This window comes from Meleagris gallopavo, chromosome 4, assembly GCF_905368555.1.
Source record: "Meleagris gallopavo chromosome 4, MGAL_WU_HG_1.1, whole genome shotgun sequence".
Lineage (NCBI taxonomy): Eukaryota > Metazoa > Chordata > Aves > Galliformes > Phasianidae > Meleagris > Meleagris gallopavo.
The window spans coordinates 68,359,894-68,609,829 of NC_139407.1; the positions used below are offsets into that span (position 1 = coordinate 68,359,894).

Genomic DNA, 249,936 nt, shown 5'->3' on the forward strand with positions numbered 1-249,936 from the left:
AACCACACTGCCCTGCAATAGGCTGTTGCTGTTGCTAGAAACAAGCCACAAGGTTTGCATTGGATTTGCAAGTTGTCATCCATGCTCTGTCTGAACTTCTCACCTGCCTGCAGCTCTCTTGCACTTGGCTTAGCCCTGATAGCAGTTCCTCTAATTCACCACCTGTCTAATGCAGCTGAGAAGTGGAGATGTGGGATACAGGAGAGCAGGCAGGGGACAGTAAGAGATGGGGTCCAGAGACCCCATGGCTATAAACAACACATTCATAGACAGGAAATAAATGCAGTTCTGTAGCTAGGGAAAAACTGGCTTTAGTGATAACAAAAGGAATATGTTACCTAACGTGCATTAGAGGCACCTCATATAGTAAATTTTGATGTAACATGGATTTGCAGACCAATGAAGGAAGTGCAAAGGTGTAAAATCATGTTAGCAAACATGCAAAAGGGACTCTAAGTGGATCCAGGAACAAGCAAGAAGAAACGAGTGACATGAACATCATATTCCTCCTAGCAAAGAATGCCAAATAAAGCTGAACCACTGTATCACCCACAGAGGAAGAAATTCAGCATGCAATTTTTTGGTAATAATTAGATATGGATAATGATTTTACATTATTTATGCCTTTCTCCCGTGTCAGGGTGAAGCTTGCAAGTGGCAAGGGGACCACTGAGTCAAAAATACTAAGGGAAACAAATACAGGGTGGCATTTTAATTCCTCTGAATTTCTCCAAGATGAGGCAGAAGATCTGATTTCATTTTTTTCCCCCCTCTCACTTTGCAGCCTTCCTCTACTTGCAGAACTGAGCTAAAAACCCATGGAACTGCTAATTGAAAACTAAGTGTCAACAGCAGCTCAGCACAGAAAGAGTTTCAATTAAGAGCAATCTCTTCTTGCCATCCGAAGTAATATTTTCCCTCCTGGCTAAATTTTAAGTGAAGCACAAAGTGGTTGCTTGTCATTGCTTTAATGGGCTCTGAACTACTGTGTGGGAAAACTTCATTTCACTTGGAGGCCAAGGAGCTTTAATTTATCAGCACTGAGTGGAGGATTGCTTTTCTGTATGATCTGGCTGCTTTGCTTTTATCTTCTGTGCTGTGGGGTGAGGACTGAGGTGTACTGAAGGTCACACTGAGAAGACTATTTAAGAGTTAGAGCTGGATGGGAAGAATCAGTTTTTCCTCACCATCAGTCCTTCTTGGATGTCTATCTGCCCCTCTCCACGCGCTCAGTTTGGTTCTAGCATCCAGGCTGGCTGAGCTGGGACAAGCCATGGTCAGGAGATCCCCAGGTGCCAATAAGCCTTGATGAGCTTCATTTGGGTTTCTGACCTCACGTGGATGAGTCACTCAAGAGCACGAACAGGGAATCTCCAGGCAAGAAGAGCAGAAGAGGAAGAGATGCTAAGGGGGTGGTGAGAGATGCAAGGAGAAAGCTGGGTATGGGGTATGGAAGTTGTCACCGAGGCTGGTGATATCTCTTGTGGAAGAGATCCACAAGGGAGCTCTCGGAGCAGTTCCCCTGGACGAGTTTGGGATGGAGACCACATGGCAGTAATGGAGAAGCAGGGGAGGAGGGGTTGTGGGCTGGTGGATATGGTTGGTAATACTGGGAAGGAGCCATGGGGCTGGAAACACAAATGTAATAGAGTCAGACTGAATGATTTGCTGCCCCATTGTGGTAGCAAAGGAGGATATCCTCATGGCCAGGCTTGCATGCTGAGGGCAAGTTCTGTGGCTTCTGATTGCTACTGGAAGTAATGATGGAGCAGGACCTGTAATTCCACCATCTCCACAGCTTCAGATACCTGGTCTTGTGCCTTGCTCCCTCCAGAGCCAGTCTGGATGGCCTTGCATCAATCACTTCTCTTGTCCCCAAGTGCAGAAAGAGGATATGGCAGGGTGTCACCTTCCCTTACTCTATGTAATAACGACTAATCAAGCATGCAGGTTATTAAGAGCATTTCCAGATTTATTTTCCTGAAAAAGTGTCTGAAACCCACTAAAAGGAAGTGATAAAAAGTGACAGCTGAAGAATAAAATGCTCTTCATCATTGTGAGACAGAGAAAACGTTCTGCCTACTGTTTTAGGGCTTGCACATAAAAGGCATTCAGAGAAGGTTATGGGGGTTGTGTCTCTTTGAGTCACTCAAAAGCAGCAGATCCTTTTAGGAATACAAATACTAAATGCTTCTTTGTGCTCCTGCTTTAGTCTAGCCAGCACTGAAATCTGCCTTAGCACAAAATTAAGGATGCGAGGTTCACATTACTGCTGCTCCTGGGCAATCAGTGGGGAGCAAAAGGGTGGGCAGACTCTCAGTTTTATCATGATTTTCTTCTTTGTAGTTTGAGTCAATTTATTTAACTACTGGTAGGGACTGCTGATGATACGCACGCTGCCTACAGCCTCACTCTATAGGTTGGATGTTAGAAAAAGCTTCTTACCTGAAAGAGTGGATGAGCAGTGACACAGGCTGCCCGAGAAGGTGGTGGACTCACTGTCCCTGAAGGTCTCCCAGAACCATGGAGATGTGGCACTGAGGGACACAGTCAGTGGGCACGGTGGGGTGGAGTGGGGTTGGATTTGGGGTTCTTAGAGCTCTTTTCCAACCTCGGTGATCCTGACTTCTTTCTGTTCTAGAAAATAAAGGAATCTGCAAGCCTGTGAAAACATGAGGCACTTTCATACTCTTTTGAAAACCAGTGAACAACTTTGTATGCAAGTTGGACCAGCATTTTGCCTCTCCCTCTCAGTGCTTGCTCATCTGTTACCTTTGGGAATGGCAGCTATTAAGCAGATATTGAGATCCTGCAAAGGATGAGCTCTATGGATACCTCCATTCCAGTTTTGCACCTGGATTTTTCCCTCTTCCCCTTCCTTTTTCAGGAGATAAGCCACACGTAATAGACTGAAATTTGTCTCTGCAAATGACATGTGCATTCAACAATACCTGTAAATCACTCTTGAAGCAGGTAGAGTGTTAAGAGCAGGAGCATTTTCATTTTCTTTTGCTACAAAGCCTGGAAGAGTCATGGCAGGATGCCTTTGTGTTAAGAGACACAATGAAGTTGATAAAGAACTGCCACGCAGGGTTCATGTCAAGAGAAAAATCTCTGCAAGACAGATGGGGCTTGGAGCATTGAACATAGATAAATGTTAGCAGCAAAGTTTAAAAGCAATCTGAGCAGTCACTAGTTGTCCTTGTGAATTGTAAAGAGGATGATGATTGCTCTGGATGGTACCCTGGAGACATGTTTTTCATGGCAGAGCAAACAGTGGAAAAAAATAGGGAATTGGGCAACGCTCCCCACAGAGAGCAGCCACCCCTATGCCATGGTGGGCATCAAACCAGAGCCCATCTGAGGTTCCCTACCTGTAAACACAGATGTTTCTGCTTGTTGGCAAGATTCAGTTATGCTTTATGTCCATCTGTCCAGCAGAGTCCTTCCACCTGGTATGTTCAGACATCAATCTAGAAGTAATGTGTCTCAACAGGGAAACAGAACCTGTGTGGCAAATTCAGGCAGAATTTTTTGTTTGTTGTTTGTTTTAAAGGCTTTGACTTTTCACAGAGCAAAAGTCTCTCTGCCAGAGCAGACAGGCAGTTGCTCCCATTGCCAATCGCTTCCCATTTGGCTGGCAGCAACGTGTATATTTTGGTCTGCAGATGGGTACTTGTGATCAGCCATCCGATGCCCACAGGGTTAGAATCATAGAACCACTGAGGCTGGAAAAGAGCTCTAAGATTATCAAGTCCAACCCTAAGCCATCCCACAATGTCCATTAAACCATGTCCCCCAAGTGCCACATCTCCACAGTTCTTGAACATCTCCAGGGACGGTGACTTCACCACTGCCTGGGCAGCCTGTGCCAATGCTTGACCAATCTTTAGGAGAATAAATGTTTCCTAATATTCAACCCGAACCTCTCCTGGACATAATCATAGAATCATTAAGATTGGAAAGAGATCTCTGTGATGTTGGAGTCCTTCTCCCATAAAGTTCTTGCTACAAGGGTCTGAATATAAAAGAAATCATAAAATCATGGAGTATCCTCTGTTGAAAAGGACTCATAAGGATCATCAAGTCCAGCTCTTGACTCCACACAGAACCACCCAGGAATCAGATCATATGTCTGAGAGCCTGTAAACCCTCTAATTTTCTTACAGTCCTCAGGGGATGGCAAGCTATGATCCAGGCATAGGCTGATGATTAATAGCTTTTCACTGCTCTTGGCACAGTAGGACCAAGGTCAAGAGGAAGCAGATTTGGGACTCCTTTGAGATGCTAATTTTCCAGGAACGTGGAACTGGGTGTAGATTCCAGCTGCAGAGCCTCTAGATGTCAGATATGGGGCTAGAAAGGCAGTGCAATTGCTTTGATGTTCCCATGCTCAGTCATGAGATAGACCCAGATCTGTTCTTGCTCACCAGACTCTGTATGAAACAATATGCAAAGAGCAACGTAAGGGGAAAAAGCCCTGGTCCTGATCTCCCTTGTCTTTGCAAATCTGCTCTCACCAGAGGTGTGCAGAGCTCACAGCAGCCCTATGCGTACCTCCAGGCTGTGAACATGCTCACTAGAGTGAGAGAGCAAAGTGGGGTTGATGTCTCCCAAGAAACTTTCTGCATGACGTCCTGGGGAACTTTTAGCCCTGCTTTGTTTTTGAGCATTCATAAGCCTTTCAGTCACAGTGATATGCCATCAAATTTTGATGTCTAACGAAGGAACAATCGTCTCTTCGCTTCCCTTTTATAGCAGCTGATGCTTTCAGTAACATTATCCTGCCATGTTTTGACATCTGGCTTGTCAGCGAGAACATTATCTACCACAATATGTTTTTTCCACGAGCAAAACTTTGACATAAATTCACTGGCAGGCTGGCTTAGATGCTGCTGTGTGCAGCAACCACCACTTCCAAACAGTAAACACATCCCCAGACACAGAACTTCGACCTTTTGTTTTATTCCTACGAAAAGCAAAATGTGAAGCACTGCACTGAGCATTGCATTGACTACCATTGGACTATGCAACAATAGAATCCAAGGAATTTGTTCACTTTATGTGTAATATCTGAGGACAAGGTGCTCCGTGCACACTGAGTTGTCCATGGGATATTTTCCATGTTGTAGTGAACCTCCAGAAGATCTGTTTGGCTGACTATTTACCTTACCACCAGCCAGTTTTGTTTTACAGACTCTCAAGAAAGCTGTGCCTCATAGACATATCCCCATCATCATTGTGTTTCCATGACTTGGAGCCATCCACTCCGTTCCTGGCATCAACACCCCTGCCACTGAAAGACTCTGGGACTTCCACAAACTCAGAGCATTACACCATCATCTCTGCCCTGGGCCAAGTGCAGCAGAGTCACCTCCTTATCATAGAATCACAAAGGTTGGAGAATACCACTTAAATTACCAAGTCCAACCACTGACCCATCACCACCATGCCCACTCAACTACATCCTGCAATGCTGGGATTTGCCAAGAGCACAGATCTCTACCAAGCCCAGATGGTACTTCCACTTCCCCTCAAGCTCCTATCCATGCTCTGACCAGCACAGAGGGCAAGTCTCTCCATATTCATTCTTGAAGACTACAGGAAATTCAGGCTAATCTCCCTGGTGTTCCCAAAGTAGATATCAAACTGTTCTTCTGGAAAGAAACTCTTGGGCGACCCTGTTCTCAGATTTTGCACTGCTTGGGATGGAGAACGCTGGTCCTGGTTAATCACAAATGGGAAGGCTTGCCTCATCTGATTCTAAATACACAGAAAAGAGATACCAATATCCTAGCTGGTCTTCTTTGTCTGCTCTGCCAGCTAGATCTGGGAGATGACACCTGATTTGGACATTGATTTAGAAGGAGATAATTTGTACCCCGAAAACATGCTCTTCATTGACTGCAACAGATCTCCCCTGTAGATCACTATCAGATCACAGCTAAAGGCATTTCATAGACTTCCCGTGGCAGGGGAGCACAAATGAGATGATCTTTGAGATCTCTTCCAACCTAAGCCATTCTATGACTTGTACATAGTCCAGCTTTTAGAGCTTGCCCATCATATCCTTCTTGTATAAATACCAGCACAATGTTAGCACGAGGCTCAGCTGAGTCCCATCAGCACCTTCCCATCAAACTGACCTCTCTCTTGTTATCCTTGCAGCTTACAAGGGAAGTTGGTAGATGCATCTCCCTAATCCTGATCACTGAGAGTGTTCTCCCTTTTCCAACCTTCTCTCTCTTGGAATTTTAGACATTCAGGGGAGGTCTTTAGGGTCATCATTCAAATCTCACTTGCTGCTCTCCAGATTCCTTACCCAAGCTGTTGAACAACACTATGAGAGAAAAATAAGAACACATCATTGAAGGAACGCAGTATTTCAAACCATGCAGGAGGGATTCTTCCATTACCTGAAGGGGTCCTACAAGAAGGATGGGGAAAGACTCTCTGTCAGGTATAGGACAAAGGATAACAGATTTAAACAAACAAAAAGTAGATTTAGGTTAGTTATTATGAGGAAATTCTTCACAGCAAGAGTAGCAAGAGATGGGAACAGGCTGTGCAGAGAAGCTTGTTGCACAGATCACATATGCACACAGGTACCTGTACTGATGCCAGCCATAAATCACCTTGCTTTATCTCCCCACTCTCAGCCTTGCCGAAAACAGACTGCTGTAACCAGTTGAAATTTTAATGCAGAGATCACAAAATTGTTCAAGCCTGGATCTGCTCAGAGCACTTCTGTCCCTATCTTTAATGCTTGCAAGAGGAGTTTGGGGATGGATTTATCTTCCAGTTAAAAAACATGACCACAACCTGGCTGTCACTGAGCACAGTGCAGAAACGCTGGGTCACCAGTGGTATGGAGTAAATGAAAAAAGTGCTATCAGCACTTAAATGCCAAACTTTCCCAAGCACAGCTGAATCAGTGTGACAATCACAATAAATCAGTTTACCCCCTCAGGGCCCAAGAGATCTTAGATATATGCTGCAAGGGATATATGCTATTTATGTCATTGTTGAGAAGCCTTTTTTGGATGACCTGCAAGGGTCAGGTGTGGATGATTGGGGTGAAGATACTGCACAAACACACCCACCTTAAGTTGCTTCCTCATTCTCTGGGTTCTTTTTTTTTTTTTCTTCCATATAAAAACCTTTATGTTAGGAAAGACTTGAAGAATATCTACTAGGACTCTATCTTCAATGGCACCACAACGGCCTTCCTCAAGAGACCAACATCTCGATTCAAAGCAGAGAAACCTGTTTTCTCCTCCTTCAGCTCCTCTTCCATGGGACTAGTCATTCTGAAGCTGGGAAGGGGCCCCATCTCAGGCAGGCAGAGATGTCCTCATTGCATCCCCAGAGGGAGACACAAGCTTTGGACAGAGGATTCGTACCAACAGAAAGATGTTGGGTTAGCAGCACGTTTCTCCCATGCACTACATTGCCTTCCACTACCATCAGACAGAATACCTTATTCAGAGGCTTCTCCCACTCAGCAGCCCTGGGTGTTGATCCCTCCCTAACGCAATGTGAAGGCAGGCAGGCCCTTTGCTGGGGCACGGGGCTATTTTTGGCTGCAGGAGAACTGACTGCAACTCCTTCTAATTGCATAAGCATTTGTATAATTCATTGGCACTGGATTTCATCATTGTGAGCCTGGGTTTACAGAATAAAAAAAAAAAAATACTTGTGCATTTCCTCTCTGTCCTTTATTTTCTCTCCAGCAACTATTCTGCAGGCAATAGGTTTTATGCCAGGTCAAATTCACTTCATCTGCTCCTCTTTGTGAGCAGAAAGTGCCTTGTTTCATTCCTTCCTTTGTGTCTTAAGGAATTCAGGACTGACCCAACTTGAGCAAGCATTTCCTCTAGCAGATTGCAAGGCACATACCTTAGATCCAGAGCTTAAAGCCAAATGGACAAAGTGGCACACATGGAAAGGCTTATGAAGGGACATGGGTCAGTTGTGTGCTAGAAGTGACTCACACCTCTAAGCCTTTGTGATCTCAAAACACTTCAAAACAATACCAAAAAACAAGCTGCCATTTATGTTCCCTCTTTAAGATTGGAAAAGACACTAAGATCAGCAAGTCCAACCATCACCCTGTTTGCTACAATGCCCACTGATCTCATCCTTCAAAAAAATAATTAAAAAAAAAAAAAGTTCTGTGATCACTTGATGTTCCCAGCCCCGCACCCATTGAGAGAGAGCCCAACCACCAGACCAAAGTATTTCTGAGGTTTTGGGGTGAATGAAGATGAATAGCACCAAAGGGATAGAAGACCTCAAACAATCAGCAAGAGGCTAAAATTAAGCTGAAATATATCTTAAGCCAAAATGAGATAAAATCCACGCAGGCTTTGACTGCATTATGTTGAAAGAGATGCTTTAATACAAAGCATTCACATCATTTTAAAAGAGAAGACTTTCTAGGTCTCATAGCATTATAATTTAATGCTCCTAAGGAAAATGACTACTGTAAGAGAAAGCATTTTTCAGTTGTAGAAAGAAGATCACCTACCTGCTTCTCTGTCTGATTTCTCCTTGTGAAGACCCAACCATCCTTATACCCTTCCTCCAAACGTACCAATCAGTGGCCTAATTACACCTGAGCTGCCAGGTGGGTGAAATCCAAACATTTAGGGGCTGCTGTGCTTTCAGCTGTGGCTTTTGTCTTCTCTATTAGGGGGTGTTAATGGTTTCCTTGTGGTGTATGCTGTGGTTGATAGAGCTAAGAGACATTGGCTATGTAATATGTGATATCCTATGTGACTATTTAGTTTTTTCTTGGCCAAAAATGTTGCTCTTTTCCAACAGTTTGTGTCTGCTGCTGAAGATGAGCAGATGGAAAGGTGTCTGTGAGTGGTGTTTCTCCCTTCTCTCCTTCCTGGATTCACAGATCTGGCCAGCTATCTGCACAAGAAAACAAGTTTGTGCTCATGTTGTCTCTGATGTTTATGTGGCAGTCTAGACTGTCTAGTTTTCAACCTGGAGCTCATCTGGCTGAAAAATACCTCCAGAGGCACATCTGCCACTACACTCCCCATTTGGGTAGAGAGGACGCCCTCCTTGAAGTGCACCTAGGGCTATATCAGCACAGTGTGTTCCCCTAGAGAGCTTTTGCTTGATGATGGCATGTAACATGTGTGACAAGATGTCTGTCATCCCATGGCTATGTCTTCACTGACTGATGTCTTCTTGCATGAACGTTCCCCTAGCCTGGACACCAGTCCCTTTGGCTCTTGCAAGGAGACTCTTTAAAAGCACAGCTCATGACTTCACAGCACATACCTCCACTCAAATGAGAGGCACTGAGACCTTCGTCCGTCTCACTACTGGCTTTTGGTGGTAGGGACCACCTCAAGTCTGTTCTGAGCAGAGGGCGGTGGCATCTTCTGAACAAATAAAGGTCTGTGCCTCTCCACTAGAGGCTGCAAAGCAGACATTTCTGTCCATTCTCTGTAGGGTTGTCCTGGACGTAACTTTCTACACAACTCCGTAGCAGGAGCCGTTCTTTCAGGTTATAGCACTGAGCATGTCTGTAAGAGGAATGATGGCTCAGAGATGGTGCAGAAAAATACTATGAGGCTGTTCCACACGTGTCTACAGTTTTGTGTCCCTCTCTCTTTGACGTATGGACAGGATCACATATTCCCCCCAGATTTCTCTCCTCCCTTAGGATGTTATAACTAGTTTTCAAGCATCAGAAAAAACATTTCAAGGGCCTTTTAACACCTTAGCTGGTTTGGGTCATGTAAAAGCTCACTCTTCCTTCCCATCTCTCCATCACCCATTCACAGCAGAAGACAGTCCAAGGAGGATGTGCTGTTCCATTCTCCGGAGGTATCTCTGGGAACATCTGTTTTGCTGATATTCCTATCAGAAATGTCACTCTGCCTCCATCCACCTCACATCTTGCAGCTCATCCTGAAGCTCTCCACCTTCTGTTTCTTACCTGATGTCAGTTAAACATTCCTGGAATTGGTCTTAAGGAAACTCAGCTCCCATCTCGAGTTGGCCCCTCCCTGTGTGGGAGGAAGGAAGAGCTGATGCTCAGATAGAGAAAAAAACAGTTGCAGAGAGAGCTTCTGCCCAATTTCCCACATTTGCAGCATGGACAACACAGCTGGTGTTCAACTCAGCTTTTGAGATTTTGGGATTCTGGGATGATCCAATGGGAAGTGGGTATAAATAGTTTGTTCTCGAATCTGAAGAAGGTGTAGATAAATCTATAGGTTTGTACAGGAAATTCCTGTATACAGGAGAATACAGGAAATCCTGAATCAAAGACAATGCACTCATGGGAGGAGCAAGGAAAGGATGGAAACAAGCAAGCACTTCTCCTTAGGCAGCAGGCTTATGCTCATTTCGTTTTCTCTTGCAGTGTTGTTAGTGCAACACATTTCCTGGCCAGAAAAGGTCACCCAGGGTAATTTGTGAAGAAGGCAAAAAAATTCCTGGAAAGCACAAGAAGTGCTCCACTATTCCTCTATGATGGAACAGTAGTGTTTTGGGAGCATCCAAGTTGGTAGGTGCAGCGGGAGCCCGAAACTGAGTGGAAGGCAATGCAAATGAAACTGACACCCTTTGTGCCCACGTTGAAATTCTGGAAGCAGTGAAACCTCACAAATGGAGGCAAAAGCACAGCTGTCCATGCCAATGAGTTTGGTGGAGATGTCGCTTTGATCTGTAGCAATGCTCAGGAGGCAGCAGAGGTGGAGCACTGGGTGGGGAGCACAGTGTCCTCTACCCACTGAGGGCCACCCTCACCTCTATGGTGCCTCTGCCTGGGGAAATGAATGTTGGCAGGTCTGCAAAGGGCTGGGAAGGGCTCATGCCTGGGTGGGAGAGCTGCTGTAGGAAAGGAAGCGGGAGATGGAGTTCAGTGTGCCCAAGTGTTTGGATGGAACTGATGGTATGACTGGTTTCCTGGAAGGGACATCCTGCAGAACATTCCAACATGAGCATTTGTACTGATCCTTGTTTTTTTTTTAAGGATGAAGAACTCTCTCAGTGTGTTAAGACTCATTGATTATAGGTTATGCTTTGCTGGCTCACATCTCCAGGCAGATCTGCAAGAAGGGATGGATTCTACCATTCCCTCCCACTGTGGGTTTGCATTTTGAATGCTTTCCATGTTCTGCCCACCATCACGAAGAGACAAAGACCTCTTCAGCATCTGAGTGGTGTGGGCTCTGCAATCACATGCAGAAGTGTCAACAGCAGACAGTCATGGTTTGGGTGTCCATAGGAGAATGAGCAAATTAGTGGAAAATCCACCGTGGTGGAGGAAGTCAGGAAAAAAGTATTAAAAAGTGTCCAAAGACACTCTAATAAGCTCTTCAGGTCTGGGGAAGAGTCAGTAATAAACTATCCAGGCAGGTTCTGATCTGGTTGTCTTAATAATACCTTTGCTAATTAACTGCTGTTCATTTTCCTCGTCAGTGGACAGATTTCAGAGTGCATTAGCAAACTGTTTGACTTAATTATTCTCTTCCTTTAATGAGAGTGAAGTGAACGAGCCTTGGCTGCCTCACCACCCCTGGGACAAATGTGGTCAGAGCATCCCTGGAGAGGACGGAGGGAAATCCTTCCACAGAAATTTCCCAGAAGGTGCAAAGGTAACAGATACAGGTGCAGCTGCTGGGCCAGGCTCTGAGCACCTGATCAAGCAGGGGAGTTGGACCAGATGGCCTTTAAAGATCCCTTCAAACTCAAATGGTTCTATGTTTCTATGATTTATGTCCAAACAAAGGCTGTTTGCATATTTCATGCAGCTGGGGTTACCGTACAGAGAGGACAAGGCTGTACCCAGTGCTGTGTTTTATTTGGGAGCAGGGAGGAAAGCAGAGCAGTCCCAGTTGCCCCTCATTCTCTTCCAGTCCTACTCTCCCTCCGGATGAGCTGCACATTTCCGTCCGCAGCCCAGGACAGCCTGGCCTCAGATGAACGCCAGGGAAATACTCTTATATAACCCCTCTTCATCCATAATGGATGAAAGTCATCAAAATTCAACAGCAGCCTCCGGAGCCTTTCCGGTGCCTCGCCTACAGATTTCTCCAAGAGGCTCAAAAACCCTGATTTAGCACTGCTCGTTGATCAGAGAGAAAGCTGGCAGTTTGGGCTCCCTCGTGCCTGGGGAGTCTCCATCCTCCAAGGTCTTTTAATGCAATCAGTCCTTTTTAAGTATGAAAATGATGCTCCGTTCTGGGCAAACAGAAGTCCAACTCTGGGCTCATTCAGCCCTGGAAAGGACGTGGGTGAGGCTGCAGCTGGGAAAGATGAAGCCAATAAAGCCACCGGGAGCTCCTGGCACCTTCCCTGGCTTGCCCAGCTGCTGTCTGGTCACATGGAGGCAATTTGGGGCCTGAAATATCCCTCTATACTTTAGGCTGTGATTTGGGGGTGGAGGAGGATGGAGATTTCAGAGCTTCAGCTTGAATTGCTCAACTCAGAGAACACAGCTGAAGTGTCATGGAATCATTAAGGTTGGAAAGGACTTCCAAGATCATCAAACCCAACCGCAGCCTATCCCTACCATGCCCACTAATCATGTCCCTCAGTGCCACATCTCCATGGCTCTTGGATACCTCCATGGACAGTGATACCACCACACTTCTCTGAGCAGTCTGTTCCAGTGGCTGACCACTCTTTTGGAGAAGAAGTTCTTCCTAATATCCAACCTGAATAATGGGTTTCTCCTATTCTCAAACCTCTGGTCAAGTTTTGTAAGTAGAGCTGTGATTGCTTGTTAAACTATGTGTGAGAGAAAACAGGCTCATCTGCAAACAGTCCCAAGATGCTAAATGGCAATTCAGTGCCTGCTTAGGAATTTGTGATGATGATAATTTCCGTGGCTTATCCCAATTTAACATCTGTGGTGACTCTGTTGACATTATGTGACAGTGGGGGAGGGAGCATCACTTCCAGCACCCTTCAGCATGAAAGCATACGTGCATGCAGACTCCAAGGGAAAACATTTCTGCTTCCAGTGATGCTGAGCTTAAATGACTGAAATGGACCATATCTGTGATCTGTGGAGTACACATCTCATACTTCTTTTAGATTGGATATAAGGAAGAAGTTTTTTACAATAAGGGTTGTGAGGCAGTGAGACAGGTTGCCAAGAGAGGTGGTGGGTGCCCCATCCTTGGAGAGACTCAATTTCAGGCTGGACAGGGCTGTGAGCACCTGATGGAGCTGTGGGTGTCCCTGTTCATTGCAGGGGATGTGGACCAGATGGCCTTCAAGGATCCCTTCCAAATCAAACAATTCTATCTTTCTATTACTCTATGCCAGACCAACGTTGTCTATTTGGTAATGGGTCTGGCTTGGACCTGCTGGATACAGGTCTTTCCTTAATTCCCATACTTCAGGTCAGCACCAAAGCTAGTCAATTCTTGCAATGGACACTCATCATGTATTATAAGCCATCTCAGATTTAGCTGTGTCATCTCAGCCAGCTTTCCATGCTTGCTCTGAAGGCAGCAGAGAGAGCTCAGTACCTACAGGCAGTTCAGCCCTTGCATTTTGCCTGATCACCATAGGGTGGGAGGACTTCCCTTCATCAAAGCCATCTCTCCCTAGGGACCTCAGAGGAAATCCACGCAATGTTCTGAAGCTCATCCTTCCTCCTAAATTCTGGAATGAAGTGTGCTGTCACCACTGGTACGAACAGCCAGAGCTCAGGCTCTGGGTAATGTCAGCATCCACTGTGCTGCTTTTTGGCATTTTCATCTGAGACACACACAAAACAAGCTCCTTTAGGATGTTATACAGGGGCTCCTTGGATGCAGACTTGCTCTCCAGGTTGGCTGACAAATGAGCATGAGGGCAGAAGTCACAACTGGGGAAGACATGAGTCAGGTCTTACCTCAGTAGGGCTGTGGCAGCAATTGGGAGTTGCTGATGGTGCACAATATGACCCCTTCTCTCGAGGGTCAGAGGCAGTAGGAGCTACTACCAAAAAGCTGATCTGGGTCGTCAAAAACACCTTGTGGATTCCTGCTAATTCACCCATTACTTCAGCTGGAAGGAGCCCTGCAAACGCTGAAACATTTTGACAGCTGAAATATTTTAGAACTCTTGCATGAAAATGCTTCAATTTTCTCATTTAGCAGCTGCATTTAAGTTTTTCAAACTAACTTCCATTTTCGTTAGTAAAAATCCTGGGAATAAGCTTTTAAAAAGCAACAAAATTAAACAATTTAGATCACAGATACTTCATAAGAACCGTTCTTTTTTGTTGTTTTTTTTTTTCTTTCTTTCTGTCACAGATGAACAATTCTTTATTTTCCAGGTGCAGTAATAAGTACAGCTTTGGTAAGGAAATGATAGCAGCATGTAGCATCAGGTCTTGAAATAGATGCATGTAGCATCAGGTCTTGAAGCAGACACCTTGCACCAGTGTCTGTAAGCCATCAGGAGATGGCCTACAACGTGAGTAGAAGCAATCTTCCCAAGTCTCAGGTTGCATATTAGGAAAATTTCTTCTCTGAAAGAGTGATCAGACACTGGCACAGCTGCCCAAGGAATGATGGATCACAATCCATGGGGGTGTTCCAGAACCATGGAGATGTGGCACTGAGGGACGTGGTCGGTGGGCATGGTGGATGGGTTGGGGTTTGGCTTGGGGATCTTAGAGGTCTTTCCCAACCTTAATGATTCTATGGTGGAGAGATGGAAATGGTCCTTTGGGGCTCCACAAAGCATGCGTGTCGCCAAGTCCAGGTGACCGAGGGACCAGCTGTGGGCAGACAAAAAGCACCAGTAGGTCTGCTCCAGGGTTTCTGCATTTCAGGTCTCCATTTGCAAAATATCAACTGCCTGTGCTGTTGGCACTTCTTAAGAAGGAGGTGTGTCCCAGGCTGAACTGGAAGCAAAGTTTGGGATGATAAAACTAAGCAAGCAGCAAAACCTATTATGCCAAAACCCCAGCGGAAGCTGACAGTTTGCTAGATTAAATCCACTGAGGTGCTAGGAAAGAAAAAAAAAAAACAAACCAGCGCTCTGGGGCCTTTAGATGCATTTTGCACAATAACTGCCTTTTGAAATGTAAAAAGGAATACCCAGACTCTCACCGGGAGTGCGTGCTATATTCACATGCAGAGCTGAAGGATTCTCCCTTACCAGTTGTGCTGAGATGAAAGAACACCCGATCTGTTATTCAGGAAGGCGGTGGTAGTTAAGATGATTAACTGTTCCTTATGAAATACTGTCCCAAGGACTGTGCTGTTTTACATACGAGCTGGAAAGTTGCTCAAATGGAGGTGGTTTGATAAAGATGTGCAAGTCAAGGGGGAACTTGAAAGATGTGCTGTGATATAATGAGAATTTTCATGAATTACAGAGACCCAAAGGGAAGAGGGATTGTGTTTTAAATTATGCATCATTTGTAATGAAGATGTTATATAGTGCAATGGATCATTGACCTGTGCAAATAAGGCATCTATCACACCCAAACAGAGCTGTTGAGTGCTTTGTCCTTTGGTCTTGTTTCGCCTTCTCCTTGGCTTTCCAGCTAAATTCATGGTGCATGAAATAGGGCAACCTCAGATCTGCTGTCCCCATAGTTCTGTAGCATCGGTTTTCAGGTCTGTGCAGTAGGAACCACTGAGGTAAGCTCCTCTAGTACATGATTTCTGAAAATGCGTGGAGAAATGGGGCAATTCAAATCCTTGAAGGAAACGGCGATCATTAAGAATTTGACTGAGATGTTTGGAGTCTGGTATAGGTGTGGAAAAAAAGGTCAGGAGTAAAATATTAAGGTAGTTAAGTGAAAAAAATAGCATTCAGCAACCTCCATTGCTATTTGCCTTGTCTCTGCATGAGGTTCCTATGGGCATGTTGTGTGTAGGACTCACCTCACCCAGCGTTAAATTCCCAATGCTTGGATGCAACTGCTTGAGCTTCAGATCCTGGGCTCCTTCTCAGGCTGGTAGAGTAAAATGTCACTGAAAGGGCAGTTCATCCAACCTGTCCTGGATGTGTTTTGTATCATTCCTGGGAAATGCTGCTTTTGTTTTTTGGCTAGAAGATCTTTTTGGCTGCAGGTCTTCGTTGGCCACGGAGCAAAGCAGCAGCAGGCAGCGGAGATGCAGGCGACCACCTGGAAAATACTTGCAATGGGGCACTCTGCCTGTGATCGCAGACACCTCTTGAGCCCCAGATTTGATGGAAGGGGAGCAATCTCAAAAGATATTTGTCCATGAAAAAACAGCCTGAAAGAAACCTCAGTTGAACTTCCACTGAGAAGAGGATGCAGACTGAGATCTGCAGTCCCTCATGCCCAGTAATTTCCATTGGGAAGCACTTAACCCAGATTGCTTATTGATTACAACAAGCAAAGCCAATCATCCATGAATAGAAATACAGAGAAAACCAGTTCTTACTGTGTGGTACACACAGAATTATTTATTTTCAACCCAAGAATCACAAAAGTGCTATTTGCTGTCTTGGTTGCGTGTTGGCTAAAGAACCCAGCTGGTGTGATCTTGTCCAAGAGAATAAAAGATTGAAGATGTGGGAACCTTGGATCCAGGCTTGAGAAGTGCTGTGTTTTTGGTCCTTCTCTGTTAAAAAAAAAAAGAAAAAAAGAAAAAAAAAAGCAACAGAAAACAGTAGAGGGTATATTGTTCTTCAAATATTAGTGCTTTTATGTCATTTAATGTCACTGACGTATGTTGCCCAGAGAAGTGGTTGATGCCCATCCCTGGAGACATTGAAGATCAGTCTGGATGGGGCTCTGAGCACCTGGTTGAGCTGTAGATGTCCTTTTCATGGCAGGGGAGTTGGATCTTTAAAGGTCCCTTCCAGCTCAAACAATTCCATGATTCTATGATCTGAGATGACCTGAGATACCTGAGACATTCACAGCCTTGCAGCCTTGCAGCTGCAACAGAGGAGCTGTGGGATGCTCTCACCTGTACTGAGATGTTACTGGAGTTCGGTTGAGATAACTCAGAGCATTTCCCATAGTTCTGTGTTTAAAGAGATGAACCCAGTCAGAGTGACTACTTATCTTGTTATTGGAGTTATCTTTCATGCTTATTTTTGTAATTAGGGAGTAGAAGGCTTTGTAGGAACTTGAGATAGCATGCTGTGATTGGCAGGGCGTGGGAGACGTGAATCCATAAATCTGTGCCAAGACATAATTGCTCGAGAGAGTTTTTTTCTTAGCTCTATCCCAGTGAACATGTATCACAGCATTTCTAGGTGGGCCCCTGGAGGACCTGAGAAAATCACTTGCTCTGTGCAGTGGGAAAACAGCACAAGGTCACCAGGAATCATACTGGAATCACAGATTCCTAGCTCAGGGATAGAAGGGGTCCCAGGGTGTTTTTGGTCATTGGGATGCAGGCCTGAGGTGCAGAACAAGCCACATCCATGTCGTAGGTGGATGGTTGGACCTGATGATCTTGAAGGTCTTTTCCAATCTTAACGATTCTATGATTCTAACTGCTTTCATGCTCCTTACCTGGGCTGGAGACGCAGCCCTGTCCCTGCACAGCCATGGCAGAGACAGAAATAAATTGTTCTAGACAGGTAAAAGAAGATCCCCTCCCCTATTTTCTTCTTCCTCCCTCTAGCATTAGTTGCCTGAGACACGGCTTGCTGTGCTGTTGTTGTTGCTTTTGTTTTATTTTTGTTTGCAGAGACAAACCCTCAGAGGCCAGCTTTGCACCGTAACAAGCAAAATCCAGCTGACAGGTAAAGACAGGCCTGGAGAAGCGAGCTGGGTCATATGGGCTCATATGACTCATATTTGAGAGGCAAAAGCTTCCTCCCCCCACTCTTTCCCATCTCATCCTCTCAACAAAACACACTACGCAGCATCAAAATAGTCCCAAGAAGTCTCTTGTCAAAGCCACTCACAGTGATAAGAGGTGCGTTTCCCACTGGGGGGCCAAGCCCTGAGATGTAGAGATGCTCTTAAAGGACACAGCTCTATGGGCAGCACTGTGAAGTGCCAGGAGACGCCTGCAGGAGAGGGAAATGTCTGCCTCTGGAGATCTGTTGGGGTGATTATAGCTGAGCTCTGGGCAGAGCTGAGCTCCACAGTAGAACCGTGTGTCTCCAAATTCAGAGAGGGGCAAGGCTGTGGTCACAGGGCTGCCCTCTGGGTCCATGTTTTAAGTGAGTGCAGCGATGTCTACGTACCTGCGTCTGGGAGCTGAGAGATCCCAGTTTCCACAGGTTTTCTCTGCTAAGCATTAAAATGGATGCCTGTCTTCATTTAGCTGATCATCTCTTACACTCCTTGTCACCAGACAGTTCCAAACAATTTGACTCTTGGGTACCAGCTGTGGATGAAACATGAATGTACAGATCAAGCAAACAAGGAGCAAAGGAGTGTCACAGAATCGGATCCATTAAGGTTGGAAAAGACCTCTAAGATCCCAAGTACAACCCTAACCCACCCCACACCCTAACCAACCCCACCATGCCCACTGACACATCCCTCAGAGCCACATCTCCACAGCTCTGGAGCACCTCCAGGCACGGTGACCCCACCGCTGTCCCAGCGCCTGATCACTCTTTCAGGGAAGACATTTTTCCTAATATCCAACCTGAACCTCCTCTGGTGAAACTTGAGGCCATTACCTCTCCTTTACATGTGGTCCCTGATGAAGATAGCTCACCACTGAAGAAATACAATCTCCTTAGCACCAGAGAAGCATTTCATACATTATCACAGTCTTTCCTAGCATAGACTTCTTTTGCCTTCACAAACACTCCAAGTTCACAGGATTTCACCCAGGAGCTTTAACACATGCATTTATTTTAATGCAAAGCATGCTTCTCATGTTTTTTGTTGATGCAACCAACCTGTGGCCTATGTGAATATTTCTTGGGCGTTGGTCAAGTTGGATGAGCAAATGCAAGCATCTTGTCCATGCGAGGTGAAGCAAGTCTGCATGAGAAATAAGGCTGTGATGCATGTAATGTCATTTGAGATGACCTAAGTTACCTAAGATGTCTGCATGGAGCTGTGCACAGCACTGGCATAGAGGGAAAAAAAGGAAGCTTGGACCACTGTAGACTTCATCCCAGCTCCAATCACAACAAGGGAAACATTTTCTTCCCTACTTTTCTTGTGTGCAAATTTGTGAAAGATCTGTTCTAATAATTTTCCCACTCCAGAAGAGACTGCACATTCTAACTGCTTGATCAGGAAGGGTTAAGAGGAAGTTTTTCATCCAGGGGGTGGTGAGGCACTGGAACAGGTTGCCCAAGGAGGTTGTGGATGCCCCATCCCTGGAGGCATTCAAGGCCAGGCTGGATGTGGCTCTGGGCAGCCTGGGCTGCTGGTTGGTGACCCTGCACATAGCAGGGGGTTGGAACTGGATGATCATTGTGGTCCTTTTCAACTCAGGCCATTCTGTGATTCTATGATTCTATGGTTACTATCCAGAGCCCAGTTGTAGGGGGCTTGCAAGACTTCACAATATGCTTTGGGATTCCTGGACGAACAATAGACTGGGATTGGCTCTTGACATGGGGTGTGAACTCATCTCTTGTTGTCTTAACTGCATCTTTCAGCTTAGATATCAGCCCAGAGCTTGAAGTTTTGCAGTCCAGTAAAGAGAAAAGTTCACTTTTGGCTGCAATTTTTGGTAATCGTGAGTAAAGCAGCAGGAACTTAAAAAAAGACTTTGGTCTTAAAGATTTCATAAATAGCTGCTTTCAGACACAGATAAGCAGCTGAAATCTTGCTCAAGCAGCTCCAAAAATAAATGGCTTCCTGCTCCTTCAGCTCAAGAGAAAATCAACAGCTTCTATGCATGAGCAAATTAATTTTTACCACTTGCAAAGCCCCTGTGATGGATGATTATGCATACGAAAGTGATATCGCTAGCGGGATAAAGGGGGGTTCTCCCCAGGCTTTTGGCCAGGCTTCCCATGCTGCTGATGTTTTCCTTGGCATTTCTGCTGAAGCTTAGCTGCTCCAGGGGGAAGACTTTGCTGGCAGTTTTCCCAAACCAACCCCACTGTGACAGCTTCGTGCTGTTGCCTGTCACTGCCGTGTGCTATGCCCATCTCTTGGGGTTGGGAAGGCAACGGCTGGGTGATCCTCAGGTCACCTTCATCCAGGCTGGATATTGGGAAAGATTTCTTCTTAGATAGAGTGGTCGGGCACTGGCACAGCTGCCCACAGAGATGGGGAAGTCACTGTCCCTGGAGGTGTTCCAGAGCCATGGAGATGTGACACTGAGGGGTGTAGTCAGTGGGCATGGGGGGGATGGGTTGGGCTTGGGGATTTTAGAGGTCTTTTCCAGCCTTAATGATTTTATGGTTCTACTATTTTACTTGCTGAGCCCTGGGCTCACTGGGACTTCAGCAACAGAAAAGATAAAAGATGCCTGTGGCCAGCCTTGGTCTCTTTCAAAAGAGGAGGAAATAAGGATACGAAAAAAGATAGCAGCTCTAGAAGCACTAACCCAACTGGATCTGGGGTTCCCAGGGCTCTGCATCACGCTTTGAGTAGCGAGGAGCCTCTATTCTGCATCTCACCAGGGTCTGGGTTACCCATGTGACATCAGACCTGGACTCCGACTCATTTTCATAGAATCATTAAGGTTGAAAAAGACCTCTAAGATCAAGTCAACCATCAGTTTGTCCCCACAGTGCCTAGTAAATTATGTCCCTCAGTGCTGCACCTCCACAGTTCTTCAACATATCCAGGAACAGTGACTCCACCACTTCCCTGGGCAGCCTGTTCCTGTGCCTGATCACTCTTTCTGAGAAGAAATTTTTCCTGATATCCAACCTAAGCCTTCCCTGGCACAACTTGAGGATATCACCTCTCATCCTGTTTCTTTCACCTGGGTACAGAGGCCGACCCCTACTTCACCACAATCTCCTTTCAGGCAGTTGTACAGAGCCATAATGTCTCCCCTGAGCTTCCTCTTCTCCAGACTGAACCATCCCAGTTCCCTCAGCCACTCCCCATAAGACTTGTGTTCCAGATCCTTCAACAGATCTGTTGCCTTTCTTTGAACATGCTCAAGGGATTTTGGATCAGTGCTGCCATGTACACTGTTTTCCATCTGGCAAAGCACAGATGTTGGTCCTACTCTCCAGCTGTCCCAAGCTGTCCCTGGAGATATCTCTTAGGGATAATGGGTCTTCATGACCAACACAATGGAGGAGCCCATGAGGCCACAGCAGCTTTGTCCCACCACGAGGAGCTGAGGACAGATCCTGGCCAGCCACACTGCAGGGCACCTTATCTATGCTGAATTATGCAGTGGTTGATCCCGTGCCATCTCCATCTCAGAAGGATGTAATAGTTTTCCTTTCCCACCCAGCATCACACACCAGGGTTTGGGTTTCCAAAGTGCCTAGCATCTGCCCAGCCTGTTGATGTCAGTGGGAGCTGCTGGCACCCCGCCCCAACCAAAATTGTGCCCATTCAATGTGACTCAGCTGAAATACAAAATTAGCCAGAAAGGTAGAGCTGAGATGGAAGACTTGAGCAGTTCTGCCTTGATTTTAATTCTGGCCATGCATATCCTTGCAACATTACAAACGCTGCTACACAGATTGCGGAAGGCAGAGACACACACACACATCTGATTTTCAGAGTAGTACAACAGACAAAAGGGACATAGGTGGGCCACAAAGAAAAGGTTTGCTTCCACATGACTCAGGAATGTCCTAGAGATCAGCTTTATCTATTTATATATTTATTCCGGCTGGCATCTGTGAATCACTGCTAATAGCAAAGGGTTGCATAATTGCAATGAGGATGCTTTTGTGATGGCTCTGACCAAAGAAAATACATCTATTTTGGCTTGTGTCTATGAATAGCTACCCTGCTCTGACTCTTTGCATTTGCAAACCTCGGATACTACTGAAAATAAGATATGATTGGCAGGTACAACCTGATTAGCATGTACAAATTGCCGTGGCCTTTCTCCAAGCAATCATTTGTACAAATTGTTTCCTCTGCTTCGTATCTGAACAGCAGCAGAGCTATTAGGTAAGTTGAGACTTGAGAAGGAGCAGCACAAGGCGAATGCTCACGCCATCTCATTTCACACCCTTCTGAGTGTTTGGCTTCTTCTGAACCATGCTCTTTTCCTCTCCTTCAGAAAAAGGCCAAAAAGGCTTTAGGCGAAGAAGGAACTGTTTTATGTTGTTTGTTTTTTTTTTCCCCTGAAGATAATCCTAGCTTTTTCCTTTCTAATTTTTTTTTTTTTTTCACAACCTTCTTTTTTTTTTCTTTTCTTTATTTTTTTTTTCCTCACAGTAGCTGTTCCTAAAATATTTGCTCATTCTGGTTTTCAAACAGACGAAAAATATCTTTCAAAGTTTTGAGTGTTTGTATTTCATTCCAAATTGCATCAAAATGGGAGAAGGGGAAAGGAAGAGAACCTTGCCTGGTGGAAAGTGCTTCAGAGTGGGCTGGGATTTTATGCCTCCCTTCCTTTCCAAGCCAGGAATAGGTTTCATGGCACTTTTTTTGAGTCATTTCATTTCTGAACATTGCTCTTAAGACATTTGCCAGTGCCAGTCGTGGAGATGCAAGCCACGAGTCGGATATGCCAAGCAGCTGAGACTGGCTCCAAAGATGTGCGCTCCCTCCCACTCATAGGAATAATTTGCTTGGCTTTATGGGACTTGGAGATTGTGTTGCACCATTCCTGGCAACCAAGAGCGTTCAAACAGTGGGATTTTTAGCAGGGTCTGTTGTGAGAGGACGTGGGGAAATGGTTTCTAAGGTAAAAGAGGGGAGATTTAGGCTGGGTATAAGGAAGAAGTTCTTTACAAGAAGGGCAGTGAGGCACTGGAACAGGTTGCCCAGAGATATGGAAACATGGTGGATGCCTCAACCCTGAAGATGTTCAAGGTCAGCCTGGATGGGGCTCTGAGCGCCTGATGGAGCTGTGAGCATCCCTGTTATTGCAGGGGAATTGGGCCAGACGGCCTTTAAGGGTCCCTTCCAACTGAAATCATTTTATGATTCGATGATTTCCATGGTGGTGAAGGTTCCTTTGGCTCCAGCAGACAAAGGCTTAAGACCTTCCTGTTCTCTGTAGGCAAAACGAGGGGCAGCTGGAAAGCGAATCAATGGAACCCCTATCACTGGCTCCTTTTGGGTGAGGATGTCACTCCAGGAATTTGATCCTACCCAACTTAATTACAATAACAGCAGCACTTTGTAGAACAGCCCATCCAAATTTCATAGGCTTTTGAATCAATAATTAGGCATCTTAATTCCGGTTACGAATACCGAGCTGAATTCTGGCTGCAACCTTAATTAAAAACATCTCGCAGCAGGATAAATAAATAATTCCCTTTTAAGTGTGAGGCCATTTTGTGCTTCAGACTCTGCTGGGCTGCAGGAGGGCTGGTGTGTGGGAGAGGCACGATAGCTCTGCCTCGATGAGATAAGCACCGGAGAGGCAGCACGCGTTCTCTGATGCACTGCAAACCACGGGTCTTCCTGAGCTCTGCAGTCTTTCTGTCCACGATCGCTTTTTCTCTGCTCTCTCAGTGATACGTAGGTATATTTATTTCTACCCTGGTCGGTTCTCCGAGGGCTTAAAAAAATAGAGCGTGAGTGGGTGGGTGGGTGAGGGGAAGAGGAGGCGCTGGGAAGCCAAGAGAAGCGTGCTGCGTTGACGCAGTCGTCATCTCCCATTTGCACAGGGATGTGGTGCAGTGCTGCCCATCCCAAAGCACGGGTCATCCCCTGAGCCCAAAATGCCACGTGGACACTAGGCATCATCCTAAAGGGCTCTTCCTGGCCGTGACATTTGTGCCGATAACTCAGATGGTGCTGTAAAACGAGTGATGGCTTCAGCTGGGAAAAAGGTTACTGGTGTAACGTGTAATGAATTAGGGCACACAAAAACACTGTGAGTCATGTGGGAAGTGCTCTGAACAGTGTTTTTGAAATAAATGGAGAAGTTTCAGAAACCACAGTCCAAAACGAGCTTGGAACAAGAGCGCATATGTCAGTTCAGATCAAGGTAGAAGATGAAGTCAAAGCAGGACCCCAAAATGACAGTCCTTAAGGAGCAATGCTGAGAAATTCAAGTCAGTGAAACCATAAACAGGTTTTCAAAATGCATTACTGCATGGAAAATCTCTGGATATGTGTATCTGGGTGACAGCTCCAGGTTTACTGAACAAATTTGAGCTTTGGAATGGTAATTGGTGATATAAAGGAATAGAGGAATAGGAAAAATACTGGTTAGAGCCTGAGCAGAAATGTAGAATGGATGAACCCAATGAATGGATGACCCCGATGAGCACTCTGTGTTACTTCTCCTACTGAAAGCTGGGAAAATGTGAGATATGAAATGGGAATTTCTGATCTGAGGTGAAAAGCCAGCTCTGTTTTGAATAGCTAACCTTGTCGTGGAGTATTGAAGCAGCCAGCATCCCAGCTGGCACAGAAAATTTAATTAAAATCAGTCCCAGGGATGAGGTGTGACTGGAGAATTGCAAGTAGCCTCTCTGTCTGAAAGAGTAAAACAAAAAGTGATCCATGCAACTACAGACCTTGTAGTCTGCCCTTAGTTGTTCATTGAGGAGCAGTGTTCAGGCTGGAAGAAGAGCTGGAGCTGGGAAGAGGGATGGAGAAAAAATCTTGGGGAAGAAGAAACTGAGCCCCAGCTTTGGACTGGCACAAGCAGGCTTCAAGGTGAGCAGGAAGGTTTCCATCCCTGACCACAGCAATAGGATGAGAGGTGATGGCCTCACGTTGCACCAAGGGATGATTGGGTTGGATATGAGGAAAAATTTCTTCTCCAAGGAATGGTCAGGCAGTGGCACAGCTGCCAAGGGAGTGGTGGGGTCACCATCCCTGGAGGTGTTCCAGAACCATGGGGATGTGGCACTGAAGGACATGACCAGTGGGCATGGCAGGGTAGGACAGGAGTTGGATTTGGGGATCTTCTCCAACCATAATGATTCTATGGTTCTATGATGAAACCTCTGAAGGAAGGCAGTCCTAATCCCCGATGCACCAATTAATTGTGGAGCACACTCTGTATTTTGCTAGCTGTGGTCTTGGTGGGTACAAGGGTCGTCCTCCCAGGTTTCCAAAGGGTCTGGCAAAAGTTGAGTGTCTGCACATCGATTCTTTATGCTGGGAAATACAGGGACTGATAACATTTAATGCTTTTCTTGTTGTTTGAAGGCAAACATTTATTCCCCTGCAATATTTAACACCTTGCTATGGATCCTGAGGAATATCTGCAGCTTGATCATTATAATTAACAATAACACCGTGCTGCAGGGAATGAAACTTCTCTAAATGCTTTCAATTGTTAATGACTCAGACCTTAAGGTTTAATTCATCCTACTCCCTCCTCATTAATTAAAGGCACTTGGTCTCAGCCAGATTAAAAAAGAGAGAATCAGGGCAGCTGTTACTGCCATGGCACTTTCATAAAAGTTATCCCAGCCCCAGATACTTTGGGAATGGGGATCACTGTGGGCAGTAGTTTGCTCCATCTGACTGGCTGCAAAGATGGAAAATGTGCAACGTGGTGATAAACCTCCCTTCCAGAGCTCTTTAAATCCCTTTCTTTACAACCCAGAGATTATGGCTACAGCTTGATTTCAGCTCCGATTCCTTGATAGCCAGGGATTTTTTATTTTGCAGCTGTCAGATTGTATTTGCTACATGCAGAGCTCTTCTATTTTGTCTGTCTCAGATATCCTGGGGTTTTATACCTGAGTTTATGTTGTCTGAAACTCCCTTAGAAATACAATGAAGCCAAAAATAATTGTGTTTATTAAAACTTGTATTGCAGTTTTAATGCCAAGAGGTAGCAGAGGTCAGGACCTGGTGGGATGCTTTCCAGGTAGAAAAGGGGTCAAGTGAAAAAAATCAATGTATTTTTAAGGGTGGGTCATATATTTGCAGCAGTGCTATATCAAATCCAACTATCATTTCCAAGATCTAGATAAGATCCAACCCAGACTCCACTTGAAACAGTGAAATTTATTTGCACTACTCTATTCAAGAAGAGTAGAGTTGAAGTCAAAGACGCCTTTGGTTGGTGGCACCTTCTCGTCCCCTTTCCATATATCCTCATATATTTTCAGTCCTTCCAACTATGCAGTGGTTTGGTGCCAGAGCCAAAATGCTGTTGAGTAATGGAAGGCTTAGTCAGTCCCCTCCAGGGACTACATGTAAATAAGAGGGGTTTGGCATAAGGTCTAAATGACGGCACATTCTTTGGGCAGAGCACAAAAAAAGAAGAAAAAAAAAGAAATCAAATAATTTTTCTCCGCTTGAAAAAAATAATGCTTTCATGTTAGACTGCAAATATCCTCCTGGTATTTTTGTATCTCCGGAGTAGCTTGGAAACGAAAGCAGCTTTGCAGAAAGGGCTTCAGAGGGGAATTATAGGGGTCTGAATTATCTCCCTTGGTCCTGCCTGGATTCAGGCAAAATTGGGAATTTTTGCTGCAGAAGTTAAATTCTGCTCAGGGATTTGAACCCACTCCCTGCTCCTCCCTGGGCCCCTGCTGCCGTGGGAGAATCACACGTTCTTTACCCTTGAAAACTGAAAAACATACACAGCGATTGATTCATTCTTTGCCACTTGATAAAGTGTATAAAGAGAAATTTAAAACCTCTGCACATTTCAGAAGATGCCACTTCTCCAGGGTTGCTTGCCTCCCTACAGCAATTGCTGCTTATAACAAACTCAACGCAGCAAGAACCAAATCATCAGTGGTTAATCCTATTAAAGCAGGCACGAGCTGAGGCATAAGGTGTGTTTCTCTCCTCCACCAGCCATGGTGCCTGCCAAGTCATCTCTAAGACCCTTCACCTCACCTGTGACATTTTGCTGAGCATTTGCTTGACCAGTAGGTTCAAAAGTTAGTAGCAGTGGGATGGACACAAAGATAGGATGGACGGATGGACAGAGATGGATAGAATCACAGAATGACCTGGGTTGAAAAGGATCACAATGCTCATCCAGTTTCAACCCCCTGCTATGTGCAGGGTCACCAACCAGCAGCCCAGGCTGCCCAGAGCCACATCCAGCCTGGCCTTGAATGCCTGCAGGGATGGGGCATCCACAACCTCCTTGGGCAACCTGTTCCAGTGCATCACCACTCTCTGTGTGAAAAACTTCCTCCTCACCCAAACTTCAAGGATCCCTATTTGCACTGCTTTGCGCTGATCTAGGTGCACATATCTAGAACATTGACTGTGTGTACAACCAATCACTGTATGTGAGCCCACAGCTGGATTTTCTTAGGGTTCATTATTCAACACGAATATTTTGGCTTAGAAAAAATCTCTTTTACCATGATCTCAGTCACGATTTGATGCTCTGTGCCATATTTGGAGTTCACGTTCTTATATACATAATTTATATACATATTTATATATGTAAGTTTTGAGTGAAATCTTGTGAGTGCAACCATGTCTTCCACAGTGAACATATTCCCAGGGACGTAAGGAGAGAGCAGAGTTCAGCAGAGCTGCTATGGGAGAACCAGCGCTCCAGGGGAAAGCCAAGGTCCTCTTCAAGAGTTTTTACACTGGTCACAAATCAAAGAATCATTTGAGTTGAAAGGGACTCTTGAAGTTCATCTGTTCCAATACCCCTGCAATGGACAGTGAAATGCACAGCTTCACTGGATGCTCAGAGCTCCATCCAGTCTGACATAGAGTGTCTCCAGGGATGGGACATCCATCCCTCTAAAAATCATAAAGAAGTCCTTTTTCTGGAGTCACAGAAATATAAAAAGAATATATGAAAGGTCTGATTTTTTTTTAAGCTAACTTCCATAATGACAACCAACTTGACCTCAGAAGGGAAAAGAGCTAAGAAAGCCTTCCCAAGCCAAACTTCATCCAGATTTAAGGGCTTTTACAATGAAACCAGAGGTTTGTTTGGGACATCTGTGTGAGAAGGAAGTCTTTGCTGCCTGCCTATGTGTGAGATATCTGCAGCTTAATGGAACCTCCAGCCCTTCCAACCCATGGTGCCAATATCCCACCATGCCCTCACATCCCCCACACCCCTTCAGATGATGGAATTACAGCAGTGCACCCACACATGGCATGGGAGAACAGATGGAAACCCACCCTGCCTACGTAAAACCCAACACTGAGTTAAGGAGCCAATTTCTTCCAGCACAGCAGGACTGAACCCATAACAAGCTGCTCAGCAGTTCCTGCCCCATCCAGCATCACACTGTGCACATGATTCACTGCTGGCACTCCTGTGGTTTTAGTGCACAGATGTTATAATCAAACAGTGCCATTAAAGCCCCCAAGACTTGAGTATCTGCAGTCATCATAGCACCAGGAACGCATATTGAGCAACTGCTTTAGTTCTTCAGAGGGCAGAAAAGAAATCGAGGCGAATGCAGGATTACTGTAAGGGTGTTTGAGTGTGACAGAAGGGTATGCAGGGTTTCAGAGAAAGGCTGCAGTCACCAATGGGCATTGTGATGTGATGGGGACCATGATGCCATCATCTGTCATGGTGGGAAGAAGCCAACACACCTGCCCACGAGCAATTTAGCCTCCTTCTCCTTTGATAACAGGATTCTCAGTTTCATTAGGCCAAGCATGGCCAACAGGTTAAGGGAGGTGATCCTTCCCCTCTGCTCAGCTCTGGTGAGGCTTCATCTGGTGTGCTGGGCCTGATTCTGGGTCCACAGTACCAGAGAGCCCTAGACACAGTGGGCCCAGCACAGGGCTGCAGTGCAGGGCCAGGGGGACCAAGAGGGGCCTCCAGCATTGGCCAGGATGGAGTTCCTGGATCCTGTGGTTTCTGGGATGTTTGAAATTCTTTGCCACTACAGTCCCAGGTTCCCAGAGGTGTAGTAATCCTCACAATGATGGAAGGAGAGAAGTCTCACCACTATTATGCAATTCTTTCTAGGCCTCTTAGAATCATTAAGGTTGGAAGAGACCTCTAAGATCATCAAGTCCAAGCATCCCCACCATGCCCACTGACCATGTCCCTCAGTGCTGCATCCCCACAGCTCTGGAACACCTCCAGAGATGATGATTCCATCACCTCCCTGGGCAGCCTGTGCCAGTGCCTGACAAATTTTTCCTAATATCCAACCTGAACCTCCCCTAGCATAACTTGAGATTGTTACCTCTTGTAATTCAGATCATTCTCTCAGCTGTAAATGTTCTCAGGGAAAGGAAGGGTGTCCTTCTTTAGGACAAACTCTCCCCTTGCAAGAAAGCAAAGCACTGCAGGGCAGGAATCTATTGGAGGAGCAGTTGTGCCTGCAGAGAGCTCACAGTGCCTTGGGCATGGCTAAGCCATGCTTTTGGAAATTGCTTTGTGTCTCTTCCCCTTCTCTGCTCTTCTGGTGGTTGGCATCAGCCCAGGGTGGAGATGGCAATTTGTTTCTGGAAGCTCAGAGAAAGGTTTTGCCGTGCAAAAGGATGAAAAGCATAGATTTCTCTGTGGAATGAGCATCCTGGGGAGAAGCTAGCCTGGAAATGCCTTTGAGCTACCTTGTTCTGATGGTATCTAACTACCACTTACACTAACTTACCACTTACCCTACTATCATAACATTGACTCATCACGAGGGCCCAGCACTGGGTTATAAGGAGTATGCATATCAGAATTAAGCTAAGTGAAGGCAAACAGGCTCATTCAGTGTACTGATATCTAACTACCTTTGTGAATCTCCCAGTCCTTCTTCCACGTTTCTGTTCCCCAGCACGATGGCCTGGAGGCAATAAGGGGTTTCTTAGACAGTGAGAATTATTTTCACTGAGAGAAAGGAAGAGAAGCTGCTATTTTATGCGTGAAGATGCACGTATTTGCTTTGCAGTTCAGGAAGAGAAGAGATGGATGAAGATAAAAGGGGAAATAAACCCTGCCAGCAATTCAGCCACCGTGACAGGAGAAGGTTGTCTCAAGCAATTAGCAGAAGCAACCAACGTCAAAATTCAGTGGAAATGGGATCCCTGGGCATGCCAGCATTCATACATTCCTAAGCCAGGTAGCTGGCCTCCTCATTCAGGAGGATGGTCCTTTGGTCCTCTACTATGTTACCTGCAATGCTAATGTACTTTATTTAGACAAAAAATTAAAGAAGACTGTGTCAAAGTCTTCCTTTTAGCTGTTTTTGCTGTATGGTGGAGGTGAGTGACTGCTGTCATCTTGGAGGGCTGCTATGGGCTTCATGTTAGCCCAGTCTTGGATGGAATTTTTTGTCCAGGCTTGGGTCCCTCCCAGTGAAAGACACCTGGGGGAGCTGGATGTTCTGCCCAAACAGAAAGAAGACTAATGCATCTAGGGAGCACAAATCATGAGGACGGTTAAAATGAACTGAGATAACTTATTTTAGAAGAGATAGGATTAGGAGGTCAGGAAAAGATCAGTTTCCCAGGAGCTAAAGCATTGTGACATATAGGACTGACTGAATGCTCTTGACATCCACTAAGGAAGGGCAGGACAGAACATAAGAAAAAAAGAAAGATTTTTTGTCTAGTAGTTAGGAAGCATGAAAGGGTGTGAAAAGGCTTGGAACTAGCTGTGAATATTTAAGGCTTTCTCTGGGAGCAGGCATCAGAAATAGGTTTAAAATACCACTTTGAACAGACACATCCTGTTAGTGACCAGAATGACCATGCTGTGGGGTCAAAGTTACAGGACAAAATCCATAGGCTTGTAGCTCACAGAGGAGTTTCTCCATCCCAGTAAGAAAAGAAAGTGAACAGATGCTTCCCTGGGGCTGTCCAGATGGCCAAGTAGCTACAAAAGGCATAAAGAAGGATCATAGCCTACAGCAGCTTTCAAGTGGCCAAACAGATCTAAAATGAACAACGACCTTCATAAACCCACTTGATGTAAAAATACACCCTTGCAGCAGGGTGAAGATGAGGGGGAATCTCTGTCTCTCTCGCAACATAAATATTTCAGCCACAGAAAAGATTTCAGAGTGAGAACAACATGCAGTTAGCTCTCACCACTAGAAAATCCACTTTTCCACACCAACTTCTTGCTTTCTAGGCCGGTTGCCAATGGGTACCTGGCAGCCCGCTTGCAGGGCACCACTCCTAATCACATTAGAGGAAAAGCACTTCCTTGGAAGGGAGGCAGACATTGCAAAGAAAGGAGAATGTGGGCTGATCTTGCTAAGGGAAGTGAGCAAAATTACCACCCAAAGTGTGGTGTGAAACTTAACACTGCAGAAATGGCATCTTTGTCTCCAAATGCTTATTAGATACAGGAAAAAAGAGAGCCTGGAGACATTCGTAGAAACAATGGGTGAACGGGGCTTTGAGGGGGTCTTGCATCCATTCTCCTTCCAGAAGGACCATCCCCAGTGCTGGGGAGAATTATCTGTCCCAGCCTATAAAACCTCCAGGAACGGACCTGAAGTATGGGATCTGCTGGTGTCCACAACAGCAATAAGGTTTTTATTTTGCCTTTAACTGTCCTACATTGGGACTTTTCTATATCACCATGGAAAAGAGTGACTCTAACAGCAGAATTGTGTAAAACATTGATCTCTGCCATCAGAAAACCTGGGACTGTTCATTACGCAGATGGTGTAATTACAAAAGGCAGCTATGTTTAGGCAGGTTCCCACTTACCTGGTTGCTGGAAGGACTTGCAAATATCAGGATCCAGGGAGCTATAGATGTTATGGCCACATCTGCAGCACTTCCAGAGGAATTCCTCTAAACCAGCATGCAAAAGGAAAGAATGGCATATAGGCAATAGGAAACATGGTCAGGTAGAGGCAAATAGATTGATTTTGGGAAGAAACTGTCGAACAAGCAAAGGCAGAGAGAAGAGCAGGGCAGATCTCAATGGATGCATGTACCTTCACACACTTGAGATGAGTCCCACCACCCCTTTTGCTTGCACAGCCACACAAAACCTCCTACTATTCCAAGTCGACTCCACATCCATCACTCCTCCTTACTCTTTCTCCATTTGGTGAGAAGTTCTTGGAGCCCAGATCTTCGATGTCTTTACAGCATTGCTACAGAGGAGCTCTGGTATTAGATGGTTTGTTTGGGGTCTGGTGCTCATATGCACCACAGCACAATTTGGGCATCATCAGTGCGTTTGGAGGTTTTGGGTCAGTAGATTGTCATGTTATGAAGTAATCCAAAAGCCATTTAGAAAATGACTTCAAGAAAAGAGTTGATGTGGCACTTTGGAGAAATGGTTTAGTCGGCATGGTGGTGATGGGTTGGGTTTGGACTTGGTGATCTCAGTGGGTTTTTCCAACCTTAATAGTTCTTTGAAAATACATACAAACAGACCTTTAGGATTTTGTAAGTTGTGTGTTTAAATGCCTTCCACTTAAAACATTCCTCATTAAAAAATCATTACAAATTTCTTTCTCTGGAATCAAACTCTCTTTGATGTAAACCAACGTCTTCCATGGGAAAACTCCAAGCATTTCAGTGGAAGATGTCCAGCCAGCTCTCATGTCGGATCTCACTGGAATGGTTCATGTGCAATAAAATGAATGCTCCTCTGCAGTGAAGTGCATGTAACTGAATTAGCTTCTGCAGAGGAGAAAGGGCTGGTCAACCATCCAGTTATTAAGAAATTAAGTTACTTTCTGTGAAGGACTCTTGCCTATCACAATGTGAAGTTGCTCAAATGCTTTTCTGCTGGCAGGTCTCCTAATGCAAGTGAGGACTGATGTCAAGTTACGGCTCTTGCTTCTGAATCTAGCAGCACAAAGTGAATGAAGAGGTGCATGAAATGGAAAAGACAAGATTGTCCTTTTTCAGAGAGGAGGGAAGAGCTTCTGAAGAGCTGGGCTTTCACAGCTTGCCAGTTGGAAGCAGAGCCACTGGATGAGTTTTATTTGATGTGAGCAGATTCCTCCTACTGCTGCACTTGAAAGGCAGATGGAAAAACCTTAATCTGGTCACTCCTGTTTTAAATTATGCATCCTCCATCTGCTGACTAGAGCACAGACATGCTGACAGTAACTGCTGCACTTCTTAAAATAATCTCCTTGCTGCAACAGCTACTTGTGGAGAGGTTCACACATCTTCAACCTATGAATGGTGTCTGAACACAACACCTGAAAGCCTCTCTTGAGGGTAAGAACCCAACCTTGAGCCCTACCTTGCCTGAAACATTGGAAATCTCCAACCCCTGGTCCATAATACTACTTGCAATGGGTCTTGATGGCTTTTGAGACCACAGCAGCCAAGTCTGGTTTCCCATCTAGTTGGAGTTCTTGGGAATCTGGATTCAGATTCCAGCATGTTGGTCCAGTGGGTCCACAGAGCAGAACCAGAACTTGGATGGGGACTGATGTGCTGCGCTGCAGTCACTTGCAGACACCTCATGTCCCTGTCTGTACTCCACATAGAACACGCTCAATCCTTTGCCCCTTTCTTCCAACTCTAAATCAGTTCTGTCAGCTCCTTAATTATTTTAATTTTTCTTCCTTCTCCAAATCCCTCAAATATATTTTATACATAGGGTACAGGCTTAAAAAGGAAAGCTACTGCTGTGCCCTTGCCTCTGAAATATTACCAGAGAAATGTATGTATTTCATCTCTACCATTCATTTTCCCAGACAGTTTTTGCTTTGAAGGAGTTTGAAACAGTAATAGGCTGATGGCTACTTTCCAGCTCTATTGATTAACAGTGAGTGGTCAAGATCTTCAGTGCCTGAGAATATATACAGAAATAGGACAGGTGAATTATTGGATTTTCCCACAAAGGGAAAGAGCAGGGGAGGATGAGACCTACAAGAAGGAGTCCAGAAGATCAGCCTACCCCACATGGGTGCAATGTCTCAGCATGGGGAAGAATCAATGACCATTTGTTTTAGCACAAAACAAGGCTAAATCATTTACAGATCCTGTGATTTCAGAGTGTTTCTGTGGGTTCCTCCAAACATGAGGTAAAGAGGAGGGTTGGAACTAGATGATCCTTGAGATCTCTTATAACCCAACTCATTCTAAGGCTTGGCGGCCACCTATCCACATTGCCCCTCCATCTCAGTGCTCATCTGACAGAGGTGCAATTTTTCACTGACCTTCCAAGAATCTATTTTACTATCAGAAAGACATAGCATTGTTAAAACCACATGCTCTCCTGGGATGGAAAAGCATTTTCTCATTTCTCCATGAATTCCCAATACTGAAGAATGAGGGAAGGCAGGTGCCATGGGTGATGGCAAGCAACTGGTCCCCACAGTGTGCACAATGAGCCTGTGAGGAGTTGGAAGTGGAGTTGGAAGTGTTTGGAGCTCCTCTGCAAGCTGTTGGTGCTGGGAGTGTTTCTGAACTACCTTTCAGCTGGGCATCCAAGTGTAGTTTTTGTCTGCACGTTAAGTGCTGCTGCATCAGCCTCCAAGAGCACTAGAAAACTGCCATTTCCAATCCCAATGCAGCTAATAGTGAGTGATGCTTGCTTCTATGATATATATTACAAAACTCAGATCCTGACAGGATTAATGCACTGTAAAAAAGACTCAAGATCTTCAGTGTGGCAGGATGCTATTTTAACACATCAATTTTATTGGGCCCATGAGTGCCCAGTTTTGGAAGAATCGGGGGGGGGAAAAAAAAAAAGCACCTGTAGAAAGTGAACTATGACAAATTTTTTGGTTTTTGTCTGTCAAAATGCTGAAGTCAATAGCTAACTGAGAGGTACTAGCATCAATACATATTGGAAAGCTGTGGAGTCCAAAGGAAAACAAATGTTTGTGTACTATAAAGTGATACATGTGATATATATCACCAGGCAGCTGAAACGCTATAAGAAAATCTTGAAGTAAAGGCATGTTCTCCATCTTTCTACTTATCTTTTTATGGAATGAGATTTAACTTATATTATCTCCATTAAATTCAAGAGAATTTGCCAAGGGGGTTTCATCTGTTCTGCAGAAATCTAAACTACCATTTGAAGACACGACATTTCTCACAACGTTTTTGCAGTAGGAATAATGCATCTCTTAGGCTGTTCTGACTTATATCTTGCCCTGTTCACCCTCGGCGATGTATGCGCACCTCTCTTTTCTCTTCTCCTTTCTTTGGAGGGTGCCTGCTTGTTATCCACATGCGCTAATATCACAGTAGGATCAGCAATTTACATACTCACCCAGGCTTGGGTCAGCTCTGCTCTCTTCATTTCTGTCCACTGATCTCAACAACAGTTGGGTTCAAGCCACATTGTACCCCTGGGGATTACTCATGATCTATCTAGGATAGAGATAATACTCAATCAGGTTTAGGATAAGCAATAAGGAGGAACAAACTACAGCCATGCATCTTTGACATTAGTAGTCAAGAGGCATCCCACAGTACTATTTCATTGATTTCAGTGGAATTATGTCATGCATTAATTTGAGCCAAAACCACAATACATATTTCAGTGCTCCTGAAAGCCCTTTTAGAATTTATTCTCCAGTGGATGTTCCATTAAAAGAAAAATACACGACTTTTAGCCATTGATCAGAATATATTGTAACACATCTGAGCAGAGAGATTACAGAATACCTCATGGAAGACTGACCTTTTGATGTGTGACAGAAAGATTGCTGGAAACGAGGGAACAACCCAAGACTTATTAACTGAGAGCACCCAGGGGCATTAAAATCACTGCATTATGGAAGGCTTGGACTCTCGCCGTGCCCTTTATGTGCAGCTAAAAGAGGCTTGCAAAAGAAGCTCCTCTGAAGAAATAGATACGATATTTTTGCAGCCAGTGACAAGAGAGTTTTGACAAATTTTAGATCAGCTCACTTGGAGGAAACAAAGGCTGCCGAGGCGAGTCAAGTTCACTCTTCAGTAGTCATGACAACACTTTCAGGAACTCACAGTTTAGGGAAGAAGAAAAGGAAATAAATACTGATTGGAGACACAAAGCTATCCATTATTGCTCGTACGTTATCTCTCACCATCTGTATGGCTCTGAAGATATGAATCCAATGCTTGGTAGAATCCTGGGGGCCTGGCACTATGTGGTATATCACAGCCGAGGTCAGAGCTCAGCAACTGCTGGGCAAATATAGGATCACTGTGCAGAAGTCTGATGGTCAGAGCCTGGAACGTTGTGGACTCATTGTGAGAGCAATGGAAGAGGCCAGCTTCAGCTCCTTCTAGCTTTTCACCTGGACCACTTTGGGAGATGATAGCATTGCTGCACAAAGGAAGGGTAACCGATGGCTAACTGATATCCTGGGTGGCAACCCAGGTTGTAACTAGATGGGCTTTAAGATCCCTTTCAACTTGACTTCTATCATTCGATGTTACGTCTCCCAGGGCTGCATCAGAGGAACACAATGGCCATCCTGAAGTGGGCAGAGTTGAAGAGATAGGTCCAAACTACTGGGGCTAATGCAGAGCACTCAGACTTTACCTTGAAGGCAATGAAGAATGCTGGGCACGCTCCATGCTGCTGGCCCCTGGCCTGGAGATGCGTGGTTACAGACGGCTGGAAGATAGGAATATCAGAAACAACTCCAACTGCTTGCTAAATGGAACCAGATCTGTGCAAGTGCTTGCCTTGCAAGTCACATCTGTTCTTTGAAAGTCTATTTCCCTTCTTTCCATTCCCCCAGGAAGTTTGCTAGAGCATTATTAGATTTTCTTTTTTCCTTTCTCTTTTTTTTTTTTTTTTTCCTTCATCTCTTTATATGTAATAGCTTCCCTCCAGCTAAATCTCTTCTTTGCTTCTTATCCACAGAGCTTCTGCTAATGCCCAGCTGGACTAATGGAAACCAGAGTCCTCACTGGGCAGTGATGGGCCAATGGAAGCTGGAGAGGCTGCATGGCAGGAGAAAAGGGATTGGGATTGACAGTCCTGGTGCCCAGCCTTCCTTTGCTACCCCTAAATGGAGTTGGAAAACAAACAAACAAAAAAAGCACCAAAGAACCAAAATAACAGCAAACCAAACTGAATAACCTCTACCAACAACAGAAATTCTCAAGTGGGGGAGTGCTGGAAAGGGAAGGGACCTCAGTGCAGCAGAGGACATCTGCATCTCTTCTCAGCCTCCTCCTTGGACGGCAAGGTTCAAAGCATTGCAGAAACTGAGGCTTACCGGACAGAGGCAAGAGATTTCATCCCTTTTGTGTGACGTTTATGTACTGTACGTGTGCTGTAAGTGCCCACATGAGCACTGAGAGTACCTTGGCTGCTCCACCAAAGGAGCATACACCACTTTAAAGTAGCAATTATGGGACCCAAGAAGAGCAAACGCAGTTGGTGCAAGATCACCTTTGCCAGAAGAACCACGTCCAACAGCAGTGATAGAGGATCAGCCTTTTTATGGTCACCAAAACATCCAAGAGATTGCAAATGTGCATGCACTGCTTTCCTGGGCAGGGTGTGATATGGTCTTAGGGATATTGAGATGAAAAGTGGGTGAAATGCACAGCACACCCAAATCCCAATCTGGAACAGGTCACAAGCACAGGCTTTCCAGAATCTCTCCATGGAAGATTCTCATTTTCTCTGCCCTGCTTCAGCACAGCTCTGACACCTACCTTCACTGTGCTACAGACAGATGAAACTATAATTTCTGTACACATCAATTATGTTTACTATTATGTTGATCTAGAACATGAAATTTTGACTAACTCTAAAATGCTTGCTAACAGAGAGTTTAAATCTAATCCTTAGGCAAACAAACAATACCCACCCCTTCTGGTGAGTCAACCAACTTGGCTGTACATGGAGGTAATTCTCATCACTGCTTTGAGAGCCAAGGGGAAAACTATTGCTATAAGCTGTACAAAAATCTGCAATTCTGATACTAAGTTTTGTTCCAGAAAGGATAAAATTTCCAATCTTACCCACAAATAAAAATGCAAGTTTTCCATCAGGCCAATGAAAACTTCCTCCTCTTCACTCAAGCAAAATGTTTCACTTCAATTTCAGTCTTTTTATAGGTTGCTCTTTATCATGTAGAAAGAAAACACAGTTTTCTTGCTGGTTTGTAGCAGTTAACAAAATTATATTCAGTAGCAAGCAAATAGCATATTAGAGGAAAGACATGGTTATAGGCATTATAATTCCTCTGTCAAATACCTTCAAAACCACACTGCAATTGCAAGAAGCAATGGATAATATCTTTTGCGAAGATCTCCATAGAGAGTACAGCTGCATGTGGCAAGGAGAGAAAAGTGCTATAGGGCTGGGAGAGCCACAGGTGCTCTCTGGGTGGTGCTAGGGCTCATTAGCCCACCCACTACTGTTTTAGCTCAGGTGATTCAAGCTTTCAGCACTATGTTTTCCTATTAGTAACAATGGCTGTGTGCTTGGAGCTTTGCAGCACGTGGATGAATTCTGGGTTAGCTCAGGTCATTAAGGTTGAAGAAGACCTCTAGGATAACTATGTCCAACCCCAACCCATCCCACCATGCTCACTGTGTCCCTCAGTGCCACATTTCCACAGCTCTGGAACTCCTCCGTGGATGGTGACTCCATCAGCTCCCTGGTGCCCAACCAATCTTTTGGAGAAGAAATTTTTCCTAGTCCCACCTGACGCTCCCCTGGTGCAACTGAAAATCATTACCTCTTGTACACTGGTTTGGAAGTGAAGGCCTTGACCATTCTAGTGCTTTTGCTGAGGGCATTGGGCAAAACACTGAGAAGTACAGTTAATGGCCTAAAAACTGCCAAACATCTAAACAAGATAAGGAAAGATCTGCTTTTCTCCATCTTGGAGTCACAATAATAAAGATGAGACCAAACAGCCATTAGACTTGGTTGTGCCTTTTTTTCCCCCTGTACACCTAATGACATCAATGAAAATGTCAAATCTTATAGCAGCTCCTTCCTGTCTTTCCTGTTTTATAATCCAATGTAAAATGCAGTTAGAAGAGAGTGTAGAAGCTGGTTTCTATCTAGATACACCTATCCTTGTAATTTTCCACAGAGTGCTGGTGTTAGAGAGCAAAACTTGATATTTTAACCCAAAGCACTCACTATTTCATCTGCCTTCACCCATGCCCAGCAGCTGTGGCCTCCAATCTTTACAGACCAGCAGATTTCTCCAATGCTTTTGGATACATATTATTGGCAACAGAAATAACTCACTGGGGGACATTTATTTTTCCAAAGCCATGACCCATCCACGGACTGTGGTTTGGAAACCAGATCCTTAAACAAAACAACCCTTGAAATCCCTCCTTGGGATTCAAGTGCCTGGGGCTTTGCAAACCTCCACTTCCTCTTGGCATCCGTCTCCAGATTGTGTCACTTGCCAGCTTAGTTAAGAAGCTGATTTGAATACTGTTTTATCACACTGTGCTTCTCAGACAGCATTGAGTCAGCTTAAAACCAGCGCAGTGTGTGCTAGCTCCCAGTTAATTATAGTCATAAAACATAATTTACTCCAGTAGAAGGAAATGCTTGAATCTGGAGGGCTCTTTGCTGCAGACACCAAATCCTGAGTTGGGTTTTCTTTTCCCCCTTTATCACGATGTTAGGGAGTGAATTTTTTGACTGTAGGATTACAAATCACTGAGGACCATGTCCAGGCTACCCACAGTGCACAGATGATCACAGCAAAGATGTTTTGTCTCCAAATAACGCAGCTCTGAGGAAGAAAGGAAAGGAAATTACACCCTCAGTAATTAACAGCTTGCATCTTTATTGGGATTTCTTGGCAACTACCAGAGCCCCCAGGTACCCATCCTCCCTCCAGTAGGACCTACCTCAGTCCCCAATGGAAATCCTTCACAGGGTTGGTGCTTCCTCCCATTTTCACTTTCCAGAGAGCTGAATTATCCCACTATTAGTATTCTAATGGAAAATTTTATTTCCCAAAGACCACGTGCAAAGAGCTGCATCCTATTTGTTGTCTCTACAACATCCATGTCATTAAGCAAATCCATCCAATTAAGGCACCTGATGGTTTGAGAGCTGAAAGTAGAGATAAGGAGAGATCAGTGCCTTCCTTGCTGTAGACATAGCTCTTGGAAACATCCCAAGTACAGGACTCAGGGTTATTCTGGGATCATTTGCATGTGTTAGAATCTCTCTGCCATTGTCCAGAAGGGGATTTTTGGCAAGAAACCAGGTCTAAGGTTTACACAGGAGGTTCAGGCTTGCACAGCTCAGCGTTTTCCCACCAAGAGGTTGCCTTGGACAAGTGCCCAGCTACAAGGAGACAGCTGGGGAAGGAGCGTGGTGGAGGACATACGGTAGAGCTGCAGCAACAGCAACCCACTCTCTCCTTCAAACTGTCATGAGTGTTTGAAATAGGTGGGAGAAGTGTGGGCACAAGCTGGAATACCTTGTGGGAACTCCAGTGGGAGCAGCTACTGCTGACGGGCACCTCGGAGGGTGCAGCTTGTTCCCAACAGTGTTTGAGGCATACAGGAAGGGTGAGAGCAAAGTGGTCGTGATTTGCTGATGGAATGGCATATAAACAAATCCCTTATCCTCACCTCTTTCCTTACTCCTCACTGCTGGGTGGGAAAGTCATCTCATCCACCTGCTTTTTAGCCAATACTGCACGAAACTGTGGTGCTCTCAGATTTCTTCCCTCCAGAGCCCTCCCAAAACAGAAGGAAGAGAGGCATATAGAGGATATGATGGCCGTGACATCATGATGATGAACTTGATCCTCTCCAAATATTCCAGCAGATTCCCTCCTTGTTTGTTTCTCCAGCACTGATGCAGAGATGGTGGGTGGAAAAGCAGCTCTTTTGGGTCTATCTGGTCTATATCTTGTGTCTATCCACCTCAAATCTCAATAAACCCTTAGGAGATCCCAAATAGAAACTGGCACTTGTGGATTCAGCAAGAACAACCAGCCAGACACTCTCCTTTAGGTTTAACTGCTAACCAACCAGAAATGTGGTTCTCTTCCTTATGGTATACACCCAAGTCCAGTAGTGTCATTTACCATTATGTCCTCTGCTCCTTCGTCCAGCAGCTAGAAGTGCAATGCACCTCACATTTCCTCTTTTATCATCTTTCCTCTTCTGCTTTTTAATCCGATATTAGGAGGTGGGAAACTTTGTTCCAAGTTTGGACAGAAAAGACCCTAAATATGTGAATGTCAAAAGGAAAGGCAAGCCATATGCAAGCCAAAAGCCAAATGCAAGCTGTGGAAGCACAGGCAGATGTTTGCAGAAACAAAGCAAGGGATAAAAATAAAAACAAACTGCCAAATTTACCCTTAATGTGTTGGTTGGTTTCTCTTGCAGTGGGTTATTCAATTGCAAAAGATTTTGAAGTTCTCCATTTCCTGGGTGTGTTACAGGAGCAGCAGAGTTAAGACACAAGCTTTTAATGAAGTTTATGTAAATTTGGGTATGTTTATATTTAGCAAACCAGATTTAGGAGCACTAATAAAGCAGCAGATGAAGCGTAGAAAAGAGCTGGTGCAGTTTTCCACCGCTGTCATCTTTTAGCTTCCTCCCACCATCCCCAACAAAAAGAGTCTGTTTCTGTTGCCTCTTTCCCTTGCAAACAAGTGATTTAAAAAACCCCTTTTATCACCAAATGCTGTCTCCTGAGAAAGCAGCAGCGTCTGAATCTGAAGTCCATGGTGGAAAGGAATGTGGAGAAAGAGAAAAATTTGGAGATACCAAGAGTGGTGTGACCCCAGGTCCTCATGTATTCCAAGGAAAAGCTGGGTAATTAACCACTGCAATTAGCCTAATGACAGACGTGAGGTGTGTAGACTCCTGTCCATCTGCACAGCCCTGCAACCTGGCTGTACAGTTCTTTGATTTTGGGAAGTGAGTGTAATTGGACAGACTGAAGAATGAAGTGAGAGCCTACAATGACCTATGTGGGGTTAAGCTGGAGATACTTGGGAGCCCCATTGTGTCCTGATTCCTTGCTGCAACTTCTTTGAAATACATAATTCGTCCAGTCCAACTATCAGCTCGTCAACACCATACCACTAAACCATGTCACTCCATGTGACATCTACTCTTCTCGAAAACCTCCAGAGATGACCTCCTGGATCTGAGCCACCCAGGCACATTCAAGCACTTGGATGGGGCTTCTAAGGAGCAAAGGCTGATCCCACATTGAGCAAACCCTTCCTTATCAGAAAAGAGCAGCACTCCTTTGTACACACACAGGAATTCATGTTGAATACATCTGCCAGTCACAGACATAAGCCAAATGAGATTTACAGGCTTGTGCCTGTGTTGGCTTGATGACCGGTGCTGTTTGGGTTGCATCCAGCCTATCTTAACCATTTATCTGGTCCTGTTGGTTCCCTCTCTGCCACAGGGATCCCTCACTGTGACCATAAAAGTGCATCCATTTGGGGAAAGAAAAGTCTTTAGTATTAGAAATTTCTATAGTCAGAGGTTGGCATCCAATGCAGTATGACAGACATTGTTACAGAATATGGGCAAAAAATGCTACAGAAATGCAAATAATTTCTCTTGTTTATACCATATCCAGCTTCTTATTTTGTGAACAAAAGGCACAAAGTCTGATTTTAGGATTAGCATGGTCAAAGCTTAGGTTTGAGATGGAGCTTACCCACATCCCATCTGAAAAGAGAAGCAACGCAGTACAGCTGGTGAAAACAAAACAGCAAAACCCAAGTATTTCCTATCTGCTTCTTACATCACAGCAAGGCCAAATTGCTGCCAGACAGACAGGTAGCCAACAGACGGGAGCCTTGCTTCTTGTCTGCATGATTTAATGGCTGGTAGACGTGCTGCATGAGAAAATCACAGCCACTTTCCTTGAGGCCAGCCTAAGCTAGCCAATCATTCTCATGTTTTTCTCAGGGATCCCATTCCTACAACACAAAGAGAGTTCTGAAAAACATTTTAAAAGCTTATATGTTGGCACGCATTCATGATATATATACATTTTACAGGAACCAACCATCTGCTTTAACAGCATTCACTAGTGCTTTAATGCTCACCAGGGAGGAAGCCTGCCAGTGCTGTGTGTTTTAAATCAACACCATCAAGCTGAGCATTATATCCAGATTTTGGCTGAAAGGCTCTGACACAGAATCAGAGAAACATAGAAGCTTAGAAACATAGATTTGTGTGAACTAGAATGGACCTTTAAGGGTCAGCTAGTCCAACATGAGGAACATGGAAATAGGCTCCACTCATCATGCAAGTATGTTGATCAGGGAGTTTTGTTTCTGGTTGAACTTTGGGTCATACAGTGGTTGTTGGGTCCATCTGAATCCTTCTCTTCCCTTGTAGGACTTCAAAGACTGTGCATCTGTGCCTATGTGGCCCATTAATGGATGTTACCTGGTCACCTCCTCTTTGCTTCTGCTTTTCTTCAACTCATCAGGGAGCAACCAGCAGTCCAGCTGGATCAGTCACACTGAAAGGGCTATCTAACATCCAGATCCCACAGGTAAGTAACCATGAACATATTCAGTGCATCTGCCATGCTCTGGAAATGTTGAACTCATGGTGTTTGCAAGCATCTCAATTAATGAGCATTGCTTCCCTGGAGTGGAAGGTACAGCCCAAAGAGATCAGGGGAACCCAGGTGGGCATCTCTTAGCAATGGGGGTTTCTTGCTTAATATAAGGTATTTTTGGAGGAAATGGGCTTTTCCATGCCATCAGCACTCAAATGTGGTCTTAGACTCCTGAGTGAACCATTTGCATGTAGTGATATGTGGATAGGAAAACAAAAGCCTCCCAGGACTGACAGACCCACAGCAAATGGACCAAATGCTCAACTTCACTTGATTTTTCAGCTGCAGCTTTTTTCCTAATGGATCTAAATATCCCTATTTTCAGGTGCTGGAGGAAGAGGAGGACACATCTGGAAAAGAAATTTTGGATCCAGGAACCAGCTGTGATTGCTGAACTAGAAGAAACAGGCACATGAAGAGAACAAAAAGAAAAAAAAAAAGACGAAAAAGCCAAAAATACAGCCCAAAACACAGGGTCTGCCTAGGAGCTGTATTTCATCTTTCTTTACTGTAGGCTCATCCAACCCAAGGAAGGAGGGCACTGCCATCACAAACCAGACCTACAAGGCTAATACCTATGTGAAAGATAAAAAGGAACAGGAGAGAAGCCAGAAACATCCCACATGGCGACCTTTGCCATCTGGGTGTGGTGGTCCAGAAGGGAAGGACCTGGGGGAACTGGTTGGAATCACGTTGGCCAGGTGATGCAGCAGATCAGTGTATCCAGCTCCTGACATGTCAGCGAGTCTCGTTAATCCAAGTTTACATTTTAAACAGAGAATAGGAGCTTCCAACCAAGAGGATTTATATGCAAGGACTTAACAGTTAAATTTATTCATGGCTAAACTGAAAAGCCCAGAGTTATTAAGGCATGAAATTGTGCCAGTCAATTAAAGCGTCAATCATAGCCAGGCTCATTTAGTAGAGCTGCTTTAATCCCAAGAAAGGAACATTTTTTTTTGGCCTAGTGAGAGAACACACTGACTTGACTTTGGTTTTAGTGAAATAGCTGTTCCTCAGTCACTGTTCACAGATTTGCCAATTTTCCATTTATTTATTTATTTTGATATTCTGCTGCCATGCTCCTTCCAAGGTGACACGTGTAGAGACATAGGTGCAGTTTGAGCTGGAGATGGGGTAGCTCTATTGAGCTACACAGCAAACCAACCAGCAGACAAGGAAATGGAACAGAGAGGTATTTAAACTAGCAAATATTGCAACTTTGGGTCACATTTTTTTATTTTATTCATATAATGATTCTTCTTTTCTGTTTAAAACTCAGCAATTCGATTATTCTACTTGTCATTTTATGCAACACCTGTTTGTTTTGTTTGCTCTTCAGACTTTTTTTTTCCTCTCTGATCCAAATGCTGAATGCTGACTTCATTCATGATACGGTTTAAACAAATGTCGACTGTCATTTGGTCTTAGGTGAAGCATGGCTATTGAGAGCAAATCTCATACCTTATTGTAATGAATTTATGGTCAGAAGAAATGTCTCCAGGGATGGTTTACATGGAAATGCTGGAAGAAAAAGGAATAAAAGACCATATTCAGCATCTGGGCTCACATTCATTTCTGACATAGGGCTGGAGAGTCAGCAGGAGCTCAGGGAGTCCAACAACTTGGCCAAGCTTGCACTGGAAGTTGTACATGGAGCTCGGTAGAGAGCTGGTTCTCCTTCCAATGCATGAAGCTTATGTTTAACGTGGGGCCAACACACATCTTTAAGCAGTCAGAGCCCTGCTGGCAATGCAGCAGTATATAGGACCACATAAACGGTGAATTTAAGTGATTTGATTTTGAAATTCAAGTTCTCTGGTTTAAGGAGGTCAAAGCATTGTCCTCAATATCTGCTGTAGCAGTGGAGCATGTAGGTGAACCAGTCCCTACGGTCCTGTAATAGCAGGGTCTGTTGTAGTAGGACCAGAGGGAATGACTTCAAACTAAAAGAGGAGAGAATTAATTGGATCTGAGGAAAAAGTTTTTTACAATAAGGATGGTGAGGCACTGGAACAGGTTGCCCAGAGAAGTGATGGATGTCCCATCCCTGGAAACATTCAGGTCAGGCTAGACGAGGATTTGTGCTCCTGATGGAACCATGGGCATCCCTGTTCATTGGTATATGAGGCTCACATAAGATGTAATGTCACTGAAGAGATTAACACTAAGCACTGTGGCTATGAACCCTTGGCACTGCTTGGCTAAAGGGCTCAAGATGTCTTCAGCAGTGAGTTCATGGAATCATTAAGGTTGGAAAAGATCTCTAAGATCTCCAAGTCCAACTCCAACCCATCCCACCGTGCTCATAACCACGTCCCTCAGGGCCACACCTCCATGGTTCTTGAATACCTCCAGGGACGATGACTCCACCACCTCACCAGGCAGCTGTGCCAATGTCTTTCTGAGAAGAAGTATTTCCTAATATCCAGCCTGTATTGGTGAGAACCCTGGAAGTCTTCCCAGTCCTCCACTCCTGCCTCCCTAAAGAAGATAATAGCACCTCAAGTCTTGCAGGGGGATGAAGCGCTGCGTACAGTACAGATGGAAGAATGCTGAGGTGTGACAGTGATTGGAGCATTATATAGACCTGAGAAAGTTGCATCTAGCTGTAATTTGCAGTATTAAAATAAGCCTATTTAATTACTAGGCTGCAGACTATTTTTTCCTGTTCCCACCTGCCATGAGATATTGTGAGGAAAAAATAGCACATGTGAAAAGAGAGCCTTAATAAAAACTTGGGAGAAATGTAAGTGGGTCTTATCTCTGTAAGCATCCAGGTGACTCCTTTTAGTACTAAGAAAAAAAATTCTGAGGTAGGCTGTTTGATTTATTGTCTGGGTCTTAAACTAGAACATTTCTGTCTTTAGCTCTGGCAGTAAGAACAAAAGTGCTAAGCATAAGATGTCCACATTGTTTTTCATTTTGCTGATGGATGGTTTGACAGTCGAGAGACTTGTCACTGCCATCTCTTTTTTTTCTACCACTGATTTTTATAGGACGTTGGCAGGGGGAGAGAATTGAACTTGCCATCAGCTGGTGGCATTTTGTCCGTCAGGTTTTTATGGTTAAACCTCAAATAATGTCTTGTCAGCTTTCTAAAAGCTGTGATGTTTTTCAAGTGTCACAGCTTTACATTCTTTGCAGCACGCAAAACGTTGTGTGTGTGCATTTTTAATCACTGACTTCAGAGAAAGTTCTTCCTTTATTTAGGATGACCTTGTTTAAATCCACTTGGACCCTCCTGGGTCAGCTTTCACCTTGATTTGTCAGGTTAGCGAGGCTGAGTAAGCTAAATTTGCAAGCAATGAGACTTAAAATTCAAGCAGACACGTCTTTTGGGTCAGTGCATCACTGAAGGGAAGGCTGGTGTCCCACAGTCCCTCTGGCTGCATTTACATGGCTAGCTAAGCATTTGAGCATAAGCCACACTCAAATTAAACCACAAGACTGCTTTAAATGGCCATTTCAGCCCAAGATCTTGAGCATGGGCAAAGAAGAAAGGGAAAACCAACTTGCTGGGCCATGACTCCCCATGTGTCTCATCATACAGAAGTAGGGGAGATATACCCACAGCGGATGGACACTACAGTTTGGTGCCTTGGCTTCATCAAGGACCAACCATTTGAGAGTTTTCAGCATGCACTGTGTGCCCACAACTTCCCCCATCAATTTAAGGGCTTATATTTATTATTTCTCTCTACTTTTCTGTGTTATTTACTGGATGGAAGGTTTCTAACTGATATTGCTGTCTGATTTTAACGACATCACGGACACAGACTATGGCAGTCCCTGTGTACGTGGGATTTCTGAGTCACCACCAGACACTTCTGCCAAATGTTTTGACACAGCTTTCCAAGACATTGAGATATACACAGGCAGGATAGAATTTATCCATTCAAATGCAGGTAGCTCCAGGGTAGCCATCTGCTCTGGGCGAGTCCCTGTGGGCTGTTTTATAGCGCTTGGAAACAAACAGGCAGTGAAATGCATCTCATCTGCATCAGGCAGCTAATTTTGGTCAGAAGAATAACTTCCTTAAAAGCATTTATTTCTCCACGGCAATGGCAACAGAAGCATTGTGTTACTACCTCAAACACAGGCGTTAGGCATAGATGACTCTACCTCATTTTCTGGTCCATGGGCAGCTCTAAATGGAACCTTGATGGAATGTTTTGGTGACCCTGGGTGCCAGGGAAGTCAGTGGAGGTAACTGTGCATCTTGGTACTGCAAGTGTTTGGGAAAGGTAAAAGAAACTTATTTTCTAGCCAGCTCTGTTCATATTCTTTTGAAACATTTCCTGGAAGAAATTCAAGGGAGCATCCAGCCTTTTGTGTCTAGAGATAGTCCCCTATAAGTTTAGATCCTAAAATGCTCTCCTGGGAAAAAGCTGCGGGAAGAGATGGCTCTATCAGGCTGTGCCATGACCCAGAAGAAGAAGGGGAGTACAGCCTCTTCAAAGAAATTCCACTTGTGCCCTTTAGCTCTGTTTTACTCTGCTGAATTATTACTGCTATGCTAACAAAGCCCGTTTGGATTGTGCAATGGGAGTGAGCTCAGCCACGGGAGCTGTGTTGAGGAGCAGGTTGTGGCTGCTCTCTGTGCAACTCATGGTACAAGAGAAACTTGGAGGGATGACATTTATGTGACAGTTCTTATGTGGAGAGGTTGCCAAAAGAATATCTCCCCAGGCTATAAGTGTCCTCAATGTTGTCTTGTGAAATTAGCCATTAGAGCATGGGCTGTGCTGAATTTTGGCTAGCACCTGGCACATGGAAATGGCCGTGCCAAGAGTCTCTCACCTTTAGATTTGAGCACAACTCTTTTTTTTCTCTTATTGCCATGTGTCTCTGGAGTAGGGGAAGGCACAATTCCCCTCCATTCCTCTTCCTGCCTCCTCTTGCAGCTCTATTCGGTGATTTAGGAGACTGAGCCATAGAATTCAAACCCAATAATGGGATCGTGCTGATGTATTGATTTACTCTACATCTGATGAGCAGTGCTGCTTTATTCTTCTCTGGGCTCAGCAGTATTACTTGTAGTTCATCTTCGATGAGATGTCTCTCCTTGAAGCTTTTTTAAAAAATGTATTAGTGAGCATCATAAAATGCACGTGCAATATAAAACGCGGGGGTGAAAATGTACTACATCACACTGATTTCCAAAAGCAACACATCCTGGGTTGTTATTCGCTTCATTTTCTTTCCTTGATCTTTGGTTCTTGCAGCATTTTCTCACAGCGGTGCTTTTGCTTTCCCTGTAGCATTTCTATTACTCCTGCTAATTTTTTTCCAACCACCTTCCTTGAAGTTGGGGGTTTTTATTATGGGGTTTTCCCTACTAGAAAACAACCTTATCTTGTAAACTGATGGGACAAAAGAAGTCTGAATCCTTTATTGGAGGGTTTGGGGGCTAAATTATTATTACTATTATTATAAAAAGGGGGAGGAGGAGGAGTATGGTTAGGGCTAGTTCTCACATCAGTATGGATGCCCAAGACTGATAAATGTTTCTTCTTTCCAACGCTCTTGAACGCGTCATAATATTCATGTTGTTAAACTAAGGACTCATCATCATTAGACATTTCTTGTTGGTTGTTATATAATTGCCAGTGGAAAAACATAAAGAAGTAAGTGAGGAAAAGCAGCGAGCCAAGCTTCAAGCAATTGGTGTCCTGATAGGATTTTTAAGTAAATTTGACATCAAAACACGTATGGGGTGGTGTGCAATGAAGTCAACACCTGCTGGAGAAAGATGCCTCTTTGGTCACTATATCAGAAGCACATTTTTTCTTCCAGAAAGACATGAACATCTCCTTATAGAGACAAACATTTCCTGAAACCATTTGCTTCTCAGCTATTATGAAGGCCGTTTCATCCCCTGCTTTGATCCTGCAGTCCCAAACTTCACGCTAATTACTCTTCACTTAGATGGTGAATTAGATGATGAATTCATTTAGATGAATTTATTTGCACTGCCGTTGTGTAGACCGTACAACCTTGAGTTTGGATTTCCAAAGTTTGGCAGCAGCCTTGAATACTCAGAGGATCTATTCACCCTTCTTCTCCCAACAGTCCTGAGATCCAAAGGGCTGATGGAGTGGTTTCCCCATGGACCGTTGTGTTGGAGTCATGTATTGGTGGGCTTGGAGGGTTGGGTGAGCTGTCAGTGAGCCCCAGGGTTGGGAATTTGGATCACTCCCCAGGGCAGTGTATCTGCAGGCACCACTGAACTTATCTGACTGTTAGCATGTTGGATTTGTTCTTGCTAAAGGCTGTTGGCATTCTGATGTCTTTTGAGGATATAATAGAGAAGTGAGTCCCGAGGAGTGACAGCACTAAACTCTGAATAACGTCTCCAAGGACCTAGATACTCAACCAGAACCATTTTCTTTAAGCTGCATCAATTTCCATATGCAGCTCAGATTTTCTGACAATGCTGTAGAAATATCATGCTTGGAAAGAGCAGTTTATCATGAAGAATGTTTCTCCTTCAACCATTAGGAAAAGGCAAAAAAAAAAGTCTGAAATCCTTTAAAAAAATCCCTGAATATTCTTTCAAAAGTAATTAAGAGGTGACATTCCCACCCACTCTCATCCACTCTCACCTGGGAAACATCAAACGCCCTCAGCCTGGAGGTTTGCAGACAGTCGTGAGATTAAAGGGAAAAAGCAGGGTGATAGGAAGTTAAAGACTGGCAGAAGCCACAGGTAGTCACAGAATCATATCGTAGAAGCAGAGAATGGCTTAGGTTGGAGGGGACCTGAAAGATCATCTGGTTCCAAACCCCTGCCATGGGCTGGTTGCCACCCACCAGATCAGGCTGCCCAGGGCCCCATCCAACCTGGCCTTGAACGCCTGCAGGCATTCAGTCACATGTGGCTTTACTAGGACATTGCTGCTCCCAATCTGCTATTGCTTCTCATGTCAGGAGAACCTCTTCCAGACCATGGCTCATCTGGGTATGTTCATGCCAGGCACATGACGTAAGCTGCTGCCCAGAGCTTTGTCTGTGAGTCAAATGGCTGAGGCGTTTAGGAGTCTAAAAATGTACATTTGGCATTCAGATTGTCTGCATTCAAACAGGAAAATCACAGGCTTGTGAGCTGTGCTAATGGTTTACAAGCACGGGGCTGTGTTACCAGGTACTGTCACCAAGTGTCTGGCATGTGGCCACTCTCTTCCTCCCTCTTCTCCTAATTGCTGTATTAACAGACCATGAATGCATTCAAAGGTTCAGATATATGAAGCTGGGAATTGCAGAGAGGCTGAAAAATGGATCTAAGTAATGTGGTTCTTAGGCAGTCTTTCTCATCATCTGGAAAGAGTTAATGTTCACCACCTTTTGCATGGGCTGAAACAAGGGAGGTGGTGGAGTCACCATCCCTGGAGGAGCTCAAGGCCCATGGAGACGTGGTGCTCAAGGACATGATCAGTGGGCAGTATAGGCAGTAGGAGGATGGTTGGACTCGATGACCTTGAAGCTCTTTTCCAACATTAATGATTCTATGATGGTATGATGTCAGACCCTATTTCAGTTTGTGGTGCACCTAGAGCCACATAGACTGTGACACCATGCCGTACCACATCCCCACCTTCCTTGGGCAGGGATACTTTTGTCACAGGGAAGCAGATAACTAAGTAGGAAACACATGGAATCAACCCTGATGGGAGTTTTTTGTACACTGTGAGCAGGAACCCATTGGCAACCAAGGGACCAAGCCCAAAGTTCATCCAGGGCAAAGTACTGGAGCTACCAAAGAGAGCTAAAGACAGCTGTCTGTTTGCAAGATTTATTCTCCTCCTCCCAGAATAAGACATATGTGGAACATCATCTTTCAATCTCCACTTATTTCTTGTTTCCTTGCAAAATTGCATGTTCTATGTGAAAGATCTTCTGGCCATTAAAATAAAGTGGGCCCATGTAATATGTGTCTGTTTCCTTCCCTGTGTGGGAGAGCAAACACTTCTTTCCTGGTGTTTTGCTTAAGCTCTGTCTCAGAATAATGCACAAGATGAGGAAAAGGAGCCGAGTCTGATGACTGAAATTCTTGCATGCTGAATGTGAAATATTTGCAGGTAAAAATGGCAATAAAACAAGCAAATGGAAAACCATTTCTTATGTAAGAACACAGGCGGAAAGTGTCACAGTGCTGACAGTTGTATCAGACATGCAGCTTAAGTACTGCTAAGAGAAAGTTCAAAACAGAAGGAGTTGTTTCACAAGGCAGGTAGGAGAACTCTAAATTGTCTTGCCCAAGAACAGAGTTGCTAAATATTTACATGAGTTTGAGTGGGAGAGTAGACAAATCATCCAATTCAGAAAATAACTTGGTTGGAAGGGAAAGCTTGGTTTCATGAGCTACTCGAAGGATAGACAGCTTCAAAGGTAGACGGAGTTGCTCAAGGTCTGATCCAGCTGAGATCTGAATGACTCCAGCTGTACCCTTGGGAGCACCAGGCCCAGCACTGGCAGCTGGTAGAGCACTGAGATGCATCAAGTCAGGGTCAGGTGGGGGTTATGGAAAGGCTCTGCTCCATAGGGCAGTGGGCATGGAACAGACTGCCCAGGGCTGTGGGCATGGCCCTGAGCTGCTGGAGCTCAGAGAGCAATATTGGGACATTGCTCTCAGCCATAGGGTTTGGGTGCTGTTTGGAGATGGGGGTTGGACTCAGTGATCCCTGTGGGTCACTCTCACCATCTCACTGATAAGGGTACTGGCTCTTGCTGAGCACTGTGCATCCCCTAGGAGAGGCAAGACGTCCTGTCCCTCTATTTTTTGCCCAACTACAGCTGGGACATCCCAGCTGCTGGGAGACCAAAGGGAGAAATAAGACAGAGATCTACAAAACCATAAATGACCTGGGAATGGTGCATGGAGATGGTTGGTTTCAAACTTAAAGAGGGTAGATTTAAGTTGGATATAAGGAAGAAGTCTTTTACAGTGCGGGTGGCAAGGCACTGGAACAGGTTGCTCAGAGATGTGCTTGATACCCCATCCCTGGAGACATTCAAGGCAAGGCTCGATTGGGATCTGGGCAAACTGATCTAGCTGTGGTATCCCTGTTCACTGCAGGGGAGATGCACTGGATGACCTTTAATGGTCCCTTCCAACTCTAAGCATTCCATGGTTCTATAATCACTCACTCACCTATCTAATGGCAGGGCTTGAGTGGAGGAGAAGAACATGGGGATTTTGCTGAGCTCTCCACGCAACTCTCCAGCACGCATTTCTCAGCTGAGCCCATCCGCGAAGTGCTGGCTTGAGGCAGCTGTGAGGTTTTGTGCCCTTTGAGCAGAGACACGCTGGCTTTCACTGCCCTGGGCTTTTCGTTACATCTCTAGCTGATCTCCACCAGCTTTGCTCAATGTCATTATCAAAAATTTCCAAACCCCAGCTGGGGTGGCTGTAGGGGTTTGTCAAAATTGTCTTTTCTCCCCAGATCACTTCTGTGTGTGTTTCTGTACATATTTCCTCTGCATGCGGAGTGGGATAAAAAGCTGACTTGAGACCTACTCATTTTATGCCTGAATTACTTCAATTTTCTCTGCCCGAGGCTCCTCATTCTTTTCCACTGTGTTGCTACCGGTCTGCTGGGAATCTCTCCTTTCCTGTAAAAGTTTCTTTTGTCCTCCAAAATGTGCACTTTTCCCAGTGACCTCCGATTTTTGCCCCTTAAATCTCACACAGTTCTGTTAGGCACTTGTGTGTGCACGCTCAATTTCAAAACGGCTCAAATTTATGTTAAGCCATTTTTTATTTTTTATTTTTTTGATGATGCACTGATTCCTGTCTGATATAAAAAAAAAAATAGGCAACGAAACAGAGTGCATTTTCAGCATGGTTTAGCAGTGCCTCTGCAAGAATCTCGAGTCACTTAACTAAAGTGTGGGTGCTCACTTGGGCGTGGAAAAGGCCTTGGTGTCTTTGGATGCACATGGCTTTATTTAACCTAAGTACAGTCTAATCCTGGAGAGTTAAAAAGCAGAAGGCTAAGGTGATGTCGGCACGGTTTGGGTAACACTGCTGGAATGTTCATAAGAGACACCTCAGTATTTTGAGCAAAATGCTTTGTTTGAGTGAAGCTGTCTCCAGAGTTTGGGATTCTCAAAAGGCAGTCTTAGCACTAAAGACTGAGGCAAAGGAGTTATTCAGTTGCTCCACCACATTTAGCAGCAGACCTGCATTTTCCCTGGGCTTCCTTCTGTTATTGACACACTTAAAGAAACCTTTCTTGTTATCCTCGATCTCCCTGATCAGGTTTAATTCCAAGTGGGCCTTATCCTTCCCTGTCACACCTCTGATGGCCTCACAACCTTCCTGTATTCCTTCCAAGGGCCCAGACCCCCTTTCCAAATTATAAATACTTTCTTTCTCCACTTGAGTTTTTCCATGATCTCTTTGCTCATCCATGTGGGTCTTCTGCCACCTTTGCCTGACTGCTTACTCTTCAGATTGCATCAGTCTTGACCTTGGAAGTGGTGCTTGAGTGTCAGTCAAACCTCTTGTGCCCCCTACCTTCCAGTGCTTTAACCCATGGACATTCCATTCCAGGACAAACATTGATTTTAAGACAAACCATTCTGCATGATCCTTAACTTACGAGAAGTTTTGTATTGGATCATCCAGAGTCATATTCTTTCCTCCTTTTCCTCCTGAAGAACAATCAGTTTGAAAAAAAAAAACAAAAAAACCCACCACTTTTCATATGCTTTCATTTAAAAGGATCAAACACTTAGGTCTTCATAGCTCTTCTACATTCTGTTTTTAAGCAGTGCTAGACATACCATCAGAACAGGGATGTTCAGAAGAATTAAACGAGATTACAAACTTCGAAGGCAGTTTAAGAACTCATAACACAGAAAATTAGTATAAACTTGTCACTACCACCTTATGCATATATATATATATACGATATTTTTGCTGTGTGCTGAATATGAAGTGTTCCATCTTGGGGGCTTTTGCATCCTGGCAAGACATTCTGAATTAGCATCTGGTTAGTTTTAATCCTGACAGCGCAGTCAAAAGGGCATCATTAGCTCCATGGCAGGGAAGAAGATGGAGAGCCAAGGGAGGAAATCAAACCCTGAAGCAAAAACACATCCCTGTGGCCAGTCAGATCCAGTGACCAGCTGCTGCTAAAATGTTGTGACAGAGCTGATGGTGGCCCAAAGTGCTTTCTGGGTGGAGAAGACTTGTTTTTGATAAGTCAGTCCAGAAATGGGCAGTCAAAGAATGACCTAGAGACATGTGGGCTTGGGAGTGCATATTGCATGGGCTTGGAAGCAGAGGCATCGTAAAAATTGCAACCAAGATGGGGAAGGGTGATGGGTAACAAGGTGCACCAAAGTGACAAGACAATGACATTGTAGGGTAGGGAGGTTGTGGTAAAGTTTACCACCTGTTGATGTTCTGGAAGTGTGGAAGAGAGTGAGGGTATGCTCACATCATGTGGTGTCTCAGTGCATCCCTGGAATCCATGTTTTGCAGGATGAAAAATCACAGGAGAATCTCAGGGATACCCCTCAATTTTCCCTGGGCAATAGCAATCTTCTTTGGAAGAAATTGGAGAACAAATCTCAACTTCTGGCACTGTTTTGTGTTCTGGGCAGGAACATATGACTGTAGTGATAACATATTTGGAACATATGGAACCATAGACTCATACAGTATGAGGCCCTGTTCTTTGTCTCGCATCAACACTTACCATGGAGGCTCCTATAGTGGAGGGTGGGCTGCAAAACTTCTTCTCGAGTCTTTATCTGAACAGTAGAACTTTCTTTCTGTTCAACATCTGACCCCATGGAGCACTGTCCATGTCCTCTTTCTGTTGATGCAAGTTTGATGCAACAGGGTTGGTCAAGAGCAAAGATGAATGCAGAAAAACAAACCCCCACAAGTACATAAACATAAAAAGACACTTTAAAGCTCAAATACCCTAAGAAATCACACCAAAATAAAGAAACTAGTCTTGTATATGTATTTTTTAAAAAAGATACATCAATTTTAGTGTATTTTTTCAAGCTTGCTGGACATCATACTGAAGCACTGTAAAGCTGTCAGAGAAATTATATACTTTTTTTTCTGTTGTCAACCAAAGCGTGCTTTCATGGAGTCAATTAGCCACAGATTATGAACACACATCACTTGTCTGAGAATGAATTACAGTACACCCCAATAAACATATCCATCTTTGCTCACTGGTTATCCCCATGATGGGGATGGCATCGGATTTTCCTATCCAACCATAAAGGAAACTGCATGTTCGTGTTTCATCCTGCAAGTGTGCCTCTTTCAAATGCTGCAGTGCTGCAGTGTGAGGGGAAAAAGGGTCACTGGTGTTACTGCTCTGGCGTGCAAACCTGGACATGAGCTCAGTGTGAAGATTGCATTTACACCTGTGGAAAAAGTTCATATAAGCTGGGATGGCATGAGTGCTTGGATCTACAATGGAGCCTATAGCTGCTTTTTATCTGATAGAGAACTGCAGTCAGCATCATCTTTACATGGTGTGTTGTGTGCTTTCCACCCACCTTAGAGCCCTTTTTGAAGGTGGAGAGACACAGTCCTATTGAGATTTTTTTGTTTGGTTGGGGGGTTGCTTTTTCTTTCCTCTCTTTATTTATTTATTTATTTATTTGTTTATTTATTTTAAGCAGGTGGGGAAACTGAGGCACAGAAAGGTGGTGCGATTTGCCCACAGTTGGTGGTAAACCTCGAAAACCCCAGTCTCTCTCTCAGCTGCTCAACTCCCACCTTGGACACGGTGGAATGGCTGTTTGCTTGGTTCTCTTGTGGAGAACTGCATCCCCTCCAGGAGAGAGGGGAAGAGCGTCACTCTCAGTGGCAATGTCTGGCAGTGGGCAACAGCACCCACAGTTTCTGCCAGCTCCAAGAGGCAAGAGAAGCAAGGAACCTGAAATGGAGGGGCAGGAGTTTGCTGGTCAGGCACTGACTTGGAGGACACAGATCTACAGGATGCATTCGTGTCTCTCTGTGGCTTTCAGGGCCTCGTGCATGCTGGCGGCAGAAAGTCTCCTGTTGATATTCCTGTACCTGCACCTCAGAAGGTTCCAGAAAGTAGTCCTCAAGTCTCGGTTAAAGAAAGCATAAATTAAGGGATTGATGAGGGAGTTGGTGTATCCCAACCAGAGCAGAGTCCTCTCCAGCCTCAGGGGCAGGCAGCTGCAGTGTATACCACAGATAAAAGGCCGAGCCGTTGACATAAGGAAGAACGGAAGCCAACAAAATGTAAAAGCCCCCACGATTATACCAAGGGTCCTGGCTGCTTTTTGTTCCCTTTTGAAGATGGAAATATTCTTCCGGTCTTGCCGGAGCAGTTTGGAGAGAGTGGCACATTCCTCCACCGCCTTGGTGCGCTTGGAGCTGGGATGGCCACGGCTGGAGGCCTCCAGGCAGTAGACACCCTCCTCTTCGTAATGCTTGGAGAAGTTCATGAAGCGGTGCTTCTCAGCGCTCACCTTGGCAGCTTTGTAGATCCGGCTGTACATGACGAGCATGACCGCCATGGGGATGTAGAAGGCAACCCCTGTGGAATAGACCGTGTACCCAAAGTCCTGGCTGATCAGGCAGACTCTTTCCACGGTGACGTTCTTAGCCCAGCCAAAAAGAGGAGGGAGTGTGATGGAGGCGGACAGGAGCCAAACGATGAAGACCATCTTGGCCATCAGCTTCCCATTTTGTCTCACGGGATACGTCAGCGGCCGAGTGATCCCCAGGTACCTGGAAGAAGAAGAGTTGCAAAGCTCAGGAGGGTTTTGAGGCATAAATACTTCTTAGAGAATCATAGAGTCGTTAGGGATGGGAGAGACCTCTAAGATCATCTAGTCCAACTGCTCCTCTGCCACCAGTATTACCCACTAAGCCGTGTCCCTGTGTATCACACCTATACATTTTGCTTAGTGTTGGGCGATTTGCATTCCTAACCAGTGGTGACACACTGGAACAGGTTGCCCAAGGAGGTTGTGGATGCCCCATCCCTGGAGGCATTCAAGGCCAGGCTGGATGTGGCTCTGGGCAGCCTGGGCTGCTGGTTGGTGACCCTGCACATAGCAGGGGGTTGGAACCAGATGATCACTGTTGTCCTTTTCAACCCAGGCCATTCTGTGATTCTATGAACTTCAGCCTGGAAAGGGAGTAAGAAATGAATTTCCCAAGTGAAAACATTCCCAGGGATCTGCAGCATCTTCTGTGAAACTTATTTCACACCCCTTCAGCTCTCTTGCCTAAAAACCCTTCAACTATTCCCTGCTGCATTCTTGCAGCTCCCCATGCATGACACAAGAAGTTACTGAATTTATGAGCACAATCTGGGACCCGCATGGTTTCCTTGGGAATAAACATAAAGCTTAGTTTTCCACCAGAGATAGTTTGAACAGAGAACATGCAACAAATTTCAGCAATAAGATGTACACTCATAGAATGGTTTGAGTTGGAATGGATCCTTAAAGCCTATCTGGTCCCACTTTCCTGCAGTGAACAGGGACACTCAAGGCTCCATCCAACTCAAGGCTCAAACCCTCATCCAACATGACCTTGGGCATCTCCAAGGAGATGGGTTGTCCAATGAATGGACCTCCTTATGGGAGACACCAAAAGCACGTGGTGACCTGTGGGCACATATGTTTTAGTGGCTGGAGTTCTGAGTTATCTTACTAGTGTATATCAACCATCAGCTCCCCTATCAACAACAACATATGACTTCAAAACACCCCCAGTGCTGAGGGGGTTTGTATGACTAAGAAATTTTGTCAACTGTTAGTTGGGAAATCGCAGTTCTACAAATGAGTAGGGAATTAGCCACTGGCAGCAAGGGTTCCCACTGGAAAACTTCTGCTTCCTATTCAGCCCCAATGAGTGCTGCAAAACCCTCCAGCTATCGTATGGATTTCTTTCATGTTATAGCCTCCTTTGTACGAGCCCTGCCTGCTGTCAGGAATTTGTAGGCATTTTTAGGCAGGATGGAGTCACCTCCATAACTGTCTTGGATAAACTGGGTCAGGCTGGAAAGAAAGTGAGAATGGCAGCTGTACGGGCAGCTTTTTGCTGAAAGCTTTTCCAGGGAAAAAAAAGGCTTTTTTTTTTTTTTTTTTGCCAAAAGGAGAATTTCTGTGGAGAATTACACCCTTGATGTACAGTTATTTCTTTCCGACAGTCCAGCCACCTCACTGTAGGTGTTAGCAGGTTTTTCTTCCCTGATTCTTTTCCCTTCTCCAAATCCTCCACCAAGAGTGGAAAAAGCCAGAAATAAAAAATAATCCAATTCTCCCTTCCTTCACCAGCGCCAAATAAACTCTAAGCTGAAGTATTCTCCCCTGAATTCCAAATAAAGTGAGTTTTACCTTGTTGAATTGTTCTTTACCTATTTTCCTCTGTAATTTCTTCAGCTGGCCTTAGTTGCAAAAAAACAAGCCAAACCTTACACAACCACCTACACTGCTGAATGCCTCACACTTGCACAGGCTGAAGGATGGTGTTCAAACTCAGTGCAGCCTCAAAGGAAAGCACTTCTAATTCCATCATCCCATGAGAACCTGTCTGGTCATTGCAGGGGAGTTGGACTCGATAACCTTTAAGGGTCCCTTCCAACTCCAACAATTCTATGATTCTGTGCATTGAGATGAATGAGATCTGATGAGACAAAGATGGACAGTGGGACTGGTTTTAGTGCTGAGCTTCCAAAAAAATTATCGTCTCCATCTTCCTGCCTGATCTGGGCTTGGTGAGAAGTGATGAGCTTAGATGGGAGTTGAGGATCCAAGGGATAGGTGGGAACAGGGTGCAGGGTTAGGACAATAGGCTGAGAGCGAATGGCCACAGGCTGCACCGAAGAGCATTCAGGTTGGATATTAGGAAGCATTCCTCCAAAGGAGTGGTGATGAACTGGCACAGGCTGCTCAGAGAGGTGGTGGGGTCACCATCCCTGGGGGTGTTCAAGAACCATGGGATGTAGCACTGGCGGCAGTGGCTATGGGCATGGTGGGGGCGGGTTGGGGTTGGACTTGGTGATCTCAGAGGACTTTTCCAGCCTTAATGACTCTATGATGCTAACAAACATCCCTCCTGCTGTAGGAACCAGCTGCAGACTGGATATCTTTGGAGCCAGGAGAACACCGTGCCCCGCTGCTGCATCCCCAAACACAACACCAAAAAAAAACAATCACTCATTCACATATCCAGGCCAAGAACTTTGCACGCTAATCTATGCTGCACTGTGTGATATCCTTTGTTACGCTATTACCCAGTCTTCTTTAGAAGCTGATCCACCCGGGATTTGCTGAAACTTCAAGGAATTTGCAGGCTAGCCAAGCAAATTCACAGTGACAAGATTTGAAAGGCAGGCAAAGCCAACACATCTCAACTGTGGGTGCCTTGTGCCATCTCTGCTGGAGGAAATGGGGCCGTTCTGAAGTCTTTGCTGATGGCTGCGATGAGAGGGGGGAGAACTCAAAATAGGGCAGCATCTGCCACAGTGCAGAGACAGGCAGTGAAATTCAGATCAAATTCCCTCGCTTTGATTCATTTTCTTGTGTGTGTCTGTGTTGTTGTTAATCACGTTTAGTGGTAACGAGGAATAAAGGGCAGTTCCCACAACAGGGATTTCCTCGTGCTTTGTGTGACTTTGCTGTTCCATCAGTTGCTCCAGCCCCCTGGACCAGCCACTCCGGCACATTCATTCCATGCCCAATGGCAGCTACTGGCTCCTTACATCAGGGATTAAATAATAAAGGGAAGGAAAACCTCCCCAGGGTGCCCAGTATCTCCATGCTGCAGCAGCTGAACAAGGAGAGGACAAATTGCACTCACTTGGGACACCCAATAGGACAAGATGGAATCGTTTCAAGCTGTGCAAGGGGAGGTTCTGGTGGGATATTAGGAAACGTTTATCCTCTGGAGGAGTGGCTGGGCACTGGCACAGCTGCCCAGGAAGTGGTGGGGTCATCATCCCTGGAGGTGTTCAGGAGGAGATGTGGGACATAATCAATGGGCATGGTGGGGATGGGTTGGGGTTGGACTTGATCTTAGAGGTCTTTTCCCACCTTAATGATTCTGTGATTTTAAGTGAGCCCAAATCAGCCCAGAGTTGAGGTTTCTTGCACCCTGCTGTTTTACCTGTGCATTCTTTGTGGCCAAATTCCAGATTCCAGAATGATGCTTTGCCTGCCCCATCCTGCTAAGGGAGAAGGGACCTCCAGGTGGAGGACAGCGGGCAGCTGGAGGTAATGGCTTCATCTGTCCACCCCCAAAGTGTCCCTGGGAGCTGCTCATCCTGCTGGAAATACACCACACGGGTCTCCCTGGCCAGGGATATGTTCAGATGAAGCACACAGGAAAAGTGGTCCAGAAAAATGCTGTGCAAGTTTCATCCCACCAACACTTTCAAAGAATCATGAAGGTTGGGAAAGACCTTCGAGATCACTAAGTCCAACCATGAACCATCATCTATGCTCACTAAACTTTCAAGAGGCATCCCTTCCATTGGGGACAATACCAACTTGGAGCTCATCGTCTGATTTGGGGTAGAAAACACCAGGAAGAGGAGAGAGCCCCACAGGGATTGCCTGGGAAATGGATGGGGATTTCATCCTTCATTCCTCCACCAGGAAAATATAAAGCATTTTGGGGGCCTTCGTTTATCCGCAGCTTGGATTCTTTACAGAGATCTTCAATTAATCTGAATATCCAAAAAGGTTTTGGTTTGTTTGTTTGTTTTTTTGTAATAATGAATCTATAGCTTTGGCAGGCATTTATATAAGAAAAATGTAGGGGAAAGATGGATGTTTCCAGCATTTTTCATTCTTGATTTAAAGGAAAATCAATCAAATGCCGCTTCAGACAAGATTTGTTCTACCAGCTTCAATCAGGAGGCTTTTAGAAAGCGCTCTGCATTAATAATCAATAATAGCAGCCTACATTTTAAAAGTAGCCATCATCTTGGACAACCCAAGCATCTCTTATATCTAAGCTAAGCAAAGTGTGAGGACACTTCAGCCATCAACAAAAAGGCAGAACCAGGCAGCTGCCCAGCGGTGCTGACCAATTCAGCATTCAGGAGAGCACCAGAGGAAGAATTCATGTACCCTAGGATGTGCCAAGGGAAGGAAGCACGGGTGCTGTCCTTTCTTCTTGCAGAGCTTTGGTGAAAATTCCAGTAAACCCCTCACTGAACAGCGCTTTCATCTCTTTTAGAGCAAGTATTTCAGGCTCTCTGCAAGCTCAGCAGTCCTTTTGCTTCAGCTTTACATTAGCGCAAAAGATGAAATGTGTGCTTTTGGAGCTGTTTCTATCAGGGGTTAAGCCCCAAATCCCGCTCATCCCAAGGTCCTGGATCCATGCTCTCTCTCCATTCACCTCCATCAAGAGCCTGATGGGAATAGAGCAGATGAAGGCTTGATGAGGAGCCATGGTGACTTAGAGGACGGTTCATGCAGCCCTTAGCCCTTTCCTAGGGATAATTGAGTGAGAAAGCAGTGGGATAGTGCCTCATTCTCTCCTCAGGGAATCAGAAGACATCCCAAATATTCCTCTTCCTTAGGGAAGGGATGGACTGAACCCAAGGTGGGCTTGGCCAAGAGGTTCACCCAGCCATCCCTCCGTGTCAGTGGTCGGGCACTGGCACAGACAGTCCAGGGAGTGAGGAGCTTGGAAGCTGTATGAGATGGGTACAGGTGTACTGGCCCCATTCCTAGTCTCTCTAGCCCAAATCCACATGTCCAGTCCCATCTTAGTGGTGAAGGGCAGATCAGTGTTATCCAGGACATTTGCTTGCACTGTGCCTGCCCACACTGACAGTGGTATCAGGCTGGAGAGAAGTGGTTAACATGTGGGATGAGATGCAGTGATTTTCATATAGGGTCTGTTCTGTTTACTTGTGTGTTTGGGAGAGCATTTGTGTGTAGGAGGGAAAGGGATAAAGATGGAAGGGGAAAAAAGGAAGGGGAAAAAAAAAGGAAGGGGAAGGAGAAAAGAGAAAGGGAAAAGGGAAATTTGGAAACTGAAGCCAATCTAGTTAATGTTCAGCTTCACTCCTCACGCATCAAGAAGAGAAATTCACCTATCTCATTGCTGCATTTGATCTCTCCCCACTGACACAGACACGCGTTTCTCCTGACTCTTCATACACTTGCATTTTAGGAACAGCCTGTTTGTGAGAGCCACCAGTTCAGCCGCAGAGCTGTGAGGTTGGTGGGGATTTTGCTTTCTGAGCAGCAGCACCTGGCAAAGGGCTCGGGAGCACGATGCTGCAGCAGCCAGCTTATGACTGACCCTCCTGCTTTGTCACCCACTGCCACACCTGGGTGAGCCACCAGGAGCTGTGACAGTCACTGTGGCCAGGGAGCGCATCTTGCCAACCCTGTCCCTGCTCAAGCTGCTTATCACAACCCAGCCTGGCTCAGCGGTGCCAGCACAAAACCAAATCACACTTTCCAGAAAGCCAGCGTGCGTTTCAGATCTGGATCCGTCCCACCGGCTCGTCAGCACAATGTCCCTAATGACGCAGGCTGCTATAATTAGACCCAGGGGGTGCTGGCTTGCCCGAATCGCGTTGCTTTGCCAGACATACTCAGCCTTTCCCTTTGCACTCCAGGTGTGGGAGCTCAAGCCAGCAAGACCACACTAAAGCGTGCGCTGAGCTACACCAGGGTTTTATGGAACTTGGGATGGGGTGGGGAGATGCCAGCACTCTTGGCCAAACTACATGTCCTGAGAGCAGCAGAGCATCCCATAGGGTTGGGCTACAGGACCTACATAACCCGAATGGCTCTGAATCTGTGTGCTTCTTTGGTTGAATAATTTCATTGAGCTGGACTCAATGATCTTTGTGGGTCCTCACCTGTGCCCTCCAACTCAGGATATTCTATGATTCTAACATTATGAACCAACCCCTTTTCACGGTGATACGGATGGGCAAAGGTCTATTGTCGGGGCTCTGTTCTGCAAACCAAGAAAGACCAGCATGCTGTCCAAAGGAGGATGAAGCAAGTACTTTGAGAAGTTACTTGAGCTGCAAAGGGCACCTAATTCATACAAAAAACCCTCGCTCATCCTGTGCAGTTGGAAAACACATGCAGCAGCACTGCAGAGAGAAGTTGTGGATACCTCATCCCTGGAGGCATTCAAGGCCAATTTGGATGGGATCCTGAGATGTAGTTGTTGGCAGCCCTATCCACGGCAGGGGGGTTGGAGCTCTTTAACGATCTTTAAGGTCCCCTCCAACCTAAGCCGTTCCATGATTCTACGATCTTGATTTGGTGGCCCTCAACCAACAGAAAATCCCCATACCCAAGCACGCAGCTGCCCCATTTCCCTTACCTGTCCACGCTGATGATGCACAGTGTCATGATGGAGGCAGTGCAGCACATGACATCCATGGCGATGAACACGTTGCAAAACACCTTCCCAAAGAGCCACTCTCCCCCCACCAGGTCCGTGATGGTCACAAAGGGCATGACAGCGAAGGCCACCGAAAGATCAGCGGCGGCGAGGGACACCACCAGGTAGTTGGATGGCTGCCGGAGCTTCTTGACAATGCAGACAGAGATGATGACCAGACCGTTGCCTGCGATGGTCATGAGGATGATGATGGAGAGCACCACTCCAATGACGATCTTCTCAGTGTCCCCATAGAGCAGGATCTCCTCGCCACAGTCCGTCGCGTTGGTGTGGTTGGAAGAAGGCAGGTCTGGCTCGGCAGGGACGGAGGGTTCCTCAGTCATGAATGGATTTGGGAGCGACTCCTGAGCTGGGTACTGCTGCTCTGCGTTCTCCACAAAGAGAAGATGGTGCTCCAGAAACCGCCGGGGGCTGCCCCTCAGCAACATGCTCTGAGCTCTCCGCAGCGGGCAATGGCACAGGCTTTCTCCCAGCAGTGACACCTCCAGAGGCAAAGCAGAACATTTTATCACATGCAGGCTAAGAAAATAAAATACCACCTTCCAGCCCTATCTCTTGCCTCCAGGAGCTGCAGATGGAGCTCATGTGCTCAACGAGGAGCTGTTTCCCAAGTCTGCCTAAAGACGCACAGTTTGCTGGATCTGGAGGATGCTCGGAGGAAGCTTGCTCCACTTCTAAAGGAGCACAAGCTGCCCGGTCTTCCCACAGCGGCTGCCTAATTGCCTACATGCTTTTCCAGCAGCACGGATAGCAGCAGCTGATTGCAATTGCTCATGGTATTAAGCACTGCTGCCAAGCCGTGCTGCTGGGCTCGCACTTCCCATGCGCATCTGTGTGCCCTGCACATACCATAAGTGAATGCAAGAGAGTGGGTGACAACACAACCCTCAGCCCCACAAGGATGCTCATGCACCACCAGCTGCATCTCCTTTGTGTGTCAGCGCACAAACTTCACCCTACAAATCCATGCAGTGTCAATACGGTGACTGCACACACTGAGCTGCATCGGGAACACACGCAGCATCGCTGCCCCTGGTACAGGCAAAGGGAGGGCTGGGGCATGCCTGAGCTGTGGGGTCCTCGACGCGCACACAAGCAAGCAGCAGTGCTCCCACCCACAATATTCATCCCTGCAAATATTTCCCCACCACCGATGGGGGAAACTTTGGGGCGAGGCTCACCCTAAGCAGAGCTCCGAGCATCGCGCACGCCCTGCATCCTCCTCTTTCTGCTTTCCCCTTGAAAGGAGTTTTATTTAAACCCAAGGAATCCCGCAGACCCCTCTCTTCCCCTTTTCGCATTCTACCCCCCGGGGGTGACGAGGATCCCGCCTTACCTGTGCCGAAGGGGTGAGACATCCTCCAGTCGAACCCCGCGATCTCCGGGCAGCAGAGGAGCCGAGAGCCCCCGGAGCATCATCCTCTCTCCCCTCCCCGGTCCCTCCCACCGCCTCCCTCCCGCCTCTCCCAACAGCTCTGCCTGAGCCCCAGGAAGAGCAAGGAGAGCACAGAGTTAGAAGGAGGACAAAAGCAACGGCTGACACTGAACCAACCCCTACCAGCTGGGGAGCACGGCTGGAAGTTGAGCAGCCATCCCTGAGCGCGGTGCTGTAGGTGCAACACAGCTCTGGGGCTGTGCAGGACCATCAGCATCCTTCCCCACCTCTTTTCGCTGAAAGGAATTATTTTGCAGGGAGGGGTTTCTATCCCTCTTCCATGCCATTCTTTTTTTCTTCCTTCTCCCTCCTCCCCCCCCACTCCCTGCCGGTAGGAGGTCCCATATTCATAAAGCTCTATGCTAAAGAGATGAGAACAGCTCAGGCTGAGCCTGCTGCTAAGGAAATGGAAACAGAGGAAAACCCAACCTAGCAGGAGCATGCAGCCACCTCTGTGGGTTGAGCCTGGGAGCCCTGGGCACTTTGTGGAGAACACACTTGGGGAATACAACGGGCATCTCCTAGCATCTTCTCTTTGCCCAGCCCAGTCCCATGCAAGCCCTCCCAGTGTGCAGCAGCTGTGCATTGATCATGGGGAAAAGCAGCTTTAACCCAAGGTGCTGCACACTGTGATACCTCAGGTCATTGCCAGACGTTCCCTTCAAAGTGCATCTGAGAATGAAGCTGCATTGAGCTGAACTGGGGCTAAGGCTGAGCTTACCACTTGTGTTTCTCCTTCGCTGTGTGTGGGGGAGGATGGCTAAAATAGCTGCCTTGCCAGGGCAGGCTGTGCTGAAGCGATGGTTCTTTTGCTCATTGCAGTAGAGGTTGCTGCAACCAGGTGTTAGGAGGGGATGGGGTTGATCTCAAAATTTCTTCTCTGAAAGAGCCCTTCCTGGAGAAAAATCCAAGTGTTTCAAAGAGCAAGTCCAGGCCTTGGCAGGGGGCTTGGAACTAGATGATCTTTGAGGTCCCTTCCAACCCAAGCCAGTCTATGATTTGGCTTCTCCATGCTTGGAGGGGTCTGTAGTAGAATATCACCCTCACACCTCTTGGCAATGGCTGCAACCAAGCCCTTCAAGGTGAATGCATTGCAACAAAATCCACTTTTTGACCTTGTGGGAGGGAAACCTGCAGCAGGTCTCTGTGCAGCTCCACAAAGCACGTTGGTTTTCCCCTTCCAGCAAACAAGAGCTGAACCAAGCGCCCCAATCTCTGCCCATCTGTGTTCTTCCATCTTCACCAGTGGCCATTGAAGCGGCTATTTTAATAACTATTAATTGTCGACATTAATCTCTATTATCTCAAATGATGAGGTAAAAGTTATTAATATGCAAATTCTGAGAAATCTCATTAACTCCAAGGTCTTCAAGCTCCCAAAGTTTGTGGGATTAGTATCCCAAATCGGGCTTTCCTGCATTGCAGGTGTTGGTATTTCTCCCTCAGAGGAGGCAGAACCAATCCAGAGGGATAAAATTATTCACTTGGCCCTATCAGTTTTCAAGGACTGCTTCTGCTCCTAGGGAGTATCAAAACCCTCTTTGATTTGGAAACAGGGGAGCAGACAACAATCCGACCCCATGGTGCTTCACTGGTGGCTGAGGTCAGGAATGAGGTTGCCTGGAGTATTTTAAGGATATGTAAAGCTTCCAATGTCACCTCCTCCCCAGGGGTCCCCAAAGACATCCCTGTCTCCTGATGGGTGTATAAGCCCAATTCCCAGAAGCGTTCATCCAGCAAACACCATCTGGGTGTGGTGGGTAACCAAGAGGTGGTTTAGGCCTCCAAGACACAGCTCAGAACTACAGCAAATTAACCAGACACTTGAGATGTCCAAGATGGCGATGGAATACATCCTTCAAAAACCAACCTACGACACTAAAAAGGGAAAAGAGTATTCAAAGAGTCCCTAAATGAGACATGTGGATGTAGAAAGAGATCAATTTTGGTTGGACCGGAACAAGATTTCTCAACCCTCTTCCTCAGCATGAAGTCCTCAGCCCGGCTTAGCATTCTCTACCCTCCCATTTCTTTGGCTTCCCCACAGCAGCAATACAGGGCATTACCTTTCTACAAAACGAAGGTTGGAGAAGACCACTGAGATCATCAGAGACAACCATCAACCCATCACCACCACGCTCACAAAGCCATGGCCCTCAGAAACTCATCCTCAGTGGAGGAGGTAGAGGCACAGTGATGGGACACTGCTCATAGTGCCCCATGGGGACACAGGGTCTGTGTTGACATAGTGTTGACAATGGTAGCCAAAGGCTTTCTAAGAACTTTCTGATATAAAGTCATGCCGTGAATTTTGCTGCCGGAAGAGATGGGGAGCAACTGGGAGCCTTGTGGAAAAACACTGTCCCAAAGAGATGCGCAAACAGCTCATCTCAGCCCAGAGAAGTGGAGGATGCTCCATCCCTGCAGACACCCAAGGTCAGGTTGGATGGGACTCTGAGTACCTGATGGATCTGTTGGTGTCCCTGTTTATTGCAGGGAGTGGGATCAGATAGTTTTTAAGGGTCCCTTCCAACTCAAACACTATGATTCTATGAGATGGGTGTTATAGCATCAGGCATGGCCACACTCCCTCTGCTGGAGTCTACACAGACCGCACTCAGCTTTCAGCATTCACATTGCCTAAGATGTGCATGATTTGAATAACCAGGAAAAATTACCATTGGGAGTTACCTGTGCACCCCAGTGCAGCCAACCCACGTGCTGCTGACATCACAGTGTCTTCCTGATGGCCTGGAGAGATGGAAGTGATGGGGATGAGGCAAAAGGATGCAGGATGGGGAGGAGAGGAGCCCCCAGCAGTGCCTGGTGGTCTGCAGATCCAGAAGAGGAAAGAACTGCAGAACTTAAAGAGGAAAGGGTGAAAAAATGAGTGATTTAGTTGAAGTTTCTAAGGCAAATCTTCAGCCACACAGTACACAGGCATACTCACTCAATTGCCAGCTTTTATTAGCAAGCTACTATCCTTACTACCCAATCTTTACTCCAAGTGGTGGCCACATGTTGGATGTGCAGCATTTCCACCTACTGCTCTCCCATCCACCACCTCTTGGGTAGAGCCTGCCTTTAGATACCTGCAGTGACACAGGGACTACTTTATTTTTTGGGGCCCGTATAAAGAACATACTACCTCCTCAATGGCAGCATGGGTGTTCCACCTCCATCCCACCCAAACAAGGGATGGAACAAAGCAGGTGATACAGAACACAGTTGGACTAAGTGATCTCGGTGGTCTTTTCCAAACTTAATATTCTATGACTCTCCTAATTGACCCTCTTCTAGATCTCAGCTGGATACAGACATCTGGAGAACAGCAGGGAGGTTCCTCCAGGATGCCCCCACCAGATGGGACCAAAGCAATGGGGACCAACATGGTGGTGGGCTGAGGACCTTTGGAGGTGGCAGATGCGTTGGGGTCGGGGAGCAAACAGCACTGGTTTGGAAATAAAACCCTCCTTGTCTTCTTTGGTCTGTCCCCTAGATGGCACCTGCTCTCAGCAGATTAAATCCCTGATGGAAAGCTGTAGGAAGAGATATATTAAAAACAAAACAACCCCAGAAACCTAAACAACAACAAACCAAGAAAAGCAAAGAAAGAAAACCCCAAACATCAAATATATATATATATATATAGAGAGAGAGAGAGATTAATATATACATTAAACAAAACCTAGAATTTATAGCTGTTTCATCATTTCTGCTGCTTTTTGCTTTCTGGGTGTTCAGTTCCCTCCTCAAAACGCCACTGGGAGAAGGTAACAGGCCTCACCCCAGCTGCTTTCTGCAGCAGTGAGGGGACATCTGGGTGCAATAATGGCCCCCATCAGACCTCAGCACCTCCCTGAACACTTCATCCTTATCGTTTTGGCTGAAGCATGTGAAACCCCCACTCCTGCACAGCAGCCATCAGCGTGTCCTGGTGGGGAAGGGAGGATGAGGTGCAGGGAACAAGTCCCCATCTGACCCCTTCCATCCCAAGCACTGAATGGTGCTGACATTCAGGCTGACTATTCTTAGATCTGCTTTGAACAGGGCACTTGGCACCTCAGAGGGTTATGGCCCTGCCAGGCTGATGCCCAACATCTACAGCCTCACGTGATGACAGCTAGAAGGCGAGATGTCCTGCCCACCCCTATCTGCTCCTCGTGTATTTAAAGTCCTGTTGTAACACCGAGAACATCATCACACTGCTTCAGCAGTTCTGCAACCTTCCCAGTTCACCCCCTGCACCTAGAATGGACCTGAGGGATGTCCAGGTTGAGGCCCTGTCCTTTGGGTTGGAGGATGACAGCTGAGAGACCACAGGGGAGGCACAGGTTTCCCTCTGGAGCTGCTGGATTCACAAACTGACGCATGAAGTTCTGCATAGCAGCTGGCTTCTCCTTCTCTAGGGAAGCCCATCTGCTCTTGATTAGCTCATTCATCCCTTCCCAGCCATCACTGCAGCCTCACACATAGAAGAACATCATGCTGGACCACTGGAATCATCCAAAGTGTTTGGCTTTGACAACCCAACATCCAGCTCTGCACCCTCACTCACCTCAGACCAGGACTTCCAGACTGACTTACTACCATTGTAGGAATGCCTGCTTTTCACAGAATCATTAAGCTTGGAAAAGAAAAAAAAAAATCAAGTCCAGCTGTCAATACATCAGCACCATTCCATCAGCCCTGCCAGGCTGGATGGAGCTCTGAGCACCTGATGGATGTCCATGTTCGTTGCAGAGAAGGACCAGGAGGTCTTTGAGCATCCCTTCTAACTCAAACCGTTCTGTGAGTCAATTCTCCATGTCCAGGACACACCAGTAAGAACATGTTCTGGCTTTGCAGTCATCTTGCTAGAAGTGGACTGCAGGCAGCTTCGTACTGAGCACAAAACCCATCAGGGCCTCAAAATTTGGTGCTCTTCTCACGCTGAGAAATGTAAAACCACCAGAACTGCCTCTGGGACCCAGAGAGTAAGGTAGAGGACACCCCAAGCCTCCTTAGAAGCTATTCTATCATTGCTGAGTTCTCAGCTGAGAGGGTCACACAAAACCAAGGAGTCCTTGGAAAGAGCTCTCAGCTGCCTTCCAGGTATCAGCTGTGTGCAGTGCTCAGCTCTTAGCACCGAAATCTTGCTTTCTGAAGGATGATTCGCTTGCTGAATACAAGTGGGTGGAAATCACCTCTTACTCCTTCCTCCCCCCCACCCCACAGCCTGTCCATGTGCGTATGGACAGTTATTTGAAAAGTTATTTGAAAGAGTCAGCAACATCAGTTGTGGGGCAACTCATGCTGACAGAGGGGAGAACTGGTCCTCTGGCCAGAGAGCTGAAGATGCAGAACCTGGCTCCTTGCAGAGGATGCCACCATGCTCACGCTGTCCTATCTTTGCCTCAGTCTCAGCTCACGTTCACATTCAAACAGCCCCACATCTGCAGTACAAGACTCTTGAGGACCCTGGTAGACTACAGGGAACTGGAGAGTAACTGCTCAAGCTTGGGTTCCATGTAGATAACTAGTAGCATCATTCCTAGAAAACACAGCTCATCCTCAGGCTCCCACAGTGCACCACCTCACTAATTTGGGGTTCATCTCCATTTTGGGCAATGCCAACAAAGTCAGAGCCATAAAGGCAACGGTAGCCAGGCCTTGACTCTCTCAGCGCACTGCATCAGCTGAAAGGTGCAGTTATTTCTTATTCTTCTCCATTAGCCATAACATACCTCAAGTTGGAAAGGACCCGTGAAGGATCACTACATCCAACACCTGGCTCCATGCAGGACCACCCAAAAATCAGATCATAAGACATGAAGCAATCCCATTGTGGCTGCCCAGACAAGATAATGCATCTATTTACAGTCACAGTTGAGATGCTCAAATACTGCAAGCACCAGGGATTACAGAATTTATCTCAGCTACAGGGATTCCCACAAATAACCAAAGAAATACATACATCTGTGCTGGGACAAAGACCCCACAGGTCTCCCCACTGTGCTGGGAGCTGAAGGTTAAATAAAGGACACCGATTAGGCACGAAGTAGAAATATATAAACAGTATATTTCTTTTTATTTTGTTTTTAAATACAATTTCCTTACACAATAAAGGAATTCCCTTTCCCTCCTCCTCCCCACATCCCAAGCAACTCTTATCAAAAGAAATCATCCACTGTAAAATCAACACTAGGTAGAAGCATGAGCTTTGAGAGCATATTTAGCAAGTGCAACATCTATAGGTCCTATCTCCATAAATAGGAACGTGTGCTTTCCCTCACGATAGATCCCCAGCAACCTGGGGTGGAAACCTCCTAGACACCAAACCCAGAGGTGTTTAACCAGCCATGTGCCATGCAGCAGGAGAAGCGGCACCGAGGGACGTGGTCAGTGGGTGTGGTTGGATTTGGGGATCTCTGAGGTCTTTTTCCAACCTTAATGATTTTGAGAGCAGAATGGGGGAAAATGAGGAAGCATCTGAGATGCAGCCCCTTTCTCAGGTGGAACCAAGGGGAAAGGTTTGGTTTGCACTGATGTAGGACCGCACGCTGGGGGAAGGAGAGTTGCTGGGTGTCTTATTTTAAAGGCAAGCCCTGCTTTTAAGGGTAATTCCCATGTGGAGGAAAGATACAGCCCCACATCGCTAAAGAGGATGGAGGAAAACAGAGACTAAACAATTCTGAAAGTAGCAGAGCACAAAGCCACCTGATTCACTGAATCAGAGCAGCTCCACCAAATGCACGAGGCTGAGATCCTGCAGGGGTCAACAGCACGATGGGTTTCTCGCTCTCCAGAAGCTGCCATGCTCTGCAGCTGTATCACGCTTTCTCCCACCTAGGATGGGACTGCTGTGGTCCCAAATTTGAGAAGCTCAGAAATATGGGATGACACATTAATATAAAAAAAAAAATGAAATGGAAAGGTGGCCAAATTGCTCCTAAAGGTAAGCAGTTCATGGAGGAAGGACAGACTGCGTGAGCTCAGCTGTGTCACTCAGATGACCACATCAAGGGCTGCACCCTTTGCTCCATTGGGCAGGACAAGCACAGCCATGTTATACTGCCACTGCCTATGTAGACAATGGCAGAAACTGCCCAAGTCATCCAATCTGGTGAAATTGATGTAAATTTGATGCTGAAACGCCGATTGTTGCTGACAGACACAGTGGCAGCTGATCACAGCCATCAGCGAGCTCCCAACCACTGAAACCAATACTCCAGCTGCTGAATTTGATACGCTGGTTTTCAGCAAAGCCCAGATCACATAGCTCCACTACTGCCAGAGCCCTTTTGTTTTGGCTGGCTAGAAGCAAAAATTCAGCAGAGCTCTCAGAGGTTCAGAAGGAGAGAATTTAATTGCCAACTATTTTTTCCAACTCTTTGCCATTTTGTTCACTTTGAGACTCCCACCTGGGGCAAAGCAAGGGATGCTGATGGCCTTTGTGTAGCAGCAAGAAGTGTCACATGGAGGACAGAGATGGCACACGCATTCCCTCCTCCTGCAAGCAGATCTTTGCAGCAGAGATGCAGATGGGGAGCAGAAGGCAGCACGGCCCTTGGGACAAGCTCTTAATATTTAACGCTGCATCAGAACTGTGCCAAGTGATCCGAGCTCATGCAGAGTTTTCTACAAGGGAGAGAGTCACAGCCAAGGATTGTCTTTGCTTGGAAGGAAAACACACAAAAGCTGAAAAGGAAAGTGCTAATTTGTAGTTCTTAAGCATGTGCTCAGGCAACTCCCTTGTATGTCTGCTCCTTACACCATATTGATGGCTTGCTCTTTGCAACTAGAGCCAGAGCCAGTAGTATAATGGTCAGGGTTGGTATTTAAATGCCTTAATTAGATATGAAAACAATTAGAGAAGGTTATTCTCTTCTAGCATCCACAGGCCGCAGCACAGATAGAAAACTGGGCAAACCCCTCCCATACTGCCTATTTAAGTTGTTCTGGAAGCATGACAGATGAAAAAAGATGACAGCCCAACTGGAACACTGCGCCATAAAGTAATCAACTAAAGAGATGCAGAAGACAGAGCAACAGCAGGACAATTACAAATCCTTCCTAATTGCCTATTATGGCAGAGCGAGCCCCAGGGGAGCAGCCGCTGCCACGCTGCTGCTCAAACACAGGCTCGTGTTCTCCAGAGAAAAATACCCACTCAGCATTTTGTCAGCATTCCTGCAGTTGGGGATGGCAGAGAGCTTCCAGGGGAGGGCCAGAGGTGATGAGAGCTACATTAGGAGGTGGCATCGGAAGCAGTGAAAACACTGAAGTTTTGGAGGAACGCACAAAAAGTTTGAGCCAATTCTCATTTTTTCCTGTTAGGTCATTTTGGTGATAACATACTAAAAGACAAATACAGAAAGCAGTGAATAAGATTCAGGATAAACATGAACACGCCCCAACCGATAGGGCAGATCCTAGTCTGTGACCATTAAGTATCCAAGTGCTCTAGGTGACACAGCATGTCTCAGGTTCCCTCCAACATCTTCTGCAAGTATTATCCAACTTCGACCAACTTCACGCATTTTTTTGTTGTTGTTGTTGTTTTGCTTCTGTCCCCAAAGAGGGTCCAGAAAAACACAGTTCAGCAGCAGTTTCTGAAGCAGACAAATACAATATGCAAAAGTTTACGAACTGTTTCAGTCTCTTGGTTCAGCTGGGGATGGGGACCTTTGGGGAAATAATTGCTTGAACCACAGCATGTGGGTGTGTGATCATCTACCATATTTGTTTCTGGAGCATCCCAGTTCACACAGGTCATCCGGAAGCATGCATCACATCTCATGAAGCTGTTGGATTCATCTTGAAACACTTCACCAGATGGTACAGTCGAATTCATTTTCTCCATTCCTATCATTCCTCAGTGATGCCTTGATGTATCACCCAAATTGAGTTTGATATTTATTAATAGCTTCAGATGTTGATGCCAGAGAACGTGGGGGGTTGTTGTTAGTGATGTTGTCAGAGTTGCTTTCTCAGCAATCCAGAAAGTGCTACATTGCCTGTTCAGCAGTCCATATTTCAACAACTGCCCTTCATTTACGTGGAGAAACAACTATTTCCATACATTAGTGCGTCAACATCATCTTTGAAGGCAATAAAACGAGTCTTAGACCAACAGAACTATTCAGGTATAAATCCAATTTTAATTATCAAGCTAATTTCTAGCTCCTACATTCAGTGCAAGGATCAAAAACTACAAATTCGAGAGTAGAAATTTATTCTATTCCCAGTTTCCAATTGCTTTGGCAACTGTCAGAAGATAACTCCCAAAATCCATTTATTTCAGAAGCATTCTATGACCTTCGTGGTTCCAGGTGAGCATCATGGACTCTCTCAATAGCTACCGACATCCCTCAAACCCAATTCTTTGGCAACAGTCATACATAGCATTGTGCATATATAAAGAGCTTATAATAAAACTTCTTTTACATTCTAATTGTCTTAACCTTCACAGAAGTATTAAAGTGCTCGATCAACTCTGAACAGTCCCTCCTTCCTTAGTTAACCTTCTTCCTGGAGATGCCTGCCTACACTTAAGTCAGCAAAACCAGAAGCAAACAAGAGAAAAGGTACCTGCAGGAGGAAAATCCTCTGCAGGACCATTGCAACCCCTCAACAAGCCATGAGGCCTTGGTAGTCTCACATTTCTCCACTACCCACATCTTTAGACACGGGTCCAAAATATTCACACATGCTAAACCAGCCCCCCATCACTTGATTCTTTGGCCCACGCATTCTGTGGAAAGAAAACTTTGCAAAACAGAATCCTAGGGATGCTACTGAGAAAACACAAACACTGAAGTCATACTGGTAAAGCAACAGCAATGAATCTCCACCCCAATAACTGTGATGGCTATTTAACCCCCCCCAGTTATCTGGATTTTAAGTGATCTTCAACTGAGTTTGACTCTGAAACTGACGTTTTCAAACTGACACAGACACATTTTGGTCCTTGTGAGCAGAGGCTTGGGGGGCGCATCTCAAAATTAATTCTTCTTGCAACACTTGCATGCCAGCCCATCTCAGCTACTCTGTACCGGAGGAGATTTCATCCAGGGCCTCAGAGAGGACCATAGGTACATCCCAGCAGGCACACTGTCTCCTCCTTCCAGCCACAGCATCCACAATACAGTCCAAATCCTTCAGGGCGACTTTTCCCAGCCAAGAGCTGAGACACCAGTAATGTACTCCCAAGACAGGTAATAGTTTGACCATAAGTTAACACTTCTCATTCTAGTTCTGGTTAAATCTAACATCCACGGGGAAAAAAAACAATGCTCAAGCATTGTCAGGCCTGTGCAATTGCTCTTTCACAATAAGTACTGAATTGTTTGCTGTCATCTTTTTCTGTTGACTGGAGATCAGAGATGCTTTTACCACCTTCAATTTTACCTGGTCCCCAAAATCCTGTTTGCTGATTGCTCACCTTCTCTTTCTACATGTAGACCTTGATAACAGCCATCAGCAATTTCACCACAGAAATGACTCAAAACCCAGAAAAGATTGATGAAGGCAGTCAGAAACCATGCACAGATTTGCATTTAGTATCACACCATTGGTCAGACATCACGTGAGTTACCCCTGCTGCCTTCAGGACCAACTGAAAACCCAATGTGTGATGTTTACCTGCTTTCATCTACTGGAGCGTTACCTTGACCTGCAGCCTTCTCAGCATTCACACGAGAATGGGCTGTGACATGAAGGCCTTGCTGCTGCTTGGCTTGCTATGAAAGCTGACAGCTTTCCCTGTGATAGCTCTGGGATGTAGTGACCATGCCCACAAGGGCATACTCTTGGGAGCACATTTAACACTCTCTTCCGTTAAGATGAAGAGATTCCCCAAGAAAATAAACCTTTTCACACACATTAAAACCATGGGCAACTACATCGAGATGAAATACCACCTGATATTTAGTACAAAGACAACAAATCATCAGGGGCTTGAGCCTGTTCATGTGGTGAGAAATTTTCTCTGCAGCTCTCCTCCCTCTCATTACAAAGTCGGCCTTCCTCATCACGCAGAGAAACACCCAACCCATAGGGAACTGAGCAAGCAAGCAACATTTCTCTCTGCTAATTTACAAAACAATTCCCTCTTTTCTCATTTTTCGCTGTTTTGAAAGTTTGTTATCATTAGGACTCTACTTTTACCTGCAATCTGTAGCGTGCAGCAACGGGCAGGCATGGACATAAAGGGCAGCTGGTTTCACAGTACTTCAAATAAGAAAACTGACCACTGTACAAGCAAAATTAAATAAACTGAAATATAAAAGACTGCAGGAGTTAGATTCATCCAGAAATATAATATAATGTCTGGGAGCAGGGGAAAAACTGGAGGTTAGTCACAGAACAGAAACAATGAAATGACCAACAAATATTGATTAGGCAAAGGAGGAGAACTTTCATTGCATGCTGTACATTAAAATTAAATGCAAAATTCACATATCAGACCACCAAGACAGAATGATGAAGGTCTCAAGCCATGGGAAGAGGAAAGCAAAGAAATGTCTTGAATAAAGAAACATGGAAAAAAAAAATAGTAAACAAGCAGCTTCAGAAGAAAAAAAAACAACAAGGGACCATACAACAAATGAGAAGAAGCAGCACTAAAGCAGAGAACAGGTATATGGTCAAGACACCACAGGTAACACTGATTGCACAAAACACTTCTGATATTTTGAAAGAATCAGGCCTATTTGAATATCTATGCAAAATATATACACAAATCCATATGTATATATGTACACAGAGGCACTACTGTACATATGTATATGCAATCATTAACACAACTGCCCTTAGACAAGTTTCAGCATCTGACTCTGGGTGCAAGCAAGGACATTGCAGTTGTGCAAAACTACACTTCTGTGTTTGATTACCAAGTGGTAAAATTAGAAAGAGCCAAAGTAATTCCCAAGTAGCTCAGACCCAGATGCAGTTCCACCAACATCACCACGCGAGCCCAATTTCTGAGTACTTCCAGGTCATCTGTAGGAATTAAATACTCATCCAAAGCTGTGGGTTGTATCAGTACAAACTAACTTGTTTCCAACCCTTCTGCTAATGAGTCTGAAGAGACAGTCAGACATTTCCCCCTGACAACGGTTTACCATGAGGCCATCCCACCTGGGATACCAATTTGGGAATGTTGGATTAATAGGAAATGGAATTCAAAGGCCAAACAAAATAGGACTGTCATTCTGTAAAAGGGTCAGCTGTTGTCCTTATAGTGCTTTGGAAAAAAGGGACGTGATGCATACAAAAGGGATTTTCCCCCACCCCTCAAACAAGGGAACACAACAACTCTGAATGCATGCTCCAACTGTATGGCATGCTGTTTTTCAGGGTTTCCAGTTTTGGGATGTGAAAAGTGGCATTTCCATCGAGCTCGCTTGCCTCACAGCTCCAAAGATCACTGGCCTCTCAAGTCCATGGCTGTTTTGGTCTGACACTTCAATGCTCAATTGGTCTTTGATATGTGCATTACCAACGCCATATTAGAGCAGAAAGAAAGTGGTGAAAGAAAGAACTGCAGATAGACTGTTCTATGCCTTGGCAAAGACGCCCCATCCTTCCAACTCCAGAAGAGCCATCCTCACAGCTCCACATGCAGCAGATCTTGTTTAGTGCTCTGCATCCATAGCATCCAAGTACTTGGCTTCAATGATTCTAGGGAGCAGGTTATACCTAAGAACGAACCAGAGAGAGAGTGCGTTAGAACCTGTTTAACTCAAGTGTTTTGTTTGTCAAGTCTGATTTTAATTTGCCTGCAGACACACTCATGTTTTGTGCTGGGGAGGCAAGCAATAGCTTCCTGCTGTCCCCAGCTTGCTAGTGGATGGATTACTTGTCCACAAGTCACAATTTATATCCTGTTCCTATTTTCTTAAGCGCTCTCCCTACAGTTTCCAACACACAAGCCATTTCTGATGCAGCCTTACATCCAGTACAACACTTCGAACAGCAAGCATTGAGGGTTCACAGGAGAAACCCTTCCCAAAATTTCAGGGCCGGCACAAGCTTTAGGATACAGAATACAAGGGTATTTATCGTGCACTTCCTCTGTCCTCCAAGTACACCAGGTTTCACTCTTTCCAGCTCTCCCCATGAGGAAGTTTTAACGTGAACCCAGCAGTTTCAGGCAGTCTTTTAATAAGCACAGAATACATCAAGACTTGAGATCAAAAGGCTGAGCAGGGCAGTGACATTTCAGCTGCTGGTAAGGCTCCATGCCTACCCAGGCCTTAGCATCCATTTGATCATGGAGGTAGTGATGCCCTGATTCCCTTACTTTCCTCTATTTTGGGGGGTTGTTTGTTTTTCATTTTGTTTTGGTTCGTTTTTGTGGGGGCTTTTTGTTTTTATTTATTTATTTTTACACAAACATCTTCATGAATTAATGTATTTGGGTGAGAAAAGAAAGCCACTAAGAACATGGTAGAAAGCTGCTCTCATCAGATCCCACTGCATATTTGTATTTTGACACTTTTCTTGCTTAAGAAGGAAGCAATTCAGCTGTTCTAACAGTGTACAGTACTAGAAAGCCAGTTTATGAGCTGAAGGGTCTTTTCAAGAGCTAGAAAAGAGATCCCAAACAGCACTTGCTGCTGAGAAATACCCCACCTGCTTAGACTGACCTGCCATGAAATAAAATGCTTGAGAGCTGTGAAAGTGCAGAAACAGAATGTAGAAAGATTCTTCCTCTCTGAGCAACCTTAAGTATGCCCCAGGGCAGAGATAGGAGTGTAAAGGAGTGTAAGAAAAAAACAAAAAACAAAAAAACCTACAGTTATGGCTCAATACTTGGAATTGGGCATACCAAAAAAAAAAATTTTCTCCCAACAGACTATTCCACTGCAATAGGAAATCACTGGAATCAGTTACTTTTCAACACTGACACTAGAAAAATATTGGACCCAATAAATGACAATGCAAAGCACGTGTTTAATGCAGTTGGAAGGAAGGGAATGCAGCCTTGAGACAAGCAAACCATATGGCAGGTTTTCTGGATGGGACAACGAGCTGTGACTCATTCAGCTGGGTTTGATTCTCAACTTTGACCCCTGGCTATTCTCCTTTCCTCCCTCAGCTTTTTTAAAAAAGCATTTCTTCTTTTCTGCCTCATCTATTTAGAGTGCCAGATCTTCATGAAAAAGTCATTATTTGCTACAGAGCTATGCATCATGGTGCAGCCTTCTCAGCTGGAGCCCACAGACATTGCATGAAAGCAATGTGGAATTCAGAAGGAAGGAAGCAGAGGGCAAGTTTCCATTCCAGGTACTACCATTTTCCCCTTAGCAGCAGGGCTAATTACAAAGGCTATTTGGAAAAGCTGCTCTGGCAAGAGAAACAACTTAATAGATATAGCATAAGATGACAGTGCTTTATTTATTCAAATAAAACATGCATTTGCACCATTAAATTACCTAGCTTTTTTGAGAAATTCAAGTTCTTTGACACAGCATTCTCCACAGTAATTTACCTTATAACAATATATATTAACTGAATATTTATATCTGCCCAGAGACTGTGAATATCCCGTGTTCCTGGAGGTGTTCAAGGCCAGGCTGGATGGGGCCCTGGGCAGCCTGGTCTAGTATTAAATGTGGAGGTTGTTGGCCCTGCACGTGGCAGGGGTTGGAGATTCATAATCCTTGAGGTCCCTTCCTACCCAAGCCATTCTATGATATTATGACTTAAATAAGAATGCCCTGAATTTTCTTTCCTGTACTGAGATACTCTGCAGAGGCTTGGAATTCCCACAAGAATCCATCATCCACAAATTATTTGCCAGACATTTAACCAGGCATCCCAAGTGCCACCTACCTGAATGGTGGGAGAGCATCTCCTATCAAAAGAGCAATCATTTCAGTGTTTTCTACTGCCTGGTTCATCTTCAAACACCCAGCCCAAATAGCTCTAACTGGGATCCTGCTGAAAGCCATGGCAGGCGACATTTGCTTTTGTTTTGGAAAGAACTGAACCCAGCTTTACCAGCCAAGAGGAGTGCCACCACAATAGCTGCCTTTGCAGATTATCACATCGGGAGCACTGAGCTTCTGTATCAGATGGAAAACCTCCAGCACTGCAAGCTCAAAGAGAACTAGATATCACCGGATGCCACACAGGCCTAAAAATAATCAAATGGACTGGAAAGAGATCTGATCTGTCCAAGATCTTATTATGGCTTCTCATTACAGCCAAAGAATGGAGAAGGAAACGTGATTTAACTGAAGAATGATGGACAGTCACTGTTTAATGAACATTAGGAAAACATTAAACTTCAATGATTCTCTTTCAGGGGTTGGACATGATGATCATTAAGGGTCTCTTCTAACTCAGAATATTCTGTCACTGAATGAGGATTGCAAGATATCGTGGGGTTCTTGTAGTTTTACGATAGATGCATTTTGAAGATTTCATGTGGTCTGAGCTGATGATTTACAATGGCATTCAGCACACAGGTGGTCTGTAAGGTCACTGCATCCCAGCACTACATAAAAGATAAGGATTCCTCTTTACATTCATACGGTGCAAAGGAAAGTTTCCAGCTCTGCTCTGACTGTAGGTCTTGGGAAATCAGAATGCAAAGCAAGACGGAGCATTGTCAATACCAAGGGGAAAGGCTCAGATGACTGCAGCTACTGAGGAAGACATCTCACAGGCACTGCAAAGGGAGACCCAGGTGCCTCTTTGCCAACTAGAAAGTGACGAACCAGACCACATCCCTTCACACAAGACTTGGTATTAGTAAAGTCAAAGGTTATCTGCGCTACTTCTCCTCAAGCCATCACGTACTCAGGAGACCACTGTGTCTCCTCCTTAACCACTCAGACTTCCAACACTGGAAGACAAGCATTGGAGATAGGAAAAAAATACAGAAAAAAAAATACAAAGCCAAGCTTTGTTGGGAAGAGTTTCTTACCTGATTGGGATCATTCCTATCATGATGAGTGGGAAGATCATCTTCATGTAGGGCAACGGTGACATGCCAAAACCACAGAGGATGAGGAGCTGCAGGACCTGCAAGCCTGTGAAATAGTGGATCTTTCTCTGGGGCACTCTGCGGATGTAATGAGTCGGAGGATAAGCAGTCTGGGAAGAGAAGAATGGTGTCTCAGAAATGCAGCATCCTGGACTTGTGACTGCAGGACACAACGCAGGCTTCAGAACGAGGGTTTTTAACAAACCCAGTTTACACCACGCTGTGCATTAACAGTCCTTAATGTGCTCAACAGCTGAACATAGGATTTGTAGGGTTAAAGCATGCAACAACCTGACTGCATTGGCAACAACACACAGATGATGACTGGGCACGAGAAACCCGGGGGAGAAATAACACACAATGAAGACTGCCTCAGGGAGCATCTGGAGTGCAAGAAAATATCTTGATAACTACAGTAATGAGATTCCCCTGAGTAGGATTATCAGGGCTTTGCAGCAACACATGAAGTGCCTGAGGGGGTGTGCAGAAAGTGATGGGAAGCAGAAATATTCATCCAGCAACCCCGTCACTTGTTTCTGCACCTGAAACCCAGCTCTTCATTATTATATAGCCTTTCTCCTGCTGATCAGACTATGCTTGCCCGGGTGGTCCCATATTCCATCTGAACCTTGCTATGGGAACAGCAAGGGATGAGATTGTGGAGGTGCTGAAAGAGGCCAGCCTCCAGCAGCCATGATTCTCCACTTATATGAACTACTCACTTTTGAGAAAGAACAAAAAGTGACATTAATAGGCTAAATATCACTCGTGGTTTCCACTGACAGTTTCTTGCTCATGTCTGAGTACAGGCTTTGACTCACTGTCTATACATCAATGAAGAGTATGAGCGACTGTCTGCTGGCACTGATACAGACTCAATGGATTCAGATTGTACCATGACTCATTAAAAAGGTTTCCAGAAAAGTGAGAGTTCCATATTTAAGATTACTTTCTAATTATCCAAGCTGAAGCTCGGAAAATTCCACAGAACTTGTATTAAAATCAGAAGCATTATTCCACAATACATCACTATCCAACCACATAACTATTCAATCTCCATTAAAAAAAAAAAGTAATCAACATGACAATGGTAATCTTTACCCAGATTTCAGTCTTGATCTCTGATGTTACATCTCAGAGGTTAAGACAGATTAGCAGAAGCACCAGGCTTGCTAAGCCCTTGACCCCTTACATAAGAGGAGGTGAGCTGGAGACTCATTACAGCTCCCAGGTACTGCCCACACTGCCAACGAGAGCATTAATGCACTTGTCATACAGATGGCTTGATTTCCAGATTTGTTTTCATCCCACATCAGAAGAATTCCAATAGCACAAGTCATTTCATTTTGAGTGTAGAATACTATCTCATGACACTTTGCACAAGTTGAGACAAAAGCACAAAATGAGGCAAAAGTGACCTTTTCTGAAGCTTTGTTGGCAAAACTGAAAGTCATCATCATAGATCTGTTGTTTCTTTTTTCCTAAACTGTTCTTAAGATACACGTACTCTGCAGCTGACAGACACCAGAGGGGTTTTAAGACTGACAAACATCCCGTGTGCAGTGGTTCTGCAACTATCACAGGCAGCGTTTGAATGTGTGTGTTGTATGAATGTGTTTGTGCTCTACAGAGTTCAGAGCAGGTCTTCTCTAGTCACAGATCTCCTGGTTCCATCCATGCACTCATTCTTACCCTCCTGGAGAAGGGTGTTCTAGAGCAATCCTGAAGCCAATTGAAAAGAGTGGGATTATCTGAGACACTACTCCAAGCAAGAGGACTCAAATGCTTTCACAACATGAAAACGCAGAAAGCAATTTATGCAGAATTTGAAAGGAATGAGATGAGATGTAATTCTCTGAACAATTTAGCTACCACCTTTTTCTAACCCAACAATAACCTCACCGCTTTTGTTGTTTGACACAGCATTATTCTCTCACTTGTTCATCTTTGCTTTAACACAAAAGAATTCTCTTGCTCGTGTCTCAGTGACAGTCAGACTCAGCCAGAGACATCATGTTTCACTCCCTCCCTTTCTGCAGAATAAGGTGAAATGGATATGCAAGGTGCAGGCGGAAGATGGAAAATGGAAATCAATGGAAATCAAGATGGAAGATGGAAATCAGCCTCATAAGAACATGAATTTTGGGGGTAAGCCTATTCCCAGCACCACCAACTTGCCACAGCATGTTAGCTCTTGGCACTGGCTGGCTTCCAGGTTGTAAGCATGATGTATTTATTCCACACCAAAGCCAATGTGTGAACATTACCTGTTCTTTGAGCAGCAGAGCCACCCTCTCAAAGAGCTGGTTCCCATCAATGGAAGTCAATGCAATGTAGAGGAAGAGGCCGTAGAGGACTGGTTTTGGGATCCACTGGAGGGGGAAAGGGAGGAGCAGGAGCGAGAGGCCAACCAAGAAGTTTGCCACCAGACTTGTCAGCCGGGTCTCCTTCACACTCACAATCCTGGAAGCAGAAAAACAGGAATTAGGGGAGAAGGATAAGAACCCCAGTATCCACATAAGCTTCTTACCAAGGCGCACAGCTCAGAGTGAGCTCAGGACACGTGCCACTCAGGAAAGGGAAACTCATCTCCACAGCACTGAGATCAGCACTTCTGGCCCCACGCTGACACTGAGAAGGAAGGCAGAGCTCTACTGGATCCAAGCCAGGCACTTAATCCACGACTCAAACAGAGCACCTGGAGAAATGCCAAATTCCCCTTCTCCAAAGCTGCACAGATCCTATCCTGAACTAAATTGCCCTCTAAACTAATTCTATTCAGCACATTGCAAGAAAATAAGCAAGAATCCTCTTTCTGGGCATTAATCCTTCTCTCAATTTACCCAATGCATATGCAATTGGCTTTTATCCAGAATAAAACTCATTGGTTTCTACAGGAACTAATGAACGTCTTGGAAGGAAAAAAAAATGGATCTGCATTCTCAACTGAGAGTCAACAGTTTTGATGTATGTGAGGATCTCCTTGTTTACATGGAGGGAATGCAGGAAGCACTATGCATGGAGCTAGAAATTTAATTCTGCTGTGGATTACAGCAGCAGCGCTGTGAATTGCCTACTACCATGCAGACCTTGTAATTCATTAATGCAAATTTCATAGAATTGATGAACAATTTTTAATAAACAGTAATAAAAGATGGACAGAAAAGTGTGCAGCAACATCCAGAGCCTACTCAGGGGCGAGAGGGTTGTTCTGTTTTTTCAATATAAGCCCAAAACAATGGGAGGAAACAAAACCCTCGTCTCTCAAAAGTACTTATAGAGAAAAAGGAGATTCTTAATGTAATTTATATTTATACACATATTTAGAAGATAAATCCACAGTATAAGCGGGTGAATAAATCCCCTATTATAGGTGAAACTCTTGTCACAGGCTCTCTAGGCATCATCTGGTGGCTGCAAAACATTCTGAATTAACCCTCTACACAAAGCACCGTGAGGATTAGCACAGGATCTATGAGAACATTTCCCTCTTTTCCAAGTACTGCTGACACTTTGTAATCCCTTCTGTACTAAAGAAGGTTCCTTCACAGTGAATTCTTTCAATTTTGAGAGCCTTCCCTTTTAAATACAGTCAGGTTGAACATCTGAAGTTTTGTTTGTGCATTCAAGAACGTAATGGTGCTGGGGGGAAGATGAAGGAATCTTCCACACCTCTATTGAGGGACCAAGGGAAAGCACAACAGCCCAAGGCTTGCTCTTAGCACTTGGATAACACAATTTACATGAAACCTAAGGAATAACAAATACTACAAACAGAACACCAAGTCCTGAGGACAACACTTAAATTCCCCAATGAGCATGGAGGCAGATTCTGTGTGTTATCTAAGATTACCAAAAAAGGATATGCAGAAGAGACAGGAGGTATTAACCTCTGTGGAACTCCCCTTCTTCCTTCACATCTGGATTTAAACAGTGAAAACCACAGCCTTCCTCCTTCCAAATACACTTTTACAAGTGTATTTCCTAATGGGATGTCCCTCCCATTGCCTGGAGAAGCCCAGAGGAGGAGTGCTGCTTCCCCCTGTTATCTGCAAACTGCTCCATCAAGCTCTGGAAGAACAGGAACATCAGCTGGGGGATATCATTTGGCATCATTTGCACAGCCTCCAGGCCTGCATCGCTGCAGAACAGAAGTCTCAGAGACAGAGACAAGCAAGCTTTAAGTGCAACTGCAGGGGCTATTTCAGATTAATCTGATAGTCCAATAAGGAGCAGTCAGACCACTTTAGTGCCATCAGAACCACTCTGAGCCTCTTGAGTGTTGCAGTAAAGCAGGAGGGAAGGGATGCATTAAGTGATTCCATCCATCTGTGTACAGTAAGAGCTCCCCTAGCTTTGCCTTTGGGCAAGCTACCAAGGAAGCATTTCTTGTTTTGGGAAAAAGACGACGTTCACAATCTGCAAACAGAGCATACACAAGGTTGCTAGGTTCCTTGTGAGTGCAATGATGGAAACTGAAGAGCTCAGGATCAAAGCTAGATATGAAACCAGCACATTTCAGTAAGATACAAGCCTGCATAGATGGGAAGAGAGCAGCAGCCTTTCAGCAATGGATTTTTGAAGCTCATCACATGTTGTCTTCTCTTAGGGATGCAGCAGTCACAGCATTGAGGAGTGTCCGAACGTGTACAAGTTCTGCACTTGCTGTTAAAGCCATGTAAAGTAGTCTGGAATTCCTTACCAAAACAGTTAAAATTGCTCATAATTCATCAAATTTGATATTTTTAAAGCTGAACTTCCCACCCTCTATAGATGTTGCTTTGCCAACTCTGGCACCTTTCTAATTAAGAAAAAAAACAGTTCAGAATCAGTTTTGTCTCTTGAGGAAGCAGTTCCAGAAAGCCTGTACTGCAATGGAAATGATGTAATTAACAGAGATTATAGAGCATAATCCAGGCTCGTTTCCCTAGGACCCTTTAAAATGGTTAGCATGGGATTAGCCATTCCCTACCTCCTCCATATGCCTATTTGCAGACTGCCAGATTCCCATCAAATTCAAGTGGTTCATCCACAGGGGAGAAGAAGAAAACTTCGCTTTCATTGTGACAGAGCTTTATTCATGTTAGTGCCATCATCCTCATGGAGCTTTGATTCGAGTGCAGGAGAGGAACCTGCCAAGGGAGTCAGCACCAGAAGAACTCCTGATTTTCTAACTGAGCTATGGTACGTTTTCTTTTTCAGCAGAGCTAAGACAAAAAGATGACAGAGTTGCTCAAAGCCTCCTGTTTATGGCTCAGTGCTTCGCACAGAACAAGCAGCTTCAGTCTCAAAGGGAATTCAGACAAGCAGGCAGCCCTTATTCCTGTCTTTGCTCCCTATATTCGGTTCAAAGCACAAATTTACACAGAGGCAGAACAGTGCCACAAGGGAAAGTATTTAGAGAGGTTAGGTCATCTCTGTTCTTTTTAGGGTGATCACTGGACCTACTGGACATTAACAAAACAAAAGAGGGCTCTCCCCTGTTATTCTGGGGGCATCCAGAGCAAAGGACCAGGACAGAAGGCCCTTGATTTGCACAAGGAACTGAGTTTTGCCAGGAGAAAACAGCACAGCATAAAGACAGTGGGTGGCAAAAGATGAAAGGAGCTGCTAGGTATCTGACAGCAGAAAACAACAGGGAGGCTTGGCTCATGGGTTTCAAAGTGAAAATTGTGCAACTCCTGCACTATAGTTGTCCATAATCTCTTCTGTAATGCACCAGGAGAAACACTATGGATTCCAGAAACGTTTCTTCTCCAAAAGAATGGTGATGCACGGGCAAAGAGGAGTGGTGGAGTCACCACTCTAGGAGGTGTTCAAGAACCGTGGAGATGTGGCACTGAGGGACATGGTCAGTGGGTATGGTGGGGATGGATTGGGCTTGGTGATCTTGGACATCTTTTCCAATTTAATGATATTAGTCTATGAATACAAGCCTACAAAACTCATTAAAGCAACTCAAGTTTTAATCTTTTTTTTTTTTCCCCTTCTCATAACGTAATGCTTAGCATGGATTCAAAGCAAAGATATAGTTATAGGAATAACTAATACCAACACATACTAATGGGAATATGAGCCCAGGAGCTGATATCCCAACAGAGGACTACAAAAAGCACTGCAGGGAACAGCAACACATAGATATAGTATTTGAAATATCCACCAGCAACCCAGAAAGCAGACAAGCTCAACTGGATTGGGCCAACAGGCACCAAGAACATAACAGCATAGAGACGAGATTGAAATTAAAAGACAGATCCGCTCCATTTCTCCAAAGTAAATGACCACTTAGTCTCACTTATGAGAAGTGAGGGTTCTGAAAATGGAAACAAAAAGATAGCATAATTAAAACTAATGGCATGCGAGTGGAAATTACCACTTCTGAGGTAAAAGCGTTCAAGTGTAATGTACCGAGATCAAACGGATCAGATAATCTCTATTCTGGAGGAAGTTTCATAAGAAATTGGATTTTTTAATTATTATTTTCTTAAATAGGACCCTGATAAGAAAGCGTTTGACAACTCAGAGCAGTAGAAAAAAAATCTTGTCTTAAATAGAATGGTGTGACCCGGGCACGGTTTCATTGCTGTTTTCACTTAAGGAAAAGAATCTAAAAAGCCTCTTGCCTTTCCAAAGCATGGTGGAAGACCATGGGAGCTCTGAAATGCTGCTGCATTTTTCCTATCCTTTGTAATAACCACTAGACAGGTCCCATGTGATGAATCAGACTGGATTTTTTCTGGTGAAGATATCTAGAGAAGTCTGGCCAAAACATCTCCTCAGCTTCACACAGAGATAAAAGCAAAGAAGGTCTTGGCTGACTCTCTGCACCTAAATTTGCTGAATTCCTTCAGGCTACTTCCTGCCACTGAGAAAAACACACATTTGTGGCTCTTCTAAAACAAGTGATTTGGGGAGGAGGAATGAAGCAGAGCAACAAACCATGGCAGCTGAGGTGGCTTTGTTTGGTCCGTTTTCCCTTCCAGATTCATCTCCCAGAGCGTTCAAGAATACAGCCAGATCCCCAACCATACCCTATATCCCACTGTACCCAAAGCATAAGGAAAGCTCAAATCAAACCAAAGAGAGCCATGGAAGCTCTGTGGTTCCTACTTACGTCTCGTAGATGTGCCCGTTTTCAACCCTCTCCTCTACATAGGCCAGAGCACGGACGTGCATTGGAGAGTGAGGGAAGGCAGCATGGATCCATGGAAGGCCAAAGATGGACAGCCCCGTGTTTATCAGTGCCACAAGGAGAAGGTCCCAGTGGTAGGCTGTTCCCTTCACCAACCTGAAACAGGGTACGGTTGAGAGCTGTCAGATTTGGTGCTAACAGCAGCAAGGCTGCTCTTGCTGAACTTGAGCTTGAATGTTAAACCAAGTGCATTTCCATGCACTGAGCAATTTTACACACCTCCTTTTTTACAGCTAACGTTACGTGAACGCAAATGGTAATGAAACTTGATAGCTTTCTCCCAAAGCAATCACCTTCTGGGAAGAACAACGCTGAGCTAAAAGGCAATCTGCTAAAATAACAGCCCATAAGAATCACATCAGCATTTTGCCACTACTGTTTATTGCTAAGTCAACTCAAAATATACAGGTGTGCTTGCTAACAGAGCTGACATGGGCATGAGTTGACAAACCAGCAACACTGAAGTTTCCTCATCTGCCCTGCTTCTATCCCTGATCTCTCTCCTTCCCCACAAGCAGACCCAGGAGCTGAGTGCACGCTTAGTACACTGCAGTAATCTCCCACAATTATTGCTTCTGCATGATAAGAAAATAGGACATGAATTCATTAAACTTCTGCTCCTCCTCATCAGTCAGCCCAGGAGATACGCTCCTAACTTCAGTTAACACTGCACTCCCTCCCCCCACTTCAGTTTAAAGGAAAACAGCCCTTAAACTAAAAGGTTAATCAAGGTGTTAGCCACATCACATTCACTTTGGGCTTCATAGAGAACAACTGTTAAGACTGAACTCACACCTCTTCTAATACTGTGATTGTTTGGGAAGGGGACCTTACAAAAATACCCATCTCATACTGTGTGCTCAACAACAACTTGAATAAAGTTTACATAAAAGCTGGGTGAGGAAATTCAGCCCTCAGACTGTGTTACCTAAGTTAAAGGTCTATCAGTCATCGTTCTGTCTCTGGGTATCAGAGCAAGATAGCACTTGAGCCCCCTCTGACACAAGTAAAGGATCAGTTGAAATGCTCTCCAGGCACCATCAACTACAAGGTGTGCTCTGATATCATTTAGGTGTCTTAACACACATCAGTACCTAAGCAGAGACTTGGAGCCATCTCAGATGCTCTGGGATAGTAGGTACCTGGATTTAGCAAGCAATCCAGCACAGAAAGATTGTCTTATGGGTACACGAGAACAGCACTCTCAGGTGGAGTCCAGCTTTGGAACAAAGACACGTCATCTCAAAAGTGCTCACCTCCATTGAGGGAGGAGGCAACAGGGTGACTGGGTCAGATGGATGTCTACACTGCTTCGCCTCTGAAGCTGGAAGGTGCTGGCAGGAAGGGTGGGGTTCAGGAGGGTTGTACACTCTTCCTGCGTTGGCTTACACTTTGAAAGCACGGCCCTTGCCCGTGTGCTGATTTCTCAGAGCAGAGGGATCACCCACCTCCCACAGGGTTATCGCCTGCTTGTCCTGTCTGCTGCTTTCAAAGGGTTTTCTGTGTACAAAGGCCGTATGTTCAGTGCCAGCATTATTTTAATATTTGTCTCAATCTCACAGCATTGACTACACTCTATACACATGCTTCTGAGCCTCTGTCTAGCTCAACACACACAGTAGCTGTAGATGTATTATCCTGGGTTATTCTCACACCATCCAACCAATCCATTATCTCTTGGACTGTCCCATAGCTTTCTTCTATTATTCTTTACCAAAGCAGTGTGCTCTCAGGCACGTATTTTCCCTGCTTATTCTACAGGAAGAAATTGCTATATTTAGTAGGACACCAAAAACCATATTCTGTTTGGTTGCAATAGGTGATGGAATTTTTATTCTGTGATGACACCACAGAACAAGCTCCATTTTCCTCCTTTCCACACCCCTACCCTGAAACCCGACTAGCATAAGCTCAGCCCTGTACACAGCATTATGAAAAATGCTACAAAGAAATACAAAATGTTTTACATTCCTTAAGGGCACCCTATTGAAAACAACAACCCATACTGGGATAAAGATGACCCACTTACATTACAAACTTACATAATGCTTTACCTGAAAGGGGGATGATATAATCAAGATAACAGGAATAACCATGTAGTCAAAGAAAACCAAATTGGTTCAACTGAATTTGAGCTTATCTTTTCTCCTCTAATTTTGTCACTCTATCTACAACATGGAGTACAACACATGAATTAGTGTTCAAGGAGAACCCTTGATCACACCAGTGAAAAACCCCGAAACACGGTATCTTTTGGAAAGAAAGTCATAGACATTCAACCTCCAACTGCAATCAGGTGATATTGAAAGAAAAAGAAATGAATATTTTAATAATCTTTAAACACAAATTAGATCTACTAGATAAAAGTGAAACTACATCAGATATAATATTTTACTTCTCTTCCCCATTCTCAATTAGAGATAAATAGCTTCAAACACTCTCCTAATTCCCAGCTTCAGTGAATGATGCTATGATAGTTGTGCAAATCACTGACTCATCATTTACAAAAAGGCATCCTTTCTGAGAGAGCTGTGTACATGTCCAAATGGATCAGATGCTCCATAAGCCATATCTGGATGTACATCCATAAACAAACCCTACCAAATAACTACAAAACTTTCACACAGGGGCAAAGAAGAAACAGGCTGAGGCATTGAGCTCATCAGTGATTTGCATTATTTTTTGATTCACTGCTACGATATCAGGTTTTGGGGGATGGTGATGAGAAGTTCTGAAAGAACGTGCCCTGAATATTCCAATATTCAAGCTGGATTTTGGATAAAGCTATCAGAAGACAGATTTACTCGTGGAGAAACACGTAGAACATAACTTGAGAATTTCCTTTTGTTGTTGTAGCACTAGTTGAGATCCCATTGTTACAGGTCAATAGGGTAGGAAGAACCTTCCTAACACAGGGACAGCAGAAAGTTCAAAGCATTACCTGTTCTCTGGAGCATTTGTGAGCGATGCCACAATGTTCTGCTCTATGAAGAAGAGCATTGAGAGAAGGAACCCCAGCCCCATAGCACTCATCACCGAACCAATGGAGAGGGACTGGACAGGAGCCAGCACAAACAAGCTCTCAGATGGGTTGTAGTTAAATTTGGACACTGCAAAGAGGAGAGGAATGGAATTAGGGTATGCCTTCTTGACAAACCATCTACAAAGACTCACACAGTTCTACACACGTTATGATCTACAGGGAACCAACACAGAAAATAAGTCGTGATGCTCTGACACATGGGAGCCAGAAGGCCATAGAAGACAGCTCCATCTGGCTGCTATAGTTCAGTTTTCCTCATCCCCTAAGAGCTTGGCTACCATCCTGACTTATTGGGTTATGGCTCGTTCTAGTGAAGCATTCCCTATTTTGAACAAATTTAAAAAAGGGGAACTCATTTTCCACAGACATGAAGCATTTTTTAGATTAGAAAACTTCTAACTAGCAGTAGACTCCTGCTCAGTTCATCAACTGATAGAGCTATTCTACATAAAACTTCCCCACGTGCAATAAGCTGTGCCCCTGCTTTCTGCCAGGGGAAAAAAAAAAAAAAAAAAAACAATCTATCCATACGGGTAAATTTCATACAGCCAAACATTCTGCAATCCAACTGAATGGAATGGTCATCACAGAAAAAAAGCCATTTCTTATGCGTTTCCATACATTTCCTCATATCACCCACTCACGTCACCACGGGACAATGCAATTCCTGTCCCCATTATCACTTCCTGATGTGGAAAAGCTGATCTGTGTGGCCAGTGAATGGTGTATCATTTTTAGATTTCCTCATCTAACTTAAAAGTGCCCAGATGCTCTGCACCGTTTCACCTAAATTAGGAAAACGTCAAGTGGAGACAAAGAGGACAGACTGGGATCATCAACTCTACGTCTGCACAACTGGCAACAAACCCTTCCTGCCTGCTAATTACTCTGCTCTTTGTTCTTTGCCAGAAATTGTTGATTCTCTTTATTGTAAGAGATACACACCTAAATTACAATTAAATGAAAAGACAGGCTGAAATAACTCATCTAGAGAAAACTTTAACCAGTCCTGCTAGATTATGGTTTCAAATGACTTATATCTGATACTGATGAAATTAGAACTCCTGGAGTGGGAGGCAGTACAAACAGTGTTCATAATATTATATAGGTGGAACAAAGATTATTATTATATTTTTTACTTGTAGCCAAACTTCTCCAGATTCAACTTTTTCTTAAATTGCAGACAGAATAGCATCCCTTAGCACTGCGAAGAATAAAAACACAACTTACTTTCAATTTCCTTGAAGATATAGGAACCCACAACAGAAAAAGTCAAAACTGAAATTGGTAAGGCACAGTCGGACAGAATTTCACGGACTCTTGCATGCAAATACGGGCTGTAATTTAAAGACAAAACTTCCATCAACACCACACTGAAGAGACAGCTGCCCAATCCAGATAGCATTAACATTAACAAATGAAAAGTCAGTCCAATCTTGCCATTCTAAGGAGACGTTTGGAGTGAAGAAAGTCTTAAATTCAGCCTAAACCCTATGAAATCTATCATCTTTGAAGGTTGATGAATACATAAGCAAAAACCCAGAAAGAACAAAAAAATAAGACACAAGCTGGCATCTAATTCCACAGCAGTTTTAATTACTTGCTTGGCCATTTCAAAGAGTTTTAAAGGCAATAGTATTAAAACCACATTAGAAGTGGGCATCTGGTTTCCAAGAGCACAGAGGTACCTTCCCAGTAGGCTTTCCTACACCATCAGGGGTTTTGCCCCCCAAAATGGTTTAATGCTTATTTGGAGAGAGTTACAAGTTCCAAATGTTCGATATGATTCATCCAAAGCTTTCCAAAAATTCACCTGTGATGCCAAATCAAATACGGAAGGGCATCAGTCAGTGACAGAACATTTTGTCCTGCTCTAACATTTTCCAGGTGGCCAGCCAAGTTCATGTCTGGTTTTGGCTTCCACCACCATTAATGGGAGAGTTCCACCTGATTTCACCGGGTTACAAGAATTTGGACCTAAGCCATTATTGATTCCTCACAGGTAATATGAAATAATCAGTAGTCTGAGCTCTAAGACTAAAGTAACTCACCTTTTCTTAAACTGATAGAGCGTATGACCAAGCCAAAGGGTACCCAACATCAACATGAGACTAAGGACGGCAGTTTCACGTCCATAATGCACATCATGCGTGCCTGTTTGATTCTCTAGGGACATGGATCTGCTCACTGATGAATTCATCAAGAAGGTGGTATTGATGCCGAGGCTTGGAATAGCATCAGTTCGTGCTTTTTCCAAGTAACTGTCTCCTGTGCGCCCATGGTAGTAATATTTCTTAAAAACTGTACAAACAACCAACAGGCAAGCATTAGGATAGGTTTGTGACAATCAGAGCAAGTAAAATAATGTGTTTTTTTTTCTTGCTTGATCATACAGTATTATTAACGTTATGCTTCACCAGGTTTATAGCTCTACCCCTCAAGCCAGAGAAAAGAAATCAGGAGAGCTGCTTCTCTTACAAAGACAGCACTTGACAGATTTTTCTTTTCACTCCTTTTCACCAAGTAAAAATTACGCTCATCTAAAGCAACAGATATGAATTGTAAGAACTATAGCGCTATAGCGCTAATTATTTACGTGATTTTGTTGCCCTCGTTGGAGGAACTGCTCTTAGACATAAACAAACATCAGACTTCAGCAAGCTGCTAAAAATTTACATTAAGATCTCTGAAAAAATTAAGAGCAGACAGGCTACTTAGAACCGTAAGAGGACTGCACAATGCACAGTAATTACTTTTCCTCCAGGACTGCTCCTGATTTAAAGATAAGTGTTGATGATATGCAAAACCTGGCAGAACATTTAAAAATCACACTGCAAATTGAGATAGAGTTATAAAGCATCTGAAATAAACCTGAACAAGTGAAATAGTAATGCCTCTGGACCTGAACATAAATGTATTAGATTAGCTCAGTTAAGAGTCATTGATACAAGTAATTAACAGTTCTAAATGTACTCTTGCTCCTGAGTATTTAGCCAAGTTCCCTTTTGTATGGTATTGTCTGGCTCCAAGCATACAAATGCAGCATTGGCATAATTTTGCCTCTTTCTGGAGTAAAAGCCTGGAGGTGTCACAAGGAACAAGTGAAAACAAATGGGCATTAGCCCTGGTAGTCTTCCTACAAGAAGTAGGTAGAGAGGTAATGGCCTCAAGTTGTTCCAAGGGAGGTTCAGATCAGATATTAAGAAACATTTATTCTCCAATAGAGTGGTCAGGCATTGGCACAGACACATCTCTGGAGGTGCTCAAGAACTGTGGAGATGTGGCACTGAGGGATGTGGTCAGTGGGCATGGTGGGATGGGTTGGACTTGGTGTTCTGTCTTTTCCAGCCTTAATGGATCTGTGTTGTAACTGGAAGCCAGCAGACAGCTGGCTCTCCCCTGACACAAAAAGGGAAACATGGGAGGATGGAAACCACCATGTCAGAGCTTGGTAGCCCCTCTGCCTTTCTTTGCTTTAGGCAAAATACTCCTTCAGGCTTCACAAGGGAAACTCAGAAGTTTGGGGCAAGAGCATCTCCTTTAGACAAAAATACAGCAAACTCAGTCCAAAACACCCTTCATAGCACTCTGTACCATGCACTCTTTCCATTCCATGAAAAACCCCAAGCACCTCTTGTTTTTCTTTTTTTCATGCTGTTCTCAGCATGAGCCAGAAATGAGGAGAACATTGCAGTTTTAATCATGAGAACCTCCTGCAGTAAGGAGCAATCCTGTTACGACCTCCCTTCACACCACGCACTTCTGCATCGCGTGCTGCGGAAGAGGCTCTGCTGTTATTTCCTCCCTATCCTCACAGCTGCATCCAGCCCAGTCAGGACACCCAGGTCTGCTTTGCAAATAGGTAAATTGAGGCACAGATCACCGCTGCAACTAGCACGGGACAGGTTGTTGGAGCATTTGCTGTTTCTGTCTCTGAATACTAAAGGACACTTTTGTCATCCCAGAAATGATTACTGGGGGTATTTTCCTGGGGATCAGTAGCTGATCAGAGCTGAAAGCCTGCTCACTGTCTAAGCAGACCCTCTCAGTCATTAAGTCCTAGAGATGTACACAATTACTGAGCCTGTGATAAACCAACAGTTGCAGAATTGCATGTGCTATGCAGAATACATTGACATGCCTCTATTTAGATTTGAGCTCATACAAACAAAAATTCAAGTTATTTATATAATAATGTTTTGTGTCTTGGGGATTTTCTCAATTCCCCAAACCATGTTGCATTTCCTACATTTTAGTAGATTGAGGGTTGACCACAGCTATGTGCACCACCTCTTGGGCTGCAGTTCAATTTGCACCCACCTCAAAACTAGGTAGGACTGCTCCAGTTAACCCTAAATATAAGAGGAAGAAGCGTTCTGGCTTATTTACCCTCATATCTTAGTGAGCTGAGAATGTGTCAAGGCAGTAGTGCATCGAGGGCGTTTCTCTGAACAACTTGCTATAAAATACTAAAAAATTGCTACAGATTTTGTCATTTTCAGATGTTTTTCTAACTGAGAGCTACGGGGATCTTGCTGCCCCATTCAGAGCAAAGCAGGTGGTGCTCCAGTTGAAACAGAGCCATCCTCAAGCCTAGCGCACGTTCAAATTCCTTCCAACAACATTAACTTGTGTTGTTTGCTTCAGCCAGTCAGTCGTCGTTTCCTGCAGAGTGCAGATGTCAAGATCAAACAAATACAGCTTTGGTGGCTGGGCCACACGCTGAAAACAGTGTCAGTGGGGATGGCTGATGCACCTGGCCCAATTCCTCTGTACGGGGTTGCAGCCCTCCCCCATCTCTTTCCTGCGTGCATATGGTATCTTACAAAAACCAAGGCTATCAGCAGACTAAGGAAAATACATCTGAGCAAAAGGAACATATCCTTTAGCCTTAAGGAAGACTTAACGTTGCTGATAGCTTTTACCAGTACCAGCTTTCTCCTTTTACCTAACTGTTCAATCCTTATTTTGAGAGTTAAGTAAGTATCACCTTCTGCTATAAGACTGGAGCGGAAGAAGAAAGATGAGCACGTGGCTATACTGGTGTCATCTGTTTAAATATGAGCACCAAGAGGGTTTAGGATCAAGGCCGTGCCTGCCAACATCACTGCCCTTCTGCACCTGGGAACCTGGCTGGACACAGGGTCTCATCTGCTGATGAATTCAGTGCTCCCAGATGCAGCTCAAGCCAACAGGAGCTGGTGAACAAGCAGAGTGCTGGCTTGATTTTATTACCATTGTTCCTATAAACAGCCCTTTCCAAGTTCAAAGGAAAATTAGACTAATTAGTCTAATTCACTAATCACATTAACAGCCAGCCTCCTCTACTGTCCCCAGTGCAATGCACTGATTGAACTAATACTCACATATATTCATGAAAGTTTGGTAGCAGAGATAAATGGATGCTTTCCTCACCTTTAACCCATAACCCCATGCCTTTGCTATGCAGAATTAACTCCACACTACAGAACAACTGCAAACATGTACTGATTTTCACAGAGCAATTGAATACTGCCGAATAACAGCCTAGTGCTACAGGGAAAATGTTCCACGCCTTCAGAGCAGGGCACTGACAGAACAAACTTCAAGTACCACACACAGCTGCACGTTAAGCAAGAAGGCAGCAAAATATCCCAGAGCAGCTCCCTCCTTCACTGAGCTTTGTCTTTGCAGGCTAGTTGATAGATACTCAATAAAGCCAGGAAATTTCTTGCTTGAAAGTATTTTGCAGCCTCCTTGCAAACAAGATACCACAAAAAGCCAAGCCTCAGGGCCTGGAGAACATGCTCCATATTCAGTATTGTTAAGCACATCTTGAAGGATATCAAACTTTGAGTGGTTGAACAATTGATCGTGAAAGCAACGTAGACTTGCTAGCTTCTTGTTGGGTTGGATGAACAGAAAGGCTGCTATCCAACTTGACATTTCTGTAGATAACTTTTACTTGAGAGTGCCATAGAAACTGTAAAGGCTGCTCCTGTGAGTACACAAGTTAACCCATAAATGGGGAGGTGGTGGTTGGAGAGGATTGAATAGTTTGGGAGCATGCTAGAAGGCACTGCAGTCACTAGGTTACCATCAAGGGAGAAGGAGATCTCAGCTCATAAGGATGGACAATCTCAACATATCTTTTGCCTCCAATTGAACACATTCAACAATGTGGTGTGGAGAAAATTCTGCATTTAATAAGACTTCTTTTTGGCAGGACCATTCATGGGAAGACTCTCACTGATATGGTTTCTCTACCTAATCCTATCTCAGCCAACTGAAATGAGAGCTAATAGAAGTTTCACATTTCCAAGTAAACTGCTGACACATTGCTGCTTGTGTCTCAAGCACTTTGATTTTTTACTGAAGACTCTGAATGAACACGGATCAAGGAAATGTCATGCATATTTGCAGCCTCATATTTCCCTGTGGCAACAAAGCAAAGCAGAGATCTGGACTGAAGAACACTGTTGCAAGACTTACCTTTAATAATGCCTTTGAAGGCATCAAGCACAAAAGTAATTGATATAAAAAGTGCAATTATTTCTTCTGTTGACCTGTGAAAAAATTCCGTGAATTAATATAGCTATTAGCAGAGCATGCATTCAACTCCATTCAAAGAAAATCAGCATATTCATGCATTCACATCAAAATGTACAAATTATAGTTAGACTCTAACTCAGGAAAGAAAACCCAGTGAATCTTTTAAAGCTTCTTTCAAGCTGGAACAATAAGCCAAAATGATACCAGCTTCATCTCGCAAAATACATTTTGCAGCAAGTTTGTAATTAAGGAGATTGTGGAATGTGTAATTTTTCCATTTGCTGAATAATCTGATCAAAATATGACTTCTTGAAAATAGCTACCTTTTAAAGAGCTTCATCAGAAGACTGAAATTAAAGAGGGAGTACACCACAAGGAAAAAGCTGTTCCACAGTCCAATCCAAGCATAGAAAGCACTGAAATCCAAGTTGTAGTCATCACAGATTCCTCGAATGACTGCAGAATTGAAGCATTCACACATCAGATTAAGCTGAGATTCTCATTTGCTTGATGGCAAAAAGAAAAACTAATTTTAAGACTTTGCCCAACCACACCTATAGCAGACACCATTAAATCTGTTTTATACTCCCTGTACAAGCATTGGATCAATCTTTTTTCTCCTGCCCCCCTAGCCACTAGAAATAGAGCAAAGAAATATTTGGAAAACATTTTTCCACACTGCTCAAAGCATCCTTCCTATATATTAAGGCCACAAAATCCTCCTTAGAATTTGCTCTTTATGACAACTCAGGTGCTGTTGAGAAAAGGATCTCATGCATGTTTTTGGACCACGTTTACTCTGTCAGTGCACTGCAGACTAAAACTTTCCAACTTAATTGAAGTCCATTCAATTGTTTCTAGAGATACTGATTGAGTTTGCTTCTTTTCATCTCTGGCTCAGTAGTATAATCTCCCAGCTGTAACTGGAAAGCTACTTATCACACCGTATCGGAGTGATAAAGATCCCTCATTGCTGGCTCTTATCCTCAAGGTGGTGAAATGCAGCTCCATGAGAAAGTAGCCAGATAAAAAGATTTCTCCCTTGAAGCACAAATGCTTATTCTCATGACTTTTTCTTTCCTTCCCTAGATCGTTCCATTAAAACCAAGTCTCTTTAACTAAACATGCATCGAGCTTCTTCTCCCAGCACCAAACGTAGCCCTTTAGAATTGACTTAAGAAAAAGAAATGCAACTAGAACTCTAGTAGGGTTGCAAGATTCTCACACGGAGTCACTTCTCACTAATCTTAATCAAATCAGTGTACACATTTAACAGACTTACCATTAATGTAGAGTGCTAAAGGAGCTGTAGTCAGGAGCACGACGAGAGGTTGCCCCGAAAAGAGTGCATAAAGCAGCCCTCCAATACACTGGCCAACGATTGTCTTCTGCACATCTATGAGTAATTGGGAAGGAAGGAAAGAAGCATTTTTCCTTCTAACCAAAGAATTCTGTTATTTACAGAGCAGACTCACTGATGAATAAGAGGAATACTTAGAATGCATAGAGGTGAGACGTTGTGAAAGCATGAAGTGACCCTATGCTGGCAAACTAGTATAACTAAATAGCCAAGCGTGGGACCTACAAAGATCATCAAGTCCAACAGTCTAATAATTTAGGATGTCAACAAGTTCAATCCAGAAGACCTTTGGGACAGAATTTTAACTAAATTGTATGAACTGCTTCAGGGACACAACTGGGGCAGAACACCACATCCCCCACTCTATCAGCATTTTGGACACTGCTAATCAAGTTTGGATTAAAATCCAGCAGCTTGTCTGGGGAAAATGTATGTGCAGTACACTGCATAGTTAGAAAGCAAGTGTTATTTAATAAAACAAGGGTATAGTTCTAGCTTTTCACGTCTGATGATATTACCCCCAAATAGTCAACCTGACTTATCAGAAAAATCATGAACTGAAGATCACTCAGTGATGCTTTATTCAGCAAAGAAAAAAACTATAAAAACTGAGTGACTGGGGCTACCCAACTTGAACACATGGGAATAATAAAGAGATAGAAAGAGGATAAACTTACCAATAGCTCCTCGGGTGTTTTCATCATTGAGGGACCCAAAAGCAATAGATGGAAGGAGGCAGGCGAAATACAGAAAAATCATAGTTGTGATGTATTTTCCTATAGCCTTGTTGTTTCCAATAATACCTAGTGTAAACCCAAGAAGTTGTTAGTGCTGCACATTTGGAAATCATTGAAATCTTGTTCAGAAAAAGCATATGTGCCATTAGATCTTTTAATACTAAGACACATCAGGAGAAACGTAATCCACTTTAGTCTAAAACTATAGGCAGTCTTTGGCACTTGCTTTTGCACAACTGCATTCCTGTGCACCTAGTACCAGAACAAGCACTCCCAACAGCACCACAATACAGGCTGCTTCAGCTGGCACTTCTGGCATCACCAAAACATGAAATCCTATCCCGGGAGCTGCTTGTTCAGTTTTGCCAGTTTAAGAAGCTCGGAAAAGGATCAAAGCAGAAGTCAGAATGTTAGTGTTCATAAACTCCCACCTCCTGCCTTTTTAATACCAACTTTATAGGTATTCTGTACTATGTCCCTAACAGGCTTCACGATGATCACCTGCCATTGCAACTCACAATGCTCAAGGCAGGAAAACATGAAGCACTTCATTTTTCCCTAGGTAGAAACCTGAGATTATAAGGCTTGAATCAATAATGTGCTTTTCTGAGCCAATTAGTGCTAGCAGACTTATCAAAACAAATAGCACAAGAGGTCAGGAATGCGTACATTAAAAGAGTTTTGCTTTAAAAAAAGCCTTTCTGAAAGAATGGCTTCTTTTCCAGCCACTCACCCCTTCTCATCTCCATCGGAAAAAACACATCGAGCTGTAACAAAAGCAGCCAGAAAGAGAATTAAAGTGTCATAACATGAATTTAAGGGCCTCTGAAGTAGCTTCCCTTCCCTTTCCTGTTTTCAGGCTGATGTCCATCCCCAGTGAGCTCATATCACCCCTGAGGGAAAGGATACAAGATGACAACAGCTGACATTGCTCAAGAAGAGCGTAAGCTTTTGTGAGTTTTTGTTTTGTTTTGTTTTTTTGCATTGAGCAGCCTCAGAATGGTTAGGGCAGAAAGAATCTCCTCCAAAATAAAAAAAAGCCAACACTTAAGCCTACAGTCTGCCTGTGCCACCATTCTCAATGATGCCTCTGCTGAAATACTTGTGCAGATTTGGAGTCATCCATTTTCCTTTTTGTGGAAGCCACATGAGTAAGGAGCTCCCACCCACCTGCCTCCAAGCTCCCAAATGCCCATCTAAGCCTCTGCTACCATCAGGCTCTTGCCAAAGGAAGCTACCAGCACAAGAGTTGGATCTGAGAACTGTGTTTTGCATCTGAGGCTGTTGGTGTCACACAGAAAATCAGGGCACTGCCACAGCTGATTGCTTTTCACTCCAGTGATTGTCAATCACTCGATGACTTCCAGATCCTTATCTAACATCTGTTTTGTGCACCGCTTGCAGTGCAGAGAAAGACAGAAGGAGGATGCAATAGCCAAAAAAAAAAATGTTTAATGATCGAGCAGCCATATGAGTAAAGGACGCCTTATGAAGGCTCCCGTTTGCAGACCTGAGAAGTAGACACAAATAGGAATGATGCTCAGCATCCTTAAAAAAGTAATAAGAAAACAGGGAGAGCTGAAACTTGACAGAAGACATCTCAAGCATGCAAATATAAGCCTGACCTTCCAAGAGTCATGGGACCAGCTGTTTCAGGGCAGATTCTTTTCAGTGTATCGTGAAGATTCAGAAACCACAGACCACATTCCTGACCACTCTTGGCAACCACAGGGCCTGAAATGTTCTTTTTCCAGATAAAGTGTTCTCATGTGATCAAGTTAAACAGCTACAGGCTCCCACCTCACACTCCCAAGTGCCTGAGACCTTTAGAAAGGTTGAAAGGTTCTGCAGGACAAAGAGGAGACTAAGCATTAGTTTTACAAGTAGAGATTGTCACTCCTTCCTCTGAGAACAACGTGGCTCCAGAACACAGGTTTCTTTGGACAAAGGAGTCTTTCCAATGTGAAAGATCAGAAGCAACAGTTCTTGAAAGCTTTGCATTCATAAAAGGACAAAGAAACAACAGATGAAAGAAAAGACTCATTTTCTAAACACAGAAGGGTTTGTAAGTGATGAGGTTCTAAAATCTCAGTTAAGCAAACCATGGTATAAGCAGGTAGAAAGAAGCAGCCTTGAAGGGCCTCTCTAAAACTTATGCTTGGCTTCTGGCTTCAGCCTTGCTTGGCAAGCAAGCGTTAGAGCAGGAGTCTTTGCTGATCACAGAGATCCTTATGCAGCATTATGGCTGAGTCCAAGATTCCCAGCAGAAGCAAACTTTTAGTTCATTTTCAGTCACAGGAGATCCAAAGAGCAAAGAAACCCTTCCGGTGGCAGAAAAATTCACTTCATAATGGAGATAACTACATCAAATTTAACGTACCCTTTCACAAATATTATCGATCGCTCCCTAATTGCAGTTAAAATCATGAGCAAGTACCTCCTCCTTGTACAGACTCCACTGAGACGAGCACTAAATTCCAGCATTAGTCACAATTTACCTTTTACCTTTCTGAAATCAACATCTGGCTACCTATTTTCAGGGTTATTAGCAATCTGGAAACCGTCATTACTTCATTTCTAAAAAGATGGGCTGCGTTACGCCAGCGTTTCACCTGCAGCAGGCTCATAAAGCCATTGAAAAATGTGTCACTCCAACAGCAGCACATCAATTTGTAGCCAAAAGTCAACTTAGTTCAGCTGTGAAATTTGAGTAATTAACTATTACTGAAGCAATCCCTCGAAATTAAGGTACATCTACACATTGAAAGGGGAAGTGATTATGTTCATCAACATGACAGCTCTATTTTACTTGCTTGAATTTCAGAAGTGACTTTTTCTTTTAAAATGACAAGGTTAGAGTTTCAGAGAATACCACGTTGTTGGCCTCACTTTGCCTGGGATTCTGCAACAGTAATTTAAAGACTTGCAGGTCCAGGGCTGGCACTGAAGCTCCTTACGTCTACTAATTGTACATTTACTGAATCCAACTTGAGATGGACTGTCCATGATTCATCTGACAGCTGAAGTTCCTTCCCAATTCTCCGAAGTATCTAATGCAAAGTAGGCTTAATTAAACCAATTTGCATCACAGCAGCAAGGATATGTCTATTAAAACCTTGACAAAAGAAATATCATTCAATGGTTAGAAGCTAATATTAACACTATCTATAGCCTTCCACGTATTAAGCCATAAAAAAGCAAAACATTACTTCTGCTAAAGCCCTCAAGCTGGGTTTTTACTCCTGTTAGCAGCTGCTGGAGTCCACCCAACTTCCTAAGGACACACAGAAGATGAATCTTCCCTAAGTCCAACAAAGAGTAAATCACACTACAACAAGCAAGACTAAGAACTAGAAAAGTAGATCCAGCTGACCTTGGGGCAGAGAAGCCAAGAATATGCTCAGACTAGGGAACGGTGAATAAACAAATAATATGTACAAATGCCACCAACCCCTGAGGATGTCACTGGCAGAGGAACTCACAGGAACTGATTAGGGACCGCTGCAGGACCAAGGACAGGGAGAAATCAACAGATCCAGCCAACTCTCCACCCACCACAGCTAGGGGCAAACAATCTCAATAAACCTCACCCTTATCTCTTCTATTCATCTTCCTTCCCTCAGACGTGAAGGGATACAGCAGAATCCGACACTGAAGCTCATCTTAAGAGCTTCAGACACCTCAAGTTTCCCCGAGCACTCCATGTACTGTTTTAATTCCTCCGTGTTGTACCAGGAAATATAAGCCAAGGAATAAGAGTAGGGTCTTCAAGGGGTGGCAAGAAACTTATAGCTGAGTCCAGGCACCTTGTGGGAGTCCCTTCTTTCATTCAAACCAGCCTCAAAATTCACAAGTTTCAAGAAGCTACTAAGCTTCAATTGAATTCTAGAGTAATAAATAATTGGTAGCACAAGTGTTCTGAAACTGTTGACAAGACAAGATCAGGAAGAAGTTCTGTACAAGTTTTGCTTCAAAAAAGAAAGATCGTTGAACAACGCAGTCATTAAGAAAAGACTACACATCAAATTGACTAAACCCTAGATTTAAAGGAAAAATCAAACGTTTTCCTTCGGCTCAGCGTAATCATATTTTTCATCTTCAGATGCTCCCGCCCAAATCTGTTTACTACAAGCCACTTGTACCATCATTTCTGGAGAAAATCTTCAGAAAGCTCTTTGTTCTTTGCATGTTCAGACATTGAAGACTTCTACAATCCAAAGCAAATTTAAGCTCAACTAACTCCTAATCTGGGGGAAACTAAAAAAAGACTCTTTTCTGTTCTCTCCCACATAACAGCTAAGGATAATTTAAAGGCCAGCTTTCTGCAGCATGTGAATAAGATCAATCACACAAAAAAGTCCAACTGACAAAATACTTGCTGACCCTACAAAAGCCTTATTTATCACCCAGCTTTAATCGGTTTATCTATCTCAACCAAAATCCCAGGATGCTTCTCAGATTAAGGATTTAGATTCCAACCATTTAGCAAAGAGGCATCTTAGCTATTCAAAGTTCTTTGATGATGCATGTGTGATTGTCTGGAGTACAGCTATTTGGATAGCTCAAATCCCTAATGTTTAGGTGCACTGCTGCTTTGAGATGGTCCAGGAATTTCACATTGTTGATCACCTTCGGTCTTGGTGGTTTATGGCAGATACTTTCTACTCCATCTGGTTTTCATTCCTGAGATCTTTTTAAAGAATTTATCTTAATTTCCAGTTTCTGGGAAGTAGCACATAGAAGTACTTCCAGGCCTTTAGAAATTCTCCTCCCTTCCCTGTATCATGCATGAAAGAGAGCATGACTCCTTCTAAGGTGAGCTTCACTTTCGAGCTGCACGAAGCTGCTTCGAGCTTCACGTTCAGCTCAGCTCACTTCAGCATCTTTTCTCTCCAACAGCTGTATAACACCAGAACAATTCTCTGCAATATTTGCAATGCTGCATTCTCACCACAGCAGTATTTCAGAGGCAGCCAAACGAACAGCGCTCCCAAGCCAGTCAACTCCAGCATCTTGTCTAGGGCAATCTGGATCTACTACATACATTGGTGTGCAAAAAGCTTGCCAACTCGGCTATAGTTGGCAGGGTCAAGACTGAGAAGCAGAACAATAGTTATTTTGGATGCATGGAGAGCAACAACATGAACCCAAAAATGGATTCTCAAAGCTGCTGTAAGCCTGTTGGCTACATGACCAAACGATGCACTTCTGCCTGTTAACCTGCTGCACACTCAGGAAATGGACAGCCATAAGTACAGCAAGTAGGTGCAGCTAAGTCTCAGCATTCCTAAAAGGATGCTTCTCTATGCTGCAAGATCCTTATTCACTTCCCTTCCCTTTACAATGATCAGTTGGAATCTGGAAGCTCTACAAAACAATAGCCATGGAAACAAAGCACCCTGAAACCATTTCAGGGGTGTAAAAATTTGGAGCTCATATCCTCTGTCAGATCTGATGCTAGTGCTTCTAGCCAAGAAATCACTTTTGTGTTTTTCATCAGGCTCCTACTGTGAAAACAATTTCTTAACGCTCTTCCTTCTCAATATGCCCTCAATCCCCATAAAAACATTGCCTAAGCTTGACTTCACATAGAGCCGCCCTCTGTTAATCTTAGGCCTCACAGAAACAGTTCCATTCCAGCAGTTACAAAGCACTTGTAAAGAGTATCCAGCACAACCACGATATGAAGTGGAAGCAAATTCCATTTCATTCTTTACAACAGAATGGGTGCCACCAACTGCAAAATGCTTGTGTATGAATCTTGTCTTCTTACACCACTTGCAAAAAGGCAGTGCAGGGAGTGTACTGGGACAACTGTGCCTTGGGCTAAAGAGAGTTTAATAGCAGAAAGGCATTTGATGATCTCCCAGATTCTCCTTGCCTACACTCTACATCTTTTGTTTACGCAAACTTCTTTGGGGTTGATTCCAGATGATTGAATTATTAATAAACTCCCCCAAAAGCTGTAAGGAACTGAACAAGCTTTGATGTGAGACAGAGGCTCTGAAATTATGGTTTGCTCTGAAGACTTTTCACGGGTTAGAAGAACCTCTGGAAGTAAAAGCCAGCAAGTAGAAAGGGGAGAAAACTCTGAAAAGCAACACTGCTATTGTGGGAACTACTCAGTGTCCCACACCTGAGGCTCAGTATAAACACCATATTACTGCTTCTATGATCTGACTACAGAAAACAAGCTATATTCTGTTTTTAAGAGGCACTGAGCTGAAGTTACTGCAGCTCAGGTTTTGTTTAAGCACTCTCTACTCCCACTGCATCACCATAATTACTGTTGATACTGGCTTGCAAGGACAGCAAAAAGGGTCTATTAGGCCACTGCTGACTAATTAGTTTGCAATGAGTTGAACTGTGTTTGCACACAACAATGATCAATCCACTTAATCGCCTCATAGCTTAATAAGAATTAAAATCCTCATCTACATACAGCTATCATCTTCATTAAGGGAATACTGCAAGCTTCTCATCTACAATGTGCGCTGCTGCCTATTCATAGGCTTTAGTCAACACACTTGTTTAAATAAGAAATAAGAGAGCTATTACACATATCAAAGAACACATTCAATGCACACTGTAAACAGGACATCATATCACAAATTCAAAAATTGGGCCGATGTTTCCATAAATACTGGCCAACATACCATCAGTGAAGTCCAACGCGTACACTGGAAATCTTCGTGCAATGTCATCAAAAATCCCCTTGCCAACATTGAGAAACTCATGCAGCTGAAGAAAAGAAGGAAGTGCTGTGTCAGTTTAAAGGCTCGTGCATTGTCAAAAAGATTAACCTCCTTATTCAATACTGATAGGAGCAACACTGGTCATTTTGAATAGGCATTCAAATTGGATTTTGTAATAGTGATAATAAAAATAGACCCTTCACTCTTCAAACTACATCTTGAAAAGCACTGTAAGAGAAAAATCCCCCAGACCACCCTATTTTCCTCTATTCCTTCCCTCTTTCTCCTCCTATTCATATCCACGTCCCTGCTTTGTAGATGAGGGAAGCTGATGCACAGCATTGAAGAGACCTGCCCAAGACACCCCTTGGCCAACAGTTGGATTAGACCTCAGGGCATAGGGATAACATCTGGGTACCCATAGGATAAACATGAGGATAAGGAGCCCTCCCCCACTGCTCCGGACAACTTGTTGATATATCCCACCAGGAAATTCTTCCCAAAAGCCACGTGAAACATGTGTAAGAGAATCTGCACAAAGTGCTCTTTCCCTTACCATGGTCACAAAAGAGAACACCTCAAACTGGTATAGTCTGGGAACTAAGACCATTTACATCCCCAACTCAGCTCAAAGGGAACGGGCTGAAGTAACTTCACACAATCAAACTGTAGTTTCTGTCTATTAAAAACCAGAAAGATCGCTGTGAAATGATTACAGAAACCTGACATATTCCCTTTTACTTGTGCTCTGAGGGCTGCAAGGTGCAATATGCTTGTACATGTGAACTGATGCATAACACAAGCAACAAGGAGCTTTATAGAAATAAAAGACAGCTGCTATTGACTTACAGCCTCCCAGTTCTCAACTACATCATTAAGAAAAGCACATGGAAAGCGTCAATGTTCCCTGTTATCCTCAACTCAGAGTACACATGCTATTCCAAAAAGAAAATGCAGCCTAATACAGTGCTAATTATCCCAACTGCCTCATGAAAGATATTGTATGTTTCCTGCAGAACAAGGGACACTGCTAAGGAAGTGTGAAGGGAGAAGAAAGTCACAGATGAATTCTATATTAACAGACCATCTTAAGCCTGCACAGAGGTCATCTTTCTACATGTTTGTCTGCTTTGTGTAGAAATAGATGGAAGCTATTGCTATGGAAAGGACTGACCTTGCCCCACTCTCTTAACAGACACGCAGCTTTGCTTTTTCTTACCTGCCTTGCAGTACCTGGAAATTCAGTCATGTCACAACATCAAACAGAATAAGAAAATGTCTCTTACAAAGGGAATACACCATAGCACATCAAACACTTAGGGTGTTTCAGGTGCAAAAGCTCTCTCAAAGCTCTAACTCCTTTATCAGTCCTTATCACATCTTACATCCCAAGTAAGTCAATTCTGTTGCACTTTGCCAATATACCTCCAGTACTTGTAGAGAGTTTCAGCTCACTGCAATGAACAACCAGTAGGAAAGGAAAACAAATAGTATAACATAACTGCATTTTAAGTATTTCTGGGGAAAAAAAAAACAACTATGAACTCAAATCAACAGGCATATTTGGACATCAAAGCCATATGCACTTAAAAAGCAATTTAATTTCTCCCCCCAGAAAGACATTCCTAAAGGCATGAGACAGCCGGAGAATCACAATGGCTTTAATGACTAATATGTTTACTTCTCTCACTGCAGTGACTATGGGAAAAGGATGCTCAGAGCAGCTCACCTTTGAGGGGAAGAAGCCACACACTCGCTGCTTGCCTGAGGCTGAGCAGGATGGGGCTGCTCATGCAAGCTGCCTGCTTGTAGGAAGCAGGGAACGCAAAAATGTACTCATCTTGGTGTCCCACAAGGCACACTGAGGCAAATTTGAGAAAAGGTGAGGCAGGAGGTTACGTTTGAGACCCTTGAACCCTTCTTTACGCATTTATTTCTTGCCTGTGGGCAAGTTTGGCTTGGAGTGAGGATGTCAAGCTAAGCCTCAGTGCTGTTTCTATAGAGACCACTGACATCAAATATGGGGAACATTGTTTATCCTGTACAAGTTATCCTCCTCTTACCTTCTCTTGCTCTAACTTAACACTCAACTCTCCCAAGAGTTAGAAATGTATATCTTAAGGACAGTGCTGTCACTTCATTTACTTCATTCTCCTTCTTGGAGTTGCTTCCTCACACTCTCAAGAGCTGGTGATCTCTTGGGTTGCCATTCCTTGCTTCTTTCCCGATCAGTGGGAAGAGTTTCCTTGGACTTCTTTTCCACTCCCATTCATGGCAGCTCTCTCATGGCCCTATCATCTTTTTGGCATGACATACCAATCCCAGGTGGCCTTATCCATTCCATTTTTCTTCCATTTTTGCTGCACCCGCACAGCAAGCTCACAGCTTTCTACCTTGCATTCTACAACCCCTTCCATGCCTCTTTCACAAACTACCATCATTTGAGTTAGTCTATTTCTCTACACCAGTACTATAAGGGATAGAAGAAAATATTAATTGTGCTCCCACTCCCTCCCATCAACACCCTACAGCCCCATTTCTCCCCCATCACTACAGGATCAAGAGAAAAAGGGAGTTAGGAAGCAGATTTTTATGCCATCAGGACTTCACCCTCCCATGGGCTCGCTGGAGAAGCAGCTCCAGATTAGGGTATTTATTTCAGTCAGGGGAGGTTCACAGGTTGAAATTACATCCTTGGTCTCATATGAGCTTGTTCTCATTAAGTGGGTTCCTTTCTGAAGGACTATCACACAGGACAGACAGGAGAGGAAGGCTTCTGCAAAAGGCTTTCATTGGAACCGATGAACGCAGGCTACAACCTCAACTCAACCTCACTTCTCCAGGCAAAGCTTTGCCTGCCAGGTACATGGGAAGAGGTCCAAAGCCTATCTCCCAAAATCGATGCTGGAGAGTCCCCTTTCAGGCAAGTGCAGCTTCTTTCAAGAGACATGAGAAAGCAGAATTACTATTGCACAGTCTGCATCCCTAGGGAGCTAAAATACCTCTAAAAGTGATGAATTACCGACGTCAGGCTAAGAGCAATCAATGCCAAGAATAAGTGCTAAAGAAGGAAGTGTCACTGTTCCCTGTGCCAGCCCAGAGCTGTGGAAGTTCTGCCTGACCATGATTGCATGCCCAGCAATGCAGGCGGAAAACACCACTTCAGGGCCCACACAAACATTGCATCCAGCCCTTCTGCTCACCAAACCAGAGCAGAAATGCCTCCACATTTTAAATAGGCTGCTCTTAGAAGACTTAATTTCTCCTGTGCGTACGAAATCAGACACCTCAAATTCTCTACCAGCACCATCTTTGGAAGGCCACATGCGAAGAGTCAAGCTTACTTTTCTGCAATTACTCCTACAAAACCACCACTCTGAATGACCTGTGCTTGAGAGCATTGCAGGACTTGTCCTGCAAACTTAAGGACAAGTACGGTGTCTACCAAAGTGCTACCTATAAGCAAGGGGATTATGCTGGAGAAAGAGAGTTGCTCATTTCCAGATGTGCAGGTCAAAGCCCCTTAAGTCTACCTCAGTTAAAAAAGGTTATATGTTAACCAGTCTCTGCACTAGAGACAACCCAAAGCTTCAAGGTTATTTGCAATTCAAGGACAGGAACAGCAGACTAGGGATGATACAGTTTATTTTTCAGGTATGCTGCTTGGTTAAAGAATGAATTTCTGAACGGAAAAGCAACACAGTGACCAATACACAGGAAATTCCAGAAAAGAAAGTGGAGTTACAGCATTTCCCTCGAACTTTAGAGTACAAAGCAAGTAACATTTTACAGAGCTACAGATCAAACAGTGGGAAGTCAAGCCAAGAACTGACAGGCAACTTTTAAGTGAAATTACTGTGCTGGGATAGCCAAGAAGTCTTTTGGCTGCAGGAAAGACAAGCAGCAGCTTCTTCAGAGACTTCTGATTGTAAGGATTAAGTACCTTGGACTGACAGCACACAGTGATCCATTAATCCCATCCACAACTAAGCATCTGGATTCAAAATCCTGTAACCATTTCAACCCCCTACTGTTCTGCATCCCCTCAGCACCTGCATCTTTGAAGTGTTTTCTTGAGATTTACGGCAGGAGCTGAGGAAGGTAGACAAGCATACTGGAAACATTTATAGCAACCTCAGTCCTAAGAGACCTCTAGGAAAGTCTGATGGATGCAAGCACCACAAGCGCTTCACCTCCTTTCCTGAAAACCCTTGCATTTATTCATTTTGACACCAAAGCAGTGGGAGGACAGTTGGAGATGTTGGCCAGCCTTACCTTGAGTGGCTTAGGACCGTGTGGCATGTGCCCATCGCCCATTGCTGAGGGTCTCTGATTCACCACTGTCAACAAGTGGCGTTGGTGGACTAAGGCTTCCTTGAACTCCTCTTCAGTTTTGGTTTCTAGCAGTTTCTGCCGAAAGGTTATATCCGAAAACATCGTGGCAAAAGTCCGGCCCACTTCTGTGGCTGTTTTGGTACTTTTCTGAATTAAAAAGAGAAAGGAATACTTAAAAGCTATTTTCTTTCAGTTCCAGAAAGTAAAGCTGCTGATTTGCCCCATTGGGCAGCATATCCCAGAGACAGCCAGGGGAAAATGGCACACTTCCTCAGACACACCAACCAATGTCTAGGCCCTGACCAGAAATACAGATCAGAAATGCAAGTCTTGATTGACCTGAACCAAATCTGAATCTAACTGAGCATTTATCTTATCCCCTCACCCTTCCCTCCAGGGCTGAGGAGACTAAATAAGAGTCTTTGCTAGCCCTAAGGTATCTCAGCCTTACTGCCACCAGGGTGGAAGGACACTGAATGCTCCTGCAGATTGATATGTCTGGATGCCTTTTCTTGGAGACAGATTGCTGTGCACATAGGCACAATCAGCTTCTTAATTTCTGGGCACTGAAACTCAATTTGTTTGGCTTCTTTGCAGCAATCCCAGCAACGTAAGTACAGATTTAGGGCTCTCAGCTCAAACAACTACTGGAATGGAGAAAAACAGAGGAGAAAAGCAGCTGAGCACCCACAAGCAGCAGGGTTCATCTTCACCAAATACCTGGAAGGGACAGAAGGCCTGAAATAATGAGAAAGGAGCGTGTCTAATCAGTACAACATTTAAGAGTCACAGATCTGGTCTTTGAGAGATGAGCTTTAATGGTATCCAAAGCCTGCTCTCCTGTTGCTCCAAGCACTTTGGAAATTAGACATGAAGGAAACAGTAAAGGAGACTGAGCTCCTCATCCCCACACAAACCCACTAAATTCAGGCTCTGCAAACTGATCTGCTCAACTGCTTGCAAATTTTGGTCAAGGCAGGCAAGTTACACAGAACCAGAGCTCCTTAAGAGCTTCTTTTTGATGAAATGTTTTTAACTCCCACTTCTCTCAACTATATTCAACAGCCACAATGCAGCCTTTGCTTGAGATACCCAAACAACCACCTTCTTTTAGACATATTCCTAACTCCTTGCATTACTGTCAGAAGTAGTGGCAAGCATGTGATTAATCTAAATCAATTATCATTATTCATAAAGTAGATAAATTTCATAAATAGATAAACAAATAAGTAGGTAAACAGTTTCTTCACGAGCAGTGAAGAAGCAGCGCTGCTCAGTGCAGAGGTGTGGAAATGCAGGCAGCACTACGCTAGTCCTATCATTACTAACACTATACTTGCTTTGGCACTCATGGAATCATTATGGCTGGAAAAGACCCCTCAGATCCCCAAGCCCAACCCCAACCCACCCCTCCATGCCCACTGACCACAATCCTCTGTGCCACATCTCCAGGGACAGTGACCCTATCACTTCCCTGGGCAGCTGTGCCAGTGCCTGACCACTCTGAGGTTTTTTTTCCTCTAATACCCAACCTGGACATCATCCCCAGTACAATTTAAGCCTATTACTTCTCATCCTCACTTTGCTCTGTGAGCACTCAAGTCTTTCCATCCTACACGTTAGAGTGGGACAAAGATCCAGGTTCCTCAGTACAACAGATGCTCACTCTCTGGGCTTTTTCTCCCCCTCCCCAAGCAAGGCTCATTTAAACTGTAAATGTCAGCAGGTTAATTATTTTAACTGCTGTACCAGAAATGCGTACTTAGAGCTGGCTAGATACAATGATTTAAAATAAAGCACATTGGCAACTGTGGTTCTGCTTGGCGTCCCCTCCCTTTCCTTAATTTGATGCTGTCCATTGGAACTGCAAACTTTCAGGATACGAGCGGATGCAGAGCTGCTTGTTTGGCGCTTTGCACGTAGTTGGCTGGAGATAAGCTCACTGCCACATATTAAAAGATCAATGCAATTGTGAGCAGGTTCAGATTTTGCCTGCTGTTTCTCATAGGGAACATCAATATGTTTTCAGCCTGCTGGGTTTGAGATCTATGCCAAAAGCATTGAACTGCTCAGTTGGAAAAGATCTGCCAAAAATGAGGAAACACCATTATTTCCATTTAAACAAGGGTGATGGTGGGTGTACAGGAGACAAATCAGACCAGAAGGTCCCAGGGTCACTCAGATAGCATTGAAGGGCAGGAAGCTGGATCTGGATTTGTCCTGTTCCAGATAAAGTCCCAAACCTCCCCAATACCTCTCAGGAGCACAGACCTAGTAACCCCAAGGTGTGAACAGCCAGCTTAAGCATGAAAAGGTCTTTAGGTTTGAAACTTTCAATCATTAGTTCACAGGACACACTGATTTGATTAAGCCAGTGCTTTCTAGGAAGGGAAGATGCTGATTCCCAATTGACCTTGATGTCTTCCCCCAATATTGAAATAAATGAGTACATTAACAGGTTATTAGTTCAGCATGTCTGCAGAGAACCACTAAAAGCACACCCAAGCAAACTTTAGCCTTGCTATTTCAAGTACGGAAAGCTAAGGAAACGCTTCTCAGAACACCTCAGCATAATCTGACCTTCCACAGCACTCCTATTCCACATGTACACTGTCTGGAATAAACAGTCTGGGCAACAGCATGGAAAACGTCAGGCTTTTTGGTGTCCCATTTGCCTTAAAAATAATGCATTGTCATTGACTCTACAGAAACAGAGAAAAAATGACATTGGGAAAATCCTCTTAAGTAAGAAAATGAAGAAGAGAAATAGTCAGATATCATGAAGATGCTTGAAGGGCTGGAGCACCTCCCTTGTGAGGACAGGCTGAAAGAACTGGGGCTCTTCAGCCTGGAAAAGAGAAGGATGCAGGGGGAACTTATTGCAACCTTCCAGTACCTGCAGGGGGCCTACAGGAAAGCTGGGGAGGGACATTTTATAAGGGCACATAGCAACAAGATGAGGGGAAATGGTTTCAAACTGGAAGAGGGTGGATTTACACTAGATATTAGGAAGAAATTTTTTACTGTGAGGGTAGCGAAGCACTGGAAGGCATTTATGGCCAGGATGGATGGGGCTGTGAGCAACCTGGTCTAGCGGGATGTATCCCTGCCTATAGCAGGGGGGTGGAATTAGGTGATCTTAAAAGGTCCCTTCTAACCCAAACCATTCTATGATTCTATGAATACTCACCATTTTAGGAGGTGCCAGGACTAATATCACAAATCTGACTTCACAGGAGTTCTCACCCCAGTTCTGAGGCCTCTCAAGGCGACTGATGCAAACATGACGTCGCTGCAGGGACTTTATAGTGCAACTGTGGGGAAAGATGGCGTGGTTATACACAGCACTACAATACACTGAACACAATTCTCCCTCTTCCATCTGCTTTCTAATAACAAAAAAAAAATAGAAATGTACCTTTTATTTGTAGTACTACATAAACTCTTGCAAAGTAGCCCTCAAAATCCAACACCTACATTAAACAAACACAGTTCACACCTAATTAGATTCAATCATCTAAAATGCTTTTGGAGACACAAAGGCAAGATGCCAAATGCTTCCACCTCTTTTACCTTGGGCAGATCTGTTTGAATGGCATTCCCTCTTTGCTCTCAGCTGTTATTTTTCTATGAACTGTACCAAGCCAGTTTTTAAGTTATCACTAGCCCAGACTGCAGCTCTCCTTAATAATTAAGTAAAAGAGACTTAGAGTCTCATACAACTTCCCAGCTCTTCTGGAAGGCACAATGAGATCTATCTGCCTATCAATACTGAAGTATGACTTCCCATAACAGAGTGACATTTTTTTCTGGTTTGAAGTCACTTACATTGCTTGTTCCATTTGATTTGTCCAGCAAGATCAATATCACAGTCCTTAGACCATCTTCCCTCTAATTTCTCTGTCATTAAACCAGCTCATCTTTCCTTTTAAGAGATATTCTAATGCTTTCACATCCTGATAGTCGTTCCCAGTCATAGCAGCTGAAGATCCTTAGTTGGATATGTACTAGTTAGAAGCACATTACATTCTTCATGAAGTTTCATAACCTGCATACCAAATCAGCTCAGCAAATATCTCCATACTGAGTTTGCTTCCAATCTGTCATCGGGAAGTCAAGTCACCTCTGCATATTAGTCTCAGAAAGGCACTTGTCCTAAAGCAGCCCAATAGCTTCATTGTAACCACATAGGTTATGATTATGAGGACAGTATTTCATATTTTCTATTTCCCTCTTACCAAGGCCTCTTAACCTCTTCCTGGTCAAATCATCTGAAGCAGCCTTGGAAGAGGAGGGGGTGGAAATAGAAATAATTTTTAAAAATCCAAACAGGTTTTAACATTAAGAATAAGTCTCTTTCTAAGTCATGGAAATAGAATGCAAGTTATCCTTTTTCCACTCGGCCTGCGGTTCAGAGGCTGCAGTTGGTCTCCAATACACTTCAGAATTGCAGCACTTTTTATCTTTCTTTTCAAAGGAAGAAATAAACACTAGTTTTCACAAGCAAACAAAAGCCTTCAGTAGCAATCCTGCTGCAGCTGGACAGCATACAAGATTATCATGGTTCAGGAAACCAATAGAACCAACGCATGAATTCTGCGCTAATAGGAAAGCCATCAAGTGACCTAACACCTTTATTCCTCTTACCTCACCTTCACCCATTGGAAGAAATGCACAAAAATGAATAGTTAATACATGCTGGGAAAAAAAAAAAAAGAGCCTTTTTTTGTCCTCTTCTCAGCGTTTTCAGACCTCAGTTGAAAAATGCTTTGGAAAGGATGGATTTCTGGACATTTTGTACATGACTGACAGCTGGACTTGTTGCTCTTGTACAGCTTTTCCCAATCATAATGATTAAATGATTCTATATCCATTCTGGAAATGGCCACAGTCAGATACTAGACACCCATTGCTCATAATGCTGTACCAACACTTTACAAACAAATCTTTCCTTACCACATCTATCCAGCAGCTCCCAGCATCTCAAGTAACTACTGAAGCCCAAAGCACAGCCAGAGACAGCATCCTACAGGCCAAGGGTTGATCACACCAGCAAATGGCCAACAGCCAGAAGTAGGGCAGGTTACCAAGGCATGCATGTGAACACATTTGCATGTGATACATAAGTGCAACTTATCATTACCTCCCAGTAATGCTGCTCAGCAGTACCTGTTTGTTTGCTCCACCACATTTGAGTGAATCTAAGAGCTGAAATCTTGCTAAAAAACAGTGAATTTCTGCTCCTACCTGAGGAGAAAAACTAAGTGTGTGGGATGCCTGCCTCCCCGGATATGATATGTGAAATCATGTTGCAATAAAGTTATTTGAAGAAATAAATATTATATAGGCTATAATTAAGCTAGCTACTTGTTCTTCAGATTAAATATCACAGCTACTGTTCTCCCTCAACCAGCAGTAAGATGCTTGAGCTCGACGAAAGGTGCCTTAATTTGCACTAAAAGAGGTTCAAGTTAGATATTAAGGAAAAATTCATCCTGGAAAAAGCAGTCAGGCATTGGAATAGACTGCCCAGGGAAGTCATCAGCCACCCAGGTGGTGTCATCATCCCTGCAGGTGTTCAAGAACCATGGAGATGTGGCACTTGGGGACGTGATCAGTGGGCATGGTGGGGATGGGTTGGGATTGGATTTGATGATCTCAGATGTCTTTTCCAACCTTAGTGATTTAATAAAACCAGAATCAAAGCTACCCAACTGAAATCCAGCTGTTTCTTTGTCTAGCACTTGCTGTTCCCACTTCTTTGTTTTAATTCTGTAAGTCAGACAAAACGAACACAATCTGGAATCCTTTCTAGAACTGTGCAAAAATACTTGTAAAGAAAATAAAGAAAGTCTATGTGGCTCACATGAAGTTACCTTAAGCTGTGCAAATTCATAAGTAAAACTGTGCAGTTCAGGCTAAAAAAAAGTCACTTGAGTAGCACTTGAGTAAATTTCCACTTAAAGAGAGATATTTGGACAGTAAACAGCCAAAACTCCTCCAGAAGCCTGAGGACTGGCAAGACATTTTCAGCTGACTAAATCAAGTATGGTTTGGCCAAAGCCTCCAAGTTGCTTTCTGGTTTGAGTTGAGCTAAATGCGATTCTTTTCTGGTTTGGTCAACAAGCAGAAAAACCTATTTTCAACCCATTATTACTCACATAAGGAAACATGTGGTTATGATTTAATGAGATGCCAGGTTGCGTTCTCAGCAGTTTCATCATTATTCTCCAATAATTGAGCTTATAAAAAAAGGCCATTTAAATTATAGCTCAAATTCCTGCTTCACTGTCCTCCTCTTTCCAGGTTGCATATCTTGCAGCACACAACATGGCACTTGAATGGTGAGAACTGGCAGCATTCCACCAAAATCACCAATATACAAAGTCACACGTTCTGCCCTATGCCCAAGATGTTATCAGATTAATAATATCTCACAGAGAAGTCATAAAATGGGTCAAACTATGGAGACCCAAGAGAAACAAAAAGCTGGGCAAGAAAGGAAGTCATTTTAGAAAGAAATTATCCCCTGCAGTAAGAAAAAATGCCCAGTAGAGGTAATCAGCTAGCCAACCTTTTCCTGTCCCAGTGCAGAACAATAGTGACACTGCCTGTTCTCATCCACTGCAAATAAATCATTGGCAAAGCAGCTCCAGGCACAGGGCTTTCAAAAGGCAGAATTTACAAGCGAGGAATGGAACTGCAACCAGCAGGCCAGCTCACCAGCAGTTTGGCACTGGGACGGTTCGGAAGTACAGAGCAAAATCACTCCAGGATGAGTATTATTTCTGAGCGACAAATGCACTGTGCTCTAGAAAGACACATCCTCTCTAGTGGTTCATCTCTAGGGGAGTTAGGGAGAAAGCATTTCCTACAGGACAGCGCAGCGGAATCCACCCCTTCCTCCCTGAACACACTTGTAGGCACTAAGATTTGTCATTCTTCTTGTCAACAGCTCTCCTTCAAGACTCAAACTCCCAGTGAAGGGTTTGGATTTTACAAATCCCTTCAATAACACAGCATGCACGGGAGTTTTGACTCTAACACACCAACAAGGGCAGCTATAGGTACACTAAAAATCACTACTTTGAACCCAAGCAACATTTAAAGATGACTGCTTTGAAGTTTGGGGGAAAGGTCCATGTTTCCAGAACTCAAAGTCCAGTTAAGTTCAACAGCTGCCTTTTTTGATATCCAAAATAACCTCAAGCTACTAAGTTTTGAAAGGCTACCTGGTATTTTGAATTGCCCTCCTCATAGGGATTTTTGCAGTAAGGTTATATGAGAATAAACAATTTTATAGCAGCGTGAGACGCAAGCCATTGCATCTTCAGTTGCAGAGAGGCTTCTTCCCTGGCTTTACCTGTTCAAACAGCTCTAGCAAATCAGTTGAATGCACTAAAATTAAGCCCTTCACCAACTGGCACGCCAAATCAAACCAAATTCCAAACCAACCAAAGGAAATAGCTCTTCATTTACTCAATACAGACTACAAAGCAGCCCCCGGTTTCATGTTTATTTTTTGAAGGATTCGTTTCTGGAAAGCAGAAATTATATTCATCTCCCGGCAAGAAGAGTATTGCCTGGAGGTGGTACTGCCTGATGAGTTCCACTCTGCTCAGGCAGCATTTGTTCAATAATGCATCAGCTGGCATTTCTCATGGAGGACACCAGCAGTTAACTGGCAATGACTGCAATACCCTTAGAATTACAGGTTCTACATCGCATCCCAGGAAACAAAAAATGTTGGGCATTCACACCTCCACTTGTCACATGATAAGGGCAGTAATTGGGCTTGATAAGACATGTTTGTGATCAAAGCCACTTTTCCATACAGTGCCTGCTGGAAAAGGAGGGCTATCCTTAGACTTTCTGAACCATGAAGTTTGGCAAGACTAAACCAACAGCTCTTATATTGGCTTCTTCCCCCTCTAAACATGCAAAGCACCTACTTTACCTCTTCCAGACTCTGGATCACAGTGAATTCAGCTGGTTCCTAGAAAAAGCAGAGGTTCTACCCAGCAGTACATGTACCTGCTGCAATCATTGCTTGCTGGAAGAATATCATAGTGTCTCCACAAGCTCCTACTAAAAGCAGAGCTTCCTCATGTCAAATGACCAATTAAACACGATGGACGGAGCACTGGGCAGCCTGCCCTAGTGTTTGATTTAGTGGTTGGCAACCCTGGACAGGGGAGAGTTGGAACCAGGCAATCTTTGAGGTTCCTCCCAACTCAATTCATTCTACAATTTTATGATAGACAAAAACTTAGCTATCTTCACTTCTCTGCAGGTGAGCATCACTTGCTAGTGGGGCATGCGGCCCTGCATTGCTCTCAGCTACATAGCATTTTAATGAAGGAATCCCAAGGTTTCCATATGCACACATGCCCTGGGTAAGGCTGTGGTGAGAACAGTTATAGGTAATTCTTCAAATAAATAAAATCTCTGAAGTCTACTGTAAATCAGAAGTCAGTTCTTTCCCTGGACCTCACTGTAGCATTCAAACCTTGAGATCTTCAGTTCCAACAGCTTATTCTGTCCCGTGGATGTGGCCCAGGCTCAGACAGTACTTCTGACCTTGCTAGTGGTTCAACAGACCTGAAGCTGCCAGGAGAGCATCAAATTGCAGCAGAAGCAGAATAGCTTCTTTGCCCTAGGTTTTCCCCACTTCTCTTCTCCCTGAGGTTTGAATGAAAGGGAAGAACACGCCCTCATTCCAACAAGAGGAGAATGGAAGCAAGTTTTTGTGTCCATGAAGTATACTGCTCTGAAGAACTCACTGAAAATCCCAAAAAGCATTTTTTCTTCAGGAATATTTCGACATGGTACTTCTGCATTGCATTTGAGGAGAAAAAGTACTACTAAAGCTCTATCTCTGAGCTGCTTCTCCTCATTAATATAATCTTATTACGATACCCAAACTCCTTCCATTTGCTAGGAAGAAAAAGTTAAGGTGCACAGAAAACAACAGAGCTAATTTAAATCTGTACTCTTTGTTAAATTTAAGTGCAATATAAAACAGTAAAAAGCTATCTTAGATTCTTCCCACTCACACAGGAAAAAAAACCATAAAATTCCTTTTACTTCAGAGTTTGTAATGTTGTTTTGCAATCTGACTTCAAGAAAAACGTAAGGTCTAAAAATATCATTCTCAATCCATTGCACAATAGCTACAGCAGCAATACAGTGCAATAATTATATAATTACAGTTAAGAACTCATCACTGCTTTCCCACCACTTTCTTCTCCCTCTTCAGAGTAACAAAAAGAAGAAACAAGAAAGTTTTGCACAAGACACCTTCAGGCTGTAAGCTTGTTTTTCAGATCATGTCTTGTCATGGATATATTCAAACTTTTGACTCACTTTCTACAGAAATACTGATCCTACCCTTTTCAGCTCTGTGTATATCATCACAGCATTCATATCATGACCTCTACAAGTGCTTTGTTATCAAGTCAGTGCTCTCTAAAGCTTTACACAGAGCCACATCACATGCCATAGTAGGAACTCCCACCTCTGCTCTCCCTGAAGTTGCATGCACATTCCCTATCATATCTGTGGTATGACACAGAAACAAACTGCTCAGAATCCCTCTATGTTGAATCATAGAATGACCATTTTTGCTATATGAACTCATCTCCCCTCTTGAGAAAACTACTCTGTGTATCCCAGGAATAAGAGTAGAGGCTGACAGTAGTACACATAGCACAGACATTATCCAATTGACTTGCTCCATAGGACAGACACCTCTGACATGCAGGAGTTCTCTTTTGTAAGTGATTAAAAAATTAAAAACGACAACATCTATCTCCAAGGCAGAATAGTCTACATTTCTTCCAGCTGTAAGCAGAAACACTGCTAGGAGAAGGAAAGCTATTGTGACAGCTGTCCTACAAACCAGTTGTGAATTTTGCTACATGTTTGTACTCCTTGAGAGCCTGTAGGATGTATACAACATAGGTTAACCCCATTCCCAGATAAATGACCTGGATATCTCATGACAGCTTGACTAGAGATTACATATGAATACAGAAACAGAGAGGTTGAAGTTAGATTGCTTCAGTTAGCTCAGTGACTCTAGCATTTCTCTGTGAAGGGACAGTTTGGCTCACCCTACATGCTTGACTATGGGGTAATGATTTGAAAAACCAAGCAACCTAGCTTCAGTCAAGTGGAAACTGGGGTGAAGTCATCCTGGCTTCTAAATCCTAAGTGACAAAGCCCTTACTGCCTTATGGGGCTGCTCCAATGTTTAGCAGTGTTGACAGTGTCTGAATTAATTGCCAACAAACAATCAGTGTCTGAATAGTGTCTGAATTTCTGAATTCAATTTCTAGTTGCAAGGTTTTGATGTTTGCAAAGGGCTTAAGAAGTCTTTCAGTACAAGGTCACAGATTTTGGCAGTCAAAGTAGTCCATGATCAAGTTCATTTGTCCTTTTTTCAAGAGCTCCTAATTAACATCCGTAGTAATTAGAATAATCGGGCTCTGAGTTTTTTCAGCATTGTTTGTTAACCTCAGATTTAGACAGCATCCAGCAATTTAATGCTTTGTGGAGATTATGGTCACTCTGCCCAAATTGCTGCTTGCAATTCGTTTGTAAATGAGCCCAATGCTCAGAGAGCCCACCAGGTCAGGACAGATGGTCAGAGAAGGCCTCACCATCTCAACTTAAAGAGCGTATTCTCAACTGCTATTCCCCTCTGCAGTAAGAATAGTTGCAAGTCTTGAGTAACCTGCATATTCTAATAAGCAACAACCCAGGTACTTACATGATGCAGAGCCAGGACTGCTGATACTGCACCCCTGTGACTGTCGCTGTGACCCCTTGAATTGTATCTGATAAGAGGTGAACTAGGGGAGAAGAAAAGAAATGTTACAAGCTTGTTCACATTCGCATGCAACTACAAATTACATTTCCTTTCAAACTGAAGCTAAATGCTAATACCAAGCATATTTAGCTGCATACTGGATGGATGCAAGGATTGGGGATGACAATAGGAAGAAGTGGAAACATTTGAATTGATGCCTTTGAATTCTGCCTTAAACTATTTGCAGCTTGAAGAGGCAGCTGTTTTCTCCCTCTAACATCATTCTACCACAATATTAAGTTATTAGAATAGCATTATTGAATACACACAGGACTAGAAGAGACTTCATCTTCCAACTCCCATGCCCTCTCTCCTCTCTTTGCAAGTATTGTTCTCTCAGATTGCTTGATGGCACCACCTAGGTGTTTTTTTTTTTATTGGCAGAAAGCCTAAATTCAAGATATAAATGCAAAGCACTAAGACAGGCAGCAAAAAGTAACCAAAGCATGAACATGCTTACTACATGCTCAGAACTTGACATATCTGTTAAATAAATTCACTCAGGCTGTGACAGTTACATTTGAGATGCGATGTACATGTTTGTATATTCATTCCTGTTGGCTCTGAAACGTCATGGATGCCTACAGAGAAACAACGCTTAGTTAAGCTTCTTTACATCTTGGGCTAAAAGGCAGTGTTTTAGACTGTGCTATGACATTCACTGGTAGATAAGGGGACATTTAAGCCAGTGTTTCTAAGTCTACCCCATTTTTGACTTTCTAGAGCAAACCAATGGAACTCTTGCCCTTTTTAGTGAGCTAGGGTCAATGTGAAGGCTCAGCCTTCCCCAAAAAACTGCTCATTCAACTCAGAATTCCTCAGCCTGTGTGAATTCAGCTGGAGAATCACAAGGCAAAGGAGCCACTTCTGAAGGGACACCAGAAAGCATCTCCCTGCAGAAGAACACCTGACACTTTTCTAAGGACAATCACTCCTAATGTGATTGTCCAACTGACAGGAAATTTCAGTGCTGGAGACCTCTCCCTCAGGAGAACATTAGTGCATCTAAATGGAACAGTGACAAAACTCCACTTAAACAAAACTTTGGAGATGAGGCCCTTCAGCCTAGCCAACCAAAATAACCCCCAGCACTGCACGCAACATGCAAATTTGGGAAGCATGCATTAGTGAGTGGTCAACACGCCACCAATTTAAAGGTGGACTAATAACTGTTATTTGGAAGCTAATCAAGTATGGATTACCATTCCCTTCTCGTGGGGTCCCTGAATCCGTGAATAAAGTGCTCATGATTTTTTCAAAGTTACAGCTTGGCTCCGTGTTCTCGGGGTCTTCAGCAAAATGTTTCAGCATCTCTCGAAGGACATCATCCAAAGAGGTGGCTGTTTCATCAAGGATGATGCTGGCTCTGGCCAAGAACCCATCCAGGTCTCTGTGGGCTCTGACTTCTTCCTCAAAATTCTTTAATTTCAGGTACTGTATTAAAAAGAGGTCAGAGCATTAGATAGCTGTACCAATACCAGACAAAGGAGTAAGGTTTTGTAGTTTACAAAGACAGCAGCTTTTTCTGATATTCCTGTCAACAAACCAGAATCACTTTTTTCAGATCAATTGCAAAAGTAGTTTTTTATATTGTTAATGCATTAAAAGGCAATTTTGAGGCTTATGCTAATTGAGTCTCCATGGGTGATTGCCTGGTCACAGTTTCCACCCTGATGTTGAACGCAGTGATGAATAAATAAACCAATTTCATTTCCTAAGATAAAAGATAGCATGCTTATGGTAGCATCTTAAGCCTCCTTCTGGTTTAAACAATTCAACATGTTTGCAATGACATGGGCAAAGCTGTCAGAAAGAAATTAACTCCCAGTTCAGCAGAGTGAAGAACTGCCAGTGTGCATCTCTGGGCATCCTATGTCAGCTCTTCCCAAAGAGCCATCTCTCCAAGTCCTCCTAATTCAGGAGCTTGGAGAGGGAGATGAGGAAATCCCATGCAGCCCAGTGTCTTTTTATTCTTCCTAAATTCTTACTGTTCTCACAAGGAAGTTTTCTTCCTCTCTACATAACATTTAGCTTTGAATCAGTGTGTGAGAGGAGGAAAACCAGATGGCAAGAAAAGGCCAGTACTGCCTCAACTCTGCTGGTTCTGTCTGTTGTCCCAGTCAGACTTGTAGACCTTGAAATGGAAGAAACAACCACGCTATATTACAGAAGCTCAATTCCTTTCTTCATTTGTCAGGTATGACATTTGTTAATTGAATTATCAAACTGCAGATTTGTTGTTCCCATTTCACAGTTCTTAGAAATCCACGCACGCAGTTAACGCTCTCAGTAGTGAGTCAAGAACTGACAGTCCTGTCCTATCCTTCAACAGCTTGAGATAAAACAAGGAAATAGGACTTGCATTTCATTATATGGATCTTCCATCCCACAGGAAGCTAGACAAGACGTTACAAGTCCGCAGACTGGATTTTAAAGATGCATTTAAGCCTAGAACTCCCCTTAAACTCAGTAAGATATACACTACAAATTACTTTAATAAAACTGAAACCATGCTGCCTCCACAACAAAGACCGTGGCTCATTGCCCCCCCATTATAGGGACCACTATAGTGCTTGAGTCATAGATCCCTTCCTCTCACACATACCCACTCCACCTTTTCCATTTATAGCCTAGACGCTAAGAAAAATGCTAATATCTCACTAATTACTGTAATTATCACAGCAACTATCAAGTTGTCAGTACACATCCATTGCAATTAACACTGTTTTACTTTGCATCAATCATTTCTTACACAGCCTTGGAGAACTGAGGCTGAGGATTCTCTGAAGGATTTCATTGCCACCCCCGAGGCTTTACTTCCATCTGCTCGTAGGAGAGGAGATAGTGACACAGCTCTGTCACCATCCCACCTAAGGTAGGAGGTGGTAGAACTGCAAGTGGCCAATCCATCTTAGGCTATCGCTGCATGAAAGCAGGTTAAACACCTATCACCACCTGTAATATTTGTGCCCATGAGTTCACCAGGTGACCAGAACTTCTCTCAAAGGTGTCCTGTTCCGGCTTGTTTGGCACAGAGTCCAACCTAGGATGGATGTTCAAACAGTGGAGAGATTAAACAGTCTACAGAGGATTTAGCGAAGGTTCTAACTGGATTTATTGAAACAGCTCTTTCCCTAAAAAGTGGTCAGGCACTGGCACAGACAGGTGGTGGAGTCACTGTCCCTGGAGGTGTCCAAGGACCATGGGGATGGGGCACTTGCAGCCACAGTCAGTGGACATGGTGGGGATGGGTTGGGGTTGGACTCGGTGGTTTCAGGTCTCTTCCAGCCTTCTAGATTTTGATTTAACAAAAATGGAAGAATATGGAACAAAGGAAGTATCAAGAAAGTTAAATTGGAATGCTGCAGAATCAAGATGATCTCAAGAAAGCAAAAGTGGTTTTATGTCATCAATTTCTCACATGCTTAAAAGAAGTCAGCAGCAGCAGAACGATGAAGCAAGAAGTTGGCTGATAGATAACAAATGAATCAGAGGCATTCAGCAGATGGCTATTATCTGCCCACATCACGTCAATCAATGCCTATGCTCTACTGATCTGCACAGGACAGCAGCATTTGCTTGTTGTGTTAGGACAGCAGTGTCAGCAGCTTTGATACAAGTCATGAGGATTCAACTCAAATGCAAGATCTTGCACCTGGGTCGAGGCAATCGTCACTACAAGCTTGGGGATGAAAGGATTGAGCACAGCCCTGCCAAAAAAGACTTGGGGGTACTGGTGGATAGGAAGGGGGACATGAGTCAGCCCAGAAAGCCCAGGCTTTTAGCAGGGTCTGTGGTGATAGAACAAGGGGGAAAATGATTCAAGCTTAAAGAAGGTAGATGTAAGTTGGATATAAGGAAAGTTTTTACAATGAGGATGGTGAGGCACTGGGACAGGTTGCCCAGAGATGTGGTTGATGCCCTTTCCCTGGAGACTTTCAAGGTGAGACTGGATCAGACCCTGGGCAGCCTGATCTAGCTGAACTGTCCCTGTTCACTGCAGGAGAGATAGACAAGATGACCTTCAGAGATCTCTTCCAACTTTAAGGATTCTTTGATTCTATAACTCCAGCTCTGCAACAATCTTCCACTTATGCCTTCTGTAAATAATTTTCCATACCTCAGCCCTGCTTTATTCCCCTGCTCCTGTTCTATTATGTGAAATAAAACACAATAACTACCCCTATTACCACTCCTATAACACTGAGTAAGATATACACACAGAACACTGCAAGGTAGCATGCCACCATGAGAAGATACAAATACATTGCTCACCAGCTGAGACAAACCAAGAGCAAATTAGTTGAATTGCTGGTACAGCAACACCTCAGAGATAGCTCAAACAGAACCTGTTCCAGTCAGGACACCCACTGTTTTGAAGAGAAATTAATGACTACTCCTTCACAAATATTTTTAGCCAGACAATCAAGTCACACCAGGATACTGCATGCTGGAAACTTCCTAGCAAGAAACTCAAGACAGCTACTCAATAGTCTTTTTAATAGTATGTGTATCCCTATTTGCAAAGCTGTACAGTGCATCATAGCAAGAAGAGAGGTTGTCATGCTTCAGGAATAAGAATGCATTAAACAGCCTCCCCTAACATCACACAAGCAGGACCCTTGGCCAACATCCATTAGACCAATCCATGCAAAACAAAGCTTTCAACACTCATCAAGAACATCCAAAATCAACGTCATCTGCTGGCCTGCTGCTCCATAGACAAAGCCCACTTACAGAGGCTGCAAAAACCTCAGGAGAAGGTGTTCCCCAAAACCACATTGTCCTGAGCACAGTTCCACCTCTGCTGCTGCCAGATACTCACAGATGTTTCCTCAGAAGCATACTGAGATGGTGATTAAGTAGTTCAGACTGTGAGCAGATTCCCTACACGCCCATCAAGGGACATACCAAACTCGTCCAAGACATGCATTGCCTTTCCAGCACTCCTCAAAGGAGGCAAGAACCACAGACTATCACCAGAGGACAGGGACAGTCCTGAAGAGAAATGTCTCTCTACACATAAAACATCTGACTAAACCCTTTTTCTTCTAGTGATGCTTTCTCCTGGGACCCAGGACCCAAATTCCTCTATATTTGAAGCACAACAATTTTACTTGCCCGCTATGGCATTTTTTTCCTCTAGCCTTACTAAAGCATGCTATCCCCTCTGGTATTTGTTGCTTACAGCACACTAAAACGCTCATGCATGAACTACAGGCCAGAATTGCAAGAATCCTACAGCTCTGAAGAAAAACACTGGAAGACAAGATACTTTGAGCTTCCAACTATTTCTTATCAGAAGCAGATCCTGCATTTGGACTTTGAATTTTCTAATTAAGTGATCAAGCTCTTAGGTTACTTTCAGTCAAGTGCAACCAGCTCACAGCAGCTTAGGCAGTTGTATTAGATGAGACAAATTAAACAAGCCTGTAATATTAAATTGACCAACATGAACGATGTTACAAGTTTACACAGCCAGTCCCTCCAGCCCAGGTGGGACAAGAGATGACAGCCTAAAGCACCACAGGTCATGCTTCAGCCCCAAAGATCAAGACTGCAAGTGATATTAAATATCAGTTCATTTCCTCTCTGCATACTTTGTGCTTTCATAGTTGGAGGTCTGCAGTAACACAGCCTATGGGAGGTTTCTCATGTTTCTGCCTTATCATTATCAAGTTACTGTCTCAAGAGTAAACTAAACACTGTTTCCCAATTGTCCTCCTAAATGGAGTGTTTCCATGTATTTCACTCCTGCTGAACCTCGTGGAGGCAGATCTGATTAGTGGGAATAAACAGGAAATCAAGTCACAGCAGTGCCTATGGGGTGTTTGTGCTTTCAGCTGGAAAGGAACTAAGCAGCCTGAGTCTCTGTGGTGTATGCTTGGATCCCTTCGCAGGCAGCTGCAGAAGAGAAAGTGATGAATTAACATGTCAAGGAATTGTCTGGGACAAAACACAGTGAAACAATTACAGATAAATTGTTTGGAGAACAAGCAGCACATTGGTTTTGTATTCTTAAATGAAGACTGAGGAATTTAGGGAAGAAGGTATTGATATATCCTGCTCTGGCCAGTAAAAACCATCTCCCCACTCCCACAGTGTGCTTCAAAATCCTTTTTTCTGCTTCTCGATGAAGTCTATCACCCAGAATCCCTACTTACCTTCCTCGATGTGTGTAGTAACACGCAGCCAGCACTTTCATTTTCAGCTGGAAAAGAAAAAAGTTAAACAGTGTTACTATCACAGGCATCTGACAGGCAGCACAAGGCTCAGGACAAGGTGAAGTATCACTCCTGGCAGACAGAGGACTATATCTAGAGAAGAAGTAGAGATTCAATTTTCACAACATTTCCCATTTAGGAAATATAAACCAAGTGCAGAAGCAGCCTTTTACCAGTCTAATCAGCCACAATTTGAGTCTTGTAGCTTTCTGTTTTGTTTTTCCAATTCCCTATGTATTTTTACCCTTTACTACCCAACCCCCCTCCCTGTTGCTCCCCCCCCCAAACCTAATTCTTAATACTTTAGGTAATCATTTAATCCCATGCATCGCTGCTTGATAGATTGAGGCTAAGATTGCATGAGTCACACTCGTTTGGAAACCATTCTTGTCCTCGTTAAAAAGTCAACAATAACACCCAGGCACTTCCAAGGGAGCAGGCTGTGAGAGATCACACGCAGTGACTCGAGGATGAGCACATTAGTGTCCCATCAACTCACCACTCTACCTCCATAAATCAAAGCGTAAAGCAACAGAGCTCTTGAGAAAGAAAACTGCTGTTTAGAGACTATTAGCTGTCACTCACTATGAAGTTGAGCTGCAGGGACAGAGGTGTCCAAGAGTTCCTGGTTCAAAAAAATAGTGTTAACATTGTCTTAGGGTGTCTACGAAGCAGATTTTGTGATATAAACTAAAAAAACAAATGAAATCCCATTGCTTTTGCCATGCCCCCCTCTCTTCGTTGCCTGCAGCATTACAAACACTGCAGGTGTTGTTCATCCTTCTCCCTCAAAACCTTCACCTTCCAGCTCTTCAAAAGAAACCACAAGATTGTGCAGCTACTGAAATTATGAACAGTTCTTGTTCAAATAAGCATAGTGACATGGAAAAAAACTACAAGACCAAAAAACCTTTCCAGAGCCAAGCTGTGGAAAAGTACAGGGATGTAATAGAATTGCACACATTCATGGGACATTTGTTACTTCTACATACCTGATTTTCCAGGTCTCAGCCTCTCAGAACTGCTTCAATCCCACTCCACAGGATGACCCCACTACAAGCTCAGCCCTGCTGCCCTCTGTACTCAGCATATTGAGTGTTGTGTAGGGCCTCTATTTTGGGCCCTACACTACAACATAGATATTGAGAACCTGGAGTGTGTCCAAAGAAGGGCAACGGAGCTGCAAAGGGTCTGGAGCACAGCTCTTATGGGAACAACTGAGGGAACTGGGATGGGTCAGCCTGAAGAAGAGGAGATTCAGGGGAGACCTTACGATGTCCTACAACTGCCTGAAATGAGACTACAGTGAGATGGGAGTCAGTCTCTGCCTCCAAGTAAGTTATAGTGACAGAGATGATGTATTTACTCTGCATCAAAAGTGATATTCAGATTTAAATGGTTAAAACACTGGGAATCAAACTGGAGACAGAGTTGACTCCGCAGTAGAGGAAAATGGGGAGAGGACTGCATTCATCTTTAAATAAAATGGTTCAGAGGCTTTGGTTACATCACTCAACTTCTAAAGTTCACTTGGACACTCTACATGTGATTAAGAGCATCACTTAAGTCTGCTGGCACAACTGTTCCAATTATTACTGCTTTTGACACATTCTTTGGAAAGCACAAGCTGTTTTATCTTGAAAATGCTATTTATTATTAAGAAGTAAGCACGCAACTAAACCAGAAACATCAAGCATTTTCCCCAGGCTTTTCCATTTGTAGTCCTCCAGCGCTCACTTACTCAATTTACAGCCTAATTACACATGCAGAAGTATGCTGGAAGATTTGGAAGCCATAAATATTCATTGAAGAGAAAACGTGTTTCCGTTTTTCAGCTTTTGTATAAAATAGTTCTAGAGAAAAAAAAACAGAGTCTTGAACAATAGCAAGCACGTGCTAAAAGCTGATATCTGTGGTCTGTCCTTCACACCACACCTTCATGTGCATGCAAATGCAACAGAAATTCATGTTGTCCTTTTATCATGCAGCATCTCTTGGCTCCTCTTATCAGCTTCAAGTGCATATCAACCCTTTCTGCTGACAGCTCTCTCAAGTGCTCATCATGAATGAGCTCCGAGTGCTGCTTTATCAACACAAGCAAAAACATCTAATTACGTCTGTTGGACCAGAATCTTTCAAACTTCTCAAAAGAAAAAAAAAAATGCTGTTCTGAGCATAGAGGTGATGTTTTGGGAGCCTCATCCATCATTTCACCAAGGTAATGCACTGTTCAAACTCAGCCCATGAAGAGGAGACTGATGGATATCACTGTCCCAGTTCTGGGTACCATCTTGAAGACCCATTGGCATGCTATAGCATTGCTGAAAGACAATTACAAACTAACAGCAATATGGAATAATAATAGGACAAGAGGTAACAGCCCTAAGTTGCACCAGGGGAGGTTCAGGTTGGATATTGGGAAAAATTCCTTCCCCTGACAGCAGTCAGGCACTGGAATGGGCTGCCCAGGGAGGTGGGCACCATCCCTGGAGGTATTCCATAACCACAAGAAGTGGCACTTGAGGATATGGTTTGGAGGGCATGATGGGGATGGGTTGGGCTTGGTCATCTTTGAGATGTTTTTGAACCTTAATGATTCTGTGAAGAATCGGAAAAAATACACACGTTTCCCAAGTGTGTTTATGCCTGGCTTAAATAACATCTGCTTACTTACCACAGTCAGAAGAACCTGATAGGCAAACCAGGATAAAATCATGCAGGAGATTGCCCATGACATGTCTATTAAGTGATAACTGTGCTCAAGCTTAAGACCAACATGCATCTGCCTGATATCTATTGTCCTCAGCCTCCTGGCACTATATTACTGCTTCCCCCTCCAGTTTCGGAGGAGCCATAAAGATGCAACACCCTCAACCTTTGCACTCACACACTTCACTGGGGGCAAAAAGGGCATAGAGAGCCATGGATTCACCTTCTATCTACAGGCAGGCAGATTCTATCTACCTATCAACCATCAGCTACACCTTGCTACCAGGAATAATTTCACACCTGAGTGTCAGGATTAAGCATACTTAAGCAGAGAGGTCAGGGTCACATAGTATTCTCATTTCTATTTTCATGATTCTGCATGCTGAACAAAGCAGGCTGCACCAGTTTATGTTAGGCAAGCAAGTTATGGGCATTTTATTGTCTTTGTCCTTTTACACAGTTAGATTTAGCTGTTAGGCTGTGCTCCAGGTTCCGCTCAGGATAACCAAAAAGTCAGCAACACATCTCTGGCATCCCCTGGGATCACACCAAGGCAACACACACAGCCCAGATTTCTAGGAGGCACGCATCCATGTGCACAGCATTACCAAATAGCACTGCAAGCAGCTCTCTGGGAGTTATCAGCAACGTTAGCAATGGTGATGAATTGCCAACGTTAGACTTGCTCTTGTGGCCTTGTGTGAGCACACTTAAACCCCCTGGAGGGACAACATGGCATGCCTCCATTTTGTCCTATCCTTCCACTTGCAGAATCTGGATGGGTCCTGGATGTGAACAAGGCAACTTCATACTTGGAAGCAATTCCACTGGCTGCCTTAATATAAAATTACTGATAGTGACACAGACAAATGAAGTCTAATTGCACTTTTTAGCCTCTTTTACATAATGAGATCTATGAAAAGGCAGCCCTGAAAACAGACCCATGGAAACCTTATGCCAAAGTTTAAGGCTATTCACATTCCATCTTAGACATGGTAGATGCTCCTCCTTGAAGAGGCCCAAGGTCAGGCAGGACAGGGCTGTGAGCACCTGATGGAGCTGTAGGTCTCCCTGTTCAGTGAAGGAGAGTTGGACTAGATGGCCTTTAAGAGTCCCTTCCAACTCAAACAATTAAGTGTCTCCATGATCTCCTTTCCATTTCTTTCTTGCATAGGTCCCCAGTGCTGCCCTTAACACCTGAAGAGACCTAAAGCCATCGGATCAAAGCAACTCTGCAGGATATTTGCAGCACCTTTTCTTTGGAAGGTAGGAAAGCAAATCAGAGATCAGGAATGTTTTGGCTGTAGAGATGTCAGCAGAGGTTATTTCGGATCTACGTGATCTCCCCAGCATATCTGGCTGAGCAGGCTAATAAATGACAGCAGAACACTATATTAGCATTTTCAGTCCTAAAAAAAAATGCAAGGATCTGATGTAAGTGGAAGTACTTGAGCATTGATTGTTCTGTTTTATAAATGAAAAATTCTGTCTAGGTATCAGTGATTTCTCCTGGGCCCAAAGTAAATCTAAGCTTCAACTACTTGCGTAAGGCGGTTTTACAAGCAGCAAAAACACTCTTGCTTTTACAATTTCTTGCCTTTAAAACAAAATTAAATCCCATCAACACATGTCAGGAGAAGAGCTCGTTAGCAGTAGCAGAGGTACCACTTGCTCCTTGCTGGCAGCAAGGTATTGCACAAGCAGGATCTCAAGGGGATTCTTTGCTGTTCTACAATTACTGTGCTGAGTCTGGCCTCATTCCCAAACTTGATGGATTTTGGTTGGATATAAAGCTTTGATAATTGTGTCTCAACCATCCCCCATTCCTAAGATAGGTCAGTGGACTAAGGAGCAAAAGAAAGCCAAATATAAGCTGAGTTCATCCCTCAAGCTGACAACCAGGTTAAAGGCAGGTGGCAATAAGAAACAGGCTGGCAGTCTCTGGTTCAGAGAGGGTGGAAAGGAAATCCTCACCTGAATACTGCTCAGCACAGGCATTGAAACAACTGACCTTTGAATTTCTCTCCTGTCACTGCAGAAGGATTGGAAAAAGTCAGCACAGAGGCATCTTGCACAGATAAGACAGCACAGATAGAGTACTGTGCCACTCATCACACCTCCTAACTCGTAGACTCATGGAACGGCCTGGATTGAAAAAGACTACAGTGATCATACAGTTTCAACCCCCTGCTATGTGCAGGTCACCAACCAGCAGACCAGGCTGCCCAGAGCCACATCCAGCCTGGCCTTGAATGCCTGCAGGGATGGGGCATCCACAACCTCCTTGGGCATCATCCAACATTCACACATCACAAAAGTAAATTTTCAACAACAACAACAACAACAAAGAAACAATAGTTTTTGCGATTAAATTAGAAGGGGGGGGGGGGGGGGGGCAGGAGGGGAAGCTCATTCCTATGCCAACTGGAGGGATAAAGCACTTCAAAATTTTGGAGAAGCTGCCCCAAAGCAAAGGACCCAAAAAGGTGATTGCTGCTTTTGTGCAGAGCTGCCTGCACTCCCACCCCCACCTCCCTCAGCTTTGTGAGTGCTGCTTTGAAAACACCCCAGCCAGGAAATTGGGAAGGAGGCCATCCATCCCCCCCAACACAATCGGTGCATCCACTTTCCATTAGAGTATAGGAAGCTTCAGGAGTCCAACATCCCACCCTGACATCAAACTGCTAAAACAGGAGTTATCAGATGGAACGCGTGGGTCAGCATTGTGCCTCGAGACATAAAAAGGACCTTGGTATTAATGTGAGGAAATGTGACTATTGTGTGCAGAATGATACCCATTCAGGCCCAGACCACTTGTCTCTGGACGCTACTCTCTCTGGAATATCCTTGGCGCCAGCATCCAGTGTTTCTCCTCATCCCCTTTAGGAAAAAAAATAAAAAACCATCTCTGCAGGGGCCAACCGTGAGCTGGAGCCCCGTGTTTTGCAGGGAGCAGTGGTGCACGTGCGTGCCTCTGGAGCGTGTTACAGGAAACCGTTCATTCCCTGTATCTAGGAATGATCAATTGTCCAGAGGGTGGAACAGGCTTTCATTTCTTGTGAAGCGTAAAGCGTGTTCCGCTATTTGCCCCCCATTCCTGCTCTAATGAAGCCACATCCTGCCTCCCCATTGGCTTTGGGTTGCCAGCAGGATTTTGCCCACCCCCTCCCAGCCCAAAAAATATGCTCCAGGCACCTCTCTGCAGCCAAAGCCACTGATAAAACCACCAGCTGCAAGCAGAAATGCATAATGCAAGAACTGAGCAACTACAGCTTCACCAATCCCTGACCAACTGTGCTTGGGTTCAGGGAAACACTACAAACCCCTCTACAACAGTCCAGTAAAGGAAAGGCAGGGGGGAAACAAAATTGTTTCAAAACACCAAGGTGTAAAAACAAGATCTCAATCACAAAGCTATTTGCCTAGATAATTTAAGAGACCTGCCAAGCAGGTGAGAGTGCCACAACTGCCTGCAATGCCATCTCCCCCCACAACATGCAGACCCCACTGCAACGCCAGACTTGAGCTACCCACACGTGCCAACCTTCAGAGTCCATCTAAACCAAACTGCTGTACTAATTTGTGGGGATTTATTTCCCAAGGTGTTGCAGATGAAGCTGGAAGAAAGCAGATGAGCCACTGAGTTTGATATTTCGACAGCAGGTTGAAACAATACCCTCAAAACTCAGCTCCGGGGGAATTTAGGTACAAATTTACACATAAAACACACAAAGACTCCAATGCAATTCTAGATAGCACTAAGGCAGAAGACTTAGCATGCTTCTAGGTGAGACAATAGGGAAGGAGTCACAAAACCATGCAAGGATGCCTGCAAGACAATACACAGCTTAGCTGGACTTGATGCTCCTTACAGATCCTTTCCAACTCAGGGTATTGTATGAAATATCCATGGCTTGTAACACAGATCTGAAGAGGAAAACTTCCCCACTGCACACCAATTCATTGATGCTCCCCATCCTCTCTGGTACCAGTTCCCAGCTGGAGCACCAAGCTTGATTTTCTCTGATACTTGATTTTATCTTTAACAGTGCTGTGGGGATTCCTTATCCAGGACAGGGATGGTAGGGAAGAAGTACTTCACCAGTGCAGGACCTCAGCACCAGTTCCTGCCAAAATACACACGATGGGGTTACAGACCTACCATTAGGTAAAATCTCTCTCCCAAAAGAGCAGTGATGCACTGGTACAGGTTGCCCATGGAAGTGGTGCAGCTTGGTCTGGTGACTGGCGACCCTGCACATAGCAGGGAAGTTGAAACTGGATGATCATTGTGGTCCTTTTCAACCCAAGCCATTCTATGATTCTTTGAGTTAAGAGGTGTGATGAGTGGCACAGAACTCATACCAGCTGTTGAAGAACTGTGGAGATATGGCACTGAGGGACACAGTCAGTGGGCATGGTGGGATGGGTTGGGCTTGATGATCTCAGATGTCTTTTCCAACCTTAATCATTCTATGATTTTACTGTAGGCCTTCACTGCTATTTCAGCTCATGTCTCAGTCTCTTTATAAACCATCCAGATCTTTGCTCAGAAATGCAGATTTGAGCCACTAAAGCATCCAGCTTCAGAGAACAACCCACCTTCATGGTAGAGCTACCAATACTGGAGTTGGACTCCATCCTTCTGAGTCCCTTCCAACTCTGGATATTCTACGATTCTACATTTGCCGAAAACAGATGTCTTATCATCAAAACACAAGCTGGAAGACTCAGAGGCAAGAGAGAATAAAATAAGTTTTTATTGGCTTCTACAAGGAAGCAATAAAACACTCGGGATAAAGGACCCAAGTGTCAAGACTGAGAAGCATTTTAGTGCCTGTGCATCTGCACTGGTTTGGGCTCAACATTCAATACAACAACAGCCAGTATTAACTAAAAATCAGACAGGCAATACCTTAAGCCCTAGATTTCTTCAGGTTATTCTGTATTAAACACATCTGTGCATGCAGCCCAGCATTTCATGACAATGGTTAATTGTCAGGGTTTTATGGGCTGTGCTATGTTTTGTTGGCTCAATACTTAATCCCACACAGAGGTCTTTTTAAAAACAGAATTACAGTAAAGTGCATCCAATTACGCTTGCAGCAAGCTGTACATCCATCATACCAAGATTAACATCTCGACAGGACGATGGCAGAGCTGTTACCATGCCTGCAATTTGATTTAGCATTACCTGCCAGCACCCAATCCCTTTGCAGGGGACATTTTTGGATTGTTGGACCAATGCTACATTAAGGTAGGGGGAAATCTTGCAGCTTGCCATAAGATCTCCAAAAGAAAATCTGGATACCATCTTCAGCTAAGAGAGCAAACTGCAATGACGAGAAGAGGCATGCAGAGGCTCACAGATATTTGAGTCCCCTTAAAAGTTTTCCTGCCAGAGATTAAGGAACTATGCTTTAAGCAGGGTGTGCATCAAACACTAGGGACTAAACCAACACAGACAGCATTGGAGATCTCTCTACAAATGGTCTTCAATGGTCTGCATGGCACAAAAAGGTAATACCAAGCTCCTTAACACAAACAGGAAAAAAAAGTTCTTCAGAGTGATCAGGCATTGGCACAGGCTGCCCAGGGAGGTGGTGTAGTCACCACCCCTGAAGGTGTTCAAGAAATATGGAGATGTGATGCTTAAGGACATGGTGGGGTGGAAGTAATGATTTTGGAAGTCCTTTCCAACCTTAATGATTCTACATGAAAGAGGCCTTTAGACTCGAGGGCTTCTTTCACCCAGCTTGAAGAAAGCAAGAAAAACAAGATGAGGATGAAAAGAAATCATTCCCACATTCACTTTTCACTGTGTTTAAAGAACATCAGAATCTTTGGTGCATGAGCTCATTTTGGAGTTGGAAATGAACTGCGCAGGGGAGGGTCTTGCATTGCCTGGAAAAAACTTAATGCTTTCCTCACTCCCCAAAGCTGGAAACAAGTGCTATAAATGCACAGCAAAAGCACAGATATAGAACAAAGCAACCAGAGAGCAACAGCAGTGCAAGGGAATTTCTGAACCTCTCCCCTCCCTTACAGAGTTAAGCAAGTAGCATTACATGCAGAAATACCTTGGTCATGGCATAGTTAAACTTAACTTCTGGGAATAACTTAGATGGAAAATGAGGATTGTTTCCCCACTGCAATCCCTCCACCCCTAGCAGTTCAGGCTGCTTTTAGAAGTCAAGTTGAGCCCCAGCAACTCTTCTTTTAACCACCCAAGAAGTCAGCCATGCCTCCATGTCCAGAGACGGATTTGGTGTGTATAGAAATCAACTCTGGAAGATGCTTCATCAAAAGCACCTTTGATGAAGAGCTGATAGCCTAGATAAATTAAACACATGGATTCTGAGGAGCCGTATGCTTGATAACCACTAAAGAAACTGGATTTTTTGATACCTGGCCCACTTGGTCACTATCAAACAAACAAACAAAGGCTCACTTTACACCTTTCCTTCTTAAAGCCTGGTTTTAAGATTTCCACCCTTGTGTGCCGGAGTCTTCTTTCCAAACATCAGAAGTCCATTTTTTTCTTTAAGCATCCCAAACAGCCGAAGAAAAAGGATACAACTAATTCCACCACAAATATCACTGCTAGAGGCAAATACGCAATTTTATTTTTTTTTTCTGTCCTCTTTTGAATGGAAGAGAAAACATTTACAAAAAGCCCAGGAGGACACACAAGAAAAGTCAAACTTCTTCACATGCAGAAGAATCCACAGCACGTACATTCCTTATCCCCAAAAAACACACCCTAAGGCATCAATTCCAGACTCATCACAAAGCAGTGGTTCACCTTAAGTCTTTCAATTAAGAAGGCATTTGTAAAATTGCAGGCTTGAAAATTGCTAGATATAATCCATAAAAAGTCACCACTAAGATTCAGAAAGCAGACCCATGTAGTCAGGCAGAGGTCTGCACCACACCACGTGTTTACTGAATCAACATTTCTAGCAAGTACACTCTGTAGATCTATCAGGATTTGCACCTACTATGAAAGCCAGGTTTACTACATTGTCTTCTTTACCACCTGCACTGTGGGCTTAAAATCATGTGATGGGGGCAAAAGCACAGAGGGTGGAAGTGCCAGAGTAGTGCTGCACTGTTCTTTTATCACCAGTGCCAACAAACAGCATTCCACAGACCCTTCTCTCCTGCACAAAGCTGTCCCATTGCAGGCACAAACGTTGAAGATTTAGGGGAATTTGGCACTTTGAGACAAAATTCCTAGGAGTAGGTAACTCTATGTTTACAAATAGAGCCTAGCACATAACAGTATTTCTACACACTGGGGACATATTGAGGATCATTTAAATGCAACACTGGATGCCCACACACAATTGATGCTTTTTGTTTCCACTGACCAACTAGCCAATTTCTCAACAAATTGTCTCCCAACAACAGCCAAAAGCAACCAAGCTTCACCAACACCATGTTGTTCTATGGCTTGCGCCTTCCCTAGGAGCCAAGAGCAGGTAGCAGCCTCACTCAATACACTTTTATCACAACAAAACAACTCATGGTTGCAGTCCTGGATTCACATGCTCTACAAGGCAAGGCAAATAGAAATATCCATTATATTTGCTGATGCAAAGCTATGTTTGCAAGAGGGGATCTCCTGCTTTACACTGCAGGCACCTGACCTCTATCAGAAGTATCTAACAGGTCGTTTTCCCCCTTATTTCCACTATATGCCTTAATGCAGCAGGTGTGGGGATTGACTGCAGCCAGCACAGTTAAACCCAGCAGGCATGTGCTACACCAAAAGCCCCTCTGTACTCTTGCTTTTTTTAAACCAGCAGCTGCTGGAGAGCAAAAACTGACCTGAACTCACCCCTAACATTTTAAATTAATGTAAAACAAAACAGATTTCACACATACAACCGGGTTTTAAAAGTGTCAGAATGACATTGAAGTTACTTAGAGACAGTATGTGCACCAAAAAGAAAATAAATTTCATCTCTCCACCAGTGACCAGCCTGCTACTGCTTTCGCTGCTGCAAAACCCTAGGCTCCAAACTCAGAACCGTGTCCCTCCAGGCCTGCCTCAAGCTTTGGGCCATGTTTTAAGAAGCAGGATCTTAATTTTGCAGGGGTGGTTGACAAAGTCACCAAGCCCAACACTGTGCTGTACAGCCCAGGTGGATGCACTGGGGAAGCACTTCATATTTTGGGAGAAAGGGAGAAAAAGGACGATGCAGATGGCTTGAGACCAGCTCAGCAGCCAGTTTTTAGTGGGTTTTCCTTTAACGACACAAAAGAACTCACAACTGAAAACCAAAACGCCCAGAGAGGAGGAGGAGGAACTGCTTTTGTTCCGCCGAGCTCCGTCACTCACCAGCAGTGTTGGGTGGCACCTCCAGGTTGACGTTGACGAAAAATCGGATGCTGTCCCCTGAAACGATGGAGGAGTTCACAGCATCAAAGAGCTCCTCTCCCCCCGTCTCCTCCTTGGCCTCGCAGCCATCGTCCGTGTCACACTTGAGGTACCCTGCCAACGAGAGGGGCATGCAGTTACAACCTTGCCAAGAGCTGTGCTGGGCCCACAACCACGTGGGCACACATACGAACCCATGGCTGCCGATAAGGGCTGAAGGTGCACAGCCTTCGTGGCCCCACAACTTTGTGAGGGCCTTCTCTGTGTGGTCAAGGGGCAGCTGCCACAGGGAAGAGACACCGAGCTCTCATAAAGGTCCCCAGAGCAGGCAGCAGGGTCAGTGTCCAACACGGCTGCCTTGCAGTCCGGCCACATGCTTGTGGCCTGCAGAAGGGTGGGAGCTCTGGCACCAAGCTGCTGTGCCACCAACGGCCTAACGGCACCAACTGAACCTCCCTGCAGCTCTGCACCAGAGCCTGGAGGAGGAGGTGGGAAGGGGGTGTCAGATTTTAAGGCCCCATTGGTGGAACTGACACATAATGCATCTCCAGGTGCACCTGGAAAGGAGTGTGAGCAGCTGTGTCTCCTCACAAGGATGTGGAAAAGTTAAGGCTCTGCCTGCAGCAAGCCAGGCCTTCAGCAGAATACCACCAAGCAACAGGCTCTCTCAGATCAAGATCTGGATGAAATCTTGGCCTGCAGACCCCAAACATTTGTATTTTTCAGCTGTGCCACTGCCTTAACCCAAGCTGTTCACCCACTCCACACACAGCAGGGCAATCACTGTGCTGCCAATCCAGCAGTTTTAACCCAAGGAAAAAACAGTGGTTTCCAAGGAGATGCAGATGGACAGACAGACTTGGAGCTCCCCACAGAGCTGAGCAGCAGGTCACAGGAGGGGACAGCACAGAGGAAGAGAGACAAGTTTCTTAATTACAGCAGACAACTCCTCACCCTTTTGCAACATTTTAATTAGTTTAACCTAGTTGCATTGAGCAATAAAGCTGGTTTTGCTGTGATGTTTTCTTGCAGAGCAGCTAGAGGATTCTTGTGGTGTGCTCTAACTTTGTCCTATTAGAAAAATTAGTGACATCATAGAATGTCATTTTATTATTTTTAACACATTGCTAGGATTATTCAGCAGCTCCTACCCATCTCCTGACAAGTCTCTGATGCCTAATTTGAAGCAGGAAGAATATATTTCATTAGCTTGCTTTGGCCACTGTCACAGAATGAAGACTGTGAGCTTCAAGGCAGAAGATTCAGTGGAAACTCTCAAATATTGATCGATTTTAAAAAGCAAACTTGAATGCAGCAGCACCAAGAAAAGCAGCTAGAAGCAGTGCATACAGTCTTGCAGGGATCTCAAGCCAATTGCTCAGCACAGCAAAAAAAAAAAAAAAAAAAAAAACACACTGAGCAAGTGAAGCCACAAACAGGAACTCTGCAAGGCAGGACAAGGGCTGCAGCCCTTCCTGCTGCTAGCTGCACACCAGTGTGCTCCTCATGAGTGCTCAGCATCTCCCAGGGAGGACTTGGAGGGCACAAGGGGCTCAACAATCTCTCAGCTTCTTATTTGCTTATCTGAGGTGTGGGATACCAGATAAACTCAACCCTCCCTCACCACCTTTGCCTCAATGACTGGAGAAAAACTGACCCATCCAAACTACTCTGAAGGCTTTAAGAAATATCCAAGCTCCTGCTGTCTTCCTTCAGCTCAGACAGCCAGCACTTTGCACCAAGCATAGTTCTCTGCTGTTGTTGGTGCTTAGGCAGCTGTTTGTATCCCTGTTGTATAAAACAGCCAGAAGAAAAGGGGATGATGAGAGCACAGAAGAGACTTTGGCATCACAGCCACCATCAGGCATGAAACAAGGCTGGCAGATGTACCAGGACCAAGGGGCAGCCTATGTCCTAGAAGGACAGACATGGTGCCAGTGCTATAAACCCCTGTGCAAACACTTCAGTCCCAAGCAATATGCTAAACCTGGGGTTTGGCTCTTCCGAAATATGTAGTAACCATTACCTCTCCTCACCAATGCAAAGCATTCATTATTGGTGTTAACACCACCCTGATGCCACAAGAACTCAGGCAGCCCTGCAAAGGGAAAAATTAAAAGAAAGATACAATCAGCCTAGGATAAGCCCAAAATCCATGATTCTAGCTTCTCCATCTCAACCATATCCAGGATGGTAGCCTCAGGGAAGATGTCAAAACAGGTCTCACATCTCCATCCTTTATGCTGAGTGGGTCAGACAGAAGGTACATGAAGTGGGATTTAAGCATGCAGCACATGGTTAACCTTTTTCCCCCCCTCAACTTATCCCAGTGCAATTAAGGTTCAGGTAAGAACAAAGCAGGAAAGCTTATACATTTGCTGTCCAAGCCCTGAAAGCAGAAAAGACTGGGAATGGGAGAGAAATGGTGCAGGAGCTGAAAGAAGGGCAAGGGTGGAGTAAAATCCCAGGGTTGGGCAGAGGTCAGCGAGGACTCTGGCAAGGGAAGCATCCTCAGTTCCTCCCTCCTTAGGGGAGGAAAGAGCAAAACAAAAGGCAGCCGAGCCACACGTCCCTTGGGCAAGGGACAGACAAAAAAACACTGCTTGCAAATAATCCCAAACCTGGGCTGTACAGGAACTGCACTCCCAGACAGGTGTCTGCTTTATCACTAAACCCACTCCTGTTTTGAATCCAGCAGCTCATTAAATCTGCCAGGTACTAAAACGTGAGCAGCTTATGCCTGTTGAGAGCAGGACCACCTCAAGGTGTACGCATGGCAGATGCACCTTCGCTCCAAGGACAGCACAAACGTCTCCAGCCCTAGCAACTGCTTTCTCCCATCACCCCAATGATCACTGTGTCACTCTACATGACAGGGTCAATGCAGACTGAGCACAGCAAGTGCTGCTTCAGCCTCAAATAGAGGATAGAAACACCACACCAAATATTTTGCAGTCTGAGCCCAGAGTTAGGAATCAAGGTCAGGATGGCAATCAGCAGAGCCCCCCCAGACCTTGAAAAACATCCTACAGTCAAGAAAATCCCCCTCAGCCCTTTAGGACTCATCTGATAAGGGACAGAAACAGAAAAGCATGAAAAAAGTAGCCAAGAACAGGTACAATTCTGCAGGAACAAAATCCACTCTTAACTGCAGGTAGCCAGAACCAGTCTTGACCTTAAGTCCCTCTATGCTTCAGCCCATCACCTGCAATGTGAAAATAAGCCACTACCCCCATTTTACGCAGGTTCTGGGAAGAAAAATGCAGTTTTTCCTCACCATTCTCCACTAAATCACTAAATCATCATCCCACTTTAAGTAAACCATGCCTGGCTCAGAACTGACTTCTTCCACCTCAATATCCATCCCAGTCTCTCTTTTTATTCCCATCAATTTTGTCAGAGCTTTCTCCAGTCCTACTGCTATCAATTATCCAAACATAGACAACATGATTACATTACAGCTTTATTATTATTATTTTCTTTTGAGCTGGTTTGTGAGAACCCTGGGCTCCGACTAGGAGAGCAATGAATTGGCCTGCAACCATTGGAGGTGGCAGTATCTCTCCTGCTGATGTATTAGTAGCACCTGGCAGCTGCAGCAGTAAGATCAGGAATAATATCAGAAAGTACAACTTCATCCCCATACACGTTCCCTAGAAAGGGCTACAGACTCCAAGGAAACAAGGTCCTAAAAAACCTTCTAGGAAAAAAATACAGCTATTTTCCTAATGACATCCCAAGGCTGGATGTAGCTCTGAGCAGCCTAGTCTGGGGGCTGGCAACCTTGCCCACAGCAGGGGAGTTGAAACTAGATGATCTTTGAGGTTCTTTTCAACCCAAGCCATTCTTTGATTCATTCTATGACATCATCCCATATCCCGAGCTATGAGACCCAAGCCAGACACAGCCATATCATAGCCCTCGGGTGTACCTCAGAAGAAAGCACACAGCCAATCATGGTATTAACCAACATCTGCCAGCATGAGGTTAGGTTTGCAAATTCATCCACCCACTAATGCTTCAGTTTAGATATATTGCTTTCCTGTGCTATGCATCCACATAGCTGGAACAGCAGAGCAAATTAGGAAGATGAGAATCAAAGCTCATCAGTAGTTACCTACTTCTGGCAAAATCCCTGCAAAAATTGCAGCCTTTGTTTTTGAAGTGCCACATAATGTTAACACTATGAATACTTAAAGCAGTCTCTTGGAAACAGCAATCTCACCCTCAAGGCAAGATCAACCCTTAACTATCTTCCCAAAGGTAGTCTAAGCTAGAAGTCTGAAAAAACCAAAGTAGTGTTCCCACTTACAGCACCTGTTTTGCACAGCAATGCCAATTCCTTCATCCAAATCCATGCCCCAGCTCCCTGCTCTTTTTCCAAAATGGTAGTGGTCCCCTCTCCTGAAATCTCTTAATGCCAGGAAGCTAAGTGGCATTAGAAGAGATCTTTTGAGCTCAGAGTTGGCAATTCAACAAGATCAGCTCATCACATTTCACATTTAATGAAACAGATGATTTTTAATGAAATTTCTAGGCACAGATGGTAGCTAGTTGCAGGATAGTCATTTTTCCAATGCAGCATTGGTCACCTCACCAGAATATCAATTACAATGTGCACTGCTCTCCTGTCAGATTCAGCCAGACATTTTACCCTGGGAAATGCAAAGGCTTTCCTTCCAGCTTCACTGCTTTGGATGGTTGTTTTTTTTGTCACTAATCCTAATCCATTCCAAACTGAAATCAAATGGTTTGCCTCCCTCTTTGCATTTCAAGTCATGAACTTCATATAAGCCAAATACACATCTCTGCCACAGTTAAAATTCAGAGAATCATTACGGTTGGACAAGACCACTAAGATCACCAAGTCCAACCATCAACCCATCACCACCACCACCCACTAAACCACGTCCTACAAATCAAGCATAGGATTTTACAGGTTCTTGTTTTGAAAGAGCCTAGAAGCATATCCACTGTCACTCAACTCAAAAGGGAACTCAGATTAATTGTGAGATTAATTATGGCAAGATTAACAATAATAATATATGTCCTACAGCTTTTAAAAGTAAGGGGACACAGAATCATAGAAAGGTTGGGGTTGGAAGGGATCTTTAAGATCATTTAGTTTCAACCCCCCTGCTATAGGCAGGGATACCTCCCACTAGACCAGGCTGCTCAAACAGACATCCAACATCCACTGGGATGTGGGCATTACCCATATCTATCTACAAACTAGTTCTGATGCAGGCATTTAAAATAAGCCACTTCATCTGATTTCTCCAGTCCTGGGGATTTTCAGCTTGCTTTAACCAACAATAGGCATCAATTTTCAAGAAGCACACAAGGTTTTAATTAGCCTAAAGCAACCCCCCCTCCCAAGCTGCAAGTTATCAGAGGGTTTGCTTTGTTTCCTGAACACTGCAGGCTTGTAGATTCACCACATCTCAGAAAACACCCAAATTCCCCTCTGTTAAGTGCAAAAGTAAACACAATAATGGAGCCTCCACCTCCATATTGACCTTTACACGTTGCACAAAAAACGAGGCTCATGTTGCCTCTAAAGGGCAAATAACCTTACACTTGGTTAACACTGGCAGGGATAAAGTAATCAAGGGATGCAGGAGATGGTTAGAAGCATTACCAGTTCTCCAGAAACAGGAATTGAAATAGCATCCCTGCATACTGACAAAAATGCTAATCAGGGTGAGCTTCTGGTCACGCATCATGCTGATTTAGAATCATAGAATCCTTAGAGTTGGAAGGGATCTTTAAAGGTCACCTATTCCAATTCCCCTGCAACGAACAGGGATACGCACAGCTAAATCAGTGTAATTACTAAACGCAAAGTCATTTGAGACAGAAGAGAGCAACTGTATGGATAGAAGAGCAGGTTTTCAGGTAAATGTTTGCCTAGATTTTTCATCTTCCTGCTGAGGTCAATCTTCAAAGCCATTTTTGGTTTGGTGGTTGGTTTTGTGTGTGTTTTGGTAACTCACAAATCTGAAAAGCAGACATGAAAAAACTCCTTCCTAACAAATTGTTTTATGTCAAACAAGAAAAAAATTAGTTCTGCAGCCATAGAACTCCGCTCTCCGAAGGCTGCTATCAAGTCACATTATGCAAGGCTCTCTCCAGAATTAAAATTTTAAGCCACACTAATTAAACAAAGCAGTTCTGCATATAGCTGGATGCCTGCTAGGACATTAAGTTTTTCCTTTGGTTCACAGTTGAGAGATCCCCTGGCAAAGCTCACTATTTTCAGCCTAGGGAGGTTTACCCACCCTGTGGCAAGCAGCCACGTGGAAAGGTTCTGCCAACTTTCTCAGGAGCTGTCCATAGGCCATGATTTTGGACTGCTTAAGGCTTGCTGACAACAAATTGGCAAGAAGGGTCCAGATCTGACTCCTGTGCTTGTGTAAGGAGCTCTCCTTTATTACACCAAATGCTTTTTGCTAGCACAGGCATATGGAATCATTAAGGTTGGAAAAGACCTTTCAGATCCTCAAGTCCACCCCCAAGCAATCCCCACCATGCCCCTCAGTACCACATCTCCGTGTTTCTTGGTATGCTACATTCAGGATACTCTAGCTTCCCACTGCCTCCAGCATGGACTTGAGAGGAGAAAGACATTATCTCTATATACACTACTTGGAGAAGAGCTATAGAGTAGCTGTGCTCAAGGAGGTTTTTCTGTGTTTTGGGGTTAGTTTTGTTTGTTTGTTTGTTTTTGTTTTTTTTTTTTGGAGAGAACATGATTCTTGATCCTGACCAAACTGGATAAATGTGAAATTAACTCAGTGCACTACAATAGTAGAGATGCCCCACTAGGGAATACATTCAAAACATTTCAAAGCATTTGAATGAACACTAGGTCATCTTTGTCAGCTTGCATATAACTTTTCAGAAATACTGGATGGTCCATGCTGACTTCTCTAGATCATTTACATAGGATTTAGAGAGTGTCTTCCAACTCCATTCCCTCTACAGGTAGAGATTGAGAGACAGAAGATCTGGGGAAGTGTTGATGATGTTTCTTGGCTCCAGAGCAATGATTAGGATCCCAACAAGTACAGGTTTGTGGTCTTTTGTAGTAATGACCCCACGGATGTAGATGTCAACCCATTACCTAAGCTTCAAGCCTGCTTCAAGATGACATATTGAACTAAAATTTCCTCAGGTAAAATTAAAACAAGGTAGTGTCTACCAGGTGAGTCACTAGACAAAACCCCAAATCCTCCACATAATAAATATCTCCACTACTGGCCAGCCATAATTTCTCACTTTCCCACTTCCAACCTTATTTCAAGTCTGTCTTTTGTCATGAAGAGCCAGATGGAAGTATAAACTTTCCCCTGCCTCTTCAGTAATAATTCATAACAGAACTGAAAGAACAGATCTGCTACAGAAAACACCCAGGCACTTTTGAATTAATTCCAGTATTGTATTTTGCAGCCAGATTTCTAGGAAATATTGTGAATAATCCAAGTAATTCAGTGGGGCTTTATTTTGTTTAGTTTTTTTTTTATTAAACACAGCAGCACGTGGAATTTCAGTTCTGTATCAGAACCCACAGAAATCAGGAATGTTTGTTTTATTCTATGCCTCCTGATAGAGGGTTCTTAAAAAAAAAAAAAAAAACACTTCTGCAAGAGATCCTCTCAGTCTCTCCATCCATAGGCAGCAGTAGCACATCTCCTGCCCTTAAACTGAACTTCTCATCAGGGGAACCCATTGCAAAAGGATTTGTTTCACGAAGGCATTTAGATTAATCTCCTAGTTGGGCAAACAATTCCAAAACAAAGACAAATCTTAAAAATACACAAATGCACTATACATACTGAACTAAATGCAAGCTGAAAAACAAAAACAAGTAGATAAAATATATCCAAACATCCCAAGCCAGATTGGGGCCCTTCAGCACAACTGCAATTTATTCTGCCAGCAAAACCAATTAATAAGTCAGAGGAGACTAAGCAGTGAGGGATTTGCTCTAGAAGACAAAATTTATGCTGCAATGACTGTTGAGCCAGCTTTAAAACAATGCAGCAATTCAGATATCCTCAGCACTACGCTGGGACTCCTTCCCTGGGATTTTGCACTAGAAAAAAATTTGTTTTCGTATCTTATCATAGAAAGTTCTTGTGTCAATTAAAAAGCTCATCACACATTGGCAGAACTTAATTGCTTGCAGCTAATACTGATGCCTTTAGAGCTAATCCACTCGTAGTGAACATTGGATGCTCACCCTCCTATTCCCTCATTACCTGGGCACAGGAGGTTGATGGCCAAGAAACAAGACAGTGCAGGGTTTGACAAGTTATTCTCAAAACTGATTGCTGAGCTGCATTTCATCAAGAGTCCAATTATCTTTAAGTTTGGATTTGGTCTACAGTCATCTCATTAGTTACTTAAATTTGCCAAGAAAACTCATTTGAGAAAACAACCTGAAGAGTCAAGTAACTTAAATGCACAACCTGCATCAAGACATTACCACAGCGTGCCAGATTTTTTGTTCTTTTTGTGTGAGAAAGGCTCAATTCAGACAAGAGCATGAGTAGAAAACAGATTTTCAGCAAGACGCTGTTGTCAGAAGACAGCTACTAAATGTGATGAAACATGAATCAAAAGCAGAACGTGGCCAACAACCACCACCATACCTGCTGTCACACCATGCTCTCCATCATCAGAAGCTTCTAACTGGGCAGATATGAAATTATTTCCTCATTTTTCCTCTTAACATTGCCACTGCAGAGCAGCTTTCCATTTGGTTCCTCTAGCAGTAGCTGAGAACTGGAGGATGCAATAAAACTGCAATTTGTGCCCAAACGCATGGGCTCCCTTTGATCATCATTCCAGACTATTTTTTTAAACAACAAAGAAGTTAAGCATATTAACACGTACCAGGAGACCATAAAACCCCCCGAGCTTTCAGAATAACCATATATAAGCATCCATTCTATGGAAATTCCTTCCTGGCTTTTCCTCAGCTCCTCACTATCTAATAAAGAGAGCTACAAATTACTAAATACCACACAAAGTTCCAATCCAGGGGTGTGTTACAAAACACTGTGTTGGTGCCACAGCAGCCATTACCCTTGCTACAATACCTTAAAAGCTGAAATTTCAATTTTAGCTTATGCCTTAACACTGCTGCAGTGTTGTTTAGGACACAAGAGTAAGAAACACTCGCTGGCAAGACCATCTTTGAATAGTGCCTAAGATTTGCCCTAGAACAAAAACATCCTGACTATAAAATATACAAAAAAACCCACATGTATACACAAGATCTCATAAGGAAATAAAAAGAAAGATCAGCAGCACAAAGAGAAAGTATTAAGAGTGTTTTTCAATCATTGGGGAAAAAAAAAAAGGTGCTAAGCAACCCAAAGGAAGAGTTGATTTTGTTTTTGCTTTTTAGTTGTATTTTTTTTGCGGTTTGGGGTCTTTGCTTTAAAAAAAAAAAGCTTAATTTTTCTGCTCTTTGAAACTTTCAGGGTGGGGCAAGAGGATATGTAGGTTTGAATGCCAAAAGAGGCTGATCTAAACAAGCGGTGCCAAGAAGCAGCTTAATGATGACAGTTTCCAAACAAGCTGCTTTGCACCAGGTTCAGGGTTGGATATTAGGAAACATTTCCTCTCCAAAAGAGTGGTCAGGCACTGGCACAGCTACCCAAGGAGTGGTGGGGTCACCATCCATGGAGGTGTTCCAGAATCATGCAGATGTGGCACTGAGGGATGTGGTTATGGGCACAGTGGGATGGGAGATCTTGGAGATCTCTACCAGCCTTAGTAATTCTATGAACCTAGCCATCTTTCTGCAACCTGTGTTCTCTATATATATCCTGTGCAGAAACACAAGCCCCCAGTTAAACTAAGGAGTGGAAGGTGACTGATCACCAAGCACTAAACTCTTTCTGAGGGTCAAACACTGTTTTCTGCCCTTCTGTTACTTCATCCAGCCAGCAGAAAGGACCTCTTGGTAGAGCTGACAGTACTTGCTCCCAGTTTCATCCTTTTGCTCCTAGAGATTGGCTCCATATAGCCTGTCAGAAAAGGTGAGTGAGCCCAGAGAAAGTGCTGACAACAGTAATGCTGGATCTACTGCAGCTGCATAGTTGCATCTGGCACATATTCTGCTTCCCCTTCCCAGATGTTAACCTAAAAGCTTGTTCCTGAACTAAGAAAGATGAGCCTTCTGACATATATACACATCTGCAGGCCTCAATAACAAGAGTATTTCAGTCCTTTGGCTTTCATCATTGGGAAATCCTGAATGCTTTGAGTACTATTTCTAAGGGCAAGAAATCCCATGCCTTCAGAGAGCACATCCCACTAGGACTGGCCTTGGGTTGGTAACTCAAAGCAATCTCCAGCATTTCCCCAAAACCAGAAGTTGGAACTTCACTGCACTTCAACTTCAGCTGTATGCAATTTCTGCCCTTCATCATTATAATGCCTTTTAGAGCTCAGCCACCTTTGCTAAGGCAAATGATACAAGCTTACAAATGCCTCAACTTAATGCCAGTTCAAAGAAAAATCCTTGAGAGCATTCTGCACTGAAACATGCATTTGCTGAGACTCTCATGTTTGTCTGATGCTCTTGGCAGAATGTCTCCAAAGGGATCTGACACTTTTGCTTCATCTCCACTCCAAGAAGATTGAAATAAATACATTCACCAGACTGCAATACAGGGAGCCATCCTAGAAGAACTGAGAAAACAAAGCCACCCTGAATAGTCAGTGCTGACAGCGTGAAGGTGATTTACTAATTTGAATATCTAAAACATCTATGGGATATAAAAATGCAGAGTCTGCTTCCAGTTCTAGATTACACAATCACCATGCAAGCCTGCATTGGCATCCTCCTTAAGCTACACATATTTTGTGTCATTTGTTTCAAGTTCTTTGCTCTCCTTTCAATAAAGTGATACAGCACATAAGTAAGTCAAATAATACTTGCCACTCTCTTCAAAGAAGTATCCATTCCTTGACATCGCTGCTGGTGGAGATTCTGAAAAGAGGGGAAAAAAAGGAAGCGCATGAATCTTCATGATGCTGGACGTCTTCACCTTATTGCTATGTTCATTGTAAGCCCAAATTACAGCCCCAAAATACCACAGGCAGAGATCTCCCTCAGTGTGGCAGCTTTAGCCTTTTGTTTATTGACTTCAGCATTTACCTGAATAACTCATGCAATTGCAATTACTGCATGAAAACAGGCAGTTTCAGACAACCTGGGCTGGAAGCACAAAATAGCAAGACTGAAGATCAGGACAAGCCTGACTGTATCAGAGTGACCTATTGAATCTGAACAAATGCATGCACAAATAATAGATGCTAATTATCCACGAGGCTCCTTTTTAAAAAACACAAGGCATAATCAAGTCCAGTCCATATCTTACTCATAGATAAAGAGAACCAGTTCAATGTAGCAATAAATTCAGATGAGAACAGGATTTCACATCTTATTCCACTGCTTGTAATCATTAGGACATACCCAGAGCAGACCTTGGTACTCAAAGACAGGCACCAGAACTCTGCAACCTTTTCAGCCACCAACATCTGTATTAAAGTGGTCTTACAAGCACATCACAAATGGGAGATGACACCAGCCAAGAGCAAATCCACACATAGCAGCAACACAACCAAATCCTGGCAATTCATTCTGGAACACGTTTTGCTTATTAGCGAGTTAGTCCTGCAATTACTGCTGGTAAACTGGGTGCCTAGCATGCACAGAGATATTTCAACAGCATGGGAGCACCTGATATCAAGTCTGGTATCACAGCCTAGTTTGTTTGTTAGCAACGTTCAACAATTCAGACTGTCAGCTAGAAATACCAACTTTTCCCTACAGGTGCATGCTGTTTTATAGCAAGTTAACAAAGCTCTTTGTTTCAAGCCTTATGAGTCAACTGAGCAGTCCCTTGCTAAGCAACTCCTAGATGCCACCTCATTGTATGTAGCTTCCCAGCCAAAATGCAATCAGAAAGAGGAATAGACCTGCTCTATCTTTCCCCACTTCATTAGGCTAATCAAACATTACCTACGCAAGCCTGCGATGAATTTGGGCCAACAAGGAAAGAGGTTTTGCCTGCTTTATTGTTCTACAGATTAGGTTTCCTGCTTTTCGTTTGAGGTATGAGACTATATTTCCCAAAAACCCTCTTTCTATCCCATAACTTTTGACTTACAGATTACGTGCATGATTTTTTTTTTCCCTTTCCCTTTATTGTCACCTTTTCAAGCAATATAATACATCCTGGTCCACCGGGAGCCTTTGCGCACCAGGCAGACCCAAGTCACACCACTGATGACAGCATCTTCCAACCCTACTGCCTGTTACAGCTCAGCATGGCTCAGAACAGACAGCACGAACTGCCCAGTTCCAGGAGAAACACCCCAATGGTCATTTAACATCACATACAAATCCAAGGGCAATTCAAATGTCTGGTTCAAGAGAGAAACACGATGTTCCAAATTCATCCCAGAACAATGGGCTAGAAGAACAAATGCACTGTGGCCAAGGGGCACCCATTACATGAGTCACTTGTTTCCCTCCACCTGGAAGGGAAGGAGAAGATCCATCCAGGCTGATTAACATGCTAATGATCAAAGTTTTTTTTTTTTTTTTTTTTTTTTTTTAAGAGGCTCTTATTGTGTAATGATTGCATTTATGTATTTCAAAGAAACAAACAAAGTATGCCTAGGCAGATAGATTATCCAAGGAACAGAGGCCAGAGTTCCCCCTGGGATAGTATATCAATTTCTCACGTCTATTACGGCTTCTAAGGGAGCCTGAAGCAATGTGTTCATCCATCACTAGGAAGAATGAGACACAGCTTGCTCTTCCTTTAGCTGAACACACCCATTTGTATGGGTCACATAACACCCAATGAGCAGGATTTCAGAGTCAGACACCTTCTTTAGAAACAACTGCAGCACTGCCTGAGTGGACACAGCCCCGTTACAGGAGTCTCTGATCAGGTGGCTTCTTGGATTCAGAAGAGTGAAGAGCATGGTGTGGAATTACTGAGGGCAGTACCATTTCATTAGATGGAACTCATTCCTCTGAGTCACAAACGAGAGATAGTCCTCCAGGCAACGCTCTCAGGCAATTATTTTGAGGTGCTGTTTGTTCAGGTGAGTCATAAAACAGAGGTCTTAACCTTGTAATTAAAGATGCAATGGCACATTTAGGAAAAAAATTTGGGCGTTCACCCTACAATGTCCTGCCCCATTAATCTGCCATCTTCCTATGTAACACTGTCCAACAGCACTGATGGTATTTGGTCTTCATAACAGTTGTGCCAGAGCCTTGTGACAAGTTCCACAGAAGGAAGGGCTTACACATATTGACATCAATAACAGTGTGGAACATCCCCAGGAGGCAAAAAGTGATAGGGGTGTTTACACAAGTCCAGATGCTTGCATGAAGCTATAGGACTAAATTAAAGGTCAACACATTCACAGAAGTGGAGGTAGGAAGGGTGAATTGAGGGCTACATTACCTGCATCGCAGAGCATCTAGAGACAGCAAGATACACTCAACTTTTTAACCATGTGGAATAAAGGAGGCATTTGGGAAGGAAGAATATCTTAACATTTACCAAGCTCCACACCTTGACCCTTCAAGCTGTTGGCACAAGCAAAGTAGTATGCCACAAAAAGCTATGCTAAGACCAAGGCCAGCTCAACTGTAGTTAAGTAATTGCTCAGTAGCCATCAGAAAGGCTATATCAGCAAACTCCATATGCCTCTCCTTTCACAAGGCTTACAGGAATTTAATTTCTGAGGTCTCAGCTCCTTAGTCATGTTTTGCTCAAGACTGGAGCAATGGGTTTGAGCTGTGCAGAACTGACAGCAAGGCTGTTATCTTTTCAGTGAGGCACATACCCACGTCCTGACACACAGAACTGCATTTCCTCTCCCCATCTCAACTCCACTCCTTGAAATTAAATAAGCTCAACCAAGAGGCCGTTATGAAACATCACTGTAATCAATGTATTTCCTTTGCTGAGGATAGCCTGGCCAGGGACAAGTCTGCAAATACATTAAAGATCAACATTACAGTGCCCCAGGGTTTGCCTGGAGTTACAGAATTGTTTCCATGGAGTATAAATCAGACCCTGCTCCTTTTCAGGCCAAAGGAACAGACCATCCGGGTAGCACTTTGTTATTGCAGGGTGAGAGTTCTCTCCCTGCACCACTTCTATCAGATCTAAACCCATATTTCTGTTCTCCCAAGTTTTCCTTTAGATTTCAGCAACTAAAATCCAAGCAAACCCATCTCAGCAAGACATAAGTCCAGTCTTCTAAGGACAAAGCTGGAATACATTACCCTGAGGGGATAAGGTACTCAATACAGCAAGTTCCCTCTCATCCGATACCTATAAGGACAATCACACTCCTCAATTTCTTTTCCCATCCAAAGGTATAAGATGTCATCACCAATTATCTGCCAAAAAAACATGGAATATAGCTCTCTTGATAACTTAGCTGTTTTTAAAGAGAGTTTACTCCAATAGCAACATTTCTACTGCCACCCCACCTAATTCTCGACAAGGATGTCTATTAAATATGACCCAATTGCACAGGCATCAAGACACCACAGTCACTTCTTCAAAGATAAGCTTCTGACTAGTACCTTGTCTCTCTAAGAGCATTGAATTCAAAGGCAAAATAATTGAAGTGCTGCAAAGTGGAAAACAAGGCTTATTTCTCTGAACTCAGGGATACAAGCTTGGATTTCAAAAGCAAGCCACTGCCCTTTGACTTGAAGCCATTGCAGTGACTCAGAGGCACCGAGGGGGAGATGAAGTTCACAGCACTTCTAACAGGTAGGACATTGAGTTTGATGTAGCATGAGGTGCTTGATCTTCAGATTAAGACGATCCATAGTGGGAAGCATCGGGCAAAAAGTGGGCATCCTTCCTGACTTCCTGCATTCTTACCATTTTTACATTTGCATTTAACAACAAAAACAGACAAAACCCTACCGTGCCATCTGCCATTATTAAATTCCTGCGTGAGATACTTCTCAGATCTCTTAATAACCCATTTTAAGTCTCCTGTTTTAAGGTTAGTAATAAGCTCTCTTAAGCCTTGCAATATTAGTGGATTACAAATAAAAACACATTCTCTGGATACTTTGATAACTCAATTAAAATGTTCCGCTGCTGGCATCTTCCAAGTAAACAGCTCTCTGCAGCTCAAGCCTTGTATTGAAGCAAAAGGCAGCTCTAACAAGTTTATAGCATGGGTATTTCTACAAGTGGTACTACAGCCTTTGTGACCCCCTATATCCCACTTCTTACCTCTTGCAACTGAACAAAACATCCACTCTGTCCTACAGAGAATTAAAGAAAAGCAAATCATTTGAACAGACTTGTAACTGCTTGCTGAAGCGCTCAGCTGAAAAGCCTTTAGATTTTCCCAACTTTCTCTCTGGAGAAATTCCCAGCTCTCATATTAAACAACACTGAATAGCTTGGTTATCTGGAAACAAGTGCTCTGTCCGTAAGACACGCAGTGTTTCAGCTTTGAAGCAAGGTTTTAGACCACTTCAATTTGAGCTCCATGAACATGTTTGTCAATGCTAAAAGCATCCATCGCTACCACCATAGAATCATTAAGGTTGGAAAAGACCTCTAAGCTCATCAAGCCTAACCCCAACACATCTCCACTGACCATGTCCCTCAGTGCCACATCTCCACAGTTCTTGAACTCACAGAATAGCCAGGGTTGGAAAGGACCTGAAGGATCATGAATCTCAACCCCCCTGCCACAGGCAAGGCCTCCAACCTCCCCATTTCATACCAGGCTGCCCAGGGCCCCATCTAACCTGGCCTTGAACATCTCCAGGGATGGGGCATCCACAACCTCTCTGGGCAGCTGCTCCAGCACCTTACCAGTCTCATAGTGAAGAACTTCCCCTGATATCCAACCTCAATCTTCCCTCCCTCAACTTAAAACCATTTCCTCTTGGGACATGGATCTCCCCCATTTCCTCCAGGGACAGCAATTCCACCGCTCCTGGGCAGCCTGTCCCAATACCTGACTACTCTGAGAAGAAATGTTTCCCAGTACCCAATCTGAATCCCCTCTCCCAACTTCACCATGAGACACGTCTTTCCTATGCAGTGAGGTAACTTGCAGTTGGTTGCCCTACCTCATGCTGACACCTGGAACAAGGCCTGCTTTAGTCAGGACCACGGTGTCATTCAAAGCTTAGACCTGACAAGAAAAATATTTCCCTACCCAGGGTTCCACTAAACCACGTAATTTAATATTAATTGCAAGCTCAATCATCATTCTTTGATTCTCTCCACCCATCCATATACTAAAAATGACAGAGCAAGGGACTGCAGCTGCACAGGTGAACAGAGAGCTGCACCATCATCAATGTGATTTGGGAAGGAGAGAAACAATTTGTTTCACATGCCCACTAAATTATATTACTTCCCTCCTCCACCTGAAGTCTGCAGAAAAATCAGAGAGAGGTATAAGAAAAAAGAAAAAAAAGAAAAAATCCCAAGAGAAACCTACAGGTTTTTAAAAAAGGATTATTTGGAGCATTGAGTGAAAGGAGACTGCAGTTGGAAGTCTGAAAAATCTCTGTATGCAGCAAGAGCTCAACAGCAGCCAGAGGAAGGAAGCTTCAAACCTCTTTCATAACAACAGCATCACCACAGAGGAGTAGAAAACAAGCTCAACAGGCTGCAAGTCTGATCACACCGACACACTGATCAAGTTCAAAGGGTATCAATATTGCAGGATCTTCCTGCATAGCATTGCTCATGCTTACAAAATAAGATTCGGTAATTTTCATGGAAAAACCGAGCAGTAAGGTCTCCTGGTGTAAACATCTGCTGCAAGTTATTTAAAACCATTCAAGTCAGCAAGAATGAATGGACAGCAGCATGTGAGAAGCCGTTTTGCCTCAAGTCACCACTTCTCATTGCCATCTACACAATTAAGGAGATGATCTATTCCCACTTAAACTGCAGAATGCTGGTGGGAACCCATCTCTTATTGGCAGTCAGAGATGAGGTGTGCCCATATGCTGCTGTTCTGGGCAATAATGATCAACATACAGGACAAAAGCTTAAAGATTTTAGCCATTTTCTCAACGCCTAAGAAGCGTGACCAAAAAAACCAGAAAAACACATAAGAACTGATCGCCCTGATTAAGGGAGGGTAATGTAAGAAAAATAACACTTGTTAATACTTGGCCAAGAACACAGCTGGTAAGCACAGCATACAGGTACTATTGCCTGTGGCAATTCCAAACCTAGGTTTCTCCTCCTGAAAGCACTCCTTTGCATTAATAAAGGTAGAGGAAAACATGATAGAAAAGTCAGTATCAGTAAATATCAGCAAAAAGACCTTTTGCAATTCATTAAATGGGCAGTATGAGCACTCATTTACCTCCTAAGTAGTTTCTACCTTGAAGGGATAAAAGTCAAGATCAAATGAAGACTTCTTTTTTTAAACTGTGGCTTTACAGCTTTGCTCCCTGTGCAAGCACCACATAGGGCAGAAGCCTATCAGCATCTCATCCCAAGGGAAAGATGAGAGGCATAAATCTTTTCACAATCATAGAATGGTTTGGATTGGAAGGGACCTCAAGGATCATCAAGCTCCAACCCGCACACTGCAGGCAAGGCCACCAACCCCCACATCTAATATTAGACCAGGCTGCCTATCCAACCTGGCCTTGAACATCTCCAAGGTCCATCCACATCCCCTCTGGGCAGCCTGTTCCAGCACCTCACCACTCTCATCGTAAAGATCCTTTACAAGACAAGCAGAGGAGGCAAAGGGCTTCTGCTTGCCCCCTACTCATCTGAGTGCTACAGCCACTTGTGCCTAAAAGTCTTCCTAACACTGCTTTCCACAGCACTGTTTGAAGAGATGCTATCTTCTTTCAAGACCTTAACCAAATGGGTTTAGTACAACATTTGTGTGCAAACACCTACACCAAATCAATGTGGGAACTCCTGAGGATAATCTAGAAGGCAGTCATAACCCAAGGAGATTTTCATCTACTCCAACCCCCTTTACCTTAGTAAGCTTTTAGATAAGTGTTGTCCAGAGCAGGCAGGCAGGAAGTAACCCAACCTTATGGCCAATTGTTGCTCCAGTTAAGAGACTCAAATCCACTGAGACATCATCTTTGCTCTCCTTACATGTAGGCACAGCCACCCAACAGCACTCTATTAAATGTTATATATATGTATGTATGTGTATATATGTGTGTGTACGTGTGTGTGTGTATATATATATATATACACACACACAGACACACACACACACACACACACATATATATATATATAAAATACTCCTCTTGCAACAAATCTGTGTCTATGTCACATCCTCTTCCAACTCTTATCTCTAAAAGAAGCATCTCCAAAGGATTTTCCCTGCTTCTCTGCTTCCCCAGATAGTTTATAAAGCCCCATACTCCTACTTATTATTTATTTATTTTATGCCAAGGTCTGGATTACCTCAACCTAAACTCTAAAACTCCTTGAGAAAGCTCAATTTTGTTGGGTTTTGGAAGACACAACATCAACAGTCTGACATCTCCTAAGGTAACACATGGTGTGCTGGAATCACTTGGGTCCAGCTAAAGCATCCACCACAGTATGACCACTCTAGGATGCCAGTCCAGCAACTTTATGGCTCCACAGTTCAGGGAGCATTAAAGCATTTAATCTGGGCCCATACACGAGGAGCTGGATATTCTTCTGATGCAGGGAAGCAGTGAGAGGAGATCTTAAATCGTGCCGTGGTCATTCCAACAAACAAAACCCTAGAACTCATTTTCACAGTTGCCGGCTGTAAAAATAGAGAACATCACATTGAAAGAATAGAGCAGGAAGCATCCTCCTGCCTGCTCATCACTCCCAGGCAAACTCCCACCCACACACAGGCTCAGAGATCAGACAAGCCTGCTTTCAAAGCATTTTCCTTACTGCATTGAGTAATTCCCCCTCCCCTTCATCCCTTTCCCCAGCTTCCTCCAGAACACCCATTGCAATAAAACTACCTAATGAAAAATAATAGTTGTCACTGTCACAGCTGGCAAGACCTCCTCTCCCCAAAAAAACACAGGCAGAAAGCTGGCACCAGGCTGCCCAGGTTGACTCATCACAATTGAGCTCACCCCAAGCAATTAACATCCGAGGGTGCCTCCCAGAGGTGAGGAGGCAACACTGGGAATTAAGAGCAGTGCAGCTGCTTTGCTCTTCCTCCTTGGACAGGTTTCTTGGCCATCATCTCTTAGGTGACCAAAGCAAGCCACGGAGCTGGGGAACAACACCACTTTGGGATTTGGCTGACAAATGAACAATTTGGGCCATTAGCTTTATTTATTTTTAACTCCCAGGTTTTGCTGGGCCCTCTAAAAATGTGATTTAGGACTTGTAAGGATTTCTTGCATGAGTGTTACCTGGAGAGGAGTGAAAGCAAATACCTCCAGAGATCCCACAAGCTGGCAAAGACCCAAGGACCAACCAGCAGAGGCTTTCCAGTAGACCTTTCCTGAACACTTAAATAATTTAGAAAGCTTTAACTCTTACGGACAGCTTTTCAGATGGCTCTTTTCATTTGCAAGGCCCTACCAAAAAAATCTCATAGCTCCCATTGAAAGAGATACAGCTACAGCCCCAAATCTTGGTCAGGACTGGATATGGGTTGAAAAAGGGTGGTTTTAAAAGGTAAATGTTGTGTTCTTGGTTAAAATTCTTCCCCACGCAGGAGGGTCTTTCAGAGGCCATCAGTGCTGCTGTGTAAAACATGCCAACATTGTTTAAAGTCAGTAGAAATTCCACCTGCTTGGGGCTTAAAGGAATAGAGCTGCTCCCTACAATGGTTCAGATGGATTAAATGCTGTAAAAATTAAGCTGCAAAATGGAAACAAGGAACTACACAACCTGAGGTTTGGGATTCTGGTGGAAGAGGTGCTCCAAGAGCAACAGTACACACTCCACCATTCCCCAGGACACCAGGACCATGTTTGGGAACGTAAAGTACATTACTACAAAGTTTTTATTGCCACTAAGCAGGAAAAATGTTGTTAGAGAGACAGTTGTGGATGACTAAGCTTTGTGTCAAAGTTTATCCTGCACCTCTTCCTACCTCCATTGCCCAAAAAAGCCATCTGAATGGATCAGAAGACCCACTCTCATTCACACAAAGCCACAAGACTGAAACCAAGATCTATACTGAAAGCAAGAAGGGATGAAAGTAGAGCAGTTGGCAGCCAACCGATCACCAAGAACATCAGATTTTCAGCTGTGGAAAGATACCAGGAAATATTTTCAGTCAGGAAAGATACCAAAAGGAAAGCATCCCCCAGTATTAAAAACAGCCTAAAAGAAAAAGCAAAGGCAAGCAGCTGACTCCTTCAGCCTCAGCCCTCCTCACAGAAGTGGTGATTTCATACCCCAACAGGCTCAACAGGATGGCACGGGCAGCACCGTAGCATTTCTATATCCAGGAGCCACTAAACAGCAAACAACAGTGACAAGAACAACAACGTGGGCAAGGGGAGAGCCAGCAGCTCCACATCAGTTCTTGCTATCTATCATCAACCCAAAATAAAAACGCTTTGGTCCAGTGATGAAATAATTGCCAACTGACAACACATGTCAGAGTGTTTATCAGTAGGACACTGTTTATGGTTCGTCTGCATGGCTTCCATGGCTACAGCATCAGGAACGATGCTTGCTAGCATTTTACATCACACACATGCATTTTGTTTTCACTCAGCACTGCACTTTCCCCACGTGAAACACATCAGTATGTAAAGCCTCTCTTCCTGCAGGCTGGGGGGATATTTCAGCATTAATTTGAGAAGAAAAGCATAAAAGAACAGGCAAGACATGCATAGGAGATGAGCACAAGGTATCTTGCAACTAAACACAACCCCTGAAAGGCAACACTCTGGCTAAAGTAAACTGAATTCAAGAGGTACCCTCCATCCTTAAACACAGCACAGACATCCAGCCCAGCAATAGACAGCATCACCGAGCAGCAGAGCCCACTGAAAATCCATCAAGCACTGCCTTACTTTAGCAAATTAAATAATTCAAGAGCTGGCAGAGCTGCCTTTCTGGATTTCCTGTTCAAACGCATCACCCAGCATCAGCAGTGTTCCAGTATTGCTTCAGACCACAACTTACCTGCACTACTTCTTCAATAGAGATGCTGTTCCCATCCAAACAGCCTCCGCTCCTCTCCTGGCTGCTCTGAGTCAGCTCGCCCAATCCCCAATGCCACTTGCTCAGGTGGCCGAGGCAGCAATGGCTTGTGTTTTTTCAGTGCCTCCAATATTAATCCAGCCAGAGCATCTTTCTCTCTCACTTCCAATTGGCGAGCGGCGGATGGGTGGAGTGAGAGCGTGACCCATTAGCTCCCAGCTGGGCACCCAAACCTAATGCCGGACAAAGGATGCCAGCAAGCTGCTAACTTCACACCACGATGGGATTCGTGTTTTCTCCTCTAGCCCGCACCCAAGATCCGGAGCTATTCTCCTCCAGGAGCAAAGCAGAAAAACAGATTAAAGCAACCCTGCACTTGGGAGCCGGAGCTTTTTGCTGGATGCTGTGCAGAGAAAGCTCATGTGCCTCCTTAAAGAAAAAGGCTTCGTAGCAGCCAGGCTCGACCAGAAGTGAGATGCTGTACCTTGGGAGAGAAGTGCAGGGAAAACAAGAGGATGCAAAGATGCAAAAGGAAGAGAGGGGAGGAAAGCTGCTGCCGAGAAGTGGATATAGTGAATCTCTTAAAGACATCGCTGCTCTACTCTGACTGCACGGCTGCCTCCAATGTCTTTTTCCCAGCACAGGCAACACAAGGGTTAACGCAGGCATTCAGCAGCAAACTAGGAGCCTTTGCAAGGGAATGGGAAACAGAGCACTAAGTCCGGGCTGTTACAACAAGTTGCAGAAAACAGAGCTGAAGAGAGCTCACCTCATCCAAGGAGGTTTATCACCCAGTCTGATAGCCCAGCACTTTGCTAAGCAGCACCCACAAAGTTCTGGGGGGGGGGGGAGGGGGGAGGGGTTAGGAAGAAGGGTGAAGATGCCACATCCTCTCCCCCACGCTCCAGCCCGTTCTATTCCTACTGCTTTACTTCCCTTACAATGCAAGATTCTCATTACAGCAAGGCAAGTCTCCCCCAGCTGGATGCTTACAGCCCAGAGTAGCGATCTATTCCAGCCAAGAAGAACGAGGGGGAATAAGTCAGCTCCCCAAAACGACATCAAGTCAGCCTCCCAAAAGGCAGAAACCTACGGAAGAAACAAGCAGCAAGTTCTCCAAACACCAGGTCCTTGCCATCTCCGAGTCCCGTCGATCACAGCAATCCCAGTTGCTGTAAGTAACAGTCCCCCAGCAATCGTTATTTACCAGGAGGCAGCCAACACTTCCCATGCAGAGGGAGGTGGGGGGAAAGACATCGCTTTTAGCAGAGGGATTTCGGAGCCACATTGCCCATCCTCACTCCTCCTGCTACAGGCTTGCTTCCGCTGCATGAAACCACAGCTCATGTTTTTAAACACCTCCCACGCATTCTCCCTGCTGAGACTGCTCAGCTGCTCTCCTCCATTTCTTTGCATGCCACCTGACCAGCTTTGCCAGGTGAGGTGCATGGCTGCTGGCTTGTTATTAAGATGTAAAGCAAGTTTGCTTTGAGGGTGGGAGATCTTTGGAGGTCTCCAGCCCAGCAATGCGCTCCAGGCAATGCAGCCTTAAAGCCATATCAAAGCTGCTCAGGACCTCATTTCACCAACTGCAATATCTCTCCTGAAAAAGTTTTTACAAAATATAAACCTTCAGGATGGGCACTCCAAGCAGTCTCAACTCCTACAACAGGATTTACCATTTCCCCATATAGATTCTTTGCAATAACAGCGTTGACAGCTCTGAACCAAACTAACACACATAGAAGGAACTTCCCTGTAGTGCTGAAATCTGCAATAAAGGATCTTAATCACCTATCCCCACGCTTGATAGCTTTAATAACAGTTTAAAAGATAAAGCTGAAAGCAATGCAGCCCTAAAGGTGAAACAAGCCTGCTGAGCCTCCAGCAGGTATTTCAGGTTTTAGACACTGACGGATTCATATCAGTGAATGAGCAAGCTTATAAGACAAAGGACTGCCAAAGAGTGGTTTCTATTTTTATTTTTTCCATGCTGAGGTTGTTTATCAGCTCCTCTGGTTGAGGTACTCCAGCTGCTCCATGATGGAGGTGGCAGCAGCCAAGCAAGCATCACTAGGAGAGATGTAGAGAAGGGAGCACGCCAACAACCCCACATCAGCACATCCACCAACCCTCCACGCATCACCTCCCGCTTCCATCCACCATCCAACTTCAACCATCTCAGAGGTCATCTCGGCTTCCCAATCCCACCCTCCTCAGTCCCCAGCCCACTCACATACCATCCACCGGCCCGCTCCATCTCTGCGGCACTAAGCGTTGAGGCCACGGGGCCAGGTCCTGTGAAGAGCCAGCACTCGCCCCAAACTGCCCGTAGGGTGAGCGCAGGAAGGTAAGCTGGGGGTAGCAAAAAGAAGCCGGCTCCATGAGGACTGAGAAGAGAGGAGAGCCAGGTACGAAACAAACCGCGTCTGCCTTCACCTCCTTCAGCTGATACTGTTGGGACATGCAGTCTCAGAGCCTTCTTCCCAACAAATTCCTTTCTCAAGAGGAATTAACGCAAAAGGAATAATAAAAGCTTCTTGAGAAGCCCCGTTCCTGCTGTCACGGCCTCACGGAGCGCACTGGAAGGCTGCGTCCCCAGCCTGTATTTAAACGCGCCTCTCAGAAAGCAGAGATGCAGCACAGGAAGAGACAAATTCCAGCCCTGCGTCGGGCTGATAAGCCAGGTTTATAATATTCAAGAAGTATTGGCATTACTACAGTTCCTCCCTCCACCCCTCCCCAACGAGGATCTCGGGCAGTAGCTTGTTGTGCACAATAAGCAAAAAAGCCCAATCTTTAAAAAAAAAAAAAAAGCCTGTTCCGGTGGGAACAGCCAACGCATTGAATAAAACAAACACACGCGTGCTAAACCCTGGGGATGCAATTAGGCTCAGAGCAAGGGAAGAGGCATTCAGCTCCAGGAGACGGAGACAAGCGGGAGGAAAAGGAGAGTAAAGCTTAATCCTGAGGCAGTGCCCCATCAGGTGGGTTTCCCCCCCCCCCAAGGGGGTGATCCTGAGCAGTAGCCCCCACTTCTGTGGGGTGCCAGCACCTGAACTGGCACCAGAAAGGAAGAAGAGCTCCTCATTTTCAGCCCTTCCTCCTAATTCTCTCTCCCATTCATCTGCACCTACTGGTAACTCACTCCATCACCTTTACTGGTCAAGTTTGGATATTAGGAAGACTTTCTTAAAGAGCGGTCAAGCATTGGCACAGGCTGCCCAGGAAGGTGGGGGGAAAATCACCATCCCTGGAGGTGTTCACGAGCCATGGAGATGTGGCACTGAAGGTTATAGTCAACGGGCACAGCAGGGTTGGGGCTGCTGACCTTAGAGGTCTATCTCACCCATAATGATGCTACTATTCTACCTACGCACAGCGTCTCAAAAAAAGCTGCCCAGATGAGATTCAGGTCAATGAATTTCTTGCATTACCAACTGTCCCCATCCACCCCACCATAGGACAGCCATAAGAATGCATACGGTTCCAGCCTTGCAAGCCAGACTTGCTGCAGTTTGCATCAGCTTCAAAGTTGGGAAGCTCAAAAGCACCCATAGGCTCAAGTGTGACATCAGTGTTACCCACTCCAGTGACTTTTCTCCCCTCCTCTTCCTGCAGTTTCTCTGCATGACAGATGCCCCAAATGCCCTCTGTTCCCTGCACCCTACCCAAACCACAGCTGTCATGAGGAACACAGACCCTTCCTCAATAATGGAGGAACATCCAACTTCTGTCCTATTTAATTGCAGGTTAGAGCTGGGGTGAGTTCAGAAAGGAGGAATAGAAAAACCTAGTTAAAAATGTCAGCTGAACGCTTTGATATCAAAGCCAGCACTGACAGATGCAGGACTCTGCTCCTGGGCCAGCACATCACCATGCTCAGCACAAGGGCTTCATGGAGAGCTTATGCTAGAACCATATTTAGGAAGTGACTTTGCAATGAGAAAAGTTCTCCCATTTCACCCAATCCCAGCACAGATTCCTGAAGGAGTTGCTCTGCAAAGTCACAAAACCCTGCTCACACTCAGATGAACTCAAAGGAACGGCCTCAGCACTCTGTTCCCAACCTTTTTGCAGTGTATCATTGCAGAGGACCCCCTCCTCCCGAAGCAGCAACGGCACCACGCCGTGCTCAGCCACCACAAAGGTAGCTGGGATGGAACACATGCTGGATATGTGCTGCACTTGGCAGCCATCTACGTGTTTACAGGGCGGATGACAGTTTCACAATGACAAGTCATTAAAGCATCCCAGACTTACTCCCAGAGAAATCCCACAGAAGGAAATGGGACTTCTCCAGAAGTGGTTTTGCACTTGGACGATGCTCGGTAGCTCCAGTGACACCTAAGCTCAAGTCACTGAAAGCTTTTGGATAGCACAGCTGCCACCGGGGCTTCCTAGAGAAGCACAAGGATAACTCAGTGTGGAAAAAGAAATAAATGAGATTTCTCCTTAGATACGGTTTTGGAGTTGTCTTTAGGCATAGAGCCCACGTGCAGAGCATCACCATGGCTCAGCAAAGGCAATATTCGAAGTTTCCACATTCCATAGGGTCTAACAGGCAATAACATGGCACCAATCAAACCTCACAGCTCCCTTCAGCAAGAAACACCAAACTTATCAGTAAAACTTATTTTTGGAGGTTGCACAGAGTGCTTCTGGCTTTGAAAGAATCCAAAACAAGACACCCTCATTTTTGCTTTGAATCATTGAATGGCTTGGGTTGGAAGGATCCCCAAGGATATCAACTCAAAGATGAAGCTTGCTTTAAGAACCATTCATAGCCTCGAGTGATTTTATTATAGCTTTACTGTAAGTCCAGGCACTCTGGGTTTGCACACAGCTCTTCATTACCACTTGGGGAGTCAAGTGAGCACCACAGTGAAAAGCCCCACTCATACTTCAGGCTCTATTCGTTTAAACGAGCTGAAGTGCTCCAACTGCCAAGGAACAACAGGAGAGCCAGAGAGGAACTTCCACTGTGGTACAGAACTCTTGAGGAGAAGCAACCACACAAAAGCCACAGATGTTTCAGAACCAGAAGCTGTGGCTACGATGGATTGGCCAATGCATCCCAGTTATAGCAGGGGAACAACAGCACGCAGGGATGGCAGCAGTGACTGAGGCTGACAAGACTGAAAGCATTGCATCACCATTTCCTTCTAACCTAAACCTACCCAAGAACAAAACAGACCCAGAACCAACTCCAGCATCTCAGGTGAGATGGCTGAAATGCTTGCACAGCCCTGGGTCAACCAGTTTATCCCATCTTTCAGCCACACCGTGGGATGGGAACTGTACTCAGGAGAGGCAAGGCTACGCTTACAACTCGAGAAAACCCAAAGGTTTATAGACAAATCTTGCATAGGAAGACATCACAGCAGCTTGGAAAGAGTTTATATGCTCCCAAATAGGCACTGCTTGTGTGCACCTTGCTGCTGCTCAGCCATCACCATCAAGTTATAATGACAGCCCTGGACACAAAAAAACAACAGTACAGGAAGTTTTGAGGAAATGCATCAGAACTGAAGCAACCTTTCTTTCCTTCCTTAAACAGAGGTACAGCCCTCCCTCCCCAAGCTGAGATCCCAGAGTGAAATCTATAGCCCATTTTCCCTGATCACAGCTTTGCAGGCAAAGCTGTTGTGCCACCTACAGTTGCTTTTCCACCCGAACAAACTTCTCTATGCAAACTCAACTCCCCGTCATTTAATTTAGTGACAAACCAGCACGAATGCAGCCACTCTGAGTAAGGAAGCACTCCCTTTGGGGAGGAAAACACTGCAGAAGGAAACTTAAAAGTTGAGCAAAAGCCAAAGAGCGCAACTCAGCACGCATTTAAATCCACCCGGTTGCAAGCACTGCAAATTGAAGCTCACAAACACATTGCTGGGGTCCTGCCAACAAGCACCGCTGTCCGAGTACCTCTGATCGTTCAGCTCAAGCTGCTTAACTTTTCTTTTTTTTTTTTTTAATTATTACTATTAATTACATCATTGTCAAAGTGAAGCCAAACGACCGCATCCGCAAACAGAGCACCGGAGTGGAGCTAACAGCAAGCCATGCCCTCCTCCCACTTGAGGTATAAACAAAGCACACAAAGAGGGGAAAAAAAACACCTAAACAACAAAAGGTCCCGAATTTAAATCGCTCCTTCATCCTCTTCCACACTGTATTTGTGCCCTCTGAGTTTATCCATCCCAAATCCGTGCCCGCTCGGTGTAAGCAGCTCGGTGCTGTCCAGCGAGCCCAGATGCAAAGTGTCATCACCTCCTCAAAACAACAGCCGGCTCCCATCCAAAAAAAAAATAAAAAAATAAAAAAAATCCCCAAAACAATGACGCAAAGCCAAGCTTCCCCCACTTTCCTCCCCCAGAAAACCCTTTCCAAGAGCAGGGCAGCAGCACGCATCCCATTGCATCCCATCACCGCGCATCGCACTGCCGGCATCCCCTCCACCTCCCCATCCCAAAAGAGGGGACAAACCGGGGACACCCCCCCACCCTCAGCCCCTTCTTCCCCATCTGCCGTAACACTCATCGCACTGGTGTGGCTGCTCACCGCATGGCTGGAGGTGGAACACCCGCCTGGCTGCCATGGCTGCCTCTCTTTTTCCTCTCATCCCGTCTTCACCATCTTGACGCTTTAGGACTTTTGTCGCGGTTTCGGGGTCGGCGGCGGCGTTTTTTTTTTTTTTTTTTAAATTATTTATTTTTCACCTTTTTTCACCCCTCTTCCCCTTCCTCTTCACCCCCCTCCACGATATATATATATATTAAATAAAAAGACGCAGCGCAGCCAAAACTGAAAGTCCCCCGAGCGGGAGTGCGGCTGAAGGGAAGGGCCGGGGGCACAGCCGGGTCCTAGCGCCCTCCCAGCCCGACAGCAGGGCAGCTTCATGTGTATTCAAACGAGCAAGTTTTCAGGCTTTAATTCCTCTTTTTACCTCTCCCCCCCCATCTCTGCTGAACTCTGTGTGCTGAGGTTTGATGCTACAGGTGTTGGCAGGTAAGGTGCTGCCTGTAAGCTCGCAGCTGGGTGGATGCACCAAGCAGGGAAAAAAAATCCCACTCCCCTAACAGCAAGGGCTGATGGTAGAAGGGCACAGGTTGGAAAGGACCTCAGATCATACAGTTTCAACCCACTGCTGCAGACAGGGTTACCAATTGCTAAACCAGACACCAGCTCAGGCTGCCCAGGGCCCATCCATGGCCTTAGGCACCCACAGCTCTGGGCAGCTCTGCTGGGGTCTCACCATTCTCTCCTTGAAAATTTTCCCTTGATACCTAATACAAATCCTCCTTCTTTTAGTTTAAAGCCACCTCCTTTCTCTTATCACTCTCAGACACATATAAAATCACTCTCCCTCCTGTTTATAAGCTCCCTTTAAGTACTGGAAGGACACGCTGAGGTCGCCCCAGAGTCATCTCCAGGCTGAACACCCCCAGCCCTCAGTGCATCCTTATGGCCTCCTCCAGATCCCCTCCTAACACTTCACATCCTTTCCACCAAGCCACTTCTCTGCCCCTTCAGAACTGCCCCAGACACATCCCAACAAAGGTACATCTGAGCCCAAAGCAGACAGACAGGTTTCAAAACAAACCCTTGGAGCACATCAAGCTTCTGTACAAAACCACACAAACACACACTTCAAGATGTAGAGCACTGCTCCCAGTCTACAACCTTTAAGAACAAAAGCAGGCAAGCATTACTTGATTATTTTTTTTTCCTCCTCATTTGCTGCTACGTTGTTTCCCCACCACCAGAGCAAACCTCAATGCCTTTTGCCCCAAATCCCTCTCCCAGCAGCATCTGAGTGCCATCACCAGGAGCAAGGAAAGGAATCAGAACAGGGACTCATACCTGAGGTGTGGACACCTGCAGGGAAAAAGCAGAGATTGAAACCCAACACTTGTGCTGGAATAAAAGCAAGGTGGCGAATAGAGGACATGTGCACTGCCTCCAGAAGCTGTGCTGTGTCATGTTAGGATAAACAGCTATGCAATCACACAAGCTGGATGGTTTTATTGTTTCCCCACCTTTCTTTCCTTTGGGACAGTCAAAGCTCTCACCTTTTGATCGCAGTTTGGAGATAACTGAGAAAAACTATTAAGTGAGCTGCTTTTCTAGAAATGAAACTCTACTCTATCCCATAGGCTTGCAGCTCTTCCCTCCAGCCCCATAGCAGCAAATCATAGAATGGCCTGGGTTGAGAAGGACCACAACAATCACCTAATTTCAACCCCCTGCTATGTGCAGGGTCCACCATGAAGACATCAAGACTTGAGTCAGCCAGACTGGTAGGGGAAAGGATCAAGTCCAAAGCTGCAGAATTTTGGAGAATTCCTTCAAGACGCATATCCTACAGACACAAAGCCAACTGTGGGCAACTGAGCCCAATATTCTTTTTCTTTTATACCTCAGACCTAACCACACCTCACCACGATGTAGAATTATCTAACAGCGTATATCCCTTCCTAGAAATATTACCCCACCAGCAGCACAGCTTTCTGGACAATGAACACAGGTATCAGCTTATCTGATTTGATGTGTGGCACCAGAGAAGATATCAGATACCTCCTGTCTGGCGCTATCTGGTCCATCCAATGGCTCCAGCTCTATTCTATGCCAGTAGACTCCACCAGCCCAGCTAAGCAGAGTCACCCAGAGGGAGCATGATCCAAGGAGCAGAAATTAAACCCAACCCTGAGCCTAAATGAGAAAATAACTTCATGCAAAGACAACTTCTCCTCAAAGTGAATGTTTGTTTTCCTCGTAGCAAGGTTATTTTTTCCTCAAACATCCAATTGGCTTTGAAGAGCTCTTTGTTCCAAGGCTGGTTTAGGGCTACATTCAGTCCTGACAGACATTGGGCATCTTTGCTTTTTAGTGAGACACTTCTACCAACACCACAGCTTTTGTGGTGGGCAAGCACAAGAGACTGCGAGAATTCAGAGCCTAGAAGGAAAGACCAAGTGGGATCCAAGCATTGCAGAGTGACTCCTACCAAGCACCCATGCATGAAGTGATGCTGGGATTTCCATGCCTGCAACACAGCCAAGACTTGTCAAAAAGAAAAAAAAAAAACACCAAAACTGCTCAAAGTAAACTAAGTACAACCATAACCTGCAGTTCGTGTTGGTTTATCCTGTTTTAATCACGCCCTGAACCCCTTCAGTCACTCCTGCAAACTGAAGTGAAACAAGCTGCTTTGCACCAAGCTCCAACTGAACAGCCTGGTCTGACCCCAGCTGCAGGAGAGCAGCTCTGCTTGCAGGACCATGCAATAAATGCTGCAGCACAGCAGAGGGAGCACAGGGTCCTGCTGGAAGCCCCTCTAGGGGAGCAGCAGCCAGATAACATCTCCCTTTTTAAACACCTTGATGATGAGGATTTCAGCATCTATCCCAGCGAGTCCTCCAGAACCATTTGGTCTCACTCTTGGAGCTGAACACTGCAAATTGCAATCACAGCACTAAGAATCCCATTGCAGGACATGTGTTGGAAGTCACTCTTGCACAATGGTGTGCAGAGACCCATGCTGGGTTGGGGCCCCAGATTTGCTTTGAGAAATCAAGGGGATTCAATATCGGAGGCCAAGGTGACAAGTGGTCTTGCAGGTTGAGACACCAGAGCAAGTTGTCTGGCTGTGATCATCATTTCATGCCTGTCCACCAACTGACAGCAAAAGCAAGCAACCAAATTTTAGGCAGAACTGAACTGGTCCCTCCAGATGCAAGGTGCACATCTCAAGTCACCCTGTAAGAGCCAAATCTTTTGCTCTTAGGGTTGTTCTCCCCACCACCACCCAAGGGTTACTCATCCAAACTGGAGATGAGACTTCAGAAGTGGTCACGGAAAGGTAACTCAAGAAAAGGCATGGAGGCAGCACATCACTTATTCCTTTATCTCCCTCCTGCAGATCTGTTTTTCTGCAGCTTCCCAAGACCCTCAGCTCTTCCCTATGGGTTCTGAAGCTCCATAGGGCAGCAAGGAACAGAGCTGGCACCCAGCTGGAGAGCTGCTGGGAAGGGCAGGCTCCTGCAGTGCAGATTGCACCCAGATGGTGATTTCCTCCTGGCTCTGGTAGGAGCTGGGGAAAGCAGCCAGCCTCTCCAGCGTGCTCTGCCAGAGACAGAAACTCCTTGGCAGAAGTCACGCCAGCATGCCCCTTTTATTAGGGCCAGCACCATGCAGTCAACTTGCATTGCCACCAATTGCAGGGAGATGCAAGCAGGACCAAGCCATCAAAGATCACAACTGTATTTACTGCAGTGCTTATCCTAAGTACAACTTCCTCCCCGGGTCCCAAGATATGCATCCTTCAGATTGAGGAAGCTGCTCTCACCTTTGGAGCACGCTAAAGATTTCTTGTTCTCTTTGGAGGAGTTCTCCAGTTAAGCCTTATCTCTACAGGATGAGAAGGGATAAGGATTCCTTTAAAAAGCCTGGATGATCCTGTAAGCATGAAGATCCATCTTGCAGCAGAGCTAGGGCCAGTGATGCTGGGCATGCAGTGCTAAAAAGTAGTCCACGTGGTGGACACCAACACCACCAGGCTTCTGACTATGCTAGTAAGCAGAACAAATTCTCTTCTCCTTGCCTGGAGGCATAAGGGCCAAAATGTTGACTAGGATCTACTTGGCCATACCTGAAAACTGGCTGAACACAGAGTGAGAAAAGCATCCCTTGTTCTCAGGAATGGGGGACGCTCAGGTCTTCCTCATCACAGGGACATTAGAGATGGGAATCTCTTTCCAGGCTTCCCTAGGAAAGTGTCAAGAAAGAATCTAACCTATGATTCTAAAGCTTAACCTAAGCCTAATCCACACCTTGGAGTCCTACCACACACAAAACACCATCTCAAGACATGGTTTAGTGGTTGGTGCACAACTGGACAAGATGATCTTGGAGATCTTTTCCAACCTTGGTGATGCAATGATTCGAAGTCATTCCATCTCTTATAGGAAGGCAGAAGAGCAGTAGGCAGGAAGACTCGATACGGCAAAGGAAAATGTGAGCAGAACAGCTCAAAGAGATGCAATAGCATGTGAACTTGCAGAATTTCATGCCCCAACAGCTGTGGTTTGTTCTCCAGCACCTGAACAAAACCTGCTTGAGAGGAGGACTGAAGCCAGAGTTTGAAGCAATGTTGCTCATGGCTAATCCAGAGAACAGTGCTGCTAAAGGAGCGTGGCACTGAGATCCAGCTCCTACCAGTAAGTGAAGCTCCAATCATCCACTTCAACACCTGAGTGTCAGTTTTAGCTCTCTGTAGCAATGAAAACGACATCTCCACAGAGCTTGTTAAAGCACACCATAGCTCATTAGCAACAACACACCACATCTCTACCTCTACCATTGCTCTCCAGGCTTCATAGCAGCATGTGACCAGGGACTGGGAGCAATTACTAGCAGGGAACTTTCCCAGGTACCACCTCACCTTCCTGCATATGCCTGAGAACTGACACATCTCATCATTGTAGGGCACAGCATGCACTGACACAGCAGGATAGCTGAGATCCAGCCACCGCAGCTGCAGATTACAATATGGAAAAAGATGTTTTTCCAGCTCTTTGCTTTCTATACAGAGAAGATCATGGGGAAAAAAGGATACCCTTAAGAGATGCTACAGCTATGCAATGAGCCCTGTTAGCCTAAATAGGTCTTAGGCAGAGGTAAACACACAAATGCACAGAGCTGCATCTGAATAGCTGAGTTCAGCCTCAGAGCATTAAAAGATTGTTGATTCCAGTAGAGAAGACACTTGTCAGCCTTTTTTTTTTTGTGCAGTTTAAAGAAAAAAACTCTCAGTAACCAGACTGGACACAGAGAACCCACACTCCCTTCTGCACTCAGCAGCAACTCAGTGTGAATCTTCTCACTGCTGCTGGAGGCAGCAGACTGGTGATAAGGAGTTTAGGTTAGTTATTTTCAGGGCTGATGGATTTAGAAATAAATGATGGTCCTTACCCAAGACTCAGCCAAACACGTCATGAAGCTCAAAGGACAGACAAGAGCAGCAGATCCAGATGATGTCATATAATAGAGAAATAAAGAATGATACAACTGAAGGCAACAGATAAACAAGGACACTCAGCAACATCTAAAGGCTTAATTGAGGAATAGTCTTCGATCTCAGCTACGCACACCAGCAAAGCCCTTTGCCTAATATCCACTTAGCTCACGCTATATTCACAGATGTAAATACATACCTGGAATCTTCATGACCAAGAAGGGAAGGGCACCAAAGATTGGTTTCATACCAAGCAAAAGAACACGGAAGCAGGGAAGAAGAACACAGGACAAATGAAGACCAGCATTTCCTGGCCAAAGCCATTTTTTGCAGACTCAGCAGTAGGTTCATGAAGACTCGCATGGGGGAACTAAAGCCAGCTTTAAATAGTCTAAAAACCCCATTTCTAACAGAAGAAAGGATCATATGCTGCGATGAGGTTCTAAAGATTCTTCACACTTTGGGATGACAACTTTCATCTCCCTGAGCAGATACAATTGCTGGCAGCAAATATAAGAACAGAAGAAACCTCAAGTTCCACAACAGGCTTCAAAGCCCAGTAGTGTTTTACTTGCTGCTAAAACAGATTCACAGTTTGCTATGCTTGTTTAATTTAATTTGAATTGCATGAAAAGCCTCTTGCTTCTCCTTGAGGTGCCGTCCTCCCAGCAGTGTACAAGTAGCATGCGCTCATTTTCTGCCTTCAGTGATTATGATTCAGCACCTCCAGCTTTGGCACTGCACAGATTGGAGTCAGCACTGGGTAGTTGGGCAGACAATGCAGTGGAAGAAGCGTTAAGTTTGCCAAATGCAAGTAGCCAGCAGAGGGTTTGAGCTGAGCACTGAAAGCCATAGAATCATAAAAGCTGGGAAAGATCTCTAAGGTCATCAAGCCCAACTGCCTACCTACCACCAATATCGTCTACTAAACCCTCTGAGCCACATCTCCATGGTTCTTGAGTACCTCCAGGGATGGTGACTCCACCACTCATTCCCTGGGCAGCCCGTGCCAGTGCATTACCACCCGTTGGAAGAAGGAATTTTTTCCTAATATCCAAACTGACCCTCCCCAGCACAACTTGAGGCCATCACCTGTCATCCTATTACTGTTCCTTGGCCTTGACCTCCACCTCTCACAGACAGAAGGTTTGGATGGTGCTGTGTGGATCCAGGGGCTGGACTTACAATATTCTATGACTGTGTACTCATGGATTTTTGCACCTGCTCAGATTTGTGAGCTACCAGTTCAACAGAACATCCATTCTTGACAAGACTCCTGTCCTTTAAATACAATAAAATGGAGCTAGAAGCTAACAGCATCACAAGCCAGCAGGGGAATGATGCTACGGAAGAGAACTCTTATTATAGAAAGGGAACATGGATAAGTAGTTACACCTGGTCCCTATTGGAATTGGAGAGCCTCTTGGCTAACCAAATACAGGATTTCATGGTGATTTGAAGACCCCATCAGCTATAGCTTTGTGTTTTAACAATGTGTTTTCACAGAGATGATCAGATTAAGCCAATCTAATTAGCAAATTAATTCTCATCCCTGGACAGATCAATAGGCAGCTTTACATCCCCCCCACCAGCACAAACACAGCTTTCAGGCTGCAATTAAGAAACAAGGGGATCCATTTTTTCCCCACTGTTAAGAAAAAGCCCCAACCACAGAAGCTGCTAAAGCACCTCAATCGCACTGTTAGCGGTTAAAAGAGTTTTGTCCCATTAAAATTTGTTTGGAACACAAATAATCAAACGTAGAGCTTGATTATATATGGCTTGCAGTTCCCTCTTTCTGTTAGGGAATGAAGATGCCCTTTGGTCACCTACAGGACAGGCATAAGGAGGTGTTAGCTTTAGCCCTGAGCAGTCAGGTAGCATTCACATCCTTAAAAGTTGCTTGAGTTTTAATTAAAACCAATCCTGTTCCAGCCCTATAAATATAGAATATAATTCTCCCGTTTACAAGTGAGCCTTTCAGAGCAAATTAGAGCATGAAAGCAGTAGTGGGATGCACACATACCGAAGTACAGACGGTTAAAATTGTGCTTTTGTTACTCAAAAGCTTAAATCATTTGCTGATGATCAGGGCCATAACAGACTACAGAAGCCACTGCCTGAAGATACAGCCACAGTTTTGCATTATTTCCACACACAGGTAGGAAAAGTGGATGCAGAGGGTCCATCAGCTACTGTGATTTAGGATACCTGTACAGTCCTTGCCACCACTCCAGCATAAGCACTAGCTGCACCTCTCAACAGCAAATTCAAGATTTTGTAATCTAACTCCCATACAAAGTTACCCTCCCTACTGCCAGATTAAACAAAACCAAACTCTTTTGATGTTAAAAAGCCCAGCTGACCCAAATATGTGAGCTATTAGATAGCATTTGTTCTTTAAAACTAGTTTAGACCAGTAGCATTCCCACTGCTTGGAGAACTGGATAAATAAAGCCCTTAATGCCATTAGGGAGCAGCTCAGCAACAATAAGTTTCTGCATTGAATGCTATACATTAATGCCATCAAGGCCTTGTCTTTCTATGAATAGTGACAAAGCCAAGCAGGAAAAAAAAAATAGCTATTTGCAGTGACTGTAGAACTCTTCCATGTTCTTACACAGTTGTACAGTTCTGCACAGTTGCAGAAGAGAGCTTCTGGTTGTTAATGCAAGTGATCACACTGCATCTTGGTGCTAGCTGCAGTCAGCTCAGAGCTCTGTTTTGGTAGGTTTTCATCTCCCCCTTCCAAGAGCTGCCATATATTTTCATTTTCCATAGGAAGGCTGTCCTCATTCTCAAGAACACATACTATTCTTCACATGATTAAGGTTGCTTTACACAACTCTTCCTAAGAACACCACATTTCAGGGCTATCTGAAGCCTTCTACCTTTCTTTTCAGTCTTTGTAAGGCAGAAGGAAAAGATTTAAGCATTTAGTAACCAAACACCACACTTGAAGTCACCAGGCAGTCTACAAGGGGTTCGAGAAGAAGCTCTTCCATGAAAACTTCCAGTCAGACTGATAGATGATGTAAAACATGCAAGTCTCTTTTGTGGGTTACATTTTCCTATTCATAATCAAGCAGCTTAGTATTAACAGCCAGCATCTTTGGTAATATAGCTCTGTTGCTTGGCATTAAATGTTGGGCAGGTAGATTCAAAGCCTGCAATTGGAAGCACTCACTCCACCACTGTTGGCAGAAGCAAACAGGATCCTCAGAGCAAACAATAAAATGATTAAGGTTTCTGAGAAAACTGACCTGTGACGAAAGCAATTGTGGATAGGCTTCAAGACAGGGGAACTGGAAAAAAACAGAATAAATCCAAGCAAGGTAATTTTGGCTGACTAGCAGGAAAGTTTTCAATGACGAAGCCAGTTAGCCTGCAGTCTAGCTATCTTCTCCCAGGAGATTATTATTCCTGGACAAGCTGGAAAAACCCAAAGGCTGCCATATAGCAAACAAGCTCTTTTTTTTTCTGCCCAACAGCAGAGTTGGAAGGAAAACAACTAGTTCTTATCTCTGAATTCAGTGTCTTACCTCAAGTTCTGTGCCAGAATATAAAGTTACTTCCTCATGACAGGAAAGATCTTCACATCTAATGGGATGCAAGATACTCACTGTAGGATTCATCTCTGAACCTGATGTCTGCACACTATATGGTCATGCTCAGATGCACAAACACTTCAAGTTTAAATGCTGCCAATAACAGCTTTTCTTACCTAATCAGGAGTCTGTAACCCATCCAGATTGTTTCAACACTTCACCAATGTGAATGGGCACATTCAGCCCCAGTGCACACCACTCAAGCTACAAAATATCTGGCCAAGCTTGAAAACCACAACCTGTTTCTGGGACCCTACCGCTTACTTTTCATTTGTTTTAAGATAGTTCAGCCACATACTCTACAATTTCCCCTGCTCTTGCCTTGTTCTTCACGTGAGATTGCAGAATCAAGCTTTATGCACCCAGCTGGGCCCTTATTTTGTTTAAGAGCTGCATTCAGAAACATTCACCATGACAGACATGCATACATCAAGTTGCAGAGCCTGTTATGCATACAGCTGCAATTACGACACTTATCCTCCATCCTTTGCTTCCAGATTTTTTGGGTATCCTAGCTGAAAGATAATTAATAGACTTTGAAAGCCACCTACAGAAGTGCTGGCACACCACCATCCATTCAGATGGCTTCCTCCTGCAGACAGACTGGCTCCTGGCTGGGGATCCTCAGGAAGTAGATAGAAAAGACTGAAATTAAGGCTGAGAGTAGCCTGAGAGTAATTTCCTTCTCTGGGGAGCTCCCACATGCCCTGCCCTTTTACCAGCAAGCAAAAAGGTCCTGAAGTCCAAGGATATAGCAAGTGATTACACTGAGAACTTGCATAAAACATCTGGAAAACAACTCCTTTGCAGCAAGACATCATATGGCCACCCCAAACCAAGAAAAATCCACAGAATCTCAACCAGTTTGAAGTAGCCACGAAGATCAGCCCATAGGCTTTATATCATTTCTGATCTATCAGCACCAGGACAGCCAGATCCAGAGCTCTGCTTACGGGCAAAGCATTTTCCCATGTACTGCCTTCACATTAGATACAAAACTACCATTTGGTCTCTGACTGAATTACCCAGTACTGTTGGTAGACTGAAGGGTTTACTCAGCTAAATTCTGGAGAGAAATCGTGTGTTCAATCTTCTGAAGGCTTATAGAGCCTGAGAAAAACTACTAGACAGATATAAAGGCATACAGCTAGATTCAACAGAATGTTTTTACACCCTGGGAAACCAGAAAGTGGTTTGATTTTGGAAACGTTTGAGTTCAGAGCCAGAAACAGCTCCTCTATTCACAGTATTTCTTTTCTCCTGAAAACCTGCTTGTCACTTCTTGGCTTTCTTCAAGAAAGTGCCATTATTTTGTCTCTGAATATTGAGATCTTGAACTAGAGGTCAAGCTTGGAACCAAATGAGGATTAGGGTCATTGAGTTGACATAATTAAACCAACTAATGCACAATACCTGCTGGACAGAAGATGTTCTTAAGTGAACAAATTTACTGTAATTTATTTGTGTTTTAGGCTTTAGAGGAAAAAGAACAGTGATTCCTCTCCAAATGCAGCAAGTGACCTCCCATCCCCTTCTAGGTACCCAATATGTCAATGCACAAAAGACCTCATCAAACAAATAACCACTCCCTAGCAGTAATATTACAGATATATTTGCCTTCATATCAACGTGCCAAGCACGTACATTAAGAAGCTAGCATGGCTCTTCTCCAAAGCACTGTAAACACATTTATTTCAGAAGCAGTATACACATTATCTCCTTGGCCATACAGTTATTACAACAGTCAATATAAGCTTTATTCCCTCAAAACTCTGACTTTCAGCCCAAGCTACAAACAAGTTCTATACTGCTGTCAGCTGGTGAAAACAGAAGGAAGCAAATCAAGGCAGCACTGAGTGAGGATGACTTGGGTAGATTGCTATTCTTGCACAGTTGTCTTTTCAGCTTGAGACATAAAAGCAGATTCCTACAGTGCATCTGAATAGAGGATTTCCCTGCCATTACAAGTATTTTACTGACTATATACTAGAAAAGGAAACAGCAGTCAACTCCATCCATCTTCTGCCAGTAAGTGCCCCAGGGCTCCCTTACCTTGCTCAGGCTACTTTAATGATTGCTACCTGAATTATCATGGTCAACATACTTTACTATACTCTGAGGCAATGCAATGAACATCACTAAGCAGTGGGAGCCCAGCTGGGATCATGATTAATTGATAAATACCTCCCTAGGCCTTTTGCTTCTTCCTGAGTATAGAGAAGTCAGAGCACAATAGTTTGGGACTAAAGATGCCTATCTTAGTCCACAATTATAAATTCAGTGCTCATTAGCACTAAACAGAGATCCTCACTGAAGGGTTGACCCAAGCTTGCTATCCACCTCCAAACATCCCACCTACACATTGTCTTTCTGGTTTCTGTAACCCAGCAGCAGATGGAGAAGCTATTTAAGCCCAGATCTGTGCCTTTCCACACCAGAGACATGCTGGCTCTGTCTCAGTACCAAAAAAAATCACTGTAGGTTTCAAACTCTACCAAAAAAAAGCAGGTAAATTACATCTGACAGCCCTTGAGAAGTTCAAAACCTGTTGTCTTGTCCTTTATTGCCCAAGCTGAGTTCCAGCTCACAATTGTTTAACAACTGGCAGCCGATGTTAGTGCACATCAGGCTTATCACTGCCTAGATCTAGTGTGGATTGAGTCAGACTGCTTTCAACTTCACTCAGAAAGACACCAAAGTCACTAAATAGCACTGTCCCAATTCTAAACAGCATATTCAAGTGCTGAGAATACCATCCTAGCCAGATTTAAGGCAATTATCTGTCTTTCTGAAAGATGAGATAAGTCATTCTCTTCATTTCCACAAGAAATGCTGAGGTCATCAACAAGCAATAGAAACTGTGGGGAAGTAGCTCAGCAAGTCCTGTGAAAAACTTAAGGAAGATTAGTAATAACTGGAGAAGAGATCAGGATGCAGACAGAAAAGCCCACCTTATACCACCCATCCACAGTGCTTCTGGCAATACTTCCTCCAAAAACATTGTGTTCATGTTTTGGTCCTGCAGAGAGAAAAGTAGGCAAACCCTGGGGCACTCTTACTACTGACACCTTTGAACATAAGGGGAATTGTTGGGGATGTTTATGGGGCAAAGCAAAATTGTCTTTTCAGCTCTTTTCATGGACCAACAAAATCTGCATCCAGTAAAGCACACTAGTTGACAAAAAAAAAAAAAAAAAAACACCAGCAGATACCTAGGAGAGAGCTTTAGCACCAGCAGAGCAGTCTGGAAGGACCTCACAGGACATCCTGAAGCTCCAACAGGTCTGATGACCAAGGTCTCCCAGTGCTAGAGATGGGTCTGCACACTTCACAGCCTACAGCACCTTCCAAAGAAGGGGTCATCACTCTTTGATGCTACCTGCACTTCAGCTCCACCAAATTCCTGCAGCATGGAAACTCTTCTTGTGACACTATGCTTTGTGAACCAATATTCACACACCTTTATTTCCCACCTTTGTTCAGTTTCTTTAGTGACTGTCTCCAGCTTAGAAGAAAGTTAATTACTTAGTATTCCTTGCACATAACCCATTTTTTAAGGCTCTTTTTTTGCCTTTATGTTCCACCACCAATGCCTATGGCTGCTGAAGGAGCAAGCACAGGCACCACTGCATTTTGGAGCACCATATGTTAAAGGCAGACAAGCCAGGTTCACAGAACAAAGGGAGCAAAAAGATGAAGACACCTCCCCTGGGCTCCAAGAGATAAGTGCTTTTCCTCCCCTATCATCTGGGTAAGCCACACATTTTTCACTCCATTTCCAAAAAGCCCCAAGTCACAGAAAGATCATACCATAGGAAACCATTCAGACCTCCAGTAGCTTTGAAACAGAATTAGCCATAGCCTGAAGGAATACAACTTTGATAAGCAGAGGTAGGCTAAAGCAAGCTGGGCTCAGTAACACATTCCCATTCCACTTCTCTTTGTGATTTGTCCTCCAGTAATGATTCTGGACACAGGTTTGATGAAGCCTGACTTGGTTAACAGTTGTGAATGGCAGCAATACAGAACCAGAAGGTTGAGATAGTAAGTAGTTGTCCACTGATTATCCTAACAGAACACTTACTGCTAACACAAGACTTCCAGAAATTGGGTTATTGTTGAGGCAGTAGCACCTGTGCCCCAGTGTGAGGTGATTTGCACAGCAACCACATCAGTTTCGTAACACTTTTTGAAAGGTACAAAACATGGTAGCCCACATGAACAGAACTGAGAACTCTGGATGAAGCAACTGAGAAGCTTTGAAGTGGCTTTCTTCAGATAAACACTTCCCAGTCATGTTGAGATGCATACAGACTACCATGTAACCTTCCTAGCAACAGGCTGTGCATACGAATAAGGTTCCCGACAAAAAAAAAAAAAAAAAATCAAGAAGTTTTCCCACAGTATACATTCCCCTAACTTTACAGCATGAGCTTGCACATGTGCTGGAACAAGACAGTGCCCCCAGAGTGGTCTTTCTACTGCCAGACTGTTGTGCTAATGGAAGATGAGTACTGTGTCCTACCAGCAGCCGGAGACGTGTACCCAAGAGACCCAAAGGCTGCCAAGGGTCTTCTTAACAAGACTAGAACAATAGAATCGTAGAATATCCCAACTTGGAAGGGATTCACAAGGAGCAATCAGGAGCTGTGCTTGATATCTCAAGAACACAGTTCATTGGCGCAACCTCGAAAAGGGTAGGAAACAACCCTTTTCTGTACACGTCCTTCAGAGCCAGTTCTGAAAACTGGAAGTTCATGATGCATCTGAGACCAGCAGGGTACGAGCGAGCTCTGAGTACTCCTCGCCACCAATGCTCCTGAGAGCTGTTGAGGGTTGTGAACACCAGACACTGGCAACACTGGCTGCTTCCCTCTTTGCTGTGCCATGGAGAATGAACGAAGCTGTGACTCCAATAGGGTTGCTATAGGACAAGCTCAGGAGCTCTCCAGGGTATCCTCAGAGCCCTCCTCCCTCTTGCTTCACACGCATAGAGAGCAAAGCATCCCTGACCGCATCCCAGCACATGGCACCTTATCTAACCTATAGGGCATTCACCACACAGATACACTCCATTTCTTATATTTAAGTCAGCAGTATTGAGTGCTAATAATGAGTTATGAAGCAACAGCAGTCATCTTGCACTAGTAGAAGCTTTCACCGTTTGCTTCACAGCTCACTCAAGAGTTCTCCTTCCAAAGAGAAGGCAGAAAGACACCAACCAAGCAGACTATCTCAGGCTGGCTTTGCCTCCAGCCTATCCACTTGAGGCCAATACCATTTACCAGCCCCAGCATCTCCATCCTGTCATTGTGGAGGAGGCAGCCCACAACCACAACCCACCACCTTGCAGCCACTTCACCTCCAGCGGACTCATCTCTTCATCGCAGCTCAGAGTGATGAAGGGGTTGCTCCCCTTCCACACCAGTCAAAACACAGAAGAAAGGTTGGAAAGGGTGTCTAAGACCATCAAAATCCAACCACCAACCCATTCCCACTATCTCCCTCAGTTTCTTGAGCATCTCCAGGGAGGGTAACTCCACTATTCCCCTGGGCAGCCTACTCCAATGTCTGATCACTCTTTCTGGGAAGAAACTTTTCTTTATAACCAACCTGATCCTTCCCTGGCACAACTTAAGGCCATTACAAGAGTTACACGGGGCCAGGCTGCATAGCTTCTCCAAAGACAGCTAAGAAAGAGGTGCAGGAAGGACCCCCTCCCCCTCCTCCAGAAGCAGCTCAAGGGGAAGTTCCTTGCTCAACAACTTCCTGGCCATGCAGGGGAAGTTGTTTGTGCTGTCAGCCCTGGCCAGGGGAATGCTGCAGCATTTTGGTTCAGCTTGCATTAATTACCCATGGCAGGAATAGCTCCAGGGCTGTCATGCAGCAAAGCAAAGCCATGAGAGCAGTAAGAACACTCGAAAGAGTGACTAGGACTTTCAGCATCTCCTGGGGAGGAGCCCCAGCTGTTTTTCACTCCTCCTCTCCTAGCCTCAAAGAAAAAATGGTTGGAAACAGAGCTATAGATACAGCAGCTTGCCTGGGTTCAAGATGTGAATAGAATGGTAAGAGCAAAGCTTTGTTCCACTCTATGCCATACGTGCATCTGGGTGATCCATCCCCAAATCCTCACACAGATAAGCTCAACTCCCCTCATCTCTCCCCTTTATCACTCACAGAGGGACTGCTGCTGGGACGAGGCCCATCTCTGCCAGCAGCAGCAGGGAAGAAAGCCACAGCTGAGAACATCACATTCACTTGGAGCCTCCCGGCCTTTGGGGGGTAAAAAAAATTAAATTAAATTAAAAATAAATCAGGAATTGTGTGCAAGAAGTGCTGTGTTTTATTACTGAATGAGTTGGTCCATAAGGCAGATCCCAATTAAGGATGTCACTTCTGAGTGCCACAATATTCCCAGTGCAAACACAGCCTGCTCGCATCATTCAGTTCTTAGAAATATTGAGGCAGGAGGCATGGGAGCACGCAGCACGCCTTTGAGGGTTACTCTCCAGGTTTTCAGCCATCCAGACGAAGCCATCCAGCTCTTATATCTGCTGCTCTTTCAGTGTGTAGATCTATAATAGGCTTTCTTTAGCTGCCCAAAAAATAGTTTGGGCAAGATCCCTGAGAGATACTTGAGATAAAAGAGGTCTAAGCAGATGTAGACAGAAACAAGAGCTCTGCAGCTCTGCCACCAATTCCTCTTCATTCAAAATCACTCCATGTCTATAGCTCAGGTTTTGGAGCCTTTAACCCAGCAGCACTGCATGATGCCTCTGGGCTTCTCTTTTTCTCTTGCACAACCAGGGCCACCTATGGACTTAGTGATCTCAGTGGTCTTTCCAACCTTAATGAATCTGTGATTCTAAGTATGTTACACCCAGCTCCCTCCGTCCACACCATCCTGACATGCATCCTTGCTCCCAAGATACAAGGTGGCCAAAGCCAAGGCATCCACAGCAATTTCAATAGGCATCTGGACTTTAATGCACACTATAGCAAGGCCACACATGATAAACATCTTGAATTTGTCAAAATGGACTTGAATACAACTGAAAAAAAAAAACAACAACATAATAGTGAAACATAAGGAGAAATATAAGAGTTTCTCCTTATAAAGAGGCACTCTGCAATACCCCAAGAAAGTCACCGTTTAGCAAATGGATTTCCACTTTTCTCCCAATGTGGTCAACTCTTCTGTGCCAGGCTGTTTTTGTGCTACAAAGTTAACTCTTCCAGACAAAAGAGGGAACAGTGAGTGGGTTATGACTTCCTTCTGTTATGTCATTTAACAAGAAAGGAAACCCCAGCAGAATACACAGCACAGCATGTCCTGCTTTGTCCCACACCGTAGGATTCCTGTTCTACACGTCTTGAATTTGACTGAATTCAATTGCAGAGCTCTGCTTTCCTCCCCTTCCCCCAAGAATATTTCAGAGAGCTGACATGTCTCAGCAGGAGTGCCTTTGAGTGTCAGGAGGCCTTTCTGGGGACATCATATTTCTACAGCCAGAAAAGCCATGAACAGCTTGCTGAGAGCACCGACCACCATGCAACAACCAGGCTTTTATAAGGCAACCAAATGAGGTCCAGAGTAGGTATGCATGGTCTACTCTGCTCAGTTCTGGCTAGCGCTCCTCTTGGCTTTACTCTGACATTTGTTGCTTCATAGTGAAGTCTCCTGTGACATTACATATGATTCAAACCTCTCAACCTTGCCAACCTCACACATCATTACCCCAGCCACTTCTCATGCCACCTCCACACCACTACCTTAGCCTACAGGCTCGCAGCAGGAGTTGGCCAAACCCATAACCAAGATGGCTTGACAAAAAGCTGTCTGAATTGGGCCTGAACTCTCAACATTTCAGATTACAGATGAGTAAGTTCTGAATTTTTCACACACTCCGAGTTGAAAGTCCCTCAGATGCAAATCTGAACGTTCAGCCAGAAAGAGTTGCCAGAGGCCAAACTGAAAAGTCTCTCAGATCTACTACAAATTACTAAGCTGTGTGACCCAAGAGTCTTAAGAGATTAAACACTGTGTCTCTAAAAAAGGGACATCCTGATTCTCACAAGGGATGTTTATCCCAGGGGTTAATTTCAGATTTTTTTTTTTAATTAGCAGAACTTACTCACATGGTAGACCTCAATTTTCTGCATCTATCTTGCAAACCACCAGGATTTTTGCAGTGCTTTAATGCTTTTCTCCCAGAGACATACCTTTCATCTGAAAGTTCATTTGGATTGAGAGAAATGCCATTGCCAAGAGGATGGAAGGACCGCTACCATGTCTGGGTGCGTTGGTTTCCTGAGAACATCCTGCAAGATGTACTGCCAGAGCTCATCCCTCTTCTACTCCATGAAGGAGGAAGGCTCACAGGCAGAGCAAAGCATCCCAAAGCCACCTCAGCACTGCTAAAGGAGATGTGCAAACAGACAAGAGAATAAGGAACACCTTTGGTTTACAGCAGTTCTCAAGGCACAGTGCTGATGCCTTCTCCCTCAGAAGACCAGGGACCAGCAGGAAATGTCTACTCAAAGCAAAAATCCCCAAAGTCCAGATGGCTGAGAATGCCGAGGGACAGTCATTAAGATGGATCAGGATGCTTCTGGTTGGCAAGTTCTTGCTGCCTTTACTTGTGGGATGAACCAGATGTCAGCTACTCACAAGGAATTTCAGGTACCCTGAATACAAACACACTGTCTACAATGTATGCAGAAATCAAGATATTAGGGCTGTTGAAGCTGTTTATGCCTCCCATCCACTCTCTTCCACATTGAAAGCAGACTTGCAGATATTTCAGTCTATCACCCAGTACCATTTGTTTTATGAAGTTCTTACAGACAAAACAGGGTGGGTGTTGGCTTTTTTCCTCCATCTCCCTTTCTGCTTTTGCTACTATTTTCATAGAGTAGACAGATTGTATTTTTTTTTCATAAAAAGGCAGCGTAAAAAAGTCCTATGATAAATTCATTTTTAAGCTGTTATTGCCAGATTGGCTCTTAGCTGGACTCCAGAGACAGTTAAGCCTTTGTAATGCAGCATGTTTTTATCTGAGGCTGGGCTGATTATCTATTAGCCCAAAGTCAGATCAAGCAGACCTTGCTGCCCCATGTCAGAGGTCACTGAGCTGTTGGATGGCTGTCTGTCACCCGGGGAAGATGTTGCTTCATCTCACCCCATGGAAGCAAAGCAGTGCTCTTTGCTTCTAGACATTCAAGCAGCAGCTAAGGCTTCAAAAGCCATCAAAGACTATCAGAAGTGAAAAGCTTAATTAGAACTGCAATTAAGCAAGAATCCAACGGTCAAAGCATTGTAAGGGTTACTTGCATAGCTGTGTTTCTATATCCAGTTTTTAAAACAGAGCTCGTTAAATACACATTGGAGACTGCATGCCCCACCCCACATCTGCTCCACTGGAGTCACTGGAGCCATTCTATTAGCTGCTCTCCAAATTCATATTTCACGCTACAAGTGGTGGGTTGAACAGTCATCCAAGCAAGCAAATAAATGCACATTCTTCTCCAACACACACAACTACCCGCCTCCATGGATACATATTTAAATACCAAAGCAGCCCACTCTTTAAGACTCCTCCAAAAACATGTCATTCTCACATTCTCTCATCTGCAAAGCAGGAGAGACCAAGTGACCATGGCACACTCATGACATTTTAATGCTCTCCAGTAAATCTTAATCTGCATCTGAATTTTAAGGCTGGGTCAGAGTTATCCAGACCTCTGTTCTGCCAACTGTCTGTGCAATGCTGCCCACATCATGCTTCCCGTTATTTCTGATGGAAGACAACAGTCCAGCATCAACACATCAAGATCCACCTAGCCATTCATGGGGTGTAGGACGACATTTTCTAAGCGAGCCTCAGCAGTCTGCCAGCAGGCAGAATGCAGCTGGAATTTGTCTGAGTCACACATCTCCCACTGCAAGCCACAGGACCTCATGTAGTTTTGCAAACCTTGTTCCATTAACGCACCTCACTTCTGCCCCAATGGAGGATGCTCGCGTTGCTCAGACCCCCAGATCTCCAAAGAGATTCTGCTGAACTGCACAGCCTCATCAGTGGCATGGACAAAACAGAGAGCACAGTTTGGAGCCAGTCAAGACACTGCAGTTTTGAGGTCTTCAGTCGTTTCTAAGCATGCTCAGGCAACAGCATTGCTGTAGACTACTGACATTCAGAGGTGAAAACAAAACTATCCCTACTTCTAAGCACTTGGACTTTAAGAGACTCAGCTCCCATCAGCTTTGTTTCAAGAGTCATGTGTCCATTGGTTCTCATTCCCAAAGAGCACTATACCAGTTCTTAAAGGAACCAGTCTACTTCAGGGTCATCATAATTAACATGCCTCCTAGCTTTTAGATGAGCTGCATGCACAGTAAGGGAGAAACACCTTAAAAGTCTGCAAATGATGAAAAAAAAAAAAACAACATTCCATCTATATAGGTAACCCATCTGTTTTCAAGGAGGAGAAAACTGAAACAGAAAAGCTATATTTCAAAGACTGAACAATATATGGAGACCCATAGCACACAGGGGATCCTGCAGACAGCTGGAGGTTGTCTGGTGGAATAGGGGCATCTGGCAAGGACAGTTAAACTCCTCTGAGCTTGGGTTGATAGTTGGCCTCAGACATCAGAATTTAGTTTTGCAGGAAAGTGACAACTTACTTGCATGTGTCAGCAGAATTCATATTTTATACTAACAACATCTAGAGAAAGAAGAGTGGGACTTAGAGCATCACAATGACCTCAAAGAGATCAGCACTGCAAGTCAATCCCACTTGAGATGGGGAAATCAGTAAGCACCAACACCAACATACAGGAATTAGTGCTGAATCTATATATATAGATAGATAGATATAGATATAAATATGTGTGTGTGTGTGTGTGTGTGTGTGTGTGTATTATATATATTTTTTAGCTTGCTAAAGGAACCAAAAAGCATTGCGTTTTCAAAAAGGGAACAAAAGCAAGCTAACTAGACATTAGTACCAGCTGTCAAAAAGAGGTTACAACCATGGGAATGAGGAAAAACAAACAAGATCTGTAACTGCTCCCACTCAGGGAGAAAGGAGCTGTCACCCACAGACACAACACTGATGAAATGATGAGGATGCCAATTAGACTAGAACCTTGGTATTTAAAGAAATCCACCCCTCCTTCTGCCTAAAGGAGATCTGCCAAAGGAAAGGGTTTGTGCTTATTTAAAAGCAACTTGGGCATAACAAGTAGCATCCTCAGACAGGAGTTTTTAATCTGCATTTTGGCAATTCTGGTTATAAGCCCTCATCTGCTAGGGGGGAGCACACAGATCAGTGTAGTTGCAGCCCTCTCCTGCAGTGCATTTATTCATCTCCAGTACATCATGTACTATTTAACATACCCACATAGAAGAGTCTCAGACAAGAGCTACAGCTGAAAATTACTCAAGAAATAGTCACATCAATAGAAACCTGCCTCAGGGAATTAGTGCTCATCATTTCCAGTTTCCTGTGCCTGTACTGGTCTTACTAGATAACTGTGTCACACTTGGGTTGCCTAACTACCTACCAGACCCCCCCTCTTTTACTATTTTAGGTGCAATGACTCAAAAGCATCAAATTCATTTTCCGCTGACCACCAAAACTTCATTTCCTAAGATTTACAGTAAAATGGAGCATCCACTCAGTACTTATGAGACAAAGTATTATTTAACTGCCATTCTAAAGTATGAAGAAAAAAGTCATTTTTAGAAAATCTCAGGTAATTCAGCAGGGAAAAAAAATCACTGAAGTTTCTCAAACAGAAAAGTTTTCTCTTCCAAGTGCCTTGCCAGAAGAGGTATCTTTAAGATTTTCATCCCCTAACATCAAGAAAGTGATGGGTTGGCAATTGGACTTGATGACCTTTTCCAACCTTCACAATTCTATGACTTTATGATGGAAGTCATATATACATTTAGACAGAACTCAGTAGGGAGCAGTATTATTGCTCATCATACTTCTTTAGTCAACCTAAAAGATCCTCATTACAGAAAAAAAAAAACTTGTCAGAAACAAGTGTTTAATGCACTGCCAGAGCTAACATCACAGAGGTCAGCTTTTTCTAGTCCTCCTTTTAAGCTAATCCTACCCTGCTAACCTCGAACCCAAGAGGAAGCCTCAACTTCAACATCTAAGCTTACTGTACTTTGTGTCCCTACTTGTTTTCCCACCACAGTCATCACCCCCAGTATACAACACCTAAAGGGAAGGGGTATGCCATCATTTAGAGGACAGAAAGGCTGAATCAACTCAACATTTCCAATGCACTGCTAGCAAGAAGTCTGACCTAAAGGCAGGCTTTTGCACCACAAACACCTCTCTGTCCACACTACACTACTAAGCACTTTTAGACCGTCCATCTGAAATACAGATCAGCAAGTGTGCCAAAGGTGTCAGCAACACCTACAGCAGACCTAAGATAGATGCTCGTCACTATGCTTAAAGCCTGCTTGCTCTTGGTCCCTTTCCCAACTTGATGAGCTTACTCCAGCCCTACAGCAGCCCTGCAGAGCAGACAGCATCCTCAGCCCAGCCTACCGTGAGGATATCTGAAAAATAAGACTCAGCTGTAGGTCCACAAAGAGCTGGTGGCATAACAGCTTGAGTTTGAACCCTGACAATGCTAGATCCAAGCATGTGCTCATCCAGCTCCAGGGCTGCCTTTTTTTTTTTTTTTTTTTAAGAGCTAGCAATCAGGAGAACTGGCTATTTTATTTGTTAATCCCATTGCTTGTTACCATGGAGCTCTGTCGTGAGTTCAGAGCTGATCGCCCACGCCATGCACCAAGGAACGTTATCACAAGTGAGACCCTTCAAGGGCTTATCTGAGAGACACTGCCCACCCAAGATGCTAAGAGCAACTTTGGTTTGTCAGCAAATGTAGCTTAATTTTTGAAGACATGATGTAGAAAGGCACAAGGAGGGGAAGGCAAACTTCGCTCAGCTCTGTGCTTGGCTTCCATGTACATCCTAGGCTGCATAATAAAGACCAACAGCCCTAAAGGCTCAGTCCATCTATGAGTTAAAGTGTATGAAATGATGCACTTGCAAGAGGTAGGGCTCCACTTAAACACAATCAGTACACCCACATTCATGAACACCATCACCATGCAGGCTCCCCAAGAATTGGTCATGGCACTGAACTTGCTGGAGCTCGAGAAGGGGACAACACCCTCAGAATCATGGTCACATTTTTGAGTGGTCCTGTATGGAGCCAGGAGCTAGACTCCGTGATCCTTATGGATCCCTTTTAACTCAGGATATTCTATGATTCTATATGCAAAGAACCAACATTTCAGGAAGTGATGAGGGACACTTCTGATGGGGAGGGAAGCAGCCGAAGTGATAGAACCCAAGACCATACAAGACCACTCACAAAATCCCAAGCCTAGCTCTGTTTGGAGCTCCATGCCCTGCTTTCCAGCATAAAACATTGTGTTCTCCTAGGAAAAGCAGTCAGTAGTCACTGCTCAGAAAGGATTGCACATCAGCACCTCTGAGTAAGGAAATAAGGCAGCAGAAAGTGGTCTTTCAGTATCTGCAGGCGGGCTATAAGAAGGAAGGGGACAGACTCATGAACAGGGTCTGCTGTAATAGGGCAAGGGGAAATAGTTTCAATCTGAAGGAGGAAAGGAGGAGAGATTTAGGCTGAATATAAGGAGAAAGTTTTTAAGAAGGATGGTGAGGCAGTGGCACTGGTTGCCCAGAGATATGGTGGATCCCCCATCCCTGGAAAGGCTCAAGGTCAGGCTGGATGGAGCTGTAGGTGCCCCTATTCATTGCACAGGAGTTGGACAAGACAGCCAGGATGGCCTTTAAAGGTGCCTTCTAATTCTAAGGTTTCTATGTTTTTATGAAAGCCTTAGCATGGAAGAGAATCTGAGCAGGGATCCCTCGTGCTCCCATAGAGCACTGAAAAGCAACAAGAGCAGAAAGGGCTCCCTAGAATCAAAACATCAGATGAGCATCATAACAGCAGGTTGGTTCTACATTCTTCCCTCTTTCCTTCCTGACAAGGGCATAAGCAAGGATCCATTGAACTACTAAAGTTATTAACATGCTACAGCCCTCATACAACTGCCAAACAGGAAAAATAGTCAGAAAGCACACTGAGAAGGAATGCACCATACATCCCTACCCATGCTGGGCAGGCAAAAAAAGCCCCAGAGCCTTATGCACCTCTCCTTCCCCTCAGCCCCCCCAAAATGAGGGCATGCAGCACTTCCAGCCAACACGGGTGCACGCATTTCAGCCATTGCAGAGCTCGTGCACAGATGCCAGATTGACAAAGGTCACTAACCTCTCACAGGAAACATCTCCATCGCAAGGCGCTCACTTTAACGGGTCAGACGAACACACTGCAAAGCTGACAGCAATAGAGAGGCCAAGGAGCAAGTCTCAAGAACCAGGTTCTGGTGTAACACTGATAAAAACACATTCAAAACAGTGGACCCAGCCAAGTCTGGCCTTCCATTTAAAGAATCACTAGATCAACACCAGGCTTATTCCTTAAGATACAGACAGTAGGAGATGACGTTTTTAAGAAGCTGTTGAATCACACCCATTCTTAAAAAATAAATCAACTGTTAAAAGACGCGCAGCTCTAGAGATACGTATTCCTCATTGTCCTAATTACAAAGTTGGCTGAACGCAGCTCTTTGAAAAATGAAACATGGCTGTTGTCATGCTGTTTCAGCAGGGTGGTGTGTCAGAGGAAGTTCTCCAGCAGACAATGTTCTTTCAGGGTCTGATTGTATATCTAAGGGAGGGCCACATGGCCCATGACCCCTGAAATGCATCCATTAAAGAAAATAGACTCGCAAGCACACAATCACTTCCATTTGTCTTTTGTGCTATTGTGGTAGATTCAAGAATACTGGGCTATTTAAACAGGAATTATGTGGGGTCTGTGGAGGTCTGTGCAAGAGTGTGGCAAGTCTGAATTCAATCCATCATGTTCTCAAGGGAATTCAGCAAGTCTTGATTTTTTTTTTTATTTTTTTATTTTTTAAGGGAGACTTTTTAAAGAGATAATACTCCTTCCAAGATTGCATCTTCCGACAATATTATTAAGGCTGCCTAACCCTTCCCAGTACTGTTTTCAGTTGCTTATAAATTCACCAAGTCCCGGCTGTTCAAGATAGGGCTTTGCATGCTAGCCGGCTCTGCCTCAGGCAGAGTTGTTTTGGAACATGTGCATTCAACTGCTTCTCAGAAAGCAGCATGGGAATAAACACATTGTTTTGTTCAATTTCTGGTGACTTTTTTTTGAAAAGCCTTGGACCCATGATTTAGAACTGGGACTTTAATGAGCAGGGGCTAGCTTTTTGTGTCAAATTTAATTTTTGTCATCGCTGAAAGTCTAGGCAAATTATAAGCCTTTTGAGGGGAGCAGAAAAAGCAGCTAAATTGCATATGCTCAACAACCCTTAGACTTTAGGATTTAAGACTCGAGGGTTTGGGCTCTGATGAGCAAAATTGGAAGCAGGTATGGGGCAGATGGGAGATAATGAGGAGCTGGAGATGATTAACAGCTGTAAGCAGTGGAAAACCCACTAAGAGGATCAGTGACTATAGAAGATTCAAAACCCAGGTTTGAGGCCAGTAGGCTTTGCAGGTTGGGAAGACCAAAGGCTCGTAACAAGATGTTAGTCCTGACATAGCAAGAAGTCATCTACAGGCTCTACCAACAGATATGCCTCTGTCTTGAGGGAACCCCATTTCACTTCTTTTCTAAGATAAAATCATTTGAGTTGGGACCCTTGAAGGTTACCTTGCCCAACGCCCATGCAGTGAACAACAATACCCACAGCTTCATCAAGTGCTCATATCCCCATCCATCCTGACCTTGAGTGTCACCAGTGATGGGACATCCACCACCTCCCTGGGCAACGTGTGCAGGTGCCTCACTGCCCTTATTGTAGAACCTCTTCCTTACTTTCAACTTAAGCCTCCCCTCTTCTTGTCTGTTTCCTCTTGTTCTGTCACAACAGAGCCTACTAAAGAGCCTATCTCCTTCCTTAAAGCACCTTCTCCCTTTAGATACTGAAAGGCAATGCCAAACTATGCTTTCACCAACAGATTTTTAGAGCAGCCCAACTGTAGAAGCCATGTGCAATTGGAGGTCGTTATGTTAAAGTACCAGGTCTGCCCAGTATGTCTGGAAATGCAAACCTGCTGATGGAGGGCATGGAGAAACACTTTCACAGCAGCAAGCAGGAATTGTCTTCTGCAAGTTTTCTTACTTTAAGTGAAAGAATATAAACCAGTCTTTAATTATTCAACAATAAACCAGACAGCATTAGTTCCATTATTTTGTGTTTTAGAGTGCAGCATTCTGTGGCCTGTGCTTTTTTGTTGTTGTTGTTTTAAACAGTTTGGCATGAGGGGTTGTGTCTTGGTCATTACGTTCTAGGGAAGCTGATCTGAAACAGCAGTGTCTGCTGAACTTTATTTAACATTTGTATTACCTTGTATCTAATTATTCAGCTGCTATTCCCTATGCTTTACAACAGAAGTGGAAAGCTGGAGCTATGGGCAGATCCTCCTCATCAGGTCAACCACAGGTGGTGTTATCATTATAGAGATCTCATGCTGTAATGAGGGGTCTACGTAGTACCAAAAGCCTGAACTCTGCTGTACACGAGCCACGTAGGGTCCAAAGGTTATTAATAAAGCTACAGGCAAGTGCCTGTCCAACTGAGGTCTCCAGCATTTGGAGGAAGGACACCTCCAACTGTGAGACTCCCCTCTTGAAATGCACTGACAGGGACCAATGCAACTGCCAAGACGTAGTTACTGCATCCAAGAGCTCCACCATTTGCTAGTGAAAGACATGCATGCCTACTTCTAATCCATGCCCTATCAGTGTCTAAAACAGAAAACCTTCCCCTGATCAGGAGTAGCACACCACCTCTTCCTGTAGAGTCTGGGTTTCCTCAGTGCATTCAGCCTCTCTCCTGAGCTGGAGATGAAGAATTTTAACAAATGCTTTAAACTTGGAAGTGTAAACAACTTGAAGTGCACACGATGCAAATGTAACCTCAGTTCTGATCCCGTAGATCTTTCTTCCCCCTCCATCAGCCCACGCTCTTAAGGCCAATTTTATATGCTTTTATCTTGTTTTCTAGCCTTTGCCAGCTTTCCATCCACACACTTCTGTGGCTTCTCATACCTTATCCAGGGGACAATAAAAGCATATGATAGCATCTGAAAGCAAGGCAGAAATGGATGTTTTACACTGCATTATTGAATTAACAGCCTGCAGAAAGGTAATGAAGCCTCAGTAGAATGGGAGTCTACCCCTGTTTTGCCCCTTCCAGTTCAGTTTCACCATTTGCAAGTTCACAGAATTTGGTGTCATTTTACTGAGACTTTAAGAGCTGGTTTACAATGAGATTGCTTGCCTAAATGAGGATTTTGGATCCCTGGACCAGGCAGAGCCCTTGTTAGCAATTCTATAGCCCTGTGCTTTAAGTACAGCAGAGGTTAGGATAAGCATTCTACAAATTTCTGCCATTTAGAGGGAGGTCTCAGCTAATATCCAGTGGTGAGAAAACTTTGATGGGCTCTTCAAGATCACCTTGGGCACAACAAGTCCCTTTTAAAACCTGCCTTGTAAATATGAAGTCTGTAAGCCCAGCAGAAAGGCAAAGAGGACACCCTCTGAATCTGATGATGCTGATACAAGCACACTGCATCCAGTAAAATGATAATCTCTTGGTTTTCCAATCACTGAAAGTAGAAGGGGGTACTACTTTCACTCCATAGGCATTTTTTGCCCAGGAGATACCAAAAATTTTTGTATCAGCTTCTCTTTCTAAAACAATCCCAATCCTATCCTTGAGGGACGTATCAATTAGAAGGCTGATGGCAAAGAACAAAGCTTTAAGGAGTACAGAGGTTCTGTGTTCACTAAATTTCTTTTCCCATTTTAAGCATGGATCAAGTTTAAGTGCTGCCCAGATCCAATACAAAGATTTGAGATGGAAGAGCCCCTTAAAGACCATTTAAGTCCAACTGCCCTGCAACGAACATGGACACCTACAACCCTACATCCATTCCTCAGCCTAACGAGTATCACTGCATCTCATACCAGCTTTTCCTTACTGTAAAGGGAATGAGCTGGAAGCTCCTTTCTCCTCAGTTGTGTTTTGTTTAACACCATCTTAATAACAGATTTATCTTATTAACAGAGATTTAGCTGCAGTGGTTTATGAATAGACTTGCTAAACCACACCATCACTTCCTCTGTGCTCAGGCAGTATTGTCTTGTGGGGCAGACAGATGCAAAGCTCTTCCTTTGCTTCCCTGTTTCTTAGAAGTGCACTGTCATCTACCCTAATTATAGGAAGTTCTCAGTCTTGAGAACAACCTCACCCACACCCATTTCCAGATTTTCTTACTAACTGATACTACCTTCTCAAAACTGAGAACTGTTTGACATCAGTCTCCGTGGAAGTTTCAGCTCCCAGCCCAGCCTTGTGTCTCCTATGGTTTCACATGTACTTGTGTGTACAGAGAAAGGCTTTGCTATAGAATCAGTGAATAACTTGGAAGGGACCTTAAAGATGGTTCAGTTCCAACTCCAGCCAGCCTTCTCAAACTTGGTGAGTCTCTTAGGCTTATCAACCTACGCTCAGGTCTCAAAAGATTTGGATGTACTCCATTTTCATGAAACAAGGACACAGAGCCCTCATCTTCCCAGTAGGCTGCAGGTGCTATCTGCTTGGTACACATGCTTCAGTATCAGAAACAGGAGGATCCCCAGTTTAACTTTCTGCCCATCTCAACTGTGTTCTACAGCAAGCTTCGCTATGCAGTCATATACCATCCTTAAACAGGAAGCATACTAGCTAAGGGAAAAAGGTCCAACTGAATAGTATTAAGAACTTTACTCTGATTAATTGCTATCTAGCCAAGGTTTCCTCCAGCAAGCATCTAAGATCACACTACAGTGTGTTGAGGTGAGCTAGTTAAAATTGTCAGCAGAATCTAAGTCAGGAAGTACTGCAGTATTTGAGACTAATGACATGGAGAAAAGCAGCTCTGAGAAACAGAATAAAATGAAGTGACTGAATTAACCCTGGGATCAAAACCAAGCAAAAACCCTACGTATGGATTCTTTAGTATTCAGTATAGTGCAAGAAAGCTTCTTCAGCCTGAATGCTACTTGAGCATCTCCCTCCCTGCACCTCTTTTTAAGCCCTGAAAGAGACTTAACATCTTTGAAAACACCTGTCAAATTAGGCTGTCGCTGACTGGGAGAAGAACACATGTGGCACCAATACATAAAACCTAGCTAATCTAAGAGCACAACCTTCCCTGTGACCCTGCTGGCCCTCCTCTGAACACACTCCAGCAGTTCTATGTCTTTCTTGCGATGGTGGCCAAAGATTCACAAGCCAGCAGCCCCTAATATTAATCCAAGGATCACTTTACATTAGTAAGCACTTGAAGATATTAGTGTACATTTGAGAAGATGCATGGAGGTTGTAACTGTTTACATGTCAAAACCTTACTGCAGGTCAATACTATCATCAACACCAGCAGACACCATATAACCTTCTCTAACTGTTTTGGTCTACAAAGCACGTTCCTCAACATGCACTGAGCCAGCAAGTCTGGACAGACCCATCTTGAGCCACTAGAGAACTGAATATAGGCATATATGTTAATGCCTGAACCTCTCCTACTACACCTGGAGAAAGAAGCCTGACTTCCTGACGAAAATAAGCACAGACAACCCTAAGGTGTCCTTGTTCATGGGTTCAGACGTCCTGTTATTGTCCTAGAATCATTTACATAACACCATTGCAATCCCAACGAGATCTCAGACACTTGTACTTGAAAGAAGCCTACATAATGCCAAAGTTACCACCAGATCAGGAAACAAAGTCGAGGCAAGGCAAAGCTGCCACATAAATGAGCCTGGCCCCATGCACTGGAATCCAGGAAATCACGAGAGGAACCCTCTGCCCTCAGTGCTCACCAGTGTAAAAGCCTTCAACTCAGAAGTCAACAGGCTAATTGCCCGCAGAACCCAAGTGTTTTAGAGGTAAGGCAACAGCTGGTACATAAAAATTTATGCTTTTCAATTATGACTAATCAGAGCTGGTACCAAGGTACAGCTTGCTTGCTGTTAACTTAAACCTTTTGTTTATCATCTTTATGCAAGACAAGAGCAAGAGCATCAATTCACCTCCCTCACAAGCAAGTGCGTCATCCCTCCTAAAGGAGCACAAGAGGATGCAAAGTATTTGAGGAAATGCCAATATTCAAAGCTATAGAAAGCAAATTATATACTGATGCCAAAGATGCAGGTATCTTATTGTTATTCTTGAAATAATAGGGGATGCCATTAGCTGCTTTCTTGATCCTGGAAAACCCAGAAAAACAGCTAAAGTTGTAGGTCTGCTCATCATGGATGAGCTCTCTCAGTGGACACCTCCATTGGCATGAACAAAAAATGGTTGTGGTGGAAGTACACTGCCCTCAAGCAACAAAGAGCCCAAGGCTTTGACCTCTAGGAGAAGGCAAACCAGTATTATTATCTGTCCTTTGTGGATTCGTAGCAACTTTCATTCTAATTTCAGCACTGGTAAGACTGTGTCAAGAATGTGCGTCTAGTCCTGAGCTCACAGCACACACAAGCAGCCAACTGGAGTGAAACCTTGAAGAAATGACCGAGGAGGTATCTTGCAGCTGCCTAACAAAAGGGCAATATACAAGGCACACAGCAAGAAGACATAGGAAAACAAACACTGACTCTAGAAATGGACGTTTCAGCTCAACGTTATTTTCCCCAGTGACAGTGGTTGAGCACTGGATCAGGATCTCAAAGGTGGAATAGTCTCCCATCCTCTGATGTACTCAAAGCTCATCAGGACAGAGCTGTTAAAAATCTGCACCAACTCTAAAGATCACTCAGCTTAGAGAGAGAGGTTGGACTGGAGGCTTCCAGCCCCATTCTAGAATTAAAGTAAAGGAAGTTTTCTTTTTTTTCTTTTTTGCTCAAGAAATTGAAAAAATTAAGTCCCTTCCCACTCAGTACAGCAGCCACGTAGGTCAAGGACAATTCCACTCCAGACTTCTCAATCCTTCACAAATCAACAATAATTAAGCTGTAGGAAACATCTCTTTTGCCATTCTTGCTGCTGGTGAGTCATGCCACAGAAGGAGACCAAACAGCTTATCTTCCAGAGGGATAATTTAAAAAAAAAAAAAACAACAAAACAGGCTTGAAAGTTACCTGGATTGACCTCAAGGCAAGTACTTCTATGCAGAACAAGGCCACAAAGAACATTGCATTTCAAGATGGCCAAAGAGAAGACCTCACAAACTTGCTCCCTTGGCATCAGCGTTGTCCTGGGGATGGGTAGTGATAATGGAATGAGAGAACTGTCTGTGTTTTCTTCATCAAACATTCTCCAAATCACGCAAACTGTTGCTGGTGCAGAGGCCTGCTTGTGCAAAGCCTCCCACAGCCTTCAGCACAGCTCTCCTGCCCTTTCTCTTCAGAGAGCTGCAAACAAAGCAGCTTGCATGCACCTTCCCATAGCAGCTCCTCTGCTCCAAGTGCTCCGACTTGGAGCCAGTGGCCTTTTTGACAGCTGCAGATCACAAACATTCTTCACAGAATTCAAGTTTCTAAACATAGCCAAAACCAAAGACCAGCCTGCCTTCCCTGCCAAGAGATTGCTATCAGAGAGAGACAAAGCACAATCCCCCAAGATAGCACGGGGAAGAAAACCCAGTTCACTTACAGAGAACATGTCAAGGTTGTGGCTTTTTTTTTTTTTTTAAATCTATTTTTGCACTCCGAGTTGCAAATTTTCCATCTACATGTTGCATTACAAGATACAAGTCTCCAGCAAGCAACAGTGAGAGTGGAGAAATACATTCACTTTCCTGGGTCTTGTCACCATCAAGAGGACTGTGACACTTTCTGTTTAGGATAATAAATTTTAGGGAGAGATGAGCACTGTTCAATGAGGAAACAGATTTTAAGCAGTGGCGTTTTCTCAACTGAGCACTTCAATTCAAGATGGGTCATGCAAGCATATTAGAACACATTCCCTTGCTGCACCACGCTCACCAAAAGGCATCTCCCACTTTCTCACTGCCACTATGACCACATTTTTGCACCGAGCCCTCAGCCTCACCTCAAGGCTTTTAACATGCAAAAAAATTATAGTAGAGCCCCAAGCAAGATATCTTTCAAAGCAAGAGCTGCATACAACCTCATGCTTTCCACCTCTTTGTGTGACCTCCATGTCATTGAGTCCCTACAAGATGGGGAAGACACAGAGTTCAAGAGCTGTGGACAAGGTAACAGCACCATCCAACCTCAGACCAAAAAATAATAAACAAATAAAATGTCAGTGGAGTTTCCTGTAGCCATCTGAGGCAAGATATGAACAAGAAATGAACTGACCTCTGGAGATGTGCATGGTCACACTGGGAGTGTCACAACTGCAGATCAAAGATAACAAACAGCCACACAATTAGAGGCTGCTGTAAACACAGACATGAAACAGAAAAGTGTTAACCAAGGCTAGACTGTGGCTTGCTTGCTGTCCTGGAGCCACACTCAACTGGTCTCCTGGGCATTGGTTCAGAGCTTGCTGTTTGCAAGCTAGATGCCAGTGAGAGCAGCTAGCTGGGACATGCTGTAAGGTTTCTGGAGCCTACCTATCTAATCTTATCACCTACAGGCATCAGGAAACAGGCTGCACAACCATATGAAGCATTAAGAATACCAGCTTGGTCCCTCCTCTAGGTGGGAATGGATCCAAGAGATATTTACCCACTGCCTTGCAAGCCCTTTCTATCAGATTGCATCTGCAGCAAGACTGGGAGCCATTCAGGAGCAAGCGAGGCTCCTTTCTGGCTCCAGTGTCACATGTCCTGGTGTGATCACCCATCCTTCAGATGAGATGGGAGTTGTGAAACAGTGGCTCTCTTGTCAACAGATGCCTGTTCTCATTTCAGCGTGACCTCACCACATCCAAATGGGGATCAGATTCTATCTTCAGATTCACCACGGCTGCCCATCACTCTCCCAGCAAGGGCTGGGGTGCTGTCAGCACCGCCCATCTCCAGCCTTCCTACGTGCACTGCAGACTCAAATAGTCTGTCTCCAACTATTTGAGAGGCTGTTGAGCAGATACCCTCTGAACCAAGAGAGCCCAACCCAAGTCAAGTTCAGATCTGCACTAGGCAGCAAGCAGTCATGCAGACAAAGCTGCACCCTGACTGCTCCATCCCTGAGTGCAGTTGCTGTCTATTCAAAGCGTCGTTCTCTCTGCAAAATGCAGTGTTTTCAGAAGGTTTATTTTTTTTATTATTATTATTTTTTTTTTTTTTTAAGTCTAGCCCTTAATTTTAACTGCAGCAGTACAGAGGGTCCTCAGAACAATGACACTTCATCTGTTTTAGAAGCTACTTGTTGAGGTTGACTTTGCCTTTCTCACATGGGGCAAAGCTGAGGTCATCACCTGTAACATTCCATCAGAGCAATCACTGGGGATGAGAAGAGGTTCCCCTGCAAGTCACATTCAATGCAGTTATCCAATAGAGGAACAAATCAAAATCATAAGAAAACCAGGGATTGCCCAGCAAGACTTCTCAAGCAACAATGATTCAGCAGCCCAGACTAGAACAAGAGCACGAGAGTAAGATGACAGCAGCTGCACTAACCAAAAACATCCCAGACACCTTGGAGGTCATCATCATTTTCTTAGGATACAGGCACATGCACAGTTTCACAATCATTAAGAAATAAAATAATAGCGTTTCCCTTAATTAAGTTGTCATCCTGCCTTTCCTGCTTCATAGCTGCCCCTTTTAGATGATGTTTCACACGACTGAGCAAAGCAAAGGTGTAATATCTCTCCCACAAGGTCCACTGCCCTCAACTAAAAGGAAAGCATTGCTGAAATCTGGAAACAAGAGAAAAAGTGTATTAATATATAAAAGGTAATATAATATAGATTAATATAAATATTAAATCATCTCCCAGCTACCTAAGAAGCCAAGGAGAGCAAGTAGACCAAAACAAGTCCACTACCTGCTAGACATACATGCCAACAGCTCACAGAAGGAATGGGAGAGTCAAGGTCAGGAGCTGCATCCATGCATCACTTATGCAGCATTTGAGTTGGAAGGGACCCTTAAAGGCCATCTGGTCCAACTCCCTTGCAATGAACAGGGACACTCACAGTGCTCAAAGCTCCCATCCAGCTTGGTGTCTCCATGGGGCATCCACCCACCACCTCGCTAGGCAACTTCTGCCAGTGCCTCACTGCCCTTTTTGTAAAGAACTTCCTTATACCCAATCTAAATCTGCCCTCTCTTAGTTTGAAACCATTTCCCCACGTCCTGTCAAACATTCTTTGCACCCATCCTCTGACCCATGGCCTTGGCCAACTGCAGACAGGATCTGGCATACCATTTGCAAACCACAAGCCCCTACCCAATTTGACTACACTAATTGCAATTCCATAAAACCTTGGAAAACAAATCAGCATACCTTTTAATTTTAAAGTAGAAATGCTTGCTGTATTCTACAGTAATAAGATTTCAGCCACTGTTAACGTGAATCAACAGCAGCAACAGAGGAAAAAGCTGAGAAGCACATGTTTTTCAGCCCTCTCAGATTCAACAACTGCTCTCAGTTTACATAGCAATTATTCAGATTTCATTTGTCACGCTGAAAAGCAGCAAGAAAAGAAACAAGCTGGGTGCCTGCTCTCCATGCTAGGTGCAGACCAGTTTTCCCCAGGAGCCTTCCCATCAGGATATGCAACTCAGCTGGCTCCAAAATCCAATTTCAGAATAATTTCAATATGCTGCATTGCCATATAATCCATGCAGCATCATTAAGAGGAAGGCATGAGTTTATTTTCTCTTTAAGTTTGGAATATATTTTCCTACTTGATGAGTTTTGATATGGTGCTTAGTGGGGAACCAGCAATAAGTCGTGTGCTGGGTGAGAGATCTGGTGGTTTTGTACAGCATCTCTCACAAGGCAGATGTTAAACAGGAAGTGTTTATTGACTTTATGCTCACTTCATAAAACATTTACATGGCTAAGAGGGAAAAAAAAGAGCTCCCAACTAGTCAGCCTGCATTTCAGTTCTAACAATGATGAGTTTATGCATTGTTCCAGCACACAAGTGATAGCAAACACTGGGCAATCTGAGCTATAAAGCCGCAATAGGCTCCTGGAAGAATCAAAACAGAGCTGTCCCATCAGGACTCCCTATTACTGAGGTGCTACAGTGGCTATGTGCAGGTCTCCTTTTGATAACTTAAATTAGTATAGGAAAAGTCACCAGGCAAAGCCTTCCTTTTCTTCTGTCTCACAACACAACCTGAAGGCAATCAGAGCTGGCTGCCAGCAACCCACTCAGCTGGCAGAGGTTGGATCCTCAACAAGCATTCATCAGTGAGAAATCACCATCAGCATATTGAAGTTAGAATCATAGAATGGTTGGGTTGGAAGGGACCTTGAAGTCCACCCAGACTCAGCCACAGGCTGGTTTCACCCGCCCCCATCAGATCAGGCTGCCCAGGGTTCCATCCGTGGCCCTGGACATTTCCAAGGATGGACCACCCATAACTGCTCTGGATGGCCCATGCCAGGGCCTCACCATCCTCTCAGTGAAGGGTTTCCCCCAACACCTAAGTTCCACATCTTTCAGCCTTCCTGTTTCGTCCATTCTCGTTACACCCGATACTCAAGATGGGAAAGAAGAAAAATTATCCTTCATCCTCTTTGACTCAAAAAATATGCGAGCTATAGCAATTAGTTTTCATTACAAATTATAAGCATATTGCTTTGTTTTAAAGAAGAAACCAATTGTGAACACAGAAGGCCTGGCCAGCTAATTTATTAATTTCACAAAGGAGATATTCCTTACTGGCATCAAGCTGAGCTACCCGCTCCCAGTCCGGCAAGGAAGTGTGGAAATACCCAGATCTAATTGAAGGCATTTCCCATGAAATATATCATTCTAGGAAATACTTCAAATGCTCTTGCCTACCACATGAATCACATCCTTACCTCCTTCTGAGGTTGCTGACAGATGCCACATATCAGATCCCTCTTTGTTTCAATTAAATTAAGCAACAAACCTGATTCGATTAGCATGAGGAAGTCAGCAATCAAGATGTTCTCACAGCAGGAGTAGTGGATCCTGACCAGTCCTTCAGCTAACTGCCTTAGACACACATGGCCTGGCCACTGGATGAGCAAGGAAGCACAAGTACCGCCTGCAGGAGGAGAGCTGCCATCCACAGACATATGCTGCACATGCTGAGAAAGGATGTTGAGGGCTGGATACCTATAGGCTATTTTAGATTGGTCTTACAGGCACCACTCGTAGCCACCATGTGTTCTTAATATACCCCTTGCCTGGATGGATACAGCCACAAGCCCTAACACACCCATGTCAACATGGATTATGTTTTTAAAAAACGCATTCATTTCTTTAAAACCCAGTGCAGATTCCTTCATTTTGTTCTATTCATTAGCTGCGGATTGTTAAGGAAATACTCCTATAGTCAAAGGGAGATTAAAAAAAAAAAGCATTGCATGACATCTGGAGGCTTTGGCCTCAATTCCGTTTATGGGAATGGCTGATGTCATTTTTTCTTTTTCCTGGGAACATATATCCATTTGTTCCAACTGCACAGAACTTTTCAGAAGGAGCCACACAAAGATCAGATGGCCCCAGACATGAGAATGACTCAGCCCCTCACCAGGGCTTAGGGTAGACATACAAAGGACTCTCTCCAAGCCTCAGTAGACTCTTCGAGCTGCCCTACCCATAGCATTTAGATGGCAGATCCAATTCCCAACAGCATACATCACCTCGTTTGCAACACCAGGTGTGGCTGGAGGCTCCCACACCCACATTGCTCTTCTACATGCACTGGGTGCTGAGTCCATCTCTACTCAGTACATTGGCAGAGGTCAGCAGGTGCCAGTTGCAACAACCTATGACACAGCAACCTTCCTTCCAAGAAAACCAACCAAAAAAAAAAAAAAACAACCAACATGAGTGAGGGCAACTGGACTCATTTCTCTTCGTAATGACCTTAGTATATGGCTTGTTTTTCTCCTCAAGAACCCTCTCTCTATGATCTTGTGATCATGTCATCCTCCATCTTGACTAAGATAAGCCCCTGAGATTCCAGCCTGTATAAGATCCAGAGCCTCAGGGTCTCCTACAGTCACATGTTTTGTGTGACTGTATCAGCATGACCCTTACCTCAAGTCCTGCCATAAGCTTACAGCTGGAATAATTACATTACACACTACCTCACCTGCTTTTCCACCCTGTTCTCTTTTGGGAGAGCAAAATCTGAAGAGTCAGTTCTACATCAATACCAGCAAGTTACAGGACTGGAGAAGGTCTTGACCTCAGTTCTCTCTGAGGAAGGCTTTAGCCAAGTCAGCTGCACAAGCATTTGCATGAAGTAGGAGCTTTCGGCAGGTGCTGCTCATCATTTAAGGCACCAACTAGGAGCAGTCTTTGGGATTCATCCCTGGGATGAAGGTCTGGTAGCACGGCAATGCAGATTAGGAGTCTCACAGCACTCACTCACAGTTCTGCCAAAGGGAGGATGTAAATGGGAAAGAAATCAAGGAGCTAGCTCTGATTTCCCCTCTTTGCTGAGAAGTTTCACAGAAAGCTTTAGCTTTGGAGATTAAGGATTTCTCTTACTGGATATAAAAACACAGATGCTTTCGAGACGTCTACTTCAGTCAAATACAGTTAAGACTGGTCAGTGGGTTAAGCATCAGAGCATTTCAAATGTGTTTTTCATGGACAGAGCAACCAGGACTGGCATACTCAGACCAAGAAGATGATGCACAAGCCTTATTCCATTGGATAGGCAGGGATTATTTTAAGGTTCAACATTCAATTCCTCTTGAAAAATAATCAAGAACAACCACCACCATCACCAAAACACTGCCCCAAAAATACAATCACACTTTGAGCCCTTTGGGGGAAAAAAAAACAAACAACTTTGAATATCCTTCTTGCCTTCTCAGGAAGCGTGCCCAGCTGGACACACTTAATTAGAAGATTTCCAACCACCACTTCCCCAAAAGGGGCTTTCCTATAACAACCAATCAACTTATGAAAGAAATCTCTGCCCTGCTTCCCAGAGCCTCTCCTTGGGATTGCCATGTGACTTTCACCCACCACTTGATCAGAGGGGACAGCACATGGCATCACAGGAGACATTCATCACAAGGAACATCCATTGCAAGAAATAACAGGAGCCAGTAGCTTTTGAACCGTAGCTCTCATTCACTGCAGGGCAGGAGACAAGTTAATATTCTAGGTCAGTGCCATATCTCACAGCTATTCAGTAAATTGGGTTATTGCTTTGAAGATTAAACTGTAGGGAAGTTCAGTTTCACATTTTCTCCCAGGGCTGCACAGAGAAGATTTACAGATCCTGGGAGAAGGACAACTAGCTGCTCTGCAGCCTTTCCCCAGCAAGAACAGGGAACCCCAGAACAGTTAGGGGTCAGTTTTTACAGCAGCCATCCTCAAATCAAGTCCTGAGCAGCAGAAAGAGAAAGATATCTTGCCATGAGAGCTGAGCACAGGGCAAAGCACATTGCTAATCCAGCTCCATAACCAAGACAGCAGCACCTCGCCCCTTGGTAGAAGGATAGTTACTGTACAGCTACACCAACACAGGAAAACATCATGTCAGCAAAACATCTCAGAAGAGGTATTTCCCACCCAAAAGGCTGCTTTTGCCTCCTCACAGCATCAGTAGCCTCAGCAGTTGGAGGAGGTTTTCCTACATATCTCATTTCCTGCCAAGGAATATTTTCTTCTTCAGCTCTTCTCATCTGACTCTAGTTCGGACTTAACGCCTTGGTTGAAAAATGGATCAGACATTCAATTTCCTCCATCTCTCTTACACACAAATTTCCACATCCCTCCCCTTCAGGAGTCAATTTGATCCATCGGGGTCTATCCGGATGGAACAGCAAACACAAGAAGACCATCACCTTTGGGGCAACTGGAGAAGTGTTCCCTTTGTCCCAACAGCATTCGCTCAAAGCCAGATGTAACTGCATGGCCTAAAGGCTGCTGTGCAGAGTGGATGAAGGAATGGCGCACAGGGGCTGCCCCCACACTTCCTTCACCTGCCACGTGTCCCCAAGAAGATGTTGGGTTTGGTTGCTCAACGCAACATTACACAGCCCACAGCTTTGCCCCTAATGACCAAGCACTCACAGATCCCTGCAGCTATTTAGCCCCTTGCAGCTCAAGGATTGTTAGGAATAAAGTAAAAATCCCTAGGTATCATAGCTGTCTCATCTCCTATCCACATACTTCTCCAGAGCAGCAAAATCTCAGAGCATTAATTCAGTTAGATTATGTGCTACTCTGCCCAAGAGCTTGCACTACCACAGAAGGCACAAGGAGCTTCTGTGAACAACAGCAAGGAAATTTCTTTCCCACATCTATTTGCAATAGCTGCTGTTCCTCTTAAAGATGGCACGGTTTTAAGGAAGAAGAGCTACAACCTTGGCTTTCTCACTATCCAAGTTAGGGTTTATATATTCTACTATCTAGAACTTATGACATAGATGATCTGCTATTTTCATTAAAAAATAAAGTAAATAAATATCAATTACACAACAGAAGACTTTTCAAATGGCCCCCCCTCTTAACCCAGATCTTAGGCAGCTTTCTGCTTTACTTGCTTTTCTCTATACAATACCATATTACTCTCTCCATAACATACACTACCTCACTTCACTTCAGTCATCCTCCCTAATACGTAAAGAGAAAGCAGAAAAACACAAATCTATGACTTACCAGCCTGAATGGCAAGTGCATTCCCATCGTCTGGAGCCTTCTTTGACTCATCTTTCATCTTCCCAGGATGCAGGGGATGGAGGGCACCACTCTGCCCTTCTCCCTCCCTATCGTTGGCTCTTACAGGAGTTAGCTCCATTCATCACCCCTACCACAAGCCCTAAAGGAGCAGCTCCTCTTCAGCCCAGGAACAAAAAGAGGGCACCCGAGGCAACGACCAGGTCCTCTAATGAGGATGAGAACGAAGCCAACCTCCCCACCCACCCCAGCCTTAACCCTCAGCTGTTTCCTATAAGCTCGTTTGCACTTTGGGGCTCTCTTCAGATCACTGGGTTAAAGCACTGGGGTCCATCAGCCAAGGTCTGACCCATTTGGGGGATTCCTATGCTGCTGTTCTGGTGTTTTAGATACTTTCTCCCCCGTCGAGACAATATGTCAATGAGAGGTAGTTATAGATGTGCAATTTGGTCATCTGCTCACGGCAGGAATGGTAGCGAAGGATAAACTGTTGTTTTCTCCAGAGGTTTGAAGGCATACTTGGTGCTGGGGTTGCACAGGTGATGCTGGGCAGCTTGATGGGGAACCTGGTTCAGCTGGGGAAATAGGCTGCCTCCTAGGTAGGAAAGGGCACATCCTAAATAATGGTGAAAGTTGGAGAAACTGTTTTAACAGGCAAGCATGGCACTAATCTTGCTTTTGATTCTTATTTGTTCCCCTGTTTTCTTACTGCCGTGCTCCAGGTGTGCTTTTACGGGCAGTAATTAGGCTTCCTGACACAATCCTGCATTTCTGATAGTTCTTCAAAGTAATTACTTGTCCTGGTGCCAGAGCTTTATATTTTATGTTACATTACTAGGGTCCTGATAACAAAGGTAGGAAGTGACAAGGTGTCTTTGGGGAGAAAAAAAAAAACAAATAAATTACCAGCTAGGTGGTATTGTGAGATTCCATATCTCAGGTAGATTTGAGGCTTTAACCCAAACTTCTGAGAAAGGAAAAAATATATATGCATTTGAGCACATAAACAGATGACAGTAAGTGATACTTAATTTTATTCTTCTGTGTTTGATCCCTAGAGGCTGGATGGGGCCCTGGGCAGCCTGATCTGATGGGGGGCACCCAGCCCATGGCATGGGGCTGGGGAGCTTTTAGGTCCCTTCCAACCATAACCATTCCATGATCACTTCTTCCATACTCAGAATCTGAAGAAAAAAAAAAAAAAGTGAAAAGCATCTTTAAATTTGCAAAGCTATGAGCTTTATCACAGCAGTAATTTTATTCCATCTTTTCATTTTGATCTATTCAGTAACAGCTATCAGTGCTTTTCCTCTTGCTGGAGCCTTTCTCTAGACATGAAGTTGTTTGCCTTTTTTTTTTTTTTTTAATCCTTCACGCTTGCTGTGGGGTTACTTTAAGCTCGCCATTTGTATCTTGTTCTGAAGATGATGTGTCTGTCCTTGTAGAACAAACTCCAGTTCACACAGTGGTACCTATGATAAGCTCTGAAAGCAACTCATACGGCTGCTGCAGTGGGAGATCAGAAGGATTCAGTCCTGGCTTTCTGCAGGTGGCTCCTTTTCATGGCAATTTGCAGCACGGTCTGACCCCTCGCTTGCTAGGCATTGTGCTCTGACTCTACGCCTTCAGATATTAGGAAAAACTTATCCAAAAGAGTAATCAGGCACTGGCACAGCTACCCAGGGAAGTGGTGGGGTCATCATCCCTGGAGTGTTCCAGAACCATGGAGATGTGGCACGGAGGGACGTGGTTTAGCGGGGACAGGTTGGTGTTGGGCTTGATGATCTTGGAGGTCTTTTCCAATCTTAATGATTCTGTGTTTCACCCTGGTGAGGGGATATCCTCCAACTCGGAATGAATGAAATGCAAGCATTCCACTTTGAAAATAGTTTCCACCCAGCATGGAAATTACCTCAGCTCTCAGATATGTTGCCCTGAAATCTAGATTATGCTATACCTCACAGCAAGTGCCAGCGGCGTGATTGGACTCAAATCAGAGATCAAGTCACCCATCAAGAGGGATTTCCTCTGTCTGACCTCATTAACGAGCACTGACTGGAGTCAGTCTTGACATTTTTGATAGTAACATCAGTAACTTCTCTGAGGTGTTAGCAGCACAATAGATGGAGCATCTTTCTTCCAAGAGGCAGTCAGGCCATGTGATGTCTCAAGAAGTCGGGATAATGCAGTTAACATATCTCGCTAGCTGAGACCTGAGCTGCTTTTGCATGAGTACCTACACTCAGAGCAGAGTCTGTCATCCTCAGTCCCACCTTCTCACATAAACCAGATTGAAAAATAAATACCTGAACAGAGGTGTCTGTTTTTCTACAGGTTTTGCACGGGGGATCAGGCTGCAGGTGTCTCTGTTCATTGCAGGGGAGTTGGGTTAGCTGGCCTTTAAAGGTCCCTTCCAACTCAAACTAGTCCATGATTTTATCCATGGGGATGTGAGAACTGGGAGGAAGGATGGGTGGGAGACTGCTAAAGTCTCTTTCTTCCTCTCAGCTGTTGGTTTTCATCAAAGTAGCACGGATTTCATAGTTTTGTGCCTCTGTCAGGTTGGAATTGGCCAAAGGTTTCAAAAGTTACGCCCGGGAGGAGGCAGAAGGAGTAACGTGCACATTCGCACAGGATGCTCCTCTACAGACCGTTCCATTAGAAAAGAGGGCTAATAATGTTTCCTGTTTTTCACTTTTGACACCAGAAATACCAACATTTCCCACTGTCTGAGAAACTATTGTTATTTGTTCCTGTAGCAGAGGAGAAATACCATTGTAGCATAGAAATGAGAAGGGTGGAGGTGTTCTTGGCACCTTCAGCCGTCATCTTACAGACACAGCTCAGGTCCAGTCTTGCTCTTTGCATGGACTTTGCCTTCAAGCAACATGTTCTGCTGATACTATCCTCACCGTAATTTAATCCAAAAGGTAGACTATGTTCTATGTTGTTACTTTTTTAAAATTTATTTTTCAGCTCCAATGGATTTGGCTATTTCAGTTCAAACCCGTGATCAGGAAAAAAAATATGTTGTTTCTTCGTTACCAAAGAAGGAGAGAAGCAGAGGATTGATTTTTGTTTTCATAGTAGTGATTTTCCTAAGGAAATGAGGCCTATTACAGTAAGCTTTGTGTGGAGGGGGAGATCATGCCATCACACTGGTAAGGAATGACTTCTACTCAAAATGCCTTATGTTTGCAATGAAGTCTGGGAGCATATGGTCAAGATCTGAGGAGCACACAGGGATTTATTTTCTCTTCCTTGCAAACGACGACTTGGGATGCAGAGTTGAGGATATTGATCTAAAGCTGGCTGGAACTTATAGCTTCAGAAATGTAGTATTTCTCATAGCCAAATGGGGGTGAACAAGATGCTCAGGAATTCAAACCTTCTAAGGACCCTAGTGAATCTGCACAGAGTGACATCATTGTGAATCATAGGAAAAGGTTCTACAGGATGTCTTGCACACCTGGACATGAGAAGGCAGTCATCAGACACTAATCTGTGCAACAAGGACAGGCGATAATCTTCCTTCTTTCCCTGAACTGCTCATTTTCTTCTCGGTTTCATCACACAGTCCTGGAATGAGTAAATTCAGGCAGGTAACGGAAGGATAAGTACTCCAGCACTTAAGAGCAATGCACATTTACAATAACTGAATCACATAATAGCTACCCATGCATCCAAGGCCATAATCTCAAATGGCAGCAGCAAAAGACAAGTTAATAATAGTCATTGTTACATGATTAAATTAGGTGGACAGGAATAATTTTTGCAGGACTCATAATGGTTTTAATGATATTATTTGGTTACCAAGAACAATATATCTTCTCTATTCATGAGTTCCTGGAAATCAAGGATGTTGAGCTGTAAAATATGTTTTTAAATCAGACTTGCAAGTGACAGACTCTCTGGAAGTTAGTTATACACGATACTGCAGTTCTACAGCTATTGAATTGTGCTTATGAAGTAAGCAGGATACGCTGAGGGCCTGGAGCAAGATTCATATGAGAACACTGGGCCTTTGCATGACATTCTGAGTGAATTTGGATTTTGAGCTTGGGTTCACAAAAGGATTTCAGATAGGATGAAAGCTTGGAGATCATTGTCATTGTGTTGCAGGAAGCCATACTGTCATGGTATGGTTTGATATTGACATTTGGCACATGGCTGTACTGTTCCCCCTATCCATTCACCAATTCAAGTTAAGAATCTTAACTTTGAGGGTGTCAGAGCCCTGGAACAAGCTGTCCAAAGAGATGGAGGAGCCTTCTTCTCTGGAGATATTCAAGCCCAGTTTTCCTGTGCAACCCACTGTAGGGAACCTGCTTCAGGAAGGTTAGAATAGGGGATCCTTCCAGTACTTGAAGAGAGCACATAAAAAGGAGGGAGAATGGCTGTTTATGAGGTGGATAGTGGTAGGACAAGGGGGAATAGTTTAAAACTGAGACAAGGGGAGGTTTAGGTTAGATATTAGGAGGAAGCTTTTCAGCCAGAGGGTGGTGAAGCACTGGAACAGGTTGCCCAAGGAGGCTGTGGATGCCCCATCCCTGCAGGCATTCAAGGCCAGGCTGGATGTGGCTCTGGGCAGCCTGGTCTGCTGGTTGGTGACCCTGCACATAGCAGGGGGTTGGAACTGGATGATCACTGTGGTCCTTTTCAACCCAGGCCATTCTATGATTCTATGAAATCTGGAAATTATTCACTGATTTTAATGGAGTTGAGCCGTTTTCTGGAGTCTGATGCTCATCAGCCCCTTGAAGGCATGGGATCAACCACATCATTTAGTGGTGGCCTTCTGTAGTGCTCGCTTTGTGCTTTGCTGAGATAGTCATTTTTTGCCCCACTTTTGCTTGCTGTCCACAAGAGAATGATTTCTCTTAGAAATCACATGTAGTTGAAGTTCACAGAGTCTGGTTCTGTTCCCGTCCCACCACCTCTGAAGCATGGCAGGAGTCATTGTGTCTAGGAAATAATATCTCCGCCCCTCATTCACAGGCCATCTCAGATGGAAAATCACAAATGCCATAATGAATAACCACAGGGTTGAGGAAACCTCCCAGTGGAAGCAGGGCTCCACTGCTTGTTAATGAGTCCACTCATTAGGGTGAATTTAATGCCATTTCTGAAGTTCTCTTCCCTGTTACTCCTGGCTTTGTTTAACTACGAGCTGAAGAAGACACGCTTCTCCAGATGAAGAAGCTGAGATCAGACTTCTTTGCAAAGGGCTGATGATGCTAATGCCCTTTGCATGAGCTTGCTTGGAAGACATTTTTTCAGTTTTTCTCCAGTGAGGATGACGAGTCAGAACAGCAGGACAAGGCAGCACAGTGCACTGTGACATGTGCAGGGAGTTGAACACGGGACTGGGGATTTTCTGGGGCTACATGGGTCAGGGTTACTTTACTATTCTCCAAACAGTAATTAAAGCCAGACACTGGAATGGGAAATGAAGTCTCAATTTTTCACAGTGGATGTGAAAATCTCTAAGGGCAGTAGAGACCTCTCTTGCTTCACTTCTTGAGATCAAAGCTTAGTCTTTCTGCAAGAGATGCTAAAGGCAAATATAAGCTATCAGCCTCTTTGCAGAGCTAGTAGGGTGATATGAAAAGGTCTATTCATGTCTTTTTAATTTAATAGTTTTTTTTCCAGCCTTTACAGTTATGACTGTATTGATTTAACAAAACGTACTAAAGGACACTATCCCACAAATTAATTTAACATTAATTTTCACTCATTTGAAATCACAGAATCATGGAATATTCCAAGTTGGAAGGTATCCATAATCATCACTGAGTTCGACTCCTGGCTCCACGCAGGGCCATCATGTCATATTTAAAAGAAATAAAATACAACAAAACATGCAGAAAAAGGATAAAACCAAGGAAGACTGACTACTCTTTTGCATGAAGCCTACAGTGGGCTCTGGAGATTTCTTGTTGCCTTTCAGATCTTTTATATGCTTGCAGATTTGGGTAAAGTCTCTTGGGACCACATAGCTCACAAGCACATCTGTAGGCACGAGGCTTTGGAAGACAAGGTGAAGAACCACAGTACTATCAAGTTGGAACTGACCTCTTCTGACCCACCAAAGGCTGTGTCTATTAGGGTATTAGACTTACAGCTCCTCCCAAGTTAAATATCAGAAGTGAAAAGATGAAAGGATGACAAAGCACACAACATGGGAACAACTCAACATGGAGAAATTCAACGTGGAGAAACTATCCTCCTGGGAAAAGAAGCAAAAGGAATGGAACAATTTACCTTTGATGGAGCTTGGCTCTAGGGAAAGGATGAGAGTGTTGGGAAAGAATGAAACAATCTGGTCTTCTCAGGAGAGGCAATGTCTGGGCACAACTAGACAGAGCAGATAGCAGGTCCAGAGCAAGAAGGAGAATGAACGCTCAGATCATCAGATATCAAAGGGGCCAATTTAGGAAACACATCATGGCCACATCTGGAAGAAAAAAGGAGTTGACAGCTTTTTGTTGCTGTTGGAAATAGATGTATAATGGTCAACTCCCAGAGGACCCAGACAGCATTTCAGCAGTTTTAGAAATTCATGGAATCTGATAAATTTCACAGCAAAGCATTGCAACGTGAGCTCAGATCAGGGAGAGATTGATTAAGAGCACAATCTGCCAGAGAAAAAATACCACTTCCATTTCTAAAGCAAAACAACAGTCTTCGGGAAAGCTTGTGCAGCCTTGCCAACAGTGAGCAGAGACCTGCTGAAGAGAGTTGTGAGCCCTTCATTTTGATGGCGATGGAGCAGCTTTGATTCGCATCAGCAGTGCTGTTCAGTGATGCTAAGCATCTCATGCTCACTCCTGCTGGTCCTCAGGCAGGGGATTGTGCACAGTCATAAGGTGGTGTGACCCCCTGATGTACTGTCTCCCAAAGTCTGAGTGAAGGAACTCAACTGTGTTAAAGCATCACAACAGGGAATGAGCCTTGTTGCGCCTCTGTAAGATCCTCTCCATGGAGAGACATTGACCTTGTGTTTCAGTTCTCATTGTCCTGATGGACAGCCTAAATGAAAAGAAATCTGGGCAAATGATCTGTATCATCATTTCCCACTAAGGTCTCAGCTGCCAGCTCTGTGTCCTTGGCTTCTGGGATGCCTCTGCCTGCCCTCCAGCCACTGCGTTTTGCAATGCTGTGTTTGTTTATACTGAGGACACTTCTGTTGTCAGATCTTTCTAAGCTGCTCCATGGGGGCATTTACTGATGAAGATCTTGATATGCATCTTGGGGTGAAGGAGGTGCCCCCATTTCCTGAATTTGGGAATGACTCAGAGATACCTTGTTCAGGAGTCTCAGACCCTTTGCAATCACCAGAAAACACAGGATTCACCAGAGAGTCCACTTAGTGGCTCATATTTACTGAATGCATAAAGTCCCAGGAGCACAGAAATGCCCTGTTTGTTCACTTAGAGATGAAATCTTGCAGTCTCTGACCACCGGGCAAGTGTTCCTTTTGTGACTCAGCCCACAGCTCTGTCAGTCCTTCCAGTTGCTTGCCAGTGTATTCAGCAAGCTGTGACTAACTGAACTGCAGACCATCCAGGTTGCCCAAGGAGGTTGTGGATGCCCCAACCCTGCAGGCATTCAAGGCCAGGCTGGATGTGGCTCTGGGCAGCCTGGTCTGGTAGTTGGTGACCCTGCACATAGCAGGGGGTTGAAACCACATCATCATTGTGGTCCTTTTCAACCCAGGCCATTCTATGATTCTGTGATTCTATGATCTCATCAGCCTTTGGTCACCAAATGGAGGTAGGAGCCCTGGTTCACAAGAGTCCCACCACATCCCCCAATCCCCAGGTCCTTCTCAGTGACCTTCCCCATGAAGCCAGCCTGTGCCCCTGCTGTCACCCACATTCTTGTCCACGTTCAGGTGCATCCTCCTTGCGTGGCAATGAAAGAAGCAGTATTTTTCTCTATCACAAAATTCCTTCCTTCATCCTTTATGACTTCCCAGCTCTTTTTGTCATCTGAAGGGTTTTAACAGTGGTGAATGTATGTTTTCTTCACGTCATTAATTCAAACATTAAATGGCATGGAAATGCTCTCTGCCCAACCCCAGTGGAAACATGGTCACTGCATTTATTACCCACATCTGCAATTACCCTTTTAATCTTATTAATTAGCTACTTTGCAAACCATTAAATATCTTCTACACGCCCTGTGTACCATTCTAGCTCTTATTCAAATTAAAAACAAGGCTGAGCTGAAGAACCATTTTCTGCAATTTTTTGACAAAACCTATAACACCAACGTTGTTACCATTCTTAAAAAAAGTTGGTAATCTTGTTTTTTAAACAAGGCATCAAATTCACTTGACAGTATTACTACTTGGCTTTAGTTTTGCTACCCTCCTTTAATTTCCTTCCTCTATTAATTATCCTCCTTTAATTTATTGCATCCTGTGTGAGATTCTGTATTATTTTGCCTGGGACTGATGCCAGGCCAACAGACTTTCCTAGGATATCCCATTTACCTTTTGAAAAACACGGTTATGATGTTAGCCGGACCCTCGTCTTTCAGAACCACCCAAAACAACTGAAAAAAAAACACAACCATCATTAATGTTCCAGAGACCTCCTCTGGTTTTTAAAACTCTTGGGTGCAGTTATCCAGATGCAGCCATGTCAGGAATTAATAGCTGCCCGAGCCCCCATTAGGGGGTTATTGTTGGAATGGAAAGCATTTCACCATCTAGGTGTAATCTGTGATTGCATTATCTAGCTATCCCCAAGTACAGAGCAAAAATATTTATGGAACTTTTCTACTTTCGTTATTATTGACACTGTTTTCCATTTCAATTATCTGGAAATGGCTCAATATCATGTTAACTTTTTTTTTTTTTTTTTTTTTGCTTTTAACATCATTTTAAGACTCCACATTGTACTCAATTGTCCTGACCCTTGATCTCTCCTCACATCCTCTGTGACCACGAGCTTAATCTTCCTTTTCCACCAGAAAGACACCCAAGATGAGAAGTGGCATCAGGTTCTCCACAAGTAAAGGGGTCAACAGCAGAGGGGATGCTGAGCTGCTCCCTCCAGGAGCACACTTTGCACCTTTCCTCTCTGTGCTTTGATGTGTCTGGCTTTGTCTCTCTGTCTCTGCACCAACGGTCCCACAAACACACTGTGTTGCACAAGGAACGCGTCATGGGCACAAGAGCTGTTACAGGCAGTCCCAGAGCCATCCATGAGGTGATAAGGAGAGAGATATCTCTCCATGCTGGACTCGTCCTGCTGGATAAACCTCCTTAAATGTCTGCTATGTATCCGTGTTACAGATTGGAGCACTGGCCTTCTAGGTGATTGCTCCAGTGCCATGGAGCTAATGTGCTCTTAGACCTACATTGTGTATTCAGAGCAAATGTGTTCTCTGGGATGTGGTTTATCTGGCATTATTGGTGGTAGGCAAACGGTTGGACTTTTGATCTTACAGGTCTTTTCCAACCTTAACGACGCTATGATTCTGTGATCCAAATATCTTCCAGTGTTTGGGGTTTGGTATGGTAAAAAAATTACACTTCATTTTGGAAAGCGATATATCAGAAATACAAGAGCTGCAATGGAAAAAAAAGAAAATCAAACTGATTCACACTCAGTGTAATGCACTTGAGTAGGAGTGTTATGAGTAAACAAGGTAAGGCCTTGGATGTTAATAGGAAGGGTTTATTTCTGCTCAAGGAATATTTGATCAAGACAGCAACTAAGTTATCTTCAAAGCCACTGAAAATGATTGCAAGGGAGAAGGTACAACAGACTCTTATTTGAAACACTCTTTCATCTTTGTGTTTTATTCCAAGCCCTTCAGTGCTCAGATAAAGTGTGCAGAGCTGCCTCGCCTCCTGCACGGCCTTTCAGCCTGTTCTCTGCATGAAGGCAAACCAGAGCCTCCCCTTGTAGCAATCCTCAAACAATGCTTCTACTAACATAAAGGGAAGAGATGCTAAACAAAAAGGGACCAGAACAATGGCCAAGGAGAATCACACCTCCCACTTAGAAGCTCTTGAGCAGCTGCTTTACTGAACTGGCTGCAACCCTACAACCCTTGAGCTGACCAGCACATGGGAATTTGGATGTATGTAACACACTTTAATGTGAAGGCAGAACTAAGACAAGAGTGAAACTGCAATAAATACAATCATAATCCAAAATGTTAACCCTCAATAATCAGGAGAGAAAATGCAGAGGGAGAAAGGCTTCAGCTTATGCCTCTTTGCAGACTACTTTTAACGTACTTTGAGAGGCTCAGACCTACCCTACGTTCTGTCCTCTGGAAAGAAAAAGCTCCAGGGCAGGTATGTTATGGGGATGGGACACATTGCCAGGATCTCTTGTCGGTGGATAGGAACTGACTGACAAACAGATGAGAAATACTTCTCCCTGGAAGAGGTAGGGCAAGGAGGAGATTCCCATCATCCACCATGTTTATCACTGCAAATGCAGGTAGACTAGACAGTCCTGGTGACTTAAGCTCTCAGCATGCAGTGTGCACCTCTGAAACAGACCCATATCTGGACCTTCCTTTGTTGAGGAAGTCCATCAAGGAAAAGGGCAATGATTCAGAGGCTCAGTGAGTTCATGCAAGAAGTTTCCATCTGGTTCCATATCCTGACCCCAGGTGCAAGAGGACTGCGGTGAAGGTGAGCAGTGTCCTCCTGGGCTGATTTCCTGCCATTCCTATGAAGATGGTCACTGGATTGAAGGTAAGAAGGATGTCTCAGACGTGTGGGTGAGGTTTAAGCTCTTGGTGGGCTCTATCTCCTTGTGCAAAGTTTTTCTAATGGAAAAAATCTGAAATAAATACTAGGCTGGCAAGGAACCCAACACACAGAGCAAACCCTTCCTCATTTTGATCATCCCACCAGGGAAGCTCAAAGAGTAAAATGAAACCATGGCCATGTAGGTGTTTGCTCCTTTTTTAGCATACACAGCTCTGAAATGAGCTTGTTGCTCAGAGAAATAAGCAAAACCAGGAGACATAATGCATGTGGCTATCACCTCAGAGAGCAAAAAACAAAGCAGCCATGTGCAGATAAAACCCAGCTTCTAGAACTGGAGAGCTGGGAGATGTTCTATACTGCAGTCATTCCATGGTCAGCTCCTTACCCAGTCCAGGGAGAGCTGGACTTGAAATGAATGCAAAGGAAATGAATATTCAAACCCCTTTGCAGCCTTTGGCTAACATCCTTTCCCTGAGTCTCATCGTGAATGTGATTCTGAAGGCCTTTGTCAAACCAAGCAACACTTAAAGTGCATCAATTATGTGTTTAAAGGCTAGTCCAAGCCTGAAGAAGCTCAGTAAAATTACTTCTCTTCCTCTTTGGTAGGGCTGGGTCTCATTCCACCTCAGAATGGAGAGAGAGCTGGCTGGCAGGGCAATTTCTTTGCCTCCATTGGAACATTAAATCTTGGTTTTCCTGCGCTGTCCTCCCTGGATCCAAAACCCCCTGCATTTGTGGACATTCTGGGAAAGTGGCAAAAGACATCTATTCACAATAGGATTACTGGAGACAGCTGAGGGATGATTTCCTGGAATGATGGAAAAGACTTCTTTGTGGATATCTGGCTGGAGTCTCTATTTGAGTGATGATTTGATTGCTCCTGGGGTTTTGCTGAAATACTAGTTATATGTAAAGACATGCTCACCCTCATATGAGCATGTTTCAGTGTTATTTGAATAGAAAGAAGCTGGTGAATACTAGGGCTGAAAAAAAAAAAAGGCAACAATATGTGGCTATTTGGGTTGGGGACTGCCTGAATGGGAAGCATCCATTCCTCCACGCTTGGGTTTTAAATTTATAGTGCAGTGTGTTGTTACATTGCTGCATGCTGGACATCTTGTTTCTGAGATGAGATAGAAAATTCAACCTGGGTTACCCTGCAAGGGACAGAGGCAGAGCCATAGGCACTGGCAGGCACTCTACATGCTTAGGTACTGGCTGTGGTTAGTGCACACCTGTTTCTCTTGTCCTACGGAGAGTTTCAAGCGGGCTGTTTGAAGGAGTTATCTAGACTTGTACTGCATCTGAAATGGACTCAAGTGCTCTGTTATAGACATCGCCATGTCACCTGCGCCCCTTCTTTTATTTTTCTTCCTTCTCTTGTCCTGTCTCTTGCTCCTCTCATCAGGACATGACAGTCACCTCTGTCATGTCCTCCCTCCTTGCTGCAAGCAGTCTCACATTGTCCCACCATCTACCTTGTTCCTTGTAGAGCAACTCATCCACCAGATCAAGCACAGCACAGCCAAACCAGAGTTCATCAGGTTCAGCCACTTCCCTGCAACTTCAGGCCATTGCTCCATTGTCATCCTGCATCCTCTCCTCTCAGCCCCACATAGGCTTTGTCCAAATCTTACCACTTCTACATTGTCCCTTCTTTTATTTATTTTTTTTTACAGGGTGGTGGGCATGGAACAAGCTCCCCAAGACAGTGGTCATGGCCCTAAGCTGCTAGAGTTCAAAGAGAATTTGGACAATGGATTAAGCCATAGTGTTTGGAATTTGGGTGACCCTATGTGGAGCGAGAAGCTGGACTTAGTGGTCCTTGTGGATCTCTTCCAACTTGGGATATTCTATGAGTCTGTGAGTCTATGATTCTACTTCTTGCTAACCCAACAAAACCATCCTTCTCCTTCTATTTGAGTCAAAGATCTCACTGCAGCCCTACTCATCCTGTGCCTCAGTAACTAGGAGCTGCATCTTGTCTGGCCTCAATGGCAACATCTTTCTCCATTTGGTGTTTCCAGGAATATCCTTTTGGCTCAGTCCTACCACTCCTTGTTTATGGCCCTCCATGGACTTCCTCAGCTCGCTGTCCTTGCATGGGCTCACAAGAAGACTGCTTTTCCTTTAGGGTTGGCCGAGCTTCAAGCTGTCCAACAATCCTTGGCCAACAATGGCAGATGTGGGCACCATCCCTTCACCCAGCCACCCTCGTGCTTCCCTCACACACGTCCCTTTCTCCCTCCCCCATCGCCTCATCCATCAGGATCCAGCACACAAACAACCGCTTTATGAAAGCAAAGAGGGAAAGCCAACAGCAGCTGCTTTGAATCTGTTGTAGTGCTGGCGGCAATTGCACAAGTCAGAGGTTTTGTTGACGTCCCCACCCCATTCCTGAGAAATATTTAATTTATTTGAGTGTTGCTGTGCCCACTGCCCATGCCCACAGCACATTTGCAGCGCGGGAACCACCCGTCCACATTTGCAGCATGCTGCCAGTGAGTGCCAGCATCAAAGCCCGTCTCTGGATTCACTTCTCCCCCGACACAATCCCACAAGAAAGAGGCAAGATTCAAACCAGCCCGCTTGGCCCAGCCCGGCCAAGTTCCTTGTCATGCCCTGGACGTGCAGAGCTTGGTAAACAGATGGATCTCACTGTGCCCAGGGGATTGGTGGCTCTAGGCCCTGACAGAGCAGCAAGTTTCAAATTAAATGACCCTTCAGCAAGAGGGCCCAGCCCGCAATGGCTCTGTCTGCCAGCAAGACGCATCTCTCTGTCCCAAAGCTCTGCTTTGCATTAAAGATTTTAGATGAAGCAGCTGCCCTGCTCGAAGGCTTTGCCTCAAGTGCAAAATCAGCTCTTGTGTCTCCAACACTGGATGCTGAGATCTACTGCCTCAAAGAGCCACTAGCACCATGGGGTGCAGATGGAAATGGGATTGAGATGCTCTCCTGGATGTGATGTCCAGCAATGGATGTGATGCCCCTCCATGGAGATCATGGAAGAGCTGGCCATGCCACAGCTGGAGGACATTCAGGGTTTCCTCTGCTATCAGACTGTGCAGACCATCTTTCTTCCTGAGGACATAAAATCATAAGATCATTAGGGTCAGAAAAAACCACTGAAATATTTTCTAGTGTGAAAGAACATCAGTGTTAAAAATAAATAAATAAATAAGTAAATAAATAAATAATAATAAAGCTATCTACAGCCCCATCTGTTATTTCTGAACACCTGCAGGAATGATTTTGAGCGTAACCTTCCCTTGGAAATCAGGCATCCAGTCTAGGGAAATGTGGGACTCATACTCGTGAGATATCATTGCTGCTGTTGTACAGCTAAGAATAGCTTGTAGTTTTTTTGAGGTGTCAGGAAAGGAAGCTGAGAATGCCCCCTAAATCTATAGACACTAATAAACTAAAGCCAAGAGACTTCCAGGATTCCCAAAACCTCTGAGAACTGATGAGCAAAAAAAGATCTCTCCCAGCTTCTCAAATCTCAGTGCTTAGAAAGTTATGTTTTTCTTACCGTTTTATCCTGTGAGTTACAAGGGGATTGGAAACGTGTTCATTTTTCAGGAAAAGGTTCCCAGCTTGGAACAGATGACAAGTATTGAATGAGAAAATCTGGCATGCTCCAAATCTGCTGTTCCCATATGGACATCTTCCCCAGCCTCTGTTCCCATCTCCTTGGGGACTGCAGTCCCATTCCAGGCATTAAACACCTCAAAAAGAGGGTAATGAAACACTCAGGATTGTGATGTTTAAATCCTCAGTAAGATTTATTTTCAAATGACTCGTTCAGAGCTACAGAGGGGATTTGTAACCATGCCAGGAAATAAATCCACATTCCCCGAGCCCCAATAATTTCTCTTAACAGCAATATAATTCATCCTGTCTCCCAATAGGGACATTTGGAGGCTTTAGTGTAGACTTCCCGGGCAAGAGAAATTTTTGTCCCTCCAAAAAATTTAAAATTTCTATCAAAAACTGAACTCCAAGCTGGCATTTTGAATTCTCTCTTGGATATATTTTTATTCTTTTTAATGCCAGCATATTGGGATTAAAGAAAAAGTTTATTTTAACTTCAAAGCATCTTGCTTCATTCTGTTTTGTCTTGGGTTAGCACAGAAGTCAAAACAAAGTGGGATGACAGAGTCTGAATGCAGCTTTCTCCTTGCACCTCTCTCTTCCAAATGGCAATGCTGGAAGAAAAGTTTTCGTTTCCCATGACAAACAATGTCAAACCAATGGGCCCCTGGGAAATGGAGATGCTCCTGCAGAATTCCTGGAGCCATTGGCTGTTCTGCTGATGCACACATCTGATATTTGCTCTGTCTCTTCCCAGTGTTCACTAAGGAGTAAGGAGGATTTTTTCTGCCTGTGTTTCAAAAGGGCATTGATAGGACAAGGGGGAATGGTTTTAAACTGAGACAGGGGAGGTTTAGGTTGGATATTAGAAGGAAGTTTTCCACACAGAGGGTGGTGAAGCACTGGAACAGGTTGCCCAAGGAGGTTGTGGATGCCCCATCCCTGGAGGCATTCAAGGCCAGGCTGGATGTGGCTCTGGGCAGCCTGGTCTGCTGGTTGGTGACCCTGCACATAGCAGGGGGTTGGAACTGGATGATCATTGTGGTCCTTTTCAACCCAGGCCATTCTGTGATTCTGTGAAAAGGATTTTGGCTTAGAAGACAGAGGAAAGTTTCACCTGCCTTAGGGACTCACAGCTGGTTGAGAGGAGAGGAGACATGAAAGAAGTCTCATCCCTGGAGACACCTTTCAGGATGGGGCTCTGAGCACCTGATGGAGCTCTGGGTGTCCCTGTGCACTGCAGGGGAGTTGGACCGGCCAGCCTCTAAAGATCCCTTCCAACTCAAACCATTCTATGATTCCAAGTGCAGTAAAAGTGAAGGACGTTTCTGAGGGAACAGGCTGGGAATCCCTCTGTCATCTCTAAAAAATGAGAAGAAAAAACAACAACAAAAAAAAGCAAAACCCACCCAACAAAGTCAAAAGGCAAATAGAGCACCTCATCAATTTTAAATGTGTTATTACAAAGACTAATTAAGCTGTGGAACTCATCACCAAGAGCCATTATGCAAGCTCAGGGGTGAGCAAGATTCAAAAGGAAAAAGAAAAAAAAAAAAGAAAGGAAAGAAAATGACATTCATCTGTCTAATGGAGCATCTACAGCTATGTTAGATGGCTTTGAAAAGGATATCAATTCTCATACTGCAGAGCACAAACAAGCTACCAACAGCCCATTAGGATGAAACTTCCCCTGTGGGAAAATTGCATAATTTATCAAGTGTAGCACTTCTTACATCTTTCTTTGAAACAGCTGGAAATGATTAATGTCAAAAGCAAGACCTGGAGGAAGATTGGCCACTGGTTCTGGCACACGTGGGTAGCTTTTGTGTCGCCGAGTAATTAAACCCCAGAGGATTTCAGCAGGCCAGGACAGAGTTAAATCATTCTCATATAATTTGGGGACCTCCCGTGTGGGTGCAGAAAGGGAAACTGTGTTCTCCAATGGCTGATCCCTGGAAAAAGAGGCCATGTGGAACATGTAGAACCCTCTTACGATGTGAAGGCAGATGGAAGGAAACATTTTGGAGCCCGAAGGCAAAGCTAGAGATATGTGTACTCGGATTCCCAAAGTGAAGGCAGTGGTTGCCTTGGTGACAAAACGATATGGAGATTACAACTCAAGAGGATGTTAACCCAAGGGAGCAGTGTGACAGCTGAAGAGAAGGGTTGCTTTTAGTCATAAATATAAGGAATGGTGACAATCTTTGTGTTTTCCAGGCTGTAATGGCTCTATAAATTGCATAAAAGAGGCGGTGACATCCACCAACAAAGATGCTAACTCCATTATCAAGTGGTGGTGGTCAGGAATCTTCCTGGAAACCACTTTGGTGTCTCTTATTTTGCTCATCAATTGTAAGCAATTTGGGACAAGATCAGTCTTTCCATCCTATACACAGCACTAGCTCAAACTGGGTCCATAGTTGGTACTTTGTGTTTCTATAGTAATACGGATAAGAAAACCAGACACAAGAAATTACAAACTTTCCCCCCTCACCCTCCCCTCCAGTCTACTTCCTGGAAAAAATGCTTTACTTCACACTTAAAGTTCCTCAGCTAGACAAAAGATTCTCCGATGTACCCTGTCCAAAGAAACTCATCATGCACCCTGAGGGGAGAACCTGGGATGGGATTGGAAATAACACAACCTCTTCCATTTTAATGGTGGAGATGGCATACAAAGTGACAGCTTTTGGTGATATTTCCCAAGATTGGGCTTGTAGAATCCATCATAGAATCCAACATAGAATTCCATCTGGATAGATTAGATAGAATCATAGACTCATAGAATGCTTAGAGATGGAAGGGACCTTTAAAGACCATCTAGTGCAACTCCCCTGCTATGAGCAGGGACATTCACAGCTCCATCAAGTTGCTCAGAGCCTTGCCAAGGTCCAGCTTTGCCTTGAATGTCTCCAGGGACGAAGCATCAGCCACATCTCTGGACAAACTGTTTCAGTGCCTCGCCACCCTCACTGCAAATGACTTTTCCCTTTTTATCCGACTTAAATTTACCCTCTTTAAGTTCAAAACCATTTCACCTTGTCACCACGCACCCTGCTGAAGAGTCAGTCCCCTTTTTTCCTGTAGCTCCCGTTTAGATAACCAAGTTTGGATGTTCCTTTTTTTCCTGTCCCTTTGTTTGGTGCTAGTCAAGATTTTCTCAGACATAGGTAGTGCTTTTTCCACATCATGTAAAGGCCTGTTTTCTTTCCCTCTTTGTTGCAACCTCCTGTGCACACTGAGTCATTCTTTCCACTTCTCCCCAAAATGCTGATGTAAGGCCAAATGTCACGAGCCGGTTGGAAAGCCTTTCCTCTTTTATAGCCTTTCATTTTCCCAGGGCTCACCCTGCTCCTTAAATAAGAAGGCAAAGTTATGTGAGAGCCTGGTGCCTGCACGGAAGTCCATTTCAACATGAAATCTGGGGCTCCTCGATGAGGAGAATCATTCCAACATCATTTTCCCTGCCTAGGATCTTGTGCACAGAAATATCAAATACAGCTATCTGCACTAATGGCATTAGCATGGGCATCTACTCCAGCTAAACAGGACATTTAATTCCCATTAATGATGAGCTAATTAGAGCATGGTAAACAACAATCAAGAAGAAAACAAAATCTTCTCCTCTGTGTAGAACTAGTTATGATTTCCTGTGAATACATAGATCACCCTTTCCTTCCTTGAGCTCAAAGGAGGATGTATACTCATTGATTAGAACAACCAGCAGAAATCTTCAAGATTTCATATTTCATCTTTCGCTCCAGGATAAATTTAGCTACAAAGAAAAATTGTTAGATTTTCATGAATGCAGGCAAAGACAGCCACATTAGTCAGAAAGCCTACTTTGCTAAATACAGTTTGTGCACTCAGAGTGACCTAAATATCTATAAAATTACCCTGCCTAATTTCAAGCAAGAAGAAGCTACCCAGAATTACTTTAATTAGTTTAAAAGGATGCTGTCAGCCACTTTCTCACAGTGGATTTAATGCTTCATGCTATTCACTGTACACATGGTATGTATCCCGTGGTAGAACAAAATGCTCGTCTTCTCGTTAATATTACCGCTATTTATTCTTATCCAGATCTCCTTAGGAATTGTAGAACATAGTTTGTTCTCCATAGAGTGCTTCATCCATTCACACATTTATCTTCCAGTTTGTTCACAAACCACTTGGAAATTCTAAGAAACTACAGGAGAGCAAGCACTGATTAAATTCCATGTTATCTCCCAGAAAAGCCCAGATGTTGTTAACTGCTCGGTTTCGTGCTGGATTAGATCTCAGCATCTCAAGCCACATTCACTGAAAGGAAGAATTTGTGGTTTTCTTGTTAAAGTTTGGGTTGACTTGCCCAGCATTACCAAGGAAGTCTGTAGCAGAATTTGAGTCTCTATGGAAAGATTCCTACATCTTGATTAAGAGATCGTGGATGCCCCATCCCTGGAGGCATTCAAGGCCAGGCTGGATGTGGTTCTGGGCAGCCTGGTCTGGTGGTTGGTGACCCTGCTCATAGTAGGGGTGTTGAAACCAAATGATCACTGTGGTCCTTTTCAACCCAGGCCATTCTATGCTTCTATGCTTCTATGCTTCTACGATTAAGTGAGCCGGTCCCTTCCAGAGCTGAGTTTATGGGCCACCTTAAGTCTCAGTTTTGAGCATTCAGTTGTTGAACCAAATGGTGGTGACAGAATCATAGAGTCATTAAGGTTGGAAAAGAGGATCAAGCCCAATCCCAACCCAATACCACCATGCCCAGTGATCATTCCCCAGGTGCCACATTTCCACTGTTCTTGATGACCCCATTACTCCCTGGGCAGCTGTGCCAGTGCCTGGACGCTCTTTCTGAGAAGAAATTTATCCTAATATCCAACCTGAAAAAGAGAAGAAAAAATGCTGTAGAATCAGGAGGGGCTTAGAGAAGGGGAACTAGGAATAATGGTACAAGACTGAGGGAGTATCCTTTGAAACTACCTCATGACAGGAACAAACATGCAGCTGAGATGTGAAGCTTCCTAAAGCCAGATGCAGCCAGTGCTTCACATGTGTTCAAAATGTGACAAAAATAGTTTAGGGAAGAAGAGTGCATGACAGAAGGTGGCAGAGATTTCAGGAGATCTCAGCCTGTGGTCTGCAGACATGAAGGTCATGAAGCTCCATCTTAATAGCTTGGGCAAACAAGTGGAACCTCAACACCCAGATGTGAGGCGTCATTTCTGCCTCAAGCGTTCAAGAGCTTGGGTAGAAATCTTTTCATTATTGAGTTCTGGAAGGAGAAGTGATGACATGTCCTTCTTCCCCCTTTGGCTAAGGAAAGGATCAGAGAAATTCCTATCATGCTCACCAATTTGCAAATGGGAAAAGGCTGGAAAAACAAACCAGCTTCAAAGAGAAAGGTAGCTTTCAGTGTTCCAGGTATTTGGAGCATCCTTCCTGTTTTTGGTCTCTTTTCTGAAGTGTAACGTGGTGCAGAAGGCAGGGAAACCAGACTTGGAGCCCATGAGGCAGTGGAGAAGCTGAGGAGGTGAAGACACTGTTGAGAACAGCAGAAGTAATCTAACAAGAGCCTCCCTCTTCATCATCCGAGTGAACAAGAGAAACCCAAACCACAGTCTCCGCCAACCCGGACAGCCCAGCGGGTTGTGGTGGGGAAAGGAGGAGAACTTCATCTCATTAATCACTCCCAACTGTGTGAGACGGGCTGGGAGCAGCTCCTGCCAAGATATCACTGGGTTTCCCAACCTGATGCCATTCTCCCTTCTCTTTGCTCCCTGACACCTTCCTTCTGCATCAGATCCAAAAGGAATAATGTCCAAATCTAGAACGTGCAAATGGGGGCAAATTTTACCCCTCACAAAAATCCAAACCAGAGACTTCCCCTGGCAGGACTAACATATCCTCTAGGCTTTCTGAAGATGCAATTAAACCTGTCCAAAGATGACATTTTGGGTACACAACCCAGTGAGAACTAGGAGCCACTGGTTAGGGTACAGGAGTGAGAGGATCATGCCCATCATGAAACATGCAGATGGAGGAGAGAGATACCTGCATCTCCTTCCTGACATAAATAAATGCAGTACCACGTTGGCATGCCCTACCTAGGAGAGTGAGGAACTCATGTCTTTGAGGGCATACCAGATAGCTTGTTTCCTATTATGCTTTATTCACTGAAGTGCAACTAAATGGGAAAAAATGAATTTGAGTTGCTAAAGGCAACCCATTTACACAGGGCAACTTAAAACACTGCATATCCCCATCATTTTTTGACTCTTGGAGCTGGCTCTGTTTCTCTCCCATTCCCTAACTTTGGCTCTCCGCACCAAAACTAAAACTGAATAAATCTATTAAAAAACTGATCAATAAAATCTTGCAAATTGTAGTTCCTTATTCATCAGGACCTGTCTTACCTCTCACACCTGGGCCCCCAAACATCCCTTTGGCTTCACAGCAGCATTCAGCAGTGCTGGGATGCATGAGTCTACAGCGTTTTGCCTCCCTGTGACACTGGATTTGCCATAACTCACACACAATGCCTTTCACAGGAGGGCTTTGGGGAACAGATTTACCCACTGTCAGTCCCACTGGCCCTTCGCTTTCTTCGCGATGCCTCCTGCTTTCTCCAGAATTAGGAAACCTTCCAAATGGAAATGTAAGGAATGCAAATTGATGTCTTCTCTCTGACATGAATTATCTGACTCCTGTGGCTGTCTCTGCAAGATCATTTGAGCTGAACTTGACTGTTGCAATAATTAAGTTCCAATCAAGCAAATTTGCGTAAATCTTGCCTTTAGAAATCTGCCTTAAATCAAGAGTTTAGGCACCACATTCCAGCTTGGTTTCATTAAAAATAGATTGCTATTGAAAGCTGCCAGCACTGTAAATACAGGCACCACGCCACCCTGCAGGATGGCTTGGATACACACTTTCCACATAATGAAAACCTGCCTTAAATGCCATCCCCACAGCAAATATGCCCTGCATCTGGGGACTGCCATGTTGCTAACTGCAGCCGTGATGACGTTCTCTTCTTGATGCATCTAAAATTGCAGGGCTGGCTTTGAAATAAGAGGAATGAGGGCTCCAGGAAGAAAGGAGGTCTTGACAACTTGAGAAATATTCTCAGATTTTGTATGCAATCCAGAGCAGTCTGCTGCTCTGAGAGGAGAAGAGAAACCTCTTTTCATAGGATATGACAGATGCATCCATAAAAAATCTTTGATTCCACGATCACAGAAGATGACCCTAGCAACATGGAGAGCCCATCTCAGCCATCTCTAGAGAGTGAGGCTTGACTCATTAAAAGCACCATTTGATGACATGCCATGCAAGGCCAACTCCTTCAAAGGCTTTATCTACGTTGTATTCAGCAAGATGCTCTAGAAGAAAGAAAATCATTCTCCTATTGTTGAAGTCTACACCCATTATGTACAGATGAGGTCTTCTCCTTTGCACAAGCACTCTGAGCAACACCAAAGTTCTTGCTCCTGATCTGTCTGCAGCCAGCTCTGAGGTCCTCAGAAGGGTTCACATCTCTGGTTGTTAATGATGTTTGTTCAAGGGAAGGGATTGATGCAGAAAAAGAGGAAGAAAATTTGTATCTGGGCAGAATAATATCTGGTAATCCCAATTTCCAGCTTCCTCAGCCACCAAAACCACAGGGAGGATTGACAGCACAAGCCTGCCTGCTAGTTGAAGCACACCATGTATTCTGGGCCTGGGAATGAATGAGAAATCTCCCAGATAAACCAGTGTCTCGACATGTTATTCTGAGACTTACCACTGTTATTTTTTATTTCTTGCTGTCTTTTATCGGCAGCAAGATACAGGAGAGGAACTACTTGTTTCAAGAGTGCCTTTTTTTTTTTTTTTTTTAAGATCTTGTGTACAGCTTTTCCTTTTATTATTACCTTATTATTATTTTATCTTATTTTTACTGGATCATGCTGTTTAAACAAAGGAAAAAAATAAATAAATCAGATATGCCTGCATGGTACTCCTTGCTCATCAGTCTCCCACCTTTCACAGCCCACCCAGCTCTGCTTGAGCATAATGAAAATGGATGGGTGTTCTGTGCCGAAATAGTGGAGGGCTGCTGTGAAAAGGTGGGAGTCAAAAAGCCTGGATAGAGGAGAACACCTGCTTCTCCTTTATCCTACTGTGAGATGCTGATTCAGCATCTGATTCAGCAACAGGATAAAGGTGCTAAATAGACTGTAAATGCATTGGGCTTTGGGACCAGGATCTTCAGAATCCCTACACAAACATTCAGAGCAGTCCAATCTCCTGGGGTGCTGGAAGATACGATCAAGATTTCCTGTATTTCCCTTTATTAATGCTCTCCAGTGAATATGAGTATAACCCAGAATCCACCACTCCAGGTGCTGGTTGGCTGATTGATGTTTTTGGTAAAGACCAGGAACATTCCTTCCAGTGCATTTATGGTCACTTCTTGGTCTAGAATATAACCTCCTTTAGTGTAGAAGGTACTAAGACCAAACTTTAGACCAGCTCTGCTGTGACTCCAGGGATGTGTGCTGATTCCTCTTTAGGGATGTGATTTTTTGGGCATGGATGATGGGTTGATGGTTGGACTTGATGATCTTAGTGGTCTTTTCCACCCTTAATGATTCTATGAATCTTGGTTCTGGGAGGAGAGATGCTACTTTTCTCCCTGCCTTTCTACAGCTCTCTCATCCTTTTATACTTTCAGATTGGAGGTAATGCCTGCAACCAAGATGAATCCTACTATCTTACAGCCTTGGGGAGGTTGTCCCCTCTTTGTGTCTTTCAGCTCTGATGGTATCAACTGATTCTATCTGAAGGAAAGCACACTAAGTACAGGCTAATTTATGGAGTTTTGAAGTTGCCAAGGAGAGGCATTTTATGCTCTCCTGTCAACACAGAGTTTCTGTTCAGAGTACTGGGAGAGAGAGATGGAGAAGTCAGAGAGATGGCATCAGAGAAAGGAAGAGGAGTTAGTTTTCCAAAGCTATTCACCACATTCAACACTTCCCCTGGAGCAGCACTGCTCCTGAGAGCTACTGGAATCCCCGCACTGAGAGCTGAAACTTCTCTGCCACGTGCTGCTCTTATCCCACTGTCAATACTTAATAAATATCAGAGATTTATACTGAAGTCATTCCTGCCATTAATCACTAGCAAACCCACATCCCCAGTAAGTGCATTGATAGCATATCCTGAATCAGGCTATAACATTTCTTACTTTTCTGGTCTGTACCTCACTGGCTGAGATGCTTAAGAGCTCTGCAAAATGACTTTCATCAGCTACCATTCAGTTGGTCTCAAAATCTATTTTCCAGTCTCCAAAGCAAAATTACAGTCATTCAATATTAAAGTATTTGCAGAGCGGCATTACGCAGGGGTGCTGCTATATTACTTACCATGGCAACTCAGGATGCTAATTTATCTTTTCCCTAAATATGGAAGAGCCAAGATACTCAGAAATACTCTGTTCTTAATGTGGTAACATGCGGTTCTCTTGCATAAAGCTTTTTATGTGCACAGGGAAGTCTCTCTGCCATGCTCAGACAGAGCTGGGAAGGGTGTTTGCCCACTGATTAGATGAAGAAGAATGTCCTGGAGCAGTCAACTCATTTTGTTCATTATCCAGGACAGGGAGGAGAGGCCTCCAGAAGGATCTGAACATCTTCAGCAAAATAACATGGGACACTTCTGCAAAAACCTCTCCCTGGTTTTTGCTTCAAGTTGGGTCATTCTGAGTATTTTGCAGTGGGTGTTTCCTCCTCAGCTCAGGTATATCCTGAAACACCAGTCTCCAATGTCTACATTTCTTTTCATTTGATTTAGTTCTTCCATCTTTCAATTACATCAAGTGATCCACTGCTTTCCATGACTGCTGTTAGGACTTTTTTGCTGAAGGAAGCAGTCTCTATTCCACTGATCTGACACACACTGAAATGATTTCTCCATAGATGCATGAGGGAACTTTGGCCGGGTCTCTGAGTCCCATCCTGGTAAGAGAACCAGCCTCGTGTTGTCTAAACATAATTTACCATTGACCATGTGCTTTCTTGGTCCCCAAGATCTTCCTCTTACTTCTTCATCCTAAGCAGTCTTCCTATCTCCAACATCTTCCCACAAAAAAACATTTTCCAACTCTTAGGTGTGTCTGTGTTACAAGACAAGCAAGTCCAAACCACATCCAAAGTGTTTTTTAAGGTACACCCTAGGTTTTCCCCTTACTACACCCCACTGGGGAATGACCTACAGTGTACTTTATCTCCTCCCATACCTGCATACCCTCACCTTCCTTAGAAACTCAGCTGGACAAGACGCTGTCTCCTAACACAAAGTCAAAACATGGCCAAGATGCACTGAGGAGCCTGGGGACTTTCATAAATTACTGCTGCCCCACAGAGTTGATTCAGCTTCTGTTCATCCCTCCCAAAGGAGGAGGCTGGGACAGTGTGATGTGGGAAAGAAACATATTTTGCAGAAATGGAACACTAATATGTGATTATTAGCAGAGATCTTGCCCACCCTAATTATTTGGTGTGGTTTGTGTGGTGTTCCCTTCCCTTCACCATTGGTGTCCGAGGATTAGGCTGGAATGCTATTCTCAGCTTAGGTCTGCATTTACTTTGGAATTCTAGTATTTATTCAATGCATAGAGACAGACACGTGTCCACAACCCAACAGTTCATGACACTGAACCTCACATATTCCTCTAACCAAGCTTCTTCCAATTTCTCTGCCCTCCTTCATTGGCTCAGCCCAACATCTTCCACTGTTATGCAATCCACTCACCACCACCACCTTTCAACCTTCTGACCAGAAACAAGACACACAGAAGACACACAAATCACATCAAATTCATCACACTTCGGACTTTCCATCCAGCCAGGGCAAGCACAGACCCCTCACTGAAAGGTGGTCCTTTGTTGATGGAGTTCCTTGTGGTTATGAATTCCCTGGGCTCTTGACCTTGTGAAAATCACCACCACTTTGTCAACATAAATACCAGTGTAGTAGGAGCTGTTGAACTGATTTCCACAAAAAGAACCTGGGGTTTGCTTGTTCTGAAGCTCTGAAACATGCACAGGATCTGGTGGGTGAGTGAGGGATGAGTTTGGACAGGTAAGTGCCAAAAAATTCAGAAGTCTGTTGACATCATCTTGGCTTTAGAGGAAATATTCAGAAGAGGAAAGAAATAGGCTTGGCATAGTAGGAAGCTCTGCTATACTGGGAAAAATATTCTCAGAAAGATTGATCAGACACTGGCACAGTTGTCCAGGGAGGTGATGGAGTCACTTTCTCTGGAGGTGTTGAAGAACCATGGAGATGTGGCACTGAGGAACGTGGTCTGTGGGCATGGTGGGATGGGCTCATAGTTGGATGTGATTATCTTGGTGGTCTTTTCCAACCTTAATGATTCTATGCATCCATGAATCTACGTGCCAGAGGAACTACTCTGGAGTAAAGCAGAAAGGGCAACCTCTGTCCCAAGAATTGCTCTTTTTAGTTTTGCAGGAGGCAGTAGACTTTTTGTTCTCTTACAGCCTTCCTTCTACTCTGCCTTTCACATTTCACTCCAGACTCCTTTCCCTCTCCAGCCATCTCCATCAGAGTCCCTCTTGTTCACATCTGCCATCAGCTTTCCCTTCTCCACATCCTTTTCAACCACAAACCAGAGCCCTGGGCTCTCCTGATGTCCTCGATGATCCCAATTAGTCAGCTGACCCTGGCTTACACCCCATATTCTGGACGATATGGATCACCCCATCCCTGGAGCTGTTCAAAGCCAGGTTGGATGGGGACCTGGGCAGCCTGGTCTAGTTTTAAATGTGGAGGTTGGCAGCCCTGCCTGCAGTGGGGGGGTTGGAGATTCATGATCCTTGAGGTCCTTTCCAACCCAAGCCATTCTATATTCTATGATTCTATATCTACCTCCATTGCTGCTGCTATCACACCATTCACATCTTAGTCCTTACCAGGTTTTCTTGTCATGAAATCCACCTCCCTTCTTCCAGCTCTTCCACCTGGACCATACTGCCTCTAAAACTTCTTCACAAGTCACAGCCCAGCCCTATGCTTCTTCACCAGCCCGAACAGCAGTCACCTTTGCACTGCTCCCTCTGTGCTGCCCAGTCTTTCTGACCAGGCACCCACTTCACCCATGCCCTTTTCAGTCTCAGCTGGAGCGTTCTTGCTGACAAGCAACACAAAGCCCTTTTACATCATGCCATGTGGTGGCCAGGAGGGACTCGCCTGGGAGAAAGGCAACAAAATCTTCTTTATGGGATCTGCATACACATGGCCCTCACAGCACTCTGGCGAGCACTGCCAAGTGAGTGATCTGAATGGCGATGTCCCTTGCTGAATTACAACGACACTACCAACCCCAACCCACAATGTGTAATGTAGTATAAATGTAATCGTCTCTGCAGAATGAAAGGCATGTTGCCAGGCCGCACAAAGCTTGGCCCTGGACAATAAAGACATAATTAAGGCTTCAGTGGGTTTGCTTTGCTTTGAGGTTGCCATCAGTGGTGAAATGTTGTTCCATCCTAACCTTTGGGAAACAGATGATCTCATGAGCTGAAACTGCACAGGCCGAGCTTACCAGAGAGCCTATCGAAATGGGAGAGTCGACAGTCTTCCCAGTGGGCTGGAGGGAGCAAGCCCATGAGATGCTTTGCCATCTAGAGGAGCTTCCTTGGCCCGTTATCTGCTGCAGTGCACAATTCTACTCATTGTTTTTTATTTTCTCCTAACCTGGTAAGTCAGGAAAGCCATCATCACTGCAGGAATGGGTTTGATCCTGTGTGCATTCCCATAACTGTGATCCCCCAGAGCACAACAGCACTGTGCTCCCATCAGACCAATCTCCACTGAGCAGCATGTCCATGCTCACACTGGGCTAGGCACCCAGTTCTTGTCTGCTATAGATTCCCTTCTACAAAATCCAGCACAGAAGGGAAGAAATACAATCAGGATGCACCATTATATGATGTTAAAAAGCCACCACCTCCCAAACCACGTCCCAAACATATTCCTCTGCAGCTCATACCACCAGTATTCGCAGCTAATCTGCTGTCTTCTGCAACACTTTCCCTTCCCTGTTTCTCAAACAAACCTCAGTTCATCCAAGCTCTATAGAAATACCACAACAGGCAGAATCAAAACGTTGCTTAGCAAATTAAACGGGGCCGAGACATGTTGTCTGGACCTGAAGATAAGTGGGACAGTATGAGTTGTGTTCATACTCTTACCTTTTTCCCGTATTTCCTACAGGTGATGTTCCCTGGCTCTTGCAGCATTCCCAGCCCTCGTTAGGGAGACCATTAGTTAGCACAGACCAGACCAAAACCTTCTGGAGACAGATAGCTATTCCAATGATCATTTAAGAGTGTTTAACCAATTCTCCATCCTATTTCATTTACTACTGTAGAAGTTGCCACTGACTCTATTAGTGGTTCAGTTCTGCTTCTCCAGGAGACTCACAGATTCCTGCTGGCCAAGACAGACCCTTGTATTCTTTTTTATTATTCTTTTTTTTTTTCTTTTCTTTTTTTCTTTTCCTTTCTACTTTTTCTTTTTTTTATTATTATTACTTTTTTTAATTTCTTAAAATTGATTTTTTCAATGCCATCTTATTACTTCCTCTCTGTGCCTCTACTCATTTTATTTCACTATTCCTTAAACATGAAGGGAAGAAGGAAAAGGAGGAAGCCAAACCTGATGAATCTCTCTAGCTGAAATCTCCAGGGCTATCCAATAACCTTGTTTGACATGGTCAGCCATTATTGTTATGTATTTGCTGGCAATTATTTATGATGAATTGCTACACTCTGCAGTCTTCAGCCTTCCAGTGTGTCTTTACCTTTCTTCCCTGTTTCCCCATTTTCCCTGTTACCTTCCTTTATGTTGGCAAAGGAAGAAGGACTGCCTAAACATGCCATAGGATAGGATGTGCATTACTGACACATTCTGCGGCTGCTGTAACCTGCTTGCAACGGCCTCTTGCTCTCCCTGGGAGAATAACTGGAGAAATCAGTTGCATGACGTTGCCTGATCCCTATGGTTTTGCATGGAGCAGGGTTTTGGGTCCAATTTCTTGTTGTGATGAAGGGATCTCGCAAGGCAGGATGACAGGACATGCTGCATGACCAGAGTCACACAGCAGAGAACGGTTTTGTAACCCAGTTCAGGCAACTCCAGTTTGTTTCTAAGCTCCACATTCATTTTCAACTCCATCCTGAAGGACACGCTTTGTTGCAAAGCTCTTTTCTTTATATGACTTTCAGGGATTTTAAGAGACTACAATTAAACCCAGCTTTTACCAACAACGAGTTATTTCCAACAGCACGTTCATATACTCCAGCAAACATCCCCAGCTCCAGTTCCCCTCTCTGGTTGAATTTACTCTGAAAACAATGTATTTGTCACGGCAAACCATTCCCAAGCTCTTCTCTTTCCATGTATTTGAGTACTTAAAAAACAAAGCAAAACAAAACAACAATCAAGCAAAAATAAAACACCAACACATAAAAAAATACCATTAAAACTCCCAAACACCAAGTGGGCTGAACAGAACATTTTAAGGCCATCAACCAAATGAGTACATTGCTTAACCAGAAAATACTTCTTTTTTTCCTTTTTTTTCTTTTTTTCCACAAAACCAAACTTCACATTTGTGCTACCTAGGTTGGTGAGAGAGAGAAACCATGGTAACTGCACATTTTAATTGGATGTTTGTTGGCTAGAGAGAATGGGAAAGATTGCATAACTGGTGCTTTGGAGTCTACATAAACATGACATGGTTTGGAGTGCTGAAGGATTCTGCTAAAGAGGAATGTGATGGAGCACACGTGGCACTGGGGTGTAATGCTTTATGTAATGTGAAATCAGAGGGTGTCAGGAGCTTTGCACGGCTTCAGCGAAACAGCACAAAGGCTGATGAGTCAGCCATCTCTCATCACTCCGTCAGCCGCCTGACCCTGGGACCAAGCTGGAAAACAAAAAGGAGCGGCTTCTCCCAGGTCGTCTCCTCTGAGCTCTGCTCACTTCCTAGCAGGGAGAAACTCACCACCAAGCAGCTCCAGAACTCAAAGTGCAGTTTCTGGGAAGTTGGATTGAAGTGATGCCATCAGACCTCGAATTTCTCACCTGAATAAGGGGAACCAACAAGCTTTGCGGCTGCTTAAATTTCTTCTTTCATTCTCTAGTTAAAAACTTTGGCCTTTGTTTCTCAGTGCTCTCCCCTGAATCATGTCTCTTCACCTATTTGGCTAAAATTTAGCATTTACCTATCACTGTGACACCTCTACTACAGTTCAGCTGGAATGGGCTGCCCAGGGAGGTGGTGGAATCACCATTCCTGAAGGTGTTCAAGAAACGTTAAGATGTTGTACTAAGCAACATGGTTTAGTGGGGAAATATTGGTGACAGGTTGGACTGGATGATCTTGGAGGTCTTTTCCAACCTTGGTGATTCTGTGATTCTAGGTTCTGTACACTCCTGTCTCATTTGCTGCTCATACTAACAACTAGGGCCTTCAGCTTGGTCTTCATCTGTAAGGTGTACCCAAGCCTTGGAGTTAAACTGTGTGAAAGACTTCAGAGATAATGTCTGCAGTGCTGGTTAGACCACAAGATCCAATGCACATATTGAGATGCCGCTGGAGTTCTGCAAAGAAAATCTCCCAACCTAAAAAGGCATCTGGGACTTAGTGAGGTAGTGCAGGACTTCAGTATGTGAAGTTCAGCGATGGCAGCTACTGGTTTCTTTGTGTTTTGTCCCTTCTTCCCATATCTGAGGACAGATTCATAAGGAAGACTGAGCTTCCACCTTCCAGGCTAGAACAGGCAGCACAGCAGGAGAGGCTTTAGTGTGCATTCAGGCTTTACTTTCTTTGTAGGCTCCCCAGGGCAGTGGTCATGACACCGGGCCTCATGGAGTTGAGTAAGAACTATACAATACTCTCAGACATATGGTTTGGTTCTTGGGTGATCCTGTGGGGAGCCAGGAGTTGGACTCAAGGATCACTGGGGTTGCTGCCAACTTGGGACATTCTATGATTCTATGATGATTTTATGATTGAGAACAGCTCAGAGTGGATGAATGTGATCCCTCCAAGCTCACCGCAGTCATCTCAGTACATCTTCTCATGGCCTTTATTCTCTACCTTCATAACTTGAGGTTCCATTTGAGTTCTCAGGATCTTTCCTGCAACATAACATCTTTGAGCTAGATGGATGTTGGTGTTGCTGACAGACCCCCCCAAAAAGGCAGAATGAGCAAAATTTACAAGAATCAACACATGTCAACAGAGTCACAAATGTAACGGAAAAAAAGAAGACGATCACATTAAGAAGATAAACGGCACACTTGACCTCAATGCAAAAATCAAGCCGGTTCTTGTTTTGGGTTACTCAGCAGGTGTTCAGCCACCCCTTAACCCAATTGTGACTCTCCCACTGTGCTCTCTGCTTGAGGAGCTGTCAGAAACAAGCTGGTGTGCTTGTAGCCAAGCCTCGCGTGTTTGTAGGGTTAGCAAACCATGCTAAGTGATTCTGGCTGTGCTGTTTGTGTTGCTAAAGAGCAGCACATGGGCACATATTCCGCCAATTGGTGAGGAAAGGCTGGAACCCAGCTGCATTTTGAAACACGAGATGTAAACAGTGATTTGCCAATGAGAGTAAAAGTAACTGCCTCTCAGCAGATGCTATAAACAGTCTCTTGCACATCGAACCCAGAACCATGGGGCCATTAGATTTGCTGTCGATACCTTGGTAATGTGAACTGGGAGAAACAACTGCCAAATTGCTCTGCTCTATGGCAGTTCTTGCACATCCTCTCCTTACAAAGGCCATACCTATCCTTTTGACATAGGCAGAAATTGCCTATGGCTTTCTGCGGTGACTAGGGTTGGCTTCTCTATTGCATTTAAAAACTTGGCAAGCGGCCTTATTGAATATAAGCTGAAACTGAATCCAGTGGAGGCACCCAATCCCTCTCAGTGGAAGATCTGTCCTTCTGTCCTGGGCTTAAGTCATGGGGGCTGAACTCTTCCACAGTGCAGGAGGTTTTACAAAATGACAGAATTTTTGAGGTTGGAAGGGACCTCTTGAGGTCATCTTAACCAGAGTATTCTATAGCCAGTGTCCCAGGATCCCATTCAGATGGGTTTTAAAGATCTTGCAAGCTAGGCCTGATACCTCCTGGTTTTCCTGTAGCACTCAGGGTTGACTGCCCGCAGTGCAACGTCATTTATCCTTGTGTTTGGCTGTGAAGGGCAGATTGCCTTCCCAAAAGTCATTGGTCTGTCAGTGGAGGTGACAGCACAGGAGGGGATTTCACAATCAGATGTTCACCTCCACACTGAGTCCACATGCCAGAGCTGCTGATGACACTGGGCAAAGGGAAGCTGCTGATTAGCTCTGATAGCTGACAGCCCTCCTTTTGTTGGCCTCTCCTGTTCAACTCTAGATCACAGAATCATGGAATCATGGTATCATAAAGCTTGGAAAAGACCTCTAAGATCACCATGCTCAACCCCAAAACATTCCCACCATGCTCATTAACCTTGTCCCTCAGTGCCACATCTCCATGGTTCTGGAACACCTCCAGGGACAGTGACCCCACCACCTCCCTGGGCATCGTGTTCCAACACCTGACCACTGTTTCAGAGAAGAAATGTTTCCTAATACCAAGCTGAACCTCCGCTGGCAGAACTTGAGCCCATCACCTCTCATCCTATCCCTATTACCTGGGAGAACAACACCCACTGCCACAACTTGCTTTCAGAAAGTGATGAGGTCTCCCCTGAGCCTCCTCTTCTCCAGACTGAAACAATCCCAGTTCCCTCAGCCACTCCTCGTAAGACTTCACAGCTTCATTGCCCTTACTTGGACACGCAATGCTCAGCTGAGGAGAGCCCACCAACATGACGAACCTCAAGGGAGCCTCTTGTTCACCTCCTGCTCTCTTCTGTAGGTTCTCCATCAGAGCTGGAGTTCCAAGAGTTCCAAGCCTAGCAGAGAGCTCACAGAAGTGAGGGCTGCAAATGCAATTAGGAACAAAAGAACACAGAGCAAATTGCTAATGAAACAATTCAATACAGAAAGAGACAGCATTGAATCTCAGAGCTCTGAGCAGCTCTGAAATTGTTGGATAAGGCTTATTGTGACGAAAAATATCCTTAAAAAAAAGAAATGAAAAACACTTGCTGGCTTGGAGCAACCACACCATTCCCAGGAAGCTCCTGGGATTCCTGGAGAAGATGCAGGGAAAGCTGACAGTGAGGACCAACATGTGAGAGTGGCCTACAGAGACGGCTCTTCACATCTGCATTAGCATCTCCTTGCCACTGGATGATGAGGATGCTGATAGTTTATGCCAGCTCATATGGAGAATGGACAAATTAATGGAGGAGAAATTAACTGAGAATTGCTAAATGTGTAGAGGCAACACTCAGCTTGGGAAGTGTCTAAGACAACAAGTCTGGGGGCTGGGAGGATCCTGCTGGGCTCGTATGAAGGCTCTGTTCTTCTGACTTTCCCTAGGACCCTCTGGCCATGGTCAGACATAAGAACAGGGTAAGATGGATGTTCTGACTAACCCAGCACTTACACATAGCCCTGTCTCTGTCCAAATATGTCAATCAGGATAAATGGAAGGATAGATCTGCTCAGCCTTTGCTCCTCCAGAGGACTTTATTTAAACGTATACAATGACTAGCAAGCCAGAGACCTTGAGACTGTGCTTAGCCAGTAGCACAAATACATGGATTATGATACTGAGAGGCCTCAAAGAAAAAAGACAATTACAAGCAATCAGTCTTAGGTTGCTGGTTAGGAAGCAACACATTTGTCAGTGCAGGGAAGGCAGGAGCAGGCTTGGTTCAGAGCACTTTGACCAGCAGATATGTATCTGAGAACCATGAGGGACATGGCTCGGTGAAGGATTGGCAGTTGGACATGGTGATATTAGTGGTCTTTTCCAACCTTCATGATTCTATGAACTCCCTTTCCAGTCCCACCTTCCTACCTGCGCTGTTCTACCTCAAACACACAATGCCCCATCAGCCTCGTTGTCCATAGCATCACATTGGGTGTTGGGACTTAACAGATCGACTTCAGATCCTTTTTGGTTATTGCTTCCCATGCAGCACTGCTCACTGTATGATCATGGTTTGCCTGATAAAGGCCAACATCACAGCTTTTTGGAAATTCACATATTTCAGACATGAGCTTCTGTTTCAGTGGCTTTCCTGAAGTCTCTGAAGCCAGCCCTCTGAGCAGCAGTATGTTCTGTGTTGTACGACACCAAACCTTTTGCTTAAGTATGCATTTCATTCCCTTTGTCGCACACACAAATTGCTGCAAGCATCTGTTCAGGAGAGAAGGATCACTACACAGATGTTATAGAAGTCCAAAAGGGTTATGGCTATTATACGTTTCTTCTGATTCTTTTTTTTCTGAGATAGGAGGAAAGCAGAAAGAAAGAAAGTATAGAACCTTAGAATTGTTAAAATTGAAAAAGACCACTAGAATCATCTAGTCAAACCATCAGCCATCATCATCACTCCCATTTAACCACATCCCTCAAGAGACACATTCTTTGAGTGAATTGGGTGAATTAAGGGTTGTTTTTAACAAAAAACCTATTGCTACCTTTATACCTGAGCCCAGATTCACCTCTACACACACAGTGCATGTGCTCACACTGCCTTCCCCTTCCTTGAGTTTTCTCTTTGCTCATCTGTTAGCAGATCTACCTCCTGCTCAGCAGGACTAAACAAAAGGATTTTCCACCCCCAAAACATGCAGCCAGAGGGAGATTTCCCCAAAGCCACATCTGTTCACAGTGAGGTCCTGTGTCTCCCACAGCCAATGGACTTTGATTGCCAAACCCCAGGAGATGCTGCCCATTTTCAATGAAACTCACCCTTGGGCTGAGCTCATTTTGGTACCCCAGAAGAGTGAAAGGATTGTGCAAGGAATGAGGTTTGGAGAAATCCATTCATTTATTTCCCCATCTGAAATCTTCAAACGCCAGTGGCAGCTGGGGATGCAGGAAAGGGAGCGCTACAAATTCCACTTGCAGGATTTTATTATCATTTGTTTATGGGGAAAAAGAAAAGAAAAAAATGTTATTCTCTTGCAAGTGTTCAACACGAATAATTACAGCTCCGGTGTACATGCTGATTTATCCTGGGTGGAGGCCATGAGGACTTTTTCCTTTCCTCTCCTCCTGTTCCCCTCCCCTTTTGTTCCCCTCCCCTCCTCTCCCCTCTGCTCTCCTTTTCCCTGATATTTTTTTTTCTTTTTACTTTTACCCTTTTTCTTTCCTCTCCTTTTTTTCTTCCCTTCCCTTTCTCCTTTGCTTTTGCCTTTCCCATTTCTCCCTTCCTTTTCCTTTACTCCTTCCCCCCACCTCTTTTTTTAAAGAAATACCCATTTATTACTGACATCTGAGAGGAGAGCAGCCACTCAGCAGGAGGGTACAGCCCCTCGGGGCTGCATGCTCTGTAGCACTGATGTTGCAGAACCTCCACCTCCACCTCCTGTCCTCCACCTCCTGTTGATAGCAGATGCCCAGGTGAGTGCCAACACCTCTCTGCCAGCAGCACGAATTCATCAGTGGTGGGTTAATTATCTGACAACCATGACAACCAGCCAGTTTTATTCCCTTATCTCGCAGCACACAAATGAGGCTGGTGAGGCAGTACTGCCTGGGAGTGGGCATATTAGTGCAACATTAAGGAGCCAGTCCTGGAAGGAAAGCATCAAAGGAAATAGAAAATATAAACTCTTACCCCAGTGTCTGCACCCTTTCTAACTGGGGTGAGAAAATACAATTCTGCCTCTGTCCGAAAGACTCCTTAATACAAAAGTTAAGTTATTTGTCGTAAGAGCACACAGAAACCCATCAGCGTGGAGAAAATGTCAATTAAAGAAAACTTGAGGCTCTGAGAAATTCATTAAATCTTACTTTTCACCTCTCCTTTACTGTGGGGTTTCTGGCACTACCAATTGGTTTGCACCCCAACAAGCATTTCACCAGCATTTGGCATGCACACAATTTAATATTTTCTTCTTCTGGGGCTACAGAGCCTTGTGGGGAAGGTTTACCTGGGACTCCAGTTTAAATTTTGAAGTTGCTGTAGGAGTGTTCCATGTACAGCTGTGCAACATTGAAGTGATGTGGGGATGCACATAAAACTACAGTGCATGTTTTATAGATGTTACATTCCTTTATAATGGGCATCAATAAAACCTGCAGGATTCTGAGCATCTCATTCAAGGCAGGAAGAATCTGAAGAATTGGGTGATACAATTAAATCTTCCAATCAATACAATGGAAATCAGCTCAAGTGAAAAATCACTAAGGTTGAATTTGGATCAGGACAGGGATGGAGTAGGCTATGAGATGTCCCTGCCTCTAGCAGAGGGGTTGGAACCAGATGATCTGAAACGTCCCTTCCCACCCAAACCATTCTATGATGCTATGTTTCTGTATTCACCAGAGAAGATATTTGTTAAAACAGCCTGGAGCAGTTCTTCTCAGCAGCTTTAGTGCTTATGATAGAATAGAATAATCTCTGTCATCGCATCAATAAAACCAGCACTTGGCACAGTGGTTCCAGACCCAGTCACGTGAAAACTGCCCTTGGAAGATCTCTGAAAAGATGGATAACTTGTGGCTCGTTCTCAGGTGGTGAGAATTCTTCACTGGCACAGCTGCCCAAGGAGTGGTGGGGTCACCATCCCTGGAGGTGTTCCAGAACTGTGGAGATGTGGCACTGAGGGACGTGGTCAGTGGGCATGGTGGGATGGGTTGGACTTGGTGATCTGAGAGGTCTTTTTCAACCTTTATGATTCTATGATGATATTTCATTCTTGCATGCATTGCGCCAAAGCAGTTCTCTCTCCTGAGAATGAGAATTTCAAGGCAGCTCTATTGGGTCTTTAATCTGCACCATGGCCTTTAAATCCAAGTAGGATGGACTCTGTTGTGATGGCTGTTGCTCAAAAACTGTCACATTACCTGACAGCAGCTGTGGCTATTCTCCTCCCATACCTCTTCCCCTCACTCACTGCCAGAAGTTTCCAGAGTTTCCCTGGAAAAGCCAAATACAAGAGATCTTTTGTCTCAAAACCTCAATGAACTGTTTGTTAGCATCATGTCTGGCACCTTATTTACGTGGCCCTGAAAAAGAGGATTTTTTTTTTAAACTGTGAAGATGAGCAAGCACCAAGCTGAGAAAGGGATGGAGACAACAAGAGGGTTTTCCTGGAGAGAAACGGATGGATGGGAATAAAGTTTCTAATGTAGTTCAAAGGGGAGCCCATTGTGACCCTCTTACAAAACACATGTAATAGCTCTGACTAAAGGAAGAGCAGGGAGTTGATGATTGCTGTAGATATCAGACATAATGACACCGCAGAGGCTGTTATCATAAACCAAAAAAAATACCAGAATTTAAGAGCTAAAAAGGGTTGCATACAATGATGCACAGTACAAGGATGTGCACCGAGGGGATGAAACATAATGTTTCTCTAAACAAGTAGAAATTACAGTTTGGAAGTAATGGAAGAAAGTGTGGGTTCATGGGATATCTATAATGCAAGTAACTGAGCACGTGGGAAAATGTGACAGTAAGGAGTTTCTATGCCTTGTAAGCTGAGTTTCCTGGCTTGGCCATAAGTTCCTGGCAGCAATAACATCTTCACCTAGGACATCATCTACCCTGCAGATGGTTTGTATGCATAGCTCCCTTAACAAGGCTTCCTGAAGAAGGTGCTGGAAGCAGAGCTTTAGCATAAACAAACTCTGCAGTTCAGGGTGTAGGCAAGGGTTGTGGATTTTTATTTTGTTGGTTCTTTCCGTTTTTAAGGAAGGCATGTTTTTTTGTTTGTTCATTTTTATCATTTTATCTGTGGAAGTAGATGATCTTTGAGGTCTCTTCCAACCGAAGCCATTCTATGATTCTACAAACTGAGCTCTTGCAAGAGAGGAGCTGCCACGTCAACCTCATCTCCCAAAGCAGACACCACTGGTGATCACTATGATTTATTCCTCCTGCTATGAGAGACAGATGCCCCAAAGAGGAATCTCTAAACCCCCTGAGGAGAGCTGCTTGACCCTTAAATAATGCCTTTGGGCAGCAGTTCCCACAGGCAGAATGGCTGCAGAGGACTCCACAGGAAAGGCAGCAAGATAGCTCCCTAGGAGTGGCAGGGAAGAGAGATTACAGATATTTCCTCTGTTTGTTAGTCAAACAATATAGAGCCCTTGCTTCTCTCCTAGCAGCAGCGCAGAGCTGCCCTCTATTCATGTGCACTGTGCACCCTGCTGTCCTCAGTCTCCAGCTGTCCCATGGGGACAGCACTGAGCAGGGATAAAGGACAGGAGAGACATAAAGCTGTGGGGTGGAACAGGCTGAAAGAGCTGGGGCTGTGCAGCACGGAGAGGAGAAGGCTCCAGGGAGACCTGAAGGAGCCATTCAGTATCTAAAAGGTCTGTAAGAAGGAAAGGGACAAAATCTTCAGCAAAGTTCATTGTGATAAAACATGGGAAATGGTTTCAAACTAAAAGGGGGAAGATTTAGATCGGACATAATAAAAATGTTTTTTATGATAAGGACAGCGAGGCACTGGCACAGGTTGCCCAGAAAGGTGGTGGATGCCCCATCCCTGCAGACACCCCAGGTTAGGCAGGATGGTGCTCTGAGCACTGATGGAGCTGTGGGTGTCCCTGTTCAATGCAGGGAGTGGAACCAGATGGCCTGCAAGGGTCCCTTCCCACTCAAACCATTCTATGATTCTATGAAGATGGCTGCAATGGTTGCACTTCCATCCAGGTAAAATGACTGTGCTGTTCCTCCTACCTGATTTTCACTCTCAGTTCGGTCCCACAAGTCCTCTGACCCTCTCTGCCCACATCTTTTGCACAAGTGGGTAGAAACTGGCACAGGTTGGAGTAGATCAGGAATCTGTCTTCTTTTTTTCTCTTAGAAAATCTCAGCTTGTCCAAAAGAAAACTGAAAAATAATAATAAATAGTTGTCATGCTCTGGGAGCACTTCTGATCCAAGGCAGAAGCGAAGCTCAGCCCTTGATCACCTCTGCTGCTGGAGCACTCACTGGACACCAAGCTTCAAGTCCTACTCCCAAAGCCCAGCAGATGTCCAGGTCCACTGCAGCAAACACACCATCACACTCAGTGCTTCCACACTGTATTATCCTATTTTAGACATTTTCCACAACTGTGTCCCTCTAAGGATGGTGCTATTGTCCCATTAGGGACAGCATGCAAGGCTTGGAGAGCCATTGGTTTACCTAAATCAGGAATATCCTTGGAGTCTCCAATTGTTTGCTTGCTCAGAGGGAAGAATGCTATATTGTTCATAAGTCGCTCTTGCTTTAATCTTTGGTTATGTTTAAACTTAAAATGGGATTTTTTTTTCAGATTGTTGTATTGAATTTACTAGAGGGCTCATGCTCCATATAAGAAATTGCAGTTCTTATGAGTCAGTGATCATAGAATGGCCTGGGTTGAAAAGGACCACAATGATCATCTAGTTTCAACCCCCCTGTTATGTGCAGGGTTGCCAACCACCAGGTCATGAAGCACGGAGAAAAATTAAGTCACGCCTCAGTCTTCTGATCTGTAAAACAGGCAGAAAACTGACTGTGCTCTCCATCTTCTGAGGCTGCACTGTGCTCCACTGCAAAGAGCTTTGGGCATTACCAAGACTGCAGCTGCTCAGAAAGAAAACCTTTCAGCAAAACTGAATTTTTTCTTAAAAAAACAAATAATAATAATAATAAAAAAATTAACTTGCTAGGAAAGGAATAAAAATGCACCAAATGGCCTCTCTGGGAAAACATTTGGATGATTGGGTTTCTCCTACCTGCCTGACTGTTTGGCTCCATATTTTGTCTGCTTTTATTTAGGCCCGCGATCAGTTTTCTGCAATATTGAGAGCAGCTCCTGCTCAAATGAAGCATCTTATCTGCTCGTCTGAGGTACGTCTCACTGCTGGAAGGGAATCGTTTGACACATTGGATTAGATGGTAAAAGAAGCTGTTTCACTCAATGCTAATTAGAGTAGCATTGAGTGTAAATTAAAAGAAAGAGAGAAGCTGATCTCTCTTAGAGAATCTTAACACCCAGACAGCTTTAAAGGAGCCAAGAAGGATAATTTCTGAACTTTTTTTTTCTTTTTTTTTTTTTTTCAGGATTCATATTTTTCTAAAAGTCTGTAATTCTGAATCATTGTTTTCCACAGAATTGGACTTTTCAGCAAAAAAGAATTTCTGGGTTTTGCCCAGTGGTAACTGCAGCTCACAGACACTGCTGTTAATTTTCATGTTCTCCAGGGATCCTGCAGTTTACAATGGTGTTTAAATTCGTGAAGAATAAGAGCTATGATCACAGCATTGCCAACAAGTGAACATTATTGTGGATGGATCTCAGTCCTGAATCTCATTCCAACAGCAAAGGGAGTGGTGAGGCTCCAGCACAGCTGCCCAGAGGTGATGTGGGTGCCCCATTTCTGGAGGTGCCCAAGGCCATGGATGGGGATCTAGGCAACCTGAGCTGGTGCCTGATTTAGTGATTGGCAGCCCTGGCAATGATCTTTGAGGTCCCTTCCAACCCAAGCCATTCTATGATTCCATGATTCTTTGATTTGTATGTGCTGCCTTGGTCCCCCAAACCAGGAGAGAAGCAAATCTCTGTTTTGACAGCTCCAAAACTGATGTGTGAGTTCAACCACCATGGCCTTCACCCTTTGCCTTTGCCCAGACATCAGCAAACCACTCACAGTCAAGAAATTGTCCTGTTTTATTGCCCCACTTCCCATGAGGTTTTGACCAGACAATGTTTACATTGAACATCCCAGGCTGCAGGCTGTACCCTTTGCCTTACTGCTGTGAGGTAGAGACAAGGCACTTTTATCACCTACCCACTCAAGCTGGAAGTACATTTCTGAGCTGCAACAACCAGTCTGTTTGCAGTAGCATATCACCCACGCAAATGAAGACAAGCCTGTCTTCTCCCTTCCTACACGTCTCCAATAGATGGCATCCGTGGTCCCTTCCCTGTTATTTTGGGACCACCAGGCCACAAAGCAAACAAAGTCAAACCAATTGCCATACCAACGTGCAAACTCCTGCAGAAGGTGAATTGCACCTTGAAACTCCTGGAGGTGGAGTGGGAACTCATCTCAGAGCTTCCTCCTGCCAGGGTCTGGCAACCAGGCATTTTCCTTGCAAAGCAATCTCTGAGCTCAAAATCCATGTTTTCTCATTTTCAAGCAAGATCATATATTCAAATACCATTTATTTTCTTCCTCTATTTAAATCTGCAAGGACAGATCATTCGTTCTTCCCACACACTCCATCCTTGCAAAGCAGGGATGAGTGAAAATAAACAAAAGCAACATATTTCTGGAAGTACACTTCTTATAACAGCCTGCACTGCTCACTCTATCTCAGACATGACTACAATAGGTAAAAAGTAGTCAAGAAGCAGTGGAGGACTGGAAGACATGACGTGGTGAGCACTGCTTGTGCAGCTGGGATATTTATTTGCCGCTACACACCTTGAGGAATTATGTGGCCTCTTCTAACAGATCTGCACCTAGAAGTATGGGCAGTTTGTTTCTGGTAGACCTGCAGGCAACCTTAGCATCTCCCTGTGCATCAGCTGACCCGTGGTTAGGCAGGGGTTGGACTCAATGATGCCTGTGGGTCCCTTCATACTCAGGGTTATTCTACAGTTCTGTGGTGACTTCCTACATCCCAAGTCAGATAACTAACATCCAAAATGATCTTACTGCTGTATTCCCAGACTTTCGAGAAACACTACAAGGGGCCACAGTGAGCTCTGTATGGTAAAATCATGGAATCACTGAGGTTGGAAAAGAGCTCTAAGATCCCCAAGTCCAAGTCCAGCCCATCCCACCATGCTCACTGACCACATTCTTCAGTGCTGCATCTGCACAGTTTTTGAACACCTCCATAGATGGTGACTCCACCACCTCCCTGTGGAAGATATGCAGCAGGTAGCCAAGCGTGGAAATGCAACCAGGACAGTTTACACTCTAATCCTTGGCTGTGTTTCCCCACTTCACTCCAACACAAAAAGACAACTTACATTGTTCCTTCACTTTGCAGAAACCTGGCATTTCCAGCACAACAATACGAGACCCAACTCAGTGATGTCAGTTAAATACTTCTCCGAGCTTCAAAGGATTTAGTGGCAGATTGGTGCCGGAGGTGGTGGCTTTTAGGGTCACCTCAAACACATCTTTGTGAGGTGCCAGCTCTGGGAGCTCACGAAGCAGAGCGTGCCCAGCCTTTGTAGGAGATTTTGTACTTTTGACTCATTTCTGGTTCAAGTGTTCACCCGAAAGGAATAGCAAAACAAAAGAGAAGGACATTATGGCGTAAGGAACTGTCAAAAGCTTTGTGTTCTTCCACAGCCTGTGAAAAAAAATCACTGTTCATTAAAAAGAAAACACTTGAAAAAGCTCAAAGACAGTGATGCATAAGATGAAACAATTTGGTGACAGACCTGTCTGATTATTTTCCTCTGTTGTTCCTTAAAAAGTACCTTTGCACCACAGCAGCTCCAGCTTTGCGCTGCACATAGGCAAACTCAACCATGCATGCTTCAATCCCGTGTTCTTAATGGTCATTCCAGTGGTGGGTCACCATCCCTGGAGGTGATCCAGAACTGTGGAGATGTGGCACTGAGGGATGTGGTCAGTGGGCATGGTGGGACAGGTTGGGGATCTCAGAGCTCTTTTCCGATTGTAATGATTCTATGATTCTGTGTCGTCCTTCAAACACACCCCATCATGCTGCTTTCCAAAGTATCTGTGGATTTTCCTGCCTGCTCTGTGCTGGGTTTGCCAGATAAGGAAGACAGCACAGATCTGCCTCACTTGAAGGTGCTGGCCTGGAGAATTTTAAAATAAAGCCTCTGCTTTATTTCCATGTATTATCCTCTCTTTCCAGGGAAATAAACTGGAAAAGAGGCTCGTTGCCAACATCTGAAGAGTGAGCAATTCTTCTGCGTCTCTTAAATTCTGGATTCCTGCTGAGTGCTTTATAAAATAAAAAATAATAAAAAAAAATAACCTCCAAACCAGCTCCCAGCTTTCCAGCCAAGAGATTCCCTGAGTCTGGAAGCCTTACAAATAAAATAAAAATTACAATGAAAATGACTTCTCAACCACACTCTGCAGGAGCGGCTGCAGAAGGGCTGCCATAATCCCATGCCTTGGCCAGCTCTTGTGAATACATGGTGCTGAGCTGCCATCCTGCTGATCCCACATTGCTTGTGGTGAGGAGAGCACCATTTAGAGAAAGGTAGGTGCTTTTCTACCTGAAATTTCTCCTTGTTTTCCAATAGTGATGCCATTGCCCAGGGATGCACGTGGCCCAAGGGCTACACCCAACCCAACAGGACTATTTGTCAGCTCTCTACCATGCAGCACAGCCATGGTGAGGACAGCATAGATAAATTTGCCTTGGCCCAGCTCATGAATACGCATCTACAGCTACACCTCCACATAGATATCTGTTCTCTGCTCTTCGTGACACATACGAAGATCTAATCAGAAACAGCCCTTTTTGGAATGGACATTTCTTCTCAAACATCTGGTGCCTGCACTCCTTCCAACATGGCGTTTGTAATCCATGCTCCTGTCCACCCACACAGCCCTCCTACCCACACAGGGTTATAGACATTGCCTCTCATCTGGGCTTGGCTGATGCAAATTTGCCTTTATTTCACATACAAAACAACTCTCTGCAAGAGTATTTTTAGGTCCTTGCCTTGATTAGGTCAACTCTTTCTAAATCTCAATTCTCTTTCCATTCACTTCTGGAAACAGGCAATAAATGACTGGCCATTGTTATCTAAGGTAACACACTAAGTGCCTACTCCTGTCTCATCTAGCAAGAGTTCCACAGCCACATTTATTATCATCCTTTGCCTTCTAGATACTTCTGCAGCACATCAGTAACCTCTGGATTGGATAGAGACGGGTGGAGAGTCACATTGCAAAGTAGACCCAATTAATGGCCATAAGCAACTGGAAACATCTTTATGCTGTGGCATTGCAGACTCTTACCCCAAAGATCCACCACTGTCTCCTGCAGCTTCCCAGTGCCAAGTCCTGCTCCCTGTGAAAATCCCATTTTGAAAATTTTCTACAAATTAGGGTGGTCTCAATGCTGGCATACAAATGAAACGTTGTATGCTCTCCAGCTGCTGGGTGTGGGGTTGGCCACCTCCTGAATGACACCAAACCCCCCACCAAGTGGGGGAGCAGGGGGAGACAAATGCACGAGGAGGCTGTGGGTTCTGCACCCCAGGCAAAGGGGATGAGCTTGGGAATGAGACAAAATCTCTCCTCTTTTCCAAAAGAAATCTTTTTCTCTCTCTCTTTTTTTTTTTTCCTTCCCTCTTTCAGCCAAATACTGGGAATTTTTGTTCCAGGAATAGGCACCCATTCAGCTGGCAATTCTATTTCCCCCCTTATTATT

At 44.3% G+C, this 249,936-nt stretch overlaps 2 protein-coding genes across 4 annotated transcripts; both read right to left on the reverse strand.

Annotated features, from left to right (window-relative positions):
* Positions 1-55,332: 55,332 nt before the first annotated feature.
* On the reverse strand, positions 55,333-65,215 carry LOC100541603 (5-hydroxytryptamine receptor 7-like). The gene is made up of 3 exons (XM_085221932.1): positions 65,113-65,215; positions 63,696-64,258; positions 55,333-57,104 (listed from the first exon to the last, which is right to left on the reverse strand). Exons 2-3 carry the CDS (start codon positions 64,202-64,204, stop codon positions 56,333-56,335), a joined length of 1,281 nt encoding a protein of 426 aa, XP_085078058.1. The 5' UTR covers positions 64,205-64,258; positions 65,113-65,215; the 3' UTR covers positions 55,333-56,332.
* A 6,206-nt stretch (positions 65,216-71,421) lies between these two features.
* On the reverse strand, positions 71,422-167,337 carry SLC4A11 (solute carrier family 4 member 11). Of its 3 annotated transcripts, none has more exons than XM_085223749.1 (20): positions 167,055-167,337; positions 150,239-150,289; positions 139,240-139,392; positions 128,124-128,170; positions 123,162-123,393; positions 121,861-121,942; positions 114,277-114,400; positions 111,027-111,233; positions 106,713-106,797; positions 99,997-100,122; positions 99,242-99,355; positions 98,283-98,415; positions 97,900-97,973; positions 93,480-93,729; positions 92,659-92,765; positions 91,327-91,495; positions 88,308-88,481; positions 83,461-83,656; positions 81,134-81,303; positions 71,422-77,895 (listed from the first exon to the last, which is right to left on the reverse strand). In XM_085223749.1, the coding sequence occupies exons 1-20, from the start codon at positions 167,113-167,115 to the stop codon at positions 77,832-77,834; spliced, it is 2,619 nt and encodes an 872-aa protein (XP_085079875.1). In that variant the 5' UTR covers positions 167,116-167,337; the 3' UTR covers positions 71,422-77,831. The 3 variants fall into 3 exon arrangements, with proteins under 3 accessions (XP_085079875.1, XP_085079874.1, XP_085079876.1); XM_085223748.1 differs by lacking the exon at positions 167,055-167,337 and adding an exon at positions 162,731-163,666; XM_085223750.1 differs by lacking the exon at positions 167,055-167,337 and adding an exon at positions 160,473-160,860.
* Positions 167,338-249,936: the final 82,599 nt, after the last annotated feature.

Coding starts and splice junctions, on each gene's coding strand:
- LOC100541603 (XM_085221932.1), bottom strand. CDS start 64,204: ATGTTGCTGAGGGGCAGCCCCCGGCGGTTTCTGGAGCACCATCTTCTC. Junction 57,105..63,695: donor TGCATCATCAGCGTGGACAG/GTAAGGGAAATG, acceptor TTCTTCTTCCAG/GTACCTGGGGATCACTCGGC.
- SLC4A11 (XM_085223748.1), bottom strand. CDS start 162,956: ATGTCCCAACAGTATCAGCTGAAGGAGGTGAAGGCAGACGCGGTTTGT. Junction 123,394..128,123: donor TACTACACACATCGAGGAAG/GTAAGTAGGGAT, acceptor TTTTTAATACAG/TACCTGAAATTAAAGAATTT. Junction 97,974..98,282: donor CTGATGAAGCTCTTTAAAAG/GTAGCTATTTTC, acceptor ATTTTTTCACAG/GTCAACAGAAGAAATAATTG.